Source organism: Typopeltis vanoorti, chromosome 13 (genome assembly GCF_054136105.1).
Source record: "Typopeltis vanoorti isolate ZY-2024b chromosome 13, IOZ_Tvanoo_1.0, whole genome shotgun sequence".
Classification (NCBI taxonomy): domain Eukaryota; kingdom Metazoa; phylum Arthropoda; class Arachnida; order Uropygi; family Thelyphonidae; genus Typopeltis; species Typopeltis vanoorti.
Genome location: NC_143561.1, coordinates 120,742,811 through 120,986,603, shown reverse-complemented (window position 1 = coordinate 120,986,603; position 243,793 = coordinate 120,742,811). Strand labels below are relative to the sequence as shown.

Sequence of the window (243,793 nt, the reverse complement as noted above, 5' to 3'; positions counted from 1 at the left end):
AAAATACACAAACATTATTCAAGAAAAAATGAGTTTGAGAACAGGAACCAAACCTTGTCGATTCAGTGGCAAGCCCTGAAGAAAACACTGATTGGTTCAGCCAGAGAGGCATGTAGTGAGGTTGTCTGCAAGGATAGAAAAATCAGAACTCCATGGTGGACACTGGAAGTTAAAGAGACAGTGAAGGAAAAGAAGAAAGCATATCAAAAGTTCCTGGCAAATAAGTCAGTTTATGCTTAGAGAATACAGAAACAAATGTAACAAAGCTAAACAATGTGTAAAACTGGCTAAACAAAAGGCATGGTAAGACTTTGGAAAGAACATAGAAAATAAATATCAAGAAGGTGGCAAGATATTCTGGAGGTTGTTGAAGAAGCTCAAAAATGGAGGAAAGAGTGCTGTAAAAGCAATTAGAGATGATAAAGGTGACATGGAAACAGAAGAAAAAGATAACCTTGAAATATGGAGTAATTACTTCAAAAAATCGCTAAATGATACAAGAAGTGATAGCAAAGTGCTAAAAAACACTCAGCAGGCATGCAATCAGGAATACATAGCCATACTTAAAGTAGAAAAAGCCATCAAATGCCTGAAATGTGGAAAAGCAGCAGGAGTAGATGATGTTCGACCAGAAATGCTCAAGTATGGAGGTATAAAAGTCGTACAGTGGCTGCACTGCATAGTTCAGAAGACCTGGACAGAGACGAATACCAGATTGGAGTAGAGCTCTCATAATACCCATATATAAAAAGGGAAATAAAGCTGAATGTGAGAATTACAGAGATATTTCTCTACTGAGTGTTCCTGGTAAGACTTATACAAGTATACTTGAAAAACTGTTGAGAAGGATTGGGGAAGAACAATTTGGATTCAAGCCAAATAGAGGCTATCTGGATCAGTTTTCACGTTATGCAAATAGTTGAGAAATCATGGGAATATAACAAAGATCTGTATTTAAGTTTTGTAGATCTGAAAAAGGCATATGACAAGGTGCGATGAGAGAAGCTATTCAAAATAATAGTTATATGGTGGTGTCAATGGGGCATTATATTAAGCAATACTTAGTCTTTATTTGAGTTGTAAGTCAGCAGTTAGAATTGAAGGAAGTACAGGAAGATGGTTTAATGATAAATCTGGTGTCAAAGATGTACATTATCCCCTTTGTTATTCATTACATTATGAAGGAAAGTGGTATTAAATCCGATATCAAAATTCGGGATGTTTATGTCAGCGCTTTGCTTTATGCAGATGATGTCATACTTCTAAATAAATCTGCAAGATTCCCTGACTAAATGGAGTAACTGTTGTAGTAGATATGGTATGAAGGTCAGCAATAACGAGACAAAGACAATAGGCAGAACCATTGAAAATATTAACTGCATTGTGAATGGAGAACCTATAGAACAAGTAAAACATTTCAGCTACTTAGGCACGATTTTTACCGAAGATAGTAAATTAAATCTGGAAATAGATAACAGAATCAATAAATGCATGGTAGGAAGTCAACTGAATAAATTTATATGGAATAAGAGAGAAATTAGTCAAAACACTAAATTAGCTGTATAAGACAGTGTTCAAACCAATTTTAACTAATGGATCTGAGAGCTGAGTTAGAAGTAAAACACTTGACCAAAGACTAGAGACCATAAATATTAGTCCTGAGAAAGAATTAGGGGCATGAACAGATGGCATCAATAGCAATATCATATTAAAAACAAGTATAATAGGAGAGAACTTGACATTGTCAGCATCAAGGAATGCATTAGTAGAGCTAATCTCAGGTGGTATGGTCACTAAAACATAATGGACAAGGAAAGATCAGCAAAAACAAGTGTTCTCTGCCAGGTTGGCATGAAAAAGACCTAGAGGAACACAAAGATATTGGTAGATTGATACAGTAAAAAGTGCCTTAGAAGATAAAAATATAAGATCTGATAATGAGGAGTCTTGACAGTTAACAGACTGATTTTGAGGAAGATTGTAGATAGGAAGTTAGTAATGGTGTAAGTTTTTCATGCAATACTGTCATATCCTGTATACTCCTTGAGGATACACAGCAGGAATTTGATGATGATGATATTCCTCAATGTTATCAGTAACACCCTAATTAAAAACACTCATAATGACCACCCTTCTCTTACATGTTAAACCACGTTGCCTATATATTTCTTTGTTACAAGATCATCAGATTACATCAAATTCTCATCAGCAAAGTCGAGCCGTGCTTACCATGACACTAACAAGTTCTTTAGAATCACATCTTCTTCACTCCAGTAAATTTAAGTGTGCCTGTTTCTTGGTGAAATTAAATTTGAGACACCATCCTAATCTTGATCACTCAAAGTGCATGCCAGTCTCAAAGTTTTGGGACACATTTTGCCATCAATTCTTCATATGTGTTTCTCCCTGTAATAATTAAGTTATACAATCTTGTTTTCAAATTACAAAATTATCCATTATTTCTCTTTGAACTCTTATAGCATATTCTCCTGTTAACTCAGCTTTGACCAAGACAAGCAATAACCATCTTGTGCTACAAGTTTTGTAACACAAGATGAAATATAGCTTTCCAACTCAAAGTAGTATAAAAAAAAATCCACTGTACATGCTAAAGGCAACTTAAAAGAATTTTAACTTTATGTGGTAAGTAAAAGAAAGCATGAATGCAGACACTCATGTCAAAAGCAGATGTGATTGTTCAAATAATTTTCCTAAGATATATTAACCTGGTGTGTAAATATGACACACAGTGTTACCACTATGTTGGATAAAGATTCAGAGGTTCATAAGAATCTAGAAGTAGGGACATGGGATGTGAATAGATAGTAAAAGTGTTCAGCTGAACTGGCTATGCTTCTTACCTGGTTTATACTGGGTGGCATAAAATAACTTTCCCTCTTTGGAGGCATCTGTAGCTAAAACCTATAAACGGAATGAGACCAAATTTTATATTGAGACTTTTGAAAGCATGGGGAGATGATTTCTGCACAAAAAAAAAAAAAGATTTAGTACCAAAAGTCGCCAATAGGGGAAATTTTGGAACTGGCAGAGCAGAAGCAGTCAAAGATTTGCAGTAAATGCAGGTAAAAAGGATTATGCAAATTTTACTGTGCATATGTGAGAACAGTGCCACCAATTCCACATTCGAATGACTAACAAATTGTGCTAAATATGCGTCCTACCTTGCCTCAGCATGCTTTACTTGTTAAGTTGTTTTACCTTAAACAGTGCAATGCTGTAGTGGCCTTTCGGGAATTTAGAAAGCTTCATAACCTGCATACAGGTCTTATGTCAGCTGTAGCACAGAGCTATGATTAAGAAGTTTGAAGAAACTGGATCACTAGGAGTTAGACCTGTCAGAGGACAGAAAGCAGCGTAAGAAGAGACAGTAACAGACGTTGCTACTGTGGTGTTCGACGACACAGGGACCAGTACTGATCCAAGCGCTCGTGCCATAGCTCTCAACCTTGATATGGTTATGGTACAGTCTGGAAAATCTTACGGAAAATGCTCCACTTCTATCCGTATAAGTTCAGTCGTGTGCAAGCACTAACTACTGCAGATTATGATAAGCGCATGACCTTCGCACTAATGTTTCTTGCCCGAATGGAGGTAGACAATGACTGGCCTTGGAGAATATTGTGAGGTGATGAGGCTCATTTTAATCTGAATGGGTCAGTCAACACTCACAACTGCAGAATTTGGGCATCCGAACATCCCCAAGTGATCTAGCAAGTGCCACTAAATTCTCCAAAAGTAAACTGTGTGGTGTGGCTTCACAGCCGATTTCATAATAGGACCATACTTTTTTGAACGTATTACCCCTACAGGGCCTGTATCCTGTCCATTATTAGACAGATTTATCGACGAATGCTGGAAAATTTTATCATTCCTGCATTGCAGCAAAGACAATGTTTGGACTCCGTAATTTTTATGCAGGATGGAGCACAGCCACACATTGAATGTTCAGTAATGAGAACTTTCAGACGGCATTACTGCCTTGATCCCTGGACATCACTCCATGCGACTTTTGGCTGTGGGGGTATTTGGAATCCATTGTGTGTTGGTGACATTCCCAACTTGCATGTCTAGAAAGAGAACATAAAATGGCCGTTATGAACATCCAATCCGATTCCTTACGCTCAGCTGTAGAGCATGTTGCACACCTGATGCAATTTGTTGTATACAAGAAAGGTCAGCACATTGAGAATCGCATATGTGGTCGATGAATGCTGGAAAATTTTGTCATTCCTGCATTGCAGCGAAGACAATGTTTGGACTCCATAATTTTTATGCAGGATGGAGCACAGCCACACATTGAACATTCAGTATTTAAGTAATGAGAGGGTTATCGGTCAGTTTTTCCCGACGGCATGGCCACCTCGATCCCCGGACACACTCCACATGACTTTTGGCTGTGGGGGTATTTGAAATCCATTGTGTATGTTGGTGGCATTCCCAACTTGCATGTCTTGAAAAAGAACATAAAACGGCTGTTATGAACAGCTGTAGAGCATGTCGCACACCGGATGAAATTTGTTGTACACAAGAAAGGTCAACACATTTAGAATCGTGTGTGTTCCAGGGAACCCTGATGCTGATGAATAAAACATTATTTCCTGTGAGTTCAATCACTACATTAATTTCTCTCTCTCTCTCTCACGAGTTGTTTTAGTTTAATTATCATCATCATCACTGTAATGTGCCACATATCCAGCTGGAATAAGTGACGTGGCTGTCGCTTACACCGTAGAAATGTTATTATTCCATTTTATCTGCTTGTTTTTGGCTCCACCAACGCCAAAATTTCCCCTATTGGCGACTTTTGGTACTAATTTTTTTTTGCAGAAATCATCTCCCTGTGCCTTCAAAGGTCTCAATATAAAATTTGGTCTCATTCCATTTATTGGTTTTAGCTACATATGCCTCCAAAGAGGGAAAGTTATTTTATGGCCACCCAGTACTTTGCATCTCAAATCAGGGAAGATCCAAGTGCAGAAACTGATGTCTCTAATTATTGACTTAGCAGTATCTCTGTAGTGGTGAAGATTTTAAAGAACTTTGTAAACTTGCACATAGAAATGGTTTGACAGAAAAGCCATACTTTCGCAAGGAACAGGATGAGTTTACTAAAGGAAGGTCATGTTTTAGCAATTTCCACATTTTATAATGTTATGTTTGAGCTGAGCTGGATACACGATGATACTGCTAGACTTTACTAAGACATTTGACAGGGTGCAACAAGAACGGCACTTGTCTAAATTACAGGATCGAGGAACATAGACTCTAAACTTAGGTGGCTGAGTGACAGGTATCAGAAAGTAGTAAAGAACAGGGGTTGGGATTTGCTAGATTTAAGTTCACCAGTGGAAGGACCCCAGGGATCAGTAATTGGACCACCTTTTGTTCAGTCTATACAATAATGATATTGGGAAGGACCTGACATGTTCAGTTGTTTGCTGACAATGTACAATGTTAAGATAGGCATGGCTGTCAATTCAGTATTAGTATGTGTAAAGTTATGCACTTTGGTGTGATGACATTTCCAATAGTATATTATATTAGTGGGATTATATGTGGAGAAACTGATGAGGCTAGTGATCTGTTATGGTGAATAAAAAGTTGAAGTTCAAAGGTGACATAACAAAAATTGCAAATACAATTCAGATGATAACTGCAATGCTGAAACAAATATCAATGTGCAAGAAATAAGGTCATTTTGCTACTTGACATAGCCATGATATGACTGTGTGCACAGATTCAATCTCCTGGCTTGTGTGTGTGTGTGGAGGGGGGGGGGGGGGAGATACTGAAGCTGTGAAAAGAGTGCAGACGCCGTTAACTTGGCAAGATGTGAAAATTATCTACAACCCAAGAATTCTACAAATATCTGCCACCATGCAATGCAAACCCACAGCCTAAGTTGTTATTCAATATCAGACCAGCAAAACGTAGAAGTAGTCAGTATTTAAAATAATGTAATGCTAAAATTAATGTCATGCTCATAATCAGTAGATGGTGTTGATGGAGATGATTCGTAGTATAGGTTCGGTGTAGTGGTTGAGACAGTTGTAGGTGTCCTCCCGCGATGAGTCTTCGGGCTCCTTGAAGGTGTCGGGAATAATAATCTCACCTCTTGCATAATTAATCTTTTCCTTATAGTTCCTTCAACCATAAAGTCAATTACACCCAGCTTCTGTTTCATTAATAAATAAAAATGATGGAATATCAATATCTATAAAAATAAAATAAAAAAATAACTAGCAATTCATAAATGTCAAATACATAATGTATAATAAAATTTTAGAAGGAAACACAAGGGAAAAAACTAATCATAATAACAAGCACCTGGTAGGTTTCTGTTGAAGGCATGGACTAAATCCAATACAAAAACAAGGATAACAAATGACATTATTATGAATAATGATGTCTTGAGACTGCTACAAGACAGAAGTGTATAGGTGATTTGAATTAGGGAGTGACCACCACCTGGTGCTGAGCAGAATAAAAATCAGTGATAATCATAAAAAAGAGGGAGATATGATAGAAACATTTAAGTTACTTGAATGGTTTTACAGGACTGATGTAGGGGAAATATTTGAGAACTACTAGAGGGTGCAGAACAAGAGATCATCCCTCGAAGTTGTGTAATGGCGTGGTTAGTAGGGATGTGAGGACTGCATTTTTCACTTGGAGAGTAGTGAATGAACGGAATGGGTTGAAATGTCAGCTGTGAGCTATTTGTCTGGTAATGGGTTCAAGGAGGGGATACGATAGTTGTGTGGATAGTTTGGCTTTCCCATGAGTCTTCAAACTCCATAGAGATGCCCATAGAATAACCATACATGAGGGGGGGGGGGGTTTGAAATCAAATAGCTGTAAACTGAAATATACAAATTGGGGTAGGGGGAGAAAGTTTAAAAAGTAGAATCAAATGTTAGAGATAAAATGGGAAAAAATGTGGTGAAATGCCCTTCAAAGAAAGGAAAATAAACCTCATGGTGAACCCAGAAAGTGGGAGAGCTGTAAAAAAATTGGCTAAAGAAATGAGATGTAGTATTACAGTAGACTGCTGAGGATATCACATACTGAAAGGTGGACAAATGGATGGGTTCTAGAAAGGACCAGTAGAACTCACAGGTATTGACAGAAAGAAGCTGAAATACTTCAGAAATATTGAAAGAATGGAAGGACTTCTGAAAGCATAAGAAGGTAAAGTTCCTGGTTTCACACAGGACCATCTGGCAAGGACTGGTGTGGCACATCACTGAGGAGTAGAGTGATCACACAGCACCTAATGATGTCCAATGAATAATAGGGATGGATGGGAAGATTTTGGAAAGTGTTTAGAAACAAATATCATGAAATTTATGACGTCATGCTAGGCTAGCACATGTAGGGCTTGCCTGTCTGGACATGCCCATTGTCTTCGCATTTAGTGCAGGTGTGGTATGTAAATCTGCTCACTTTGTTAAAATAAGTAAAGGTTTTGTAGTGGAAGTTGCCGTGCTTTTATTTACTGGTGATTGTGTTAGGTAACATGAATATTGTAACATTCAATTAAATATTAACAAAATAAAAATATTTTTATAGTACATATTTAAAATGTCAGAGAAGAAAAAGATAAACGTGATACATTTGACAAAGCATATCCACGGGGAGATGAAAGAAAAAAGGCAGTAGAAGATTTGCAACGTAAAGTAAATCTAACTAAATGTTCATTTTCCAAATGGATAAAAGAATCAAGAAATACAACTATTGCTAGTTTTGTGGCTGTTCAAGAAGTTTTTAAAACGAGGAAAACCTTTTACAGACAGCGAATATGAAAGAATGTTTTATTAAAATGTCCGAATATCTTTTCTGCGATTTTAAAAACAAAGCGGAAACAATTACAAAAATAAAAGACATGCCATTATCTGCTAGATTGTAAGGGAGAACTATACGAATGGCAGAAGATATAACAAATCAGCAGGTTACAGATCTAAATTCAACACCGGGATTCTCCATTGCCCTGTGATGAATCATCATGTGATGTGGACGACACTGCACAGATTGTACTTATTTGTAGATACATAAACTCTCAAGGACCTCAGGAAGAATTACTCGATATACTGTCACTTACTGGACAAACTCTGGAGAAGACATTGAATCTGCTGTTACCACTTGCTTGAAAAGTAAGGGTATTAATATTAACAAAATAATATCTATTTCGACCGATGGGGCACCGAGGATGAAAGGTACAAAAAAGGTTTTGTTTCTTTATTTAAAAAACAAAATTTGCATGACGTGTTTTTCCTTTCACTGCATAATCCATCAAGAGATACTTTGTGCACAAACTTTTCCAAAAGAGATAACAGTAGTGATGGATTTGGTTGTAAAAATTGTTAACAAAATAATGGCAATACCGCTACATCATCGGAAATTTTGTGAACTTCTTAAAGAAATCAATTGCGAATATTCCAATCTTCTTTTGCATAACAGAATAAGATGGCTTTCCAGAGTGTGTTGATGCGATTTGCCACCTGCCTTGGAGAGGTTAAGGTTGTTTCTAAGACAAAAGGACCCTGAATATGCACAGTTAGAAGATACTCATTGGTTACAAAAATTCTACTTTATGGTGGATATGACTTCTCATTTAAACGCACTAAATAAGAAACTACAGGTAAAGGGAAATACAGCAGTTTTGATTTTAAAAGTGATTTCGTTTGAACAAAAATTACATTTGTTTGCGACAGACTTAGAGAAAGGCACATTATTACATTTTTCTACGTTGAAGAAATATCAACAAGAACAAGCTGATAATTCCATAAATTTAACCTTTTTCAAAGAAATTGTGATAAATATGCGATCTGAATTTAATGGGAGATTTGAGGAGTTTAGAAAGAACAAGGCAACTATGTCATTTTTATTGCGACCACTTAAAATTAATCCTGCCGAATTAAATGTTTCACCTTTTGCTGGAAATGATGAGGCTGCATTTCAACTTGAGTTAGAGGACCTGAAAACCAAGGATTTGTGGAATTCAAAATTTAGAAATCTTAAAAGCTGACCTGGAGGAGTTGGAAAGACAAAAATCTACCCTTGCAATACAACACAAATGGTCTGAAATAGATCTTAAAAAAGCAAGACTGTATTTGACACGTGGAAATGTTTACCGGACACACATTCAGTTAAAAACATACACATTTGGACTTATAGTGATTTTCGGATAGACATATTTGTGTGAGCAAATATTTTCTAATATGAATTTTATTAAAATTAAGTTGAGAAACCAACTTAACAAGTCTTTCGTCATGTTTGAAAATGAAAATTACGGCGTATCCGAAGAAGTTCAACAGCAAAAGTCGCACTAAGAAGATATTTTAAATTAAAAAAAAATTTAAGAAATAGGTATGTTATTGGATTTTATACATATGCTTTTGTAAGGAGAAGGAAATCTTTGTTTTATTATTTAATATTTTAAAATATCATAATTTCATGTGACATGTCATCCCTGTTTTACAAGTATGATAGTGTGTTACTGTAAAAAAAAAAAAACGTGCGACTCCCTAATTTTTTTTAAACAGATATAATTTTAAAAATAGCTCTTCACTCCAAAAAGGTTGCCGACCCCTATTATAACCCAAAGGATTAGTCACAAAGATAAATCTCAGATGACTGTAGTAGGAATTAGAGGAATTTCCTTACTTATGCTAATATACCATACATGTCAGCATATAAGACGAGGCCTAAATTTTAGGCTATTTTTAGATTTTAAGCTTATGTCGGTTGTATAAGACAGTTTCCCCCCCCCCACCATTTCTTCTTGTATTAATGCAATATTAGGTATTGTTGTTATATCTGTTATTTTTACATCTATGCATATCCATTATTTTTTTGCATAGCATAGATTTAGTATTTACGCAATTTACCCTAATTAAAGGTGATTAGTCCCAATTTTAAATATTAAAATTGTTATTTAAAATCATGTAATCAGCAACAAAACAAAGAAAGTATGAAGCTCGATTTAAAAAAGGATAATTAAGATAGCAAACTAATAACTGTGCTGTTGCAAGGAAGTTTGACATAACAGAGATGGTAAGAGAATGGAGGAAGAAATATTGGAAATGTGGATGAAACTCCCTATGAGCTTTGATATGATAAGCAATAAAACAGTGGGGTCTAAAGGTAGTAAGAGTGTGCAAGTTCGAAGTACAGGTCATGAAAAAACAAAGTTTACGTTTAGCTGATGGAACCAAGTTAAACCAATGATCATCTTCAAACGTAAAACTAAACCTAAGATAAAATTTCCTTCAGGTATTTTTGTACATTTTCACGAAAATGGAAATTATGGATGAATAACGTGTGGAACACACGACCAGGCGGTATAATGAAGAAACGTAATTTATTAGTATGGGATATGTTTCATAGTCATTTAACTGACAATACTAAAATTACACAAAAATTGCTGTTATACTAGGTGGTTTAACTTCTATATTGCAACCACTAGATGTCTGCTTGAACAAGCCATTTAAAGATCACATGCGAGAAGAGTGGAATAATTGGATGTTGGCTAGTGAAAAATCATTTACAAACGGTGGATCTATGAATGCTGCATCACTTGATATTTTGTGATCAAAGCACGGAATGAAGTAAAAGTAGAGACTGTAATAAAATCATTTAAAAAGTGTAGTATCTAATCTTATGGATGGTATGGAAAATGATCTGTTGTGGGACACTGATGACGATGAAAAACGAAATCAATTCACAGATTCAAACTGAGATCCATATGACGATCATTTAAACAATGAATCCGAAGAACTATTTTCAAGAGATGATGAAAATTGAGGTTAATAATTATTGTTTTTTTAAGACTTACATCTATTGTAATATTTTAAATAAATTTATGTAACAAATTAATCTCATTTGTTTATAAGACTGCCTATTTTCTTATATAATGATGTATTGTAACTACCTAAATGTTCATCCAAGAAATTAATCTTCCCTTTTTATACTTGCCATATAATACGACCCATGATTTCGAGGGTTTTTTCCTGTAGTATCTGAGAGTCGTCTTATACGCCGACATATATGGTAATTCAGAAAAGGTTATACAAAAGAGTGAAGGGAAATTGGTGAAGAATAAGTTGGGTTTAGGTCAAACAGAGACTGCATTTTTATTTCAAAAAAAAAAAAAAAAAATTCCTCAAGAAATCATGAAAATATAACATGGTTGGCTAACATTTTTAATGGAAAATATTAAAAAACCAGAAATTTAAATAACATTATCTAAGTAAGCTTTTTATTCAGTAGAACACCCCACTTTAATGTACTTTTTTTTTTTTTTTTTGGCTATGGTTTATGTCATTATGACATAAAATGTGATTGAAAGTAAAATAACATAAAAAAAAAAAAAAGTGATATAAGGAGACAAAACAAAAGATCTCCTTTTGATAAGCATAAAACTAGACTTAGTTGTGTGTTGCAAATACTATTAAAATTTGAAAAATCATTTGGAAATTAGTAATAGATGCAAGATATAAAAAGAGTACATGAGAATAATTCTTTCATGTAATCGCTTGCATTTTCATGTCTAAACCTTATCCCAAAATTTTTTTTTATCAATTTAACATTCACATGCAAATTTTAGCTGTCGAGCCAATGCAGTACTTTGTGTTCTGCATACTGAAAATAAAAAATGCTTATTTCTGTTAATTACATGGATCATTTTATTACAACAAATTTATCTGGCTTTTTTTTATTTTAATATTAGTACTTCTAGCTAAAAAGAAATATATGTTTAGACATTGATTTAATTTGGTTTGAGAACATTTTATTTAGTATTTAATGACTAGAACACTGAGAATTAAAAAATAAAACCAGATTTTATTCACACAACTAGTTTTGCCTTTCATAGACTTCTTCAAGTGCAAAAAAACATAGAAATAACCAGCAAGATAACTGGCTCTGAACATTACATAAAAAAGCGTTAGCAAATAACTGTTAAGGTTATTTGCTAACGCCTTGATGAGTAAAAAAGAACTCTAACTGTATTATTAGGCATATGCATGTGTTTAAGATCTCAAACATGCCAATATTGGATAGCAGAGCAATGACAATCTGACAAGTTGTAACTAAGGTTACTGTTGCTATGTACAGGGTTAAGGTTATTTCTTTTGATTCTATTATTTCCCTTTCTATTTTGTCATAAGAACGATGAATGTTATTTGACTTTTTCCAGATGTGGGAGCCCTTCTTCGTTGGAATTTGCGGACAACATGGCTAGATAAAACACTGGCTCAAGTTCTCTTGTAATTTATATCTCTGATGTTCCTCGATATGAAGTTCAATTGATTTTTCTGTCTGGCCAAAATATGGTTTACCACAATTGCAGAATCTGCAATTGTGGTAAAAGTACTGTTGTCACCTAGGATATTAAAGAAGTCTGACCTATCCTAGTTTCCATAACCAATGCTCATTTCTCACTATTCTTCAGTGAGAAAAGAATAACTATGTAGGCTTCAATGATATCAAAAAAATCTCACTTCATTTTCCTTTACTCTTGAGAATACCCTGATATCCAAACAGAATCAGATTTGTCTTTATGGCCCAGAGACATCTCAGACAGTTTCTTCAGCTCACCAACTTGGAGACTTTTCCACTCAAGACTACTTGCATAACTGTTAACACTGTAAATCATCTATCAGAGGTTAAAACACTATTCACACATTTGGGGTGGTGCACTAAAATTTCCTTAAAATGGCTGCTGCTGAATTCAAATAACCGATAATTCAATCTCTCATACAACCACTCCTTATCACTCTCAAACATTCTCTTGTCTCTTCTATGAGTATTTCCACAATCTTCTGCTTGACCAGCTCCCACCATTCCTTCACTTTCTTCCAAAACTGCAAGACAAACAACTGTTACTGAAAGTTTTTCCACTTGATTATACTATAAATTAAAGATGCCAAGAAACTATTTTTTGGCTTTCTTCTTCCAGAATAATGCAGTTTCACTGGCACTGAAAACCTATTTAGGTATATCCATTCTCCTTGAGGAGCTTCTTGAGTTGTACAGCACAGGCCTTAGCAGCCTCATGATCAGCCAAAGTAGACTCGACCATAATTTTTACATTATAGAGTGAATAATGCCTCTTGAATTTCTCAAACCAGCAGCAATGAAAGTGGTTTCTGCAGTGGTGCTGCTGATACAGGGAGTTTTCAGCTTAAATCTATTGTAAAGAATGAGGGTCTAAGCAAAAACCATACCAATGTTCACAGGCAAGTTTTTCTTGTGCTGGTCTGTGATCCAAATGAACACTTCATTCTCTATTTTTAACATAACTCTCAAGTACATAACCCAGGTAACAGTAAGAATTCCATCAGTTTGCTGCCTCTCTCTGATCTTAGTTTGTTTCCTTATGTACTACACGTTTGGTGATACCAAACATGTGGCCTATGGTCGTATAACAACATCCTCTTTTCCACATTTATCTAGAATCTGCACTTTCTCATTCAACATCATAACTTTCTTAGCCCTTTTAGGCTTTTGTCCATCACTACATGCATTTTGTTTTAGAATCCATGGGTATTCATATATGCACAAGTAGACTGGTGCTCACTGTGAAACTGAAGATGCACGATTTCACAAATGTTAATGCAAAAACAACAAACCAGTGAATCAGATACAAAGATCTGACTGTTGATTTTGCATACCCTATTTCTGTATGAATTTAAATGCTGATTTATACAGCCTATACATTTTTCCCCTATGTAATAATTCATTTACCCCATATAATTTATAGTTTTCCAATGATTTTTTTAACTATTTGCCTTGAAATAAAAATCTAGTCTCTCAAAACTGCTATTAAATTCAAACCTGGTTTTGTTAATCAAAGCTGCGTTCGCAAACATACATACTTCTTTCCTCCTGCCGACAACTGGGAAGGAAATGTCAACCATTTCCCAATTAAATATTATCCTCTATATTCCACTACAAAATAGTATTATTACTAGAATTTCAGCTACATTTTCTAGCTCTTTTCCTCATGTACTTATTCACTTCACAAAATAACTCTCCCCTGCAGCCACCCATGCCTTTTTCTGTGTACATACTGTGTTTAATCTTTCACCATCAACAAAACACTTGTATTCGAATACAACTGCATTTAATTATCAAAAATATCCCTGTCACACCTTCCAATATCCAAGTTCTGGACAGGAGAACAATGGTTCGCTTGTCATGAAGATAAGTTTGGCTGCACATGTTGAAAACACAAAAACAAGACTAGTTTCTTTATTTCTTTCAGAGTTTATCAGTAAAATGTGCAATTAAATATTCTTCAGCAGAACATTTAGGGCATAAGTTTTTGTGACATGATAAAATATGGGTTCTCACAATTTCTCAGTTAATAACAGCAGTGCAGAGTACAAAACTTTCTTCTCATAAAATTAGTTAATTTTAAACACAATGCATTCGAGAGTCTGTATTTAAAATCAACACAGTAATAACTGAGAAACAACAAAAAATAGTATTTCTTCTTATCATAAAGTTTAGCTTTTCATGAAGTAGAGTAATTCTTTAAAAAAAAAAAAATTAGAATTAACACAAAACTGTGAAAAGCTAATAATTTCAGACATTAACTTTTAAGGAATGAATCTCAAAAAGAATTATTTATGCAATATCCTCTCAAATGTTTCATATGGGAATTAAATTATTTCAGTGACTGAGCAAGTTTTGCCTTGTCTCACTTACCTCAACTAGAGATCTATGTCAAATCCTGTCTATGACTGGATGAATTCTGGTCAGCCTTTAAGGTATGGCAAAATTAGCTTTGCACACCACATTTACTTCAAAATAAATACAATGTGTTTGTGTTTTTCAGTTATACATATGTGCAAAAAACATGCAAGTAAAAAAAAAAAAAAAGTATGTAAATATTAATAAATGCTGAGCTGACAACAATGGAGTAGATAATGTATGTGTCTTTTGGAATACTGATAAATAACTGCAGTAATTGCAAAAAAAATTCTTTAATGAACTTATGACACAATGTACAAAGTTCATTTTGATGATCGCAAAAGTACATCATTCCATTATTACATTCAACTGCCAGTTTAATGTCAATGATGACACCACAGCTGGAGAAGAAAAAGAAAATATTATAAACCTACATATAATTAGAGAAAATGGAAACATTGGTCAAAGGCACAAAATGCCTTTTTTTATAATAAAAAAATTACACAATACTCTAGTTCCCTGTACACTCCTTAACTAGATCAGTCCATGAATTAAAGCAAACAGTTGCCAAATAAATTACTGCCAGAACAGAGCAGGACTTCGTGAAGAGTAAGCCATTTTAGTCTTCTTCCATTAGGTTAGAATAAAATGAAAATTGATCTCCTTTTGAAGCCCACACGAATGAAATACCACATATATTCAAGATAAGAACTATGGCAAAAATGTGTGTCCAAAAGGAATAGGCATTTCCTTCCACCAATGTCTTAAATTTTGCATTACAAAATGTCCAGATGAATGTTCATATATTTTATGTTGAACATTATTCCAAGAAATTATCACTAAGAAGTACAGGACTGTTAAATAAGATCAGCAACATCCATCGGCATCTCTTCTATTTGTGTATTGTAGAATTGTTCAATATCTCGCAATGATCTTCTATCATCATCAGTTACAAAGTTTATTGCCACTCCTTTGCGGCCAAACCGACCTCCACGTCCAATCCTAGAAGAAGAAAAAAAATTTTTTTTTTCACAAATAAGACTGCTGTAAGAATTTTTCACCGCTAGAATGCAATTATGATTGTTTTCATTATCCTTACATAATTATACTGTTATACACTTGATGGATAAAACATATAGAGATAGGGATGATGGGAAGTTGACAACGGCATCCCCCCCACAGTGACACATACCCAAACCAAACGCAGATGGTCATTAGGAAGACATTGGGATTTCCCAACAGTGTACCACAATCAATGAACACAGGTAAATGTGACAATCTTAGCTACTTTGATCAAGGACGCATTATCAGTACAAGACAGATGGGTCATTCTATCACCCAAGCAGAAAGAACCCTAGGGTTCTCAAGGGCAACCATATCAAGAGTCTACCATGAGTATGCCATCAATGGACATACACCAGTGCCCAGCAAGCAAGTGGTGGCTGACAACATGAAAACCAGGGTTGACATTGACTGTCCAGGCCAACCACAGGGCAATGGTGACACAAATTGCATCCAGTTTCAATAACAAGAGGTCTGAGAAGCGTCATAGAGAGAATGGTACAGCGTATCCTGCATACCATGGACTATGGGAGCCAACACCCTGATCGTGTACCACTGTTGAACAGCTGTTCATTGGGTATTGTGCCTTGTCTGGTATTGGGACCATCAAAACTGGACCTCTGCAGAGTGAACTAGAGTCATGTGGTCTGAAGAATCCTATTATCAGTTGTAATAGGATTCTTCCAAGCTGACAGGATTGTGCAGATGTGGAGTCGACAGTATGAGGCTATGGCTCTATCATGCCAGGTCAGCTCTGTGGTGATTTGGGGGAAAATCTTCATGTGACACATTAGATCCCTCAGTGTATGTGTGTCTGGAAAAGTCACTGTGAGCAACCAGAATGTGCTGGATAATCATCTACACACTTTTGCATCCTGCAGTCGATGGTCTGTTTGCACAGCCCCACCCAGACATGGCCCAAATTTGACCATCCAGAGGCCTCAAGGTCCCTGGATTTAAATCCATTTGAATCTCTCTGGGATGCCATAGAGCAAGACATCAGATCCATGTATCCAGGCAACATGTAAGCTGCAGTTGTGGACAATGCTGCAATGGGCATGGCTAGAATTGCCAGCATTGGTGGAGACAATGCCTCAGAGAGTGCCGGCTGTTATTTGCACTAGAGGAGGACCAACATGCTATTAGGCAGATATCTCTAATGTTTTGTCCAATGAATGTATACTGTTAAAAAATACAGTAGTCTTCAAATATACAGATTTATAAAGTAATAGTGGGGGTATCTGTTTAGTGAAGATAGGGTTAGGTTCTGAAGGCAACAAACCAGCACAAATGAAAGCTGTGATTAAAAAAATAAATAAATAAAAATAAGATACAATGAGAATGAATAAGAATAGATTCCTACCTACAAAATCATGCCCCCTCCACCTGAATTACTATTCCATTCAGTTGGTTAAAAAATCTATGTTAATAATGTGCTTTCACTATTACTAGTCATCTTTTAACTCCTTCCTCCTTCATAAATACATAAAACTATATGGAAACATATGAAATGTATGTTTATTATGCATCAAATTTTAATTCAGCTAGAACAATGAAAACAAAAATCACAGCTACAAAAATGTGTTCCTTCACGCTTTAGATGGAGTCACTCATGGCTAAGTAACAAATAGCAGGGCTGAACTAGTAAGGTTCCTATAACAACTTGATATGTCACTGAACAACAAACAAACAGTGGAAAATTCCTCATATTCAATATAAGTGATTTTATATTTTTAATTTCCATATGGGGAAAAAAATTAATCCCCGTGTACTCATATTCTGATAAAGCAATTTATAGATGTTATTCTCTGTGTGTACCATTCTTAGATGGATAACTAACAGGGTTTGCTGTATGTACAACTGCAATAAATACTTGGGCTTATAATAATTTGTAAATTATGCAAGGCATAATTTACTATAATGCATACAAAAAAAAATCTTAGGAGCTTAAGGAGCAAAGATACATTAGGCAAGGTTGAGATGGTTGGGTCATGTGAGGAGGAAGCACGAACGGCCAAAGAAGAGATGGTGGAGGAGGGCTTGAGGATGAAGAACTTGGATATGGCTACAGCCCAAGACAGGAGGTTGTGGAGGAGACTCACCACCACAAACAGTGACCCTACTTAAGTGGGGAAAGCTGCAGAAGAAGAATGCATACGATAAAAATGAGTGAATTAAAACAACATAAATTTTAAGATGAACTCTTGCAAAATGGCAGTAGATGAGAGAATGAAAATTCCTGCTTATAAAGTTTCATTACATTATTATTTTACTATGTGCATTGATGATACAAGTGGATGGCTTATACGATTTTTTTTACAATTAACGTTTTCAGTAAATACATGTCTAAGGGTATTTTAAAAAAATAATAACCTAGCAAGTTATTTTTATGTGGAGGAATATTTTGATATAGCCAAATGTATGTATGATATATAAATCAACTTTCATTAGTCATGCTCCTGCAGGGATCCAAAGAGATGGAAATCGCCAGTTCTTGGATTAGAACTGGACAGCAGTAGAAAAAACTGTAAAACCACTCTCATGAGCAGCTTGCATGGTATAGCATCATTAAGTAGTTGTACTGATATATCTGAAACAGTGAGTGAAGCCACTCAACCCCCCTCCCCGCCCACACCAATCCAGGATAATTATAATTGATATACTAGATTGCTTCTATTAACTTGTGACGAATTTCTGCACAGTGGCAGCATCCTTAAGCGATCCAGCATGATGCTGGATTCCTCTATGCATATCCAGCTGTGCTGCCACTGTAAAACGAACAGGACAGAAATATAATGCAAACACACCATGTTCATCTGACTTTCCATTTATTCTTAATTCAATTCTTGAATTTTTGTCATATAACTAATCTCAACTCTTTATCAAAAAATTTTCTTGCAAAAATTTATGTAATCAAAAGAAATAAGAAACAAGGGAAAACTCACATAAAAAACACTTAATTTAAATTTTTGCCCGAGTATCATAGGCATCTTCAGTACAGGATCGTAGAAGGACAACTAAACAGTAACAAATAATTCCAAAAATCATCACCTAAGTAGCTAATGTGAAATAACTAAATACAGTCAATAATTTCTGAACTTAAAAAATAAAATAAATAAATAATACACACACAAATAAAGTTAGGAAAGATTGGCAGATTCTCCTACAAAGGAGTAGACCATCAGATCTGTTTAAGCACAATATAGTGAAGTTTCACACATTTCTTTATAAAGACATTATATGAGGAAATTACTCTTGTCTTGCTCCAAGAAAAAAGAATCTGGTAAATGCCTTGAAAACATGGAAGTGGAAGCTTATCCTTAGAAGTAAGGTGAAGATTTTTCTGATGGGGTGAAAGATAACAAAAATACACATGGTTTTAAAACTTTCTCTATATATTTAGAAATGCCTTGCACAATAAGGGATATGAATACGAGTTATTTCTTCTGTATTGGAAGAGGTAAAAATACCATGACTGTTAAGGTTTTTGATAAAAGAATCCTTAAAAAAAATTTAAGGAAATTAATTGGAACACAAGACAAGAGTTCCTCATAAGTGTGTATATATTTTAAATTATGAAATTATTGGTCGTATTTAGTTATCTTGCATTAGCTATTAGGTGGTGCTTTTTAGAATTGTATTTAACTGCCGTTCTAAAGATGCATACCAAAGATACTTCACTACAACACACAAAGGTGTACTGAAGATGCACACGACACATACAAAAATTTTGGAGTTTTTTATGTGAGTTTTCCTCATTTATATATATATTATGGGGTGAAAGATAATATATATACATATATATTATATTATACAACTCACATTATTTCATTTCATTATTGAAACAAAAATTGTCTCTTTGCATCTTTCCAGTCAACTTTTTAACGTAACCCATTTAAAATACTTCAAGCTCATCGAGTTCCTTTCTAAATTCTCCCAAATATGACACACACACAACCAACTTTAAACATAAAACAAGTCTGGATTTTTTTCAATCTATTCATGTAATTTTTTTGATTTCGGATTGTTTATTGGCTTCCTTACTGCTCACTTTGTATCTCTGAGTAACAAACATGCGTTATTGAGGCAATTATTTCTATCTGAAAAAATTCTGTCTTTTAAAAATAATAGATCCCAATTGAGTTCTATACAGCTACTTTAACCTTGATATGATTCCAGGTGTCATTGTTCTACATGTCACTGTTGACAGTGACATCTTCTTGCTGGTTCAAGATACAAGCATGTACAGATGAACTGAAATTGGAAGTGACCATCACTTAGCTCTAAATAGGATAAAAATGAATATCATATTTAAAAAAAAAAAAAAGAGTATATAAGAAAGTTCTAAGAACTAAAGTTGAGCAACTTCTACAGGTAAACATCAGTCTTCCTCCTTATGTGTTTCTCAAAGAATACAATATATACAGGCTTTTAAATCAAATGTAAACAAGTTTTGCCTTTCCCAATCCACTACTAGAACACAGTACTAACATACTATAGGTTGACTAACCAACCTCTCGTGTATGGGCTCAACATTATTTAAAAAAAAAAAAAAAAAAAAAAACTGTAGACTCAACTATACAAATATTATGGAAGGAATACGTGAAAATTTGAAAACAAGAACCAAACGGAGTCTCAGTGGCAAATTCTGAGAAAAACATTGATTGGTTCAGCTAGAAAGATGTGAAGTTATCTGAAAGGGTAGAAATGTAGTGGCACAATGTTAAAGTAGTAGTTCTGGATCACAAAAAGACTGGTAAGAATACATAAAATAAATAGCAGAAAGGCAGCAAAATGTTCCTGAGGCTATTAGAAAAGCTTAAAAATGATGGAAAAAGTACTGGAAATGGAAAACAGATGAAAGAGGTGACATGAAAACTGAAAATAAGGATAACCTGGATGTGTGGAATAATTACAAGTGAAACAACCAAAAACAAGAACCAAACGGAGTCTCAGTGGCAAATTCTGAGAAAAACATTGATTGGTTCAGCTAGAAAGATGTGAAGTTATCTGAAAGGGTAGAAATGTAGTGGCACAATGTTAAAGTAGTAGTTCTGGATAAGAAGCAACATACCGAAAGTTCCCAGCAAATAAGTCAGCAGATGCTCTAAAATAACACAAAAATCACAAAAAGACTGGTAAGAATACATAAAATAAATAGCAGAAAGGCAGCAAAATGTTCCTGAGGCTATTAGAAAAGCTTAAAAATGATGGAAAAAGTACTGGAAATGGAAAACAGATGAAAGAGGTGACATGAAAACTGAAAATAAGGATAACCTGGATGTGTGGAATAATTACAAGTGAAACAACCAGTGACAGAACCATACCAGAAAATTTTCACGAACAATGCAAAGAGGAGCACATATCGATACTCGACGTAGAAAGAGCCATCAAAAACTTGAAATGTGGAAAGGAAGGTGGAGTAGATGATATTAAACAGAAATGCTCAAACACTGCATAATTCAGAGGGCCTGGTGAGGTCAAATTCCAAAAGATTGGAGTAGAGTTTTTATAGTTCCTATCTATTAAAAATAAAAATATAAAAAAAACTGAAATGTGAAAATTACAAAGGATAAAATTATAAGATTTATGCAATCAACCTTGAAAAAAAGCTGAGAGAAATTATTATTATTCGTGACACCTCCAAGGAGTCCGAAGACTCATCGCGGGAGGACACCCACTGTACTTTGCAGAACAAGCTGGGTTCAAACCAAATACAGATTGTCAAGATCAGATTTTCACTTAACAAATAGTTGAGAAATCATGGGATTATGACAAGGATCTGTAGTGATCAGAGTTTTGTAGATCAGAAAAGGCATATATATGACAAAGCACCTAGAAAAGATCTCAAAATACAACAGATATATAGGGCAAATGTAACATTATATAGTAGAATGCAGTGTATATACTTGTAATAAGTTGAAACAGAATGTCCGAATTGAAAGACAGGAAGATAATTTGATGTAAAATCAAGGATAAGACATTATCTCCACTCTTATTCATCATTTACACTGATTGGAAAGAAGTCAATTGACAACCCCATGGACAACATGCATCATGCTATGAACAAGTGACATGTTTGTAGCTGTTACCAATTGAAGGAATATGATGCTTTGAAGTCAGTGCAACTGTATCCAGGTGGAAGAACTGCACAAAGAGAACTAACAGAATTTAAAAGAGACATTGTGATAAAATGCCATGTTGTAGGCCTATCTGTATGGCAAATTTTTGACAAATTGCACCATCCCAAATCAACAATCAGTGGTACCATACTGAGATGGAGGTGCAAGGAGTCAACTACAACTGCTACCTACAGTGGAAGACCCACCACTCTCATGAAAAATGACCGTAAGGTGTCACAAACGATAATATCTAAAAATATAATTTGTCATTGAATGCAGAATTCCAGGCATTGAATGGAACACAAACCTGCACAAAAACATTCATAACCAAGGCTCTCAAACATGGGTTTCCATGGTAGGACCGCAAATGTAAATCACACATTATCCAGACCAACATGCAGTGTCATCTTCAGTAGTGCACAGAGCATGTACAGTGAGAGGAGGAAGCTTGGAAAGCTGTGGAGCAAAGAATCATGCTAGACTCTCTACTGAACAAATGTGGATGTGGCCTCCACAGAGCCCTTGATCTCAACCCTACTGAACATCTGTGGGATGAACTGGAGTGTCAGGTGAGATCAAAGGACATCTGCCCCACAATAGCATAGGACCTCATTATATGTCCACAGGAAGAATGGTCCAAAATTACTATTGATCACTATTGTATGCTTGTGGAAAGTATGTCCCATAGGATTGCAAAGTTGGCAAGAAAATCAGCAATCAGGTAGGAACATAGAAAACCTTAAATGCATTCTCACCAGTGACCACATGAGTTCTCAGAAAAATTAGGAGTGAACAGATGGCATCAATAGCAGAATCAAATTAAAAATGAAGTTATTATTAGCATTCTAGAATGTGTGAGGAAAGGTTAGCAAAAGAGGTATTTGATGCCAAGACAGCAGGAGAGAGCCTCTTAGGAAGATCAAGATCGAAGTGGACCGATTCAGTCAGAAGTGTCTTAAAAGAAATGTTAGATACAATACTGGAGGCTGGCATGTAATAGACTAATCTGGAGGGAAAATATTAATTGGCAATTAATAATAAGGTAAATTTAATCATGTTTGGTTGCCATAATAGCCTGAACGACCCTTGGGAAGTATACATCAGGAAATTGATGATTCCAGCGATATTTGATATTTACAGCCTCTTTCAGTTTCTATTTTAATTCAAGCTATCACCTGTCTTCTCTATTACATTCAGTTTGTTGTATCTTCAATGATCCATTTAATAAGTAATATTCACAATTTATTTTGATTCAAGTTCGACCATAAAGATATGCACAAATTCAGATGAACAGAAGACACAAGAAATAAGAAATCTTATTGACTATGTAATTGCTGAGAGTAACATCTTCAGATTAGCTCAGAATATATACAGGCTATACAGAGAATTTGAAATTACCATTAAGAGGGGAATTAATTAAATTTCCCAAAGATGTTATCAGCAGGATAAAATCAGCTTAGTATCACACTGAAGTGGGAAAAGTATATAAGAAAGTTTTAAAAAGAATGTATGTATACCCGAATATACAAATATTAATGTAGAAAAATAATAGAATGAACAAGAACCAAACCCTGTAAAATAGCAAAATCTAAAAAAACTGATTGATTTCACCAAGGAACCATGTGAAACTGTTCTTTTCTAAGAATGGGGGGGGGGGGGGGGGGGGGGGAGAATAAGAACCATATGGCAAACTAAAGATGTTATGATGCAGTCCTCAAAAAAGTACCTAACAGATTAAGTCAGCACATGCTGTGAGAGAATACAGAAGAAAATGTTAAACTATACAACAGTGGGCTAAACAAAAGTCATGGAAGAAAGCTAAGAATACAGAAGATGCATTTTAGGAAAGTGACAAAATAATCTGAAGATTATTGAAAGGACTTAGAAAATAGAAACGTAAGCAGGCAGACAGACGGAGAACAAAAAATATTTAAGAAAAAGAATGCTTAAGATAGGAAAAGAACATCAAAAACTTGAAAATGCGGAAAAGCTGATGGAGTTGATATCAGCCTAAAATACCAAACCAGTGATTTTACAATGACTATACTGCGTAATTCAGAGAGCCTAATAAAAAGATCGAATTCCAGATGATTATAGTAAGGCTCTCAATAATATCCAGCTATACAAAGGGTAGTAAACATAATGTGAGAATTAGAGGAATTCCTTAATGGGCATTCCATATAAAATTTATGCAAGCATCTCCCCCCCCCACCCTCCCCCACCAAATGAAAGTTTTTGAATCCTTAGCCCACCATCGTGGGCTAAGGATTTTTTTGTTCCAATTTTTAATCATTTTACTTTTTTATTGGCTTGGCTACATATCGTCGTTTGATCAACTGGGCAATTTTTTACTCTCACTTGATTATCACACCATAATTTAAGCATCATTTCCATCTCACCGATAATCCCATGTCGTTTACGAATTCATAATTCGTAAACGTCATGGGATTATGCTTGAATTCAATGATTGGGCATTTTTCACTGCTGCAAGAATTCTTTTTTTATCTTTCATGATTGTTCTTACTGTGGATTCCTGTAGATCGTACTTCTTTGATAGCTCACAAATTTTCATTCCACCTTCAAAATCCTTAATAATGTTGAGTTTTGTTTCCAAAGTCAATGTTTTTCTTTTCTTTTCTTGCTAGCTGTAGAAGAATCAGACTTGCTTCTTTTGGACATTATTATTTTTTATGTGATTCTGTAGACTATAAAAATAGTGTATGAAACACGTCAGTGCTTGTTCACAGCATGTGCGACACTGGCGAATGCAGCCGGCACGGAAAGATACGACTAGTGGTGAGGCGTGACAGGAATACGTACATATAAGAAACTGCGCAATTCCGGATATTAATGTATTTAAATAGTGTTGATCTGGAAGAGACATATGATAAAGTGCAAATAAAACAGCTGTTCAAAATCATAAATTTGTGTAAACAGGACAATTACAGAGCAAAACATATCCCAATACTTGTGTTAATCAGCTGTTACACTGGAGATAAAAGATAGAAGTACATTATCACATATATGGATTATATTATGATCAGATCAAAATGGCAAATCTTCAACTCAACACAATGATACAAATCATGTTATACTTCTAAATCTAGTACGTCTTCAACACTCCTTTTAACTAAATTGAATAACTACTGTACCAAACTTGGTATGAAAATCAACAAAAAATTATGAAGACATTCAAGGCAGGAAGAAGGAAAACATAAACAAAATTTTCAATGAAGAACTCTCTGAACAAGTAAAATATCAGCTATTTTTACATTCTTCCATGTAAATTAATAAGGACATAGACAATATAAGCAAAGCTGGTATGGTGGAAGGTCAGCTAAATAAATTTATATAGAATGAAACACTTTCTTCTGACAGAATATACGATTAGATTTTATTTTGTTTCTAACCCAATTGAGACAGTTGGGTGAGAACTAAAAATATATTTAGTTATCAAAGACTACAGACCACAGTATTAGGAGTGAAACTGCCATTGTTAGCATTCTAGAATATATGAGCAGAGACAAAGTGGTGATTTAACCATCCAACTGGCCACATGGATCAAATATATCAAAAATATATGCTTTGTATCCAATTTTTTTCTGTTATATTCAGTGGTTATATTGATTTCAATGGAACACTTTGCTTCTATGTAATTATGGACATATATACACATCCAGGCCAGTACTGTCTGGAAGATTAACAAAAGGTTAACATCTTTAAATAAAAGATGTTTAAAGACCTAAAGGAAGACCAAAATCTATGTGGATTAATGCTATTAGAAGTGCCTTAGAAGAGAGCAACATTGGAGTCCTTACAAAAATACCAGACAAATTGACGTAAGTTCAAGATCGGAAAAGTTACAAATAATATGAATGTAATCGATGTGATACTATCCCAGTATTCTATTCTCTTCCCCCTCCTCCACCCATGAAGGGTATATACAGGGTGTTCGGGATAAATTTGACAGTTTCGTAAGGAAAAAGAAAATCTTCTTTGTATCTATTAAATTTAATGAATTGACAAAAAAACATTACAGGCAGAGTTAATTACAATACTATCAACAAGATTTACTCAAAATAACCACCATTAGCATCGATCACAGCTTCAATTCTGCTTCGGAACCTCGAACAAGCTGATGCTACAGTCTCCCTGGGAAGGGCCGCAAAAACTGTTTTAATTTTATCCATTAACTGGGCTTTTGTATTACTGGAAGTGCGATTGGTGTCTTTTTCAACTGCGCCCCATACAAAATAATCCATGGGGTTAAGGTCTGGGGAGTTTGGAGGCCAAACATTTGGACTGGTGAAGTCGTAGAAATTTTCAGACAACCATTTTTGACTTTTCCCAGAGGTGTGGCAAGGGGCCGAATCCTGCTGCCATACATACGGCCTACCATTGGCTACCCTTGTTATCCAGGGCTTGACTACAGTTAGCAACTCCACGAACAAAGCCCGAATTCCAATGCCAGGGTTCTTCAACACCTGTTCCTGCAGATTTGCGAGGAATTCTGCTGTACGAACGCAATCAGATCGTCTGCTAGGGATCTTTCTTCTTGCTACATCCTCGTAGTCACCATTGCAAGTCTCTAGTTCATGCCTGATTGTTTTTACTGTATTCAGGGAGCATTGGGCAGCAGTCGTAATATCCTTATTTTGATGGCGGGCACGAATCATCATGATACAAGTTATTCTCTTCCATGATTCAGGTGGGTTCCAGCTATCCATCCTTTCTGACATCTTGTATATGAATGAAGAAGGGTCCAAACTTTTAAATGAAGAGAAGTGTGTGTTAATACATGTAACTTACGGAAAAATATAATTAATTATAAATATGTCAAATTTATCCCGAACACCCTGTATATGGAATTTGATGATCTAATCTTAATGATACTCCAATCAAAGTTTAATTGGTATCACACTCAATATCCCTGTAACTAGACAGAGGATACTATAGTGAACCTAAGGAAAAAAGACTGACACCCCCCCCCCCCCCACACACACAATTTCCAGGAAACAACACAAAGGATTGGCAGTCACCTTGAATAAACCTTGATGGTAGCAGTGGCATGTAGCTGGAGAACGAAGTAAGGACAAAAATTATGTGTGGTGCAGTATAGCCTTTCCACAGTGAGTCATTCACTTGGAGGTATCCCATAATAGTAATAATAACATAAAATAACATGCAAAGCTATAAATGCAAACAATGGATGATATAAAAAAGAACTAGAACTGTATGAAATCAGAAATCCAGATTTAACATTTAAATCTTGAAATTTTCATTAGCTTTAAATGAATGTGGCTTATCTAAATTAATTCTGCTTAACATGCATATATTTTAGTTAACTAAATATGCAATGTTTTATAGCATCTGGTTTATTGCTGATATGTATCCCCAAGGTGTTCAGGCTATTATGATAGCACTAATTTCCTATTAACAATTTTCCTCCAAATTAGTTTTACTTGTCAGCACTCAATACTGTCACATCTAACATTTCTGACTGAATCAATCCACCTAGGATTGATTCAGTCAAATTTTCTGGCCTTCCTCTGGGACTCTTTCTTGCAATCTTGGCAAACATCTATTTTGCTAATCTTTTCTCACACATTCTGTTTAAGTGACCATACCACCTTACATTAGCCCTGCTCACATGTTCTTGATTGCTAATAATGTCATGTTCCTTCTGAATGTCTTCATTTCAGTATGATTCTGATACTATCAGCTCAGACTCCTAATTTTTTTCTGAACTCTCATTTCTGTGGTCTCTAAATTTTGATTAAGGGCTTTAGTTCTAACCCAACTCTCAGATCAATAACTTAAAAATGGTTTGAACACTGTCTTGTATACAGCTAGTTTGGGAGTTTTTGGCTAATTTCTCTCTTATTCCATACAAAGTTTTTCAGCTGGCTACCCACCTTTACTTATTCTGTTCACTATTTTCAAATTTATTTTCCATTGTCATTAAACATTATGCCTAAATAGTTGAAATATTTTACTTGTTCTATATGTTCTCCATTGCAGCTGAAGGTTTTCTGTGTTCTGCCTACTTTCAGTCTTTTTATTTGCTGATTTTCATGCCAAATGTTATTCAATTTAGTTAGAGAATCCTGGAGACTTAGGGTGGATTTGTTTAGGAGTACATCATCTGCAGACAGTAAAGAGCTAAGTTCTGTTAACACCAAAAATGACTTGAAAACTTCAGCAGTCAGTCAACTTTATAATTGGTCACCTCCAATTAGAGAGAGAGACAGAGGGCAGGGACAAGTGAGGAAGGCCAGCTTTCATTAGTCAACCTAAGGGCAATTACTGGTGCAGGTGTGAACAAGTCCTAATACTCTGACATACTGCAATAGCCTATATTAATCACAGTAGCTATGCCATTCCTTGTCCAATAAAAATCATAGGACTTCCATTGAACTAGCAGTCTTTTCACAATAAGAAGGATTTCCATAACTACAACTCAAGAAAAACTTCAATAAACTTCTTTCTCAATTTTCACCTGCACTCCACTTGCATGTTACTGATGCATTCAGAGGTTCCTTCATCTTTTCTGTATGTACACCTCAATTCCTTCTTGATGATGGGGGGGAATGAACTTTTCTTAGGCATGAGTCATACTCCAGAAATTATGCCTGACTACATCTTTAAAAAAAACAAAACAGCAGAAGTAATTGCCTCATGGGCTAGTTATGATTTTTTCTAGCATTTCTCCATACAGCAAGCACAATCCTCTAAACAGGCAAGTGATGACCAAGAAGGAACTGCACCGAGATATGTTTTCCAAATAGACTGCTCAGTATAAAATACTAGTTTGAGTGACTGTCCTAGGATAAGGGAAATGAGTTTTGTGTATATTAGCGGTGCATTTTTAGTAAGCTCTCAGAGTTTCTTCCTCTTGCGTTGTTAAAATGCAACATTCATTCAAGCAAATGACGTTTGATTTCCATGACAAAATCTGATATGAAAGCACAACATTTCAGCACACCCTCGTACAGAAGATTAAATAAATTTCAGTTTAAACTATAGAGCAATGTATCTGGATTATTAAACAACATTCAGCTCAACTACGGTAATACATAAGTTTTATGTAAAGATCTGTGAGGCCTACACTAAAGACAAAATGCATTCCTTTTTAAAGCCTCTTCAGGTCACCAATAAACAAATGATGACCTTATATCCAATGATAATATTCATCTATCACTTAAAAGCATTCACAGAACATGCATGCCACAGTGGGATCTAAACAACTAGCCTGATGGTTGGTGAGTGGGTATATTATCCCATTTTGATTGTACACACTTGATCGTATTTTGATTGCATGTATCAATCTCAGCACTAGAGAATGTTTTCTAAATGGCTTCATGTGCAACCAGATTTTATGAAAAACTAGCAGAGAAACACAACCACATCCAAATCAAAAATGTATTATCCACATTCAGATCTCACTATGAACACCTACTCAAAATATACCAAGAGAAATTGTGCTGGTAGTACATTGTATTTTTCAGCATAATGAAAAACAGCTTTTTCATGAATTAACTTAGCTGTTTTGTGAAAGGAATTTAACAGAAGTAAATAAGATGTGAATAAAAACAGGTAATATTATTATTATTACTTTACACCTCCAGAGTTCAAAGACTCATCGAGGGAGGGCACCTACTCTACTACTCCCTGTCTCCAACCAACCGAAATTACACCAAAGCCATCTACTGCCTGCCACCACCACTAGCACTTCCACAGCCGACCAGTTGGCATATATAGGTCTAAAAGATGGATAACCAGGAGGAATCCTCCACATAGTTTTAAGCAGAAAACAGACTAGGACTTCCAACTCACTACTAGTTGTCTACCTAAGGCAATGAAGTGCCACAGTGGCTTAAACAATGTACAAAATATGATGGTGCAACATACTGAAATGTTGGAGAAAGGTTTAGCAATAACTCATCTGAAGGTTATTGATATTAAACACAGCAAATATGTATTAATAATCTAATATTTCACTGGATTTTAAACTAGCATACTCAGACTACAAACAAAACAAAAATAGTTCATTATAGTACACAGCCACATTAAATATCAAGAAGAAATTAATATAATTTGAGGTTGGGGGATTGTTTCATTGCTGCTGTTGATTCCTCATATAGTCTAACTTGTAATCATCTATGTAGCACTTGTAGTTTTCCTTTATTGTTGTGTGATGGAGTCTCTAAAATGTAGTCTGCCAGGACTAACTTCCACATGCATGTGGTATTTTAAACAGTTATTGGATATGACAGAGAAGTGAATTTTGTGAACTGAGTTGGTAATTTAATATGCGATTTGAGTATAGTGTGGATTTTTATGTTCATTTATACTTTGATATCTTTTCAAATAACTTACATAACAGTGAATAAGAAGAGAAAGAGAGAGAGAGAGGGGAGGGTAGGGGGAAATATGTAGTGTTGCATTTTATAGGAGTTGCAGCTATTTAAGCATAGCTTTGGCTATATGGCAGTGTTCTGAAGACAGTATACTGTGGGACTAGATAATGGTGTGACCATGTAAAATCTTCCACTGCACATTGGCTTTCCAACAAGGTAATGAGCCATCTGAAAGATGTGTAATATATATGAGAAGGGCAAAAAGTTATTTATTTTTCTATAAATGAGGTTCATTTAGATTTAAGTTATCTTACTGGTCCTTCAAAATTTTTATTGCATCATACCTTGAATATAGCCTATTGGAATTTATTAAAAAATTGATAAATAATTATAAGTATCAATATTTCCACACATCCAAGTAATTCGACAAAAACCAAGGTTTATGTGTTAATGAACATAATTATTATTTACCTGTGAATGCAAACAATCAGAACTATAAAAAAAGGCTCAAAATTGAACTTTTTGATACATAATACAATCTTACCTGTGGATATAGTTTTCCCTATTTGTTGGGAGATCATAATTAATAACTAGGGACACTTGCTGGACATCAATACCTCTAGCAAGAAGGTCTGTTGTTATTAAAACCCTACTTGATCCAGATCTGAATTCTTTCATGATAAGATCCCTTTCTTTTTGGTCCATGTCACCATGCTTTTTTTAAAAAAAAATAATTAAAGAATGCTGTAAAAATTCCATGTAGACTACTAACAAATAAGTCTTAAAATCTACACATACAAACTTACTATGATTCTTCTACTCCATACAAGAAAAATAAAGTAATAATAATAAATTCAGCAATCACTCTACATTTGGTGAATCCGGTAATGTTATGCAAGAGGTCTGGAAAAGGTCACACAAATAAATGCTATTTTCCAATAGCTCTGTTTTTTTTTTTCTTTCAATATGTTTTAATCTGTTTTGTTGATCATTAACTGCTTTTGAAAAAAAAAAAAAAAAAAAAAAAAAAAAAAAAAAAAAAAAAAAAAAATCTACAATTCTTCTGTAGCCAACAACCTTTAAAACTTGGCATCTTAGTGGCATTTTCAAATTGTATGATTCAATTAGTCTTTTATCAAAAGTACCATGTTAACAGCATTTTTTTAGTTCTGTTTCGAGGGTTAAAAAAAAAAATCTAATAGGTGCTACCAGTCATGATCTGCCCATGTTTCTCAAAACTCTACTATTCACCTTTCGGTTCATATTTCTTCATCAAGAACCAGCTTTCCCCCTCCTCTCTCTGAACACAAATTACTCTATCTTCCCTACTAAAACCAGTGGAACTATAGGAACACAAAATTAGTCTCACTGTCCAATTTAACATTTTGAAATTTACTTACAAGACTAATTGGCAGTGATTTCATTCAAAATGTTCATTTTCTGTGGTGATTAACTTTTTTTTTTTGTGTGTGTGTGTGTGTGTGTGTGTGTGGCACCCACAAAAGGTTAATTGCAAACCTATAATACATACATAATAAATTTAGTTTAATTCTTTATCCAAGTGTAAGAAAACAAAGTTTGTGCCTGAAGTATCTCCAGGACTGAGGCAACTCGTAGTAAAGGTGGACTAAGCTCTCATCACTTGTCTCCCATAATGCAAAGCACATCTCCTTGTGGACAAATAATGCATATGTACCATTGGCGGACTAAGGATTTTATTTTTTAATTTTTATCAATTTTATGTATTTTTTTTTTGTATTATTTATTTTTTATGGTCCAGAACCCTACTCCAGAGCCCAAACATGGAACTTTTTCAAGCAACTTCAGGCCTCCAATAAGCAGGGTGGTAGTCTCAAACTCTCTACAACCCAAATAAATCATCCAATTTTATTTAGAGAGGTTGTTAATGGGTTGGTAATATCAACACACAGCCTCATCCAACCAAATATCACACATCTCCAGCCTGGAGAAAATAAACAGGGCTCTGGTGACTTAGCATTGATGGTATTAATCGTAACATACAGAATGGATGAAATACCATTCCAACTGCCAATCTGGTGGCAACCCCGCCTCATTTATGCTAGTAACCAACTTGAGGGATATCATGTTACTTAATGGTTTCCAAAGAAAATTATCAGACAGCTCTTTTCAATAGAGACCCAGAACCAGATAAACAGTTACTGAAAGTAGATAAATGGAAAAATTGGAATTACCACCTGAAGTATAACATGCAAAAATAAAGCAGACATGAGTTGAAATGGCAATAATAACAAAGAAAAAAAAATACTAAGAGTAACAAAAGAATCATAACATTATATATAGATATAGGGGTGCTTATGGGTCAAAGCTGTATAACTGAGAGGAGACCTCCACATAGCCTTTAAAGGAATGCGGAGAACCGACCAGGGCTTCTGACCTAATGTCCAATCCTCACCTTCTCGTGGGTGCACCCTGTTGGGTATCTACTTTGATACTGAACGAACGAGGATGGGCTGGCAATTTGGGATGATTTAGCCGACCAAATTGTATTCTTATTGGTTAAACCAAAATAAAAATGATGGTACAACATGACAAAATTTCATGCCGGCTGGGGAATCGCCCGGTTAAATAAGGCCCCCGTTGTTTTCGCCAGGGAACCAGGGCGAACAGCGAAAAGTCAGCTACCGGAACAAATCTGAAAACAAACCCCAACTCAACATCACCAGAGTTAAAGATCGGTACTATCAACGTAAGAAGCCTGAATGGCAAAGAAATGGAGCTAGCTGAGGAATTAGATAAGTACCAGATCGACATAATAGGGGTGACGGAAACAAAAAAGACCAAAACTGGCGAGATCTTTCTGAGCAATAAATACAAAATGTTATATTCAGGCAATGACAATCAAGGAAAAGAAGGCGTAGCCATAGTATTCAACACAAAATACAAGGCTAATCTTCTTGAATGGCAGTCAGTCTCAAGTAGAGTAATGTGGGCAAATATGAGAATGGGGAACTGGACAATGAGACTTATTTGTGCCTATGGTCCCACAGAAGGTTCTACTAAGGTAGAAGTGGAGGAATTTTTTGATGCTTTAGAAAAAAGAACTGACACAATGAAAAAGGAAAAGTTGGTCCTTGTTGGGGATCTAAATAGCAGAGTAGGAAATGATTGTGAGACATACAAAAATATTTTGGGAAAATTTGGAGAAAAGAGCAAAGCTAATAATAATGGCAAATATCTGTTGGATTTCTGCTCAGGACATGGACTGGTTATTACTAACACCATGTTCCAACATAAAAATGTGCACAAATTCACATGGAGAGAAGAGGCTAGGAATAAGAAAAGTCTCATTGACTATGTTATTGTTGATAGTGATGTTTTCTCCCTGGTGCAGGACACCAGAGTGTACAGAGGATTTGAAATTGGAAGTGATCACTATTTAGTCTTGAGCAGGATAAAATTGAATTTCATATTGAAAAGAATAACATATAAGAAACTTTTAAAGCGAATAAAAGTTGAGCAGCTCTCAGATGTGAACTGTAGACTAAAATACAGAAAGATTATTGAAAAGAAAATGAAAGAGTTTGAAAACATGAATCAAACCTTGGAGATTCAGTGGCAAACTCTGAAGAAAACATTGATTCTGCCAGAGAGGCATGTGGTGAGGTTGTGTGCAAGGATAAAAAAACCAGAACTCCCTCGTGGACACAGGAAGTTAAAGAGGCAGTGAAGAAAAAGAAGAAAGCATATCAAAAGTTCCTGGCAAATAAGTCAGCTTTTACTCTTACAGAATACAGAGACAAATGTAAGAAAGCTAAACAGTGTGTACAACTAGCTAAACAAAAGTCATGGGAGGACTTTGGCAAGAATATAGAAAATAAATATCAAGAAGGTGGCAAAATATTCTGGAGGTTGTTGAAGAAGCTTAGGAATGGAGGAAAGAATGCGGTAAAAGGAGTTAGAGATCATAAAGGTGACATGAAAACAGGAGAAAAAGATATCCTTGAAGTATGGAGTAATTACTTTGAAAAACTGCTAAATGAAACAAGCAGTGATGACAGCACAGTGATAAAAAACACTGACCAGGCATGTGGTCAGGAATACATATCCATACTTGAAGTAGAAAAAGCCATCAAAGGCTTGAAATGTGGAAAGGCAGCAGGAGTAGATGATATTTGACCAGAAATGCTGAAGCATGGTGGTATAAAAGTCTTACAGTGGCTGCACTGCATAGTTCAGAAAGCCTGGACAGAGGGACGAATTCCCGATGATTGGAGTAGAGCTCTCATAGTACCATTTATATAAAAAGGGAAATAAACTGAATGTGAGAATTACAGAGGTATTTCCCTACTGAGTGTTCCTGGCAAGATCTATGCAAGTATACTTGAGAAACGGTTGAGAAGAATTGTGGAAGAAAAGCTTGGTGAAGAACAAGCTGGATTCAGGCCAAATAGGGGCTGTCAGGATCAGATCTTCACTTTACGACAAATAGTCGAGAAAGCATGGGAATATAATAAAGATCTGTATTTAAGTTTTGTCGATTTGGAAAAGGCATATGACAAGGTGCCAAGAGAGAAGCTATTCAATATGCTGCAGTTATATGGTGTCAATGGGGTATTATATCAAGCAATACTTAGTCTTTATTTGAGTTGTAAGTCAGCAGTTAGAATTGAAGGAAGTACAGGAAGATGGTTTAATGTTAGATCTGTGTGAGACAAGGATGTACATTATCCCCTCTGTTATTCTTTATCTATATGGATCACATTATGAAGGAAAGTGGTATTAAACCTGATATCAAAATTGGAGATGTTAATGTCAGCTCTTTGCTTTATGCGGATGATGTTATACTTCTAAATAAATCCGCTACAAGTCTGCAAGATTCTCTGACTAAATTGAATAGCTGTTGTAATAGATATCGTATGAAGGTCAGCAATAAAAAGACAAAGACAATGAAAATAGGCAGAATCATTGAAAATGTCAACTGTGTTGTGAATGGAGAACCTGTGGAACAAGTAAAACATTTCAGCTACTTAGGCATGATTTTTACTGAAGATGGTAAATTAAATATAGAAATAGACAACAGAATCAGCAAATCTGGTATGGTGGGAAGTCAATTGAATAAATTCATATGGAATAAGAGAGAAATTAGTCGGAACGCTAAATTAGCTGTATACAAGACAGTGTTCAAACCAGTTTTAACTTATGGATCTGAGAGCTGGGTCAGAAGTAAAACACTTGACCAAAGACCAGAGACCGCAGATATGAGTCCTGAGAAAGATTAGAGGCGTGAACAGATGGCATCAATGGCAATATCATATTAAAAATGAGGATATTAGGAAAGAACTTGACATTGTCAGCATCCAGGAATGCGTTAGCAGAGCTAATCTTAGGTGGTATGGTCAATTAAATAGAATGGGAGAGAAAAGATTAGCAAAACAAGTATTCTCTGCCAGGTTGGCAGGAAAACGACCCAGAGGAAGACCAAGATATAGGTGGATTGATACGGTACAAAGTGCCTTACACGATAGAAATATAAGATCTGATAATGTTGGAGTCTTGACAAGTAACAGACTGATTTGGAGGAAAATTGTAGATAGGAAGTTAGTAATGATGTAAATTTTTTTTTCATGTAGTACTGTCATATCCTGTACACCCCTTGAGGGTACATGGCAGGAATTTGATGATGATGATATATATATATATATATATATATCTTCATAATCTTGAATTTTAGACCAAGTGGTCCATTTTCCATCTCAAGCCATCACTTCTTGGTCTTACAATTCTTCTCTTTCCATTTAATTTATATCGTCATAGTATTTTTTGGCTATAAATGGAATAGACATTTTGAAATGTCTATTCCATTTAGATGTTCTATCCATTTTTGTTAATATTATTTATTATTATATTTCTGTTATTTATATTATTATTATTTATATATAATTAATTGATTTTACATTCATACTGTAAAATTTCTACATTTCTTCAAAATAGCAAAAATAATTTTATTTTAGATATTCATTATAGTGCTTCAAAATATAAACAACACCAACTGCAAGGAACTGTATACCTTCATCCATTTACCTATAGATCAGGGATGCACCAACTTGTTAAGGCCGAGGGCCACATAGTTCCACTGTTACTTCTGGATGGCCGCCAAAAAAACACTTGCAAGTTATCTACCATATATTGTTTATTTTATTTATACCTATCATAATTGTTACAAAAAAGGTAATAAAAAGTAAGTGAATTTAATTTGATGCGTGACATTGCATTGATTTGACAATTGTTTTGATATCTGGTTCTAGTTTTGTAGTAGCCAACTGCAAAATTGATTGTAAATTTTCATCAGTCAAGCGGTTCCTATTTTTCGATTTGTTAACATTCATGACTGAAAAAGTTTGTTCACAAATATATGTTGAGCCAAAGAGCTCGCACATTTTAATGCATTATCTAGCAACCATTCATAATTGTTTTTATCGACACAACAGTTTAATAAATTGCCTTCATTAAATTTATTTCGCAGGCTCTCATCGTTTTGAATGTCAATGAGTTCAAGCTGTGCTGATGCGGATGCGGATGCATTTTCAGGCAAAGTGGCAAAAGGATTGCTAAATAAATCTAGCAACGGTTTCACTTTTTTAAAATCAGAAAACTGATCCTTGAAGGCTTATATCAAGATCTTTTCAACATACACAGTTTTGAAGTTGACATTGAACTTTTCAGAAACTTTCTTATAATTAGGAATTTGGATGTAATTCCCTGACTTCAGTTGGATTTGAAATAGATTTAACTTGCACAGAAAAGATAAAATGTGGCCGTAAAGTTGAGTAACCAATTGATCTTTGCCCTGAAGTCTCGTATTTAAATGATTAGTAATGTCAACCAGAAAGGCTAAGTCACATAACCAATCTGGATTTTTTATGTCAGGAACGTTTTTGTTTTTTTTCAGTCATGAAGATTTCAATTTCATCAAAGAAATTTAGGAACCTCTCCAATGTTTGTCCACGACTTAGCCACCTCACTTCTGTGTAAAAAATTAAGTCACCATATTCACTTTCAATGTCTTCAAGAAACTTTTTAAATTGTCGGTGATTAATGCCACGGGATTTTATAAAATTAATCGTTGAACAACTTTCATGACATCTTCAAATCCAAGTTTCTTAGGGCACAAGCTCTCCTGGTGGATTACACAGCGGAATTGTATCAACTCATCGTCGTGTCGTCCCAAATGCTGTTTCAATAATGTTACCAATCCAGAATTAGCTAATATCATGGAAGGAGCTCCGTCAATCGTGATACCTGATAATTTTGTCAGGTCTAAATCAATTTTGGAACACTGTTCCAAAAGTCCAGTGAACATGTCATTACCTTTCTTTGATCTGATAATGAACTCATTCCAATCAACTCCTCACTTACCTCAAACTCTTGCGTTATTCCATGTGCAAATATTAACAACTGGGCTGTGAAAGTAATGTCAGTTGATTCATCAATAGCTAATGAAAAATAGGCAAATTTCTTTGAATAAGATGTTAATTGGTCCTTTACATTTTCCGACATTGCAGTAATTCTTCTTTGCACAGTCATCCTGTTTAACTGAATTTTCTCAACATTTTTGGCTGATTCAGGACAAATTTTTTTAGCAGCTATCTCAAGGCAATCTTTAACGAAATCTCAGTCTGTAAATGGTCGGCACCTTTTTGCTATAGGGCGAGATATTTCAAAACTTATTTCTGTTGCTATTTCCAAATCTTGAATAGGTTTTGTAAACATCACTTGCTGACCTGTCAATTCTCGTTTCTTTTGTTTACATAGTTCTTCAGGTAGATTTGAACATGTAGAATGCAGACTTTCATAGTGTCTCCTTATATATTGTATTCTTTTGGTATGGCTACAGCACTTTTGCAAATCAAGCACATGATATTATTAAACAACTGCACAAAACCATATTTTTCGGTCCAGCTATCCTGAAACTGCCGTTTTTCATCCTGTAGTTTGTGTTTCCTTCTTGGCCCTGCTTTATCCATCGTAGAATTTATTTTTTACCGTTTCCTAGGGGTGATAATTAATTATAGCAACCGCACCTATGAAAACAAAACTCATATGACAAACAGACGAATTATAAAATTTGTTAACATTATTACTAACTGATTAGCGTAGTTAGACAGGCAATCATGACGTCACAGCTACTTTGCTTTGCGCATGTACCATTTTTAAAAATTACCTATCGTGTAACTTGTTAAAGTTCAAATAATACACGGTGAGGCAGGCTGTCAGCTACCTGCAGTCTGTGCATCCCTACTATAGATCAACTTCATCCTTTTGCACAAATGTTTACCTTGTGCTTGAAATTTAGCTTACTTTGAACAGACTGGTAATTAACTGATCAATTAACACTCACCTTGAAGAACAAAAGTTATATCTGCAATCATCAGTATAGCAAGTCAGGACTGGCAGACCATGTTCGGGATACTCCTTCAGATAGGATTACACAGAAGAAGACATTGATATTATGAAGAAGTCACTACAGATCTGAGAGACTATTTTTAGAATCAGCATCAGTTATGAACCACTCCCTGAACTTCAAAGTATTGGTGATTTAATTTTTCAAAGATCTGGGAAACAGTTACTCTGAGACCTGATAGCCTGACTTCTCCAAATTCATTTTATGATTAATCATAGAGGGTGCCATTAAAGACATTTGTTCCATTTCAGTTACAATTTGTGCTCTGAGTGTGCTGGATAGAAAACAAGAAAAATATTACTGAGTTCAATAAATTTATTTTCTCTCGCTCCTGGTGTTGTTTATACCATGAAGCACTATTATGAATAATCAACATTAGATACTTTGTTCTTTGCAGATGACCAAATGATATCTGAAGTAAGCGACAATCTATAAGAAGCTGTATATAAATTTTGAGTTAAATGATAAACTATGAAATGTCACTTTCTTAAGAAAAAATGAACTATGGCATTCAAAGAAACAATGCTCATTCATACTAAAATATTTACAACAAAATAACTGAAGTCAATAAGTTTTATTATTTGGGCTATGAAAATTTATACATTCCTAAAATTAACAAAAATTTTCTAAATGAAAAGAGTGGGTCTCCTGCAATGAGTCTTGACCCCATGGAGTACCCATATAAATAATAATAATAGTAAATGGAATAATAAACAAAGCATTTGGATAAGTGAAGTCACCAAAAAAGATTCTGTTTTCAACCAACATCATGTGGAAGCGAAGCATAAACAATAAGATATAAGAAAATAACCGTAGCAGAGATGAGAAAGAACAGCAGGTTATACAAGAATAATGGAAACAGAACTGAATGGAAAGAACATCTAGAATGATTATATATGAAAGAATATCCAGAAAGATGAATTACAAAGATTCCAAGATTCCAACAAGGAGAATATTTAGAAGAATCTCGCCCAAATATTTTTATTTTATTATTTGCCCCCCCCCCCCCCACAAACCAATGCTAATTCAACCTACAAATGGTTGCAAACCTATAATACTTGAGTATTGTGGGTTGTCTGAGAATGCTTATCTAGAACAAATATGTAACATTTTCAAGTCACTTAAGGATTCCAGTAACTAGGGTAGCAGTCTTACATAACCACTTTTTTATCATCCACCACCTGAAGCCTTTCACAACACAGCACATTTAATATGAATTATACATGCAACTTTACACATTTAACATCACTATTTCAGATATACTATCTTAAAACCACATTCTTATTTCTTTTTAATGAATTCCATTTTTCCTCCCCCACTTTTAAAGTGGCATAAATGCCACTTTAGAATCATGACTGTCATGCTGAAAGTCTTCCAACAATCACATCAGCAATATTTTCTTAAAGAAACCAAAATGGTCCTGTTTTTGAAATTACAATATTAATATTAAATTCAGTGCTGCTTGTACTAAAAAGTTCCTTTCTCCTTCAACTGTAAATTATTCAAAAATAATTATCATGAATAAAACTGATTTCATGGTTTTTTTTGCCTATTTAAAAACTTATACAAGACAAATTCCACATAAAATTTTGCACGTATGATTTAAAATCCATAATTTTCCATTCATAATTTAAGTGAGAAATGAATGAAAAGTTATTGCTTATGCAGATTGCAGTAATTGGTAACTGCATTATTTAGCATAAGGGTAAACAAGAAGTATTAGAAGGAAATGCTGATTAAATAAACATTCCCATTTTACATCTATAAAATATACAGAAGTACCCATATAACACAAGCACTTATATATTAATATATATCTCATCTCATCTTCCTTATACCCTCTTTTACCTTGCGGTGTCGAGGGTCCATTGATCATCGGACCTCACTCCGTTTACAGGATAAGGTGGTCAGCCTTATGCCCCGGTGTATCCTATGGCCTGTAGTGTTGAGTTCTCAGGGCCAGTTTGCCTTGAGAACTCAACTTTTTAAAAACCCCAGAATAAACTGGGGAAAAAACCCTGCTGTCCACGCCCAAGACTGGCTAACTTGGCTATGGCTGAGGAAGATCCGTCAGCTCCTCACATCACCGACGGGAATCGAACCTAGGACACTCCTTCCCCAGACATATGGTTGCGAAGCACATAGCCACTAGGCTAACCGCGCGGATTAATATATATATATAATTTATTAATGTAGATCCAACCGTAAATATTACTTTTTGATTTAATTAAACGGTTTGTAAACAGATCGGATTGATTCAGCCAATACACTACCCTGAAAATTTTCGAACATGCATAAGAAAGTTTAAATAACCGATAATTAAACCATGACTAATTTAAGGTAAGGATTAATATGAGCGAGGAATACAAACAATATCTGCTTTGTCTTTAGTTTAAAATCTTATAATCTTGAACTCAATACTTAGTCTAAATGTCACAGTCATAAACCAAATAAATTTGTTAGACTATAGTGCGAGAACATAAGATTAAGTAGAAGTAAATAAATGGGGGCAGTCGATAGTTGAGGGAGTCCACTAATTCGTGAAGGAATAAGTGAAGAACAACAACAAAGACAAAGCATGGTTGAGAAATACATAATGTAATAGAAAATTTTAACAGCTGTATTGGTGAAACCAGGTGTAGTCCTTATGTTCGGATATCCTCATTGGCTGTCCTGACTGTTTGGCCGTAGTAGGACAGTTTGAAACTGCAAAGGACCTGGTATACTCCAGGTAGGTCTAGGGGAAGTTTCTAGTCTTTGGTGGAGCAGTAAAGGTGTCAATTTCTTATGTGGTTTGTAACTAGTTGTGAGGTCATATTTTCTTAAGATTTTTGTTAGTGTTTCAGATGTACTCCGGATATAAGGAATGATGATAGATTTAGAGTAATCTGTTATGAAGGGGAGGAGTTGTGGCTAACTGGTTTTAATATTTTTTTGGAGTTATAGCCTTTGGCCAAGAAGGTGTTAAGGATATGGTCAAGTTCAGTAGTTACAGCATTGCTATCTGAACTGATTAATTTTGCCCTGTTATATAGTGTTTTTATAATCCCATATTTGTGGGAGGAGGGTTACTGCTGGTGAATGTATCTACCTGTATGTGTAGGTTTTCTGTAAACAGAGAAAGCCAGAGATCCATCAGGCTGGCACGTAATCAGAGTGTCTAGGAAAGGGAGATTGTTATTGTTTTCCTTTTCCAAGGTAAACTGAATCATAGGGTGTTGATTGTTTGAGTGTGTTGAAAAATTGTAGAGTGTATCCAGGCCATGCAGTCAAATAGCAAACACATCATAGCCAAACATTGGATTTATGTGGGGCAGAGTTTAAGGCTTTTTCTTCAGAGGTCTCGTAAAGAAGTTGGCAAGGGGTGGAGAGAGAGAGCGGAGAACCGATGGCTGTCCCCTCTATCTGTTTGTAGAATTTTCCTTGTTTAAAGAAATAGCCTGAGCTCATGGTGAAATGAAATAGGGCTGAGATATTGCGTCTAAGATATTGGTGAATAAGGAGGAGACATCAAACTGACCATTATGTCAGTGGTCTGTTGCCAGTATATTGTGTGACTTTGGCTAATTTTTATGTAGGGGAATCAATACCACAATGGGATGTAATGGTACATTCTGCTTATGGATTTTTGGTAGTCCATATATTTGGAGTGGGGAGCTAGAGTTAAAAGTTTTAGTCTGTTAGTCACTTCCACAGGTCAAGAGGTAACCTTTTTAAGCCTATGGAGTGTTCTGATTTGGGAGCTGATGGGATCATATTCTATAGGGAGGTAGGTGTTAATACCTGCATGCACATATCATTGTTTTGTGATCCCTGAAGGTGGCATAATAAGAAGGCAAAATATAAGTCATCTATATTTCGCATACGTTATCATTTTCTGAAGCTAAGAGGAAATATAAGGCTAAGTGATTATAACAAGCTCAGGAGACTAGCCAGTTAGCATAGCAAAGTATAGGTTTTAAAGTTCAGGAAGCATAGGTGGGATAATCTTAGAGAAGATGGAGGTGTGACATCTCGAAATGTTGGTGGATAAGGGCTTGAAATTTTGGGGGCATTTGCTAAAATTCTGAGGACATAACAGCACATTATGGCAATGATGCAGAGAATAACTGATATGTAGGAGAAAGGTTATGATTCCACTGTATAAGGCTTTGATCAGACGGCATAAGGATTACTGTGCATAGATTTGCTCACCAGGTTTCAAAATGATCACAAGAAGCTGGAAAGGGTTCAGAGACGACTGACTAATGGCTTCTAGTCTCGAGCATGTACAGTATGAGAGCAGATGGAAGAAATAGAAATTACAGTCCAGTAGATCTTCCATTTTCCTCTGTATTCTCTCGGGGTACATGCCACTTACTTATTGGGAACTTTTCATATGATTTATTAATTTTCAGGACTGCCTCTAACTTCTTGAATCTACTAAATACATTTCCTACAATGCTTTCTTTATATCAGATGCCTTCTCCAATGGCTTAAAAGGGCACTGCTTCTTCCTCTTCTCTGGAACAATAGGATCAAACAAATCTCATTATAGAATTTCCCATTATGAACCATAACAACATCATTATTTGAAATGGCCTGCCTGCCATGTAAGAAGTTTATCTTCATGTTAAATAATGAATGATAATAAATACCCCTTTCTTTCTATAACTCCTGCCAAAAAATGACATAATACTTAGCAGAATCTCAATGGCTTTTGTTCTTTTGGAGGTTTACTCCAAGTTATACAGCCTATGACTTAACGGACTATTCTGAAGGGGTCTGAAGTAATAGGGTAGATAAAGTTGTGATTCTGTAATAAAAGCCACCAGCCTGATTGGCTGAGAGGTTGGCATATTTGCTTTCCAAGCAACAGGTCGCAGGTTCAAATCCTGCTGCTAGCGTGGATTTTTGCGATTGTCTTACCTTATGTACTACTCTAACCTTTGATATGGTGCAATATGACCTTTGCTGTCCTTGTGCCATTAAAAAAAAATCATAAATAAATAAATAAATAAAATACTGAAAGTATTATTTTTTTTTTTTTTTATGGCTGTCAACCATAAAAGGCTTGTTTGTTGTAAACCTATAGTAAGTTCATACCATGGTGAGCTACGAAATTAATATTAAAGAATTTTGTATTACAAAATTAATATGTATTTCTTTTATTTGGAAGCCCAATTACCATAAATACAAGCATGGGAAATATATTTTATATTAATAAAATGTAACAGATATTTTAAGCTTTAAGATCCCTTTAACTTTGAAAGCTTATGAAGATGGGGAAAAATGTGTCACATAGAAAATAAAATTTCAGCTAGGTATTATTAAAAAAAAAATCAATATCATTGTACATAGTCTTGACATAAACAGGCTCATGCTGCCCACAGAAGTGCACTGTGTACAGCCAACATACATGTGTTCAGTAGAGAGAGTTGTCTAGCTGTATGGGTTAACATGCAGTGGGGAGATTATGAGAACCATGTAGCTGTAATAGAACTTCACAAGGCTGGAATGCAGCCACCTGTTATTTTTAATGTTAAAAATACTCAAGATCAGTAGAATGTTTGTGTATTGCACTATTAATCGATACAGAAGATGTATATGACTGCCATGCTGCAACAGCTTGTGAGGGCTGTGAAATCACATCTCTGAATGTAGAATATAGAAGAATACAGAAAGTGATATCACAAGAGAAGATTTTGCAGTGAATGATGTCACATGTACTAACTATGATCTGTGGTGAGAGCCTATCTTTGTTCTACTAGACACTTCCTAACAAACTTATGTGACAGAGGATGATGAAATCAAAGGTGCTTCTCCTATGGTATGCAAACAACAGATGGAGATATCCTCTTCACAGATGAGAATATTTTCATTATTGAAAAATCGTTTAACTGCCTAAATGATTGGTATATGTCTCGGATGATTGCACAGCATGTGCCATATCACCCAGGATTCAGAGAGGCCTTTATCCTACATCAGTGATGATTTGGTGGGGGGAGGGGGGAAATCTAAGTGGAATTTATGAAAGAAAGGGGGGCCAAAACCTTCGACAAAGTGTATCAAGACACTCTGGCCACCAAACACCTTCTTTCATGGTAGACAGTGGACCTTCCAACAGGACTCAAACCCCTGAACACAAGGCGAGGACCACAAAACAGTAGCTAGAGACTATGCCCAACCACATATCACCATCTGATTGGCTGTTTGGAAGTCCCAATCTGAATCTGTTGAACTTCAAATTGTGGCTAAAGCTTGATGGAGTAACCTGCAAGAAATGACACCCGATCATTGTCAGCCTGAAAGTGGATTTGGAGTGAGCACTGGCAGCATTTCTGTTGAATGTTGTGCATGCTGCCTTTGATAAGCGGCCTCACAGATTTCAGGTATGCATTAAGGAAAAAGGGAGACATTTCAAACATTGAGTGCTACTATATGCACATTATACATGTGGTTTGTATGTGCTGAAAGCTGTAACAGTATTTATGGTTAGACCTGGTATTTCAATCAGAATAAAAAAATTTATACAAATATATTATTGGCAATTATCACAATACAGAATATAAAAAAAATCAGTTTTGTTAGTTGCCATGCACAAAGTAAATATGCTTTAATGGCATATTTTTTTGCCATTAAAGCAAATGCTCATTGTAAAAGCAAATTGCTCATGTAGTGAGCAATATTATTACTTACTACATGCAAAGTGCTAACACTTGCACTAAATATTATTTTCAAGCCCTGAAAAATATCATCATAGAATAGATATTTATTAAGCTCAGTTTCTTTCAAAACTAAATAAACCAGACAATTAAAGCTACTAGCTTAGATCTTATCTGCTTTAGTTCTGAGAAATACTTAACTCTTCTCCCTTTTAGCATGTGGAAACGTGTATATAAAAAAGTATATATCACTTTCCTCCTTATTTGCACCTGACAGCTAGCAATAGCAGGAATGCATGCAATGTTTTTTTTTTTTCCTTTTAAAATCAAACTGCTGAGATAAGTTTTTTTCTCTTATTTCAGTCTAAGAAAAATGGCTAACAATGAACATACTGTATTTCAGAGTGACTAGCTTTCAACCCCTCTCTTACTCCACATATTCACAAATTGAGGTTTTGTTTACAAGCAAATACAACTAAGTATACAATAATTAATACATAAGGTTTTATTAGTAAAATCCAAAGTAAAGAAGCAATAAAAGTAGTAAACATCTTTCATAAATAAAAGGAAGTGGGTGAAGTGTTAAATAAATATGTAATTTAAAACAGGAGGGGGGAAAAAAACAATGTTTTAGGTTGTCACAAATAGTACGTGCATTTCACATGTATTACTGGTCTATATACCAGTAATACAGGGCGATTCAAAAAGATGGACTCAATTTTAAGTCTATATAGTCTAAATTGAGTCCCTCTTTTTGAAACACCCTGTAAATATGTTATAAAATACCTACATAAAAGAAACTTATTGCCCTTAGTCTTAAAAATCTTGTAATGGAATAGGATTTTTATTTATGGTGATTCCAATATGGCATAACGAATGGTTAAAATCGTGATGCGAAGGAATAGGAATACTCTATCTTAAATATTGAAAAAAAAAATGCAATTACAGTTAATTCAACCCCAACGTTCAATCCAAAGGCAAAATAATTTTTTGAGTATTACTTACATAACTATAGTGGCTAGTATTTATCCCATATTGCATCTGATATAGCATACTAACAAAAAATTTAACTCAGGATTTCCAAAGATGTTCATAATTAACAGTAATAAATAAGTTTTATGAAGAGGGATGTGTGTGCACATTCAAACATACATAAATTATAAACTATATATTCATACCAGTGCAGAAACAGTAAAGTCTTTCTCACTCATCTTTCCTGTGAGCCAGTCTACTTTCCGCCGAGTATTACAGAAAATGACTGCTTGAGTAATTGTTAATGTTTCATACAGGTCACATAATGTCTCAAGTTTCCACTCCTGTAAAAATAAAAGTATCACAATAGTAATACAAGAAATTTGTGCTAAAGCTTATTAAGGAAATCATAAGAAAAATCATCTTACATTTATTTTTAATTGAATAATTATTTAAAAATAAGGATAATAAAATGTATCCTCTATACTGTCTATAATGTCATGCAAAACATTTTGGATAATGTTTTTAAGTAAAAACTTAACCTGATAGGAAATTGAGAAGTCTAGCAAATGCATATATACTTTCATCATCAAATTCCTGACATATACCCTCATGGGATGTACAGGATCTTATGAAAGTACTACATGATGTGCTACTTTTATCACATAACGAAAAAAATAAAAGAAATAATAATAATTACAATTGGTAGAAACTGTTCATCATTTGAAAAGTTTCAGGGAGTATAGCATGTGAAACTCTTTCTCACTTTGAATGTTTATGCAAGTTAGGTTACAAATGATAGAGGCATGGAACAGATAGTAATAGATTCTTTCCTAACTCAAAATCATGAAGAATTTCATCCCCTTCAATACTTTCATACTCTTCAAATCGTCTCTATTGGAGAACCACTTATCTAATAAATCCTTTCAAACAAACAAAAAATCACATGTGTAACAATGGGCAATAAAATTTATTATGTGACCTAGAAGCCTCCTACATTACTTACCATGAGGTGGAGTTTAGTATATTAGTTAGCTGTCAGTTGGCAGAAGAACTGTTTCAAAACTGTATGGAGGAGAGAAATGTTGGGCCTTTCCTTGATGACTAACATGTCTCTGAAAGTATTACTTATATTCACACTCAAAGAAACAAAGAAAATGTAAAGCATGACTTGTCCAAGCATGGTTTCAACATAGTGGAATTACACCAGCAACAAACCTCATTTACTATACTGTGCTTAGTATCAGAGAGGCTTGTCTTTTCCTCTAAGACAGTGCTCCCCAAATTGTGATATGTCCCTTGGGATAAGCAAAAGGATCATGGGTGGCAGTTTTTTTTAATCAAATAATCAAATTTAGATTACGTTTTCTTTCTTTTCTACTTTAATATTTTGTCGCCATATAGTTGCTGATAAGTGCAGGTGTATTCTATAATTAACTTATCAATAACTAAAAATTCTAAAAGGAAGTTTTAAACAAAGTGTGCTCTTGGCATGTATAGACTGATCTCTGTTAGGACCTTGTCTGGCTGATGGCACAATCGCATTTCAACCAACTGATTTGAACTGATGCAATAAAGATTAAATTCAAATAGCTCGATTCATATGGTCAGAACTCTTTTTGAATTCAAAGTAGTTCTTGTAACAGCATCAGCAATTGCATGCAGTTACATATTTAATTGTGTGTGTCACCAGCTGAGATGGATGCACGAGTTACTACATGTGCAGATAATACTTTACCACAAAAATGATTGTGGTAAGTATGAAAAAAGTAGCAGCTGTGTTATTAACAAACCATGAAGTGCATCTGATAATAATCGGTATTAAAAATATTTAATATCACTTTTGTATTCCTTAAACCCTTTAACATGGATCCTGGTTAAAAGACAGAATATCTGAAACGAACAATAGAAAACAGTGAAGAAAACAAAAATGATTGTGGTAAGTGTGAGAAAAAACACACTGGTGCATTGGAAAATATTTGTAATGAAAGTAAGGAGCGCAAGCAATTTATTTTATAATGTAGATGTTAAAAAATAAATACCTTTACAATTATTCACATTTGATGAAATATTTCACCCTTTAACAAACTGCTTTGCTTGAAAGCAGATAAGCCAGTGTTACTAAAATTTAAAAGGAGTATATTGAAACACTGCTTTGGGTAAGAATAGTGCAATTCAATAGCTGCCTATTAGCTCACCTTAGTTTCCTCTAGTTTGATGGTTTAACGCTTGCTGATAGTGAGATAAATCCAAGCTAAAAAGCCACCAGGTGAGGTGCTGCACACTATAGTGGCCTGATTATCAGTTTATCTACATTCTGATGTTTAGTGACAGACACAATAATAATCAATCTATTATGTTTATTTTAAAGAGAATGCCTTCAGTCCTATATCTGAATTCGAAAAAAGCAATGTCCAAATGTGCAAATTAAATAAATATTACTATTGCAACTATTTGTTGCAATAATATTTTCAAAGAATTTACAAAATGATATGAAAGAATGAAAATAAAATGTAAAAGAAAACTAAATATAAGTGGCTCTTCTAGTCCTGAGGAAATAAACAGAAAACACAAAATGAAAGTTTTATGAAACATAACAGGAAACGGTAAAAAGCCTCAAATGAAGTAATAATACTGGCTTTATAGTTAAATACAAGAACTGAAACATGTTGTCAATGAAATGACTAAAATTAAAATGGAACAGGACTGCCCAAATTTTGGACATAATGAATTTACAATAACAAAATTAATTAAAATAATCAAAAAACAGCATGCAGAAATAATTGAGATACATCATATATTATAACCAGAACAGTAAAATGAAACCAGTTAAAATATAAGATATCAGGTGTTGTTGATGTTCTGCTTGCTTAAGAGTTTGTTAGATATACTCAAATATGCATTATAATTCTGTAGCCTAAATATTTAAAATTATTATCTTGTTCAATTATTTTGTTGTTCATCATCATCATCAAATTCCTGCCATGTACCCTCAAGGGGTGTACAGGATATGACAGTACTACATGAAAAAATTACATCATTACTAACTTCCTATCTACAATTTTCCTCCAAATCAGTCTGTTACTTGTCAAGACTCCAACATTATCAGATCTTATATTTCTATCGTCTAAGGCACTTTGTACCGTATCAATCCACCTATATCTTGGTCTTCCTCTGGGTCGTTTTCCTGCCAACCTGGCAGAGAACACTTGTTTTGCTAATCTTTCCTCTCCCATTCTATTTAAGTGACCATACCATCTGAGATTAGCTCTGCTAACGCATTCCTGGATGCTGACAATGTCAAGTTCTTTCCTAATATCCTCATTTTTAATATGATATTGCCATTGATGCCATCTGTTCACGCCTCTAATCTTTCTCGGGACTCTCATATCTGCGGTCTCTAGTCTTTGGTCAAGTGTTTTACTTCTGACCCAGCTCTCAGATCCATAAGTTAAAACTGGTTTGAACACAGTCTTGTATACAGCTAATTTAGTGTTCTGACTAATTTCTTTCTTATTCCATATGAATTTATTCAATTGACTTCCCACGATACCAGCTTTGCTGATTCTGTTGTCTATTTCTATATTTAGTTTACCATCTTCAGTAAAAATTGTGCCTAAGTAGCTGAAATGTTTTACTTGTTCCACAGGTTCTCCATTCACAACACAGTTGACATTTTCAATGATTCTGCCTATTTTCATTGTCTTTGTCTTTTTATTGCTGACCTTCATACCATATCTATTACAACAGCTATTCAATTTAGTCAGAGAATCTTGCAGACTTGTAGCGGATTTATTTAGAAGTATAACATCATCCGCATAAAGCAAAGAGCTGACATTAACATCTCCAATTTTGATATCAGGTTTAATACCACATTCCTTCATAATGTGATCCATATAGATAATGAATAACAGAGGGGATAATGTACATCCTTGTCTCACACCAGATTTAACATTAAACCATCTTCCTGTACTTCCTTCAATTCTAACTGCTGACTCACAACTCAAATATTTTGTTGTTTATAACTACTATTTTGGTTGAAAATTTTTTTTCTCTGAATACTATGGTTTCATTTTTTTTTAATTTCCCTTAAAAAATTGACATATTAAATTGTTTTATTATAAATTCAATTCATATACCACTTTTTTTGAAGATAACTTCAGTTTCTCCAAATATCACTTGATTATCTGAAAAAGAGCATGATATGGAATAATCCCCAACCCAATTTAAACTGATTCTTTGTTGTCTCTGTGGATTAAATTTGCAAAGAGAGAGAGAGAGAGAATAACTGGTAACAAGGAAAATACTGAATAAAATTATATTCAGTATTTATTTAAATCAGAGAAAAATTAGCCAACATGCTAATTTAAACAAAAACATGTTTAAATCAACTTTCAGTTATGGATCTGAGAGTTGGGTTAGAAATAATAATACAGTTGATAAAAGACTAGAGAAGGAAAGTGAATAGATAGCATCAATGGCAATATCATATTTAAAATGGCGATATTAGACAAGAAGTTATCATTAACGTGCAAAAATAACTCTCTTTTTAAGCAATTTTCAGTCCACTGCTGGACAAAGGCCTCCTCCAGTTCTTTCCATCTCTCTCTCTCTGTTCCTGGCTATGGACGATCACTAATTTCCCAGAAATTTCAACAGTTCGTCACTCCATCTTCTTTTAGGACGTCCTCTACCTTGTTTTCCTCCCTTTGGAATCCACTTCATTGGTATGGTGGTCCTTTGCTTGTCTTCTCTTCTGGATAGATGTCCAGTCTATTTCCATTTTAGTCACTTGTGGTAAAGAATGATGTCTATGATATGAGTCTGACTTCTTATCCAGGTGTTCCGTTTCTTATCTTTTAATGTGATGCCTAGCATCAGTCTCTCCATTTTTCTTTGAGTTGTTACTAGTTTGTCACAGTCCATGTTTCACAACCATATGAGTAACTGGAAGTATACTTTTTTTAAATGTCTTCATTTTTAAGCAGAGTGGGACATCACTATTTCAAAAAATGCTCTTCAATTTTCCAAATGCACTCCAGGCAAGATATACTCTTCTATTTATTTCCTTTGGGAATCCATTGTTTAGATCAATGAAATGACCTAAGTATGTGTATGAAGAGACTGTTTCTAAGAAACAATTTTCTATTATTATATTTTCTGGTCTTATACAAAATTGTTAAACATGATTTTAGTTTTTTCTCTATTTATATTTAGACCAACTTTTCTGCTTTCATTATACAGATCTTCTATCATTACCTTAAGATCTTCTGGACTGCATATCATCTAGATAAGTTGTGGTTATTAACTTTTATTTCTTGAAGGACTGCTGTGAAGATTTTGGGTGATAGTCTCCTTGTCGGACACCTTTTTTAATTGCTATTTTATTGCTGCTTTTGTGAAGTTGGACTGTTGCAGGTATATTTCTTGGAGGAGATCTATATATTTTCTGGGAACTCTGATTCAGAACTGCCTTGATTATTGCATTGGTTTTGATAAAATCAAATGCTTTTTCATAATCAATAAAAGCTAAACAGAGAGGCAATTGGTATTTTTCAGCATTTTCTATATTTGTTTCACTGCATGAATATGATCAATTGTGCTAAAGCCTTTAATTTATGGTCGATAATCTATAGTCCCTTAAATAGAATGGAAGCAGAAGGGGTGTTTGATATCAGGAAAATGACCCAGGAGACAATGAAGATCTGGCCATATTGAGACCTGATACAATTTGAGAGAAAAGCTGCTCATGAAAGTATGTCATTAGTTTAGTGATAACCTCAAAATGAAAAATATGAAATCTAAAACCAAAATGGATGGAATTTACAGTGAAATACTAAAATGTAGTAGCAAGAAAATGACTGAACATATTAGAAGCTTAATTAAATTAACCTTTAAGATAGGTTCCCAAGGAAATTAGAATGTACATCACAGTACTACATTTAAAAGGAGAATAAATCTGAACTTGTAATATGTAACATAGATCACCAAAGAAGAAATATACTCAACTACATGATAATGAAAAACAAGATTCTTTAAAGGGAGAATACATGTATCTTTTGTTTCTTGCAAAACAAATGAGGGGAAAAAAAAGAAAAAAGAAAAAAAAAAAATCAATACACACATGCTTCAGTAACAAAGGCTTCTGAAAGAATCAAATTACAGGATGTTTTGCAAGTACTACTATCCAGATTAATCAAAGACGAGATAGTAGTATACTGACAATAACAATAAGGGGATGGTTGTACCACTGTATACAGCACTAGTCAGATGATGTTTAGATGACTTCACTCAGATTTGGTCACCCAGTTTTTTGTGTGATATGGAAATGTTATTAAGGGTCCAGAGATGAGTGAGCAAGGCAATATCAGAATTCTGGAATACTGGTTATGGAGAGAAGTTAAAGGGTAAACTGCAGGTAGGCGAATAGGCTGAAAAGAGGTGATATCATAGAAATTTAAGTTAGTGAGGGGTTTTTATCAGATTAATACAGAGGATTACAAAAAAGAATAGAGAGTAAGAGAGTGGAATTCATGACATTGCAGATGTGCGAATTCTGGGAGTGCAGTTTTAAGGTTCAAATATCATTAATATATTGTTGGCTGAGTGAACCTCCCATGAGTCATATCCATGGAAGTGATATGATAATAAAACATCACAATACAAATATACAATGAAATTCCCATGCTGAAATGAACCAGGAAATTCATAACTATCTGTAATTAATGTATCTGTAGATGAAATAACAGAACTTAGGAAACAAATTAAATGGAACATATAAGACAGATGTGGGGGGGGGGGGGTTTAAAATCTGATTGGGTGTGTAGATAGTATTACTTGCAGGAAATAAAGATGGCCTCCAAAGTGATTATTTCAACTATAACACATATGTAGTAATTTTAATATGAAAATAATTAACACAGAAAGCAAAAATCAATACTTAATTATAAAAGAACCAAGTAAATCAGAAGTAAACAGAAAGTTTAAATAACAATTAAATCTAATTCGTTAAATACTAAGGTATAACAATTCATGGTGAAAATATAACACAGACATAAAAGAACAATCTCTAAAAGCTTCTAATTTGTTAGTCATTCTTTTCTGCTTATCCATCAAGCTTTAAAATGTCAACAGATTTAAATTAATAGTTCAATCATTACGAACACATGCAGGTAAAACAAGAACTGTAACATCAACATACATGTGAAATTAACATGGAAAGAAGAAAAACATAAAATTTATATAAAGTTTGTCAATTACAACCAATAAATGAATGGATAAAGAAAATCCCAAATGAAATGAACATATAAACAGAATGGACTAAAAATGAATGGCAAAGTGAGTAATAAACTAAACACCGAACCATATATAAATTGAAATATTAAAAATGCAACCAATTCAAGCAAATGATAATTTTTATTTCCGAAATATGTAAATATACTCCTTGATTAAAAATCACTGACATATTCCAATGGTGGACTTCATTTGTGTGTGTATGGGGCATACAATGATTTGTGGATGTCATGAAATACATTTGCAATTTGACATCATCTGTCATTTGTCTCTTCACTTCAGAAGCACTGCATTCAAGTGCAGCAGTTTTCAATCTTATACATCATTCTTCTTCCTATCATGGATTTTAGGCTAAGTGGCCTGTTCTGGCATTATACCATCGATTTCTTGGTCTTCCAATTCTTCTTTTCCATTTATCTTATATCTGTATAGTATTTTTGGCAGTTTGATAATATAATTAATTATATAATCAGTATTAATATGAAACCTATATCAATGATACTGTAGATCAGGGTTTCTCAAACTTTTCCTAAAATGGAACACTTCACAAATCCTGGAATTTTAACAGAACACCTTGATTAGAGTTATCATTGGTCTTGTATTCAATGTAAAACTAAGCGCATACTATCAGTACAGCAGGCTGTATCTCATCACAAAAATGCGATAGCACACACTACAGGTGTGCAGGGCAGCAGCGCATTGCATTGACCTTGCTTGTGACCATGTGTTTTCTAGAATAGATACCTCCATACTTCACTCACGCTCGGTGGTGTTGACAACCATGGACAGCTGAGTCAAGGGCAGCGCATGCTGGCTTGACTTACCCACCCACAATTGTGTTTAATAGCACAATCCACACACAAAGTGAGGAGCACCTGATTTTCAAACATGTTTGACCTTGTCACAACATTTAAAACCATTCTAGGCTCATGTTAATTTTGATAATTTTTCACGGAACACTTATTCACTTTCCGCAGAACAACAATGTTCCATGTTTGGAACATTGTTGTTCTGCGGAAATATAGTTTGGAAATGCTCCTCTAGATAGTGAGAAAAAAAAAAAAAAAAAGAAAGTTGATCGTGGAAGTTATTCTGTTTTTCACTCAGTTGGTGTACAGTATATTATGATACTACATGAAAAATTGACATCAACTTCTTACCAACATTTCCCCTTCAAATTAATCTGTGATCTGTTAGGATTCCAACATAGTCAGATCTTATATTTTTGTCAGAGTTATATTTTAGTATGCTAAGGCACTTCTTACAGTAGTGATCCTCCTAGATCTTCGTCTTCCTCTACATCTTTTTCCTGCTGTTCTTTCAAGAAAACACTTGTTCTGCTAACCTTTCCTCTTCCATTCTGTTCAAGTGATCATACTGCCATAGATTAGCTCTACTTGCACATTCCTGAATGCTCGCATCAAGTTACTTCCTAATATCCCCATTTTTAATAGGTTTCTCCCATTGATACTATATGTTCGCTTCCTAAATTTTTCTCAGAAATCACTTCTGTGGTCTCCAGTTTTGATGTCTTTAAATCTAGCTCCCAGATCCAGAATTTAAACACTACCTTGTCTATTGCTAGTTTAATGTTTTAACTGATTTCATTTTTATAAGATTTCATCTCGGCATTTCTAAAGAAATGCCGAGATGAAATCTTACAGATGAATCTTACAGAATAACACACTCCTTTTTTTTCATACCTGATTTTATAAACCATCTTCCTGTACCTCCTTCAATTTTAATTGCAGATTGATAAATCAAATATAGACTATATATTGCTCAATATAGCGACCTATTTACATCGTAAAATTTGTACAATTTTGAACAGCTTTCCTCTTGGTATCTTGCCATAAGCTTTTTTTTTAAACCTACACGACTCAAATACAAATCTTTGTTTTATAGCCTCGATTTCTGAACTATTTACATTAAAGCCATGTTTCTCAATCTTCTTTCATGTGTGTCCCATTTTTTAATATTAGTTTTTGTGGCACTTCCATCCCCCAACTGCAATTCTTGTGCTACTTGGTGGACATATTTGAGAAACTAAATATATTAAACCTCCAACTCCATGGAAAAAATACACATACCTCACAGATGAGTGACAAAGTTAATGCTTTTTGTAAAAACTAGAGTATGGAACAAAAGGGTAAAGCAACAAAAATTAGAAATGTCTGTAAATGTGGGTGAATTTATCAAACCTACAAGGCAGAAGAGCAGCACAAAGTTTTATTTGCAACTATTGAAAATCATTTAATAATGTTGACAAAGAATTTTAGAAACTATTTTATAACTGACAACAACATAATGGCAATGTACGAGTGGGTTAGAAACCCATTTCAAATTACACCTGAAGGTTTCTCAATTGAAGAAGAGGAACAATTTATGGTCTTCAAGTCAAGCGGTGAAATCAAAAGACAATTTGCATCTAAATTGCTGTTTGAATTTTGGGCCGGTGTTGATGATGAATTTTCTGCCCTAAAATCAAGAGCTTTTCACATTTTTACCATTTCCAACATCTTATCTTTGTGAAATTGGATTTTCTGCAGTGGCTGCCTTAAAAACAAAATACAGACCTCAGTTAAATATAGAAAGAGAACTAAAAAAAGTATCAATTTCTAATGTATCACCATCAAATGAAAAGCTTTGTCCTGCAACACAGGCCCAAGGAAGCCATTAATTTTTAGATTCATTGTTATTGTTTAGTTTTAATTACTTGCTCGGTATATTTTGCAATACTGATATGTTTGCATAAGCGTAATTAGTTTATTCAATACAGTGGATTTTATACATTTTATTATTTTATTTTCAGCATATTTTATGTTTTTGTTTTTATATTGTTTTTGTGCCAATGAATAGTTTCATTAAATGCTTTTGTTTTGATAAAGTAATTTTCCAGCTTTTCCTTTGATTTCCACTTTCTTCAACCCCCTCCCCTTTTGGGGGCATGTCCCATAAGTTGAGAATCACTGCCTTAAAATGAAAATTTGAACCTCACAACCTCTATTTGGCATGAACCTAGGTTATCCTCCAAGTTTCCCCTTCAACAATTTGTCATAACCTCTTCTCAAGTATGCTTGCATAAATCTTACGTGGAGCACTTAGTATATGATATGTAATTTTCATACTCTTTATTTCCCCTTTTACAGATAAGTACTATGAAAGCTCTACTTCAAACATCTGGACCTCTTCCAAAGCCTTCTGGGTTGTGTAGCACCTGTAAATGTTTTACAAGGTGTGACAATTAAATTCCTGAAATGCACACTTCTTCCTTTTTCCCTCTTTTACCTTGCGGTGTCAAGGGTTTTCTATTCATTTAATCGCAACTGTACACAAGGATAAGGTGGTTTAGCCCTATGCATCATGGTGTATCCTATGTCTGTAGAAGTGCTGAGTTCGCAAGGCCAGTTTGCCTGATTGTGGGATGAAAATCCCAAATAACGGGTGAGAAAAACCCCTGCAGTCCATGCCCAAGACTGGCCAACTTGGCTATATCTGAGTAAAATTCTAAGCTCCTCACATCAGCGACAGGAATCAAACCCAGGACTCTCCTTTCGCAGGCATGTGGTTGGGAAGCCCATAGGCATTTGGCAAACTGCACAAACTGAAATGCACACATAAAAGCTATTTACTTACAAGTAAACTAGTGGCTAATATCACCTTCCTAGAAATCCTCCTGTGCAGCAATACACTTAGACGATGATGCCATTGTTCAAAACATTTCTGAACTCATTTTCTGGAATTTATTTCATTGCAGTCATGTCAGAAAATCTGCATGCTTTCAAGACACTTTTCAGTTTTGGAAACAGCCAAAAGTTGTGTGGTACCAATCTGGTGAATACAGAGAACTGTCCTATTTAGTGAATGATTTTTAGCCAGATACAGACAGCTACTGCATCATCATCAGCCAAAGTTCAGGTCTCTTCTAATAAACAGCTTCACATAGCTTGATCAGCACTTCTGTGAACTGGTTCAATGTCTGACCTTGTTTAATGAATATGAAGTAAACTATGTCCTTACAATAGAAAAAACAAACAAGCATTATCTTGATCTGCTATTACAATATTCATGCCTTTTTTCAGTCTTGATGAAGATAATGTTTTCCACTGTGCGTTTTGGCATTTGTTTCAGGATCGTACTGACGGTATCAAGTTTTTTTCACTAATAATAACTTTGTTCGTGAAAATCTCCCTCACTGTTTCTCTGTCTAAATTTATTTCTTCTCCCTTTAGCTGTACAATTAATCTTCTATCAGACTAAATTAATTGCCACACTATTTCCTCCCATGTGAGAAAAGTTGTGATCATTATCACAACCCCTCTTAACAAGTCAGTTTCACATGTGCTTTTGCTAACTTTGTACTCACTGTTCTAAATTCCATTCACTTGTTTTTCTGCCAAAAAAGACAAACATGCAAACTCTACAACAGCCTGCCAACTGCTGGCTTGAATGTGTTGATATGACTTAAGGCAATAGCACAAACATGTCTAAACATGCATAGTCATGGTTCTGCCTCACCATATGATGTCATTCCAGGAATAACTATTATGCCTTATAAGCTAAAAAAAAGTGGAATTTTTTAGTGAAAATTGATAGCTACTGTAAAATACAGAATAAATTATATACTGTATTCTCAGCAATTATATAGTGTTTAGAGGATATAGCAAAATCTATTGAGACAAAAACATTCACTGCAAATCTTTTGATCTATTGAATTAGTGCAAGTATTTTTTTCGAACAGCTAATCATGAATTAATATAGTGCATTAACTCAATCTACTATCCACTATAATGAATGATTTCCATTGATTCCTATGGTATGCTATAGTGAGGGGCATCATAGACACACATAATACAAAATTTTCATTGTTTAGTATGGAGATGCAAGGCTCAAGTTTATCAACAGTTTTCAATCACTACAGCACATCAGTGCCCCCCCCCCCAAGAAATTATGGAATTCTTGTTAATAAAAGGGTAATAACACCAGCTTAGTCAATGTCAGATCAATTTCAAAATGTGCACAAGCAAAATTTAAAATCCTACAGCCAATAGAATTTGAAATGTGTGATTATGTAGTTGAAAAGTAGTCTGGAAAGATTTTCAGCTTACTTCAAGAATGTCTTTAGGATCCAGAAGAATTGATATCCTGTGCTTTCTGTCCAGAAGGAAATGCATCATTCATATGAGATGAGTAGGATGCTATCGATACTGAATCACCAGCATGTTTTTAGGTTGTTTACATTTATATTTGAATAGCAATTAAATAATGCAGATTCTTATTCTATAACCTTTATTATTTGGTGGTTACTGTTGGGTTTTATATCTATGTAAACAGACCTTATCTTAATTTTGATGATTTTCCTTTATTCCAGGTGATCATCTCTAATAAATGTGTGTGTGCGCGTGCGTGTGGATGCTCACAAAGTGACTTTTTTAAAATCCCAAAAACACAGATTGTTAATTGTAGTGTGACTATAGCATCAAATTGTGAAACATGGATGGAACAAAAGATACTATTTCTAAATCCTTCTGATACGTGCATAATACTTTTACTTATTCCCTATTCCATTCTATAGCCATCTATATTTGCTGACAAGAGCTGCAGTCTGAATCTTGCAAACTGTTTAAATCAAAAACATAGTTTCTTAAACTGTTATATCATCTAGAAGTTATTTTAGCAGGAATTTACGTAGTCTCCTACCAGATTTACCCAATGGTTATGTAGGACAACTTATCCTGTTTAACAGTACAACCTTATTTTTTTTAAATATAATGCTTGTCATTTCTTTATTTATTTAAATAAATTTAATTTTAATTCAAAATCACATTGAGAGGTCATAAACCTATCAAATCTTGGTTTAATACTGTTAGCTTAGGGTCAGATAATCTGGAAGACACATAGATTTAGATGCATGTGGCTTCCACTATAGATGTAATTTTTAAGCCAATTCAGATCTACAATAGGCAGAGTGTTTTTGATTTTGATTGCCTGGTGACAGAGTGATTCAAATCAACAGTATGTAAAGTTGGAAAACAGAAACGATATCCACATAGCTATACTGGCAACTGCAAGTTTTGACCACCATTCCCTTTGGTAACGTGATGCAACATGATCAAGCAATAAATATAAACTAGGTGAAGAAATGAATCCTACTTAAAAAGGCAGAATTTAAGCAACAATACTAATTACATATTGCACTACTAAAAATTCTGAAAACAACAAAAAATTGGTACACTCAAAATTTTAAACTAATTACCTCTCTATCTACAGCCACATAAAATTGTTTGATACCCTCTAGAGTTAACTCCTCTTTCTTGACAAGGATAGATATTGGATCCCTCATAAAACGAGTTGTAACTTCTAACACATCTGATGGCATGGTGGCTGATAACAGTATTACCTACAAAACACAAATTTTAAATACGTACTGTTAAAAATAAAAACTGAAAAGAACTCTGCAGGTTTTTTTTTTAAATATGATTACTAAAAGGTTGCTAAAGGGTTGTTAAAAAAAAGGCTGTGTGCACGTGTGTGTTAATTCATTAGCTGAATTACTGCTGTTAGCCCTTCACAGATATATTATTATACGAGACCTATGGGGAGTCAAGTACTCATTGAGGGAGGCCATACATCACCCACACATGCTTTTCTTAAGCTCTCAACACTAGATGTAATACAATTCATAGCACAGATCACTGTGTTAAGGCTTAAGTGCTGGTAGGACATCATGTTGGAGGTTTAATGGAATACATACAGAACTGGGAAAGGATTAAAAAGCTTTCCTAATGGAAACTTTATCTTTACTGTATATACAAGGGTGGTCTGAAAAGTTCTAAACAACGAAAAAACGAATTTATAATTTGAAAATTATTTTTATTTTTTTAACATAATCTCCCTTAAGACTAATACATTTATTCCAGCAATGCTCCATTATACCATCTCTGTAGTGGTTCTTAGTAAGATCTGCAAAATACCACTTTACAGCTACAATAACCTCTGCTGACCAGCGAGCAAGAATTTTAGTTTTGGGAAGAGATAGAAGTCAGAGGGAGCCAAACTGGGGAATAGGATGGATATTCCAACAATCCATAATGCAGATCCCTTAATCTTCCCATTGCCAAAACACCTTTGTGGGTGCACTGTCCTGATGAAAGATGATTTTTTTCTTCTGCAAAACTGGGTCTTTTCTCACGAATTTTTTTGTCTCGTCTGGTTAAAAGATCAGAATAATATTCACCGGTTACTGTTTTACCCTTTTCAAGATAATAAATAAACAAAATGCCTTTAGCATCCCAAAACACTGATGCCATTTCCTGCTTTGTCTTCTTTGGAACTGAACAACCGGCTTCTATCACTGTTCTGACTGCTATTTGGATTACAGTGTGTAATGGTGAATCACAAGTCTCATCCATAGTAATAAATAATAAATGAACAAAATCAGTTTTATTCTTGTTAAGTCTCATCCATAATAATAAATCGATGAACAAAATCTGTTTTATTCTTGTTAAAACACTTCAAGCACTATTCAGATTTTCATGCGAGTGCATTTTTGATATGCTGTGAGCAAGCGCAGCACCCGTCTTGTGCAAAGCTTTTTCATTTGCAATTCTTTGTGCAAAATATATCCTACACATTCTTTTGAAATGCCTAGAGTCTCAGTAATTTTACGCACTTTGACTCAGTGGTCATCCAATATAATATCGCACTTAATCAATGATTTCTGGTGTTGTTACACTTTTCGGATGTCCTTCACGTGGATCATCTTCAAGGCTGGTACTGCCACATTTAAACCCGGCAGCCCATTTCTTAATTGTCAAAAACAACAAAAGGAGAAGAGTGTCCATAAACTTTTATGAACTTCAAATGAATTTCTTCTGGTGTTAAACCTTATTTTACAAAGAATTTTATAACCGCAAATTACTCAATTTAATCCATTTCAAGGGATACGGATAACACTTCTGCTTCAGACTGCTGTATAAAAAAATTACTCGATAGAATAACTTGCAATTTCACACAGATGCTTATGACAGATGTACCAACTTAGAAAAAAAAAAAAAAAAAAACTCTTGCTGATAGTGTTGCCATCTATGATAGAGGCTGAGAACTTTTCAGACCACCCTCATAGAAAACCCACTCGCACAGGCAGATACATTCGCAAACTTTCCGAATACCACCCCTCTCAACAATATGGCATTATTAAAACTCTAACAAATAGAGCCTATAATCTTTATTCCAGTGGAACCTCTCTTTCAACCAAACACAACACCTTCCTTTCCAATGGCTACAGTGATTACAGAATTAAAAATATAATCAGTTCCTCTCCCATTCCTTGCCCATCGTTTCAGAAGGATTTCAGAAATGCCATCACCATCCCCTACATTTTTTTAAGCCCCACTGAAAACTACCCTTATCCATTCTACCAAAGATCAACTCACTCCTCTCTCAGTGACTGGAATATATATCAAGTACCCTGTTCCTGCAAGTTGGCTTGCTTCAGACAGGGAGATCAGCAACCATATGTTTAGAAGAACACAAATCATACATTTGTAATCAAGACTATGGCCTTACAGACCATGTCTTGCATACAACCCACAGGATCTCCTGGAAGGAAACCACCAAGCTCTACAATAATAAATTTAAAAAGGAAAGACAGTTTTCAGAATCTGCAGCAGCACATAGAAATCAACCTAAGTTAAATAAATATGGATACATAAAATTTACCAAGATTTGGGAGATAATAACTATCAGAGGTACTGCTTTACATCCTATGCCATTTACAAATGCCCAAAGAGGACACTTACCTAAATAGGACTTTAAAGTCACCCACGTGTCAGAAGTTCATAGACTCTCAAACAACTTTTTCTTCTGTTTATCACTAACTGAAGTCTCAATCTATCCTCATAATCTACATTATATAATCCTTAAGTCGTCTTTGTTATTTTTCTTTGCACTCTTTCCACAGCTTCTTCATCTTCCTATACCCAGGAGATTAAATCTGCATAGTAGCCCAAGCATGGTCACATCACAAATTTGCAAAGAGGCAAAATAAATTCCTTATCCTTATATATCAATGTTTCAACATTGCAATTATACTCTCAGTTATATTTGCAATTTCTGCTATGTGGCCTTTCAACTTAAATTCCAATCCACCATAACGCCAAGATCCCTAACCTCATCAGTTTCTCATAGCATAATCCCACCAATATAATATATATACTGTTTTGAAATTACATCGCACCAAAGTACATAATTTTACACTTGCAATCAAACTTGGTTATAATGAGCACCATGTGACCGACAAAATTTCCTCTTTACAATTACTAAGTACATCAGTGAAAAGTTAAATCTACCTGTTATTATTTTAAATTCTCAATAAAAATAAAAAAAGAAGTATTAGAGAGGGGAAAAATTAATATTATATATCTTGATATTATTTGTATGAATATGTTGAAAGAGGGGTGCTTAAGGGTCAAAGCAATATAACTGAGAGGAGACCTTCATATAGCCTTCAAAGGCATGTGTAAAACTGACCAGTGCTTCTGGCCTAATGTCCAATCCTCACCTTCTTGTGGTGCACCCTGTTGGGTATCTACCTGGATACTCAACGGATGAGGATGAGCTGGCAATTTGGGATTTAGCCTACCAAATTGTATTCTTATTGGCTTAAACCAAAATTTCAAACGATACAACATGACAGAATTTCATGCCGGTTGGGGTTGCCTGGTTAAACAAGTCCCCCGCTTTGTTTTTGCCAGGGAACCAAGGTAAACAGCAAAAAGTCAGCTACTGGAACAAACCCTAAAACTTATCCCAATTCAACATTACCAGAATTCAAGATCGATACTATCAACATAAGATGCCTGAATGGCAAAGAAATGGAGCTAGCTGAGGAACTGGATAAGTACCAGATCGGCATAATAGGGGTGACTGAAACAAAAAAGACAAAACCTGTGAGATCTTTCTGAGTAATAAATACAAAATGTTATATTCAGGCAATGACAGTCAAGGAAAATAATGAGTAGCCATAGTATTCAACACTAAATATGAGGCTAATCTTCTTGAATGGCAGGCAGTCTCAAGTAGAGTGATGTGGGCAAATATCAGATTGGGGAACTGGACAATGAGACTTATTTGTGCCCGTGATCCCACAGAAGGTTCTACTACAGTAGAAGTGGAGGAATTTTTTGATGTTTTAGAAAAAGCAACTGACAATGAAAAAGGAAAAGATGGTCCTCGTTGGGGATCTAAATAGCAGAGTAGGAAATGATTATCAGCCATCCAAAAATATTTTGGGAAAATTCGGAGAAAAGAGCAAAGCTAATAATAATGGCAAATACCTGTTGGATTTCTGCTCAAGACATGGACTGGTTATTACTAACACAATGTTCCAACATAAAAATGTGCACAAATTCACATGGAGAGAAGAGGCAAGGAATAAGAAAAGTCTCATTGACTATGTTATTATTGATAGTGATGGTGTACAGAGAATTTGAAATTGGAAGTGATCACCATTCAGTCTTGAGCAGGATAAAATTGAATTTCATATTGAAAAGAACATGTAAGAAAGTTTTAAACAGAAAAAAAGTTGAGCAGTTCTCAGATGTGAACTGTAGACTAAAATACACAAAGATTATTCATGAAAAAATGAAAGAGTTTGAAAGCAGGAACCAAACCTTGGAGATTCAGTGGCAAGCCCTGAAGAAAATATTGATTGATTTAGCCAGAGAAACATGTGGTGAGATTGTGTGCAAGGACAGAAAAATCAGAACTCCATGGTGGACACAGGAAGTTAAAGAGGCAGTGAAGGAAAAGAAGAAAGCATATCAAAAGTTCCTGGCAAATAAGTCAGCTTGTGCTCTTAGAGATCACAGAGACAAATGTAAGACAGCTAAACACTGTGTAAAATTAGCTAAACAAAAGTCATGGGAGGACATTGGCAAGAACATAGAGAATAAATATCAAGAAGGTTGTAAAATATTCTAGAGGTTGTTGAAGAAGCTTAGAAATGGAGGAAAGAGTGCTGTAAAAGGAGTTAGAGATGATAAAGGTGACATGAAAACAGGAGAAAAAGATATCCTTTAAGTAATTACTTTGAAAAACTGCTAAATGAAACAAGCAGTGATGACAGCACAGTGGTTCAGGCTTTTGATGGCTTTTTCATACTTGAAGTAGAAAAATCCATCAAAAGCCTGAAATGTGTAAAGGTAGCAGGAGTAGATGATATTCGACCAGAAATGCTGAAGTATGGTGGTATAAAAGTCTTACAGGGGTGCACTGCATAGTTCAAAAGGCCTTTACAGAGGGACGAATTCCTGATAATTGGAGTAGAGCTCTCATAATGCCCATATATAAAAAGGGAAATAAAACCGAATGTGAGAATTACAGAGGTATTTCATTACTGAGTGTTCCTGGTAAGATATATGCAAGTATACTTGAGAAACGGTTCAGAAGGATTGTGGAAGAGAAGCTTGGTTAAGAACAAGCTGGATTCATGTTAAATAGAGGCTGTTAGGATCAGATTTTCCGACAGATAGTTGAGAAATAATGGGAATATAACGAAGATCTGTATTTAAGTTTTGTAGATCTGGAAAAGACATATGGCAAGGTGCCAAGAGAGAAGCTATTCCAAATGCTACAGTTATATGGGGTTGATGGGGCATTATATCAAGCAATGCTTAATCTTTATTTGAGTTGTAAGTCACCAGTTAGAAATGAAGGAAGTACAGGAAGATGGTTTAATGTTAAATCTACACCAGATTTAATGAAAATAGGCAGAAACATTGAAAATATCGACTGCATTGTGAATGGAGAACTTATAGAACATTTCAACTACTTAGGCACGATTTTAGTGAATATGATTAGTTAAATATGGAAATTGACAACAGAATCAACAAAGCTGGTATGGTAGGAACTCAACCGAATAAATTTATATGGAATAAGAGAGAAATTAGCCAAAACACAAAATTAGCTGTATACAAGACAGTGTTCAAACCAATTTTAACGTATGGATCCGAGAGCTGGGTTAGAAGTAAAATACTTGATCAAAGACTAGAGACTGCGGATATGAGAGTCATGAGAAAGATTATGGGCATTAACAGAAGGCATCGATGGCAATATCATATTAAAAAGAGGATATTAGGAAAGAACTTGCCACTATCAGCATTCAGGAATGTGTTATCAGAGCTAATCGCAGGTGGTATGGTCAATTGTTATTTAAGCAGAATGGGAGAGGAAAGATTAGCAAAACAAGTGTTCTCTGGGAAAAAGACTCAGAGGAAGACCAAGATGATATACTGATACAGTAAAAAGTGCCTTAGAAGACAGAAATATAAGACCTGATAATACTGGAGTCTTGACATTTAACAGGCTGATTTGGAGGAAAATGGTAGATAGGAAGTTAGTAATGATGTAAATTTTTTATGTAGTACTATCATATCCTGTACATCCCTTGAGGGTATATATCAAGAATTTGATGATGCCAAGAAATCATATTCTTGGTTTAATCCTTTTATCCAAGTGTAAGCAAACAATGCTTGTGCATTAAGTCACTTCACAACTGAGCTACTTGTATGTGGAGGCTGATGACTTCACATTAATTATCTTAGTAGCCCATAATACAATGCACATATCCATAGTCTAGAAGTGACTTCATGTGGAAACTTTGTCTGCTTACACGTGGATAAAGGATAAACCAAGAATATAATTTCTTGGCATCTTTAATTTATTGTATGAATATGGTTGCATAAACTACCATTCACTTAATATTAAACACAATTTATTTGTCCATAATTTTAAAACCATACACTTAACATTAAGTGCAGTTCATATCTACATGATTAAAAATCATACTAATTAATAATAAACATGATCCAAGTATAAGCAAACAAAGTTTGTGCATGAGGTCACTTCACAACTGGGCTACTCGTATATGAAGGCTGATGTCTTGTTAATTGCCTTGTTTCCCATAATACAATGCACATATCCTTAGTCATGAAGTGACTTCACAAGCAAACTTTGCTTACAGTTGAATAAAGGATTAAACCGAGAATATAATTTCTTGGTATCTTTAATTTATTGTATGAATATGGTTGCATAACTACAATACACTTAATTTAAACAAAATTTGTCCATAATTTTAAAACCATAAACATAATACTAAGTGCATTTTATATCTCCATAATTAAAAACCATATAAATTAATAATAAACACAATTTCACTTGGTCTTTTTAAAAACTGACATATCATTGTCAGTTTTTAAAAAGATCAACTGAAATCATGTTTATTATTAAACTAGTATGGTGTTCAATATATTAAGAAATTTTTCATTTTAAAGCAATATTTAAAAAACAAAGTCATATAACATGATTATATCTGATATTTTGTCCATTAATTAATGCTAACTAAAAGAGACCCTTGTTCTGCTAATTATCCATCAACATTTTTGAATGACTGAAATTTACTGTTCATGACAGTAATTTCATGTGAAAAGGGAAAATGTACATATAATTAGATGGACGTGCAGTTAGTTTTTTTTCTCTCTCTCTCTCTCTCTCTCTCTCTCTCTCCTCTACCCTCAGTCAAATGCTATATGGAATATTAAAGAACAAAACACTCAACACAATTTGTGTGTTGTTTACCACAGGGAACGGGTTACTATCGCCCTGACATGAACATGTTTAAGATAAAAGAAACTAATGCCTGCTGGGCTCAAGGTGCAAATGTGCACTTCTAGAATGGTCAGATCTCTGTGGTACTAGGCACTATTTTCCAATAAGTAAGTTCTATCACTAAGTTAATACCACAACTTTGCTTAGTACACACCCCACACAAAAACATTTATTAGTCTCAGTGCTGTGTAGAATATTACAATAAATTTTAATGGATAGGCTGAAGTGTAATATATATAAAGATATAAAACTTTTAGATAGGCAACAGAATCAGCAAAGCTGGTATGGTAGGAAGTCAATTGAATAAATTCACATGGAATAAGAGAGAAATTAGTAGGAACACTAAATTAGCTGTATACAAGACAGTGTTCAAACCAGTTTTAACTTATGGATCTGAGAGCTGGGTCAGAAGTAAAACACTTGACCAAAGACTAGAGACCGCAGATATGAGAGTCCTGAGAAAGATTATAGGCATGAACAGATGGCATCAGTGGCAATATCATATTAAAAACGAGGATATTAGGAAAGAACTTAACATTGTCAACATCCAGGAATGCATTAGCAGAGCTAATCTCAGGTGGTATGGTCAGCTAAACAGAATGGGCGAAGAAAGATTAGCAAAACAAGTGTTCTCTGCCAGGTTGGCAGGAAAACGACCCAGAGGAAGACCAAGATATAGGTGGATTGATACGGTACAATGTGCCTTAGACGATAGAAATATAAGATCTGATAATGTTGGAGTCTTGACAAGTAACAGACTGATTTGGAGGAAAATTGTAGATAGGAAGTTGGTAACGATGTAATTTTTTTCATGTAGTACTATCATATCCTGTACACCCCTTGAGGGTACATGGCAGGAATTTGATGATGAACTTTTAGAGAGGTTATACTGTATGTTCCTAAAACAGGGCTGAAAATCTCTTCCACAGGACTGTCCATACCTTGATTGCAGTGTCTAGCTGATGGAACTGATTTCTGGATGCAGCAATGTGGACACACTAAACTCTGGGAAAGTTCAGATCATGAAGTGGGCAGACTCACACACACACATTAAATGGCATGTTTTAATGACATCGCAAACACTTACCGTATTTGCCAGCGTATAAGATGCACCCCCTTTTTTGTACACATTTTTTTTAGGAAAAAAAACTTTATCACTGAATATTATTATGATTTTACAGTATTTCAAATATAAAGTAATAAGCAGGTCTACCTTTCAACAAATACCTAATCTAACTAGGAAAGAGTACCCACCTTTTAATCTTCTGCGTCAAAACCCAGAAATTCATCTCCAGAGCTAAATGAAGAGACACTTGAAACCTCTTCTAAATCAGAATCTGAATCCTCATGCAACAAATTGTCCTCTATACCATCCAGTGCATTACTAATACCATACTACTTAAATGATTTAACCACTGTCTCAGTTTTCACAGCATCCCATGAAGCTTTGATCCAACTCACAAACTTGCGAAATTATAGGCCTCTTCCATCTTCCTGATGGCGTAACCTCAAAATCTGAAGACTGCATCCAGCTGTTCCACTTCTCCTTTATAAATCCCTTAAATGGTTTTTTAATACAGACATCTTAAGGTTGAAGATGGCTAGTTAGATCTCCTGGAATTACAGCTAACTGATTTTATTTTTAACATCTTCTGTTCTGTGAGAACGAAACTGATCCCATACTAGCAGGGCAGGCTTCTACAACAGTCAGCCAGGGCACCTAGACCAAATTTTATCTATCCATAATGTCATTCCTCCTCCATCCATCCAGCCTTTTGATCCACTGAACTCTACGTAACTGGAATGCTCTCACACACCGCAAGGAAGCAAGAAAGAAATCGCATGACTCGGAACAGAGAAAATGTCCAAAGTGAAAGTAATAAAAAACTGAGTATCGGCGTATAAGACGCACCCTGTTTTTCAGACCTTACTTTCAAAGAAAAAAAGTGCGTCTTATACGTCGGCAAATATGGCTTTTCATGAGATTGAAAAATTGGACAATAGCTTTTAGTTAGATATTGTGTTTCCCAGTGCAACGTATAGTTTTGCTTGAGTCTATACAGCATAGTTTCTGTGAGAGGGGGACATGTGATTCATTAGTTAGTGCCATTTTTATCCAAGTTGTCTCTAATAGCACTATTTGTTGAGAAATATATTACACAGACTGCAAATGTCTGTACCTTATTCAGTGAATACAATAAAACTACTTATTTTTCTTACATCTGCAGTATAGTGGCTGTTGGGGAGGGTATGTTGTTTACCACAGGGAATGGGTTACTATCACCCCAACATGAATATGTTTAAACTTTTTTTTTTGAGTGCGAGGTATATGCGAAACTTTAATTTCTTTTTTCGTAAAGTAAAATCAGGGGTGCGAGTTATATTCGAGTAAATACGGTATTTTGTAGGCTTAGATCAAAGCTGGTCAATTGCAGTAGTATCCCATAATGCAAAGCATACTTCCTTTGATATGTATGTATTACTATGCATTTATGGGAAGGATCATTACCCAGACTGCTTTTGACCTTCGTTGAGGTCTCATCAGTGGGAGCCAGACACACAATGTAACTAATGTTGAATTACTTCAGAATTCATATTTTCAATATACAAATTGTAAGTAAATATACATGTCTGAAAGCAAGTGTGCTTTGCATTATGATCAACACACAAAAACATGAAGTCTATATGGCCTCTACATATAAACAGACTAGTCATGAACATACTTAATGCATGAACTTTGTTTACTCACACTTGAATAAAGGATTAAACAAGAATATAATTCCTTGTCAAGTATAATTTACTTTGTAACCATGTGAAAAAAAAAAAAAAAAATGAAAAATTCACTTCATCAGTATAAAAAGAAAGGAAATTAGTGTTCTGCTGTGTGCATTAAATAACTGCATGTAAACAGATGATGGAGTGTCAAGACTTCCTTAGTTGGCACAGTGAAAGGTTGCATAGAGCACAAACATACATACCAAAAGGACATATGTCAATTTCATGTGATACTGAGCCTTCCAAAGCAGAGAGAGAAGATACTAGCCCATGTAGGATGCTCTGGAAGAGGCTTTATTTTGCAAGTATAGTTAAGAGAAATGTTTCTGTGTGGTCGAGAGAGTGGATTCATTTGTCTCAATATAAAGCTTTGAATGGGCGATGTGTGAAAAGCATCAGTAGCCACCTGCAATCTCTAATGATGATAGGATCCAACCAGCAATGAAGCTAAATCCCCCATTCAGAAGAGGAGAGTGTGACGGACTTTCAGTACTCTCTTGCACTTTTCTTTAAGTTGACAAATGTGTACAAGAAACATGAGCTTTCTGTTAAAGTCAAGAACTTGGGTTCTGATACTACCAGAAACTGTCTGATTCTTAATTCGTGAAGAGTGCGTTTTTGGCAGAAACACACACACCTTTTTTTTCTGCTAAAAGCCCATGAAGCAACACAATCAATTGTTGAAATTGTCTTTCAATTACCCCATGTTATAAGAGTGACAGTAAATAGTGAAATCATCAGCATATAGACCATTCTCTACAGTGGGAGGCAGCTGTTCAGTAATTGAATTAACTTTGACAGCAAAGAATGTCACACTTAAGACAGAACCTTGGGAAACACCCTCTTCTTGATGATATGGCCAAGATAGCATACTTCTTAAACATGGAAAATCAGCTATACAGTTTTTAAGAAATACAGAAAGTTGCTCTCTGAGAGCTAGGTTAGAGAGGTCTTTTAATATGTCATATCCCCAGACTGTGTCATAAGCTTTTTCCATGTCAAAGAATAGTGAAACCAGATATTCTCATTTCAGGAAGGAATCTCTAATACATGTTTCTTAATAGACCAAATGTTCCCAAACTGTATACGTCTTCTATAGATATGTTCAGTCTACAGAAGTGTTCATGAAAACACAAGATAAATTATTAATTAAATATACTGCCATGGGTGAACAATAGGATTACTGGAATTCACACTAATGTTATGAAACAAATGTGTATTGTGCTTGTTTAATTGCCTATGTATTTTGTCCCTTTTTCTGTACACCATCACCATTTAACTTCTAGCTGAAGTTAAATTAAAAACATATACTATTCATAGAGTTGTTTCGGCAGTGATAGACCATAATAATACTTTATTCCCTTGTGTTTTCGTATATATATTGTACAGAACTATGGCACAAGTTTCTCTACAGAAGACATTGTGTTGGGGAAATCACTGCATTCTAAATACCAGAAGTCTAGCATTAACCATTTTTCCACTATTGTACATGGATGGAGCAACGGGTCAGTAATTGTTTGCTTTTGTTTGGATTCTTTCCTGATTTTAGGACAGCAATAACAATTGACATATGTCAAGAATCCAGAAACTCTTCTGTTGTATAGTAAGAGAAGGAGATCCATGGAAGAGGTTTTATGATTTCATAATGGATGCCTAAGGGACCTACTCCATGCCAGAGTAGAAGAGCTCTTTTTAGTTCTTCTTCTAGTACACTGATAGAAAAGTTTAGCTGCTGTTTCCTCTTGTTGCTCTTTCAATATTAAAATTCAGGAAGATATGAAGCTGTTCCTGAGATACCAGCAATCTTCTACCAAAGTGTCTGCAATGGCTTTAGGATCAGCAACAACACATCTGTTACATTCCAAGGTAGATAAACAGTGCATTATATCTAACCTACATTTTCAAGATTTTATCCCATACAATTTTTGGTTGTTTGATTAATCGATGTAAATTGCATCCAAGATTGTTTTTGCCTCTGATGTCTCACATAACCTGCTTTGGCCAAAGAACATTTAAAAGCTATTAGATTTGATGTGATAGGGTATCTACAAAATATACCCCATGCTCTTTCTATATCTTTTTTAGCTGCTGGACACTGAATTCCACCATGACTTTGGATAGAGCAGGAATCGACATGTTTTAAGAATTGCAACTGTTGCTGCCTAAACAATACAATCTGTGACCTACTTCACCACTTTGTTTGAAGGATGTTTGACTGCTTTGATATTAAATTTTGCAAGATGTGGAAAAAGTATTCTGATCGGCCTGGTTCATTTCCCACAGGAGCATCTATATAGGAGAAGATGATTCTGTGAAGACATAGTGCAAATAACAGGAAAATCACTTCCATTGATGTTCCCTTCGACATCCCAAATGAGCAGTGGAAAAATGGCAGGTGAGCAGATTGTAATGTCTATTGCAAAATATGAATGAGTATAAGATACAACCTCGTTCATTCGTGTTCGCATTACCCCATAGTGTTGTGTCCAATAGTCACCTATGAGAAGTATGGGCTAAGGACACCAGTTGCAATTATATACAATAGTTAGTTTGATAGTGAGCACTCAATAGTCAAACAACCTCTTGTGTAGCTGTGACACTCACACCAACTGCGTTTAGCAGAGTTATTCTTTCATATTCATTCTTTCTTTTAATTGCAGAGCATAACGATAAATTCTTCTGCAATGTTCCAAGCTTGCAGAGCCAGTTTCTTTTCATGCTCAGACTTAGCTTTCCCTCTAACTCTTCCGGCCTCCTGCTTATAATTTTTATTGTCCTTATGAACACAGCATTCCTTCCACATCATCCTTTTCTTACGAATCTCTTGCTTAATAAGATTACATATCCAATTGACTCCTACCCTATTTATTCTTTGAACTCTCGGGACACATTCGGATATTGCACCATTTAAGTATTTTTTAAATGCTTTCCATGCACTGTCGATATTCTTTCCATCCAGCAACCGATACCAATGCACTGAATTCGGTATACTCCTCAGGTGGTCATAATTTCCTGCTTTGTAGTTCAGCATGTAACCTTTTCTGAATGGAACATTCATAAACTTAGTCAATTCCCAAGTGGTTACCACATGATCACTGTCACCAACCAGAGGCAGAATAAGTTAAGTCTTTAACTGAAACACCCTTTGACACTATAATCAAATCTAACACTCTTTGACCTCAAACTCCTTCTGTCAGATGCTGTTTCAGGAAGTGGTCTCGCAACAGTTCAATAAATTCAGTTTCATTCTTCTTGAGATTTTAATGCTACCCAATCAATGTTTGCATAATTAAGTCCTCAGTTATGATTACTCTTTTCACATCCATTGTCTTTATTTGGTGATGAAGAAGAATTTGGGAAATGTGTGTTCAGGCCAAATGGAGGTAGTGAGGATCAAATTTTTACTTTCAGACAAACAGTTGATAAATCATGGCAATATAGCATCCTATCCATATATAACCCAATATAACACAATCATCACATTTATTGAAGGTATTGCCATATTATTATCATACCATTCCTGGTTATCAGAAATGCCAATTAGATCCTTAGTGTGCAAATGACTCATTGCTAAAGTGAAAAAACACTGCCCTTACTGGACCATCTGCAGTGGTTATGGCTATGTTTGATCTTCCGAGCAATCTCCAAATTTTTCCCACCCTGCACGTATGTGCACATACACACACAATGTAGTTCCTTCATGGCTCATTAAGTATAGTCAACACTTCCTCTGGCACTTTAAGAGTATAACATAACAGGTAAGCTGACTCATCATCAGATTGCACACTGGACTGAACCTGGCAATGCATCAAGGAACTTCCAGAATACATTAGCAAATAATTCTGCAGCTGCTAACTGTGCTAGATCTTGTCTCATGGGAGATAATGTGGGGAGCACTGTGAAGTACTTGCATAGATGGAAAACTAAACACTTCCTGTGTAGTTAAATGAGAATTTCACCCCATAGTATAAGCTACTGCTTTGTATGTTTTTCACATCGCAAATACAAAAGCCATCAAAATCAATTGCGGATCGGGGTGGGGGTGGGGCTTTGAAGAATTTTGTACTGTGTCAGATGTTATCATGGGTGTAACTACCAGTCGCCCATCATATTCCTGGATCTAGTTATTTTGTATGACAATCAGATTAGAGATCACAGATGTGACAGTTCTGAGAAAAATTACATTAAATAAATGTTTTTAAATTTTCGATGTATTTTTCATCTTATTTTTTCTTTCTTTTTTAGTTTATTTTACAGTTGTTTTAATTCCCTTGTAATTTCATTATTTTAAGATGTTTGGTTTTATGACTTTATACTTATTAATGATGTATAATCTCAGTTCATGTTCCAAGAAGATTTTAAACTTTTAAATTTTAAAGCCAGAACACGAAGTACTCCAGGTCTACTCAAGGTATGTCTGAATATACATTATGTCATAATATTTTTATTCATTAAAATTGCATATCAGGGGTGCTCCTTAAAAAAATAACCTTCGCAATGTTATATTGATATTAAATAAAATTATATTACATTAAAAAAAATCATATTAGGAAAGAACAATAGGAAGCAACTTGACACTGTTGGCATTCAAGAATGTGTGAACAAACCTAATTTGAAGTGGTAACGATCACTCAAACAGAATGGGAGAAAAAATATTACCAATGTTTGATGCCAAGATGAAAGTAAAAGGCCCAAAGAAAGACCAAGGCCTAGGTGGATTGATTCAGTCAGAAGTACTTAGAAGTGCAAAATATTAGATATAGCAATATTGAGTGCTGACCAGTAATAGACTAATTTGGAGTAAAACTGTTAATAGGAGATATGGTCAGGAATTGATGATGTAATCTGTAGAATAAAGAGCATCCTTGGATATACCATGCTCCGAATGATATCTGGAGAAAGAAACTGGGATGATTTGGATGGTTATGATTATCAGGAATGATGACAGGTATGTGAGTAATTTGAGAGAGATCATTTATGATAGCAGATGACTCAACATCTATTTCTCATATTGTGATACAGTTTGAAAAAGGAAGCCATTTGGAATTGCGAATATAAGTATCGTCAATGACCACAGCTTGCAAATTAAGTATTCTTTCAAGCTGTAGTTGCATTTTTTACTAATAATTCAATGTTTATTGTTCAAATAGGCCATGGAAATTCTCATTATTCTTTCTCTCTGAAAACTTGGTGAAACACATGCAATAACAATTTTATACCTCTTCCCATTTTAACTCCAAATTCAAAGAAATTTTTCTTCCTCATTCATACAGTCTCACCACAACTTTTCTCTTTCTTTTTGAAACAGCTCATCATCAAATTCCTGACATGTACCCTCAAGGGGTGTACAGAACATGATAGTACTTCATGAAAAATTTACCTCATTACTAAATTCCTATCTACAATTTTCCTCCAAATCAGTCTGTTACTTGTCAAGACTCCAACATCATTATCAGATCTTATATTTCTATCGTCTAAGGCACTTTGTACCATATAAATCCACCTATATCTTGGACTTCCTCTGGGTCGTTTTCCTGTCTACCTGGCAGAGAACACTTGTTTTGCTAATCTTTCCTTGCCCATTCTGTTCAAGTGACCATACCACCTGAGATTAGCTCTGCTAACGCATTCCTGGATGCTGACAATGTCAAGTTCTTTCCTAATATCTTCATTTTTTATATAATATTGCCATTGATGCCATCTGTTCACGCCTATAAACTTTCTCAAGACTCTCATATCTGTGGATTCTAGTCTTTGGTCAAGTGTTTTATTTCTGACACAGCTCTCAGATCCATAAGTTAAAATTGGTTTGAACACTGTCTTGTATACAGCTAATTTAGTGTTCTGACTAATTTCTCTCTTTTTCCATATGAATTTATTCAATTGACTTAATACAATACCAGCTTTGTTGATTCTGTTGTCTATTTCTATATTGAATTTACCATCTTCACTAAAAATTGTGCCTAAGGAGCTGAAATGTTTTACTTGTTTATAGGTTCTCCATTCACAACGCAGTTGACATTTTCAAGGTTTCTACCTATTTTCATTGTCTTTGTCTTTTTATTGCTGACCTTCATACTATATCAACAGTTATTCAATTTAGTCAGGGAATCTTGCAAACTTGTAGCGGTTATATTTAGAAGTATAACATCGTCCGCATAAAGCAAAGAGCAGATATTAACATCTCCAATTCTGATATCATGTTTAATACCATTTTCCTTCATAATGTGATCATATAGATAATGAATAACAGAGGGGACAATGTACATCCTTGTCTCACACCAGATTTAACATTAAACTATATTCCTGTACTTCCTTCAATTCTAACTGATGACTTACAACTCGAATAAAGACTAAGTATTGCTTGATATAATGTCCTGTTGACACCATAAAAACTGTAGCGTATTGAATAGCTTCTCTCTTGGCTCCTTGTCATATGCCTTTTCCAGATCGACAAAACATAAATAGAGTTCTTTGTTATATTCACATACTTTTTCAACTATTTGTCATAAAGTGAAGATCTGATCCTGACAGCCTCTATTTGGCCTGAATCCAGCTTGTTCTTCACCAAGCTTTTCTTCCACAATTCTTCTCAACCGTTTCTCAAGTATGCTGGCATAAAGTGAAGATCTGATCCTGACAGCCTCTATTTGGCCTGTTACCATCTTCACTAAAAATCGTGCCTAAGTAGCTGAAATGTTTTACTTGTTCCACAGGTTCTCCATTCACAACACAGTTGACATTTTCAAGGATTCTACCTATTTTCATTGTCTTTGTCTTTTTATTGCTGACCTTCACACCATATCTATTACAACAGTTATTCAATTTAGTCAGGGAATCTTGCAAACTTGTAGCGGATTTATTTAGAAGTATAACATCGTCTGCATAAAGCAAAGAGCTCATATTAACATCTCCAATTCTGATATCATGTTTAATACCACTTTCCTTCATAATGTGATCCATATAGATAATGAATAACAGAGGGGATAATGTACATCCTTCTCTCACACCAGATTTAACATTAAACTATCTTCCTGTACTTCATTTCTAACTGCAGACTTGCAACTCAAATAAAGACTAAGTATTGCTTGATATAATGTCCCACTGACACCATATAACTGTAGCGTATTGAATAGCTTCTCTCTCTCTCTCTTGGCATCTTGTCATATGCCTTTTCCAGATCGACAAAACTTAAATACAGATCTTTTTTCTATTACCATGCTTTGATTTGTAGTAAAGTGAAGAGCTGATCCTGAGAGCCTCTATTTGGCCTGAATCCAGCTTGCTCCTCACCACAATTCTTCTCAACCGTTTCTCAAGTATGCTGGCATAAATCTTGCCAGGAACACTCAGTAGGGAAATACTTCTGTAATTCTCACATTCAGTTTTATTTCCCTTTTTATATATGGATACTATGAGAGCTCTACTCCAATCATCTGGAATTTGTCCCTCTGTCCAGGCCTTTTGAACTATGCAGTGCAGTCCCTGTAAGACTTTTATACCACCATACTTCAGCATTTCTGGTCGAATATCACCTATTCCTGCTGCCTTTCCACACTTCAAGCCTTTGATGGCTTTTTCTACTTCAAGTATGGATATGTATTCCTGACTGCATGCCTGGTCAGTGCTTTTTATCACTGTGCTGTCATCACTGCTTGTTTCATTTAGCAATTTTTCAAAGTAATTACTCCATACTTCCAGGATATCTTTTTTCATGTCACCTTTATCATCTCTAACTCCTTTCCTCCATTTCTAAGCTTTTTCTCCCGTTTGAAACAGCTTTCCTCTCTTATTTATTTTCTAACAAGCTTCGGCTTTCCAATGATAACAAGGTTCTTCTTACTTAACTCGTATTGTGAATGGGTAGAAAGCTGAAAAATCAGAAAATCAGCAGTGTGTAGTTTTGATAATCATACTGAGAAAATGGCTTTTACTGCATTGCTGCATACAGGGTAGAATGGGGAAGAGGGTCTTACTGCTCATTTCTCCTCCAATTTTTGCATCAGTGATCTCAGTCAATAGCATTCTGCCATTTAAGTTCAATTCAAAGAAAGCATTTAAAAGATTGCATCCATAATGCTATAAGTTGCTGCGACCTTTTTCGTATCTGGATTAGAGAAACATATATTTTCTGCAAAAAAAGATGTACTGGCAGAATCTTGTTTGTTTCATTGTTTGTTTCAAATTCTGATAGTCTATTAGTCTGAATTACTTCTCTGATCATTTGATGGTTTGAACCTCAAAGTGAAATCTAAGAATAGGAGAGTGTACCACTGATATTTTTACTTAGGCATAGAAATTAGCCTATAAGAGTTGAGAAATACAATAATAGTTGATAAAGAAATCTATAAAGTCAATATTTCAATTCTCTATAGCTAACTTCTCAGGTATAGTGAAGTAGGAGAAAAACTATTCTCCTCCTCCTGGACTGAATCTGTTTTCAGAAACAAACATCCTCATAAGTATATCATCTAAATGGGCAATTCTTGCTGGCCTGGTTTGACCAAGTAGTCGGCTTACCTACTCTCCAACCAACAGCTTGCAGGCTGGAATCCTACTGTAAGCATACATGTTTGTAATTATCTTTAGATGGGAGATGAATTTCAATGCCCAGTGTGTGACCACCACCCTGTTTATTGGAGGCCTGAAGTGGCTTGAAAAAGTTCCATGTTCAGTCTATAGAGAAGGGTTACCAGACTATGTAAAAAACACAAAAAATAAATAAATAATAAAAATAGGAAAAAAATCCTTAGCCCAATCGAAGTGTAAAAATTGATATAGCTTGGAAATACCAAAGCACTTTACATCGATTTTTACAGAAGTCTAGTCCCATAAGAATGTTACAAAAATAACTTTGTATGTCTCTGTATATTTCATGCTAAATATTACTGTAAATAACCCTATGGAAAATTAACTGTATTTACTCCTTTAATAAGAATATTTTAGAATATCAAAAACAAAGGCAATGCTTTGCCACCAGAAATTTGTATAATAGCTCTATATGAGAGCATGAGAAAGTTGTTTACGATTTTAGCGTATGAGAAAGTTGCTTACGAGCTCTGTGCATAAACACCTTCAAAATCAGTGACTGAGAGATCTGAAAATTTCAGACAAGTTTCTGCTGCCCGACAAGATACGATCAAAGGAATGCACGGAGGAGAAGAAAGAATGGGTCGGTCTTAAAAGAAGATCAAGGAGTCGTGCCGAATTCTTTGGCAAAAAAGGGACTGAGCCTAACAGAGAGGAGCCAGTCGATGGCAGTTACAGTCTTCAGAGGCGGCAATTAGAGCTATCAGAGTCGGCAGTCAAGGAGCCAGTCGTCGGCAAGTACAGAAGTATCAGAGTAGGATCCAGAGGACCAGACGTTACGGCGAGCCCAAGCCAGAGGAGAAAAATGGGAACGATGAGAGAACAGCTGATGTAAATACCCGAAGCAGTTTCGCTCAGAAGTCCTTTAACCACAGGAGATCAACCTCTTGCTGGAGTATTTCGAGTACCGCAGGTTGCAGTCCACAATACCCAACGAGATACTGCTGATGCAAGACACTCCTGAAGGAAGTCAATGACCCGAGATGAAAGAAAAGCCATAGAGACTTTAGTGTGCAATACAGAGCTTCTGTAAGTTTGTTCTAATTTTTTGTACATTTCCTTTTATAATCTAGAAGATATGTTATAGATGGACTGATAAGAATTAGCTTAATAATAAGAAGTGTCTATAAAAGTCATTTGGAATGATAATGATTGGCATAAGATTTGTGAAATAACTTGGCATAGTTAGCTAACCTTTTAGTGAGTAAATCAGTTTTCAATAATTTGAAATAATGAGAGAAGTAATTGAATAATTGTATTATATAGTTAAATTAGTATTGAAAAGGGAAAGTTTGTTTCTTTATGCCGAAAGTCTAATGGATAGGTAGAAGGAGTAACCTCCCTATCATTTAATTAATGTACTTTGATATTAATGTAAATAAATGTGTTTTATTTATGTCAACAGAGTGCCGCCTGATTCTTTAAATTACAATGCACTGTTCCTAAATAAAATCGGACTTGTGAGCAGGAAACAACTAAGGCATTAAGAGCGTAGTTTAAGTACTTCAAAATCACAACTGTTTATGTAAACTTTGTTGAAGGGTTTTATGCTAGTAAGAGAGAGATCTACCGGACATATTACCGAGTCTTATACTGATATAGAAATACTGGTGGCGCAGTCTTAACAAATAAATTTTCCAGTGTTCGTAGGCATATGACTAGTAAATGTGAAAGGTGGATAGACATAGTATGCAACAGAATAAGTAAAAGAGGTTATGAAAGTAAAAGCGCACAATTAATTAGAATAAAAATATTACAAAAACGCATTAGACATTTAATCGTTACAAAGGCACAGTAACCAAGCAGGCTTATAAATAGCAATAAATAGCCACAGTTTACAGTGGCACTAATGCACTATCATGAATGGGAAAAACATCAAGAAAATAAATAAAATAAAACTGTCATTTTCAAAAAGATCAGGGAATTGACATGGAAGTTCAGCACCAAGGTGACAATATTGAAAAGTAATCACAAAAGGATATCTTACACAGAAGCTGCAGGCATGAAAGAAAGATGGAAAGAGTATACAGAAGCCCTTTACAAAAAGGACTCCAAGATTGCAAAAATTACAGAACTATGGCACTGATTTCTCATGTAAGTCTTACTTAAGATCATTCAGAAAAGACTGGAACCATTCATGAAGAGAGAAATGTCAGGTGAACAGGAAGATTTTGAAAAGGCAGAGGAACAAGAGATCAGATTACCAACATGAGATGGATAATAGAAAGAACACAGAAATATCAAAAGAATGTCTACCTTTGTTTTCTTGATCTACTAAGGCTTTTGACTCTGTAGATCATGTGAAACAATGGAAAGTAAAAAAAGTTGACAATTATCATGCAAGTTATTTCATTGTTATTGTTTATTCAGTATTCTGATACTGCTTACATATGACAAAACTGAACGAAAAAAAGTTCAGTTCTTACTGTATATGCTTCTTTGATAAACTATTTAGGTACTAAAACTGAAGCATCCTTCATTAATCAGCATTTTTATCCTTCTTTGTCTCCCATTTCTGAATCAACTAGTAGCAATGATTCTTAAAACAAGTGACAGCAAAATGCATAGAAAAATTTATTTTTTTGCGATTTTGAAATTTTAAAGATATATTCAAAGAAGAAATTCTTCCATGAGCAGATGAACATCAAAGCAGTATTTTTAGGCTTTGGAATTCTAACCCAAAACTGCTGAAATAAAAGCTTCTTACTGTAAATGACAGGATAAGCATATTTTTCTTTTTTTAATTTACTTCACTCATTTCCTGAATGCCACTGGATCATAAAAATCAGATATTAGCTTTTCTAGAAATTTTGATGGCTAAATTAAATCACCAAACCAAAGTAATAAATGATAAATTCTACTGTGTATATTCAAGTTCCAGAAGTAGAATGTGAAAAAGGTGATTATTGCTCTATATTAGCTATTATACTTGATAAAACAGAGGAAATATTTACAAATTGGACACTAGGAATGGAATAATAAAACGGTTATACAGTTGGCCAAGTGATTAGCATATCCCTTCTCCCCAGGAACAGATTGCCTTGTTTGTGTTCAGGTTATTAAGGATTCTTTGGATAGCTTTCTGGCAGAAGACTATGGCTAACATGGAGAGCTGTTCTTGGCGGAGAGAAGGGAACTTTGTCCAGGTCATCAATGCAGGAATTAGAAGAGAAAAATTATATTTTTTCTCTATAAAAATATCATTTTCATTTTCTCGATAAAAATGCCAGTAAGTCGGTGAGGTAATTATAATACTTTTTTTTTTATGTTCGACCCATATACAGGAGGTTGGTTGGTCAACCTGCAGTACGTTAGTACCGTATATGGGTGGTGGGTTGAGAAAGGAGAAACTTGTTTACATTAGATATGAATGCCTGCATCTTGTATTTCTTGGGAAATACGTCTGGGGGGAAGACTGTTCCACAATACTGCAGTAGCAGGGATGAATGAGAAGGAAAAGAAATTTGTTTTGTGGGTTTCGGGGTGTAATGTGAAAGGATGTTGGGCGACAGCTGTATGTGTTGTATGGAATTACTGATGCTGTTTCAGATGAACATTTCCCATGAAAATATTTATAGAATATACAAATTGCAGAGACCAGGCATCTATGTGAAAGTGGGAGGAATGGGTTGGTGAGGGATGGGTCATTTATTAGTCTAATTGCTCTCCTCTGTATTGAATCGAGCATTTTGAGGAAGCTTTTTGGAACCCCACTCAAGATGCAAGAGATGGGCAGATTTGTGACTTGTATAGCGTTAACAGCTGCTTAGAGGTGAAGTAGCATCTAGAGTGAAAGAGGCAGCCTAGTTTTTTGGAAGCTAAGGATGCAATGGTTGTGATGTGTTTATGCCAGGAGAGGCTTGATGTCAAGGTAATTCCGAGAAGAGAAATTTCATCTTGTCTGAGAATTTGAGTGTTATCGAAAACAATGCTGGGGGGAAATGGTTCTTTTTTGTGAGAAATAAGACAGAACTGGGTTTTACTAGCAATGAAGTTGATGAGGTTATCTAAGCCCCATTGGCAGATGGCTTGGAGGTCAGAATTAAGGGCAGTGGTGGTTGATGTTCTGTGGGTTGAGGTAGGTTGTATAGAGTAGGGTTTATCAAATGAAAGGGAGGAATGTAATGTGCTGTCATCTGCAAAACTGTGTATTAAGTTTGAGGTCAACTGAAGTAGGTCACTGATATACAGAAGGAAGAGGGCCGGTGAGAGAACTGAGCCCTGTGGGACCCCAGCATTTGTTGGATGGTGAGAGGATAGGGAGCAGTCTACCATCACACATAGTGTGCGTCCAGACAGGAAGCTGGCAATCCATCTGCAGAAGCCCTGAGGCAGTCCAAATGACGAGAGTTTGCTTAGTAAGCCTTTGTGCCAGACTCGGTCAAAGGCATTGGAGATATCGAGGGCAACTACTTGGGATTCACTGGATTTCTCCATGGCATTTGTCCTATCTGGATGTGAGAGTGGTGGAAATCCGAGTAGGCAAAAGTTGTATCCAATGGCCTTGACAAGGAACCAGAAGGAGTGATTGCCATTTGGGCAGGAGGCAAGTTTGGAGCATTTGGCCCTTTGAAAGTCTTATTTGGATTTGGTGGTTCTTTTACAGCTGTTGCAGGCTTCACTATAGGTAGTGACCAGCTGGAGTTTTGGTCTCGAGATATTCATGTGTACAAAATAGAAAAAAATTCTTCCCAGTTAAACATACTATAGGTTTAACCTTTTGCAAGTGGGAGTCACATAAAAAAGCAATAAACAGATTAATAATTAAAGTGAGAATAATGATAAACTAAAATTAATGATTTATGACCAAACTAAAGAATAATGGCAAGTTGTTAATTCTGCAAAATATACTGATGCAAATATCAAGTCTAATAAAGAGGTACACAAAAAACTGTAACCTTCACTTATTTATACATCATTTTAACACTGAAACATAAATCATTGATGGATGGACTACCTTTCTTATATGGCACAAGCACTGGATCTATTTATATTTTATATTGTCCCTACCATATCACATATCCAGAATTTCCAAGCCTTCACATTCAGAAATCAAGTTTTATTCTTATATCATTCACCAAAAAAAGTCTGACTTTTCCTAATTAATAACAACATAAGCTGTTGTTTTAGAGAAATTTTCAAACTGATATCAGAATAACTAAAAAAACTATTCAGGGATTTATGATATACATGTTGGATTTTTCATCTTACTTGGATATCAGTAGGAAGAGTTTTAAAGACATCATAAATCTGATCTTTAAAACCACGAGACAGCATTTCATCTGCTTCATCCAGAACAAACAAGCGTATGTGACTGGTTCCTTAAAAAAATTAAAATAAGCAATTAATAAAATAACTGTTATCAGTTCAAACTTCTGCAAAAAAAATTATACAGTTTCAATTTTGTTTGTTTGGAGTTGCATATAACAATCAAATTAGAAATGAATAAAATTATGACTATGAAGTGGAAAATGGGTAAAAAAATTTGAAAAAGTTATTTTTCAATTGGCCATAGTCTTATCTTAATCTTGCTGTTGAAATCTCTCAACCACTATATCTGCAGGATTTGATCATGAGAAATAAAATCATAATGCTCTTTTGTGAGCAAATATAATCTAATACCAGAGGTTTCAAAGACTGTAAAGTCTAGGGAGATAGATTTTTGCAAAGAATCCACAGACAAAAAAAAAAAAAAACATGGCTCAAAAGTCCATGTTCAACTGTGGATGACTGCCATGACAAAGTTTAACAAGCCCATACCAGTGGCCATTATAACCAAGTCTCAACTCAATGATTTCACCTCATGTTTGAAATGTTTTCATCAAAAATTGGCAACAAAAGGAAGGTATTACAAAGGTCATCATATTGCAACAATGACAGAAAATATCTTAATTTCTGAATATGAAATTTTAGAAGTAGTCTGCAGCTCCTCAAATACAAGTAGCATGCCATGCATTATGTGTTATCAACAAAGTATGAAATTTGTTATTCCATAGATTAACTGAGAATTTTGTTAATTAAACCATTTAATAAATACTTTTTTATTATATACTTTAATAAGACAGAGTATATACAACATATTTTGTGACCAAAATTTCCTCTAGACCATATGCTAACCAACACTAAATGTGAAACCCAGGAAACTGATTAATAGTTTTTGCTACATTTGCTCTGTCATTAGTGATATGGTATTTGATCCTTTCTGATTATTTAATGTCTATACATGGAAGATTAATAGAATAATGAAAGAAAAGATAAGCAATAATGAAAAATGTAAAAGATATGTGGCCAGATTTGGAAACTATACATGGAAACCAAGACGTCCAGGAAGCATGAAGAAAAATAATCATCATCAAATTCCTGACATGTATCCTCAAGTGGTGTACAGGATATGATAGTACTTCATGAAAAATTTACCTCATTACTAAATTCCTATCTACAATTTTCCTCCAAATCAGTCTGTTACTTGTCAAGACTCCAACATCATTATCAGATCTTAAATTTCTATCGTCTAAGGCACTTTGTACCGTATCAATCCACCTATATCTTGGACTTCCTCTGGGTCGTTTTCCTGTCTACCTGGCAGAGAACACTTGTTTTGCTAATCTTTCCTTGCCCATTCTGTTCAAGTGACCATACCACCTGAGATTAGCTCTGCTAACGCATTCCTGGATGCTGACAATTTCAAGTTCTTTCCTAATATCCTCATTTTTAATATGATACTGCCATTGATGCCATCTGTTCATGCCTCTAATCTTTCTCAGGACTCTCATATCTGCAGTCTCTGGTCTTTGGTCAAGTGTTTTACTTCTGACCCAGCTCTCAGATCCATAAGTTAAAACTGGTTTGAACACTGTCTTGTATACAGTTAATTTAGTGTTCCGACTAATTTCTGTCTTTGAGAAAAAATCAAGTTACTAAAATTCTTATGGAAAGGCTTAGACGTTGGTTATGCATTTTCACTAAATAGTTTAAGGAAATTACAACATAAACTAGGATATACATTAAAATAAATTTTAATACTTTGTTTACTGTTTGTTGTGCCTATGTGCATGTGTCTTGTTCTTAAGTTCCTGTGAAAATGGCAACGTGACGTTGCCGAAATATTGGAAGTGTATTAAAATTTATTTTAATGTATATCCTAATTTACGTTGCAATTTCCTTAAACTATTTAGTAAAAAAACAAGATACTAAAAATACATTGATGGCATAGATGTAGATTGATGCCACAAGAAAATGGAGCAAGTCACTATCATGTCCAAATTACTGTATTTAGTCAAATATAAATCGCCCTCCAACACAAAATTAAAGTGAAAAAAATCGTAGTGCGAGATATGTAAACGGAATTTTTGGAAACTAAAGTTTTTCAGAAAAAAACTAAATTGATGTTTATAATTAAATCCTAAGTATTCATTATAATTTGTAATTGCTCACATTTATAAAATGAATAAATTTAAATGTTAAGTATCAACGTTTTTTTTTACGTGCTTGCCCACTCACCTTCACGTGATATATTTGAATCTTTTAAAGACAAAGCTTCTGTAATTAAATTAATAATTTCTGGTGAAATCATGCCCAAAGCTCTCAAAATCCAGTTGTACAACAGTTCTAATGATTAAAACCTTAACCTTAATCCACCCCATGCAATACAAGATCGAGAAGAAGTCAATGCCCTCACTCCCAACATTTCCTCTAATGGTTTCTTCCAACATTATACATATGATAGGTGCAGTATTAAAAAAAACATCACGCAACTCAATGATAAAAGCAAGCTGATGATTGTTGAGTTGACATGCTGATCCTCTTCAATGAATTCCAAAATATTTGAAACTGCTGTGCGAACTATATGCGAAAGTTTTTAATTTCTTTTTTCGTGAAGTAAAATTAGGGGTGCGAGGTATACGCAAGGGCGAGTTATATTCTAGTAAATACAATATACAAAATAGATCACACTAATCATGTATTAAATCAGCCATGATGCAGCTATGCCACATCATGCCAGTCCCAAGCCTAGGTCACCAGGTGAGATAAAGGGCTTAAAAAGTGCTTTGCTATGGAAACCAAGACAACAGAACTGTAGTTGAGGCCCTATGCTGGATAAAAGATGAAGATTTAAATTTACTTAATTCTTCATCTTTTATCATCATCGTCAAATTCCTGATATATATCCTCAAGGGGTGTACAGGATATGATAGTACCACATGAAAAATTTACATCATTACCAACTTCCTATTGTTACACCTGATATCCTGAGAATGTAGAATTCTCAGCTATCATGGTGTAACATGAAGAATAAATAAATTAAAAACCCTGCATAAAAGATAATAGATGAATTATTTAAAAGAAAAGGAAATATTCTTGTATCCAATAAATTATATAAAATATAAAGGTGTTTGTTAAATTAACTAACAAAAAAGAAAGAATATATTAATGTTGTGATATGATATAAGAGAGAAAATTTAACTAAATAAGACAGAAAAGGATTAGTCATGAGATGGTATGTGAGAGGCTAGAGATTAAAATATTAAGTAAATTCATAGAGAAATTTTGGAAAGGGGATTAAGTTAGAGGCTAGCAAAAGAAAAACAACAGACAATCACTCAGGGCCGATTCCCGGATTGAGACATCGTTACTGGCTCACCGACCAAAGGACGTTTGGCAGAAAAACGTCACCCTAATTGGTCGGCGAAGTAAAATCAAGAAGGCGGTGGAGAAAAGAAGTTAAAGAGGGTGCCGTTAGGAGAGCAAATATAAAAGGGTTTCTTAATGTGTTAAGAAACGAGATAAAGAGTCACGACTGCAACATAGTTACACTTTCTGACATATTTTAGTTCTTTCTCCTGGTTTTTGAATATAATATCTTAAACTAAATGTCCCAAAGGGCGCAGCATAATACAAATATTAGGGATACTAAGGGGAGAAATAACTTAGATATTAGTAAAAATTTTGGTGATATTAGAGCATAGATAATAGTAGAACATAGATAAGCGGAAATTATTAGATAGAATAAAAATGATAAATTGGGACACAACACTATCTACAATTTTCCTCCAAATCATTCTGTCACTTGTCAAGACTCCAACATTATCAAATCTTATATTTCTATCTTCTAAGGCACTTTTTACTGTATCAATCCACCTATATCTTGGCCTTTTCCCTGCCAACCTGGCAGAGAACACTTATTTTGCTAATCTTTCCTCTCCCATTCTGTTTAAGTGACCATACCACCTGAGATTAGCTCTGATAACACATTCCTGGATGTTGACAGTGGCAAGTTCTTTCCTAATATCCTCGTTTTTAATATGAAATTGCTATTGATGCCATCTGTTCATGCCCCGAATCTTTCTCAGGACTCTCATATCTGTGGTCTCTAGTCTTTGGTCAAGTGTTTTAGTTCTGACTCAGCTCCCAGATCCATAAGTTAAAATTGGCTTGAATATTGTCTTGTATACAGCTAATTTAGTGTTTTGGCTAATTTCTTTCTTATTCCATATAAATTTATTCAGTTGACTTCCTACCATACAAGCTTTGTTTTGAGACAGAGAAAGACAAAGTATTGCTTGAGTTAATGTCCCATTGACACCATACAACTGTAGAGTTTTGAATAGCTTCTCTCTTGGCACCTTGTTATACGCCTTTTCCAGATCTACAAAACTTGAATACAGATATCTTTGTTATATTTCCATGAGTTCTCAACTATCTGTCGTAAAATCTGATCATGACAACCTTTATTTGGCCTGAATCCAGCTTGTTCTTCACCAAGTTCTTCCACAATCCTTCTCAACCGTTTCTCAAGTATACTTATATATATCTTACCAGGAACACTCAGTAGAAAAATGCCTCTGTAATTCTCACATTCAGTTTCATTTCCCTTTTTATATATATGGGTACTATGAGAGCTCTACTCCAATCATCTGGAATTCGTCCCTCTGTTCAGGCCTTCAGTCACTGTAAGACTTTTCTACCTCCATACTTGAGCATTTCTGGTCGAATATCATCTACTCCTGCTGCCATTCCACATTTCAGGCTTTCCTTTATCTTTTACCCAGCTCCAAATACATCAATTCAAAACTTATATAGCCCACACTGCATTTAGTTACTCGAATGCCTTGCAGTCTCTCTCTCTCTCTCTCTCTCTCTCTCTCTCTCTGTGTGTGTGTGTGTGTGTGTGTGTGTGTGTGTGTGTGTGTGTGTGTGTGTGTGTGTGTGTGTGTGTGTGTGTGTGTGTGTGTGTGTGTGTGTGTGTGTGTGTGTGTGTGTGTGTGTGTGAAGTGTGTGAAGTGTGAAGTGTGCAATATACACAGGTGCCACAGAAGAAAAGGTGCCTAAAAGTTGTCGAAAAATATGAGATAAGAATTTAAACAAACAATGAATGGTACATATAATTACGAATGTACGTCATCTTCCATTCGGGCCCCTTCAGATCTTCCCGGAAACAAACAAATAAATTCTGAAATTGTATCCTGGACCCGATTATATCACTGTAATTTTTGATTAAAATTTATGAAAATATACCTAAAATAGTTCTTTTTTGATGTATTATAAATCAACTTATGATTAATTGTTCAGTTCTGTGTTAAAAAAATTTGCATAAGCAGGACTAATCCGTAGGTAACATTATACTGTAAAGCGGTTTTCATTTGTTTTTCATTTCCTGTTCGTTTTATTCACACTTTATTCAAAAAAAACTTTTTTGAAAAGGTGCCGAACATTAATCACACACACAAGAAAAATACTAGGCGCTGGCACTGTGTGTGTGAATTGATATTAAAATAACTTCTCATCCTCTTCCTCATACCTTTGTTCTTTACAACACTCCACAAGCTATTTTTCTTTCTAGGTGAATACATAATCATCAGCCTTTGAAGAAGCTTTAATAGATTCCTGCTTTTGCTTTGACCCCCCCCCCTCCAACACACACACACAGCACTGTTGTGTTAAGTTTCGTGATCTCACACATTGGAAATGTCATAGAAATGTGATCCACAAATTGCGTATTGTCTATAACCCAAATTCAGGTATCCTACAAAATATTTATCTTAGTAAGATAGCAATCATTATTTCAACTTACTTAACACACTTCTGGTCATTAATTTTATGATCAATGCTCAATTACAATTTATTACTCTATTGTTCAACAAATAACATGTTATGTTGCATCTCATTATCCACTTACTATGATAGGTGTATCAGCCTGTTATAATTGGATGACTTGTCTCCATAATAATCTAATTAAAACTATGAAAGCATACTAATCCCATCTGTATCCTTTGCTGTCTGTCAATTGCTTCTATCTGCTGGTTTGTCTGTTTTGTGGAATAAGAAGCCCATATTATCAGAAGGAAAACCTTGTTATCTCCTTATAAGACTGACTCACTCACCTTTGGCTTTTCAAAAGGCCCATAAAAGGTTTTCTGCGTCTCAGGTGGGAATCAAAATTAGATCTTTTGAATCAAAGGGCATCATCATCATTACCATCTGAATGTTCCTATAACAGATTATATCTACACATAAAACACTGATGCTAGTTTCAGATTTACCTACTGAATGCAGGGTAGATAGAAGTACTAAATTTCTTCATGAACCACCTCAGAGCATTCCTGTTACATAAATCACGTAAGGAGACAAATGTAAACACACCGGACAAAAACTTATGGAGAGCAAGCTTTATTCCTTAACATGGAGTTATTTCAATCACATTCAGATCGGGTTTGCAGAGTATGAGAAAGACGTTCCACTGAGATGTGGAACGTCTTTCTCATACTCTGCAAACCAATCTAGCACAATTTTAGCTCGATGGACATGAGAGTTATCGACTTGAAGCTTGGGATCCACTATGTGTCCTTGTTCCAAAAACTGGACAAATAGTGGCAATACTTCGTTATTTAAAAAAAGTGTCAGATAATCCATGGATTTTATGTGATTGGACATCTCAACGAATGGGCTAACTCCACACTTGAAATACAACCCTTGTCTCCACTGATCAACAGTTCAGTGACTATGCTATTTTGCCCAAGCAAAGTGATTTTTCTTCTGGACAGTTCTTAACTTAGGATGTATCTGGGCAACACAACTAAAAATGCCTAACCCATGCAGTTCTCCCCACAGTGTTGGTTCTGAAACTGGTTTAATAAGTCCAAGCATTATACTGCTGAAGCAGTTCTTGACAAGTCTGGAAACGTTCAGCTGTTGCTAGTAGTCCCCCAACTCCTGCATTCCTGATTTGTCATCATCTATCATGTTGCCCCACCTACAATGATAGCTTTCATACTTCTTTCACTGTAAATGGGTCCAACTGACTGTCGATTCAGACACACTAACAAACTTCACTACCTCTTGGCCAAAAACAATGGCAGTCTTTTGCCACTCGGTAACTTCATCTTTACAACCCATGGTTATACCCATAAAAGAGAACACAGATTACAATGCATTAAACACACACCTCAGACATCTGCGATCATATTCCAGCAATTTTACTCTACCTATATGTACAACTCTTTACATTCATCAACTTTAAAATTACTTACTTGTTTCAATCAGCATTCCATAATTTTTTGTATGATGTCAAGTAAACACTAATATTGCTTATGCATTCCGAGATGGCACACTTAAAAATGATTTTAAAAAAAATGCCAAACATTTAACTACTGTATGCCAGAATTATTATTATACGGCACCTCCATGGAATCCAAGGACTCATCACAGTAAGTCGCTTTGCGCTACAGAACACTGCACCATCCATACCTACATAACCCAAGTCCTATTTCCAAAATGTTTATGTGTGAATACTTTAAAAATTCAAAACAGAATAACTTGGGAATACTTCCAATGCATAAATTATTTTTTTTATATCATCACTCCACCAAAAAAATAATAAATAATAATAATAAATAACTTACTGAGTGCATTCCTATTTATCATGTCAAATACTCGTCCAGGGGTCCCTACAACAACATGAACTCCTGTCTCTAGCTTTCTCATATCTTCTCTTACATTTGTGCCTCCTATACAGGCATGACATTGAGCACTCATGTAATCTCCTAAAGCTATTACAACTTTTTGAATCTGCAAGAGACAAAGAACATAAATGTTAACAAAATTCCACAATACAATTACTGGTGAATCAATAAGACAGAAAAAATAATTGTGCAAAAAAAATAATAAATTGGAAAGAGAACTGCAGAAAATGATTAAAAGAAACTTCTTGGCAAGATGGATAACAGCGGAATGCTCAAAACCTTCATTCATTTTAAAAATTTTATGGAATTTACAACCATATTAAAAAAACTTTTATTATCCCGACGTTTCGATCTTCACATCAAGATCATCATCTGGAGTATACATAAATATACAGGACAAGCTGAGTTACATCATTAACTGGAAGCTAGAGAAACAATCATTTGATCACGTTATTCTACTGGCATGACCTCTGGTGGGAGAACAAAAAATTACATCAAGCTAAATTCTATTTTACAATGACAGGAATAAACACTCTTTTGGATGGTTTTCTTTCAGAAACAATTGGTGTTCTATTTTTAGTATTACAATTCTTATTTTTGATTTACAATACTAGATTTTCTACAGTCCTGTTTATAGTTGTTCTTGGTGAGGAAGGTCAAATATATACCTTCCATATGTTTGGGATTTTTAGACCAGCATTATTGTTTAGATTGGGGTGGTCGATAATCTCACAGGCTTCCTTGAATTTCCATTCATACCATGTTCTAGTGTAATGTAGACAGCTGGTGGTTTTACAGTCAATTCTGTGTAAGGTATTCGGGGCATGATCAGAAAGGCCAGCTTCACCATAATTATTATATTTAATGTGTCATTTATGTTCTTTTTGTCTAATAGGAACGGTGCGTCCTGTTTCTCCTATATATGGTATGTTGCAAGTACAATAAAGCCGGTATACTCCAGGGTGAGCTAGTGGAGGGAGTGGGTCTTTGGATGAGTTGAGTAAGCTTTTTATTTTTGCAGGAGGTTTAAAGGTGGCTTTGAGGTTGTACTTTTGTAGTACTCTGTTTATTCTGTCTGATATTCCTTTAATGTAGGGAATGGTTATAATTTTACTGTAGTCTGGTTTGTCTTTGTTTTTTATTGTGATTTTGTAGAGAATTTTGTTAATAGTGTTTTGGCTGTATCCGTTTTTTTGTAAGTTATTATTGATAATTTTAAATTCGTCTTACAGTGCCTGTTCACTGGAACAGATCGTCTGAGCTCTGTTTTTCAGCATGGTGGTGACACCTAGGTTTTGTGTTGGGTGGTAGTAGGAGTTTATGTGTATATATTGTCCCATATTTGTCGGTTTTCGGTAAACAGTGAAGGAAAGATTACCCGAGGGAAGACGTGTGACAAGTGTATCAGAAACTGAAGTGTGTTGTGTTTTTCAATTTTGAACTGTATGCGTTTGTGTTGTTTGTTTAGGTGGCTAAAGAATGTGTCTAATGTCTGGTGGCCATGGGACCAGATTACAAAAACATCGTCAACGTATCTAAGCCAGACTTTAGGGTTTAGAGGAGAGGAATCTAGGGCAAGTTGCTCAAAATGTTCCATGTAAAAGTTAGCAATGGGAGGGATAATGGCAAGCCCATGGCTGTGCCTTCTTTTTGAGTAGAAGGTGTTTTGCCATACAAAATAACCCGACCGTAATACATGCGCAAAAAGCGGCGTGATATCTGGAGGGAATTTGTTCTGTAGGAGAAGGATTGTGTCATTGATTGGGAGATTCGTAAAGAGGGCAGTCCTTCTCCTACAGAACAAATTCCCTCCAGATATCATGGCGCTTTTTGCGCATGTATTACGATCAGGTTATTTTGTATGGCAAAACGCCTTCTACTTACAAAAAGAAGGCACAGCCATGGGCTCACCATTATCCCCCCCCCCCATTACTAACTTTTACATGGAGCATTTTGAGCAACTTGCCCTAGATTCCTCCCTTCTAAACCCTAAAGTCTGGCTTAGATACATTGCCAATGTTTTCGCGATCTGGTCCCATGGCTGCCGGACATTAGACACATTCCTTAGTCACCTAAACAAACAACACAAACAGTTCACAATTGAAATTGAAAAACACAACACACTTCTGTTTCTAGATACACTTGTCACACGTCTTCCCTCGGGTAATCTTTCCTTCACTGTTTTACCGAAAACCGACAAATATGAGACAATATATACACATAAACTCCTACTACCACCCAACACAAAAACTAGGTGTCACCAACATGCTGAAAAACAGAGCTCAGACAATCTGTTCCAGTGAACAGGCACTGTAAGATGAATTTAAAATTATCAGTAATAACTTACAAAAAAACGGATACAGCCAAAACACTATTAACAAAATTCTCTACAAAACCACAATAAAAAACAAAGACAAACCAGACTACAGTGAAATTATAACCATTCCCTACATTAAAGGAATATCAGACAAGATAAACAAAGTACTACAAAAGTACAACCTCAAAGCCACCTTTGAAATTATAACCATTCCCTACATTAAAGGAATATCAGACAAGATAAACAAAGTACTACAAAAGTACAACCTCAAAGCCACCTTTAAACCTCCTGCAAAATTAAAAAGCTTACTCAACTCATCCAAAGACCCACTCCCTCCACTAGCTCACCCTGGAGTATACCAGATTTATTGTACTTGCAACATACCATATATAGGAAAGCTGGCCTTTCTGATCATGCCCCGAATACCTTACACAGAATTAACTGGAAAACCACCAGCTGTCTACATTACACTAGAACATGGTATGAATGGAAATTCAAGGAAGGCTGCGAGATTATTATCAACCACCCCAATCTGAACAACGATGGTCTAAAAATCCCAAACATATGGAAGGTATATATTCGACCTTCCTCACCAAGAACAACTATAAACAGGACTGTAGAAAATCTAGTATTGTAAATCAAAAATAAGAATTGTAATACTAAAAATAGAACACCAATTGTTTCTGAAAGAAAACCATCCAAAATAATGTTTATTCCTGTCATTGTAAAATAGAATTTAGCTTGATGTAATTTTTTTTTTCCACCAGAGGTCATGCCAGTAGAATAACATGTGATCAAATCATTGTTTCTCTAGCTTACAGTTAATGATGTAACTCAGCTTGTCCTGTATATTATCTATGCTCCAGATGATGATCTTGATGTGAAGATCGAAACATTGAGATAATAAAAGTTTTTTTTAATACGGTTGTAAATTCCATAAAATTTTTGAAATGAATGCTGATCACCATGTAACCCTCAAAACCTTCATGTTTCGTAAAATAATGTCTGCACAGAAGAGCCTAGATGAGAGTGAGTAGATGAAGTAAAGAGGTGGTGTTGAGATGATCAGCATCATCTAATTCATGATATGTACCATCAAGGGGTGTACAGGATATGATAGTACTACATGAAGAATTTACATTATTACTAACTTCCTATGTATAATTTTCCTCCAAATCAGTCTGTTACCTGTCAAGATCCCCATCAGATCTTATATTTCTATCTTCTAAGGCATATTTTACCGTATCAATCTACCTATATCTTGATCTTCCTCTGGTTCCTGCCAACCAGGCAGAGAACACTTCTTTTGCTAATCTTTCCTCTCCCATTTTGTTTAAGTGACCAAACCACCTGATATTAGCTCTGCTAACACATTCCTTGATAACAATGTCAAATTCTTTTCTAATATCCTCATTTTTAATATGATATTGCCTTTGATGCTATATGTTCACATCCCTAATCTTTCTGAGCGCTCACATATCTGTAGTCTCCAGTCTTCGGTCAAGTGTTTTATTTATAACCTAGCTCTCATATCCTTAAGTTAAAATTGGTTTGAACACTGTCTTGTATACAGCTAAATTTAGTGTTTTATCTAATTTCTCTCTTATTCCATATAAATTTATTCAGTTGACTTCCTACCATACCAGCTTTGTTGATTCAGCTGTCTATTTCCATATTTAATTTACCATCTTTGGTAAAATTCGTGCCTAAGTAGCTGAAATGTTTTACTTGTTCTATAGGTTCTCCATTCACAATGCAGTTGATAGTTATAACGTTTCTGCCTATTTTCATTGTCTTTGTTTTGTTATTGCTGACCTTCATACCATATCTATTATAAAAATTATTCAATTTAGTCAGGGAATCTTGCGGACTTGCAGCAGATTTATTTAGAAGTATAACATCATCTGCATAAAGCAAGGAGCTGACATAAACATACCAATTTTGATATCAGGTTTAATACAACATTCCTTCATAATGTGATCCATATAGATAATGAATAACAGATGGGATAATGTACATCCTTGTCTCACACCAGATTTAATATTAAACTATCTTCCTGTACTTCCTTCAATTCTAACTGCTGACTTACAAATCAAGACTAAGCATTGCTTGATATAATGTCCCATTGACACCATATAAATGTAGCGTACTGAATATCTTCTCTCTTGGCACTTTGCCATATGCCTTTTCCAGATCGACAAAACTTAAATACAGATCTTTGTTATATTCCCCTGATTTCTCAACTATCTGTCGTAAAGTGAAAATCTGATTCTGACAGCCTCTAATTGGTCTGAATTCAGCTTGTTCTTCACCAAGCTTCTCTTCTCTTCCACAATCCTTTTCAACCATTTCTCCAGTATACTTAATAAATCTTACCAAGAACACTCAGTAGTGAAATATCTCTGTATAAACTGAATGTCAATAAAACTTGACATTCAGTTTTATTTCACTTTTTATATATATGTACCATGACAGCTCTACTAAAGTCATCTGGAATTCGTCACCGCCTTCTGAAGTACGCAGTCACTGTAAGACTTATACCTCCTTGAGTATTTCTGGTCAAATATCATCTAACCCTGCTGTATTTCCACATTTCAAGCTTTTTATGTCTTTTTCTAGTTCAAGTATGGATATGTATTACTGGCTGCATGCCTGTGGAGAGGTTTTTTTTTTTTTTTTTTTTTTTTAATTATTAACACTGCACGATTACTACTGCTTGATTCATTTAGCAATTTTTCTAAGCAATTACTCCATACATCAAGAATATCTTTTTCTCCAGTTGTCATATCACCGTTATCATCTCTAATTCTTTTTACAGCACTCTTTCCTCCATTTCTGAGCTTCTTCATCAACCTCCAGAATATCTTGCCACTTCTTGATATTTATTTTCTATGTTCTCACCAAAGTCTCCTGCTACTTTGTTGTCTCTGTATTCTCGAAGATCACAAGCTAATTTATTTGCCAGGAATATTTGATATGCTTTCTTCTTTTCCTTCACTGCCTTTTTAACTTCCTGTGTCCACATGGAGTTCTGATTTTTCTATCCTTGCAATCTCAAGGCACAAGCCTCTGACTGAATCAATCCGTGTTTTTTTTTCAGGACTTGCCAATGAAGCTCCAAGTTTTGGTTCCTGTCTCAAATGCATTAATTTTTCTTGAATAATGTTTGTGTATTTTAGTCTACAGTTCACATCTGAGAGTTGCGCTACTTTTATTCACTTTAAAACTTTCTTACATGTTCTTCTTTTCAAGATGAAATTCAATTTTATCCTGCTCAAGACTAAATGGCGATCACTTCCGATTTCAAATCCTCTGTACATTCTGGTGTCCTACACTAGAGAGAAAGCATCACTATCAACAATAACATAGTCAATGAGACTTTTCCTCATTCTTTGCTTCTTCTTCCATGTGAATTTGTGCACATATTTATGTTGGAACATTGTGTTAGTAATAACCAGTCCATGTCCTGAGCAGAAATTCAACAGTTATTTGCCAGTATTATTAGCATTGCCCTTTTTTTTTCCAAATTTTCCCGAAATATTTTTGGATGCCTGACAATCATTTCCTACTCTGCTATTTAGATCCCCAACAATGACCAACTTTTCCTTTTTCATTGTATTAGTTGCTTTTTCTAAAGCATCAAAATATTCCTCCACTTCTATCTTAGTTGAGCCTTTTGTGGGACCATAGGCACAAATAAGTCTCATTGTTCAGTTCCCTATTCTGATTTGCCCACATCACTCTACTTGAGACTGCCAACCATTCAAGAAGATTAACCTTGTATTTAGTGTTGAATACTATGGCTACTCCTTTTCCTTGATTGTCATTACCAGAATATAATATTTTGAATTTACTGCTCAAAAAGAGCTCACCAGTTTTTTGTCTTTTTTGTTTCAGTCATCTCTATTATGTCGATCTGGTACTTATCCAATACTTCAGTTAGCTCCATTTCTTTACCACTCAGGCTTCTCATGTTGACAGTACCGATCTTGCACTCTGGTGATGTTCAGTTGGAGCGTGTTTTAGGCATTGTTCCAGTAGCTAACTTTCTGCTGTTTGCTCTGGTTCCCTGGTGAAAACAACAGGGACCTTGTTTAACCAGGCGATGCCCCCAGCTGGCATAAAATATTCTAATAAAAATAAGTAAAAGGAAACTTCCTGGACTTATCTGCAAGATGGATAACAGCAGAAAGATCAAAACCTTCATGTTTCATAAAATAAATGTCTGCACAGAAGAGCTAAGATGAGAGTGGGTAGATAATGTAAAGTGGTGTTGAGAGAGTTTGCAAAAGTTGAGTAACCTGACAATGTACAGAAAGGAATGACAGAAAGCACTTAAATTTGCATTAAACACCAATGGACAATGAACCCATAGGCACTGATAAGGCACAAGTTTCACTGTGGTTGTACTGCGTAATTCAGAAAATATAATTAGAAGGCTGAATACTAGATAATTGGAGTAGAGCTCTCATAATATCCATCAAGAGAAACAAAGTAATTTGTATGAAAGAATTTTCCTAGTGAGTATTCTGGGGAATATTTATGCAAACGTACTCGCTAAGCAATATCGTCCAAGACAAAGAATGGAGAACAAACTGGGTTTAAACCAAACAGGAGTTGTCAGAATCATGGTGTAAAATGGATGTTATACTTCATGATACACAGAGTACATTTAAGTTGTAAATCAGCAGATAAGGAGGTAAGTACAAGATGGTTTGATATAAAATCAGATGTAAGACAGGAGAACATCTTTATCTTCACTGTTATTCATCACTTATACGGATCATATTATAAAGTAGCATTAAGCTTGATATCAAAACTGGAGATATTCTGTAAAAATGCTGAAATTTTTTTATATAAATACCACTTACAGAAAGAATATAAATCTGTAGTACATTTAATATTATGGGTGGACTAAGGATTTTTCTTTTCTAATTTTATTAATTAATTTACTGCAAGTTGCCACCAGCATTCCACCCCTTGTAGATAATGAGTAAGCTACAAAAATGTAAATAATACACCTAATTTTTTAATAATCCTAATTTATTTTGTTTTAATAGAATAAATGCACATTATTATTGTTTAAAACTCGAAGTTGTATGCAATGCCTCTAAGGTAATCAATTACGTTACGATTTTGAAAATCTTGGACTATTGTTTTGATTCTAGCAGAAATTGCAGCATACTGCTTGTTTCTTTGGTTGCCTGAATTACTGGCAATTAGTTGTGTAATTTCGAAATTGTGCAGCCCTTGTTGTTCTTTAAAGAATCAATGAATCGGTAAATATTTGGGAATAAAGTAGCATAAGTTTCCTGAAATCCCCTGTGCCACCCCTCCACGGCGTTGTTGGTACGTTACTGATCATTCAATGTTCGTGTGTAAACATTCCACAAATTCGATGGTAAAAATGTGTAATTGTTGGCCTCTCTGTTGTCTTCTTCCAATATATGTATCTTCAAAGTAGTTTGCAATCACCATAGCTTCAATGGGGAAGTCATCAGCTTCAACTAAATCTTCAAATACTTGAATAACGTTAGCAGGAGGAATAAATGCCAATGCCAGAATCATTCGAATCCAACGAGCAAATTCTTGGTCTTGTTCGTATCAGGCTTTTAAACCTTCATTCTGCACCTTTCGCCAAACGCTTTGGGAAAGATGAAAAAAACAACCAGTATTTTACAATACTAGGAAATTCTTGTTGGAAGGCTTGCATGGCACACTTTTCGAAATCTGTCAAGTCGCTGGGGTTGGAGACCCGATTGTAGATTTTTGACTTCTTGAAGCAACTTATTTTGTAACCCACTCATTATCTACAAGGGAGCAAAATGCTGGAGACGACTTTTCCGTAAACGTATATATTTAAGTTGTAAATCAGCAGATAAGGAGGTAAGTACAAGATGGTTTGATATAAAATCAGATGTAAGACAGGAGAACAGCATTAAGCTTGATATCAAAACTGGAGATATGCTGCAAAATGCTGAAATTTTTTTATATAAATACCACTTAAAGAAAGAGTGTAAATGGGTGGACTAAGGATTATTCTTTTCTATTTTATTAATTACTTTACTGCATACATTGTAAATTATTCAAATTTACTATGGATTCAGGTTACTTTACTTGGCAAGGAAATATTCTGGAGGAGTTAGTATCATCCTCAGAATACCAGTTTAATGTCTTGCAATATAACAAGTCCCAAAGGAACGAAGAGATGGAAAAAAAGTACCTCTTCACAAAAGGCATGATAAAGACTAATACTCTAAATTTAAGTCAATATGTGTGTCTGAGTTGTGGTTTGAATGCTAGAGAGATTGGCAAGACATAGAATCCAAAAATGGGCTGATAACACATTACAAGTACAAAAGACAGATAAGAGAAATGCATATAAAGTGGTACACGATTTTGAGCAACTGATAACTGAACTAGAATGAGAATGATTAGATAATATATTACAGAACTGGATAGGCAAAGGTAGTCTAATAGCTATCACCAAAAACTGTGTGTGAGGAACATTATTCTGAAAGAGGAATATTACTAGCGTGTCGCAGTCTGTTTCAGGATCATTATTAACTTGTGTGTTAATGGTAGCAGGAAAGTTTTAGTGATGATATGTAGCTGTTTACAGATGATGTGTCACAATGCTTTATAGCAATAATAAGAAAGATCTTGACATGAAGAAGCAAACAGGTTATGATTCTGCTGTATAAGGTCTTGATCAGGATAAAGATATGTGGGTCTGTACCATTAAAGTCAAAATAACCTCCAGCCAGTCATCTTCATAACTGGCCCACCACCACCAATTACAAGAGGAAGCATGCATGCACATACACACATAGAGAGAGAGAGAGATGTCCAATCTCTCTGACATTTAGTTTCTTCCTCCTTTATTCTCTTCAAGAGATATATTTCACAGACAATATTCTGCTGAACTAGCTACCGCCATTCCTCCTCCTTGACCAAGAGCTGCTTGTGTTCTTACAGAACACAAGCAGCTGCTGGTCAACATCCATTCATCGTCAGGCGTGAAACATATGAAATCAACTTCTACTCTGTTACATCTATTTGTTTTTTGGAACAGCCTCTCTCATTCTGTCTTTTTCAAAAACTAATTCTTTCAACCTTTCAAGAAGCATGTCAACAGATTTCTTCTCTCTTAACCCTTAACCACAAGTGGCACTGAGTCTGCGGCCTTCCATAATGCAGGTGTGATATTAAAAAAAAGTCTGGTTAATTTCTGAGTTTGTGCTAAAAAAAAATCATGGCTGTTATTATCATCAAGCAGAAAATGCCAATAAACAAGGTCATAAAAATTGAAAAAAAATTTTTTCTTTAGTTTCGAATATCACACAAAGCATAAAATTCAACAATAACACATGCCATAATTTCTAGAGAATACTATGGAAAATAATTAAATTAACCAAAAATTTTAAGACTTGGAATTAAACGTATATCACAGTATCACATCCTCGACATTCAAGCAATTAGGTTTGCTTGTTCCGAGGTAAAATGAAATCTTTAGCATTTTGCTCAAGACATCACTTTACTTCCAAACTATTAACCTCTTAACATACAAAGACGTCTGTGACACGTCTTTTATTTATTGCACCAAAATTGATTTAATTTTGGTTTCACATATAAATACAACCGAATATAGATGCTAGACAATCTTGTGCCTATTTCCTTTCAGTCGAGAAAAGTTGCCAACGGCGTGTATCAGCTATTTCGTTTCCAGCAAATCACCCTCGCCCAAAAAATTGGCAGAAAAATGACCACTTTCTGATTTTTAATTGGTAGTTAAGGGATTAACACTAGGAATCAGAGATTTGTCCAATCATGAAAAACTAGTCTCCATGTAAGTGGAGAGTCAAGAATATATCTCATAAATTTATGTTTATAACTTAGCACAGAAAACAGCAATCATGTTGATTTCATGCATGAGAGACCTCAAGACCTATAATATGATAGTAGTATGTAGGACAAAGTGGGGATTGCATTCAACTGACAAAATGATATGAGAAGACTACTCTAAAGAAGAGGAAAACAAAATGAAGGAAGAGAATGGGCAGTTGGTTCTATGAGTTTGAAGATGAACTACAGGTGGATGCTGATAAGCAGCTGTCTTGTATATATTAGATGAAAATATAGGAACGGCAGTTACCAGTTCAGTGGGGCAATGAAATAGAACATTTGAGGGATCTGAAGTATAGGAAGAAGCATGTAGGCAAAAGCAGACTTCTGTGATGATGAAAAAAATATGAGGAAAGCAAACCATCCATCATGATATACAGTAATTACCAAAGAGAAAGCTGGAATGCGTAGGAATGAGAACCATAAGATTGCAGCTTAGTCAGAAGACCATAATGCCATATTTGTAAAAATGACTTGGGAATACTGAGAGCAACCATACAAATTTCTCCAAACTTGCCCATGGCCTGTGTTCAAAGCTGGACAAGGTTAGTAAGGAATCTACTTTGGGCAAGAGAGGCAGAGTTCACACTGGTCATGACTAATTGCTGAATCTTCACATAGTGCAGGAGTTGATCATTAATGATATTTTCCATTAATTTTGCGAGCAGTAGTGAAGTGAGAACAATAGGGCAATGGTTTGGTAGCAGAGTATCTCTTTCAAGAACAGACTGGAGAAGTTTGTGTGTGTGTTTTGTTGTTTTTTTTTTCTTCTTTCCAGCATATAATTTGATTTACTTTAAAACAATATCTGAATTGGTGATCCCAAAACTTAAGAGATCTCACATTTATATAATGTGAAAGCTGATGTTCCTCATATTAAAAACAGCTGTGCCTTTTGAATGGATTATTTTAATAAAATATTTCCCATCCTCTTGAGGTGAAACTAACTATATTATGTAACATACATCACCCCCCCCCCACCACCACCACCTACATATTATTTTGTTAGTAAGTAGTGTTTTTACTCACAATGGCATTTCTATGTTCATTCTATGGTCTTTTTCTAGCTTTATATTAATCTAGGTTACCCAACTTCTGCAGTATCGTAACAAAAAAGATATTTTCATTCAGAATGATCTTCAGTGAAGAAACTATGCTTATTCACTCTCCTAGTCAGGTTCAAGAGAGATTGTTTCTGCTTATATATATATATATATATATATATATATATATATATATATATGTATACATATACACACACACACACACACACACACACACACACACACAACTCACAAGGATTAGAAAAATCGAATGTATCTCTATACAGTTATTTTGATTTAACATAATTCAATGTAAACTTTCCTTCCTCATCCTGCTTATTCATACATGTAGGAGTTCTTGAGAGGTTGGATAAAGAATCTAGAGCAAATTTTAGGCTCAATTATCATTCTAATACCATGACTTGTGATGTCACGTACAAAGTTAAATGTATGACAAAGTACAGAGATCCTGCTTTTATCATTAACACAAAATGTGCAATTTTTTTTTTCTTTTTCAATAAACACAAACTTGTTTCTTGACAGATTATTCAAAATTCAAAGAGGAGAGGGGGTCCCCACACAACTAAATGGCTTTCAACTAGTGTCAGTAGTAGTAATAGCTCAGATGCTGCAAGTTGCACTCTCCTAAGTAATTTTTGTGGTAACTAAAAATGTGAGGATTTTCGCAAAGTAAAATAGATAAATAAGAATGAATCATAAATTAAAGATACTAAGAAATTATACACTTGGTTTAATCCATTATCCAAGTGTAAGCAAACAAAGTTTGCACCTGAAGTATCTTAAGGACTGGTGCAACTTGTGGCAAAGGTAATGACTTCACATCATTTGCCTTAGTATCTCATAATACAAAGCACATCTCCTTGTGGACATGTATAATGCTATGCATTATGGGAAGGGTCACTACCCAGACTGGTTTCAACCTTTATTGAGATCTCATCAGTGGGAACAAGACCCGGAGACAAGATATGCGATATATATGGGATACTAAGGCAAGTGATGTGAAGTCATATCACCTTTGCCACGAGTTGCCCCAGTCCTGAAGATACTTCAGGTGCAAACTTTGTTTGCTTACATTTGAATAATGGATTAAACCACGTATATAATTTCTTGGTATATCTTTAATTTATAGTATAACCAAGCGAAAAACGTTCGACACGAATGAATCATGTTAAAAATTAAATATATTTGAGTACTACTTTTTTCTTTTTAAACAGCCAAAAACTAAACACAAGCAATGATTGTAACTGCTACATCAACCTCCCTACAGGCAATGACATGTTTTTCTTGTCCATCAAAATGTGGACAGGAAAATAAGGGATATGATTATTCTTCGTGTTCAGAAGGCTCAACAAGATTAACTCATGTTCATAGCTGTGTCTCAAAGCCAGCACTACTAAGCAGCATGTAATTTATTTTATTTATTTTTTACAGTATATGCAATGTAGCTGCATTTTTAAATAGGGATATAGACTAAATATACATTTATATTTCTTGTCCTTTTATCTTATAATTATAGGTTGTTGTAAATGGCAGAACAGGGAAAAGGTATAATAGAAAATGGTTACAGTTAATTATTGCACATAAATCTTGTACCAGCCTAGAAAAACAAAAGGCAAATTAAATCTTTTTTTATTTCATCTAATTATGCTTAGATGACATTTTTTTATTTTCTAAGAACTTTAGTAAAGAAAAATTTTACTTTCATGGAATAATTTTATAAAAAATCGAGAAGGTACTTATTAGAGTTCGGTGTTTCCTCTATATTGTCTTGTTTATTTATAATTCTAGTCACTTCAGTGACTATAGTTTGCATTCTCGCATAGTTCTGATTTACAAAACAAACCATAACATATTTTAATGGTGTATAATGTTATCTGCAATAATCTCAGCTACTGTTCATCTTTCCCATTTCCAAGAATCACATGTTACAAATTGAAACATTCAGTTATGAAACAAATTATATATTAGCTAAGCTTTCTGTGTAGCACCTAAAACAATATCAATTGCTAATGCAATTCTTAAAATTATTTTCGATGTTCAGTTGACAAATATAGCAAGAAAAATAACGTTGTGTATGTTGATTTGGTTTGAAGAACAAAAGAAAGAACCTAGTAAATAGAATTTGGGTGTCAAATGATCATGCCTAATGAAGAAAATACCACACATTATTCCTTATTTGTATTTTCTTGCAGTACAAAGAAAAATTAGCACCTGAAAAGAAATAATTTACTGCTAGTGTGCAATGTGGTATTTTTGAAGTACCTATACTTTAAAAAAAAAAAAAAAAAGAAAAAGAAAGAAAATGTTTAAGTACATTCTCCCCGAAAGATCCGTAGCTCAATCAGTATAGTTGAACCCAGGTCTTTCTGACCAAAGGGCTTCATCACTACCTACTGACTACAGAGGCTTTGTAAGTGTTCAATTTATTTATTTTCGTTCCTTCAAAACTGCTTAGAAGAGAATTGAAAAAGTAAGTCACTTGGGGGAGAATGTTCTTTCTTTCTTAATCCACCTCTTCATCAATAAAAAACCTTCTACCGTTTACGGCATCAAGGTTTTTTTATTCTTACAACTGCATCCACCTCGAGGACAAAGTGGTTGACCCTATGGCTCCAAATGTGTCCTATGTCAGTGACGTGAAGAACCTTTAACTGGTCTCTTTCAACAAAAGGTGAGTTAGCTGGTCTTATAGGGAGGTAGGGGTTTTTTTCACCCGGAAACTTGAGTTTTTCGTCCCTAGAACAGGCAAAATGGCCTTGTGAACACGCACATCTACATAGGATACATCTGTAGCCATAGGGTCAACCACACTTATCCTCGAGATGGATGCGGTTGTAAGAATAAAAAACCTTGACACTGTAAAAGGTAGAAAAATTAAGAAAGAAAGAAAGAATATTCTCCCCCCCCCCCCCCAAGTGACTTACTTTTTCAATTCTCTTCTAAGCAGTTTTGAAGGAACAAAAATAAATAAATTGAACACCTACATGACACAGTTGCACTTTTCTTTCATATCATTGTTTTTTCCAAGGTAATTATTAGATAATTTATATTTTTGATAACACTAAAAGTTGTGATTATTATAAATTAAGAAATGATGTAATTGCAAAGGTAAATACTGTATCTGCCTGCAAAATACGTATTTCTGATTATAATGTCTATTAATCAATTATAATGTATTTTATGAAACAAGAAACTGCTCATATACACTGCACTATTGCTTGAGGGTCTAGTGTGATTTCTGCAGCTATGTTTTCTTATCTCTAGTTTTTCACAGCCTGTTACTGGGCAGAGGGGATTATTATCTAGTATTTTTCAGGAATGACAACCAGCAGCAGTAGAGACTAACATTTAGTACTTTTTTTAAGAAAAAAAAAAAAAACTCACAACTACTTTTCCTATATAGCATAAATATAAATTATTTATATATAGTTAAATATAACACAAAATATATCTGTAGGTACTTCAAAAATACCACATTGCACACTAGCAGTAAATTATTTCTTTTCAGGTGCTAATTTTTCTTTGTACTGCAAGAAAATACAATTATCATTCATCATCAATCAACCATCAATTATTCTTCAGCAAAGCTGAAAAATAATTGATGCGAAAGGAGGCAGCGGCTGAAATAGATGGCAAAGAAATAGTCAGTTTTAGAAGAACTTGCTTCAACAGAGACATGTTATTTATTTCTATTCTCAAAACAGTAAAATAAAATAATAGATTTTGAAAACTTTGTGAAAACTTTCAAACCAGCAGAAAATCAGACAAAGTGGTTATTTATAATTCAGTTCCTAGAATGTGTGGGGAAGGTGGAGAATACATCTGGATTGCTGTTCATCAAAACAAGATAAAATTGAAGCACGATGATCCATATAATTGTCGATCTGGTTGGCCAAGTGTCTAGCATATCCATTCTCCAGCCTGAAGGCTACAGGTTTGACTCCGTGGGCATGGATGTTTATGACTGTCTGTGAAAATACTAGTGGTAGTGGGCAGCAGATTGCATTGATGTAGATAATGCAGTTCGCTGTAGCTGGTGGATTGAGTGGAGAGAGTTGTAGAGTAAATGCTCTCCCTTGATGAGTCTTTGGACTCCCTGGAGATGTCACGTAGTAGTAATAATAGTAATAATAATAATAATGGCAGTTTGCAAGAAAAGAAACTAAAAATTCAAATATTTATTTCAATAAATGTTATTTCAAAACTGTTACTTATATTTCAATGAAAGCAGATGAAAACAGCATGAAATTCATTTCTGCTATATTTTATTATAATTCATAAATTATCCATTAATGGCACTGATTTGAAAAATAAAAAGCAGCAAATTTAGATTAGTAAATAAATTTACTGTTAAAGCTCATCTCTTCTCACATTTCAGAATAATTATTTTCACACATACAGAATTTGTTTTTATCCTTGCACACAAACTAAATAAATTGTAAAGAATTTAAAATACTGAAAGACAATTTCTAATAAAGAAAATTCCAAACAGTATATTGTTTTACTTGAAATTTTCTTTATAAACAGTATACTTTAACTAAGTGGATAATACAAAGGTGATTACAGTTGATCCATTAATGGCTTTACAACTGCCAATATTTAAAGATTGACAGCAGAGTAGGGTAACTGCAGGATAAAAGGGAGGAATCCACTCATGTTTAAATTCTTGAAACATTTTAAGCTGGTGTGCATATTTCATCCATTTTGGCTGCCTGGGAGATTAATCCAACATAAAGTAGAAAGTAATGGCCAGAGATAAAGCTGGAACTCAACACTACAAAAAAAAAAAAAAAAAAAAGTTTAGAAGACTGCTTTATAGTATGTATGACTGATGACGTGAAACTCTGTATTTCATTTTATCTAATTTGCATTCTTCTCTCCTTTCCAATGACGTTCTTTATCGATTATCAACTCCCACTTTCTTTATCAATCTTTCTCTTTTCCATATCAGGGATTGAATATAATAAATCCTTATAAGTATCTAAATTAAAGCAAAATGAAGGAAATGTGATTGAGCAAGAGTTTACATGTGTGCTTGCGATGATAGCTTTGAGTCAGCTGCCTGGTGTCACCGGCCACTACATTGAAAAGTGCCACCGCTCACTGCAGATTGGGGACAAAAAAATTGGCGTAATGTAAACTTTTGCATAATATAAAATAATCATGTTAACTGATTGATCGCTCGTTCAAAGCGGGAAATCATTTCACTCAATCATGCTAACTGATAATTGTGCATATCGAATTTGTGTTAAGCGAGGTTTCTTTCCTGTATTTACTACATGGCCCCTGAACTTCAACTTCCTATCTATTAACACTCCATGATCCCTAGCCTCATCAGTTTCTTCTAGCATAATTCCACAATATAATACAACACTGGATGTCTAATCCTGCCAAAGTGCATGATTTTACGCTTACTGACATCCATTTTCCCATGCCACAATTGCAGATCATTCAAAATCATTCTGCAAATACTGCATATCAGCAGCATTCCTGACTACCCTACCTGTCTTTGCAACATCACCAAACAGCTGTATGTTACATGTCAAATCCTTCCCAATGTCATTAATGTACAAACTGAATAACAGTGGACCAAACACTGATCCTTGTAGTACACCACTGGTTACCTTAAATCATGCAGACTCACATCCCCCATATACAACTTTTTGATATCTGTCAGTCAGTCATCCTCTCACCCATGCTAATATTTTATAATCCAAACCCATATTCTCCAATTTATGCAACAGTCTACAATGCTGTATTCTGTCAAAAGCTTTAGCAAAATCCAACACTATCCATTCCCCTTGTCTAGTTCAATGGTAACATTATTATAGAATGTGAGCAAGTTGCTAAAACAATGCTGTTTTAGCTGTTGCTGTTCGTTGCAAAGTAGAGATTCTCTGTCAACCCATTTCTGAATGCAAGCTATAACCAATTTTTTCAAAATCTTCACCACCGTTCCTGAGATGCTGATTGGTCAATAGTTGGATACATCAGTCTTTGTACCACCCTTGTGTAATGGGATTATCATACATTCTTTCCATTCCTGTGGAATCTTCCTTGTTCTGAGATTCAAGTTATACAGTCTTGTCAATGTTGGTTGGAATAACCAGTCAAGCTGAACACTTTTAGCACCTGCGCTGATATCCCATCAGCCCCTATTGTTGAATTCTTATCCAGTTTGTGCAACAGCTCTGATACCTCCTCTTAATACACTTGAGTTTTTCATCCATTGAAAAGGTAGCAGTGAACTCAATGTTGCATACACCAGGTTGATAGCTTTTAGTAAAATGGGAACTCAGTTGAACAAGCCCTATTGCAACCATCACACCATCTGCATTCAGCAGTTATTCTTTCATATTCATTCTTTCTCTTAATTGCAGCATAATGATAAATTCTTTTGCATTGTTCCTAGCTTGCAATCAGTTAGCTTTCCTGTTATTAATACTACAATCATTGGTCTCAACTCTAACTGGATTCAAGTCATCTGAAATCATGAGCAGCACATCCCTTCCTTTCCTATCCTTCCTAAAAATACTGTACTATTTACAATTGATACCAGTTAGTATGTCTGATTCTGATAACCAGGTGAGACCTGGTTATCAGAATCTGTGGTCCCAACATATTGACCAGAGCAACCAACTCTACCCTTTTGTTTCTGATACTCCTATTATGTACAGACATAATAACCTACCTGCATGTTCTTTTCTATACTCTTGTCTGCAGTCTGAGTAACACAGTTGGACAACTTGCAGATCTCTATTCTTCTCTAGTGACTTATAAATATAGTCTTCTTTGAACATGTTTGATGGGGGTTAGAACCAGACAAACACAAAATCATTCTCTTCTTGTAATCATTTCCATGATAATGCCCATTCCCATCATGAACACAGGTATAACATTGTCACTCTTACACTCATATTCTCACCATGCCTCCCTTTTTTTTTTAGTTTCCCTGACTCTCTGTGTTTGGCCTCATACCAGTCGTTAGTTTGTCAAGACTCCTGATACAAATCACATAAGTGTAGGCCATTCCCTCTTATGCAAATCCAACCTTCCCTGAAACTCCACATATTCAAACACTTGCATCCATTCCTTCTACTCATCCTATGCATCGAATCATTTACCATCACAGCCCTTGTATATAATTCATTCATTTTTATCATATCGAGGTAATATACCAACTATTTTAACTTTCTCACTTTTCACTCTCGCCTCTTCCAATAACTCTTTCATGTCCTCTCTCATACTGAACTTATCATGCTAGTTAAGACGTTAGTGCCTACTACAATTACGATCCTGTTTACTTTCTGTTTTTGAACTGCATGAGCTATGTTTTTAGTTTTTGCTCTGGGAAAGTTATAACCCACTCATCAACAGCATGTTTTATGATAGTCACCATACCAAATATCCTTCTTATTACACTCGGCATTACTTGATTTCTGTTACTTACTAACTTACCCGATCCTTGTCTGAAATTTTGCTTTAATTTCACAATTTTGGATGTTGATTCATTTTCAGCATCCTCTTCAATATCTTCAATAATCTCCTTAGCATGGCAAGCTTTCTTGTTCTCGACTTTCCTGCTCTTCTTAGCATTACATTTCTTGTGCGTTTTTGGCACCATTTTAAACTATATTTATTATTGAACTATATCTTAACAAAATAACTATATAAGATATTTAAGCTATATCTTAACAAAAATGTTATAAAACACTAAATACACGAAAATCTACACTAATACACTATAAAACAACTCATTTCTAAGGGAAAAACAATAAAACAGATAAAAATCACCAAATTGTGTTAAAATTACTGACTAATCACACTGTAGCCTCAAAACCCCCATAAATCAATAAAAAATTCATAGTTACTATACAATGTCCACTTCATTCCTAGCAGTTGTGGTACATATAGTTTAACCTACATGTGTTGATGATATGCCCTTTGCAAGGGTATATCTCCTATTGAGGTTACTGCTTTAACCTATGTAACAGACACTAATATGGGAACGGAGGTGGAGGTTCTTAGGATATTGCAGAATCTCAATGTTAACACAGCTGTGGGATTAGATGAGATATCAGCTAGGATTTTGCGAGAATGTGCAAGGGAACTAACAATGACTTTGACTAGGCTGTTTAAGTCTCAGCTCTGGTAAAGTTCCAAGGGAGTGAAAAGATGGTAAAATAATTCCTTTACATGGGGGGGGGGGGGGTTATAAGACTACAGTAGCAAATTATAAACCAAATCAGTATCTCAGGTGTGGTGGTGAAAGTACTAGAAAAATTGGTAAAAAAGAGAATTCAAGAATGGGTAAATAAAAATATGATACTGTTATGAGGGTCAACATGGCTTTGTGAAGGGTCGGTCCATGCCTTAGTAATTTGCTAACTTTTTATAACAGAGTAACAGCTGAGTTGGATAATGAAAATGGCTACACAATGATTTTGCACAGGCATTTTACAGAATACCATATGGAACTCTGTTATGCAAATCAGAACAAATGGGGATGAATACGACACTAGTTAAGTGGATAGAAGGACAGCTGCTGGACAGATATCAAAAAGTGGTTATGGAGAGCAGAATCAAGGCAAAAACAGGTGACTAGAAGTGTGCTGCAAAGTTCAGTGCTGGGATCATTGATGTTTAATTTGTACATAAATAATACTGTATTTACTCGAATATAACTCTCACTTTTTTCCCCAAAATTAAACCTAAAAAATTGTGGTGCAAGATGTATGCAGAGATTTTTGGAAACTAAAATTTTCAGGAAAAAACTGAAAATAGATGTGACTGACCAAGAAGCTGCTCCTATTCACCATCACTACTTCTGGCCTTGAGAGCAGTTACCCTGTGTGCGTCATGAAAGTCATATAACCAAATCGCACCATCTTCTTTCCCATTATTTCAAACAAAAATTACCAGTAATTTACAAGACTTGATACACATAATGAACAATCCTTCACAAATGACGAATGAGAAGTTAAAGCAGAGCACGAAACAGACAGCAATGGTAGGCCAGTAGAGAGTGAGCAGCTATGAAGACGTGCATAAGACTGGTACAGTATTAACAAAAGATCGTGCAATCCAAAGACAAAGGAAAGCCGACAGTTGAGTTGAAATGCTAATTCTCTTCAATCGAATTCCATAACATCTGAAACACATTCACTATTTATTTCTTAGTTTTAACAAGTTCACAGAGGTGGTGTCAAGCAAAACCAGCATGGTTAATGTGGAATGGGACATGCGATTCATTAGTTAGTGCCATTTTTAATCACAGTTGTCTCTAATTGCACTATTTGTTGAAAAATATATTACAATGCCTGCAAATGTTTTTTCATTTGTGTTTAAACTTATTTTTGTGTGTGTGAGGTATATGCGAAATTTTAATTTCTTTTTCCATAAAGTAAAATCAGGGGTGCAAGTTATACGCGAAGAAGATTTATATTCGAGTAAATATGGTATATTGATGATGTGAGATTAGGTAGAGTAATAGATAATCAAGGTGATGTGGAGAGCTTGCAGGATGATTTAAATAGGCAGCCAGTATGGGCAAAAGTTAATGGGTGTCAGTTTAATGTTGAGAAATATAAAGTTATGCATTTTGGGATAAAGAGATTACAAGCCATGTATCACACTGATGACACTGTACTCCAGGAAATAGACGAAGCTAGAGATTTAGGGATGGTGATAGACAGGGTTAAAGTTTAGAGGACATATTGCTAAGGTTGCTAAAGTATCCCATAACATTACTTGGCTATTGAAGAACACATGAACACATTTAAGTAGAGATAAAGAAGTTGTCATTCCTCTTTATAAGGCCTTGATACACCCACATCTGGATTACTGTGCTCAATTCTGGTCCCCCCTGGGTTTCTTGAGGATGACGAAATGGTGGAAAGGATTCAGAGGTGAGTGGCCTGTGGAATGTTCCCTACGAAGATAGATTGAAGGTGTGTGGATTGCAGAAGTTGGTCGATATGATAGAAATATATTTTATACGATAGATGGAGGGGAGTTTTTTCAGCACTTGGCTAGAGAGACCAGAACAATCGGTCATCCCCAAAAGTTGAATAACGGCGTGACTAGCAGAGGTGTGAGGATTAGATTTTATGATTGGAGAGTTGTGAATGAGTAGAATGGGTTGCCAGAGTCAGCTGTGAGTGCTTTATCTGTTAATGGGTTCAAGGAGAGGTATGAGAGATTGTGTGGATAGATTGGGTCTCCCACGATGAGTCTTCAGACTCCATGGAGATGCCTGTATGATAATAATAATTTGTGATTATGGGCTCAATAGGTTGAAACATCTTTTTTGTGTGTGTGTTTAAGCATCAAAAATATATTAGTAATTCAAAGTTATCTGTAGTACGCCCACCGTTTGTAGATCACTGCTTGACGTTTTGCCAAGAATAGTCGATTCATGCTGAAGGGGAGAAAGAAATCAAGGATGTACGAATTGGTTGCCAGCGTGTGAAATCACGTGCTTTCTTGTCTGTCGCTGTACTAGTAGTAGCTTGATTTTTGTTGTCACTTTTTTTGCATTATTTTTTATTATTAATTTGTATGATGAATCCAGTACAATCAACAAGTTCTGTTGTTAAACGTTTCAGTAGCTCTTGCAAAAGAATATTGAATAATGTGCTGACATTCTGCGAAAAAGAATCTAATTTTCCTTGGAAAAGAGACACTTTAAGGAAAATATTTCATGAAATCGGATTTTGTTTGAAAAAGTCCCAGAATAAAAGGAAACTTATCATGGAGTGAAGTGACATTGTTTTATCTAGAATGCAGTATTTGAGAGCAGTACGACGTTTCAGGGAGGAGACAAGATCGATTGTGTATCTAGATGAAACTTGGATTGATAGTAATTTAACTTGTGGAAAATGTTGGCAGTCTAATGAAGAATGTGGAGTGCTACAAACCAGAAATGCCTCGCGGTGCATAATAATTTTGTGTGCAGGTGAAGAAATGGGTTTTTTACCAAATTCAAACTTACTATACAAAGTCAATTCAACTACTGGAGATTACCATCATCATCATCATCATCATCATCAAATTCCTGCCATGTACCCTCAAGGGGTGTACAGGATATGACAGTACTACATGAAAAAATTACATCATTACTAACTTCCTATCTACAATTTTCCTCCAAATCAGTCTGTTACTTGTCAAGACTCCAACATTATCAGATCTTGTATTTCTATCGTCTAAGGCACTTTGTACCGTATCAATCCACCTATATCTTGGTCTTCCTCTGGGTCGATTTCTTGCCAACCTGGCAGAGAACACTTGTTTTGCTAATCTTTCCTCTCCCATTCTATTTAAGTGACCATACCATCTGAGATTAGCTCTGCTAACGCATTCCTGGATGCTGACAATGTCAAGTTCTTTCCTAATATCCTCATTTTTAATATGATATTGCCATTGATGCCATCTGTTCACGCCTCTAATCTTTCTCCGGACTCTCATATCTGCGGTCTCTAGTCTTTGGTCAAGTGTTTTACTTCTGACCCAGCTCTCAGATCCATAAGTTAAAATTGGTTTGAACACAGTCTTGTATACAGCTAATTTAGTGTTCCGACTAATTTCTTTCTTATTCCATATGAATTTATTCAATTGACTTCCCACGATACCAGCTTTGCTGATTCTGTTGTCTATTTCTATATTTAGTTTACCATCTTCAGTAAAAATTGTGCCTAAGTAGCTGAAATGTTTTACTTGTTCCACAGGTTCTCCATTCACAACACATTGACATTTTCAATGATTCTGCCTATTTTCATTGTCTTTGTCTTTTTATTGCTGACCTTCATACCATATCTATTACAACAACTATTCAATTTAGTCAGAGAATCTTGCAGACTTGTAGCGGATTTATTTAGAAGTATAACATCATCCGCATAAAGCAAAGAGCTGACATTAACATCTCCAATTTTGATATCAGGTTTAATACCACATTCCTTCATAATGTGATCCATATAGATAATGAATAACAGAGGGGATAATGTACATCCTTGTCTCACACCAGATTTAACATTAAACCATCTTCCTGTACTTCCTTCAATTCTAACTGCTGACTCACAACTCAAATAAAGACTAAGTATTATATAACTGCAGCGTATTGAATAGCTTCTCTCTTGGCACCTTGTCATATGCCTTTTCCAAATCGACAAAACTTAAATACAGATCTTTGTTATATTCCCATGCTTTCTCGACTATTTGTCGTAAAGTGAAGATCTGATCCTGACAGCCTCTATTTGGCCTGAATCCAGCTTGTTCTTCACCAAGCTTTTCTTCCACAATTCTTCTCAACCGTTTCTCAAGTATACTTGCATAGATCTTGCCAGGAACACTCAGTAGGGAAATACCTCTGTAATTCTCACATTCAGTTTTATTTCCCTTTTTATATATGGGTACTATGAGAGCTCTACTCCAATCATCGGGAATTCGTCCCTCTGTCCAGGCTTTCTGAAACTATGCAGTGCAACCACTGTAAGACTCTTATACCACCATACTTCAGCATTTCTGGTCGAATATCATCTACTCCTGCTGCCTTTCCACATTTCAAGCCTTTGATGGCTTTTTCTACTTCAAGTATGGATATGTATTCCTGACTGCATGCCTGGTCAGTGTTTTTTATTACTGTGCTGTCATCACTGCTTGTTTCATTTAGCAGTTTTTCAAAGTAATTACTCCATACTTCAAGGATATCTTTTTCTCCTGTTTTCATTTCACCTTTATCATCTCTAATTCCTTTTACAGCACTCTTTCCTCCATTCCTAAGCTTCTTCAACAAACTCCAGAATATTTTGCCACCTTCTTGATCTTCATTTTCTATATTCTTGCCAAAGTCCTCCCATGACTTTTGTTTAGCTAGTTTTACACACTGTTTAGCTTTCTTACATTTGTCTCTGTATTCTGTAAGAGTAAAAGCTGACTTATTTGCCAGGAACTTTTGATATGCTTTCTTCTTTTCCTTCACTGCCTCTTTAACTTCCTGTGTCCACCAGGGAGTTCTGATTTTTTTATCATTGCACACAACCTCACCACATGCCTCTCTGGCAGAATCAATCAATGTTTCCTTCAGAGTTTGCCACTGAATCTCCAAGGTTTGATTCCTGTTCTCAAACTCTTTCATTTTCTTTTCAATAAGATTTCTGTATTTTAGTCTTCAGTTCACATCTGAGAGCTGTTCAACTTTTATTCGCTTTAAAACTTTCTTACATGTTATTCTTTTCAATATCAAATTCAATTTTATCCTGCTCAAGACTAAATAGTGATCACTTCCAATTTCAAATCCTCTGTACACTCTGGTGTCCTGCACCAGGGAGAAAACATCACTATCAACAATAACATAGTCAATGAGACTTTTCTTATTCCTAGCCTCTTCTCTCCATGTGAATTTGTGCACATTTTTATGTTGGAACATGGTGTTAGTAATAACCAGTCCATGTCCTGAGCAGAAATCCAACAGATATTTGCCATTATGATTAGCTTTGCTCTTTTCTCCAAATTTTCCCAAAATATTTTTGTATGTCTCACAATCATTTCCTACTCTACTATTTAGATCCCCAACAAGGACCAACTTTTCCTTTTTCATTGTGTCAGTTGCTTTTTCTAAAGCCTCAAAAAATTCCTCCACTTCTACCTTAGTAGAACCTTCTGTGGGACCATAGGCACAAATAAGTCTCATTGTCCAGTTCCCCATTCTCATATTTTCCCACATTACTCTACTTGAGACCGCCTGCCATTCCAGAAGATCAGCCTCGTATTTTGTGTTGAATACTATGGCTACTCCTTCTTTTCCTTGATTGTCATTGCCTGAATATAACATTTTGTATTTATTGCTCAGAAAGATCTCACCAGTTTTGGTCTTTTTTGTTTCAGTCACCCCTATTATGTCGATCTGGTACTTATCTAACTCCTCAGCTAGCTCCATTTCTTTGCCATTCAGGCTTCTTACATTGATAGTACCGATCTTTAACTCTGGTGATGTTGAGTTGGGGTTTGTTTTCAGATTTGTTTCAGTAGCTGACTTTTCGCTGTTCGCCCTGGTTCCCTGGCGAAAACAACGGGGGCCTTGTTTAACCGGGCGACGGCCCAGCCGGCATGAAATTTTGTCATGTTGTACCATCATTTTTTATTTTGGTTTAACCAATAAGAATACAATTTGGTCGGCTAAATCCCAAATTGCCAGCCCATCCTCGTTTGTTCAGTATCAAAGTAGATACCCAACAGGGTGCACCACGAGAAGGTGAGGATTGGACATTAGGTCAGAAGCCCTGGTCGGTTCTCCGCATTCCTTTAAAGGCTATGTGGAGGTCTCCTCTCAGTTATACAGCTTTGACCCTTAAGCAGATTACCTGAGATTACCATTGGTAAATTACTGGAGATTACCATTGGTAAATAAATTCTACGATCTTCGAAAAGTGGGCAGAAGAAAAACTGATACCAAACCTTCCTAAAAATGCTGTTATTATAATTGGTAAAGCTTCATATCACTCTATTCGATTAAACAAAGTTCCAAATTGGTCTAATAAGAAGCAAGTTCTTATGGATTCGCTCTCTGCAAATAACATTTCTCATTCCCCAGATATGCAAAAAATTGAATTGCTGAATTTGGTCAAAAGAAACTCGCCCACAACTAAACTATTTAAATTCGACACGATGCTCAAAGAGCATGGATTTCTAGCTTTGAGGCTACCACCATATCATTGTGATATTAATGCTATTGGGTATGTTTGGGCAGAAGTGAAAAGTTTCATTCGCCATCACAGCGTAACTGAGGATATTGACATGTCGAAACTTTTTAAGCTTTCAGAACAGGCGATTGAAAGTATTACACTTCAAAACTGGGGAAAATATTGCTCTCATGTCAACTCATTGGAAAATATGTATTGGGACAGAGATGGAATTATCGAAGAATTATGAGAACCTTTGGTGATCAATTTAAGTGAAAGTGATAGCGATTTGGACACCAATTCAGATGACTATGAAGATTAAAAGGATTTGATAACGGTATTTTATTCCAACCTTTTTTTTGCATGGATTTCTTAAAAGAGTCCCAACAAGTCATAAATAATTAATCGGTTTAGGACATTAAAGTGTCTCAGTTCTCTCAACTGTAAATTTAGAATATCTAAGTTCATTTGAAAAAAAATTTCTGTTTTTCTGTATAATTATTTTTATTTTATAGAAAACTTTCTTAAAAATAAATTTCGTTAAATTTTTGTTTTACGCTATACCTTTCTTTAATTTTGTTAATACTCTACGTACATTTTTCCAACTGTTATACAAGTAAAATAGTTACACTTTAGAAACTACAATGTTTGTAAAAGAAGCTAAATTTTCCGACCTGTAATAATAAACAAACTCATCCCAGAAGACAGACTGATTACCCTATTATCGGAATGGATTTTCCTTTTTGGGACATGTGCAGAAGTGTCGAAGGGTCTCTAATCTGTGGGCGATCTATAGTAAAGAATTGTTGATACTGTGGGAGATGATTTTCCATGGTCATTCATGTAGTAATAGAAGGATAAGAATGATGTCATGTAGTCCATCTTATATTTAGCTGATGTAATGTATCACCATATGAAAGATGTGAGGGCAAAAATTGTAGTCAATTGCTCCAGGCAAGGGACCACACTACAACTTCCATTTGAAGAGAAGTAGCTGTTTAATATTTAGCTCTTTCAAAATTGGGTACATTTGTATTCACTGATAAACTTCTTTTAGCTATTGTTGTAATATAAGCTAGGTACAATGCAAAAGTTCTGGCTTCATGCCACTTGTTATATGCTGACTTTTTTTTTTTTTTTTTTTTTTTTAATTTCTTCGACTGCCTTGGTGCCATCAGTGGCGGCACTCCAGTACTTTTTTTTTTTGTGCAGATTTTTTAAAAATTAATATATGGATTTTCTTCAGCAATAATAGATAAATTTTAAAATATTTATATTGAAAAAATATTTAAAATCGTTACTCTTATTATGCACTTTTCTTAAGTACTAATACTGCCAATTAGTACTTGGAGAGCAGTCAGAGTCAAAAATAAGAGAGAATAAGACTTTCAATCCAATTACAAATTATTGTTTTTTTCGGAGTGAATGTTTCAATCAGAACAGAAACAGTATTCACACCAGAAAACAGGTTATAGTGGTTGCATTTGGCACCACCATAATATGAAAAGACATGAGACTTAAATTTGCTTCTATAGTATAAATGAAACTTGGATAAGATTTCATCTACATTGCCAGGAGAAGTCGATAAGGAAAGTGAACTACATTGGTAGGTTAATGATGATTATTATTCTGGTGGGTAGATGGCCAATTTGTGTTAGATCATTGTTAGCAATTTTTGCATCTGTTCCAGCTGAATCACTGGACCTGAAAAAGGAAAGCTCATTTGAGATGTGGATAAAATTCCCAAAGATGACATGTCTGTGTTTGGTAATGGAATGAAGTGCATAATGTTTAGTATGGACAGGTGAGTCAGACAGTTGTTGGAATCTATGACTAAGGTTTCGTTAGGAAGAAAACAATTCAGGTCTGGATATTTTAAGTGGTGGTGCATGTCATTTATGTCAGTATTAACACCAAGAATAATGATTAAGTGGATATGGAAATAATTTGCTTAGCTTAACATTAACAAAATCTGGTAAATTTTATGACAATAACTGGAATATTTTTATCAACTTATTACTATATGTTTATTATTACTATATTATTATTTTTATTACTATATGTGGAATATTTAATACAATGCTCTTCACTAAAAACCACTGCGATTTATCTGATCTCTGGCATAAATAAATCACTTAACTTTATTTTATGACAAGATTACTTACTTGTTGAGCTAACTCTCGTGTTGGTGCAAGAATCAATGCTTGACATTCTTTAAGATCTGTAGTAATCTGCTGTAAAATGGATATTGAAAACGTGGCTGTTTTTCCAGTGCCAGACTGTGCTTGGGCTATGACATCACGTCCTGAAATATGTGAGTTTATAACTTGTATTTATTATTATGAAAATCAAATTAACAAATCTTAAAAATACAATAAAATGATTTAGAACAAACTATGAAAAATCTACTGTTTTTTTCAATTAAATTATTCTATTACAATATATCATATTAAAATATCTCTACACAGTAAGGTATTGATCTGCTACTACAAATGATAAAATTCTCATTATATCATATCCTTATCTGTATATATGTTACTGGCAAAGTGTGAAAAGCAGGCATTCATTCTATAGAATGCATAAGCATTTTTTGGCAAAGTATGAAATGTCTGTTTTTTTTTTTTAATATTTTACATACTTTCCATAGGCATTGTATAGAATAACTAGGCATTATATAGAATGACAAATACTATTTCCGCTATACTTTCATTTTGAAGTTTTTAATTTTGCTGCCATGGGGAGGTTAGGTTAGGTGCTGACAGTTGTCATGAGTGTGACAGACGATGATTTTTATCGACTTGGAACTGCTGAAGGAATTTTAAACCAACTCTATGTCAGATCACAATTCACTTTATGTCTCAAGGACTTACTGAGAGTTGGAGACGTTCTGGAATAGCATTTTGAATTGCACTTAACAGCCTTTTTCATACAAAAGTACTTCAAATTTCGGCACTTGGTCTTGCAAGTACACCTCATGAACCCTTGGCCACTACCCATGGACTGAGCGGAAGTGGCTGACCAGAGAGCTATTTCGAGGTCAGGAACATCTCCAACTGTCAGTAAGTCTTTGGGACAAAGTGAATTGTGATCTGGCATAGAGTTGGTTTAAAATTCTTTCAGCAGTTCCAAGTCTGTAAAAACCGTCTGTCACACTCATAACAACCGCCAGCACCTAACCTAATCTAATCTCCCCATGGCAGCAAAATTTAAAACTTCAAAATGAAAATATTGCCGAAATAGTATGCAAAATATTAAAAAACAACAAAACAGACATTTCATACTTTGGATCTGAGTTGGTTTAAAATTCCTTCAGCAGTTCCAAGTCAGTAAAAACCATCATCTGTCACACTCATTCCAAGTTGGTAAAAACCATCGTCTGTCACACTCATAACAACCACCAGCACCTAACCTAACCTAACCTCCCCATGGAAGCAAAATTTAAACATTCAAAATAAAAATATAGCTGAAATAGTATTTGTCATTCTATATAATGTCTAGGTATTCTATAGAATGCCCAGGGAAAGTATATAAAATATTAAAAAAAAAAACGGACATTTCATACTGTGCCAAAAAACGCCTGGGCATTCCCATAGAATGCCTGCTTTTCACAATTTGCCAGTAACATATACATTAAAACCTTGATATTGTAAATGTCATGGAAATTAGATCCTACAATATTCTAAGTATGTCCTTCTCCTGTGTGTGTATGCGTGCGTGCAGTAGAATTTAGTTAATTGGCACAGCCCCCTTTATTAATAACATCTAACCTCCATGGAGTCAAAGGACTCATCGCAGGAGGTCTATGACAATAACCTCAAGGCACAGTTCAAAAGATCATTGAACTGTGCCTTGAACCCATTCACAGTTTCCACACCACACTTTCAAGCAATGCATTCCACTCTCCATGCAAAGAATCTGCTCATACCCTCCTTATACAGCTTCCATGAATGGCCTCTAGTTCTACCCTTGTCTCCCCCTACTCTATGAAATATCTTCTCCACATTAATCTGGTAGCTATCCCTCATTAACTTGTCCCAATCATATTCCCTCTTCTTCTTCTCCCATTCACAAGGCTCTGTAAATTGCATTCCCTCAATCTCCCCTCACATCTGACATTCCACAGACCTTACACTAACTTAAACCTTCTCTGGAGCTTCTAGTCACTAGCCAAAAAAATTGTCTTACTAGACCAAATCAAAGGCCATTCCCCCCAATACCAGTCATCGTCATGTGGCAGAAATAACTGGAGTACCAAAATCTTGCAGAAATGGACATGGAAAACATGGAACATCCCAAAAACAGAAGTGTGAAGGAAGGATCCTGATATTGAGGATACCCTAAATCAGTGGTTTTCCATTATAACTGGATGTGGTATGTGTCAGTTGTCCAATGTTAAAAGAGGTCAGAAGGCTAGGTAAGAAGCTGGATCAAATAGAATTATATTACAGACTTGAAGGACAATGTGTCATTGTTTCTCTGCTGATAACGAGGGAAATTTAAATATGTACATATTTCGCTATTACAGTTAATTTTAATAAATTATTTGTTGCTCAGTGAAATGTTAGTTTGTCTTTTAAACCTTTTTAACTATTAACATGAAACTTTGCATAATTGGGGAAGTCACTTAATCATGCCAAAATGTTCTAGTCCCAATTAACAAGAATCAACTGTATATATTGTCTTCAATTAGATGTCAGTTACTTTAGCTGTGCACACTATAAATACTTCCATTATGCTGTTGGACAACTAAACAAAACAAGTCAAAACAAATACACACACACACACATTAAACAGACCAATAAGTGTACTTGGTACTAAGGGTGAATGGTTTGTGGTTTGAAAGCGAGAAAGAAAGAAACAGTCTGAAGGTTGAGAGAGTAGCAGATGTCTAGATTATATCAAAAGCAGAGCAAAGCAATGAACATTACTGATAATGGATGCAAATATGTGAGCATAAGAGAGTGGACAGGAATGGAGGAGCAAGCAAACAAAACATGAAACTTGCAAAGAAAGAAAAGAAGAATGATGAAGTAGTTCTAAAAAGAGATAGCATGCTTACACAGTCTCTCATAATACAAAACAAACTTTAGCATTCGAAGGAACACCTACTAAGGTGTTCTGTCGAATTCAGCAGAAAAATGACAGAGGGGAAAGAAATGAAGGTATGAAGAAGATAGCTGGTCAGAGTAAGAAGTATTGTGTATATGTATTGCAGTTAAAAAGGTGATAATGAACAAAGGCCTAGTAAACCTATGATCAGTGTTAACTCAAATAACCCATGTATAGTGAGCAAAATAAAAGACCTACCTAAGAGTAAAATAATGGAATGTGATGGAATATCAGGAACAGATATTTCATCACATTAATAGAAATAATACATAATATACATGATATGGGCATACTACCAGAAGACTAAATAAAATCTATTTGTATTCTGATGCTAAAGAGAATGATGCAACATATGTAAAGATTTTAGACCCTTTAGTATCATATCCCATGCTTCAAAAACACTAGGGAAAATAAAAAATACAATGTTTTCTAGAATTAAATGCTATATAAGTGAACAGCAGAAAGGATTCATGCCAGGAAAAAGTACAATTAATGCAATTTATGAATTAAACTTTGAAAAAATCAACAGAAATAAATAATAACATATATCTATGCTTTATAGACTTTCAAAAACACAATTGATACAAAAAAAAAACCTCAGAATAATAATAGAATTATATTGAAATCAGAAGAAACGGATTATAAAGGAAATTAATAATGAAACAATAGATATCAAAAGAGGAGAGACAAGGGTGTATAATATACCCTATACTTTTCAATATATATACAGTAAAATGATAATGAAAGAATACAAAGAAATTGTAACAGGGATAAAAATAAATGGCAAAATAATTAACAATATTAGATTTGCTGATATGATGTTCACAGCTAAGTCAAAAACAGTTACAAAATATGGCTGAAATACTAATCAAAAAGAGTTAGAATTATGGCTTGGAATTAAATACAGTTAAAACCAAGTATACAGTAATAAGCAAAAAAAAAAAAAAAACAGCAGCAACAAAACACAAATTTAAGAGTATTATTTAGGAGTAATGATTACAGAAGATGGAACAACAGCTACAGAAATAAAGTCAAGAATAGCTAAGGCAAAAGAAGTATTTTGGAATAATAAATTATTAATGACTAATGAAATAAATGAACATACTAAAATAAGAATAACAAAATCCTATGTATGGTCCACACTAAATGATGGATGTGTGATATATGGAACATATACAAAATCTGTAATCAGGAAATTGCGGGCCTTTGAGATGTGGTGCTATAGGAGGGTAGTGAAGATTTCTTGGAAGGAGGAAAAAAAAAAAAAAAACTAATGAAGAGGTAACGAAATTAACAGAAACCAAAAGAAGCGCTCCAAGACCTTATAAAAGAGAAAGTGTAAGATGGCAGGATATGTATTAAGAGGATCAGCAGGGGAAATGTCTCTGGAAATACTGGTGGGAAAATTAGAGGGAAGATCTCTTGGTAGAAGAGATCTTTCTTTACAACCAAAGAACTTCTTGGATTGATAATGTAAAGAAATGGATGGGTAACAAAAGCTATTAAAAGATCAAAAAGATGGCAGAGGAATGGACACTGGAATACAACGATTCCCAACTTCCAAATTGGAGAAGCTATAAAGAAGAAAAGGGTGATTAGACAGAACAAGATAGAAGGATGGTATTACTGATGATAATGAAGAATTGCAACCAGAAGAAATGATCAATAGCAGGACAAAAAAGCACATACAGCCTATCCTTGTCAAGTCAACTCCACCTTATCACAGTGCAGCTTGTTTCTACCAGAGGAACTATGGTGCCATCAGCAAGCATTCCATATGTCAAAGGATATCATCATAGTTGGAGGAAATGCCAACTGGACCATTACACAGTAAAAGGCTTTCACTGCCTAAGGAAACACTACTATTATGACTACTGCAGACCTGAAGAAGCCAAGCATAGCACTGGCTGCTTTAAACGTCACTAGAAATGGAACAGATATCTGACAGTGAGCATGCCAAGTGGTTGCATCTCTGTTGCACATCTGCTCTTGGGTTGCCATGTACATAACCTCTTTGAAATTTAATTTGTTTAGTTCATTTCTTCATTATTGGTTTTATTCATAATTTGGTTATTTAATAATCCTTATTTAACACAATCCCATTTATTTAGCATCTCTGTAACGTAGTTGGATAATTCTTTAAACAAAAGGGGTGCTCCATATTTGTATAATTTCAAATATAGAAGCAACAAGATTTCCAGAAATTAAAAGCATTAACTAGATTTTATTTAATTATTCAGCCCTTATTTGGCCAGGTTACCAAGGCATGATCACAAAATAAAAAATATTTATGATGTTTATGTTCTTTATGTCTGATGTTAAGCTTGTGGGTCCTTTTCTCTCTAGGAGATAAAGGATAAGCTTTAATTTATAATACAAATTTGTATATAGCGCTTGCAAAACAAACATTTCACACACATTGCCGAGGCAATGCCATGAATTTACACTAATATTGTTTTTTTATTTATTATTATTATTGTTCCAGGAAACTCCAAGGAGTCGACAAACTCATCGAGGGAGGCCCTAACATCATTCGCACAGTATCTATCATATCTTGCCTTGAACTCATTCACGGTCGTAGCACAGACAACAGACTCTGGAAGCTTATTCCACTCATTCACCACTCTCCAAGTAAAAAACCTAGCTCTAACACCCTTGTCAACCACACTCTTGCCCAGCTTCCATGCATGGCCCTTCCATGCATTGTTTGTAATAAAGATATTATCGTTGAATTTGTCTCTCACTTAATCTCTTAAGTTATTACAATAATAAAAGGGTGGTCTGAAAAAAGTTCTCAGCCTAACAATGAAAAAACGAATTTATAATTTCTAAATTAATTATTTTTATTTTTTAACATAATCTCTCTTAATATCCTCTTTATTTTTGAGTATTGTACAGATCGCTGATTTCGTCATGCCAAAATCTCTCGAAAGTGTACTCTTGTGTGCAAACTCAGAATGAAAGAGTATAAGAATTTTATGATAAGCTGATTAATTTGGTGCACACTTTTAGAATTCAAGAAAGTAATGTCAACTTTATTGAAAAAATTAATTTTTTTTAATTTTGCAATAGTCTTAAGCCTGATTTGGGAAGGGCTGTATACAAAGAAGGCATTACTAATATTACAGAAACTTTGGAGTCCTCCTAGGAGGAAAGCTTAATGGAGTGTTTGAATGCACCTCAGCCAAAGCAAGTGCATATAATAGGGTAGTTAAGCTCTGGATTTTCTCTTAATCTCTCTAAACAAAAGAAGCTTTTCCGCATCTTGCAGTACAGTTTCAGTCAATTTCTTGTTCTCTAGAAGGAACTTACAGTCTGAGGACTGAATTAACCAAATAGATGGATTTAAAGTTAAAATCTTTTTGCCATAGCATAGGAAAAGATTTTGAAGATGGTTACTGAATTAAAAGCTGATCTCCCATACAAGTTGTATAGCTCTGAGAGGTCAGGACCATCACACACTACAGGAAGTAAAAGATTTGCTGGAAAACAATCAGATGCTACAGTTGTAATGGTTTGGGGACACACTTCAAGAATGTGTCCTATGGAGCTATCTTTGTTACCCAAAAAAAATCAAAAATTACTTCCTCATAATTCTTTCCATCTCTCTTTAAATATAATATAAAAAGAAGCTATACAGTCATTCAAATCTAAGGTGAACAAGTACCTTCTTCCCAACCCATACACAGTACTAATGTACTATAGGTTGATCTACCAACCTCTCGTTTATGGGCTCAACATAAAAAAGCTAAGTAGAAGCCTTATTCTCCAAGTGTTATGTCCTAATCAGTCTCAAAGCTTTCTGACTTCGCGCCAGTGGATTTGAGCTGTGGTAAAAAAAAGTGTTTTTTAAACGGTGTATAGTGTGAATTCTTTTGTGATTTGTGCTACATTTTTTTCTCAGTAACACAAGTGTTCTTTAGTGGTTCTGCTATTGGAGTTTTGTTGTTATATATTGTGTTATTTTTGGGGGTACCAAGAAGGCAGAGTCACAGTCGGCAGCATTTGCAGTGGAAGAGAAGTTTTCACTATTTAGTATATTGAATATAGCGTTTATATACATAATTAGCATGAAAATGTTGTAGTTGTATTTGAAGCTGTTCTTTCGTTTGTTGCATTGTTGGGAGAGTGCGTGTTTGCTGCATCACGTGAACGCCAGTACATGATTACAGCTGAATTACTATCTGGGAGGTTGTAGCTTAAGTTGTTATTTAGATGAACAGGATTGAAGATGATTTCTCTAGATTCCACAATTTTTCTCTCTATTTCGTCACTGCAACGGAAGATGTTAGTAGATTTTTCACAGCAGACTTTGTGACTTTGGTTATCATCATTAGGATTAGCCAAGAAAAGGATATGACTTGATAATGCACTCGCTCGCTGTCTCTTGTAAGTAATATCTCTCATGTGTTCTTCCATACGCATTTCGACAGATTTGTCTGTCTGCCCGAAATAAGGAATATAGCAGTCACATAATATTTTATATACACCAGGGTATTTGAGTTGATGATGACAAAGTTTTGGGTGGCTAATTAAGGAACGGATCTTTGGAAGTGGAGTGAACAAGGTTCTGATATTGTATTTTCTTAGAACTTTTGCTAATTTGTGTGAAACAGTACTTATGTAAGGAATAGATATATTGCCTTTGAATCTATTTGTTTCTTCTGAGTGATGTCTAGGAGGATTAAGAAGGAATTTATCAATGATTTTCTTGGAATATCCATTAACTTCGAAAGAAGTTTTCAGATGGTTTATTTCTGTAAGCAGTTCATTTGGGTCATCAAGAAGAGAACGGGGTCTATGTCCCAAGTAGTGTGTTTATATTAAAACCTTTTTACTTAAATCTCGGTTCTAGTCATTTAATTCTTCATAAAAAAATATATATATATATATTTACCATTCGTTTAGTAGTTCCTTGGCAGGAATGATGGCGTGTCACCAAGTCCTTCGCCATTTAAGAACTCTATTATATGTAACATAATAAAGGAATTTGTGCCATGCATTGCTTTTGACATGTATATGCGTCTCAAGAGTTGGATATGGCAGGTGAGAGAAGGGGGGGGGTATATATGCGTGAAATGTAGGCAATGGGAAGAATTCAATGAATTAGATATTTCGGTAACAACCTAGTTTCGTCAGGGATGGGAATGAATGTCGGGGGACGAGTAGTGTGATAGGAGAGAATGATGAGCGAAATATGAATGAAAAAATAAGAGTCGAGAGAATGAAAGGCTTGAATGACTAAAGTTTTCGGAGATGATCTTGATTGGGAGAATGAATAGTGATGGTCCTGACTTCTCAGAGAAGTATGAATGAGATGAGAAGCACGAAAGATGAGATTAGGAGAAGAGAAGAGAAGAGATGAACACAAAATTCTTAATGGAATAACATCAGAAGATAAGAAGGTAAAAGTGACAAAATGCATGAATACTTTGAAAAAGGTTGGTGATTGTTTTTCAGAAGGAATATTGGGAGTATCTCAGATCAATACTGTAGAGCAGGGATCGGCAACCTTTTCAGACACACGGGTCACATTCAACTTTTATTTTTAATAATCAGGCCGCAAGCATTTATTTAAGAGAAAATAGTGAGTGGAAAAAAAAAAAAAAACATAAGTTATCAATTTTTATTATGTCAATCTTAAAAAAACACAGAAATATTTCAAGTACGAGATATGAAATAAGCATGAAAATTAAACACAATGAAAAATTATTATCACCTAAAAACTAAGTAATATAGTGTATCCACCACAATATGTACGTATGTCTTCCTGCTTAATATGACTTTTGCAATTGTTTTTCCTTAGTCAGATTATCTAGATCCATTTTATAACCTGAGGTGCAAATTCGAATCAAAGCATGCAAATATTCATCAGTCAGTCGAGAAGAAATTTTATTTTTTCTAAAACTCATGGCAGAAAATGCTTGTTCGTAAATGTATGCGATTCCAAATGCAACCATCATCTTTGCGAAACTGATTAATCCTTCAATTTTTTTTTGGTAAGCATCGATCAATGTCGACATTAAAAGCATTCAAACATAATTGCATTTCGATGCTATTTTTTATGAAAATCCACAAATCTTGTTGAAAATTCCATTTGAATCTTCAATAATACCAGCAAAAGTTTCCTTTTGTTGGTATTTCTAAGTTGCATGAGAGATATCACAAAGTATAAATAAATAAAAAAAAATAAATTATTTTTAATTTATTATTCATATTATAAAATGTATTATTTAAATAATTCAACATATGGGACACATGCCATGTAAGTATGGTCAACCTTTTATGGGCTGCAAAAAATGCACATTTGAGTCGCATGCAGCCCGCCAGTTGCTGACCCACTACTGTAGAGCATTTAGTCACAGTTAAGTCTGAAAAATCAATCTATGTTAAGCAATATCAAACACCTCTAAAAATATGCAGACATACTGAAGAAGTTACAACAATGTTTGGAAATAGGGATTATAAAACCCTCAATTCTCCATTCTTAGTCCTAAAGAAGCCAAATGGTCATCTTAGATTCGTCCTTGACCTAAGGGAAGTACATAAGGTTACAGAATTAGCTTCATAACAGAAGAGCTTTTGACTCAATTAGGTGGTGCAAAAGTCTTTTCAAAGCTCAATCTTTATAGTGATTTTTATCAGATACTTTTTAAAAGAGGAAAATCAAAGATATACTTTACTTTTTCTGCCCAATGGGGAAAGTTTCAGCTCATTAGGCTCCCCTCAAAGTTCAAGAAATTCTGCATAAAGTTTTCAAGCACTTATGAATTTGGTTCTATCAAGTCCATTAGGCTCTGGAGTTTTGTGTTTTCAGAATGATATATTGCTTTATTCTCCAGATGAAGTTAAAAAGACTCCAGACAGCAAGTTAAATGAGACAAAACTTAGACTAAAAACTTCAAAATGTGAATTCTTCTTGAGCGTGGTTTTATCTAGGTCATCTTATTTCACATGAAGGAATGAAACCTGACCCAGGTAATCTAAAAACTGTGACTTCTTTCCTTGTTTCCAAGACAATGAAACAAATCAGGTACTTTGAGAAAAATGTCATTTGATGCTCTCAAAGCAGAATTGACTAAATCTCATGTACATATTCACCCTTAGTGCATATGTACAGGAGATTTTTTAGGAAAAACCTTTTACATCTCTGCAGATGCATCACAGGACTGATGCAGCTGTTATAGAGCAGATGAAGGTAATTTAAGGCCAGTAGCTTATCTTAGTAGGAAGCCTAGTGCTTCAGAGAAGAATTTTTCTTGATAGAAAAGGAGGCCTTAGCAGTAATTTATCCCTTAAGGAAGATGAAATATTTACTATATGATTAGGATCTTCAAGTCAGATCTGATCACAAGCCATTATCTTTTCTAAACCACTTTAAGGGTAAGAATCAAAGGATTATCAAATGGTTATTAGAAGCACAAGAATTTAATTTAAAGATGTCTTATGTTCCTGGAGCTAAAAATGTTGTAGCAGATTGTCCCAAACTGCCACAATTGAAGACTCAGTGGAAAACCCAATTGAGAACCCTGTTGGCTGCCACTTCTAATGTACATGTTAATCATGTTTCCTCTGTTGATAAAAACAAAATTGGAAGAAGAATAGAGTGTAGAATATACAAGGGAAGCTCAACGGCAAGATCCATTGTGGGGAAGGCTTTATTTCAAAGTCAAATAAGAGGATGTCATCACTGACAAGGTGACTTTTAATCCCTCTCTTCTTTTTCTGATGAAAACTAGTGCTTTCAAACTGATCTTACCGCTGGCAGGTAACAGATTGATTAAGGAAAATTGTAGATAGGAAGTTAGTAATGATTTAAATTTTTCATTTAGTACTATCATATCCTATACACCCCCTTGAGGGTACATGTCAGGAATTTGATGATCTTTTTGTTGATTCTAAAGATGTTATTTTTATTAAGGTGGAAGATTCCAGATTCTGGGGAGTGCTTAAGGGTCAAAGCTGTATAACTGAGAGGAGACCTCCACATAGCCTTTAAAGAAATGTGGAGAACCGACCAGGGCTTCTGACCTAATGTCCAATCCTCACCTTCTCGTGGTGCACCCTGTTGGGTATCTACTTTGATACTGAACGAACGAGGATGGGCTGGCAATTTGGGATTTAGCTGACCAAATTGTATTCTTATTGGTTAAACCAAAATAAAAAAATGATGGTACAACATGACAAAATTTCATGCCGGCTGGGGCGTCGCCCGGTTAAACAAGGCCCCCGTTGTTTTCGCCAGGGAACCAGGGCGAACGGCGAAAAGTCAGCTACTGGAACAAATCTGAAAACAAACCCCAACTCAACATCACCAGAGTTAAAGATCGGTACTATCAACGTAAGAAGCTTGAATGGCAAAGAAATGGAGCTAGCTGAGGAATTAGATAAGTACGAGATCGACATAAGAGGGGTGACTGAAACAAAAAAGACAAAAACTGGTGAGATCTTTCTGAGCAATAAATACAAAATGTTATATTCAGGCAATGACAATCAAGGAAAAGAAGGAGTAGCCATAGTATTCAACACAAAATATGAGGCTAATCTTCTTGAATGGCAGTCAGTCTCAAGTAGAGTAATGTGGGCAAATATGAGAATGGGAAACTGGACAATGAGACGTATTTGTGCCTATGGTCCCACAGAAGGTTCTACTAAGGTAGAAGTGGAGGAATTTTTTGACGCTTTAGAAAAAGCAACTGACACAATGAAAAAGGAAAAGTTGGTCCTTGTTGGGGATCTAAATAGCAGAGTAGGAAATGATTGTGAGACATATAAAAATATTTTGGGAAAATTTGGAGAAAAGAGCAAAGCTAATAATAATGCAAATATCTGTTGGATTTCTCCTCAGGACATGGACTGGTTATTACTAACACCATGTTCCAACATAAAAATGTGCACAAATTCACATGGAGAGAAGAGGCTAGGAATAAGAAAAGTCTCATTGACTATGTTATTGTTGATAGTGATGTTTTCTCCCTGGTGCAGGACACCAGAGTGTACAGAGGATTTGAAATTGGAAGTGATCACTATTTAGTCTTGAGCAGGATAAAATTGAATTTGATATTGAAAAGAATAACATGTAAGAAAGTTTTAAAGCGAATAAAAGTTGAACAGCTCTCAGATGTGAACTGTAGACTAAAATACAGAAATATTATTGAAAAGAAAATGAAAGAGTTTGAGAACAGGAATCAAACCTTGGAGATTCAGTGGCAAACTCTGAAGGAAACATTGATTGATTCTGCCAGAGAGGCATGTGGTGAGGTTGTGTGCAAGGATAAAAAAATCAGAACTCCCTGGTGGACACAGGAAGTTAAAGAGGCAGTGAAGGAAAAGAAGAAAGCATATCAAAAGTTCCTGGCAAATAAGTCAGCTTTTACTCTTACAGAATACAGAGACAAATGTAAGAAAGCTAAACAGTGTGTAAAACTAGCTAAACAAAAGTCATGGGAGGACTTTGGCAAGAATATAGAAAATAAATATCAAGAAGGTGGCAAAATATTCTGGAGGTTGTTGAAGAAGCTTAGGAATGGTGCTGTAAAAGGAGTTAGAGATGATAAAGGTGACATGAAAACAGGAGAAAAAGATATCCTTGAAGTATGGAGTAATTACTTTGAAAAACTGCTAAATGAAACAAGCAGCGATGACAGCACAGTGATAAAAAACACTGACCAGGCATGCAGTCAGGAATACATATCCATACTTGAAGTAGAAAAAGCCATCAAAGGCTTGAAATGTGAAAAGGCAGCAGGAGTAGATGATATTCGACCAGAAATGCTGAAGTATGGTGGTATAAAAGTCTTACAGTGGCTGCACTGCATAGTTCAGAAAGCCTGGACTGAGGGACAAATTCCCGACGATTGGAGTAGAGCTCTCATAGTACCCATATATAAAAAGGGAAATAAAACTGAATGTGAGAATTACAGAGGTATTTCCCTACTGAGTGTTCCTGGCAAGATCTATGCAAGTATACTCGAGAAACGGTTGAGAAGAATTGTGGAAGATAAGCTTGGTGAAGAACAAGCTGGATTCAGGCCAAATAGAGGCTGTCAGGATCAGATCTTCACTTTACGACAAATAGTTGAGAAAGCATGAGAATATAACAAAGATCTGTATTCAAGTTTTGTCGATTTGGAAAAGGCATATGACAAGGTGCCAAGAGAGAAGCTATTCAATACGCTGCAGTTATATGGTGTCGATGGGGCATTATATCAAGCAATACTTAGTCTTTATTTGAGTTGTGAGTCAGCAGTTAGAATTGAAGGAAGTACAGGAAGATGGTTTAATGTTAAATCTGGTGTGAGACAAGGATGTACATTATCCCCTCTGTTATTCATTATCTATATGGATTACATTACGAAGGAAAGTGGTATTAAACCTGATATCAAAATTGGAGATGTTAATGTCAGCTCTTTGCTTTATGCGGATGATGTTATACTTCTAAATAAATCCGCTACAAGTCTGCAAGATTCTCTGACTAAATTTAATAGCTGTTGTAATAGATATGGTATGAAGGTCAGCAATAAAAAGACAAAGACAATGAAAATAGGCAGAATCATTGAAAATGTCAACTGTGTTGTGAATGGAGAACCTGTGGAACAAGTAAAACATTTCAGTTACTTAGGCACGATTTTTACTGAAGATGGTAAATTAAATATAGAAATAGACAACAGAATTAGCAACTGGTATGGTGGGAAGTCAATTGAATAAATTCATATGGAATAAGAGAGAAATTAGTCGGAACACTAAATTAGCTGTATACAAAACAGTGTTCAAACCAGTTTTAACTTATGGATCTGAGAGCTGGGTCAGAAGTAAAACACTTGACCAAAGACTAGAGACCGCAGATATGAGAGTCCTGAGAAAGATTAGAGGCGTGAACAGATGGCATCAATGGCAATATCATATTAAAAATGAGCATATTAGGAAAGAACTTGACATTGTCAGCATCCAGGAATGCGTTAGCAGAGCTAATCTCAGGTGGTATGGTCACTTAAATAGAATGGGAGAGGAAAGATTAGTAAAACAAGTGTTCTCTGCCAGGTTGGCAGGAAAACGACCCAGGCGAAGACCAAGATATAGGTGGATTGATACGGTACAAAATGCGTTAGACAATAGAAATATAAGATCTGATAATGTTGAAGTCTTGACAAGTAACAGACTGATTTGGAGGAAAATTGTCGATAGGAAGTTAGTAATGATGTAATTTTTTTATGTAGTACTGTCATATCCTGTACACCCCTTGTGGGTACATGGCAGGAATTTGATGATGATGATGATTCCAGATTCAGTTCAAAACTGATTATTCCATCTGTAATGATAAAATTGGATACTAAACCAGTCCTAGTACTGCAAAGAATAGCAGATCGACATTACTGGATATATAGATTTAGCTAAGGATGTGAAGGATTATATCCAATCTTACCATAAGTGCTAGATAAGAAATGCTTTTGTTGGTAACGCTCCCTTACTATCATATTACCAGTTCGTCCTTGTCAGCATCCAGTTATTGATGTAGATCCTTTGCAAACTTCTGATGGATGAAACAAATTCATTTTTGTAATAATGGATATGCTTGTATGCAAAATAGTGGATATTTTGAATCTTTTCCAGTAAAAGATGTAAAGGCAGAACTGCTGTTAAACATAAGGAAAATTTTCACAACGGCTTATCGACTTAAGTGCAATGGTCTTTGTGAAAGACTGAATAAAACTATAAAAAAAAGATCCTTTCAAACTTATCACATGTGGGAATCACGATCATCCACAGTCCTTATTTGCTTACCACACAGCTATTCATTCCAGTATCAAAGAAAAACCATTCTTTCCACTTTATGGATTTGATCCTCTTTTCCTACTGATTTTCATTCTATGTTGTCAGTTCAGGATAACATGGAGAAGACATGTATGTGGGCATATAATATGATGAACCAGTTCTAACTGGTTCATCATAAAATATTATTATTGGAATCACGTTTAATTTAAATGTCTTTATTCATAAAATTTTCAGCTAAGTTTCTTAGCCATTATGATACAATTATAGGAAAACACAAAAAAGAGAACAATTCAACTGAAAGCATGTGATATCATGTGCACTATTGGCTGCAGAAGAATAGCTACATCTGCATCAGGTTTGGGTTGTGAATTTTGTTCCAATGAATCCTTCCAATTCCGATTCATCTTGAAGAACATCAGGAATACATTTCACTTGAAGAATACAACAAATATAATTTAACAAGGCATGCATTATCTACAAAACACAGTATTCATTGGAATACTGTGTTTTGTAGATAATGCAAAACCAAAGTGTTACAGAAAAATTGTTTCGTTCTGAAAAGAATGTACAAGGAAAGATGTGAAGCACAAATTCACAACCCAAATCTGAACAAAAACGAATGCCTAAAACTTTTTCAGATCGCAAATTATACTGATTAATACTCACCATTCATGTGTTCTATTAACTAAATTATTTTATTGTAATTTATTTTGGATATCTATTAATGCAGATGGAACTATTCTCTTGCAGCCAATAGTGCACATAATACCATGTACTTTCAACTGAATTGTTCTCTTTATTGTGTTTTCCTATAGTTGTATTGATAATGACTATGAAAGAGCCAAAAATTTTATATAAAATGATTTATGATGAATTCTTACTCTTACATCTCGATTTTTAGAAAAAAAAAGAGTTCTAATCAGTGTTGTCCCTTAAAACACAATAAGGATTTTTGACTCAGTCTGTCAGTCTCATAATAAGTGTCCTATATTTTAGCTTGTATAAGACAGCCATTTATGAGACCTACAGGGAGTAAACCATCAGTTGAAAGAGACTACATATCACTTACACTAACTGTCATATCTTTTCTAGAATTGAAAACACTCTGCCTACATTCACCACCTCCAAAGGCAATCTACACCAGTCAAACACCACACTAGGAGAGAAAATCTAGTTCTTACCTCTTCCTTCACTGCATCCATTCTCTACTTTTATGGATCCCTCTCATCCTCTCCCCTCCCTCCATGAAATGAAAAATTCCATCTACTGGTATACTGTATGACCCTTTCAAAAATTTAAGTCTCAATCACATCATCCCTCTTTCTCCTGTTTGCTAGTATCTGCAATCCACAAATTCTCAACTTGTCTTCATAATCTATATTCCATTATCATCTCTAACACTCCTTTGCACACTCTCCCTCACTCACTCTTTCTCTCTCCCCCTACCATATCAGCATCATCAAAGAAAACAGAGACCAGACCTGTGCACAATAGTCCAAGTAAGATCATATCAAAGCCTTGTAAAGAAGCAAAATGATTTACTCACCTTAATATGTCAATGTTTATTTCAGCATTGCAAATGTATCCTTTAAGTTCTCTTTGCAATCTTTGCTATACAGCCCTTCAACTTAAAGATGCCAAGAAATTATATTCTTGATTTAATCCTTTATCCAAGTGTAAGTAAACAGAGTTTGTGCATTAAGTTTCTTCACAACTGAGCTACTTCTGTATAGAGGCCAATGACTTCATATTACTTGCTTTAGTGTCTCATAATGCACAGCACACTTTTTGGGTGTATAATGCTAGGAATTATGGGAAGGACTACTACCCACAAGAGATAGCAAAGTCGAAGTAATATTTTCCATATACAAGTTGTGAAAAGGTGTATCACCTTATTATTAAATTACTCTGGATTAGAGACAGCTGCTGTTGAAAGTTTTTGAACCTGGTTAAATTACAAGTTTAACCAGGTTCAAAAGATCCTAAAGATGCCAAGAAATTATATTCTTGGTTTAACCCTTTACTAAGTGAAAAAACTTTCAACATCTCTAATCCAAAATAATTTAATATGAAGGTGATAACATCTTTTCACTACTTGTATATGGGAAATATATGACTTCTGTATTACTTCGACCGTGCTTTCTCTTCTGGATGTGGCTCCCACTGATGAGACCTCAATAAAGATCAAAACTGGTCTGGATAGTAGCCCTTCCCATTATGGGATACTAAGGCAAGTGATGTGAAGTCACCTCTATATACAAGTAACCCAGTTGTGAAGAAACTTCATGTGCAAACTTTGCTTACACTTCGATGAAGGATTAAACCAAGAATATAATTCTTTTAATCTTTACCTTATAGTTCAATGAAATGAAAAAACTTTCAACTTCCTATCTACTAAAACTCCGAGTTATCTATCCTGATTAGTTTCTACTAGCGAAATTCCCACCAATATAATATGACAGTGGATATCTCAATTGCATTGAAATTTACATTTACATTGAAATGACAACCATTTATACATGCCTGTTCAAATCATTCTGCAATATTCAAATCACAAAGCCTATTAAAATCATTCTGCAAGTACTGCATATCAGCTACATTCCTGATTACACTGTCTATATTTGCATCAGCAAACAGCTGTTAGGGTTGTCAAGCTTTAGAAGATTCCAGAAACACCCTCCCAGGCTTAAATCTGCATCTGCATTAATATATGTATTTTTTTTTTTTTTTTGTCAATGAGCATGATGATCAAAAGTATAGTCTAGAATCCTGATCAGATATACTGTAGATCAGTGCTTCCCAAACTTATGGATGCCAATGCCCCTTTGGAAAAATTTAAATATTTCACAGCCCCCATCGAAAAAAAAAATCTTAATATAGACATATATTATTATATTTATTGTATTTATATTCAATACAATTTATATTCAAGATTTTGTGTTTGTAATCTTATCAATACCTTTGAAATGAAATGTATATGAATAAGCATATATTTACTAATATTCATTAATTGCCAAAATATGCAGGAAGCAAAATTTGTGAACCAACACCAATGTGTGATTTTTTCCATTAAAATATAAAAAAGAAATAATAAAAATTAAATACTTTTTTTAACATAAAAAAGTCTTAAAATATTTTAAATTTGTTTTCATTATTTCACGACCCCCCTCAAAAAAATGTATGGCCCCCAAAGGGGTCACGCCCACAGTTTGGGAAGTGCTAGTGTAGGTGATGAATATATATATATATATATATATATATATATATATAATATTGGAATTATTTAAGTTAGGAAGGTCTCTTCATGAGAAAATAAGGATAACTAAGTTTTGGAAGTCTGAATTTTTTTATTCTTTACAATATCATGCTATTTTTTCCTATGAGTCCTGAATGTTAGCAATAGAAATTTAATATTCAATCTTTTGTTTGTCTTCCTACTGTGTGCCTGCACAGCAGAAAGTCAAATACATATTTTTTCTCTTTATGGCTATAAAGATGTCTTGGTGACTAAGGTTAAAAAAAAAAAAAAAAAAAAAAGGCATAATACCTAAATTTAAGAAAGATACTGTTTTTTTTTTTTTTTTTTTCTGAAGACTGAAGCTATAAATGCAATGTGCTGGTAACAAGGCTGGAGCTAAATGTTAGCACCTGAGAAATTAAATCAGAAGTTGATGGTTTTGGCATAATAAATGATCTCTTTTGTGAGAAAGAAGAAAAGATTGTTTTGGGTGTACTAAAGTTTATTAGGGGATCACTGTTTAAGGCAGTGATTATGGATAGGATTTTTACAATGTATACACTTATTACTTACTATTTTTCAGGTTTCAGATTTACACAACTATTACTAATTAGAAGAGTAGTGAATTTCAGTGAGTTAATGAAATTGTAGTGCACTGGTTCAACTAGCCACAACTCTTATTCACGTTTAATACAAATTATAATGGATGATTCTGAAAATTTCAGAACTATATTCTAGATTCTTTAAAATATCTATATTTACCTCTGATGCAAGGCATAATGGCTCGTTGTTGAATAGCTGATGGCTTTTCAAAACCATAGGCATATATACCACGCAAAAGATCTTCTCGCAAATTCATATCATCAAAATTATCCACTACTTCACTCCAAGTACCCTATATAGAAAGAAAAACCATAAATATTTAAAAAACTCAAAACACACACTTAAAAGAACCTTGACACAGAATGGTTAAGAACAAATACAGTAAATATAGATTTATTGAAAGTAAACAAGAGATATTTCACAAAGAAAATAACAGTACATTAGCACAGTAAAAAACAATTAAACAACACAGAATACAAATCATTAATCATAACACAAGTACCTTGCAATAGGAGGACATCACCATACAACTGAATAATATAAAAAAAAATTGAAATATATCCACTAGGGATGAGAATCTAACTAACAATGAGAAGACTAAGAATGAGAGATCCTTGCAATTTAAATTAAGACCACGTAACAAGGATTCTCTCTAAACAGACATTCATGTTTACAACTACTTCTAAGAACTAGGTATAATGCAGTGTAAATCCTGTTTACTAATTTCTTTTTGTCATGATTTCAATTTATTTCACCTAAAAAAAAAAATAAATAAGGCTTAAAAATATACTGAAGACCAATGGAAAGTCCATACTCCACCCCACCAGCTAACTATTTAAATCATTTAGAAATACCATGTTTTCCACAACATCCTCAAAATGTATTCATTAGTTTCTTATACAAATTAACACTCTTTAATGAATCATTCTTCTTCTTCTTGCTTTAAGCTTCAGCTTAAAGGCAGTGTGCCCATCAGCTGGTCTTTTCATATTTGATTTCCACTCTCTCACTCACTAGTTTATGAATTCATTTTGGGTACATCCAATTAACATGTTGATCCCATTCCAATCTTCATAAACCTTTCCATTTTTTATCTCAAATTTTGCTTTATTATTTCTTTTTAATGTTTCCTTTCGTATGCATTTTTGATGTTTCTATTCTTGTGTCACATGAATGTTATTTCACATAAGTCAGCATTGGTCGGACTATTGATTTATATATTCTTACTTTTGTTAGATCTTTATTTTTCTATATATAGTTGAACTTAGACATCCTGATATTTCATTAGCCTTCAAGGATTGTTCATTTATTTCATTTTATGTGGTATTTTCACTATTAACAGTTATTCCTAGGTATTTAAATTTCATTAGTTGTTCTGGTATTTTTCATTTAGTTCTAATTTGCATCTCATTACTTCTTCATCCAATTACCACTGTTTTTGATTTTTCTGTTGATATTTTCATGTTAAAACTGCTGTATATCTGTTGAAATCTGAATAACTGTTTTTGGAAATCATCTTCATTTCCTGCAAGTAATATCATACCTGTATATCCAACAAAATTTAAATTTTCTTTTCTTGATTTTTATTCCATTTCCTTTGTTTCTTAAATTATTATTTCATTCATGATTATGTTAAATACAGAAACTTAAAGAATCACCTTGTCTTATTCCTTTCCTTATGGGAATTTTGTGTATTTTCACTGTGATATCGTATTCATTCATTTTTTGTGTATACTTTCAGGATATCTTGTATCAAAAACTTTCTCTAAGTCAATGAAAGACAAACATTGGTTTGTTATATTGCATTGCTTTTTATATAATTTGCCTTATAACAAATAAATAATATCAGTATATGACTTTCCCTTATAGAATTCTTGTTATTCACCATTATAATTTAATTTTAATTCTTCTTTAATAATTTTTGCACATATTTTTAGGGTAGTGTACAATAAGTTTATTCCTCAATAGTTTTTCAGAATTATCCTTTTTAAATAATGGTATATAATGTTCAGTCTAGAATTCATTGAAAATCTGGTCTTAATGATATATTTAATTAGATTTTTCATGTTTTTGGTCATTTCCTTGCCTCTATCTTTTAGCATTTCATTATAGATTCGATCAATTCCAGGTGATTTCTTAATTTTCAATTTTGAGATAACTGATTTCTATTGGATTATTAGATATTTCAATTTCATCTGTGCTTTTTGGCTATATTATTTCAGGCATTTTCACTAAACTTACTGCTTTTTCTTAAGGCACAGGGAGATTTTCACTGGTCCATCATGAAGTAATTTCAAGTAATTTCAAAATGGGAACCTGGAGGGATTTATATATGGGATTAGCTCCATCCTCAGTATTGTTCATAACTGAAGAAACAGATAATTCCCAAGTAAATCTATTTATCCCAATATTATTATTATTTCAGTTTGCATTCATGTCAATCCAACACTGCTAACTTCTGACTATCTCACAATATCTCTATTCCTTAAAAATTAAGGGACAAGTTTCATCCTGTCACAACCATAATTTGATAAATACCTTAAAAAATTACTATCTTAAAACATTTATAAACAGATACAAGAATATAAAAACAGTATCTAGATTGTTTTGTCTTATGGATTCAGACAATTAAATTAGTTGTTTCATTTCAATTAAGAAACCAAAATGCAAAAAGATTTAACATACTTCAATAACACCTTCAGGGTCCATTCCAGGAGGCCCATCATATTCTCTTCGATCATTTTTCTCTCTTTCATCAGGCCCATTTCTAATAAAGAAAAAAAATTATTTCAAAAAAATTAAAAAATAGGTTTCTTTATTAAATTCATTAATTATGTAACAAAATCACTAGAAATTCTCAGAGGCTTAAAGATCCCACCAACAAGATATTCCTTTAAGACTTAGGTCGCGAAAAGTGTTGAGGCATTTTTGAAGCAATTTTTTTCTCTCTTAAGAGAAGGGGAAAAAATATGTAACTATCAGATATTAAACTAAAAACAAATAGTGGTAGACCACAACTTTGAATCAAACAGGCTGGTGATGTGCAACACATTCTCTCCCAGCCAAGAAGGCCTTAAAACAATGTGACCTGTTTCTAAAAATGAGGCTCTGGAAACCTTGGCGAGTACTTCCCCTTAAAAAAAAGCAAATTTTCTCCAGATGGAAGAAATGACAACTATACTCCTAAGTGGTAGATGAATTTCAATGCCCAGTGAAACACCAACACCTTGTTTATTGGAAGTTTCTGTTTCTAACTACTTGTAATATTTGAAAGCAGGACTTCCAATTTGTCTTTCTCTCCTTACAAGGAAAACAGTGACAGCCTTTGTATACCAAACACACCACAGAATCCTAAAACTATCCAAATTTGAGGGTAGAATTGCAGAACTGCTTTGCTGCTATAAAGTAGTCCTACAGATTGACCAAATGGTTACCATGTAACCATCAGGATAAAGCCTATTGACCAACTAGTCATTAATTCATAGATGCCACTTACTTTGACAAATTATGCCTAGAGATAGAGCACACAGTGCATTCAAAGACAACAGGTTAAGTGCTCTCTGAGTGTGAGGTATGTTTGCAAGTTTTTTCACTTGGTTATACTATAAATTAAAGATGCCAATAAGTTATATTCTTGGTTTCATCCTTTATCCAGTAATACGTGCAACACCTTTTGACTACTTGAATATGAAAATATGACTTCTGCATTAGGTCAACCTTGGTATCGCTTCTGGGTCTGATTTCCAGTGATGAGACCTCAATAAATGTCAAACCAAGTCTGGGTAGCAGCCTTCCCATAATGCACATTATATGTCTGTAAGGATATGTGCATTACATTTTGGGATACTAAGGCAACTGATGTGAAGTCATTAGCCTATATATACAAGAGGCCCAGTCATATACAGAGGCTAAAATCCTTTAATTCCTTTCCAATATTCAACCATGGCAGTCATAATTTCAACAGCACGGATGACAAATCATTACATCTGCTTTCCAGAGAAACCAGAGTTGTCTCGGGGGGGGGGGGGGGGGGGTCAGTTGGCTTCAGGTAGTATAAATAACTGAAGATCAAGGCAGTCTAGTATTTGGATGGTATGCTAAAATCATCATCATCATGCGTATCAAGGATTTAGGCCTAGCATGGCCTGTTCTGGAAAAAGTCATCGTTGAATCGTTTAAGAGGATGTCCTGGTTTTCTTTTTCCTAATAACTTGTACTTTAATACTTGTTTTGGTAATTTTTCTGTTTTCATTCTTTGAATGTGTTCCATCCATTTATGTTTATATTTTTTCCATTACTGGTTCTTGATTTAATTCTTTCGTAATTTCTTCGTTTCTTTTGTGATCAAATAGGGTATACTTAGCAGTTTTTCTCAAACTTCATTTCTGCTGTTATTAATCTTTGTTTGTCTTTTTGTTTTATTGTCCAAATTTCACTTCCATACATTAAGACTTGTGGGGCTAATGTATTGTACTTTTAGTCTAGTTTGTTTTTGAACTAGGTTTGGTTTAAATATAGAGTTAATTACACCTGTTATTTTTAAATAGTTTGCAATTTTTACGTTTATATCTTTTTCATATGTGATCATACATCCTAGGTAGTTAAATGAATTCACCTGTTCTAAGATCTTGTTATCTATTACTATTTTGGTTCTTACTGGATCTTTTCCTTTAAAGACCATAGTTTTTGATTTTTCTGTTGATATTATCATACCATAATCTTTGGCTATCTCATTTAGATCTAAAATGGCTTTCTGTAAGTTATCTTCAGAATTTGTAATTATTATTTGGTCGTCGGCAAAAAGGAGAGTTTAAGTTCACTGTAGGAGAAAGTTTAATTCCTTGATGTAAATTTTTATTCCATTTTATTATTATTTCATTTAAGTAGATATTAAAAAGAGTAGGGGGACATCCCTGTCGGACCCCTTGGTTTATCTCTCTCGTATATGATAGCTCGTGATTTAATCTTATTTGTATTTGATTATTTTCATATATACTTATGATAGCTTTTAAAATGTGTTTACTAAATTGTGTTTCAACCAACCATGAACCAAACAAAAACAAACTACACGAATCTTACAAGTAAACATTTCCACATCTGCTCCATCATTATTCACAACTCACCAGTTGAGTGACCTGTTATTTCTAAAATAAAAAAAATAAAATAAAATAAAATCTCAACTAGCAGTTTCAATTACAGTCTACCTCAAATTTCCAAACAGACTCAAGCTGCATGATTTTGCAAGCTACATTTTTATATACAGTGTAGCTAATATTGCCAAAGTATTATAAGATAACAGCAGCTAAGACATCATTGTTTAGGAAATTCAATATAAGGCACTTTGGGTGATGTGTGTGCAATATATTCACGACTGAAGAAGAATGATACGTAAGTGATAAGCAAAAATGGTGAGAACGTGTGGCTGAAGTACTGCAAGCAATATCAGAAGCATTTGTATTAAAATGCAAAAGAATAGTGTGGTGCCAGTTCATGGAGGAAAAAAAGGGCAAAAAGGCAATTATCATGAATCTAGTAACAACTGAAAAACAAAAGAACTGTAAGTTAGAAGAAAATGAAATGAAATCCGAGAAGAAATGCAAACTAGCTTTAATGAAAACAATAGCTTACATATACAGTCTTTCACAAGTGTAGAAACTAAAGCAATCAGAAAGGTATTTGGCAAATGGTACAGAGTAGAACAAGAAAAACAGCTTTAAAAAACAATAAGTGTAATTTATTATTATTGCTGAATCAGCACCTCATTGGAGTCCAAGCCTTATCATGAGAGACCCAAACTATCAACACAATATCTAACATCTCTCTCCATGAAACCATTAACAGACAAAGCACAACTGACTCAGGCAACCCATTCATTCACCACTCTCCAAGCAAAAAATCTAGTCCTCACGACCTTGCTAACCACACTCTTACCCAACTTCCAGGGATGGAAGTTCTATCCCTACTAGCCAAGTGCTGAAACATTTCCCCAGCAATCCTATAAAATGCTTTAAGTAACTTCAATGTTTCTATCATATCTCCCCTTTTTCACATATTAATCAAGTTTTGAAATCCACAAGCCCTCAATCTATCCTCATAGAGAATAATCAAAAGACAATTCACCATCGTGGTCACTCACTTCTTATTCCTCTTCACCACTTCCTCGTCCCCAAGAAACCTATGTGACCACACCTAAGCACAGTAATCCAGATAATGGTCATATCAAGGTTTTATATAAAGAGGAATGATAACTCCCCCTATCTCTGCTTGTTAGTGTGTTCTTCAATAACCAAGTAATCCTGTGAGCTACCCTAGCTACTTTAGCAATATGTCCTCTTTAACTCTATCCACTACTACCTCCCACATTGCTGGCTTCAATTTCCTGGAGTACAGTTCCCTTAATGTGGTATCCAGTTTGTAATCTTATATCCCAAAATGCATAACTTTACACTTTTTGACATTAAATTGCCATCCATTATATTTTGCCCATATTGTTAGCCTATTTAAATCATCTTGAAAGCTCTCTACATAGTTTGATTAAATATTACCTTACACAACTTTGCATCATCTGCAAACAACTGAATATCTTCAAATTATTTTCTATATCATTTATGTACAAATTAAACAGCAGTAATCCAAGCACAGAACCCTGTGGCACACCACTAGTTACCTGCTTTCTCCTGGATTCTGCTCCTCCATACACTACTTTTTGCTATGTGTCTATCAGCCATCTTTTTATCCATATCACCATTTTCATATCCATCTCCATTTATTGCAGTTTTTCTTAATGCAATTTATTTGCATTCAGATATATGGTAACTGCTTTTAATACTGAATTTTCGGTTTACAGGAAGCCATCCTTTAAAGGCAGATATATCCACACATCTTCACCCGTCACAAAAAAATAGGTATTATCAAGAGTTGTACACCGAGCCTGCAATTTGTTCTTCTGAGTTTCTTCTGTCAGAAGAATTAAATAAAATAAAACTTACTATATTAATGGATATAGCAAGACCTTGATACAGAAATTATCATCCCTCTTACAGATTGCAATCTGATGTTATAAGGATCAGCATACGTTACCTTAAAGTACCATCTCATCAAATAGTAAGGAAGCAAGTGCTGTGAATTATTATTTTTAAATTAATTAATTATACATCTATTCTCACGTCTCTGAACTCTAATAGTGTTTCCTACTACTGCACAGCTGCAACTGAGACATGTATTATATGCATGCTGTATGACTCATTCCTGTATTCAGATTTTGTGTGTTATCAGTTTTTGTCTTCTCCTTGAAAGAAGCTCATGACATATTGAGCAAAATATATGAGTAATAAATTATATTAATTTTCTCTTACATGCATGAAGCCATTATTCAAAAAATACAGAATATCTTCACTTGGATGATACATCCTTGAAAAACAATCACTCAGTAGCTTAACAATTCCATCTGCCTCTGTGACCTCTCTACTATCTACACTCATTGAAGTTATCCTTACATAGTAATTCTTCCTCCAACTTGTCACTTAACAAATGATCATTCGTTAAGTGACAAGTTGGAGAATGCCCTTTCACCTGTTTGTCTAATTTCTTCTCATAATCTGATTTTGCCTTCCTTACCATGCTAGTCACCTTTCTCCTTATACCCACAACCAACATTTTTTTTGTTTGTTGCTCATGGTTAATGATACTACTCATCCATCTAACTCCCTACCTAATTTACTTTCCTGACCTTGGGTATAACAGTGTGATATTGCTTCCTCCAGATACCCATTGACTATCTCCCATGCACTGTGAACATCCTTCCCTTGCATCCTGGAATTTCCATGTTTTGCTACCTCCCAAGTCAAAACTACATGATCAATTTCACGAATCAGAAGCAATGTAGTCACCTAAGTTATGGACAGGTCTTCTGATACTATAACTAGATCCAACACTCTCATACTCCAAATCCTCTTCCGTCACATTCTGCTCTAAGTAATTATTTCTCAGTATATGTATAAATTCCATTTCCTTCCAGCCACGAGATCCTTCCTCCTTCCAATCTGTCTTCGAAGTTGAAATCTCCCATAATAATTACTTAACTTGCACTTACCATACTAATCTGATGAATATAATGTCTTCCACATCATCCCTGCCAACCCCCCACTTGGAATATAGCAACAACCAATTTTATATTTTGCCCTATTGGTCTCAATCTCACACCAGATTGACTCAAATGAACTGCCATCTGCACAACTGTCGTACTCTTGTTAGCTACACTTCATTTGCTATCATCAACAGTACCCCACCCCATCCTGTCAACTCTATTCTCACTGAAAATACTAAATCCATTGCATTCAACCCTGTAACTACATCATCTACTGTCAGCAAAGTCTCACTAATGTCTATAACATATGGTAAGGTTGCACTAACCAATGCCAAAAGATCCTCCCTCTTGTTCCTAATACTTCTGGCACTGTATATAGAAACTGCAAATCCCTTTAGAACCCCCCACCACCTTTACTTCCTGTATTGACTACCCTATTCAATATTTTTGCTTGAGAGACTAGATTCTGCACTTGTTTGTCATTCGCACACTCGTCTGCCTCATGGGTGCCTCCACACAAATGTCTGCATCCACCCTAATTTCTTTAGTTTTCCTGACTTTGTGCTTCCACTCTCAGTGAACAAAGCTCTCTCACTCTCTAGACCAGTGGTTCTTAACTGGTGTTCCCTGGAACTGGTGTTCTGCAAACTCATTCCAAATGTTCTGCTGGTAAAATATGTCACATGACACAATTCTGAGTGTAATTTGCTAATCTGGTCCTAACAACTGAAGACTGCTATACGCGTTGACTTCTAAACCAATAAAATATCGCTTATAGGCCATGTGTTTGCAGGAAGGGCAGGAGGAGCGTCTCTTTTACAGTCATTCAGTGATATGTGTTTGGTTTGTGTGTTGTGTAACATCGTAATAGCATGCAGTCCATTTTTAATGTGTATTTGGTTTGTGGGTTGTCTAACATCGTTGTAGTACACAATGGATAAATTTATTATTAAACGAAAATGTGATTCTGGGGCAAATATTAATGATGGGGTAAGTACAAGTGGAAGAAGTAATAGTAATGATGTCGCTGCGAATGACTCATACCGAAGACAGCATTATACGTAGTAAAATAAAAAAAATTAATAGACAATATTCAGACAAATATTTAAGTTAAGGTTTTACGTGGACCAGTGAGGAAGAATGTCCTATTCCCCAGTGTCTTGTATGCGGGGAAAAACTATCCAATAGTGCAATGGTTCCTGCGAAGTTGAAACGCCATTTTATTATGAAGCACGCCAATCTTGCTTCAAAAAATAAAGATTATTCCAAGAGATTATTGGACATGCAAATTAAACAAGTAAAATATTTTGAAAAGACTTAAAATATCTGATGAGGCACAACTTGCATCATATAAGGTAGCTGAATTAATTAATATAAAATTAAAACCACATACTATAGCAGAGTCTCTTATTTTACCAGCATGTTGTGAAATAGTAAACATTATTTGGCGACGAAGCAAAAAATAAAATTATGAAAATTCCTCATTCGGATGATACAATAAAAAATAAAATTAAAGATATGTCAAATGATATTGAGAAAACAGTTACCAATAAACTTTCTAAACAACATTTTGCTTTAGAAATTGACAAGTCCACCAACATTAGCGGTAAAGCTCATATACTAGGATTCGTTCATTTCATTAATGAAAACGAAATAGTGAATCAATTTCTATGCTGCAGAGAACTTACCGAATGTACAACAGGAGAAGATATTTTTGACTCTATTACGTCATATTTCGAAAATTTTAAAATTTCATGGGAGCTGCATGTAGGATTCATTACCCTTGCAAAGAAAATGGACCCAAATATTATATCTATGCACTGTTTTTTTGCACAGAAAATCTCTAGTTTCAAAAACATTACTGGTAATATTAAGACCTGTACTAGACCAAGTTGTAAATATGATAAATTACATGAAGTCAAGACCTTTATAAAAGTACGCTTTTTTTAAAAAATTTGCATATCTATGGAAGCCAAGTACAAAACTTTGCTTTTGCACACTGAAATAAGATGGTTATCCAAGGGTAAAGTGCTATTCTGAATTTTAGAACTTAAGAATGAATTACTGGCTTTTTTTTCAAAATGAAGATACGGCTGCTTTTGTAAAACGCCTTCAAAATTATATTTGGTGTGCTAAAATGGCATATTTAACCAATATTTTAAATTACTTAAATAGCATTATAAGTATCCAAGGAAAAAATTAAAATATTTTGACATCCACTGACAAATTGTCAGCTTTTCAGAAAAAAAGTATCTCTTTGGAAAAACCGCATATCAGAAAAAAATACAGCAGATGTGTTTCCTTCGCTTCATAATAAAAATGTCAAGGAAATTACTTCCATTATAATAGAACATTTGACAATATTGGAAGAAAAGATTTCAAGTTACTTTCCTTCCTTAAATACACACAACTATGACTGGATGCGAAATCCATTTGGCACAGTTAATACATAAAGTTGTGAATTTTCGTTACAAGAAGAAGAACAATTAGTTACCTTGTCAATGGATTGTACTCTAAAAATAAAATTCTCTGAAATAACTCTTGGGAAATTTTGGATTTTTGTTTAAACCGAATACCCAGCTATCTCCACAAGGGCACTGAAAATTTTGTTACAGTTTTCAACATCATATTTGTGAGAGTTCGGTTTCTCAATATTAACCAATATAAAAACTAAAAAGCATGAAAGACTTACTAATACAGACAAAGAGATGAGGGTAGCTATATCACATATTAGACCTGATATTGCTGAAATCTGCAAAAGCCGACAAGCTCAAGTATCGCATTAAAACAAGTTCAATTTTTATAAAAGGCAAGTCGATGCATATTTTTATTGTTAGTTTTATGACCCTAATGCTTTTGGTGTTCCCCAAATTTTTCTTATAATCAAAAGTGTTCCGTGACTTGGAAAAGGTTAAGAACCACTGCTCTAGATACCTAACTCCGAATCCATTTAAGTGCAGTCCATCAACATTGTACAAATCTTTTATGTTCATCAAACTCTAAATCGTTCCTTCTGCACAAACTTTGTATTGATTCATTAGCTATCATCACCCTGCTTCTCAATTTGCCTCTATCATAGCATGGCAGTAGACTTACAAACTGCATCCTCTCACTCTTCTTTTTCACTTCTTCCAATAACTCTTTCACATCTTCTCATATGCAATACTTCTCATCTTGCAGATCATTAGTTCCAGCCAAAACAATTACCGTATTTGCCGACTTATAAGACGCACCCCCTTTTTTTTGTATACATTTTTAGGAAAAAAACTTTATCACTGAATATTATAATGAATTTACAGTATTTCAACTATAAAGTAATAAGTAGGTCTACTTGCAACAAATACCCACTCTAACTAGGAAAGAGTACCCACCTTTTAATATTCTTTGTCAAAACCCAGAAATTCATCTCCAGAGCTAAATGAAGAGACACTTGAACCTGTTCTAAATCAGAATCTGAGTCCTCATACAACAAATTGTCCTCTGTACCATCCAGTGCTTTACTAATGCCACACTTCTTAAATGATTTAACCACGGTCTCAGTTTTCATAGCATCCCATGAAGCTTTGACCCACTCACAAACTTACGAAATGCTAGGCCTCTTTCTTCTTCCTGATGGCGTAACCTCAAAATCTGAAGACTGCATCCAGCTGTTTCACTTCTCCTTCATAAATCCCTCAAATAGTTTATTAATACAGACATCTAAAGGTTGAAGCTAACTAGTTAAACCTCCTGGAATTACAGCTAACTGAGTTTTCAATTCCTTGAGTTTATTTTTAACATCTTCTGTTCTGTTCTGTGAGAACGAAACTGATCCCATACTAACAGGGCAGGCTTCTTCAACAGTCTGCCAGGGTGCCTAGACCAAATTTTATCTATCCATAACTTCAATCCTCCTCCATCCATCCATCCATCCATCCATCCAGCCTTTTGCATGAACATGTACAAACACTCCTTTAAGCAGTTTTTCTTTGGGTATCGTCTTCCTTTTAAAAATCAATAGTGGCAGCAATTTTGTCCCATCAGCACAGCAGGATAAGACAACCGTGTGGTGATTTTTTTCGTGCCCTGAAGTTTTAACAGTAACACCTTTTGTGCCCTTGGAATCTACAGTTTTGTTTGAGGGCACCTCCCCTCTCGGCAATACGGACCACAATCTCGTACAAGTCTCGTCTCTTACAGAATCCACCTCCTCTGACCAGTCAAAGTCTCACATCCTCTGAAACTACAAAGGAGCCAATTGGAATAAGGATTTCTACTCTTCCTTTCCTTAACTACTGCTTCCACTCACCTGACCCTGACACTAGTAAATGAGTCGCACTTGTTCGTGCAAGAAACAACTCTCACTATATGAAAGCAGTCATTTCCCATTCAACCATAATCCACATTCCATGCCCTAGTACAGCAGAAAATGTGTCAAAACAATAAAAAAATTTTTTTTTTTAAAAATCTACTTGCATGTGGCTTGCATCAAGAACTCCAGCTTCATATTCTGCCTATACCAAAGCAAACAAATGAAATTAGTCATCAATACATCCAAATCTGATTTTATAAAGGACACCAGCAGAAAACTTGCCTCCTGTCCAAATAAGAAGCCATGCCTTCTGATCACTTGCTAAGGCTGTTGGACGAAAGTTCTGCTCTTCTGCAATTCCACCTGTTTCATCCTGAAGGCACCATCATTACTTCACCTAAAGATAAAGCTGACCTCCTGGCCTCACTCTTTTCCTCAAACTCATGCATAGATAATCAAGGAAAATCAACTCCTTCCATACCAGAATCCAAGCACTATATGCCTGCTATAGTTTTTTGACAAAAAAGTCATCAGAAAACTACAAAATAACTTGGATATTAAAATGTCTTCTGGTGCTAGCAGCATCTCCCCAATTGTTCTCAAACATTGCTCAAGAGTTAACACCCGTTCTGCATCATCTATAATTTATTATACCTATCTGGTACTTCTTCCAATGCATGGAAGCACTCTCATATCTATCCTATTCCAGAAAAGCAGGATCTACTGTTAATCTAATAATGGAAGTCAATAATGGAAGGCAGACTCCTAATAATTAGCGATCATCAGTACGGATTCCAACATTCAAGATCCACGGCTGACCTTGTAGCTTAAATCAGCAACCACCATGGAAAGGTACAGAGAAACTTGTCCCATAGCCCTTGACATTTCCTGTTAGTCATGGTAGATGGCGCCCCCTCTTCATGCTTCACTATCACTGCTGGAGTGCCTCAAGGCTCTGTCCTTTTACCTATTCTCTTTCTCATGTACATAAATGATACTCAAAATAACCACCGATCCCATCCAACTTTGTAGATGATAGTACTCTACAAACCATGCAGTACTCCCAAGCATTCTTCAGTAACCAAGTAGTCCAATGAGTTGCTTTAGCCACTTTTACTATACCCTCTGAACTTTAACCCCCTATCCACTAACACTCCTAAATCTCTGGCTTCATCAATTTCCTGAAGTACGGTTCCATCAATATGGTACACAGCTGGTAATCTTTACAACCCAAAATGCATAACCTTAAACTCTGCCACATAAATGTAACATCAATTCTCCTTTGCCCAGACTGCCAGTCTATCCAAATCATCCTGCAAAAGTTATCTATATTATTCTAAGTCAACTACTGCCTTACTGATTATTTGTGTATCTGCCCAACAGCTTTCCTACCAAAAGTTCTAGTTTCCCTGATTCTACACATCTACTTCACTTCATTCAACAACACTTTTTCCAGGCTATAAACACCAAATCTATTCCGATGTAAACCATCCTTCTTGTATAAGACCTTTCATACAAACTCACGCTACACATCCACAAATTCTAGATCATTCTTCCTGTAACCTATGCATCAATTCATTCACTATTATGGCCCTCCTCCTCAGCTCAACTTTGTCATACCACAGCAACAGGCTCTCACTATCTCAACTCTCTCTTTCTCTTTTCTTTTTCTACTTTCAGTAACTCTTTCATGTCCTCCCTCATACCATAATTTCCTCTTTTCAAATCATTCGTTCCTGCCAAAACAATCAAATCTTCACTTTATCCTTTTGTACTGTAACAGCCTCACTAACAGCATTAATTTTTGCACCTGATAATTACAATTTTGTCACTCTCACCAATCACACCTCTTATGTTAGAATCACAGTACAAAATTATCTCCTTAATTTTTCCTTCTGTCTTAGTCACACATTCCCTTCTCTTTACTCACACTTTTGTTATCAGCTCCACTTGCCAAACATTTCTGCAAATACTCCAGCTCATGCTTCATTCTATCGCTCTGCATAACTGTGCTATCTCCCTCATTATGGTGAACTCTCCATTCTTTACATCCATCATACTGCTATTGTTTTGATCTTCACTTTCTCTGTCTCAATCACGTCACTTTTAATCTCTTTCGATCATTTGTTACACTGTTCAACACATTTTCATGTGTACTCTCTCTTCCATCCACTGAAACAGTGGATGGTAGAGAGAGTACCAACACACTCCTGACCCGCTCTTTCATAGCATTTTGGACACTCTCCCACCAAAGTCCACTTGCCCTTGGTAATAAGTACATCTCTCTCTCTCACACACACACACTGCACTTCATTATTGCATGACATTCCTCTTGTTGAATTCTTTAAACAATGATGCCTTGCATGCCACTGTTCCCCTTCATCAGTGTTATGCTATGTAACTTACCATGAAGGAAAGACTATATTTAAATAAAAATTTTAATTTCAATTTCATTACCACCACAATTCTCGTTCTAACACAATTTTTTTTTTAAAACTGATATTGCAATTTTTCTAAACTAAACAACTTAGCTTTCAGAGCTGTCCAAACCAAAGTCTACTATGAAACACCACATATTGGCTAATCAAAATATTAAGGCAGCAAATCAATAATAATCGATCTTTTAAGGTTTTTTTAAGTTTGACCCAACCAAGATGTTAAGCAAACACCTCCTGTGGTCAACCCCTCATCACTCCATTTATCAAGGCTAAATGAAGTGAAACACTGATATGTATATTTTATAAAAATATACATATGTGAGGTCACATAAAAATATGTAACCTAATTTTTTTCAATAATTTTAGGAACTTATATATGTCAAGTACATTACTTTTTTCAAAAATTGCTGCTGCATCCCCCCCGCCCCAATCAAGGGATGCCGAGGTCAACCACATCATGACTTTCATATCTGTCAATGTTCAAGTCATGATACTTAGGATGGACCTGTTGCTTTCATACAGAGTTTTCTCCACTAATGCAGGTCACAAAGTTTCCAACTATGTCGATCTTGAGCTGTCTTCTCCACTTGTTTCCTTATCACTCTGGTTAGAGGGTCTTTCCATCTAATTGGAGGTCTACTGGGTTTTCTCTTGGATACCAGTTTGTGACATGGTAGGTCCACCTGTTGTTCTTAAATCTTGCAATATGATCTGCAAACTGCGCCTTGTTGTCATTTATGGTTTTCACTACTTCTTTTACTCCAGTTAATTTTCCAATTGTTGTATTTGTGATGTGTTCTTTTTTATTTATCCTTAAGATTCTACTTTCCATAGCATGCTGGATGGTTTGAAGACTAAGTTCCTCTTTTTGTGTGGTGCTCCAAGTTTCAGAGGCATAGGTTAAAGATGGGAAGGCACAGCTGTTGAACATGCTAGCTCTCTTATATTGATATCTAGCTCAGGATCTGTTATTATGGATTTGATATGGTTATTTCTTTTAGATATTTCTTCAGAAATATCTCTGTCCATGTTTATTGTGACCACGGTAGGTGTAGGATTCTACACTTTCTATGGAGAAATTATTATAGTATCATTCACTTAGTGTTGCAGAGGGCCTTGGGCTATAAGTATTAAATTGTCTGCAAACATTACTATTTGGAGGAGCTCTCCATCAATATTTATGCCATCTTAATAATAATAACCTAATGCTTTATTATAGGGAGTAGGCAAGGTCATTTAACCCTACCTAGACTTTGAAGACTGAGTGGGCAGTTCAATCTCCACCAGTATCCAATCAGAGATAGCTGGTCCATTATTATCACTAATTACAGGTGGCCACCAATGAAGAGACTGGCAAACATGTGGTGCCATCTCTAACAGAATGTGTTATTGTCTGAAATAATGCGATTCTATGGTCGATTTTCTTGAGTTTACGGGACAAAAAACCCGAGTTTCCAAGGAAAAAAACCCCACTTACCCGTGACAGAGATCAGCTAACTCAGGAACTGGTCAAAGAAAGGCTTAGAAAAAGTTCCTCCAGTCAGCAACTAGACTTAAACTATAAGTAAATCTAGTTGAACTTATAGTTCAAGTCTTCTTCAGGTGGCCTAGTGCAGAAGATGCAAGCACCACTTCCAGTGAACTACACAGGCCTTTATGACACCTTTTAAGTCAATTTTCCTTTCCAGAGTACACATAAAAAGACTCGATGATATGACATCTCCTTATCACACAACTCAGTTTATGGTGATAGTTATAGGGTAGTCAAATATGGTTATTTGTGTAGAGCTACAAGTATTAATTTCTTTAATTAGATTGATATAGACTGGATCAATGCCATGTTCTAGTACTACCTGTAAAACTGAGTTATGTTCGATGATGTTCAAGAGTTTTTTAAAGTCGATAAATAAAGCAAAGAGAGATTTGGTATTCTTTGCATCGTTCACCAAGTTGGGTGTATGTGATCCAAGTTGACCATCGTTCACCAAGTTGACTACTTGTATGTGATCTATTTTAGAATATCCTTTTTTGAAATGCTGCTTGTTCTTTACCATTGTGTTCTTGAAGAATGGTTATGATTTTGTTTGTTATTATAATAATTGCCATTAATTTGTATATAAATGATCATCATCATCAAATTTCTGACATGTACTCTCAAGGGGTGTACAGGATATGATAGTACTACATGAAAAATTTACATCATTACTGACTTCCATCTACAATTTTCCTCCAAATCAGTCTGTTACTTGTCAAGACTCCAACATTATCAGATCTTATATTTCTATCATTTAAGGCACTTTGTACCGTATCAATCTGCCTATATCTTATTCTTCCTCTGGGTCATTTTCCTGCAAACGTGAGAGAACACTTGTTTTGCTAATCTTTCTTCACCCATTCTGTTAACGTGTCCATACAACCCGAGATTAGTTCTGCAAACGCATTCCTGAATGCTGACAATGTCAAGTTCTTTCCTAATATCCTCGTTTTTAATATGATATTGACATTGATGCCATCTGTTCACGCCTCTAATTTTTCTCAGGACTCTCATATCTGCTGTCTCGTCTTTGGTCAAGTGTTTTACTACTGAGCCAGCACTCAGATCCATAAGTTAAAACTGGTTTGAACACTGTCTTGTATTTCTCTCTTATTCCATATGAATTTATTCAATTATACGAGCTTTGTTCATTCTGTTGTCTATTTCCATATTTAATTTACCATTTTCACTAAAAATCGTGTGCCTAAGTAGCTAGAAGGTTTTACTTGTTCCACAGGTTCCACGTTCATAACACAGTTGACATTTTCAACAATTCTATCTATTTTCATTGTGTATGTCTTTTTAATGCTGACCTTCATACAATATCGATTATAACAGTTATTCAATTTAGTCAGGGAATCTTGCAAACTTGTAGCAGATTTATTTAGAAGTATAACATCGTCTGCATAAAGCAAAGAGCTGACATTAACATCTCCAATTCTGATATCATCTTTAATACCACTTTCTTTCAAAATGTGATCCATATAGATAATGAATAACATAGGGAATAATGTACATCCTTGTCTCACACCAGATTTAACATTAAACCATCTTCCTGTACTTCCTTCAATTCTAATTGCTGACTTACAACTCAAATAAAGACTAAGTATTGCTTGATATAATGCCCCATTGACACCACATAACTGTAGGTGTATTTAATAGCTTCTCTCTTGGCACCTTGTCATATGCCTTTTCCAGATCGACAAACCTTAAATACAGATCTTTGTTATGTTCCCATGCTTTCTCAATTATTTGTTGTAAAGTGAAGATCTGAAACTGACAGCCTCTATTTGGCCTGAATCCAACTTGTTCTTCACCAGCCCTTTCTTCCACAATTCTTCTCAACCGTTTCTCAAGTATATTGCACAGATCTTGCCAGGAACACTCAGTAGGGAAATACCTCTGTAATTCTCGCATTCAGTTTTATTTCCCTTTTTATATATGGGTACTATGAGAGCTCTACTCCAATCATCAGGAATTCGTCCCTCTGTCCAGGCTTTCTGAACTATGCAGTGCAGCCACTGTAAGACTTTTATACCACCATACTTCAGCATTTCTGGTCAAATATCATCTACTCCTGCTGCCTTTTCACATTTCAAGCCTTTGATGGCTTTTTCTACTTCAAGTATGGATATGTATTCCTGACTGCATGCCTGGTCAGTTTTTTTTTATCACTGTGCTGTCATCGCTGCTTGTTTCATTTAGCAGTTTTTCAAAGTAATTACTCCATACTTCAAGGATATCTTTTTCTCCTGTTTTCATGTCACCTTTATCATCTCTAACTCCTTTTACAGCACTCTTTCCTCCATTTCTAACCTTCTGCAACAACCTTCAGAATATCTTACCACCTTCTTGATATTTATTCTCTATGTTCTTGCCAAAGTCCTCCCATGACTTTGGTTTAGCTAATTTTTTACAGTGTTTAGCTTTCTTACATCTGTGTATTCTCTAAGAGCACAAGCTGACTTATTTGCCAGGAACTTTTGATATGCTCTCTTCTTTTCTTTCACTGCTTCTTTAACTTCCTGTGTCCACCATGGAGTTCTGATATTTCTATCCTTGCAGACAACCTCATCACATGCCACTCTGGCTGAATCGATCAGGGTTTTCTTCAAGGCTTGCCACTGAATCTCCAAGGTTTGGTTCCTGTTCTCAAACTCTCATTTTTTCTTCAATAATCTTTGTGTATTTTAGCCTACAGTTCACATCTGAGAGCTGCTCAACTTTTATTCACTTTAAAACTTTCATAGATGTTATTCTTTTCAATATGAAATTCAATTTTATCCTGCTCAAGACTAAATAGTGATCGCTTCCAATTTCAAATCCTCTGTACACTCTGGTGTCCTGCACCAGGGAGAAAACATCACTATAAACAATAAAATAATCAACGAGACTTTTCTTCTTCCTTGCCTCTTCTCTCCATGTGAATTTGTGCACATTTTTATGTTGGAACATGGTGTTAGTAATAACCAGTCCATGTCCTGATCAGAAATCCAACAGGTATTTGCCATTATTATTAGCTTTGTTCTTTTTTCCAAAATATTTTTGTATGTTTGACAATCATTTCCTACTCTGCTATTTTAGATCCCCAACAAGGACCAATGTTTCCTTTTTCATTGTCAGTTGCTTTTTCTAAAGCATCAAAAAATTCCTCCACTTCTGCCTTAGCAGAACCTTCTGTGGGACCATAGGCACAAATATGTCTCATTGTCCAATTCCCCATTCTGATATTTGCCCACATCACTCTACTTGCAAATTCCTGCCATTCAAGTTTAGCCTCGTATTTTGTGTTGAATACTATGGCTACTCCTTTTCCTCGATTGTCATTTCCTGAATATAACATTTTGTATTTTTTGCTCAGAAAGATCTCACCAGTTTTATCTTATTTGTTTCAGTCACCCCCTATTATGTCGATTTGGTACTTATCTAATTCCTCAGCTAGCTCCATTTCTTTGCCATTCAGGCTTCTTATGTTGAGTAACTCTGGTGATGTTGAGTTGAGGTGTGCTTTCAGATTTGTTCCAGTAGCTGACTTTTCGCTGTTCACCCTGGTTCCCTGGAGAAAACAACGGGAGACTTGTTTAACCATGCAATGTCCCAGCCGGCATGAAAGTTAGTCATGTTGTATCATCGTTTGAAATTTTGGTTTAAGCCAATAAGAATACAATTTGGTCGGCTAAATCCCAAATTGCCAGCCCATCCTCTTTCGTTCAGTATCTAGGTAGATACCCAACAGGGTGCACCATGAGAAGGTGAGGATTGGACATTAGGTCAGAGCCCTGGTCAGTTCTCTGCATTCCTTTAAAGGCTATGTGGAGGTCTCCTCTCAGTTATACAGCTTTGACCCTTAAGCATCCCTATATAAATGGTAGCAGACATATGGGCTGGTAATTCTTTATGTCTTCTATGTTACCTTTTTTTTTAAAGAGAACTGTTTCTGATGTTTCCATTTTCATGGTACTTTTTCTTCTTTCAGGTGCCTAGTAAATTTTTCAACCAGAGCTTTATAAAGTTGTCATCCTCTCTGTTGAATATCCTCAATTTTCATATCATCACTGCCATCAGCTGTATTGGATTTCATGTTTTTGAGTGCATATTCTATTTCATCTGGGAGCACTTCTGTTACATCATATACATCAGGCATGGGCAACCTTTTCTAGTTCGGGGGGCCAAATTATCATTCTGTCTCCGAGTAAAGGGCCGGACCAAATTATTAAATAAAATAATATTAATATTAAAATTAAAACAACCTGTTACTTCATATTTCATTTATTTATGATATAATGCTTTGGTATAAAGCTCTACATAAATTTTATAATATAATGAACGACATAACAATTTAATGTGAAGAATTGCCTTGTACTTCAACTACGAGACTATCAATATTACTTAAGGATAATCACATAGAATTTTCAAGGTTTTCATCCGTTATTCTTGACCGAATTTTTGTATTTCATTTATTGTATTTATTGTATTTCATCCTCGAAAAAACTGATCACACATATATGTGCTGCTGAAAAGACATGATTTTTCTTGAAAATGCGCGTAAATCTGTATACGTTTCTTCCACCAAATAAAATTTATAAAAATCCGTCAAAGCAATGTTGTTATAATAAATTTAATTTAATCCTTTATCCCGGTGAGCACAAACAAAGTTTGCGTCTGAAAATATCTTCAGGACTGAATATAGTGTTGTACTATCTTACCTGGGAAAGTGGTACAACACCAGGCAACTCGTTGGAAAGGTGGAGCAAGCTACAAACACTCCTATCCCAGTATCTCCCATAATGCAAAACACATTTCCTTGTGGATATGTATACTGTTACGCATTAAGGGATTTGCCACTACCCAGACTAGTTTTGACCTTTATTGAGGTATCTTCAGAGGGAGCCAGGCCCAAGTGGAGATACCAGGCAGAAGCATTAGCAGGTCATCTCTACCTATAGGAGTTGCCAATTGGTGTGCCACCCTTTTTTTAATAAATTACTCTGGATTTAGATAAAGATGTTGAAAGTTTATTTTTCACTAGGTTAGACTATAATAAATTTAATTTAATCCTTTACCCCAGTGAGAGCAAACAAAGTTTGCGCCTGAAAATATCTTCAGGACTGAATATAGTGTTGTACTATCTTACCTGGGTAAGTAGTACAACACCAGGCAACTCGTTGGAAAGGTGGAGCAAGCTACAAACACTCCTATCCCAGTATCTCCCATAATGGAAAACACATCTCCTTGTGGATGTGTATACTGTTATGCAATTAAGGGATTGGCCACTACCCAGACTAGTTTCGACCTTTATTGAGGTCTCTTCAGTGGGAGCCAGGCCCAGAGTTGGAGATACCAGGCAGAAGCAGTAGCAAGGTCATCTTTACCTAATAGGAGTTGTCAAAAGGTTTGCCACCTTTTTTTTTTTTTTATTAAATTACTCTGGATTTAGAGAAAGATGTTGAAAGTTTATTTTTCACTAAATTAGACTATAATAAATGTGTTATTATAGTCTAACCTAGTATCTTACCAAGGTAAGATAGTACAACACTATATTCAGTCCTGAAGATATTTTCAGGTGGAAACTTTGTTTGCTCTCACTGGGATAAAGGATTAAACTAAATTTATTAGTCTAACCTAGTGAAAAATAAACTTTCAGCAATGTTAAATTGCGATTTTAGCACTAAATCTGCCTGAAGCTCAATATGTAAGTTTTCTGGCACATTATTTACATCAGCATCCATCGGACAAGCAAATATAGCGAATGTGGAGTCTTTGTTTTTGAAGTTGGCAAACCTTGTATCAAATTGCTCTATTAGTGCCTTCAGTTCATCTCCATAACAATTATAAGGATATTTTTTATGAGTTGCTAGAGTAGGAAAATGATAACAATTTTTAGCTGACTTTCTAACAATCTTAGTTTATTACAAAAAGCTTTGACATGTCCATGCAGTTCATGAACCAATTGTCCTTGTTTTTGCAATTTAAGATTCAGTTAGTTTAGGTATCCAGTGACATCTACAAGGAATGCTAAATAATACACCCACTCATCATCTTTTACTTGGTTAATTGTGTTTCCTCTTATGTCCATAAAATCTGCAATGTCTTGTCTCAGATCATAAATTCATTTTAACATTTTCCCTTTATTCAACCATCTCACTTCACAATAATAAGACACATCTTCATAATTCGAAAATACGTCTGCCAAATACTAATTAAATTGGCGGTGATTAAGTGCACGTGACTTAATAAAGTTAATATTGGCTACTACAACTTCCATAACATTTGTGAATTTAATCGATTTTGCACACATTTTGTTGGTGGATAATGCAGTAAAAATTTGTTAAATTTTCCAGATGGATCTGTAGTTCTATTGCTCTTTCATGAACTATTACAATAAATCCCTTCTGTGCACCAACCATTGCAGGGGCTCCGTCAGTGCATATGACAGATAGTAAACTCCATTTAAGTCCAAATCTCTCAAAGACTGTGTTGACTGTTTCAAATATATCTTTACCGGTAGTTGTTCCTTTTAACAGCCGAAGCGGCAATAATTCTTCTGTGATGTTGAAATCCACATCAACTCCTTGAATAAATATTGCTAGTCGTGCTGTCATCCAAAGCAACTGAAAATGCTTCCAATCTAGCAATTTCCTCTTTTAAACTTTTTTTGATATCATCAGCCATAATTTCTACCTGTCGGACAACAGTACGTCTCGACAAACGAATATTCTCGAAGTCTTTTTTCTTTTCAGGACATATACTTGCAACATCCAGCAGACATTCTTTATCAAAGAATGTCTGCTGGATGTTGCAAAGAATGATAAATTCTCCTTCACCAAATGACTTAGAATGCTTAGTGATTTTTTTGCTTACCACAAAGCTGGCTTTGACAATGTTGTGGTGCGCATTCTTTGCTTGTTGAACATTTGCTGCTGGGTATCCAAGTTCTTCAACTTCTGTATTTCATCTTTTCGTAGTTGTCCATCAATTTTTGGGTGATCCACATGTCTCGAAGTAAAGTGTCTCTTCAAGTTGTATTCTTTGTTGAAGGATACGGATTTGTTGCACAGCAAACATACAGGCAAATCTTTATTCAGAATAAAATAATAATCCTCCATCCAGTTGTCTTGAAATTGACGATTCTCTGCATCTACTTTTCTTTTTTTTGCAATAACCCCTGACATTGTCCCAAATTTATAAGTGATATTCAGAACTGTCAAACAAAACTGTCTTCTACACCGCAGGCACCGAACAGAAACATAACATCAATGCAGGCACTGAACAAAGCACAACACCAAAGCAAGTACCGAACTGACACGTAACACGTTCACACACACACGGCTAGTCAAAGTGAGAAAGAGACTTTGGTTGGAGAAAACAGTGTGTTTTGCACAAGTTATATGATGTCAGCTTAATGTGAGTTAGTGGACCACACCATGAATCAGACAAACTTCGCTGAAATACATTAGGGCCGGATCCGGCCCGTGGGTTGCCCATATGTGATATACATTATCAAGTTTTGGTTTAAGTAAAAAGATATTTTGATGCAAAAAGGTCTTTGTAAAAGTCTTGTACATCTTTCCCATTTTTGGTCTGTTTGTGTGTCTTCCTCCATCTTGATTTAGTAGTGCTGTTGGGATTGGGTTTTTCATAATTCTCTTTTTTGGATCAGTAGTATTTCTCAGCCTATTTTCCCTGTAGGTTTGATAGTCCTATGGGATTTTCTTTCTTAATACTTTGCAAATAATTTTATGTTCAAGTTGTGAGTTTGGTTTATCTTTCTTTTTTTTTTTCTTTTTTAAACAAATTCAAGGTTTGTATGGAGTTTTCTTTTTTGGGGAATGTTCTTGATTGACTAGAATTTTCCATGCACCTAGATAGATTTTCATGAGCATATCATAATCTTTGTCAATGTCATATTCGGTAATATTCCATTTTATTTAATCAACAAATAGCTTGAACAAATCAGGATCTAAATGTTTGGATCACTTTGCATAGTTTGAGATTGCCCGTATTTTTTCCTCCTCCTGTCAATTTGTAGGATGGCTCTTAGTGGTCGGTGATCTGAATGGATATCAAAATACTTTCTGCCAATTGTACCTATGTCTTGAGCTATTCCTTTGCAGTCTGTTAGAATATAGTATATTTCATTTCTTATATTGCCATTTGGGGATTCCCAAATCCACCTCTTTCCTGATCTTTTTGGAAGATGGTATTCAATGATGAAAAGTTTTTCTGCTTCTGCAAATTCCTCTCTTCTTTCATTTCTATTACCTAGTCCAAAAGGATTGATGAAGGTTTCTTGATTTCTATCCTTACCAATTTTAGTATTTAAAATGAAAGTGTATGTGGATTTTTGCTGTAATGGCTCCTCAAGATTCTTGTAGAATTCATTTATCTCATTATCACTTGAGGCTGATGTAGGAGTGCAAAATGTTGTCATTTTAAGGGTGGCCTTTCTTCCAAGAACTTACATCAGAGTGCAAACTCTTCAGGTTGAGTGTTACACAAAATGATTTCTCTTCCTCTAGCCTATATGTGGAATTTTGAAAGGAATTTAAGGAGAAAGGTGACCTGCAGGCACATGATCGGTATAAAGCGCAGGCCAGAAGTGACATTGAAAGAATAAAGGAACCATTAGTATATATGGGAATTGTGGTGAATGGAGTGGAGGTGAATAGTCTATTACAGAACCTTAATGTGAATACATCTGTGGGATTGGATGGTATAACGGCATGGGTCTTACGTGAAGTGGCTAAAGAATTATCATTGCCCTTGATCATGTTGTTTAATCTGAGTCTCAGGTCTGGTTTAGTCCCGAAGGTGTGGAAAGAGGGGAAAATGATTCTACTGCATAAAGGAGGATCCAAGACTACCGTTGCAAATTACCAACCGATCAGCATATCAGGAGTCGTTGTCACGGTCTTGGAGAAAGAAGTCAAGGGAAAAATACAGGAATGGATTGATGAAGGTTTCTTGATTTCTATCCTTACCAATTTTAGTATTTAAAATGAAAGCGTATGTGGATTGTGGTGAATGGAGTGGAGGTGAATAGTCTATTACAGAACCTTAATGTGAATACATCTGTGGGATTGGATGGTATACCAGCATGGGTCTTACGTGAAGTGGCTAAAGAATTATCACTGACCTTGACCATGTTGTTTAATCTGAGTCTCGGGTCTGGTTTAGTCCCGAAGGTGTGGAAAGAGGGGGAAAATAGTTCCACTGCATAAAGGAGGATCCAAGACTACCGTTGCAAATTACCGACCGATCAGCATATCAGGAGTCGTTGTCAAGGTCTTGGATAAAGTAGTCAAGGGAAAAATACTGGAATGGATTGATGAAAATGAGATACTGTACGGGGGACAGCATGGCTTTGTGAAGGGGAGATCATGCCTCAGTAACTTGCTTAAGTTTTATAACACAGTGACAGGTGAACTGGATAAGGGTAATGGGTTTACAGTGAACTGCTGGACCTGGCTAAGGCATTTGACAGGATACCACATGAAATTCTAATCTGTAAACTACAACATATGGGAATGGATATAGGGTTGGTGAGATGGATAGGTGGGTGGTTGATGGAGAGATATCAGTGAGTAGTTTATTCAGGAGTAGAGTCCAAAAGACGGCCTGTGACTAGCAGTGTGCCGCAGGGTTCTGGTTCTTGGACCACTACTGTTTAATTTGTTCATTAACGATATAGGAAAGGATCTGAGAGGAACTGTTTGGTTGTTCATATCGAATTCATATCAATCAGAACTAATTCATATCAAATAACATTTGGGGGGAGGGATGCACATCAATGCTTTTCAAGGAGTATTTATGACTATTGAATCAATGATACACTGAATTCCTACTTAGAGGAAAAGTTCAAAACAGTACAGTGCATGATAAGCATGGTATCTGTAAAGCTGAAGATGGTAGCATGTTACCACAGTGAAAAAAAACTGATAATATTTCTTCTTTTTCATCTGTCAGGTTGAGTCCCATAATATGCAAATCTTTGGCATCTGGTTCTATCTCTGGGCATTTCTGTCATCTCTTCAAAGACTGTAACAATGTTTTTTTTTGGTCTACCTCTTGTTCGTCTTCCTCCAATGATTCTAATCATGACCATATTTGGTAATCTTTGAAAGGACATTCTCTGGAGGGGTCCAAACCATTTTAAATTGCTGTTTATGAATTAGAGCTATGAAATCTGCTCTACATTTTATTTCATGTTTGACTTTTTCATTTGTTTTGCATTCTGACCAGTGATTCTTCCTAAGCATTTCAAATGCTCTGATTTTCTGTATTTCTTTCTAATTCAGTGTCCAAGTCTTGGCTCCATATACAATGCAGTAGGTATAATAATGATTTTATAGCATTTTTTGAAATGCTGTTGTTTTTCCATAGTGTTTAATTTATTCATATTACATCATCCTTTAAGTCTGTATTCGACTATTTGTTTTGTCGAGGTTGTGAGTAATGAGACTGCCAAGATATATAAATTGCTTTACTTGTTCAAGTATGTGTTTTTTCTAAGTTTATTGAAATTTTTTATCTCATCTCTTCCTATTTTCATTGTTTTAGTTTTGTTTAGATTCATTTTCATTCCAAAAGTTTTGCATTCTTCATTAAATTTTTTTTTTCAGTTGTTCTTCAGATTGTGCAAAAATAATAATATCGTCTGCATATTTGATGTGGTTGATATTTATATCATTTATCTGTAGACCTGGTTCTTTAGCTATGGATTTGCATATTTCTTCGAGATAGAAAATAAATTTTGTGAGAATGGGCAACCGTGCATGACTCCTTTTTCTTTGAATTTGTTTTTTTTTTTTATTAAATTTGACAGTTGCTTTGGCATAATTATAATAATTCGTAATAATAAGAATTAAGATAAGAATTAATAATGGGTAGAAGGTTAATGTCAGAGATACTGACTGAGAGAATGAAAGTATTGATAATACTGTAGGTAGTAAAATTACTGGAACAAATGACTGATAGTTCTTAAGTGACAAGTACATGAACCAATTCCTCTGTGATAGCAATCATTTCAAAGAAAATCAGGATATGTTAAGAAAATTAAGAAGTATTACCTGGTAAACAAGATTTCTCTCACTGTCATATTTGTTTAAGGGACAGGTTTTAGCATTTATATATATATATATATATATATATTAAACCCACAATCAAAAAAAGTTCCAAAACATATAGAAAATTAGTGCAATTCATGGGCAAGTTACGGGTTCTAGTTTCTTGAATGGCTGAAGGTTGTATTGGGGAAGAAGGCATGATGGAGATTGTTCCAAAGAACAGAGAAACATAGAATGGTGTGTAACTGAAGGTGGGAGTAGGTTACCTATGCTGTGTGTGTGTGTTACATGTGTTGTGTGATACCAACAATTAAGAAAGCTGGAAGCTTTCTTAATTGTTGGTATCCAAGTTATTCAGAATTCTAATTCTTTCTGTTGAAAGAACAGAAGCATTGGATATGCTGTTCTTGAAAATAATATTCAGTAATCATAAATTTGAGAGTTGCAGAGAAAAAAAAAAAAAAAAAAGCCAGAGGACCTGCCTTATCATTGAGTGATACTGCAATCAGAATGAGTATGCAAGGGCAAATGGCCCAGTGTGGCAGGTATTTTTTTGCATTTGGCTCATTCAAAATAAGTGCTGGATTTGCTGCTTCTTTGCAGTTGTGATGTAAGCAGTGTATGAGCCATGTTCAAAAAAAAAAGGTTGCCCTATTTAAATAGCACAGAGAGTGCTGCAGCTACTGAGGAAACCTATGGCAGTTTGCACAACAAACTGCCATTTATCCATTCTGCTAAGAGCATTAGTTGTCGAGTTACATCTGCTAAAGTTACATGTGCACAAGCTGTTCGTTGGATTAGTGACAATGAAAGAGCTTGAAGAATAGGAACTTTTAGCACGTCTGAGGGATGGAAAAACCAGTCTCGGATGTTGCACCACGACAATGTGCTGGCTCGTGCATCGCTCCTCCTCCACAGTTATATGGCAAAACATCAGACATCTGTTGTGTCCCATCCACCATATTCTCCAGACTTAGCCCCAGCACTTTTTCCTGTTTTGCATACTTAAAACCACTTTGAAAGGACGTCGTTTCCAAACCACAGAGGAGATCCAGGAAAATGCAATAAGAGAACTGTGTGCCATCACAGAAAGTGTGTTCCAGAAAGCATTCCAAGAATGGAAGAAATGTTGGGAATGGTGTACTGCTGGTAGAGGGGACTACTTTGAAAAGGACAGTGCTTAAGATGTAAAATGAGCAATGAAGTCTTTATAGCAAAAGAATGGAACATGAATCTACACAAAAACATTCCGAACTGAGGCCCACAACATGGGTTTCTATAGTAGAACCGCAATATGCAAGTCCCCACATTACAAGAGCCAACATGCAACATTGTCTTCAGTGATGCAAAGCACATACAGTTAGAGTGAAAGCTGTGTTATGAAGCAACAAGTCACAGTACACCCTCTACCGAGTAGATTGATGGGTGTGGTGTAGCATATGCCCAGTAAACATCTCTTACCAGAGTGGGTAACACCAATTATGAAATTTGGGGGTTGGCAGTGTGATGGTATGGTCCTGTTTTTCCTGGTTGAGCCTCGGACCTCTGCTTGTGGTGCCGCGAACACTGAACTTTGAGAAGTATCTGAACATTGTGAACAATCTAATGCTTCCTACTTTGTGGCATTTCTACAGAACTGACCATTGTCTCTTTCAGAAAGACAATGCACCATGTCATACGTCTGCTGCAACTGTGTGGTTGTGGACACCACAACCACAATTTTGCACACAAAGTTGTGGAAGCTTGTACACAATGAATGTGGTGTCCACAACCACATTCATTGCAGCAGGAATGTCACCACAGTTTCCTGGCCTCCACAGAGTCCTGTTCTCAATCCTACTGAACATCAGTGGAATGAACTGGAGTGTCAGGTGAGATCAAGGGACGTCTGCTCCACAACAAATGTGAATTTTGAACCATTCTTCCTGTAAGCATGTAATTATTATTATTAAACAAGACCTCATGGAGTCAAAGACTCATCTAGGAGGTCCTTTTATCTCACACACATCTCATCATACTGGGTCTTAAACACATTCAAACTCCTTGCAGACACCAAACTCTCAGGCAAGACATTCCAATCATTCACAACTCTGCATGAAAAAAACCTGCTTCTCACTCCCCTACTCACACCCTCTTTATACAGTTTCCAGGGATGACCCCTGATCTCCCACTATTCTCTGTAGAACTTCTCCACCATTGATCCTATAACAACCCCTTACCAACTTGTAGGTCTCTATCATATCTCCCCTCTTCCATCTCTCCACTAGACTCAGCAAATTACATCTTTTTACTCTTTCCTCATACTCGACATTCCAGAGGTCAGAAACTACCTTAGTCAGTCGCCTTTGGACTCTTTCCAAAATCTCTTCATCCTTCTGAAAACCAGGTGACCAAATCTGGGCACAATAGTCCATGTGTGGCCTAATCAAAGCCTCATACAATGGAACAAGAATCTCCCTACTTCTACACGTCAGTGTCCTCCTCATCATTCCCAGAAGTCTTTGTGTTGTCTTCACAATTTTGGCGATGTGTCCCCTAAATTTTAGATCCTTATCCACTATCACTCCCAGATCTCTTATTTCCTCTACTTCCAACAATATATTCTCACCAAGCATAAATTCTGCATCCCATCTTTGTTTTCCAAATTTTAAAACCTTACATTTTGCAACATTGAATTCACATCCCCATTTGCTTGCTCAATCACTCAATTTATTCAAGTCTTCTTGCAAGGCCACAACATCTTCACTACTCTTTATGGTTCGTCCCAACTTTGCATCATCTGCAAACAACTGAATATCTCCATCCAAATCTTCGCCAATATCATTAATATACAAGTTAAATAGTAATGGCCCTAAAACAGATCCCTGAGGCACTCCACTAGTGACTTTCCTTTTCCTGGATATTGCACCCCCATACACAACTTGTTGATACCTATCAGATAGCCAGTCTCCAATCCAATGCACTAATCTAATATCCAACCCCATCTGCTCTAGTTTGACTGTCAACTTATCATGAGGTACTCTATCAAAAGCTTTTGCGAAATCCAAGTATATTACTGTGTATCCTTCTCCCCTGTCCAAGGAAGCAGTCACTTTATTGTAATAAGTAAGTAGATTACTAAAACACGACCTCCCTTTAGCAAATCCATGCAGTCCATCAAAGATTATACCATTGTTGTCAACCCAACTCTGGATCCTAGTTCTCACAAGCTTCTCCAACAACTTAACCACAACACCTGACACACAGATAGGCCTACAGTTTGATGCTTGAGTTCGATCACCTCCTTTATGAAGTGGCACAATCTTGCCCTCCTTCCACTCTTTAGGGACTTGACCGAGTGCAAGACTCGTATTAAAAAAATATGTCAAGGCAGGTGTCAACTCTCTGGCACATTCCTTCAGAATACGCGGTGATATATTATCAAGTCCCACAGCCTTATTTACATCTAGTTTACTCAACTCCCTAAACATTGTAATGAGGTTCAAAATTCACATTGATTGTTATTGCATGCTTGTGAAAAGTAAGCCCTGTTAGGATTGCTGGAAAAGGGTCCTATGTCTTATTAAGGTGGATGTCATGCTATGTTTCTCACACTATCATGTCCATTGAGCTCTTTCCAAGCAGGGTATGTGACAGACTGGTGTGGGAACAGAGGTGGATGAACTGAAAGTTCGTAGGATAGTGCAAAATCTGAATGTAAATATGGCCATGGGATTAGGATATCAGCTTGCGTTTTACAAGAATGTTCAAGGGAAACAATGATGCTTTTGCTCTAAGACTCAGCTCTGGCAGAGTTCTAATGAAGTGGCAAGAGGGCACAATAATACCTTTGCATTAGGGAGGTTTCTAAGACTACAGTATCAACATTTCAGGAATGATGATAAAAGTACTGGAAAAGTTGATCAAAAAGAATTCCAGAATGAGTGAATAAGAATATGATACTGTATGAAAGGCAACATAGCATTGAGAAGGATCAGTCATGCCACAGTAATTTACATTTTACAATAGGGACAGCTGAGTTGGATAACGAGAATAGCTACACAATGATGCTGCCGGAGTGTGCAAAGTCATTCCAGATGGAACTCTATTACTCAAACTGCAAACAAATGGGAATGGATAAGGAACTGGTGATATGGATAAAAGGATGGCTGATGGAAACCAACCAAAAAAGTAATATATGCAGGAGCAGAATCCAGGTGACTGGTGGGTGATGCACCACAGGGCTCTTTCCTTGGACCACCGATGTTTAATTTGTACATAAATGATATTGGAAATAATTTGAAGGGGGATACTCAGTTGTTTAGTGATGATGCAAAGTGGATAGGGTAACAGTTAATGTGGAGACCTTGTGGGATGATTTAAATATGCTGGTAAAAAATAATGGTATCAGTTAAATGTGAAAAAATTTAAAGTTATGCATTTTTTTTTGGAATAAATTGATTATAAGCTGTGTATCACATTGATAGATCTGTAGTCCAGCAAATAGATGAAGCTACATATTTGAGGGTGGTGGTAGATAGAAATGAAATTAATTTGGAGCTTATAATTAGAGCTTAATATTATTTAGAACTTGGCAACTGAAGACCACACCAATAATTAGAGATAAGAAAGTTGTTATTCCTCTTTATAAGGCATTGTTACATCCATATCTGGATTATAGTGCTCAACTCTGGTATTCTGGGTTTCTTTGGGATGAGGAAGTGATGGAGAGCATTGATTCAGAGGCAGGTGACCATGATGGAGAGTTGGTAGATTTGTAGAATGCTCTCGATAAGGACAGATTCGAGGTTTGTGAGTTACAAAGACATGCAAAAGAGTTGATATGCAAAAGAGATGGAAATTGATAGAAATACTTAAGTTATTTAAAGGACCAATGAAGGAGAAAGGTTTACCAGGAACTTTACTTTCTATTACAGCCTTCAGAAGTCTCCCTTCCACCCCTTATAATGTATCCAAAGTATTTCAACTTTCTTCTATCAATACCTTTAACAAGCCTTAAAGTTCTGCCATTCTTTTGTAGCATCTATCCATTTGACCTCCTTTCAGTATATATTCTCAGCAGCCTTCTGTAATACACTCTCAAAAGCAGCTTTCTTTTTCCTATCAGACTTCTTTAGATAAGTCACTGTTGGAAAAACAGCTGCAACCAGAATCCTCAATTTTGTTCCTGTGGAGATAGATCTATCCTTCTAGATTTTAGACAAATCTCTGACTGTTGTTTTAGCCATTCCTAGTCGCCTTCTGAACAGAAATTCTTCAGATTAATAACAGATCCCAGGTATTCTAACTTGCTTACTTCCTCAATTCTTTCTATGTACATGTTTCTCAGGAGCTTTCTTGTCCATATTTCCTTATTAACTTTGTTAAGGATTTGTCCTAGTTCTTCCTTGTCATTACAAAGTACTGTGTCACCAGCATACCTCAGATTACTGATCAAGTGATCTGAAGTATACTGATTCCTATCCTAATTGCATGAAATTGAAAATAGAAAAACCCGGGTTTTTCTAACTTATTCTACCAAACTGCCTACCCCCACACACACTCTGCAGTTTTCGACATCGCAGACAGAGGAAAAGCCACAACACCCAGAAAAAGGTATGTGCAATTTTCTATTCCTTAGGCTACATATACTTTTTAGTACATCTACACTCATAATGCCCTAAGAATCCATGAGTAAATAGCCAATGACATTCAAACAGGGGTACTCCTAAACTGAAGCAGGCAAAATAGCTGTAATTATAATAGTTAAATAAAGAGGAGTAACATGGGAGTTTTCCCAGAAATAATATACATTAAATTAACTATTTTTGATTATTACATAAAATAATTTCCTAAACTTGGGGAGGGGGGAGGAGGAGGAGTGAGAATAATTCCGATCTAGATGAGGCCAATGGAGTTTGGAAGGTTCTCATTTCATTTATACATCAAAAATAGTTTTAATAGTAATATTAATTTCTAGCATGTGGCAACCATTTTAATTGATAAACCGATTGTTTGCACCTTTATATCATGTAATTTTGTTGTTTTATAGTTACGCCATGGGTACCTGTAAAGATCAAGCCACTTCTTAAACTCATTCATCTTCGTGCTCTCACCACCCTATCAGGCAATGCATTCCATGGTTCAACAACTCTCCATGCAAAGAAATCACTTCTCACCCTCATGCTCACAACTTCCAGGAATCAATCCTTGTCCTTGCTCCTTTCCCTTGTTCTACCATACAAAAGAACTTAGTGTCAATCTTGCAACTACCTCTCAACAGTTTAAGATGTCTCAATCATACCACTTCTCCTTCTATTGGCAAATGTGAATCCTCATAACTAATATTGTACAGTCCTGATATCATTTGTTATCTGCCTCTGCACTCTTTCAAAAGTTAATTAATTTCTTTCAAATCCTGATAACCAAACTGGAGCACAATAGTCCAGATGGTCTGAATCAGGGCATTAATAATAAATGGAATCACAGCTCTTGTATCTTTGCTGATCAGCAACCTCCCAGTATTACACCAATATTCTGGGTTACCATCACCACTTATGAAATAAGCCCCCTGAACTAAAAGTTTCAATCAATCATCACCCCAAAGCCCTTGACCCTACCCCACTTCATCTAATACAGTTCCTCCAAAAGAGTATGAGCCTCTCATCGAGATGTCCCAAACTTCAAGACCTTCATTTAGTTAAATTAAACTACCGTATCATTCTTTTGCTCATTTGTCCAGCTTATTCAAAACTTCCTGAAAGGCTACATCTGCACTGTCACTTATAATCCCCCCCCCCCAACTTCACAATCTGCAAACAACTGAATATTCTCCTACAATCCACTGACAATGCCAGTGATATAAAGACTAACCTCCCTACTGGACAGGATATATATATATATATCCAGCAAAACCTGGATATGATGCATACTACCTGTTGAAAGAACATGGATAAGAAGTGCAAGTCAGCTAACATGCCCATCAGGCAGGTGAAGCACAGTGGGGACTTCGAGGGCCCCCGAGCCAATACGGTAGTTGTGAAAACCTGCAGAGAGCCCTGAAAATTTCTGGCTAACGGGGCTCTGGCACACCCAAATTCCATGAAGAGCATCTATTCTGATCAGAATCATACTACTGCGCGTCCAGGGACGCCGACACATCGAGAACTGCAGTCCGGAATCTTGATGAGAAATATGCTACGAGGACTCTCAACATACTTCAGCTTAACATCAATGGCACTCAAAAAAAGATGGAAGAGCTTAAGTACATTTTATATAAACATAACATCCACACTACAAGAAACGAAACTAAATCAAAATCTGAAACTTCAAATCAAAGGCTATTCAACAACACTAAGGAAAGACAGACCGGATCGATATGGAAAAGATCTAGCTATATTGTTATGGACCAAACACATTAGATATAAAGAAATCACATCAACTACAAATATCAATCTAAATAGTAATTATTACAATAGTCAATGCATATCACCCAGAACTACTTAAGCAACTAAGCCAAACATCAGATACAACGATCCTTTTAGAAGAATCTAAATGCCAAAAACCCAACTTGGGGCTCCCCAATTCTCGATCGAAAAGAGCACAAATAGAGGACTTAATTGATGATCTAAACCTTGAAATCATAAACAACAAGCAAAATACATATCAGTCAAAAATGGGTACAGAATCAGCATTAGACATCACAGCAGTAGATTATGAAATTGCAAATCTTACCCTGCCATCAGTGATCATAGGCCTATCATCACAACCACTAAATTGCAGTTAGACTAAAAACCACAGAAAAAGAGATCTTGGAACTTCAGAAAAGCAAATTGGCCCAAATACACACAACTATTAGAAACATATTGCACAGGCACACCCTCTAGTAAAGAACTTGATCAGCAACTACTAGAATTAACCAACAACATACAAAGAGAACTCAGGAAAAACAAATGGGTTCCATTTTGGAAAGATCATAACATCAATGCTATGATCACCGAAAGAGATGCCATCAATGAACAGTTAAAACAAAATAACACAGAAGAAAATAGAAAGAAGTTAATAGAATTAACTCAAAAAATTGAAGATGAAATTTCAAACTGCAAACAAGAAAAGTGGCAAGAATTCTGCAACAAACTAGATCCAAGAAAAGATTCGCAACACTGGAATATCATTAGATTATTAAACAACGCAACACTTCTGGATACTGATCACTCTTCAAACACAGTCTCTTCGAGAATTAATACAGCAGCAACAAACAAACAGATGGCAAATATTCTAGCCAAATATTACTCAAAAGTAAGCAAACTGCAATACAATAATGAAGACAAATGGTGCAGGAAAATTGCAAAACATCTACTAACACAATCCAGAACCTATCCTTCTGAAGACATCTTTACTCAGGACCTCACAATGGTAGAATTAGAAACAGCAATTAGTCAAATTGACCCTACACATCACCCAGTTTAGATTTTATCTTTGAACATATGATTAAAAACATGGGAGTAAAAATCAAAACCAGACTTCTGAAGATATTTAACACTTCCTGGAAAACAGGTAAACTGCCAAAAATCTGGAAAACATCAGTCATTATACCCTTACTAAAACCTAAAAACCTAGTAGTCTAGTACTCTTTGTTTTGTTTAATTTGTAATGAGTACTAGTACTCTTTGCAAACTAAACAAAAGAATAATACACACTAGACTTATGAACTGGTGCTTAGAAAATAACAAGATCAACTTCTGCCAAACAGCGTACAGGTCCCAACACAGTACAGAAGATCAATCATTTTATTTTTGCTAATCAATCATAGATGGCTTTCAAGAAAAACAACCTAAGAAGACAACAGCAATTTTCTTAGATTTTACAGCTGCCTTCGATTGTCTGTGGAGACAAGTTAATAAAAATTGCATAAGATACTGGAATAAGGGGGAATACATTAATTTGGATTTCAGATTTTATTAAAGGAAGAAAAATTAAAGTAAAAGTCAATGGAACCTCTTCCAACATACGTCGAACTTGGGCTGGAGTCCCACAAGGTTCTGTTCTAAGTCCGCTTCTATTTCTCATATGAACAATATTCATCCTCATGTAATAAATGACACAAAAATAGCATGCTATGCAGATGATATAGCAATCTGGCACACAAGCAGCAATCCTCAACAAGCTGAAAAAGTCCTAAATAAATCAATAAAAGGCTTAGAAAGATAGGCAAAGGAACTCAAATTACAGATAAACCTAGAAAAAAAAAAAAAAAAAACTTTATATCTTTTCCACTGATAGAAAAAATAGACACAATTACAACCCCCAAATCAAAATATATAATATCAAAATAGGAAAAACAGCCTCCCAAATACTTAGGCCTAACCCTAGATACTGAACTAAGATTTACAACCCATATCACAAATATATCTAATAAAGCTCTTAAAAAGCTTAATATCATCAAAAGGCTTTGTGGAACTAAGTGGGGTGCAAAACTGAAGAACTATATATACAGCACTCATATGACCCACTATGCCTCAACAATCTGGGCTCCAGCTTCCACTAGCTCAAAAGAAAAGCTTGACAATAGGTGTCGTCTACAGTTAACAGAATCAGGAGCCAACAACAGGATCACATCTAACTCACAACTTTCAATGCCTGGACTGGAAAATCTAGACTAAAGAGATCATCTACTTTACAATATGAGCATGAAATTAGAAACTTCGAGCACCTGTCCATTGAAATAAGCAAAGAGCCATTCTTTTCCACTAATTAACTTAAATTTCCTAGAACGATGTTCAATAAAGGACTCACAGCTGGTAAATAAAAGAAAAGGACCTGACACTATACACCACTTGAATAATCTAAACCATCATTGCCTACACTGATGGATCATCTGATGAAGCTCTCAACCAAGGAGGTGCAGGGGTTTTTATAACTACCTGGAGGTAAAGAAATGCAAATCAAAACCACAGCTGGCAAAATAGCTTCAAACTTCACTTGTGAACTAATAGCCATGCAAGCAGCTCTCAAATTCTCTCTCTCTAATCCAGCAATAAATACAAGGAATAACCATCTATAGCAACTCAAAATCTGCATTTGAAGCATTAGAAAATGGAAAACTTTTTAATGCCTCACACAGGAAATTCATTAACAACTAACAACTTTAAATTTGAAAAATAAGAATGCTTGCAGAAGTCCAATCCCACATCCGAGGCATTTGCTCATGTGCAAGGCAGAAGTGGCAAGAAGTAGGGGACTGCCCTGTAGGGTGATCCAAACTCTGTCACAAAAATAAGACTGGTAAAACAAACTATCAAGAAGAAGAATGAAATCAGCAAAATAAATGAAAATAGAGAAATAACCACAATCATCTCCAGGCTAAGGATGGAACACTTTAAAGGCATGAAAATTCATCCGGACGGTACTAGAAGTTATGAAACATGCAAGAACTGTCCAGGGGTCGAACTAACACCTGCCCATATCTATTCTTGCCCAGCAATTGCTGCTGCTCTACAGAAAATTGACAATAACCCAACAGAAAAGCTCTACTTCAAAGTCCAAGAGATTGCCAAAGCAGTTCTACAGGCCCATGGTCACATCTAGAAGCTCTTCAGTGGACTCGACGACAACAATATGGTGTGATAATCCTTCACACCTAGGAGAACACTTAACAAAATTATCTTGCATACATATCTATGTTCAGCTACCTATAGCAAGAAATCCATTTCCTTCCCATTTGCTCAGTAACTGCAATCTTACTTATATCAGACTAAATAAGTACAAATCATTACAACCACAAACTTGATAATAAAATTTCAGCTAGAATAACAGCAGGATGAAAGTTAACCATTATAAAGATATTTAAAAGCAATTTACCAAACTGCCTAAAAAGAAAGATCTACAACTAGTGTGCCCTCCCAACAATGATCTATGATGAATTGGATTTAAACGGTATTGATGCAAACACAGATTGATAAGAAAATAACTATTTATTAACTTAAAAGCTAATATTTTGCTGGTATTATATCCAGCATCTTCAGAGCACACAAACAAAGTATGTTACAAATGCGAGACAACCACAATTTGGTGTAACAGTGAGGCTAGTATAAGTAATTGCAGCGTGCAACACCGTAAAGTCCTAATACGGTGCCATCTAAGTTTTAAAAAAAAAAAATTAGTCGTCCAAAGTTTTGAAAAAAAAAAAAATTAAAATGAATAAATATTAATTTGTTCTTAGGATGACTGTCTCCCAAATCTTTGGTAGATTTATACAGCCATGCTTGTTAAGGTTTGGAGTATGTTTTAAGGCTTCTGCTGATTCTAGGAACAACCTCTCTGATTGTAGAAGCTTCTATGCAGTACTTTTTGTTTCTTTCCAATTGATCCTGTGTGCAGGGGTATCCAAAGCATGGTCTGCCAGACCCGACTTTCCATAGTGAAAGTGTCGGATATATTTTTTGTGTTCACTGAGGCGGATGTCCACAGTTCTTCCTGTCTGTCCATAGTAGGCTTGATGGCAAGAACAGGGCACTTCATAGACTCCTGGATGAGAGTTGCCAATTTCACATAAGGTTTAAATATGGTGCACAGTTGGTGTTTGTTAAGCACCCTAGATATCTTTTCAGATGTGTCTTTAATGTGCAGGATGGTGATAGTTTTGTTGTATCCACGCGTTTAAATGACCTATGGTAGTAAAACCTGGAGTTTGACTAAAAAACACCTAGAGAAACTGAAAACAAGACAACAAAACATGAAAAGAACTAATTTGGAATTAACTCAGATAAAAAGAATAATACTTGGATAAGGAAGCAAACAAAGATGATGAACATTGCCTTAGTAATAAAAAGGCAACAAATGCTACCAGACAGGTCATGTAATAAGAATGCCTGACAACAGATGGACAGAATGGACACCAAGAACTGGTTATCAGAAACTAGGTAGACTAGGTAGTGGTAAAATGGGAAAATGAAATAACAAGATGTTATGGACATTTATGGTGGAGAGATATGCACAGATCAGCTAAAATGGAAGAATCATGGAGAGGCATTTGTCCAGCAATGGACTAAAGAAAGCTGTTGTTGGTGATGACCTACAGGTTATAATTTCCTTTGGCTTCTTTATCGTATAATTATAGTTTTTAATATAGTACAAAATAAGAGATCCTTTCATACTTTCTTCACTTAAATATTGTATTACCTAAAAACCAATGTCATTATCAATTTATTTTGCTAAATATGTTTAATGTTTATCAACAATACATTTGAAATAATCTTGATTCAAGATAATTATTTTTGTCAAACAAGATGTTATAAATTAAATCCAATCTAAAAAAAAAAAAAAAAAAAAAAAAAAATACAGCCACCAAATTAAGTTTTCTTTATTTTTTATTCATAATCATAGTTCGATGAATACTTTGTAGATTGTGTGAAGGTTCACACTTAATGATTTTGCATTATAGAGAACTATACAGAAATCTTGAATCTATTGTATAATGTATAATCTTTATAGCGTAATTTGCAGTTCTTTGCAATTCAAGCTTCTTGGTTTCCCAAACTCACTCATTACAAATTGAAAGAAATGTCAAGAAGTAAATTGTTATGTACATAAATTTCTGCTAGTTTAGATATTATGCAGGAATTTTATTATTATTATTTGGTAACCTCCATGGAGTCAGACTCATCATAGGAGGCCCTCTCAACCAGCAATGTCTATCGTAATGAGCTTTGAAGTTATTTATACTACCTGCACTCACACTCAGGTAATACATGCCACTCACTAACAACTCGCGACATTAACTTCAACTTCCAGGGATGGGCCCTCATTCTTCACATCTTAACATCCACTCTTTTTATAATCCACTCTTCTGTATTAATCTAATAGAATCCCTATCAGATGAAGGTCTCTTTCATATCTCCTCTTTTCTTCCTATCCACCAACCTCTGTAATCCACATTCTCTCAAACGCTCTTCATAGCAAACACTTCAAAGTCCTGATATCGCTTTGGTTATTTGTCTTTGGACCCTCTCTAGTCTTTCCACATCACAATGAAAACTAGGTGATTTTGAAGAGATACTTTTGCTACAGTTCATCATTCAAAATATGAATGTATAGGTGTATGCCTCAAAAGGGAAATTTCAATACCAAATTTTTCATAATAGAATTAAAATTGTACTTTCCCTTTGATGACTAACCCCTCCCCTGCAACACTACTGCATTTTTGAAATGTGCGAATTATAAAACTGTTTTTAGTAAATAAGAATGCAGTCTACCGATAGAGAAACTTTGTCTTTTAAATTTTTATAGCAGTGTGCCATAGATGAGGAATTTTGAAAGTAGCACTAATAATATTTTTATTACAAAATAGCCAAGTAAAAAAATAAAATTCTCTATTAAGAGAAAAATTATTTCATGCTGTTCAGCTTTCTTCCTTTTTAATGGCAGAAAACAATATTAACCTTTATGTTAATATTAGTTTAACTTTGATGACAAAGATGACTTTTAAGTACAGACAATAACAGGTAATCTATTAGTGAAAATTTAGATTCTTGCTATTTCTTAAAGAACTGAATACCCAGGAAAAAAAACAAGGTAGTGGTTGCAATAATAAAATTGCAAAAAAATAGTATGGATATAGATAAGAGAATTTTCAGATACCAAAATGCAAAATACACACTGAAAAGTATGAAATTAGAAGGAAGTAGATAGTTATAATTCAGTTATTGTGAGCCGTCATGGCGAGGTTGTGATTGGAATACTTCAAAACGAACATAAAAATTAAAAATCTACAAATGGCAACAATAATAATGTGTTTCATTTTTCAGCTACGATTTCATTTGAAATACTACTGGATATAAATGTGATATTTTAAAAATTACCTTCAAAATAAGAATGTACTGCAATTTAACATAATTTCTTGTTCATAAAAGCAGATAGAGTTGTTCACCAACAACAGTATCTAAATCTGAAAGCATACCAATTTGACATTTCCCTAAATTGGAACAGCACAAGAAAGAAAAAAAAAAGTAATGCTCAAACCATATATTTCAATCCCCCCCCCCCTAGAATATTGTAAAATAATTGATTAACAACAAGTTTTGAAAAGTGACATGAAAATAATTTCCACAATATTTATTTTAATAAACATATCTTCCAAAGTGAATATATATCTTGAAAACAACCAAAATGTTTACTTGGAATTTGCAAATAAAGGAAGTTTCAGGTAACACAGTTCACTCTTCTAATCAAGAGGTTCAGAAAGGTTGCAACTCCGTTACAATTAAGTCAGTGTCATTCTTATAATTATTTCAGATGTTCAGTTGGCACGAAAATAATGTGCACTTTCTTTTCAAAAAAAAAAAAAAACATTGTAAATTCACTCAATGAAAAGAAAATACTCCATATTTTTCTTCTTTTTACTATTGTATTATCTAGTTTCTTGTAGTACAAAGAAGAAATCACTGCACATTTGAAAAATACTGCTAGTTTAGATAGGCAGTTTTGAAGGAGTTATACTTTTTACTAGTAGTAGTTACTATTTTACATTAAAATGTATGCGCATGTTACCCAACTGATTTACATTTGTAAAAATTGTCTCGTGAATGGTTTTGAAAATAAATTATCTGAAATATCTGCAGGTTGAATATGCGAGTTACCTTCCAAAAAAGTTGAACAATTATGTAACACCTTTTATAAAAAGTTGAAATATTTTTTCCAAGATAATTGTATCAAATAATTTATAATTTTCAATAATAAAAGTGAAACTGATTATTATTATTATTGTGCAACACCTCCAGGGAGTCCAAAGACTCATTGAGGGAGGGACACTTACTCCACAACTCAATCCACCAACTACAATGAACCACAACTACTATACTCATCACCTACACTAATGCCATCCACCACCACTAGTATTTCCACAGACAATCACAAACATCCATGACAGGATTCGAACGTGCAGCGTTTTGGCTAGAGAGCAGATACGCTAACCACTTGGCCAATCAGGACTTTCTCATAAATTAAGAAATTTTAGCATAAATACTGTATCAGCCTGTAAAAGAAATATCAGTATCATGTTTAGGATGTCTGCTAATCAACAACTGAAAATGAAACAAGACATTCCTGATGTATTCTGCATTACTGCTCAAGTCACCCTAGTGTGACTTCTGGGGATCCTTTCCTTCATGGTCACACAGTGATCATCATCATCGCACTTTTCAAGGATTTAGGCCTAGAGTGGCCTGTTGTGGGCTTATTAGTCATCATTATATCTCTTCAGAATGTCCTGGTTTTCTTTTTCCTAATGTTTAGTAATTTAATACTTGTTCTGGTAATCATTCTGTTTTCATTCTTTCAACAAGTTTCATCCATTTATGTTTATATATTTTTTTATTTTTTATAATACTGATTCCTGGTTTAAATAATAATTTCTGCATTTCTTTTGTGATCGAATAGTCAAGATTTCACTTCCATACAATAGGACTGGTACGGCTAATGTACTGTACACTTTTAGTCTTTTGTTTTTGAACTAGGTTAGGTTTAAATATAGAGTTAATTACACCTGTTATTTTTAAATATTTCACATTAGTTTTATATCTTTTTCATTTTCAAATGTAACCATACATCCTAGGAAGTTAAATGAATTCACCTGGCCATCATTTTATATTTTTTCTGTTGATATTACCATTCCATAATCTTTGGCTATTTCATTTAAATGAAAAATATCCTTCTCTAAGTTATCTTCAGAATTTGTAATTATTACTTGATCATCAGCAAAAAGGAGAGTGTTTAAGTTCACAGTAGGAGAAAATTTAATACCTTGATGGAAATTTTTATTCCATTTTATTATTTCATTTAAATAAATATTAAAAAGAGTTGCTGAAAGAGGACATCCCCGTTGAACTCACTGATTTATGTATCTTGGATATGATAGTTCATAATTTGTCTTATTTGTATTTGACTATTTTCATATATATTTATTTAACCTTCAGAATATTATTTGGTATTTGTCTTTATTTCTTTTAAATACTTCTTTTAACTTTATCAAATCCTTTTTCAAAGTCAATAATATTATTTATTTTTAATTTATTATTAATTTTAGGTAAAAGACCAGGTGTATACATTATTATTTTTTTCACCTCCAGGGAATCCAAAGACTCATCAAGGAAGGGCATCCACTCTACAACTCTGCTTCCACTACTCACAATCCACCGACTGACAGCAACTACACCAAAGCCATCCACCGCAATTACCACCACTAACATTTCCACAGACAATCACAAACATCCATGCCCATGGCAGGATTTGAACCCTCAGCCTCGTTTATTTTTGAAGTAAATTCCAACATTCTAAAGTGTTATTTTTCTTGCTTTTCCGTTAACAAAAATCGATGACATTGTCGAAGTCTATTTCACTCGGTTGCTGTTCTATAGACAGTATGGAAAGATTTCTTAAATGCAAAGTGCCACCTGGGGCAGACCCCCCCCCCCAATAGCATAAGGGTCATAAAATAAGAAGCGTTGGCTGATAAGGACTTAGAGCAGGGGTCGGCAACCAATGGTCCGCATGCGACCCAAACGTGCATTTTTTTGGCAGCCCATAAAATTGACGATACTTACATGGCATGTGGTCCGTATGTTGAATTATTTAAATAATACATTTTATAATATGAATTATAAATTAAAAATAATTTTATACCTATACTTCGTGATATCGCTTTGCAACTTGACACAAGTCAACTGTGTTTTCTGTGTTTTTTAAGATTAATATAATAAAAACTGTTATCTTAAGTATTTTTTCAACCCTTATTTTCGCTTAATTAAACACTTGCAGCCTGATTAATTAAAAATAAAAGTTGCATGTGGCCCACGAGTTTGATATCGATGCCAATCCCTGCCTTACATGAAAGGTTAAAGTGAGTGGATCTTCTTCAGAGTAGAGGAAAAAGAGGGCAGATCCAGCTAGGGGACCATGAAATCACCCTTTATTGGGCAAACAAATTATGGTAACATAATTTGTATAATGAATATTTGTATAAGTTTTTGATTATTATTTATTTACTTCACTACTGTGTTCAAGTAAAACTTCAATTTAATATAAATCAAAATAATCAATCAACATTTTGACCTTCACATACAAAGAAACAAGCTACACTACAATATGGTATGCTAAAGTTTACTGGCCTGCCCTCTGGTGAAAAAATAATACCTTACTACATCAACGCCAGAGTCCTGTTATTATTATTATCTATTTGGTTATAAAAAATAAACTAAGCTTTCCTCTTCAGAGTAGAGGAAAATGAGGGCAGATCCAGCTAAGGGACCATGAAATCACCCTTTATTGGGCAAACAAATTATGGTAACATAATTTGTATAATGAATATTTGTATAAGTTTTTGATTATTATTTATTTACTTCACTACTGTGTTCAAGTAAAACTTCAATTTAATATAAATCAAAATAATCAATCAACATTTTGACCTTCACATACAAAGAAACAAGCTACACTACAATATGGTATGCTAAAGTTTACTGGCCTGCCCTCTGGTGAAAAAATAAAACCTTACTACATCAACGCCAGAGTCCTGTTATTATTATCTATTTGGTTATAAAAAATAAACTAAGCTAGAGAAAAACATGCTCTCACATTACTCATATAAATTAGAATAAAACAGTATGGATGGTGGCCAATAAGAGCTGAAATTATTGCTTAGAATCCTTAATTCTTTTCCTTCTAATTGCTTAAAGTTTATTTTTCACTTGGTTAGACTATAATAAATTTAGTTTAATCCTTTATCCAAGTGTGAGCAAACAAAGTTTGCACCTGAAAATATCTTCAGGACTGGGGTAAGGACAACACCGGGCAACTCATAGCAAAGGTGGACCAAGCTAACATCACTCCTATCTCAGTATCTCCCATAATGCAAAACACATCTTGCGGATATGTATAATGCTCCCACTGAAGAGACCTCAATAAAGGTCGAAACTAGTTTGGGTAGTGGCCCTTCCCTTAATGCATAACATTATACATATCTGCAAGGAGATGTGTTTTGCATTATGGGAGATACTGAGATAGGTGCGATGTTAGCTTGGTCCACCTTTGCTACAAGTTGCCCGGTGTTGTACAACCTTACCCCAGTCTTGAAGACATTTTCAGGTGCAAACTTTGTTTGCTCACACTTGGATAAAGGATTAAAGTAAATTTATTATATTCTAATTGCTTAGAAGGAAAAGACTAAGTTTTTAGCCTTTCCTTCAGCTGAGCATTATTATCTAGTATTTCTAAGACAGTTTTCAGAAATGAAGTTTAATAATATACAGGGGCGAATTCTCCATGCTTGCTGTGCAAGCTCATTAATTGAGAAAGAAGTAATATTTATTTGTTAATAAATGCATGCATTTATAAGCATTCCATTTAGGCTTTTATTTTTGTAGACAGAAGACGTCTTAAGCTTGCACGGCAATAATTGAGCTTTGCGCTGTGTATCAAAGTCCGATGCTTGCTCGTCTAGTCAAAGCTACCTTGGCTTGATCGGTTGTAGGCGCTTCCAGGCCCTCGCTGCAGCACTGTAATTTCATGCACGAGCATAGCCATTTCCGCTCCCTTCACGTCATCTTAAAAACAAGGCCATACACAGTCAAAGTAGCTCTAGCCAGTGAGCTTCAGCCAGCCTTTACAAGTGAGCATGTTGCTTGGGATAATTAAGTTACAACCAACTTTTTATGATGTTATTGACTAGTTCATAAAGAAGAACCATGGAGTAGAATTTGTATTCAAGTAGCTAAATTGAAAAGATAGAATATCACTTGTAAAATAAATGTTGTATTTGTATGATTAAATGTACATAAATTTCTAAATATATAGTTTTAAATGGTCAGGAATTCATTATTCCGCTAATCAGACTTCAATCACACCTCTCACTCCCTGAATGAGCAAGCATGAATTTCAAGACCAGCATTCACCCCTGTATAATATAATATAATATTATGCAAAACTTCAAAATGAGAATTTTGAATCAATATAGAATCTTTCATATATTTTTTTTATCTACACTGGCTAAGCAGTGATTATTATAAGAATGTACATCAAACAAAAAAAAAATATATATATATATATTTGATTTTGATTAAAATTGCAACATCTGTTGCAATTTTAATCAAAAGAGTTCCTGTTGAAATATCATTAGATATAAATTTTTGACATTAAAAAGAAGTCTCCCAATCAGAACGTGAGTGATGAAATTTAATATCATTTGTTGTTCATAAAAATAGAAAAATAGTTTCTAAAACTAAAGCATGATGATCCATATAATGGTATTTTGCAAGGAAAGAAAACAAAGGTTCATATTTATTTCGATAAATGTTATTTGAAAAAAAATTACAAATATTTAGCAATGATTTTCACTGCAAATGAAAAGACACCTTTTATTCTATTTATTTATATCTAAATAAAATTATTGCAGATCAGTTCTTGAAAGATTATTTTCACACATGTGAAATAATTTGTTTTTATTTTTGAGAAGAAACAAATTCTGCAGCAAAAAGTTTAAAGATCAAGGGACAGTGAAGGGGATTCCAAGTAACACTAGATTTTTAAGTCAAGTGACAGAAAGGTTGTCCCATTAGTTAAGATATTCTTAATGTATTAAGAATAAGTTAATATAAACTTAGATTTGGAAAAAAGTGGAATTGTAATTACAGTTGGTGGCAAAAAAAAAAAAAAAAATCGATAATCTCAGAAGATACACTGATGACATTGACCTAATAGCAGAGAATGAACATCAGTTACAAGCATTAACAGAGTTTCTAAGGCACTTAGTGATTATGGTTTAAAGATCAGCACCAACAAATTAAAAACAATATCTTCAGGTAATAAGCCTATGAAAATTTCAGTTAATGATGAAAGAAGTTGAAAGACTCATCCTACTCGGGAAGCATACAACATAGAGATGGCTGGTTGAAACATGACATTAAAGCACACATTGCTAAAGCAACAGTTTCCCTTCAGAAGTTACAGCCACTTTGGAAGGACAAAAAATTCAGCTCACTACAAGACTACCTCACTGATACCCTTTTTAATTCTGTCTTACTATGCAGATATGAGAGTTGGACATTGCTAAAGAAAGATGAGAAAAGACTATTGGCCTTCAAGATGAAGTGTTACCGAAAACCTTTGAAGACACCATACATAGCACATGTAACAAATGAAAAGGTTAGAAGGAAAATCCACTCCACTGCTAGAAAACCAGACAATATCACTATCATACATTGGAAACAGCTCCTTGGTTGGGCCACATAGATCAGATAGCTTACCTAAAACAGCACGAGGGCTTGGCTAAAAAAGAATCCTAGAATCTTTAAGTGTCTTCGATCTTCTTCCTCTAGAAAAAGGTTGGCAACCATGTCACAGTTTTTTTTTTTTTTTTTTGCTGCTCAGGAACATTTATGGTAATTCAAAGTCAGTCCAGTCCTTAATGTCTTCACATTCTCCTCAGTCTATCTCTCCCTCTTTTTCCATTCAGTTTCCCTTCTAATATTAATTTCTAAATGCCTTCTTGTACAGTTAATGTCCAAAATATTTGTTTTCATTCTTTAATGATTTTCATTCATGTTCTTTTCATTTTTACTTTCTTTAATACATCTTCATTTTTCGTCCATGATATTTTCAACATTCTTCTGATGATTCACATTTTGAAAGCCTTGAACTTTTTCTCTGCTTGTTTATTTAAAGTCCAAGTTTTACTTGTTTTAGAGAAGGCTTGACCAGATATAGCAATTTATTGATCTTTTTCTTGTGTCTATGATCTCTCTCTGGATGTTAGAACAGTTTTCTAATCAATAAAGGCTTTTCTTGCTATCTCTATTCTTTTTATATCTTTAAGGGACTTTCCTCCATCTGTAAACATTTGTCCCAAATATATAAAAGATTGAGCCTGTTCAATTTCTTTTTAGGTTAACAGTTATATTCACTTTCTTATTCATTGGTTCTTTTGATATAATCAAGCACTTTGTTTTCTTCAGTTTAATAATTAATCCCGCATCTAAGCGTCTGTTGTAAATTTCTGTGACATTTTGAAGATCATCTTCAGATTCAGCAATAAGGACAGTGTCATCTGCACACCTGAAGTTGTTGAAGTTCCTGCCCATGACTTTTACACCCTCCACAATTCTGCAATATCTTTAAAAACTTGACTTAGAATCACCTAGACAGATATCACAAACTGGACTAATTCTTCATTTTCCACTTTCTTAAAGAGATCCCAGGACAAACACCTGGAAAGAGTATGTTAGGAGTATCACCTTTATTGTGCCCCAACAGTCTACATAGAATATGAGTGAAGAAGAATTAGACTAATCTTTTGTCTTTAACCAAAAAAAAAAAAAAATTTATATCACAATCAATAAAATGTATTTCATCATAAGGACTTCTCTTTCTTATATTTTCCCAACATTTAAATTTATAATTTATTCACATACTATAATGGAAAAATGCTAGAAATCACTAGTTAATTTACTATTTCATCCTAAACACTTTCAAAGGAGCTACAGGCAAAAATAAGTTGCTGCTTAATTTCCAATTTTCAAATATGCATGCATCACTATACTTGAAATCACCTCAATAAATGCATTTTCTCATTCAATAGTAAGCCACTACTACTCTATTTTTTCCCATTCTTATTACTGAAAAAAAAAAAAAAAATCCAAGTAATGCCAAAATGTGCATTACATGTAATAATATATTATATAAACTGTTATTAATTTATACCCGTGGATAAGCTTATGTGTTCATCAGACATGCAATAGATTTCACAGTATGAATATGAACACAGATGGATAAGACAATAACTATTTATTAACTTAGAAGCCAATATTTCGCTGGTATTATATCCAGCATCTTCAGAGCATACAACACAAAGTTTGTTAGAAAAGCAAGACGACCACAATCCGGTGTAACAGTGGGGCTAGTATAAGTAATTGCAGCATGCAAAACAAGACTAAAGTCCTAACATGGTGCCATCTAGGTTAAAAAAAAAAAATGTACCACTGATTGAAACACTTAACTTACTAAATTCACAATTTCCCCCAGATATATTTCAGCTATTTAAATTCGTGGTACAGGCAGGTTATTTTACATGGAAAGGGAAAATATACAAACAATTAGATAGGAGAGTTATGGGTTCTCCCCATTCTCCACCCTTAACCAACTTCTATATAGAACATCTGGAAAAATTAGCTATCAACACATGCACTCTCAAACCTAGTCTCTGGCTACACTATGTTGATGATGTGTTTGCTATTTGGCCACATGTCCCAGACACATTGAATACATTTTTAGTGCATCTAAATAGACAGCACCCTAAAATCCACTTTACAATGGAACTAGAAGCCAATGACTGCCTGCCCTTCCTGGACACACAGATCACACATCTTCCAGAAGGTTCCTTATCATTTTCAGTTTATAGAAAACCCACACATACAGGGAGATACTTACACAAACAATCACACCATCACCCTTCTCAACAATATGGTATCTTAAAAACACTAACCCATAGAGCTAGAGCAATCTGTTCCTATGACATTGCTCTCACTGCTGAACTTTCTCACCTACGTCACACCTTCTTAACCAATGGTTATAATCCCCATAAGATAGATAACAAAATAAATGCTACTCAGAAATCCCCTCTATCTACCACAGAAGACTACAACAAAACTATCACCATCCCATACATTAAAGGCACATCTGAAAAGATATCTAGGTGCTTAACAAACACCAACTACGCACAGTATTCAAACCTTATAAAATTAGCAACTCTCATCCATTCACCTAAGGCCAAATGCACTCCTTTATCACATCCAGGAGTCTATGAAGTGCTCTGTTCTTGCCATCAAGCCTACTACGGACAGACAGGAAGAACTGTGGACATCCGCCTCAGTGAATACAAAAAATATATCCGACACTTTCACTATGGCAAGTCGGGTCTGCAAAACTTTTGTTTCTTTCCAAATTGGAAAGAAACAAAAGTAATGCACAGAAGCTTCTACAAGTCAGAGAGGTTGTTCCTGGAATCAACAGAAGCCTTAAAACATACTCTAAATCTTAACAAGTATGGCTGTATAAATCTACCAAAGATTTGGGAGACAGTCATCCTAAGACCAAATTAATATTTATTGCTTTTATTTTATTTATTTTTTAAACTTTCTAAGACTATCATTTGGACTACTATTTCAAAACTTTTAACTTTTTTTTTTTTTTTTTTTTTTTTTAACCTAGATGGCACCATATTAGGACTTAGTCTTGTGTTGCACCCTGCAATTACTTATACTAGCCCCACTGTTACACCGGATTGTGGTTGTCTTGCTTTTGTAACAAACTTTGTGTTGTGTGCTCTGAAGATGCTGAATATAATACCAGCAAAATATTAGCTAATAAATAGTATTTTCTTATCCATCTGTGTTCATATCATACCGGGAAATCTATTAGGTTATTAATTTGTTTTATCTCTTTTCCTTTGTGCATTGGGAATGGTCAAAAAATGTGGCTGAAGATTCTACTGATGTTAAATAATTATTTCTCAATGTAAGTTGTTATTATGCAATTTAACTGTTACACTGCATCTTCAACTTTTGGGTCAATATTTCCAATAACTTAAAATACTGTCCTTCTGCATCTTCCACTTGGCCTATAACATGATCCAGTGTGTTCTCAGGAACTCCTAGTTTTTAAGGACTGCAACTTGTAGCTGTTCAAAAACAAACAGCAGGTCCTATATTTTCTAACTGCTAGTTAATACATACACAGGACTAAAGTGATATTAGATTCTATCTTTCATATGTAGAAATGACAAAAACAAATAAATAAATAATAATAATAATGGCATTGTGGAAAAGGAGACTAACAACAGCAGAAACACAACAAACAAGTGCAAAAGTGTACACTTAATAAATTAGAAAGGAAAATGCCATAAATTTAAAGTTAAGATAAGAAGTTATAAGAAACATAATGACAATATATTTAAACCTTTGTTGTTGTTTTTTTTTGTTACAACCCAATAATTAATTACATTTGTGCTTAAATATATATTAGCACAAATGCATATATATTTTTTTTCGGGGAGGGGGGGTATAATCAATTTCCTGATATGTACAATATGGAGAGGGAGGAGGGGGGGGGGGAGTACTGTCATGTAGTAGTCAGTATCCTATACATCTCCCTTAAGGGGTATACAAAATATTATGATAGTACTACACGATTATGTTCACATCAAAGTTTTCCATCTTCCTGCCTATTTTCATAGTTTTGGTCTCAATTAATCCATCTAGATTATGCTCTTCCTCACAGTCTTTTTTCTGATATCTTGGCAGAAAATGCCTGTTTTACTAAACTTCTTCCCCACATATTGTTAAAATGGCCATATCACTTTATTAACTCCATTTTGATATCATGAATTGTTGAATGCTAACATAATTAATGTAACTTAATGTTAAGTTCCTTCTTAATATCTTCATTTTTAATATGATTATACCATTTCTTTGACCCTCCTAATTTTTTTTCACAACTTGCATCTTGGTCTCCTGTCTTTGATCAACTATTTGAAACAGCTCTCAAAGTTAAAAATTGTTTGAATACTGTCTTGTGTACTGTTAGTTTATCTTTTGGCAAATTTTCCTTATTCCATATAAATTTAATCAACTATCTCTACACCACATCAGTTTTACTTATTCTGAAATCTATTTTAAATGTTATAAAAAAAATTGTGTCTGAATAGATGAAATAATTTACTTGTTCTATTATTTTTATAAAATATTACTTGTCCTGACAAAGTTTTCCATCTTCCTGCCTATTTTCATAGTTTTGGTCTTTTTATTTCTAATCTTCATGCCAAATTTATTGCAGCTGTTTTTCAATTCAATTAAACAACTTGAGACTTGCACTGAATATGTTTAGGAACATATCATCTGAACAAATGAAGAGCAAAGTTTGATATCTTAACTTCTGATCTGATTTAACACCACTTTCTTTCATAATGTGACCCAGATAGATAATGAATAATGACACTATCTTATTTATACCCTTGGTTTTTTTTTTTTTTTTTTTTTTACAACCCAGTAATTAATTACAGCATAAATGCATATATATATAACTCTTTCTTTTAAAGTTATACAGTGATTAGCATTCATATTTGTTAAATTGGGGAAACAAAACACACGTGTTAAAAAGACTATTTTACTGATTAATAATAAAATAATAACTTTACGTTTCGACCCCTGTATTGAGGTCATCTTCAGAAGGATACATTCAGGGTGTATAAGGATACTCTATCAGTAAAATAATCTTTTTAACACGTGTGTTTTGTTTCCCTAATTTAACAAATATGAATGCATATATATATATATATATTTTTTTTTTCTTTTTTCCCCCAGATATAATCAATTTCCTGATAAGCACAATCAACGGAGAGGGAGGGGTACTGTCAAGTAGTCAGTATCCTGTACATCTCCCTTAAGGGGTGTACAAGATATTATGTTAGTACTACATGATTATGACAATGAGTGTACCTTTGTATCATACCTGATTTGACGTCAAACTACCTTTCTGTAGTTCCTTGAATTCTAACTGCTGAGTTACAACTTATATAGAGACAATGTATTGCCTCTGTTCCATTGGCTCCATATAATTTTATCATTCCACACAGCTTTCTCCTGGCACTCAATCAAATTTTATCATCCCAAACAGCTCCTGGCACTCAATCATATGCCTTTTTCAGATCAAGTAAGCTATGTGCATATCCTTGTTACATTCTCACTATTTGTCAAAGTGAGAATTTGATCCTGAAAACGTCTTATTGGACTAAATCCAATTTTCCTTTCTTCTACAAGTTTACCTTCAACAGTTTCTCTTTGTCTTCTAAAGTATGATTGCATAAATCTTACACAGAACCCACAGTAGGAAGTTTCTCACATACAGTTTCATTTTCCTGTTTATTGATGGGAACTATGAGCACTACTCCAATCATCTGATATTCAACTTTCTCACCATACCTTCTGAATGCAATTTGGCCATTTTAAACTTTTATACTTCCATAATTGAATATTTTGGATCAATGAATAGCCTGAAATATGAAAAGGCCAGTTACCTTTCCAGCTTTTGATACTCTTTTTTAATCTCAAGTATTCCTGATCACATTCCTCTTGGATATTTTCTATATATATAAATATATATATATATATATTTTTTTTTTTTGGAAAAAAAAAATTGTATATATATATTCTACCAACTCCTAAAAATGGTAAAGTCATCTTAAATTAGAAAGATAAGCTCCCTGTGACCCAAATGAGATTTAAACTCAGGTCTTGTTTTAGGCATATGTAGTATTAAAGAACCTAACCTTAATATTTTATGAACACTAATCAAATTTCGCGTACTAACTGGGAGTTTGTTAAACTAGGACACTACTAGAAGTAACTAAAATCTGTAAATTTACGGGTAACATTAGTTCAGACACAGAAATGTCCTTATTCATTTTCAATTCATTAAACGTACAAATTAGCTTGGCAAAAGAACTCATGGCCGACAATTTCAGTACTGTGACGTGATGTGGGTACCACTAAAATATTGTTGCACCTATATATTCAGTTATCAGAATGTTGCTTTGCGCTTTACAATGAATAACTCGATTTCTTTTCGTGTAGTAATACGGGCGTATTAACAAGAACCAAACATAATAACCCTGCATTTAGAATATGAGAACGGGAAATATTCCATGTGATTATGGAAGGGCGCATATGGTCCCCAGCTTTACTTTACGTAACAGAAGTCTATCAAAATTAGAACGTGCAAGGTCTTTTTATAAAAGATCGGCAATAAATATTCCTTAAGCAGAATATAATAGTACATGTGGGCAAAACGTTTCCACAACTTTTCAGGAAATTCATTCCAATATGGACCATGACAAGGGCATATGGAAATGCACGTGTTTCAACAAAGGCAAAAGCTTGTAGCCATGTTGGTTAGTGAACTACTTTTACAATATTCTAGTATGCCAACCTGCACATAAAACAGAATATAATGAGGTATATAATCAATCTTATATCAAAATAATTCATCAGGAGTTCACCAATTACGTACCACTTTATATACATTAAATATATTTCAACCTTACCGAAAGTCATCACCACGGTACGACATCTTAATTGAAGTTCACCAGTCTGAAAGGAAATGAATGAATGGATTACGTTTCAATAATGTATTCCTGCGCACCACTCTTGGAATCAGTTATTTTCTATTAATTTATATTAATAACACAAGAGCAAAATAATATTTTTTTCATTTCTGTGGAAGATATTGACTTATATTCAGTCACTTTCAACGTTTAATATATGAAATTGCTTAAGATATATATTTCAAGGCGCACTTATGTCCGCTTGATTTATTTCTTCGTAATTTAACTATTTAAAAAATAAGGTTGATAAAGTGCCTTGATTTTAAGACTCCTAAGGATAAAAAAAAAAATTTAATATTGATATCCGTACATTTCGGAAATTGCTAGGAATCACATACGCAGGGTCGGCAGACCACTCTTAATAGGAAAATACAAGCATATCAGTGGGCCCTCGTGTGATGGACCAAAACAGGAAGAACGATAAACATATAAAAAGCAACATTAAAAAATACGATTGTGACTTTCTTTTACTATATGTGGTAGTTTTAAAAAAGAATTCATGCATATTAGGTTCAAGCTGTTCCGCACGCCTATTCACTCATTACCAAAAAAACATCACTTTTATAAAGCATTTATATGTTTAAACTAAAACACGTGTTAAAAACTTATAAGGTTATCATCAGCCTGACATTCTGAAATAAAAGGCAAAATAGTTATTGAAAGAATCCATTCTACACTACAAAGCATGAAAATAATCATGCTTCTTTAGCTTAGGTATTGAATACCCTGCAGCTGGAAAACTCTCAGTTCGGAGACGCAGAGAACGTTTATAAGGACTTTTATTATTATTATTATTTGACATCTCCAGGGAGTCCAAAGACTCATCGAGGGAGGGCTCTATAACTCTGTCGCCACCACTCAGGCCACCAACTGACAGCAACTACACCAATGCCGCCTACCGCCGACCACCACCACTACTATTTCCACAGACAATCACAAAAATCCATGCCCACGGCGGGATTCGAACCCGTAGCCTTTTGGCTGGAGAGCGGATACGCTAACCACTCGGCCAGCCAGGCTGGCTACTTTTCAGTTGAAGACCAGTCAGACGGCCTCATTACGTGACAGAATTATTTCCCTTTCAGAAATTCGGGTTTCTTATATAGCAAACAGCAAACCCTGGAAGAACATGCGCAATTTACAGATATACTGCACTATGCCGTCGCCACATTAGATCGCGCCCTGATCCAAACAAATAAAAATCGTCCCTGATGGATTATATAAGAAAATCTCCAAATGCTATTTTGTTTTTATTACAAGAGAAACATTAGTACAAAACGATTACATAATAATATTAATTTTTGCTCTACGGGAATATCGCACAATAAAACGTTTATAAGCGCTTCTAAATTTAAATTCTATGTTCGCCTCTGTCGATATAGTTGCTAGACTTTTATCGTTTTATCAGTTTAAGTTGTTAGCCCTTTTATCAGTTTAAGCTTGGAAAAATTTCTTTTCGCACTTACTACGCTAACAGGAATTGCTATCGTAGCAACGGTACCTACTGTATGCTAAAAAAGAAAAGAAGAAAAAAAAAAAACATCTATACTTGAGAATACTGTGAAAACAGTAATACCCAAAGAAAATAATAAATAAAGATAATTCTTTACCAATGTCTTACTGATTGGCAAGTAATTATATGCAGTCACTGCAAATAGAAAGTCATCCTGATGATTAAAATATCCAAGTGAATGAAGGTTTTTTTTTTTTTTACTTTTTTCTTCTTCTTCCTTCTACACAGTAGGCCTACTGGCCCTGTTACAGGGCTAACTTGAGCCCTTCTAAGTCGTACCCGCTCCGATGATAAAGTGACTAGCCCTATGCCTCCCTGTATATCCTGTGGCTGTAGCTCGTTTGTTCACGGGACCGGTTTGACTGCTTTTGGAAGAAAAACCCCCACATAAACGGGGGAGAAAAACCGTGCTGCCCAATACCGGCTAACTTGGCTATGTCTGAGAAAGATCCTTAAGATCCTCACGTCGGCGACAAGAAATGGAAATGAAAATCAGTCATAAACATGAGTGTATAATGTCTTCATTTTATAAAATATCAGTAATTTATTGCCCAATAGTGTATTAGCTGACAACTAAGTTTTATAATGCCTTTGAGTATGTAAAAGCTTATTATATTTTTAGCTGATTCCAAAGAAACGTATAGAACGTTATAGAGTTTATTTTATGACTTATTTATAAAATAACAGTTGTTTAATTCAGTATTGTTCATTAGTGTATTGCATGGGTCAACTAATGTTTTCACACGATCTATATTGTCCATACAGATATACCTGCGATCTACTTTTTTCAAAATTGGAGTATAAGGTATAAGATTTCTAATTTATGTTTAGACAAAGAAAAAATTATCTTAATATTATTTATTATTATTACAATTTATTATTATTATTATTATTATTATCATTATCGTAATATTAATTAGTTTTAAAAAAAATTATAAAAATATATATATATAAATATATATATAAAAATATATAAAAATAAAAAAATTAAAAAAATTAGTTTAAAAAAAAGTTATAATGCTTAAAAGAATATTGCAGTTTTTTAACGACACTGATTAAAATAAATATTTCATTTTGAACTTCCTAATGAACCAACATTACTTATTCTACACTGCAACGAGTTCACAATTTTTGCGTAATTTGGTTTGTAATTAGTTAAAGCATTTCTCAAAACATGACTCCAAATGCTCGAATGTTAATGTGGTACGATATTTTGACTTAATAATGTTCATTTGTGAAAATGCCGATTCGCACAAGTATGTCGAACTACAACAAGCATAAATATTTTCCGCACATTTTCTTAAGTTGGGATACTTGCTTTCCGGTAAATATTCCCAAAATCTCTCTTCGTGTGCCCTTGCTTTGACGTAAACATCATTTCTTATGGTTATTATTTCTTCTTCTAGCATAACAATATGCATATCAAAAATAGGGGAAAGGTTTTCTGCTATTATTTCTGGTTTTACGTTTGTATCAAATGGAAAATTCATGAAGAGAATTACATTCTCAAGTTTCTTGAAATAATCCTGAAAGCGGTCGTCAAATTCTGCAATTACTTTCCGAATTTCACTCAATATATTTATTTCCGTTGAAATTAGCAAAAGCAGAACTATTTAATTGCGCGGTCATATTCCGAAAATTACATAAATTGTTATTTTCAAGCTTCACTCTCAGTTGATTCAATTTTTCTTTAAAAGCATTGATAGAACTAATCATATCAAAAATTGTTTTTCCGGGACCCTGAAGTTCTAGCTTTAATTCATTTAATTTACAGGTTATGTCGGTAATAAAAGCTAAACCCAATAGCTAAATATCATCTTTTAACTGTTCGTATTCGTCGGCCCTATCGGCAAGAAACTGTTTATTTTTTTCAATTAAATCCCTAAATCTTTGAAGAAGGAGCCTGTGTAGCTCAGTGGATGTGGCGTTTGCACACCACCGCGCTAGGCCGCACGAAGGAAGTCTTGGTTTCGAGTCTAGTCGGCGACTAGAGGAAATTTTTCTAAGCCTTTTTTCGACCGGTTCCCGAGTTAGTCGATCTCTGGCACGGGCAAGCAGGTTTTTCCTCCCGGAAACTCGGGTTTTTCGTCCTGTAAACTCAAGAAAATCGACCGTAGAACCCACATTATTTCAGACATTAAATATATTGTGTTAGGGTTAGAGACCACGAGATGGCGGCACATTTGAGCCGTCTCTCTTCACTGCGTACCGCTTAATTAGTGATAGTCTTGGGCCATCTGTCTCTGATTGGGTACCAGTGGAGATTGAACTGCCCACTCAGTCTCCAAAAGTTAGATAGGGCTAAATGGCCTCGCCTACTCCCGTATATACGGGAATAAAAAATTAAAAAAAAATAAAAATAAAAATAAAAAGGCGTTAGCTGATTTTTTTTTTTTTTTTTTTATCTTTGAAGAAATTTACCCCGACTTAACCACCTGACATCAGTATGCATAAGCAGCTCAGAAGGTCCATCATTATCACTTTCTTCCATTTGCAACTTAAAAAGGTGTCTTTGCAGAGTTTTTGCCCTAATTAAATTGGAAATGTTGAAAGCTATGTTCATAATTTCTTTCATATTTAAAACTTTAGCACACAGCACTTGTTGATACAAAACAATAATACTGTAAGAAATTAGGAAAATCTTCATCATGCCTACATAAGCCTGATAAAACCGTTGCGACGACCTGTTAAATCCGGTGCTCCATCTGAGGTAATTGACATTAGTTTATAAAGAGACAGTTGAATGGTCTTGCTGTAACTCTTAAAACTGGTAAATATATCTTCACCCAGTGTTTGGCCCTTTAACGGAATGATAGTAAGTAATTCTTCTTTAGTGGAAAAGTCTTTAAAAACCATTCTAATAAAAATAATCATTTGGGCGATGTCAGCTGCATCCGAATATATTTCTTCTACTCGTTTGCAATTTTATTTTGTGATAACTGTATTTCCTTAATAGCAGCAACTATATCTGATTTATTTTCAAAATTACAAAACAACGATTCAGCTGCTGCAAGAAGTGCTTTTTTAAGAATTGCACCATCACTAAAGGGTTTCTTATGTTTGGCAAGAATGTGGCCCACTTTAACGATGCAATTGTTGCTGTCTGTGAGTTCGATATTATTTTAATGAAACATAACTGCTGTGATGACAAACTTTTCTTCAATTCTTGAATTTTGACTTTTCGTAAATCACTGTTACGTGGATATGCCGTTTCATAGCTTCTGTGCACCGATTTAAAGTGTCGTTCCAAGTTCCCTTTTTAATGCAGAGAAACACTTCCATTGCAGATCAAACAACAACATTTGTCTTTGATCATAATAAAGAAAGAATCATGTTGCCACTCTTGATGATAGTGATATGTCTTTGCGTTTTTCGTAGTAGTCATGATGGTACAATTTTAAATTATATCAAAACACCTTAAACTTCAAATTTTAAACTTGTAGCAAAGCACTAGCACAAAACAAACAACCAAGTTTATAATACTGCTATCGTATATACATCGAGCTTCACGTGTTATGTTTCTACAGTGCATAAAAGGGAACAAAACCCAAAGTGGGCGTGTCTATGAGGGCGCAGACATTTCCAAATACACTCCACAACAAAAGCCTCATAGCGGTAAATTTAAATATTTTTAACTAATATTTGTAATTTTTCTATTGAAAATTTTGAAATAAATTCAATTTAATCTAATTGAATTATAAACTGGAATATTGTCAGCTAACGCCTTTTTTTATTCCCGTATACGAGGAGTAGGCGAGGCCATTTAGCCCTATCTAACTTTTGGAGACTGAGTGGGCAGTTCAATCTCCACTGTTACCAATCAGAGATAGATGGCCCAAGGCTATCTCTAATTAAGCGGTACTCAGTGAAGAGAGACGGCTCAAATGTGCCGCCATCTCGTGGTCCCTAACACTAACACAATATATTTAATGTCTGAAAATATTGTGGTTCTATGGTCGATTTTCTTGAGTTTACAGAACAAAAAACCCAAGTTTCCGGGAGGAAAAACCCGTTTGCTCGTGCCAGAGATCGACTAACTCGGGAACCGGTCGAAAAAAAGGCCTAGAAAAATTTCCTCTAGTCGCCGACTAGACTCGAAACCAAGTCTTCCTTCGTGCGGCCAAGCGCCGTGGTATGCAAACGCCACATCCACTGAGCTACACAGGCTTTGTACAAAAAATATTTATTTTAAAAAAAATCAGCTAATGCCTTTTTATTCCCGTATACGGGGAGTAGGCGAGGCCATTTAGCCCTATCTAACTTTTTGGAGAATGAGTGGGCAGTTCAATCTCCACTGGTACCAATCAGAGATAGATGGCCCAAGGCTATCACTAATTAAGCGGTACACAGTGAAGAGAGACGGCTCAAATGTGCCGCCATCTTGTGGTCCCTAACCTTAACAAAATATATTTTTAATGTCTGAAATAATGTAGGTTCTACGGTCGATTTTCTTGAGGTTACAGGACGAATCACCCGAGTTTCGGGGAGGAAAAACCCGCTTGCCCGTGCCGGAGATCAACTAACTCGGGAACCGGTCGAAAAAAGGCCAAAAAAATTTCCTCTAGTCGCCGACTAGACTCGAAACTAAGTCTTCCTTCATGCGGCCAAACGCCACATCCACTGAGCTACACAGGCTCAAAAAAATCTATGTTTCTAATTAACATAAATTTTAAATAGAACCATAATATAGATTAAAAAAAAAATCAGCTAACGCCTTTTTATTTCCGTATACGGAAGTAGGCAAGGCCATTTAGCCCTATCTAACTTTTGGAGACTGAGTGGGCAGTTCAATCTCCACTGGTACCAATCAGAGATAGATGGCCCAAGGTTATCACTAATTAAGTGGTACACAGTGAAGAGAGATGGCTCAAATGTGTCGCCATATCGTGGTCCCTAACCCTAACACAATATATTTAATGTCTGAAAATAATGTGGGTTCCACGGTCGATTTTCTTGAGTTTACAGGAGGAAAAACCCGCTTGCCCGTGCCAAAGATCGACTAACTCGGGAACCGGTCGAAAAAAGGCCTAGAAAAATTTCCTCTAGTCGCCGACTAGACTCGAAACCAAGTCTTCCTTCGCGCGGCCAAGCGCCGTGGTGTGGAAACGCCACATCCACTGAGGTACACAGGCTACTAGTTTTATTTTATTAGTAATTAATAAAATAATCTGTTCAACACGTGTGTTTTTGTGTCCCTAAATATGCAAATATGAGTGCTGATCACCGTGTAACCTTAAAAGAAAGAATGTTAAATGCTTGCCAGATTTCTGTTCGGGACATGGATTAGTTATTAACAACACCGTATACCAACAAAAAATGTGCACAAATTCGCATAGAGAGAATATGCAAGAAATAAGAAAGGTTGTTGACTATGTTATTGTCGACTGTCATTCTTCTAGTTGTTCAGGATACAAGGTTTTGAAATTGAAAGTGATCACTATTCTGTTTTGAGCAGGATAAAATTTAATTTCATATTTAAAAGAAGAGTGTGTAATAAAGTTTGGAAACGAATCCAAGTTAAATTGCTTTGATGAAGGTTACCTGCAATCTCAAATGCACAAACATTATTCAAGAAAATATAAGATAGTTTGAAAACAAGAACGAAATCTTGTAAAATCAAAACCTGAAAAAACATTGATTGATTTAGCCAGAGAGTCATGAGGTGAGGAAATATGCAAAAATACAAATCAGAACTCCATGATGGACTCAGTAAGTTAAATAGGCAATCAAAAAAGAAAAAGAAGAAGAAGAAAACATATCGAACGTTCCTGGCAAGTTGGTAAACTTGTGCTCTGAGAGAATATAGAGAAAACTGTAAGAAAGCTAAGCACTCTTTAAAACTAGCAAATAAAAGTCATGCATTTAAATAAACGAAAAAATATCAAATTAAATAAACAATAGAATTTGTGTTGCTCAGAGGAAGTGGTGTTTGCATCCCCCCATGCTAGGCCACCCAATGATAGACTTAAGTTCAAGTACGTTCTGCGACTGTAAGAAATCTTTCCCTAGTTATTCGATCTCTAGCTTGGACAATCGGGTTTTTTTGGAAACTCGGATTTTTCGTCCTGTAAACTTAAGAAAATCGATCGTAGAATCCATACGCTAATTGACAATAATATATCCTGTTAGGGTTATGTACCAAGAGATGGCAGCACTTGTTTGCCAGTCCCTTCATCGGTTGTCACTTATAATTAGTGACAATGATTGAACAGCTATCTCTGATTAGCTACTGGTGGAGATTGAACTACATACTCACTCTCCAGAAATGCTAAGCATCAGGAGTAGGCGAGGCCCTACTCCCGATAATGGACTAAAAGGTGTTAGCTGGTTTTTTAAATAAATATTAAATAAATATATATAAAAATAAATAAATAACATAAGCAGTTAGTAAAGTTAGTAAATACTATTACCTGTAACTTTTACAGGTAATAGTATTATAGTATTACTACCTGAGTGTTTTGAGTGATATAAATTATCACTTGTTTTAATCATTTAGTTTGATAAAGACATCTCTTATCTAGGTCTAACACCAATTGTTGTAACTCTAGTTCTAGAGTAATGTCATCGATCGGCCATTTTTATTCGACTACATCCGACTTTATTTTATTCGACTTTTATTCGACTATATTCAACAAAACACAGATTGCAGAATTTCAAGCATGAATTTGAATACTTTTGTGGCTTTATTGGCAGCGAGTTGTTCGAATGCGGATTAGAGGCCTGATTGGCCTCTAACCCGCATTCAGATATTATTATGTGACAACGTCCTGGAGTTGTCACATAATAATAGTAATAATAACATCGCATACAACCCGCTGATGATATATGTCAGAAATTTGATGATGACGATGAGGATACTTTTAAAAGCAATAAGTGAAAGATAAATCACCACGCGTTTGCATCCTTCAATGACGCAATTCGGTTAGGAAAGCAGGTTTTATATCCATTCAAGAAAAATGCTAAACCTTTATCACGACTCTTGCAACGAATGTGTATGGCTAAGTATAGAGTGATGCACTTCAGAAGCATGAGATCACATATTATTATTATTGTTATCAAAAAAAAAATCAGCTAACGCCTTTGGAGACTGAGTGGGCAGTTCAATCTTCACTAGTAGCCAATCAGAGATAGCTGATCCAAGGCTTTCACTAATTAATCAGTGCACATTAAAGAAAGCGGCTATCAAGTGCCGCCATCTCGTGGTCCCTAACCTAACACAATATTATTAATGTCTGAAAATAGTGTGGGTTTGACAGCCGATTTTCTTGAGTTTACAGGACGAAAAACCTGTTTTTTTTTCTGGGAGAAAAAACCAGCTTGTCAGTGCCACAGATCAACTAAACTCGGGAACTGTTTGAGAAAAGGCTTAGAAAATGTTTCTCTAGTCGGCGACTAGATTCGAACTAAAGTCTTTCGTCGTGGGGTCAAGCGTCGTAGAGTTCAAACGCCACTTCTACTGAGCTACACAGGCTCTCTTCTTGTTGTTGTTGTTATTGATACACAGTCAAAACAAGATATCATAATAATGAAAATTTGACTGGTGATTCAGAACAATTCAGATTCTACCCAAGAATTTAAGAATTGTCCGTCAGGTAGCATCGTAAAATATGGACTGTTCCAAGTAATGCTGTTTTTTGTATGTCATATGGGGTCACTTTAATGATTTTTAATTGCTGTAAATAGTTGGACAGCTTCTTTGAAGTTGCACCAAGTGCACCGATAACTACCTTGGTGTGTTCAAGCCATAGTCGGCCAACTTTGATTGCTAGATCTCGATATTTAGTAATTTTTTACAGTTCTTTGTTGTTAATGTTGTTATCACTGGGTACTTATCGATAATCAAAACTTGTCGATGTTCGATAATTGTGATGTCAGGTCTATTGTGTTCCAAATGCCGATCAGTCTGTATTCTAAAGTCCCAGAGAATTTTTTCTGTTTCGTTTTCCAATACAGTCTCTATTTTATGCTGCCACCAGTTATCAGAAGTAGGAAAGCCATATTTTTTGCATACATGCCAATGAACTACTTTGACCACATGATCATGGCTATTTATAGTCAGTTTGAGCAATTTTGCTGCAAGCATTGAATCGAGGTTCTACGCTCTCATCTTTCTGATCGCATAATCTGCATTTGCTGTTATTATTGATGTTGAAAATATTTGCTTTGATTGCATTAGTTTGTAATGTCTGTTCTTGAGCTGCTAGAATAAATCCTTATTTCTTTTTTAACACGTTCATTGCCAATCACGCGATATCACGCGATGCGAGTTCTCACCAAACGGCCGATCACGCGTTATCGTGTGGACGTCGTTAACTAAATAAAAAAATAAAAAAAAGTTGACCACCACACGAAATTCCAATTTTCAGCTTGGCAATGAAAGTGTTAATGTATCGGTGTTGTAGCCATTGCCATGTCTTGTTCACGTCAATTTTTCCTCAGTATCTCAAAGAAATGGGCCATCCAAGGGTTGATTTTTCCAGCGCACATATCGGATATTTTGTTGTTCCTTTTTGTAATCGGATTTGAGTCCTGTAGCTTTTAGAAGGCCTTCTTGGCTCAGAGCTATTTTCGATGTCATTTCTTAAACCATTTTCTTCTTCTTCCACAGTCTGTCTCACTTGCAGCAGACCCCGTCCACCTATTCTGCTCGGTAGGTATAGCCGGTTAACATCACTTCGTGAACGTAATGCATAATGCATAGTCATTAGTTTTCTAGTTTTGCGGTCTAGTTTGTCAAGTCTTCTTTTGTCCAATTTACTATGCCAACTGTGTATCGGATTACTGGTATAGCCCAAGAATTCATTGCTCTAATTGTTTTTAATCCATTTAGTTTTGTTTTCAGATTATTTCTCACTCTTTTGATGTATTCTGATGCTGCCTGTTGTTTAACTTTCGATCGGAGAATAAAATTGGCTTCCAATATTCCTAGGTATTTGTAGTGTTTGTCAGCTGAAATTGATTTTATATATTTCTCTTGATCAAAATTAAAATTGCTAGTGTCATTAATTTTTTCCTCGTTTAGTAGATAAAATTGCGCATTTATCTAAACCAAATTCCATTTTGATGTCCTGACTGAAAATGCGAACTATGTTCAACAAAGAGTCTATTTGCTGGGCTGATTTTCCATATAGCTTCAATTCATCCATATACAACAGATCGGAAATTTTAATTTTACATTTAGAATTTTCATATACAAGTTTTGTTTTCTTCATAATCATAGACAAAGGTATCAAAGAAATGTTGAAGAGCAATGGTGACAAGGAATCACCTTGGAAAATTCAACGTTTAAAGCTGATATCTCCAAATCGTTCATTATTCACTATTAAAGTTGTTTTCCATTGCAGTAGCCAGAAACGAACATATGTTTTTGCTAATTCCAAATATTTTTAGTGATTTTAGGATCTAGGAGTATGGGAGGGAATCAAGTGCTTTCTTGTAGTCTATCCATGCCATGTTTAAATTAGTTTTTCGTCTTTTTTAGTTTCTGAGAATCATTTTATTAATAAGGATCTGGTCTTTTGTTCCTCTAGATTTTTGAAAATTGCCTTTTTGTTCAATCGGATGAATCTGATTATCCGATAAGTAACGGTATATGGAATTTGCTATGATTGCAGTGAACAGCTTAAGCATAGTTGGTACGCATGTTATTGGACGATAGTTACTTGGGTCTGCATCCTTATCGTTATCTTTCATGAAGAGAAAAGTGCGCCCAGATATCATCTAGTCTTCCACTGAGCCAGACTGCAACAAATAATTAAATTATAAGACTATTACACTTTTTTTATAAAATCTTTATCAAGTAGCTTTATTTTTATCCTCCTACATGTTTCGCCAATCTGTTTCTATTGGCATCCTCAGGGAATACAAATCAGTAAGCACAAAATCAAGGTTACAGACTAGGTTATAACTGATGGTTATAAATCTTACAAAAATTGGTATTGTGCTTGACAATGTGCGTGTCTCGTTAACGTGATTTATTCGTGATGACTCATGACGTAATTGTTATGAAAGTTCATTTCTTTGATATTTAATGATCTGATAAAAGTTTTCCAAATTTCTGGTAAAATTAGACCTTGATTTTTTTCAGTTTAGGTTTTCAGTTTTACGGACGACTGTAGCTGCTTCTTTAAAGGTTCTTGAATGGTAGTTATCTTCTATGTATGGCATAAGGTTCTTATCCCACTCAATGTGATGGTTAGTAGAGGCAAAGTGTCATGAAAGGCCTGAAATATCTTGTCTGTTATTTCTGACATATCCTATGTGTTCTTTCTTTCTCGTTTCGAAGCTTCTAGATGTCTGACCTACGTAACTAATACCACATGAGCAAGGAATATTATATACTCCAGAGTATTTGTAGAATGGGTGAGGATCTTTCGGTGATCTTAAAAATTTCCGAATAGTATTGATTGGTTTGAATGCCACTCTGATCTTATGTGGTTTTAAAAGGTTAGCTAATTTTTTGGAAAGGTTGTTGACAAAAGGAATCGTAATTATACTGATGTATTGGACGTCATCACGTTGTGGATGTGGTATATCAGTAAATAGAATCTTGTTATAGAGTCTTTTAGGGCAACCATTTAAAGAAAGTTCTCTGGATATTGTGGTTAATTCCGTTAGTAGGTCATCCTTGTCTGTCGTATACTGTATAGCTCTTTTCTTGAGACTATGGATAATGCTAAGTTTCTGAGCTATGTGATGAGCTGAGTTGAAATGGAGGTAACGTCCAGTATTTGTAGGTTTTCTGTATACAGATAGGTTGATACTATTATTGGATTGTTTCTTTATTAAAATGTCAAGGAATGGCAGTTTTTTTATCTTTTTCCATTTCTAATGTGAATTTGATGGTATTGTGGAAACTATCGATTTGGATGAGGTAATTCATTAGTTCTTCTTTTGTATGATCCCAAATGATAAAGATGTCATCTACATATCTGTACCAAATTTTCGGTTTTGGAAAGATCTGGGTTAAGATTTTTCTCTCTAGTTCTTCCATGAATAAGTCAGCACAAGGAGGTGAGAGGGGGCTACCCATAGCTAATCCAGTGAGTTGTTTGTAGATCGTTTCTTGCCAAATGAAATAGAAGTTAAACAGTGATTGAACAAAGTAGTGATGTTTCTTGTGAACAATTTGTCTAAGATGTTGATGACTTCAACCACTGGAATGTTAGTAAACAGAGATGTGATGTCCAGGCTTGCTAGTATATCCTCTTCAAAAATAGGGATGTTTTTTATTTTATCTATAAAATGTTTTGAGTTTTTAATATAAGTATCCGAGACGTGAATGTGTTGTTGTAAAATCTTCGCAAGATACTTGGATAGTTGGTAAGTGGGAGAATAGATTCCATCAACTATTGGACGTAATGGTATACCTTCTTTGTGAATTTTTGGAAGGCCATACAATCTAGGAGTAAGTGGGTACAAAGATGTTAATTTTTTTATAATTTCTATAGGCCAATTATTCATTCCACGTAATAATTCATTGGTGTCATTATGATTTTTAGTGGTAGGATCTCATCTCTACTGAGAACTTCATATACAGACCTGTCTGATAATAGATTTTTAATTTTTTCTTTATAATCTGAAGTATTTAATATAACTGTATTATTACCTTTGTCGGCTTTGAGTATGATGATATCTTGATTATTCCTTTATTTGAGAAGCGTTCTTCTTTCCATTTGGTTAGAGTTGTTGTTAGGAGATCTTGACTGAGCTGAAAGGATTATGCTGCTTTTTAATCGCAAGTCATTAGCTGTTGGAGCTGGTAGTAATGAGAAGGCTTTTTCTAAGTTGCAGATGAACTCTATTTTAGGAATGACAGTGGGTTTTAAAGCAAAGTTGAAACCTTGATAAAGGAATGTTCAGCCGAATCGACAACGTGATGACGTCCAATACATCAGTACAATTACGATTCCTTTTGTCAACAACCTTTCCAAAAAATTAGCTAACCTTTTAAAACCACATAAGATCAGAGTGGCATTCAAACCAATCAATACTATTCGGAAATTTTTAAGATCACCGAAAGATCCTCACCCATTCTACAAATACTCTGGAGTATATAATATTCCTTGCTCATGTGGTATTAGTTACGTAGGTCAGACATCTAGAAGCTTCGAAACGAGAAAGAAAGAACACATAGGATATGCCAGAAATAACAGACAAGACATTTCAGGTCTTTCATGCCACTTTGCTTCTACTAACCATCACATTGAGTGGGATAAGAGCCTTATGCCATACATAGAAGATAACTACCATTCAATAACCTTTAAAGAAGCAGCTACAGTCGTCCGTAAAACTGAAAACCTAAACTGAAAAAAATCAAGGTCTAATTTTACCAGAAATTTGGAAAACTTTTATCAGATCATTAAATATCAAAGAAATGAACTTTCATAACAATTACGTCATGAGTCATCACGAATAAATCACGTTAACGAGACACGCACATTGTCAAGCACAATACCAATTTTTGTAAGATTTATAACCATCAGTTATAACCTAGTCTGTAACCTTGATTTTGTGCTTACTGATTTGTATTCCCTGAGGATGCCAATAGAAACAGATTGGCGAAACATGTAGGAGGATAAAAATAAAGCTACTTGATAAAGATTTTATAAAAAAGTGTAATAATCTTATGAATAATTATCAAGAAAAAATTCAACATAAATAATTAAATTGTTCTGCCATTCGATCATGTAGACTGGATAGATGTTTTAACCAAAATCCATGTACTTCGTCTTTGCCAGGTGCACTCCAGTTTTTTAATTTTCTAGCTTGAGCACTGACCATTTGTTTAGTGATAATGATATTTTGCATTTGTTTTTGCTTCATTTCTGATTCTATTTCCATAATCCATGAAGCATCTTTATTGTGTTCAATAGGATTATCCCAGAATGACTTCCAAAATTTGAGTGTTTCTTCTTTTCCTGGTGAATGATGGTTTGCATTTGTATTTCTCTGGAGAGACTGAAAAAAAACCAATATATACAAAATTGCATATTTTGTACATATTGGTTTATTCTTGCTTCATATCTTTTAATTTTCTGTGCATTCGCTGTAATTCTTTGTCTTAGCTCTTCGGTAACTTCAGCAATTGTTTTGTTGGCCTAATTATATGTGTTAATCAGTTTGTTTTTGATGTTAATATTTTCCAACCATCCTTCTTTATAACCCTTTAAGATGCTTAACTCAGCTCGAATCCTGTTGACCTTTCGTTCTAACTGGATTTTCCATGGTACAGATTGTTTCATCCTCGGCTTTTGCTCTTTCGGTTTGCAACCAAGCTTCACTGAAATGATATAGGCTGTGCTGTATAGGAGCTGATTTGTTTCTTTTATACTGTTGGTTGTGATGGTTTTCAATTACAGCATTTGCGTCTGTTTTAGCTTAGATTGTTGTAAAGCTTTTAATGCTGGTAGTCTTATACGGTCACCTATGGAGTTCATATGTTCCAATATCCCTGACTTCATTTTACACTGCCCTTCTCTCAAAACATTCTGAGGTATGTCGTCAGCTTGATGTTTACTGAGTTGAATTCCAAAGTTTGATATAGCTACCACGTGATGATTTTCGGTTACTGGCGTTGTTAGTTTATTACGTAACACTTGCAGCTCAAGTTCAGTAAAAAGTTTGTTACGGAAAATGAAATTCTTTTGGTCCATAAGTCTTTGTTCTATTATTGCAGATTCTGGGAATTTTTGTTTCCAAATTAAATGCATACGCTTTCTGAATCCTCGTTTTTCTGGTATTGATATGTAAAAACATTTCATAATTTCTCTGTTTTCTTCTACAGTCCATTTTTTACGTTTGGTTTCTTCCAGTCGCTTTTCAGCTCCCTGTCCTGATTGCCCAACAAGGAGAGCTGGGTCCTGTAGCCCACTTGTCACCATTAAGAGAGGGGATGGAACATGGAGAAGAAGGAACTCGAGAGTTTATAATCCTGTCCCATGTTCTCCAGTTTGCACACCATGCGCTTGTCTGCACGAAGGAAGACTTTGTTTCGAATCTAGTCTTGGATTAGAGGAAATTTTTCTAATATTTTTTCGACCGGTTCCCTAGATAGTCGATCTCTGGCACGGGAAAGCGGGGTTTTTTTCCCGGATACTCGGGTTTTTCGTCCCGCAAACTCAAGAAAATCGACCGTAGAAACCACATTATTTCAGACATCAAATATATTGCATTAGATTTAGGGACCACGAGATGGCGGCACTTATTAAGCGTCTCTCTTCACTGTGTGCCGCTTAATTAGTGATAGCCTTGGGCTAGCTATCTCTGATTGGCTGCCAGTGGAGATAGAACTGCCCACTGAGTCTTCAAAAAGTTATATAGGGCTAAACGGCCTCGCCTACTCCCTATACGGGAATAAAAAGAAGTTAGCTAATTTTGTTATTATTATTATTGTTATTTGAGACCTCCAAAAAGTTAAGAACTCATCAAGGGAGGCTATAAATCACCCAAACCAGATGTCATACCTTCCCAAAAATTCATTAAACTAGATGCATTCACTACCCTAAAGACAAATTATTCAACCTGCTCACTGCTCACTTTTTCTCTGGGAGAAAAACCTAGCTCTTTTGCCTTTCTTGACTACATATAAATTTCACTTCCATGGATTCCCCATGTTCTCTCCCCACCTTCCATATAACGAAATATTTTATCAGATGCTATCCTATAATACTCATTCAAAAGTTTATAAACCTCTATCATATCAACCCTCTTTCTCCTGTTAACCAGAGTCTGTAATCGACTTACTCACAATCTGTCCTCATATCGATATAATCTTTGTAACTCTTCTTTGCACCCTTTCCACAGCTTCTTTATCCCTTTGGAACCCGGCAGACCTAATCTGTACACAATAATCCACGTGTGGTCTTATCAAAGCCTTAAAAAGAGGCAAAATGGCTTCCTTATTCCTACATGTCAAGGTTCTTTTCAACATCGCAATTATTCTCTGAGTTGTATTTGCAACTTTCGCTATGTGATATTCGAACTTCAAATTCCTATCCACCAATACACTAAGATCCCTTGCCTCCTCAGTTTGTCGTAGCGTAGTATAACCACACTTATATAATATGTGGCTGTAACTCTAATCGTGCCAAAGTGCATAACTTCACACTTACTAACATTAAACTGATAGCCATTTTCGTTTGCCCAAATTTCCAGCCTATTCAAATCATTTTGTAAGTACTGAATATCAGTAGCATTACTGATTGTTCTGCCTATCATCGCATCGTCGGCAAACAATTGTACATCTGATGTTAGACCTTGCCTGATGTCAGTAAAGTATAGATTGAACAATAACGACCCAAGGACTGAACCCTGATGTACACCACTGGTCATCTTAAATCTGACAGATTCACAAACACAGTATACTACCTTTTAATATCTATCTGTCAACCAACCCCTGATCTAACTAGAGAGTTTATAATCCTGTCCCATATCCTCTTGTTTATGCAACAACCTTTTGTTGCATAATTTGTTGCACTGAACATTCCTATCAAATGCCTTAGAAAAATCTAACATTACCATGGTCTATCCATTCCCTTTATCCAACTCGGACGTAACATTGTCATAAAATATGAGCAAATTGCTAAAACATGACTTTCCTAGTAAACTCATGCTGAGTATAGCTTGTTTGTCTACATTTCTGTATGCAAGTTCTTCTAACTTCTCGAAAATCATCAGTACCACAGCAGAGATACTGATAGGTCAGTGGTTGGGCACATCAGTTTTTGCACCACCTTTGTACAATTGAACTCTCATACATTCCTTCCATTTCTGCGGTATCATTCCTGAGATGAGACTCAAATTACAGAAACATAGGAAGGACCTAGTCAATTCGGCTGAACATTCCTTTATCAAACGGGCTGATATTCCACCTGTCCCTATAGACAAATTCTTATCCAGGTTATGCAACAGCTCTTCAACCTCATTTTGATGAACCTCTAACTCTTCATCCAATGTAGCAGTAGCACTGTGTACCATGTTACATACACCTGGTTGATATATCTTAGCAAAGTGAGCAGTTATTAACTGAACAATCTCATTAGCTTCCGATCGCATATCCATTGTTCCATTGGTCACATATCCATTTTACTCCAAACTTATTTATTCTTCGAATAAATAAGTTTGGAGTAAAATGTGCCATAAAACTATACCATGGGAATATTTCAAAAAGTTCAAGCACTTTTTGAAATATTCCCATGCATTGCTGACATTTTTCCCAATCAGTAACTGATACATTGGAACCGAAGATAGTATTCTTCTGAGTTGTTCTAAATTTCCAGCTTTGTCGTTCAGCATGTAACCTGTTTTAATCGGAGCGTCAATACCATGAAATACTTCCCAAGAAAGAATAGCGTGATTACTGTCACAAATTAGTGGTAAAATAGCCATATTCTTAACAGAGGGCCCTTCTGACATACTATGAGCAAATCCAACACTCTTTGACCTCGAGTTCCCTTTGACATCCTGCTTGAGAAATTTGTCTAGTAATAATTCAAAAAATTCCTCCTCTTTCTAATCATGAGATTTCTCTTTTACTCAATCAATGTTTGGAAAATTAAAGTCACCCATAATGATCCTTCATTTGGTACCTATAAGGCTAAATAACGATGCATTTCTTAGTCCCCTGCAACTAAGTCGCCAAGTCTATACTCCATCATATATTTCATTTTGTTAACCTCCACTTCACACCTGATAGTCTCAAACTCACCGCTACATGGGACATTGTTACCATCATAGTTTTCTTGTGATTCTACCCTAATTGGACTTAAGTCATCTGATATCATTAGTAGTGCATTCCTAAAAATAGTATACCCATTACACTCAATCCCACTTACTATATCTGATTCTAGTAATCAGCTTTCACTAATACCAACAATCTTAAGCGACATCATTTAATAAAGCAACGAACTAAACCCCTTTGTTTCTAATGCTCCTAGCATTTCAGTGTAGACATAATAAATTACCACCTAACCTTTTCTTATAATTAGATATGCAATCAATTAGGTCTTTTCCTAGAATTTTCTCTTTTCCATCCAGAGACTTACTTAAAAGGTTCGAATCCAAAGCATATTTTTCCATCCCTTCATCCCGTACATAACCATGTTCGAAGACATTCATATCTTTATCATGCTTTCATACCATAACTCTTTCACACATATTTTTCCCATTGTTTTCCTTTGATGATCTAGTTTCCCTGACTCTCTGAATTAGGTCTCATACCAAGAAGTAATTTCTCCAGGCTCCTATCAATATCACTCCTATAAAATCCATTTAATAATTTATATGCCTCAATCATAACTCCGGTCTTAGTATTTGGAGCCCACAATCTTTCTTAGTAGGAAATTCAATCTTTCCAAGTAGAAAATACTCCGCAGACCTGCAACAATGTTTGTAACTTGCATCTGGATCCTCCCCACAATTTCTTCATCACCAAGAAATTCAGGTGACTAGATCTGTTCACAATAATCCAAATGTGGCCTTATTAATACCTTATAAAATGGAACAATAACTATCCTATCCCTGCCTGTCGGTGTGTTCTTCAACAACCATTTAATTTGATGTGTTGTTTTTGGTAACCTTTGCAATATGCCCTCTAGTCTTCAGTTCTCTGTCCTCAATAACCCCCAAGTCCCTTGCGCCATTAACTTCTTGCAGTCCATTAATATGTGAGACTCGTACTACACTACATTGCTTGAGTTTCCTAGAGAATAAAGCCGTTTGCCCGTGCCAGAGGTCGACTAATTAAACAGGCTTACAAAAAGTTCCTCTAGTCATCATCTAGACTTGAACTTAAGTCTATCCCTTGGGAGGTTTAGCTCTGAGGAGTCAAAATCTTAATAATATATAATCTTATTTATTAATTATTATTTTTATTCCTGAATGCTCAGAATTTCGAGTTCGTTCCTTTTGATGTGATACTGCCATTGATGTCATCTGTTCACTTCACTAATCTTTCTCAAAACTCTACTACAAGAGTTATTCAATTAATTAGGTCAAGGAATCCAGTACGACCTGTAGAGTAGTACTGAATATATTCCGAAGAATAACATCTTCTGCATAAAGTAAAGAGCTAAGTTTAACATCACCAATTTTTATATCCTTTATCCCTAACTTTTTGAGGACATCTGGAAAGCCAGTCTTCATTGTTGAATCCTTTGGCTAACTAATAATAAACCGAAGGTATCAATGAAGAAAAGCAACTAAAAAAAGAGTGCAGGGGATATTTGCTGTCATCTCGGGGCACTAAACCCTGACAGAAGTACTATTGTCTATAATAGTGTGTGTTTTATGGACGATTTTTGTGTGGTTAAAACCCAATTTAGAGGGATAGGTAACCCGCCTCGCTTATGCCAGAGATTGACTAACTTGGGAGTCATCAAAAAAAAAAAAAAAAAACTTGGAAAACGTTCCTCTACTCAGCAAAAGCATATGTCCTTCTTTTGGAAGCACACTGTAGATGCAAATGCCATTTCTAATATATTACATATACGCATTATTTCCATTATACTACTGAATCCATGTTTTCTGATCATATGTAAATAAATAAATCTGCAAACGCCCTTTGACTCCCTAATGGAAATAGGTAAAGCCGTTTAGCACTATAAGGAAGACTGATCGTGGAATTTCAATGTCCAACGTCACATTCTTACCAAACTCTCAGGGATGACCTCTTATTCTTCCCCCTCTAACTAAGTAAGTGCTGAAACATTTCCTCTACATCAATCCTATAAAATCCTTTAAATAAATTGAAGGTTCCTCTCAATTCCCTTCTTTTTTGCGTATCAACCCACTTTTATAATCCACAAACCCTTAATCTATCTTCATAGGGAGCATCTTGGTCACTTAACTCTGTTTCCTCTACACCACTTCCTCATCCCCAAGAAACCCAGGTGAACAGACCTGAACACAGTAATCCAGATGTAGTCGTATCAAGGCTTTATAAAGAGGAATGAATTTCCTCTACATCAATCCTATAAAATCCTTTAAGTAAATTGAAGGTTCCTCTCAATTTCCTTCTTTTTTGCGTAACAACCCACTTTCATAATCCACAAACCCTTAATCTATTCTTCATAGGGAGCATCTTGGTCACTTAACTCTGTTTCCTCTACATCACTTCCTCATCCCCAAGAAACCCAGGTGAACAGACCTGAACACAGTAATCCAGATGTAGTCGTATCAAGGCTTTATAAAGAGGAATGAACTCACTTATCTCTGCTTGTCAGTGTGTTCTTTAATAACTAAGTAATCCCATGAGCTACCTTGGCTATTTTAGCAGTCTGCCTCCAAACATCAACTTTCTCTACTACTACTACTACTGCTACTCCCAAATCCCTGGTTTCATCATTTTCCTGGAATACAATTCGCGCAATGTGACACACAGCTTGTAATCTTTGTATCCAAAAATGAATAACTTTACACTTTTCCACATTAAATTGACATTCATTATACTTTGCCTATATTGTCAGCCTATTTGAATCATCGTGTATGCTCTCTACATCACCTTGATTAACTATTACACTACTCAACTTTACATAATCAGCAAACCATTGAATATCTCCCTTCACTTTTTTTCCTTAATCATTTATGTACAAATTAAGCAGCATTGGTCCAAGCACAAAGCCTTGCAGAACATCACTATTTACTTACCTTCTCCTGGATTCTGCTCCTCTATATACTGCTTTTCGATATTTCTCCAGCAGCTGTCCATTTATCGATATTTGTCCAGCACCAGTTTCATATCATCCCCATTTATTGCAGTTTGCATAACAGAGTTCCATGCGGTATCCTGTTAAACGACTTTCTAAAATCCAGCATTATCATCATGTACCCGTCGGTACCTTCACAGACACACTCGTCTGCATCCGTCCTAATTGCTTTAGCGTTCTTGACTTTGCAATTCCACACTTTCAGTGAACAAAGCTCTCTAGACACATAACTCCGAATCCATTTAAGTGTAGTCCGTGAGCATTCTGGATATCTTTCCGTCCATCAAATTGATGCCATACGACCAGAAACCCCGCCTCATTCCTTCTGTACAATTTGGGTAGTGCTTCATTAGCTATCATTACTCCCCTTCTCAGTTCGCCTCTATCATACCATGGCAACAGACTTGCAAACTTGAGCTTCTCGCTCTTCTTTTTCTCTTCCTTCAATAACTCTTTTACCCTCCCCCCCCCCAACTTCTCAGATCATTGGTCCAGCCAAAGCATTACTATTATTAATTTTTGTATCAGAGAAACAAGAATGAAGCTTTTTCGCCAAGCCTTTCTATGGTGTTTTGTGTCAAAATGTGAATAGCGTTAGGTGAGAGATCCGCAGCAAAATGAGATTGGGGTGGAATCTATAGTGATAATCACTAATTAATTGTGATCTGTCAAGTTACTAATGTATTTGGACCTTAATGAACTTTTCTCGTTCTTTTTCAGAGTAAGAAAAAAAAAACGGAATTTTCAGAGTATTGAGGTGAAAACAATGGTATCAATTACAAAAGTTCGAGCTGCACTTTATCTTTCTTTTGAAGTATAAGCCACATAAATGCTTCCCTCTATGTTACAAAGTAGTGACATCAGTCTGCTTATAGAATCAAATACAGGAGACATATCAGTTATCGAGCCTAAGACTTGAGTTAATCTGCAGAGATATCATTTCAGACATGAGGTTTGTTGGTTGAAAAGTATGGCATATTTTTCTGATATCATTTTGGTGAAAGATCAGAGGAGGCATGTTGACGGCAGTTCTTCATATAATCCAAGGCAGTTTCTTTGATCAGGAGCTAACTGGAAACACGGATGCTAAGAGGTCTGGTAATCATCAAGTCATATTAGCATTGTTCTAAAAGGTGGTGACAGAGACAGATGAAAACATTGAAAGGCAAGAACAGCACTCCTCAGCCTTAGTGAGCAACCAGAAAACTATGCTGTCATTTGATCAGCAGGCATCAGTTGTGCATTTGACCTTCATTAAATCTCCTGTGAATTTGTTGAAATTGATAAAATCATTTTTTTACAGTTATTACGAACTGTCGTGCTGACTGAACTAAACGTTTCAGTTACTGAGTTGGTCATGTTTTTGCCTTGAACTTCTTTGGTACACCTGTTGTTAAACCAAGGCTTGGTCAGGGAGTAAGGAATTTAGTACTGAATGACAACTCTCATTCTAACAGAAACAATTTTAACTATTTCTTCGAAACGAGTTCTTACACCAAGAGAATGGAAACTACAGACATAGAAATCTGAAGATCTTCCACATAAGCACAGCTGTTATGGTGCTATAGGGTACGAGGATGAGGTTGTGTGGGAACGAGCTGTAGAAAACACATTGTAAAGCATATGGTCAGAAGTTCGAAGCGGAGTTTACATTTACTGTGTTTTAGAGGGCGAGTTAGTTTGTTAAAGAAATCCAGGATGTCGGAAGAATGTTTAAGATTATCAGAAAGATAGGTGAATGATTTGTTAATGACTGACAACAAATAATTTCATTTTAATTCTGGCTCGGTCTGTGAATAAGTGTCGATTCGAATTATGAAACGTGGAAATATTCAGGGAAGATTACCTTACTATTTATGTAATTAAGCTGTATGTGATGAAATTCATCACATACAGCTGACCTTTCTGAGATGCAGTAATTCCAATAGGAAAGCTTATAACCTTCCATTTGTGGATCTGAAGTTGGAAACCAAACTAATGTATATTAAACTAGATAACTATTCATTCTTGCACCTCTACAGCATAATCACTTTTTCTCGAAGAGCAATGAGTACAGTAAGTAATAACCTTTCCTAACTCAACATCATCTAAAAGCAATTGAATATCTGCATTTATGTGAAAATATGATTCACGTAAATGTTGAACAAATATTGTTCCCGTGCTTAGCCCGGCGGAACTCTACTTGCAACCTTCCTTCTCTCTCTCTCTCTAAACATTCACAACTCTGTCTTTGATACTGATCAGATAGTCGATTTCCAACACAATCCACAAGTCTCATATCTCAACCCAAGTGTAGTAAATAAAACATCAAATTGTCATGAGGCACCCTGTCAAATGGTGTTGCAGAATCCAACGAAGAATCTCTGCATATTTCCCTCATCAACCACTCTTGCAATACCTCGTATCACTATATCACTAAAGCTACGGAGTCAATTAACAAGTCAGGGAAGATTACCTCACTATTTAGGTAATTAAGCTGTATGTGATGAAATTCATCACATACAGCTGTCCTTTCTGAGCTGCAGTAATTCCAGTAGGAAAGCTTATATCCTTCCATTTGTGGATCTGAAGGTGGAAACCAACTTCCATAAAATGGAATATTATGCTTATCTGCTGAAATATATTCTTAGCGGATCTTAATAATCTTAACGAAAGAAAATATTCAAATAATTGTATAGTTAATGTCTTCTCCTACACCCCACAGACTGTGCGAATCCTCATCTTAACTTCATTCCCACCTTTATGGCCTCAACTAATTGCAATACTTTGATTAAGCGCATTCGATTATAATTTGTGAGGAAGCAATCCACTAGCCTTACTGATATCTTAGAATATTTGGTAATTAAAATTTGCTCGCAAACGTGCATCTTACCTGCTTTTCAATATAAACTATTCTAATGAAGTGATCATTAAACAGTTCTACTATATCAACTGAATTGACAATCTCATAACCTGATCCATCTAGCAAGTCTTTTTTTTTTTTCACAATTATCCTTGGAATATTTCTTGGACTTCAGTGCTAATCTCGTGTTCTAATTTTCCCTTCCTTAATACGATCCTTATATTCATCGTATTACTCTTAATATACCACTTTCTTAATCTCTGAATTTCCTTTCTGATTCATGTATTCATCCAAATGTTTACAAGCAGTGGTGTAGCTAGAGATTTTGCCGCCCGGGTTGGTCTCTGAGTTTGTGGCTCCTCTCAATAGAAACCAAAAATACTACAAAAAGTCAAAACGACGTATAGGGAAATAAATTAAAACACTATATTTATTTTTGAAGTGAAACTTTAATTTCAACATTCTAAAATGTTATTTTTGTTGCTTTTCTGTAGCAAAATCGTCGATGACATTGGCGAAGTCTATTTCATAGTAAAATAGGTAATTCTTAATATATTTTATTTCGAAAAAATCCTCTTACAACTAGCAACAGTTACAGCAATTATGAGGAAAATTCGCAATAGTATTACAATATATCGAAATGAGTTCTCGAGACTGTATTTTAGAATTAACTGGAAAAGTTCAAAAAGGTTCAAAGTGCTGCCCGGGGCAGACCGCCCCCTCCTAGCTATGTCTCTGTCTACAAGTTTACCTATTTCACGTGAAGTATTTGTCACTAATACTAACAAATATCTCTTAGCTAACTCCCATGCAGTAATGGTGTGTTACTTCAAATTCTTCAATACTTCACAATGTCATGGGTTGGTATCTTAGACAGGTAGAATCACCTGTCTGTATGTTCTGCAGAAATCCTTTTCTCCTTGAGACTACCACATGCATAAAACTCTATTCTCGAGTTGTCGTCAACATATTTCTTACTTTCTTAGAGTAATTAATATCCAGTCAATAATACTCTAATTGAGATGTTTTTATATATATAATTTATATCATTATTATCTGAATCGCTTTGCCATGCTGACTTTACTTCCATCTGTCCTACTCTACATTCCTTGGCCTATAGAAAGGTTAGCCAGTCTCAAATGGTGGTGATAGGTCTTCTCCCCTGAAATCTCAAGTTCTTCATTCTGCAAAACATCCAGAACACATGTACACAACAAACATATTATGCTGGTCTCATAGAGTTAGTCGCTTTGACTCTTACTCCAAAGAACTAACTAAAATCTATATACAGGATAACACTAAATATCCTGCTATAGCCATGGGCAGAGACTATGCACTTTTATAGCCATCCTTGACTTTCTTTACCAGTTGTCAAAGCGTCAGCAACCACCATCAATTTTTATTCCTACCTAAATATGCTATAGTGCTTCATTTCAATTTCTACCAGAAGATCAACACAAAGCAGTCTCTGTATCTTCCATCCTGACAGCTGCAACTCCCTAGCCTTAACACTCTGCTCACAGAATAGCAATTTCTCGAATTGCTGGGCAGTTCTGTACAGACAATCGATTTCTTGAAACAAAACACGGAAGAACATCGAAATTTGGAGTATTCTGTTTTCCAAAAAAAAAAAAAAAAGACATTTATAGGTTCGTGATCTTCTTAATCAGTTCTTCGAAGTATATCTTAAGAATTGGAAATAATAACTGATATGATAAATCTGAGCTGTAGAATAAATATTAAAGCTCCATCTGTATAGTAACGATGTTTATGTGGAAATGGTGGAAAAATTGCCATCATCTTAAAACAATAAGGCCTGTACAGCGCTGTGAAAAATGGCGTTGGCATCTATAGTGCTAGTCTGCCCAAATAATGCCCATTCCAAGTTAGATTCTAGTCGCTGACTAGAGGAACTCTATCTAAGCCTTTCTTCAACTAGTTCCCAAGTGTCAATTTCTGGCACTGGCAATATTTTTTTTCACTTGAAATTGGGGTTTTCCTTCCATAAACTCAAGAAAATCGATAAAATGAACATGCTAGTGTTCAGACAATAATGCATTATGTTAGGAACCATGAGTTAGTGACACGTGCTTGCCGTACTTTCTTCAGTGTAGTTTAACATCATCGATGAGCCTCCGTAGCTCAGTCACTATAGTCGCTTTGGTGGGAAAGACCTGGGTTCGATTCCCGTCCATGGCATAACCTTTATCTGGTCTCTTTCGACTAAAGGTCAGTTTCATATAGAGGCAGGTTTTTCACCCCAAAACTAGGGTTTTTCGGTGAAAAACTAGGGTTTTTCACCGAAACACAAGGATTTTTCCCATACACACATGGATTTAGAGTCATACTAAATCCCTCATTCAGAGGGCTCAACCCCGACCTCCAAAAGGGGAACCCTATACAAATAAATAAGTATTGATAGTTTGGGTTAGCTATCTCTGATTGGCTAAGGCAGGAGTTGCTTACCCTCAGTGTTCAAACGTTACGTAGGGAGAGCGGGTACCAGAGTACAACAGACAACTGTTACCCTATAATGGTCGATGACCTAACACTGCATATTACTGTGCAAAACAGTCCAAGTTCTCAGTCGATTTTCTTTAGTAGTCGAGTTAAAAACGCGAATTTCCTTGAGAAAATCCTATAACCCGTCGGAAAAACTGACTAACTCGGGAACTGGCTAGAAGGAAAAGGAAAGGGGAAAGCTCAGGAAAAGTTGTAGAAGACAACTAGAACCTTTCTTCTGGCAGTTTAATGCTGAGAAAATCAATGGCACTTCTACAATGCTACATAGCACAGGTAATTTCATTATCTTAAAATTAGCCAACACATGTTGGTCGATTGGTAGAGCCTCTGCTACTAATGGCTCGCAAAAAGTTAAGCAAGTTTGAGCGCTTGGAAGGGAGCGATTGGAAGAGTTGGAAGGGATCAATCGTTCGATACTGTTGGCACACTCTCCCTCGATGAGTCTTTGGACTCCCTGGAGGTGTCACATAATAATAATAATAAAGATTTTAGAACTGTGTAAATGTTAGCTTGTCTGTGGCGAATTGAGCTTATATTTTCAACACTGTAATACCCTCCCCCTCTCCTTACGAAGCTTCGCTTTTCGACGATCCACTCATACGACGAATTTAAATGATACCCAATGCTAAAATGCACCACGCTGCATTCGTTCATACGACGTTGTTAGCAAACATGGCTGTTTGACAACAACGCCAAATCTCTTCGAGGTTTGGTGTTTCACTGCGATTTATAATCTGTTTGTTTTTTTAAATTTTATTAACAATGGCAGATAAAATTCAAAGTAAGGATGCTGTTGCTTCCAGTTAAAAGACGACAACGCGTAAACCTATTGCATTGGATAATAAGATTAAAATAATTGGATTTAGTGATGACGGCGTATCGAACACTGCGATAGACCGCATGCTAAACTTACCTGACACTACAGTTGTTTAAAACAGACAAAGACAAAGCGTTAAAATAAACAACGTTCAACGGGACCATTTTAACACATAGTCAACAGGGATAGGGGAACACGCGACCAAGAATAAACAAGTTTTACTTTAATTTTAAGTTATTTTTATATTAACTTGCAAACACACACACACACACACACACACACACACACACACACACACACACATATATATATATATATATATATATATATATATATATATATATATATATATATATATATATATATATATATATATATATATATATATATATATATATATATTTTTTTTTTTTTTTAGTGACGAAGTCATCTAGTGTCATTGGTCGTTTTCTTTTTCTCTCATTAAGCAATTGTCGGTAGCAAGAGATCGCATTCAAAACGCCTTTTCTTGCTTTTGTGCTTTTTCAAAATCTGGACCATTCGCTACAAATTGATAAACGATTTTGGTTATCGTCACCAAACATTTATTGAGGAAATCTGTAACAAGTTCTTTGGATTCTTCGTTTTCAGGTTCTGCATAAATCCCTTGTTCTGCCTTGTTGAATCCTGGTGCTCGATTTTTATTCGCGCGATATAAAAGGTCTGTTTCATTAACATTAAAATTGTCCAGAAAAGTCATGTCTCATCAACATTAAAAACTAGTTCGGGAGGATAATTTCCTCTTTCAATTATTATAATTACTACAGGCAACTCCAGAGTCCTTAGATTCATCGAGGGAGGCCCTGAACATCATGTCCATCACAACTATTCGACATTCACACAGTATCTATCATACTTTGCCTTGAACTCATTCACAGTCAGCACCAACAACAGACTCTGGCAGCTTATTCCACTCACTTACCACTCTAAAAGTAAAAAACCTAGTTCTAACACCCTTCGCAATCATATCCCCCTTTTCTGCCTATCAATCAATTTATGCAATCCACAAATCTTCAACCTGTTCTCATAAGATTCATTCCATAGACCTGTTATCATCTCGGTCACTCGCCTGTGGATCCTCTCCACCTCCTCCCCATCTAGATGAAACCCAGGAGACCAAATCTGGGCACAGTAGTCAAGATGGGATCTTATCAAGGCTCGATACAGAGGAACAATAACTTGCTTTTTTCTGCACGTCAATGTATTTTTCAGCAACCAAGCGATTTGATGAGCTGATTTAGCCACTTTTGCAATGTGAACGCTAAACTTCAGCTGCCTATCTACCAGCACTCCCAAATCCCTGGCCTCATCAATCTCCTGGAATACAGTTCCACCAATGTCGTATACTGCTGTTAATCTTTTCACCCCAAAATGCATAACCTTACATTTTGCCACATTAAATTGACATCAATTCTGCTTAGTCCAGTCCTCCAATCTATCCTGCAAAATTTTGACATCATCTGCATTCACTATTGCCCTTCCCAACTTTGCATCATCAGCAAACAAATTAACCGTTCCTTTCAGATCCTTTCCTATATCGTTAATGAACAAATCAAATAGTAGTGGTCCAAAAACAGAACCTTGCTGCACACTCCTACTCACAGGCCGTCTTTTGGACTCTACTCCTACTCTCTGATATCTTTCCATCAACCACCCACCTATCCGTCTCACCAGCCCTATATCTATCCCCATATGTTGCAGCAGTTTACAGATTAGAATTCCATGTGGTATCCCATCAAAGGCCTTAGCCAGGTCCAGTAGTATCACTGTAAACCCATTACCTCTATCCAGTTCAGCCGTCACTGTGTTATAAAACTTGAGCAAGTTACTAAGGCATGATCTACCCTTCACAAAACCATGCTGTCCCCCATATAGTATCTCATTTTCATCAATCCATTCCTGTATTTTTCTCTTGACTACTTTCTCGAAGACCTTGACGACTCTTGATATGCTGATCGGTCGGTAATTATGGCTCTTAAAGTTGATGGAAAGGCTGAAGAAGCTTCAGTATCTGCATTCGCCCCTTCTCCGATGATTAGAATGTAGTAGAGGTGGCTTCTTTTTTTAAATCTATCGAACCAACCTCTGCTGGCTGCAATTTTTCTCTCATATCCTCTTTGTTTTTGAATATGATTAAAAATACGTTTGGCCTTTTCCATGATTATTGTCTGAGTTAATGGCATGTTCGTTGCGTTCGGTTTCATCATGAATCCAAATGGAAAGACGTTTCCCCATTTCCTCTAAAACATTGCTTACGAATCGGGTTACCTTTGTTGCAGAAGAAGTTGTGGTTGTTGAACACTTAATTTTGTTCTTGTTTTTTAAAATCTTTCGTATACTGGTGTAGCTAGAGCTTTTGCCGCCCCTCTCAATACACACCAAAAATACTACAAAAAGTCAAAATGACGTATAGGGAAATAAATTAAAAGACTATGTTTATTTTTGAAAGAAAACTTTAATTTCGAGAGCCTGTGTAGCTCAGTGGATGTGGCGTTTGCCAACCACGGCGCTTGGCCGCACGAAGGAAGACTTGGTTTCGAGTCTAGTCGGCGACTAGAGGAAATTTTTCTAAGCCTTTTTTCGACCGGTTCCCGAGTTAGTCGATCTCTGGCACGGGCAAGCAGGTTTTTCCTCCCGGAAACTCGGGTTTTTCGTCCTGTAAACTCAAGAAAATCGACCGTAGAACCCACATTATTTCAGACATTAAATATATTGTGTTAGGGTTAGGGACCACGAGATGGCGGCACATTTGAGCCGTCTCTCTTCACTGAGTACCGCTTAATTAGTGATAGCCTTGGGCCATCTATCTCTGATTGGTACCAGTGGAGATTGAACTGCCCACTCAGTCTCCAAAAGTTAGATAGGGCTAAATGGCCTCGCCTACTCCCCGTATACGGGAATAAAAAGGCGTTAGCTGGTTTTTTTTTTTTGGTAACTTTAATTTCAACATTCTAAAATGTTATTTTTCTTGCTTTTCTGTTAACAAAATCGTCGATGATATTGGCGAAGCCTATTTCATGATGATGTAGGTAATTCTTAATCAATTTTATTTAGAAAACCTCTTCTCACAACTAGCACCACTTACAGCAATTGTGAGGAAAATTCGCACTAGTATTACAATATTTGGAAATGAGTTCTCGAGACAGTAATTTAGAATTAATTGCAAGAGTTCAAAAAGGTTCAAAGTGACTCCAAGGGCGGACCCCCCCCCTACCAACGCCTCTGAGTAGAAGTAAACAAATTTAAAGCGGTTCCAATGTCAACTTGACGTTCACCTTTTTCTAATCGCCTCAGCACCTGCATTTTAATGTCGAGCGAAATGCTTTTTCGTATCAGTTTTGTTTTATCATCTTTACCCACTCATTTTAAATAATTTAAAAAATGATAGTAATGATTAATTTTTAATGAACAAATAGAATGTTTGTTGATTTCCTTGGTCAATATCGATGATTACAGCCAGTGCCGGATTTACGTATAAGCCAAAAAAAAAAAAAGCTACAGCTTAAGGCCTCGCAATCTGCCGGGGTAGCAAATAAAAAAACAAAAAGACCAGCTGATGTAATTTAAAACAGTATAGCTTAGGGCCTCAGCAAGTCTAAATACGGTCCTTACGGTGCATAAATAACGTTTTACGCAGCACTCCAAATCGTACTGATAGCGTGGACACTGTTTCACTGTCAATGAACAACTACACGATATACGAAGGGAAGAAATGGACGGGAAAAACATAGATTTAGGGGAATTATGCGCTACGACGAATCGTCAACTTCCGCTGACTAGTTCGGGTTCAGGAACAATCGTATTACATTCTAATCAAGGGAAACATAGCGATAAATTGAATCAGCGTACATTTAGCGCTTTTTTAGAGTTCGGGAAAAACTGCGTTATATCGAATCAATATTAATCAGGATAGCGTTAAACGGGGTCTTACTGTAAAACGAAAAGTGCTACACTAGTTAATATTACAGTTATCCATAAAAGTGGCGATCTTATTGTCAAAAAGGAAAAACTTATTGGGGCAGATTGATGACCAAACTCGTTGGCATATTCCCTAAAGCCAAGCTATTCATAATTACTTTTTTTTACGTTTTAATAAAAAAGGCAGCTTTCAGTTCAATTGGGAAAACTAGTTAAGTTCTTGTTTAAGTTTAGGGATATTACATCCCATATAGTTTCTTAGCCGAATAGGAAACTCAAAGTTTCATGCCGAATATAGTAGAAACTATATAAAGTTCGGCGATTCCAAGCGTAAGCAAATACCTGGATACTGCAGCAACTGACCCTAAAGGTAGTGCAAGCTGAGGCAACTCGTGTCAAAGGTGGAGCAAGCTCCGATCACTATTCTTGATATTTACCCATAATGTGAACTTAGCTCCTAAGAGCTGTATTATTGTTCGACATTATGAGAGGTCACTACCCAGACCGGTTTCGACCTTTATTGAGGTCTCATCAGTGAGTAGGCAGACCTAGTTAATATCAAGTTTGTAGCGAACAGAACTTACAACCCTTCTACGAGTTTTGCCATGAGGTGTCCTAATAAATTATTAGATATATGAAGAGCCAAAGCTTGTAATATCCCTAAACTTAAACAAGTGATATGTCGCCGAATTGAAGCCTTTGGCTCTTCATATATCTAATAATTTATTAGGACACCTCATGGCAAAACTCGTAGAAGGGTTGTAAGTTCTGTTCGCTACAAACTTGATATTAACTAGGTCTGCCTACTCACTGATGAGACCTTTCCGCCAAGACGTCAAAGAGAGCTCCAGTTCGAAGAACTTGAACTTGAACTTGAACTTAATTGGTTGATGGACTGAGTCCTTGACTCTTTATCCCTTCATCTGGATTTTAGATTGTGGGTGATGAGATTATTGTGGGTAATTTACCCGCTCATTGTGAGCATTGAGGCTGTATCAGCTTTCTCTTGCGATGGAGGATTTCGGTTTTTTATGTTTGAAACGATCTGAGGGCTTGTAGTCCGCTGCCTGTCGAACTAACTGATTTGGGTGATTATCCGTGATTGTGAAGAATTTCTCTGCAATGCTTGTCATGTAGGTCTTAATATCTGGAAGATTGGCTTCTTGATGTAATTGGGTGTTTCTGATGAACCATGGGGCATTAAATGCCATTCTTAGGCATTTATTCTGTATTATCTGAAGTCTGTTGATGTTGCTTTTAGTCGTGTGACCCCAGGTTGGAGAGGCATAAGTTAGTTGCGGTCTGATTACCGATTTGAAAAGTAAGATTTTGTTGCTTATGCTTAGGAAGCTGTTCCTGTTCAAAAGTGGATATAGCTGTGCTATAGTCTGACTTGCCTTAGTGGTAACACTATCCATATGTGACTTGAAGTTTAGACGTCTATCAAGATGAATTCCCAGATATTTGGTAGAATTGCGCCAAGGGATGATTTTACCAAACATTTGTATGCTTGTATTCGGTTCTGCCTTACGTCTGGTGAAAAGTACTGCAGAGCTTTTGTTTGGATTAATTGCGATACGCCACTTGGTGTACCAATCCTCCAATTCATTGACTGCTCTCTGCAGCTTGATTGTGGCCAGGTGTGGACGGAGGGATCTGGCTATAATGATTGTATCGTCGGCATACAGAGCGGTGATAGCTGGAGACAGTTTGGGGAGATCTGCCATGTATATGGAGAAGAGTAGGGGAGATAGTAGAGAGCCTTGAGGTACTCCGGCCGTGATTCTCCTCTCCGTGGATCTGATACCGTTGAGTTTTATTTTAAATTTTCTGTTGTGTAGATATGATTTGATAAGTAGCACTAGTGGCAATGGAATACCAACTTCGTGTAGTTTAAAAATTAGTCCATGATGCCATACTCTATCAAATGCCTGGGTGATGTCTAGAAAAACTGCGCCAGTGTGTTGGTGCCATTCATACCCTTGGGTTATATGTTCGATAACTCTGTAAATTTGTAGCGTTGTGGAGTGATATTTCCTAAAGCCGAATTGTTCATCTTGAATTATATGGTTGATATCTGTTGCCTCTTGAAGCCGTGTGAGAATAGCACGTTCGGCTATCTTACCTATGCATGAAAGAAGGCTGATTGGTCTGTAATTTACAGGAAACTGTGTATTTTTCCCAGGTTTGGGAATTAGGAAAACGTCGGCAATTTTCCATCGTTGTGGGAAATAATTTAGCCGGAAGATGGCATTAATGATGGCTACTAGATGCATAACCCCTTTGCGAGGAAGTAACTTGAGTACCTTATTTGTTATTCCATCTGGACCTGGAGCCTTTTTGTTATTTAGTTTTCTTAAAATCTCATATACTTCTGTTGGTGATACGGATTTGTTATTGGATTGGAATGAGGCATTTTGAGTTATTTTACGCACTTGGGTGTGAATTTTACTTATGAAATTTATATCTGTATTGATATAATTGGGGCTGCATTGTTTTTCTAAACTGTCAGCAAATGCTTCAGCTTTTTCCTCGTCGTTGTAGACAACATTAGATTCACCTTGGATTGGAGGAAATGTAAAACGCTTTGAACGGAGTGATTTCATCATTTTCCATATTGATTGATCCTCTGTGTTTAATTGGAGAATTTTGTTATTCCAGAGTTGGTTACGGTGGTCCTTTAGGGCATATCGAACCTGGTTTGTTGCTCTATTGACTGCTTGTTTATCCGCTGGGTCCATTGTTCTCTGATATTGTCTTCTTAATCTGTTTTTCTCTTGGATAAGACGTTTTATATCCTGTGGAAGTTTATTTGATGGTGTACATTTGGTTATATTTGTTACCTGCGTTATAGCTGTCAGCAGTTGTTTTTCAAGAGTCTTCACTGCTTTTTCTACATCTTCAGCAGATGTTATATGCGGTATTGGACCAAGGTTTTCCTGGAAGGCTGAGGGAAGTTGTTTCCAATTTATAAATGCGGTGGTGTTTTCTGTTATATCTTGTATGGTGCCTAGTTGTAATATGATGGGGTTATGATCAGAACTTAAGTCGTTGATTGCTTGTATCTGATAGCTGTGCGCTATGTTTTTTAATATAGCTATATCTAGTACATCAGGACGACCGGTAGCTCCATAATGTGTGGGTTCAGTGGGTCCTATTACTGTTATATTTCTTGAAGTGGTGTAAGAGTTGAGTATTCTTCCATTAATATTTGAGTTTCTGCTATTCCAGACTGAGTGTTTGGCATTAAGATCTCCGGCTATAATCACTGCTCTGCCTGTATTTAGTATCACCTCTAAGTCAGATTCAAGGAGTTTTTTATTTGGGGGATTGTAGGCTGCATATATCGTAATGCTGCTTGTATTTTCCATATGTATTTCTATTCCTGTAGTTTCCATGTGTTCTGTTTGGGGTTCTGCTATTGAATTATGTTTTATGTTACTTTTCACAAAGATGGCAGTGCCTCCACCTCTAGCAAAGCATCTGTCTGTTCGGTAAGTGCTATAACTATTGATTCTGATTTTGTCACTTGGACGAAGATGTGTTTCATTTATGAGGATGATGTCTGCTTGAGTTTCTGCTGCAAACTCCTGCAGCTCCTGTAATTTGATAGATAAACCATTTGCATTCCATGAAACAATTTGTAATGATTTCGGTTTTCTTTTAGATTTATCCATTAAGAATTTCCATAAAGAGTGATTGTGTATGCCTTAAGATGATATCTTTGGCTTCTTGAGTTGGGTTGGTTTGTTGGAGTTCAGCAAGCATTTCACCTAAGTGGCTTGTTATGTTCAGTAGGATAGGTTTGTTGGTTTGCTGTGACTGCTTTGGTTTTGGGTCTTTTTGGAAGGTTGATCTTGTAACTTCAGCATACGATCTTCCATCCGTTGTGGAGACTATGGTTTGATGGGAAGACGCTTGTTCTTGAAGAGGTTTACTGGTTTTGAGTTGTAATTTTTGGTTTTGAGGAAATGCTATACAGCCCCTATAGTTTGCAGGGTGTGGTCCTCCGCAGTTTGCACACTTTGCTGGAAGTGTACGAGGTTTATGGCATTCATTTGATGCATGTTTGCCACCACATTTAACGCAACGAAATTCGGCCTTGCAGCATCGTTGGGCATGCCCAATCTTCTGGCATCTATGGCACTGGGTTGTAGTTGATTTATGTTTCAATGCCTCAACTTTTATGACTAGATCACAGATGGTTTGGAGATTGTATATATGATTTTGGTCTTTGCTTATTTCCACTAGAATTAGGGGATAGGGTGTTTTATCAGCTCTCCGCATTCGGCTGACTTTAATTGGGCTAAATCCCTTAAGTTGGAGGTCTGCAGTGAGGTCTTCTATTTGTAATGTTTCAGTTACTCCCCTTAACACTACTTTTAAATTTTTTTCACTGTTGAGTGCAAAAGTGTGATATGGCAAGTTGTTGTTGTCTAGAAGTTTGGTCATTTTTCTGTAATCTGATGATGTTTTAGGTTGTATGCGAATCCCTTCTTCTGTGTTTGTGGCTTTAATGAAGGTGATATCTGAAGATTTCAGTGTGGATGCAACGGACGTCCAGTGCTCCTTGGCCCTTAGGACGACTGGGGGTACCCTTTCTTTAATTACATTATCTGGTTCTATCTCCACTGTTTTGGGTGTATCTGCAGTAGAGGAGATTTTCCTTTTCTTTTTGACTGTTTGAAATTCTGTGTTGGTTTCCACAAACTGCGGAGTATTATCCTGAGATGCAGCATTCTCTGTATTCGTGGAGTGACTTGATTCTGGTTCAGTCAACATACTTCCTTCATTAGAATCATCCATCCTATCTTCTGTGACTGCTGTAGGGGGGAATGTATCTAAGAGCTTTACTTTCCCTGGCCAGTTGTCGCTCAAAAGTTTTCCTAATCTTAGGAATTCTTTGTAAACTTCTTCAAATATGCCTTCATTGAGAGGTTTTGTCATGATTAACAGAAGGCAACAACTCTATTAAAATAAAGTTTGAGAAGTGGGACCTAGAGCCCAATGTAAATATCCCGTAGATCAAGTCGATCTACCAGCAAAGGTAGTAAATGTTTCACAGAATGAAGAACACTTACCTCTATATATAAATATCCCGTAGATCAAATCGATCTACCAGCATCAGTAGCAAATATTTTACAAAATAAATAAACTTTTCTTCAGAAAATCATAACGACTATTTAAATCACTGATCACATATATAAACACTTGGCAACCGCCATTACGCCCCGCCGTTTTCACTTCTCACTAATTAACAACACAATGACTACCTCCAGAATTAAGAAAGAAAATTTTCTTTAAATATTTAGATTATAGAGTTTCTTTTATGGTGTCTTCAATAGTGTTATATTTTATATGTTATATTTTAAATATCCAAACTCTAATTACAAAAATTAAAAAATATATTATTGTTACAAAATAAAAATAAAGTAATACTTATATCTAACTAATAATATTTTAAACAATATGCATTTAAAATTTTATGAAGCATTTAATGAGCAGCATTTATATAGAGAGACAGAATTAATCTGTATTCACTTCAGTTATTGATGTGTCATTAATTCAATCGAATAAGAATAACATTCATTCCAAAGTAAATAGAATAAAGTTTGAGAAGTGGGATCTAGAGCCCAATGTAAATATCCCGTAGATCAAATCGATCTACCAGCAAAGGTAGTAAATGTTTCACAGAATGAAGAGCACTTACCTTTATATATAAATATATCCCGTAGATCAAATCGATCTACCAGCATCAGTAGCAAATATTTTACAAAATAAATTTTTCTTCCAGGTTTATGGTTGCTGATTTCTTGATCTCATTGTATCGAATGCTATTTTTAACAAATATAGCAGTTCCGCCCCCTCTGGCATTAAGCACCGAGATCAGTAGTTAGGTCTTCCCCCAACAATCACTCAAGAGATAAAATATCAAATTTTCTTTAAATATTTAGATTATAGAGTTTCTTTTATGGTGTCTTCAATAGTGTTATATTTTATATGTTATATTTTAAATATCCAAACTCTAATTACAAAAATTAAAAAATATATTATTGTTACAAAATAAAAATAAAGTAATACTTATATCTAACTAATAATATTTTAAACAATATGCATTTAAAATTTTATGAAGCATTTAATGAGCAGCATTTATATAGAGAGACAGAATTAATCTGTATTCACTTCAGTTATTGATGTGTCATTAATTCAATAGACTTACCTCGGTAAACCAGTGTTGAAAATAAAGTGTCTGTTTATGGCAGCAAGTAATTAACTGATATATTAAACTAATTTTGTTCGTTTTCTTGTAAATAACCAAATACATCACCATTTTAAATATTAAAATACCATTTATCCAATGAGACACGCAACACGTTGCTGACTATAAGGGTGAAGCAAAATGCCTTTATAATATCTGCTATCTGATAAGGTTGCTGTGTAGGGAAAGGTTTATGAGCTAAGTGCTCTGATTGAGTAGGTGCGATTTAAAGATCTTCATTTGGAAGTAGGATGGCATTGAGTCTCATATATTTTGAGAAGTCTGTTTCATCATAATTTACGGCTTGTTGCACTAATTCATTTGGATATGAAAAGGATGCTGAGAAGAACTTTATTGCTGAAGACTGCAGGAAAGAGTAGATGTAGGGGATATTTGTATCCCGGTGGAGTTGGACATTTCTGACGTACCATGGTGCGTTTAAGATCATGCGGAGACATTTGTTTTGCACTCTCTGTAGTTTGAGGATATTTGTAGTTGAGGAGTGGCTCCAGGCTGGGGATGCATAAGTAATAATGGGTCGAATCATCAACTGATAAAGGAGCAGTTTTAGTTTGGTATCCAGCTTCCTATTCCTATTGATAAGAAGGTAAAGCTGTGCAATGACTCTTGATGCTTTTGAACATGAGGCTATTATATGGGGATGGATGGTTAGTATTCTGTCCAGCAGTACACCCAGATATTTGGCTTCTGCTTTCCAGGGAATCTTGGTATTAAATAGGAAGATGTCATCTTTGGGAGATATTGTGTTTTTAGTGAAGAGCATGGCAATACTCTTCTGAGGGTTTATTTGCAATCTCCATTCCGAGAACCAGTGCTCTAATCTCTACAGGTTTTCTTGCAGTTTCTTGGTGACAAGGTGCGGTTTAATAGGTCTGGCTAGTATAGCTGCGTCGTCTGCGTATAGGGCAATGATGGATGACATTGTATTGTGCGGAATGTCCGCGATGTAAATCGTGAAAAGTATCGGTGCCAGAAGGGACCCTTGAGGAACTCCTGCCAAGATTCGTCGCTGGGTAGATGATATATCATTTAGTTTGACTTGCATTCGTCTGCCACTAAGAAATGACTTTATAATTTGGATTAGATCTAATGGAATCCCAGCTAAAATCAACTTGTATAGTAGTCCAAAGTGCGATAATTTGTCGAACGCCTTTTCTAAGTCAAGAAAAACTGCTCCGGTGTATTGGTGGCAATTGTAACTTGTGGTAATGAATTCGATTAGTCTATGAATTTGTTGGGTGGTGCTGTGAAATTGGCGAAAACCAAACTGTTCTGAAGGAAGGATGTTTAATTTTTTTACTGAAAGTTGAATTCTGGAAAGGATAGCTTTTTCTGCTATTTTGCCCAAATTAGAAATCAGACTTATGGGACGATAACATTGAGGCTGCTGAGGATCCTTGCCAGGCTTGTATATAGGAACTACATCTGCCAACTTCCATACGGAGGGGAGGTACTTAAACCTGAACATAGCATTTATTATTGTTGTGAGATATACGATGGCCTTTCGGGGTAGCAGTTTAATAACTTTTGTTGGATATGCCGTCAGGCCCTGGAGCTTTTTTATTCTTTAAGTTTTTTATAATGTCATAAATTTCAGCTGGGGAAGTAGGTGTGAGTTGGCTGGTACAGGTATCAGGCCGTTGTAACACGTGTCTGACTTAGCGGTGGACTTTGTAAATATGATTGAAATTTAGATTATTGTATGATGGGCTACACTGTTTTTCTAAATATTTAGCTATAGTTTCGGCTTTTTCTGCATCTGTGTAAACAATGTTCAGGTCAGATTTGAGAGAAGGAAGCGATTTGTTTTTGTTTTTGATGTTTCTCAGGAACTTCCAGACGGTTTGATCTCCAGGTGATATGGAGGCTAATTGTCTTCCCATACTTTGTTTCTGTGGACTTTAAGTGCATCTCTCACTGCACTGTTCATTTTGTTGAGATATTTTTTGTCTTGGGGTGTCTGGTGTTGTGGTATCTTTTTCTTGCTTTATTGTTTTCCCTTATTAAGTTCATTATATCTTCTGGGAGTCGTTTAGGCTTGAAAGCAATTGAATTTGAGGTGATAGATGATATGGCTGTGTTGATTTGATTAGTAAGTTTATTGACTGCAGAATCAAATTCTTCCTTGCAATTAATATGAGGGACGGGATCAATGTAGTTTGGAAGCATTTTGGATAGTTTCTCCCAGGGAATGAGGATGTGAGGCGAAGGGGGAAGTCTCCTCTGATAACCTAGTTGGAGCAGAATAGGATTGTGGTCTGATGATAATTCATTCAATGATTCCAGGGTGTACTGCAGGTTGATATTCTGAAGGACAGCTATATCCAAGACGTCGGAGGAGCCAGTGTGTGGTGAGTTGGCAGTGAGGGGCCAGCGACAGCTGCGCAATTTGAGCTTGTGTAGTTAAAGAGGATGCGGCCATTCCTATTTATAGATCTACTGTTCCAGGAGTGATGTTTCGCGTTTAAATCTCCGGAGATAATAACCGGTAGTTTAACTCCGAGGATAGCATCCAGATCTGTAGTCAGCAATGGTTTTGATGGTGAGTTATATGCAGCATAGATGTTTATGTTTCCGACAGAGTTTGTGATGACATTGATACCTGTGACTTCGAGATTAGTGGTTGTAGGAATGGCTACAGCATGATGATTGATGTGATTTTTGATGAGGATGGCTGTACCACCACCTCTGTAATCCAGCCTATCATTCCTGTAAAGTTGATATCCTTTGAATTTAGGAATGTCAGCAGGTGTCAGGTGAGTTTCATTAATTAATAATATATCCGGATTATATCTGTCATTGAATTCCTGCACTTCTAGTATTTTATTTTTAAGGCCGTTGTCATTCCACGCAATAATCATTAGAGAATCTGGGGTAAATTTTTTCCTATGCATTGGAGAGTGCAGATAAAATGAACTGTGTTTGCTTCAAGAAACGTTTTGTAGTGCTTAGTGATGGATTTGCGTTACTGAAATCCTGTAACATATTTACAAGAGAAGAGGTGATGATGGCTGTTGTGGATTTGGCATATTCTGGTCATGGACTGTTTTTTTGGGGCGGGCCACGTCAGCATATGTTCTTGTTTGGTGTTGAAGATTTATTTTCTTGGGGGGGAGGGGCTCAGTTGATGGTGGGTGAACACCTGTCATCTTGTTCAAATTAATAGGAGCCTGATGAACTTGAGCTTCTGGGGCTCTCGTTTCTGATAGTGAGGTAGACTGACTGATTAACTCAGTTTGTCTGTTTTTTGGGTGGCATATGCACCTGTAATTTGCAGGGTGGGGGCCACCACAATTAGCACACTTAGCCGGGGTGGTTTTTGGCTTGGAGCAGGTATATGTAGGGTGGGTGTCACCACATTTCAGACATCTGTATTGGGCTTTGCACAGCTTCTGGGCATGACCAAATTTTTGGCATCTATGGCACTGCCCAGAAGAGGCCCTCTTCCTAAGTGGCTCCGGTGAGACCTTAAGCCCACAGATTGTCTTCAAGTTATAAATATTTTTATAGATACTGTGTATTTCTACCAATACCAGAGGCATAGGTGTCTTGTTTGATCTGTACATTCTGCTGACCTTAATGGGAGGCAGATCTTGCATGTTGAGGTCAGCAGCTATTTCAGCTGTTTCAATGTCTTCAGATACTCCTCGGAGTACCACTTTTAAATTTCTCTCCGAGGTAAGCGTGAAGGTATGGTATTGTATACCTCTTACATCCAATTCCTTGGTTAAATTTCAATAGTCAGTCACTGTAGCGAGCTGAATTTTGAAGCCCTCCTCTGTGTTCTTGGCAGTGGAGTAATTTATCTGCAGGTTGGCCATGGTGGTTCTTAAGGCTGTCCATCTCTGCTTTTCCCTAAGAATGACTGAAGGCACCTTTTCATTGGTGGAGGCAGAGGAATCTGTGTTGGGGGCATCTTCATCCATACCATTTTCGTTTGCTGACTCTGAGGCTAGAGTTTTGCGTGCGTGCGTCTCTCATTGATCTGAATGAGTAGAGTCCGTGATTACTAGATTTAATTTTTCCTCCATTTGAGGAGCGTCTTCATTTTGATCTTCATTAGTCTCGGGTAAAGAGTAAAAATTTAGGAAGCCGGGCCATTCAAGCTCAAACTTCTTAAGGAGTTTCTTTATGAAGCTGAATGCCAGTCCTTTATCTAGAGAGTCTATAATGATGTCAGGATCTATCATGTTTGATGATCATTTGAGCTTAAACTTCCTTTGAAGTTTATTTACAAGAATAAGCGCTGGCTCTTCATCCACAGAATCTGTGAGGGCGTCCAAATCTAACACATTCACCATTAACGATTTGTGTATAAACGCAAGTAATTTCTGCAAATATATGGATCTGAAATAGATGTGCCAACAATGGCGATTCTAACGGCTGTTAGGCCTAACGAATCGCCCTCGTTGCAATTAGAGTCCACTTACCTTTGCTACTGTTCTTAAATACAGTATAATCCGTAATGTAATAGCTTTAATCATGTCTCTGTTAGTTAATCTAGTTGCTACACTACAAAACCAAAGTTTCTCTTATTTGATCAACACGTTCTACAGAGAAGAAAGTTCACAACCGTATCAGTGAAGACTCACTAGCCTCCTTTTTAAATTCTTAAGAAAGAAAATGATGATAACCTGATAACCTGATATGGCTTGATGGATTACAGTCCCTTGGACTTCTATCCCTTAATCGGTATGGAATAGTCTTGTATTAAGTGTTAGCGAGCACCTGGCTCACCCTATTTAGGGTTGTACGGAGGTACCAGAATCGATAAGCAAAGCAGCTTTCGGGCGCTTATGTTTCCACCTATCGTGTTCGTCATAACTAGATGACTCTTGAATGAGTTGATTTGGATGAACAGCTGCTTTGGCAAAATAAGCAGCAGCACTGTTATGGAGGAAAGTGGAAATATCTGGAATATCGGCATCTCGATGTAAGAGAGTATTTCTTACAAACCACGGAGCGTTGAAGATCATACGGAGGCACTTGTTTTGTATAACTTGTAGCTTTTTGATGTTAGTGGCGGAAGTGTGACTCTGGGGGGTGGGGGGGGGGGGGGGTGGGGGGGGGGGGGGGTGGGGGGGGGGGGGGGTGGGGGGGGGGGGGGGTGGGGGGGGGGGGGGGTGGGGGGGGGGGGGGGTGGGGGGGGGGGGGGGTGGGGGGGGGGGGGGGTGGGGGGGGGGGGGGGTGGGGGGGGGGGGGGGTGGGGGGGGGGGGGGGTGGGGGGGGGGGGGGGTGGGGGGGGGGGGGGGTGGGGGGGGGGGGGGGTGGGGGGGGGGGGGGGTGGGGGGGGGGGGGGGTGGGGGGGGGGGGGGGTGGGGGGGGGGGGGGGTGGGGGGGGGGGGGGGTGGGGGGGGGGGGGGGTGGGGGGGGGGGGGGGTGGGGGGGGGGGGGGGTGGGGGGGGGGGGGGGTGGGGGGGGGGGGGGGTGGGGGGGGGGGGGGGTGGGGGGGGGGGGGGGTGGGGGGGGGGGGGGGTGGGGGGGGGGGGGGGTGGGGGGGGGGGGGGGTGGGGGGGGGGGGGGGTGGGGGGGGGGGGGTCTGCGATGTCTGCCGGGACGTGGAAACGGTGGACCACTTCTTTTATTTTTGCCCACCAGCCCAACGCATCTGGCGGAGACTCAGCACAGCATTGGGAATCCCCATGCTGACAGTAGAAGAGGTCGTACGACTACAATTCTCGCCACCAGTCCAAAAAACCCAAAAGTTCACTATCTTCCTAATCAATGTACTAAAATATCACATCTGGAAAGTACGGAAAAAATCCCAGGTACGAGACGCAAATTAATGTATGCAAGAATAAGAAAAGGTTTCTTTTTCTACTTACCCAAATTTCTTGCACAAGAAAGGCACTTACTAGGAGACTTTAAATTTGTGAATCAATACTGCAAACCACCGACAATATGCTTTCTTATACAGGGACGCATCAGGCCCTGTATATCTCTTTAGAACCCAAAAAAAACCCACCATCACCCCCCCCCACCCCAGGAAAAAGAATGACCACTCTGTCTCCCCTAGCCACAAAGCTTTCGCTGGCACGGTTTCTTTACTCCAAACAAGGGGGGGAGAGCTGAGAACCCGGGCGGCGAAGGCTTACTGCGAGGCGGTGCTGCTCCTCGTGAGCGGCATCTCCCGGGCCAGTCTCTTCCCCATTCTAAGTCCCAGTGGTACCAGGTATACAAGTTCCTCAGAAAGTTCCTATTCACTCCTACTTACCGGACCTTAAGTCCTGTTATTTTAGATTTAAAATAAATATTTAAATAAGTCCTATTATTTACACCTTTAAAAAAAAAAAAAAAAAAAAAAAAAAAAATTACCTGGAATAAAAATAAGGATATTATATCTAGTAACATAAAAAGAACCTCCATTAACACTGGAGTAAATCATTACTTTAGATAAAATAATATGTGAACTATAGACAAAAGTCCATCTTTAACCTTTTTTTTTTTAACAGATAAATTGAGTTATGTTACAGACCAATTAGCCATTAAGGCTAAACATATGTTACAGACCAATTAGCCATTAAGGCTAAACATATGTTACAGACCAATTAGCCATTAAGGCTAAACAGGTTGACTGAGGCCTCTTTTTACCTCCTACTATCCTACTCTATCTTATATCATACTCCTCTTTTACTGTCTGCTGATCCTTAGCATGCTTTATTCTCCAAAGGCCAATGATGAGAGACATGAACTCCCATTCTACCTCAATAAAGGTCGAAACCGGTCTGGGTAGTGACCTTCTCTCATAATGTCGAACAATAATACAGCTCTTAGGAGCTAAGTTCACATTATGGGTAAATATCAAGAATAGTGATCGGAGCTTGCTCCACCTTTGACACGAGTTGCCTCAGCTTGCACTACCTTTAGGGTCAGTTGCTGCAGTATCCAGGTATTTGCTTACGCTTGGAATCGCCGAACTTTATATAGTTTCTACTATATTCGGCATGAAACTTTGAGTTTCCTATTCGGCTAAGAAACTATATGGGATGTAATATCCCTAAACTTAAACAAGTTATATGTCGTCGAATTGAAGCCTTTGGCTCTTCATATATCTAATAACTAGTTAAGTTCCATCTAGGATGACGGATATTTTAAATCTGAATTTTTAATCATCATTCCTCCACTTTCTGCTGCACCTGTTTATACAAGAACAGTAGCTGTCAGGCATCCCTTTACTGTGCAACTACAAACACACGAGCCTACTTTTTATTCTTCCTCTTTTCTTCAATCCACCTCTGGAACAGCTTTCGTCATTAAGTATTCCCAAACAATTACAACCTTCAGCTCTTCAAAGAAAAACACCAATAAATTTCTATGTCGCTCTTCATCTGCACCCCACATGGAGCACTAATGTGCTTATAGGTCCCTTGACCTCTCATGTATGGGATTAATTTTTAAAAAAAAAAATCCTGAAAAGTCTTGATTCATTGATAGATTGAGCCAGGGTTTCTCAAACTTTTCCTACGACAGAACACTTCACAAAATGCTGAAATTTTAATGGAACACCTTGATTAGTCGAGTATCATCAGTCTTGTATTCAATGTAAAGCTCAACGCACACTATCACTGCAGCAGGCTGTATCGCACTGCAGAAATGTAGCAGCGCATGCTGGGCCACAGTGTATCGCATTGACCTTGCTTGTGACCACACACTTCCTAGAATAGATCTATCCATACTTCACTCGTGCTCGGATGTGTCGACAACCGCAGGCGGCAGTCAAGGCCAGCGCGCGCTGGCCTTAATAGCATGCAAAGTGAGGAGCACCTGATTTTCAAACATATTTGAACTTGTCGCAGCATTTAAAACCATTCCAGGCTCATCTTATTTTTGATAATTTTTCACGAACATTTATTCACTCTCCGAGGAACATAGTTTGGGAAACGCTGGGTTGGGCTATCAGTTAAGACTTGAAAGATTGAAAAGCGGGAAGCTAGACTTCATCTTGAAAGATGGAGTCTAGCTTCCCGCTTGTCTTCAAGAAAAAAACGTTAGTTAGGTATGCCCTTTGGGGAATATAAGGAATTACAGAAGAAATTTTCTAATACTAAGTTCTCTCTCTCAGATCTCATGTCTGAGGACCCGTGACTTTCCTGATGATGCTTCGCCATTTCTTTCTCTCCTGTGCTTCTCTTATTGCTTGTTCTAGTTTAAGTCCAGTGATTCTTGATATTTGGTAAATCCACCTGTGGTTTTCCTCTTTTTGTTTTTTCCACACGGTTTACCCTGGATAATTACTTTTTCCAGGCAGTTGCTTTCCCTTCTACATGTGTCCAAAATATTGCACTATTCTCTTGTCCATTATGTTTATCAGTCTTGTGTGGATATTCAGTTCTCCTAAGATACTTTTGTTTGTTCCAGAGGCATAGCTAGAGGGAGGCGGAGGGGGCGGTCCCCCCGGGCGGCATTTTGAACATTTTTGAACTTTTGCAGTTAATTCTAATATACAGTCCCGAGAACTCAATTCCAACTATTATAATACTACAGCGAATTTTCCTCACAATTGCTCTAAGTGTTGCTAGATGTGAGAGGAGTTTTTCTAAATAAAATTGATTAAGAATTACCTACATTACTATGAAATAGACTTCGACAATGTCAATGACGATTTTGCTAACAGAAAAGCAAGAAAAATAACATTTTAGAATATCGAAATTAAAGTTTTACTTCAAAAATAAACAGTGTTTTAATTTATTTCCTCATACATCGTTTTGACTTTTTGTAGTATTTTTGGTGTGTATTGAGAGGGGTGGCAAACTCAAGGACCGCCCCAGGCGGCAAAAGCTCTAGCTACACTGGTTTGTTCGTTTTTCTGTCCAAGACATTCTTAACAATCTTCTCCAGCACCAGAGCTCGAACGCCTCAATTCTTCTTCTGTCATTGTCCAAGATTCCGAAGCCTAGCGTAAGATCGAATAAACTAAGGTTTCTACAAGCTTAATTTTGGTCTTTTTGGAGATGTGCCTGTTTTCCAGGTCTTAGTTAAATCAGTCATCGCTTTTTTAGCTAGTGCTGTTCTTCTTCTTATCTCTTTTTTACATTCATCTTTTTTTGTTATTATCACTCCAAGATAATTGAAATTGTCGACAATTTCAATTTCTTCTACATCTATCTCTTCTGCATTGTTTGAAACCATTATTTTGGTTTTATCTTGATTTATTCGCAAACCATGGCTTAAGCTTTCCCATTCTAATTGATTTAGGATGGATTTTAATTCCTTCATTTGTTGCTATTATCGCTGACTTGAGTGGTAATGTAAATCGGGCAGCGAGAGATATGAGATTTTTGCTTGAGGCTGTACGGAAGAAGACAGAAAGAGGAAAAATAGTGTGCGTGTTGCCTAGGTATGATAATGACAAGCTGAGCAGAAGGGCGGTGATATTGAATGGCATAATAGCGAGAATGTGTGACAAGAGAGGACTGGTATATGTGGATGCTTGGAGTGCGTTTGAGGAAAGAGAAGAATTGTATGCGAGAGACCGCTTACATTTGAATGAGGAAGGACGTAGGCATCTGGAGCGATTGCTGTTCTGCTGTTCAGTGTGTCCCAGGGAGGATGATAGCAGGGATGGCCTCTTGTGGGAATGGATACTTGGGAGAAGGGAAACAACATCAGGTAACACTGAGCCCAGTGGAGTCTAGGAGGAATGCTGGGTATATAAACAATGGCATTTATATGCTTTATACTAATGCCATGAGTATCGGGAATAAGGGAGAGGAATTGTTGGTGCAGATGGCATCAGCCTGGCAAAAAATTATTGCGATCACTGAGACGTGGTTGACAGAAGGGGATATAATAACAGGAATAGAAGTCACTGGGTACAGCATTTTTCGGCAGGACAGGAAGGGAAAGCATGGTGGTGGGTACTGCTTATGATAAGTGATGACCTATGTCCTCTAAGAGTGGAGGCTTTGGAAGGAAGTGACACAAATGATTTTGAGAGCATATGGTGTGAGGAAGGCAAGACAGGATATTTAGTGGGGTGTTGCTACAGACCCAGGAGCACAGAGGATGGGGACCAGGAGATGTTTAGACAGCTAAGTTTGGCAAGTGCAAGAAGAATGATTGTTATGGGAGATTTTAACTACAGTAGTATAAATTGGAGAAAGGAAGATGCATGTAGCAATAGGGGAATGGAATTTCTAGAATTCTTGAGGGACAAATGTCTTAGGCAATATGTAACAGAGGGAACAAGAGGTTCAAGAGTTTTGGATTTGGTTATAGCATCAGAAGATTTGATAATAACTGAGATGACATCTCTCTCACCAGTTGGAGAGAGTGACCATATGGTTTTGACTTGGAAAATGAATAGGCATGCAGGAGTATCAAAGAGACGGGAACTTATGTGGAATTATAAAGCAGGTGATTATGATAGTCTTAGACGTCAACTTCGGAAGTTTCATGGAGGGAGGAATTGGAAGGCCAGGATATCATTAGTGCATGGGAAATTGTGAAAGAATATTTGTTAGCAGCAATGGTAAGTTGTATGCCACGAGTCAAGAAGAGAACACAATTTGGAGTAAAGTGGATGACAAACAATATTAAACAGGAAATGCATGCAAAAAAGAGGCTATGGAAAAGATATAAGGAGACAGGCAAAGAGAAGATGCATGAAGAATATAAGACACAGGCCAGAAGAGTGACTAGTGTGGTAGGGAAAGTGAAACTGGAATATGAGAGGAGATTGGCCCTAAGATCCAAAGAAAATCCTAGGGAATTTTTTAGCTATGTGGCCAGTAGGAGGAGAAATGACTGTGGAAGAATGATATTGTGGGATAAAAATAGGAATAGAGTGACTGATGCAGAGGACATAGTGGAATTGTTCAATGAACACTTTATTGGAGTATTTCATCCTAGAGGAATCAGTTTTAATGCTAGAGGGATAGGGCTGGTTCGAGGTTGATGTACAGGAGGAGAGTGTGTTTCAGATACTGAGTGCTCTGGATGTCAGTAAAGCTTTGGGACTGGATGGTATTTCACCACAAGTTTTGAGAGAATGTGCTAGGGAACCGACAGTGCCTTCAACCTAGCTTTTCAATGAAAGTCTGGCTGCGGGAAAGGTGCCCAGGAATGGAAGGAAGGTAAGATACTGCCATTGCATAAGGTTGGTAACAGACTGGAAGTGTGTAATTATAGACCAGTCTGTGTCATCAGTAGTTGTTAAGATCTTGGAGAAAGTAGTGAGGGACCGTATACAGCATTGAGCAGATGAGGGTAATGTTATCTGTGAGAGTCAACATGGATTTGTGAAGGGGCACTCTTGTTTTAGCAATATGCTAGCCTTTTATGATAAAATTACAAGAGCATTAGATGAGGGAAAGGCATATACTGCCATTTTCTTAGACTTAGTGAAGGCATTTGACAGGGTGCCACATGATAAGCTGATATTTAAGTAGCAGCACATGGGTCTGGATGTCAGATTGGTCAACTGGATTCAGGATTGGCTGTCTGATAGATATCAGAGAGTTGTGTATGGTGGAGCAGCTTCAAGGAGGCAGAGGGTTACAAGTGGGGTCCCACAGGGCTCAGTACTAGGACCTATATTGTTTAACCTTTTATATCAATGACATTGCCAATGGACTACATGGGGATATTCAGTTGTTTGCTGATGATGCAAAGCTGGGAAGGATTATTAGTAATAGTGCAGATGTGGTAGCCCTGCAAGAGGATTTGAATAAGCTAGATAGATGAATGGAGGTATCAGTTTAATGCAGCAAAATGTAAGGTCTTGAGGTTTAGGAAACATCGATGGGATTCTGCATTCTCTATGGGAGGAGAACTGGAGAAAGTAGGGGAGACAAGAGATCTGGAGTTGATGATTGATAGAAACCTGAAATTTAGGGGACATATTGCAAAGGTGGTGAAGGTAACACAGAGGATTGCTGCAATTATGAGGACACTGACCTGCAGAGATAAAAGGGTTATCATTCCATTGTATAAGTCTCTGATCAGACCACACTTAGACTATTGTTCTCAGATTTGGTCCTCAGGATTTGAAGGAGTTAAATTAACTGTGGAAAGGATACAAAGACAGATGACAAAGATGGTTTCAAGACTATACAAGCATAATTATGAGGATCAGCTGAGGGAATGTGGACTACAGAGTTTGGTGGATAGAAGAAGGAGAGATGATATGATTGAGACTTTTAAACTGTTGAGAGGTGGTTACAGGGTTGACACTGGGGAGTTCTTTTACTTGGTTGAACAGCGGGAAGGAGTGATTACAAGAGGCTATCCCTGGATGTTACGAAAGGAAACTGTGAGCAAGAGGGTGAAGAGTGGTTTCTTTGCATGGAGGGTGGTTGAACCGTGGAATGCATTGCCTGATGGAGTGGTGAGAGCGAGAACGGTCAATGAGTTTAAGGAGTGGTATGATAGACTTTGTGTTTCTTAAGGGGGGGACCTCCCCTCGATGAATCTTGACAGACTTTATGTTCTTAGGAAGGACCTCCCACGATGAGTCTTTTGACTCCATGGAGGCCTGAATAATAATAATAATAATAATAATGATAATCTGCGTATCGTAAGTTAGTGATTGTTCGGCCACCTAATTTAATGCCTTTATTCCATTTTTTTAGAGATCTTTTCATTATAGTTTCGTTGTAAAGGTTGAATAGTAATGGTGAGAGTATGCATCCTGTCTTGAACCTTTTTCAAATTGGAATGCAGGGGACACTGAGTTTTCAATTCTTACTGTTGCTTGATTTTGTTGATATAAGTTCTTTATGAGGATTACTAGATGCTTTGGTATTCCTGATTCTTGCATGATGTCCCATAAAATATCCCTTCTGATACAGTCAAAGTCGTCGGAGTAATCTATAAAGCATAGATAAAGGCTTAAGTTGAATTCCCTTGCTTTTTCGATTATTTGTCTGATGTTAGATATACGATCTCTAGTTCCTCGACCTTTTCTGAAGACTGCTTGTTCTTCTGAGATCTGATGGTCTATAAAACTTTGTAATCTTTCCTTAATAATGTGTAGTAAAATCTTGCTGGTATGTGAGATAAGAGCAATGGTGTGGCAGTTTTCACATTTGTTGTGATTGCTTTTCTTGTAGATTGGGCTAATGGTAAAACTAGTCCAGTCATTTGGCCATCTTCCAGTCTTCCAGATTTTGTTGCATAAATCATGTATCCAGTTGACTGCATTCTCTCCAAGATTTTTCAGCATTTCAGCCGGTATTGAATCAGGACCTGGGGCTTTGTTATTCCTTAATTTTTTGATTGCATGTTCTACTTCACTATTGAGGATCTCTGGTTCTGTTTCCATGTTTTCC

At 35.5% G+C, this 243,793-nt stretch overlaps 1 protein-coding gene across 1 annotated transcript; it reads right to left on the bottom strand.

Moving 5' to 3' along the window:
- Positions 1 to 14,998: 14,998 nt before the first annotated feature.
- On the bottom strand, positions 14,999 to 192,893 carry LOC150100505 (eukaryotic initiation factor 4A-I-like). Its single transcript, XM_090403231.1, has 10 exons — positions 192,825 to 192,893; positions 140,977 to 141,058; positions 138,451 to 138,583; positions 119,735 to 119,874; positions 91,549 to 91,714; positions 83,861 to 83,970; positions 59,874 to 60,017; positions 46,531 to 46,668; positions 30,810 to 30,979; positions 14,999 to 15,723 (listed from the first exon to the last, which is right to left on the bottom strand). Exons 1-10 carry the CDS (start codon positions 192,848 to 192,850, stop codon positions 15,579 to 15,581), a joined length of 1,254 nt encoding a protein of 417 aa, XP_090259357.1. The 5' UTR covers positions 192,851 to 192,893; the 3' UTR covers positions 14,999 to 15,578.
- Between the last annotated feature and the right edge of the window lie 50,900 nt (positions 192,894 to 243,793).

Coding starts and splice junctions, on each gene's coding strand:
- LOC150100505 (XM_090403231.1), bottom strand. CDS start 192,850: ATGTCGTACCGTGGTGATGACTTTCG. Junction 141,059..192,824: donor TACCGTGGTGATGACTTTCG/GTAAGGTTGAAA, acceptor TTTCTTTATTAG/AAATGGGCCTGATGAAAGAG. Junction 15,724..30,809: donor AGGGAAAACTATATCCACAG/GTAAGATTGTAT, acceptor TTCTTCTTCTAG/GATTGGACGTGGAGGTCGGT.